Genomic DNA, 288,358 nt, shown 5'->3' on the forward strand with positions numbered 1-288,358 from the left:
TATACACTGGAATTTAGAAGGATGAGAGGGGATCTGATTGAAACATATAAGATTATTAAGGGATTGGACACGCTGGAGGCAGGAAGCATGTTCCTGCTGATGGGTGAGTCCAGAACTGGAGGCCACAGTTTAAGAATAAGGGGTAGGCCATTTAGAACAGAGATACGGAAAAACTTTTTCACCCAGAGAGTGGTGGATATGTGGAATGCTCTGCCCCAGAAGGCAGTGGAGGCCAAGTCTCTGGATGCATTCAAGAGAGAGTTATATAGAGCTCTTATAGATAGCGGGGTCATGGGATATGGGGAGAGGGCAGGAACGGGGTACTGATTGTGTATGATCAGCCATGATCACAGTGAATGGCGGGTGCTGGCTAGAAGGGCCGAATGGCCTACTCCTGCACCTACTGTCTATTGTTTATTGTCTCTATGTGACCCTGTCTGTGACACTTTCTACAAACTTTCTTTGAACCAAGTCATTTGGGATTTGCCAAATCGATAACATTTTTGGTTTTTTGCATCATTCAGGAACTTTTTGTGCATTTCACATTCTAAGCTCTTTTCTATAGTCCTGCTGCATCCTTTGCTGCAGTCTCTGACGATACTGCAATGGTCAATGCCCGGCCTGAGGTTAGGGCTCTTTCGGACAGGAGACTCTTCTCAGTGTTTTGCCTCTCAGCTGTGGAGCTGGACCCAGAGTCAGCTTTGACTGTAATTTCCAAGGATGACTACAACAGATTGTTTTCTAAGCTACCATTAGAAATGAACTTGGTGATGCTTAAAACCTACATGGTAGTTTTGGGCTCAAGTGATTTTGTAAAACGTCAACAATCTTGTCGAACGTCTTGCTTGTTGGCGGCAGAGACTGAAAGTTTTAGCAGCCATTAAGCTAAGAAGTGTGGAGACTTTCTTTTCCTTATCCATATCATTAGCATCTTAATACAGCTCAATCCTCTCAACATATGATTCCCAATCCTCCTCAGCGCTATCAAATTTGTCAGCGTCTCTAAGTCTTCGCCACGTTATTTTTACTTTACCTCTGCTAGTGGTGCGTCTATCACTCATGCTTCCTTGTGACCGCCTCCACCGTACTCTCACTGCCCCTCTCCCTTCCTCCCGGTTCTGTCCCCTTGTAACCGTACTCTCACTGCCCCTCTCCCTTCCTGCCGGTTCTGTCCCCTTGTAACCGTACTCTCACTGCCCCTCTCCCTTCCTCCCGGTTCTGTCCCCTTGTAACCGTACTCTCACTGCCCCTCTCCCTTCCTCCCGGTTCTGTCCCCTTGTAACCGTACTCTCACTGCCCCTCTCCCTTCCTCCCGGTTCTGTCCCCTTGTAACCGTACTCTCACTGCCCCTCTCCCTTCCTCCCGGTTCTGTCCCCTTGTAACCGTACTCTCACTGCCCCTCTCCCTTCCTCCCGGTTCTGTCCCCTTGTAACTGTACTCTCACTGCCCCTCTCCCTTCCTCCCGGTTCTGTCCCCTTGTAACCGTACTCTCACTGCCCCTCTCCCTTCCTCCCGGTTCTGTCCCCTTGTAACCGTACTCTCACTGCCCCTCTCCCTTCCTCCCGGTTCTGTCCCCTTGTAACCGTACTCTCACTGCCCCTCTCCCTTCCTCCCGGTTCTGTCCCCTTGTAACCGTACTCTCACTGACCCTCTCCCTTCCTCCCGGTTCTGTCCCCTTGTAACCGTACTCTCACTGCCCCTCTCCCTTCCTCCCGGTTCTGTCCCCTTGTAACTGTACTCTCACTGCCCCTCTCCCTTCCTCCCGGTTCTGTCCCCTTGTAACCGTACTCTCACTGCCCCTCTCCCTTCCTCCCGGCTATGTCCCCTTGTAACTGTACTCTCACTGCCCCTCTCCCTTCCTCCCGGTTCTGTCCCCTTGTAACTGTACTCTCACTGCCCCTCTCCCTTCCTCCCGTTTCTGTCCCCTTGTAACTGTACTCTCACTGCCCCTCTCCCTTCCTCCCGGCTATGTCCCCTTGTAACTGTACTCTCACTGCCCCGCTCCCTTCCTCCCGGCTATGTCCCCTTGTAACTGTACTCTCACTGCCCCTCTCCCTTCCTCCCAGCTCTGTCCCCTTGTAACTGTACTCTCACTGCCCCTCTCCCTTCCTCCCGGTTCTGTCCCCTTGTAACTGTACTCTCACTGCCCCTCTCCCTTCCTCCCGGTTCTGTCCCCTTGTAACTGTACTCTCACTGCCCCTCTCCCTTCCTCCCGGCTATGTCCCCTTGTAACTGTACTCTCACTGCCCCTCTCCCTTCCTCCCGGTTCTGTCCCCTTGTAACCGTACTCTCACTGCCCCTCTCCCTTCCTCCCGGTTCTGTCCCCTTGTAACCGTACTCTCACTGCCCCTCTCCCTTCCTCCCGGTTCTGTCCCCTTGTAACTGTACTCTCACTGCCCCTCTCCCTTCCTCCCGGTTCTGTCCCCTTGTAACCGTACTCTCACTGCCCCTCTCCCTTCCTCCCGGTTCTGTCCCCTTGTAACTGTACTCTCACTGCCCCCTCTCCCTTCCTCCCGGTTCTGTCCCCTTGTAACCGTACTCTCACTGCCCCTCTCCCTTCCTCCCGGTTCTGTCCCCTTGTAACTGTACTCTCACTGCCCCTCTCCCTTCCTCCCGGTTCTGTCCCCTTGTAACTGTACTCTCACTGCCCCTCTCCCTTCCTCCCGGCTATGTCCCCTTGTAACTGTACTCTCACTGCCCCTCTCCCTTCCTCCCGGCTATGTCCCCTTCTAACCGTACTCTCACTGCCCCTCTCCCTTCCTCCCGGTTCTGTCCCCTTGTAACCGTACTCTCACTGCCCCTCTCCCTTCCTCCCGGTTCTGTCCCCTTGTAACTGTACTCTCACTGCCCCTCTCCCTTCCTCCCGGTTCTGTCCCCTTGTAACTGTACTCTCACTGCCCCTCTCCCTTCCTCCCGGTTCTGTCCCCTTGTAACTGTACTCTCACTGCCCCTCTCCCTTCCTCCCGGTTCTGTCCCCTTGTAACCGTACATTCACTGCCCCTCTCCCTTCCTCCCGGTTCTGTCCCCTTGTAACCGTACTCTCACTGCCCCTCTCCCTTCCTCCCGGCTATGTCCCCTTGTAACCGTACTCTCACTGCCCCTCTCCCTTCCTCCCGGTTCTGTCCCCTTGTAACTGTACTCTCACTGCCCCTCTCCCTTCCTCCCGGTTCTGTCCCCTTGTAACCGTACTCTCACTGCCCCTCTCCCTTCCTCCCGGCTCTGTCCCCTTGTAATCGTACTCTCACTGTCCCTCTCCCTTCCTCCCGGTTCTGTCCCCTTGTAACCGTACTCTCACTGCCCCTCTCCCTTCCTCCCGGCTATGTCCCCTTGTAACTGTACTCTCACTGCCCCTCTCCCTTCCTCCCGGCTATGTCCCCTTGTAACCGTACTCTCACTGCCCCTCTCCCTTCCTCCCGGTTCTGTCCCCTTGTAACCGTACTCTCACTGCCCCTCTCCCTTCCTCCCGGTTCTGTCCCCTTGTAACTGTACTCTCACTGCCCCTCTCCCTTCCTCCTGGTTCTGTCCCCTTGTAACTGTACTCTCACTGCCCCTCTCCCTTCCTCCCGGCTATGTCCCCTTGTAACTGTACTCTCACTGCCCCTCTCCCTTCCTCCCGGCTATGTCCCCTTGTAACCGTACTCTCACTGCCCCTCTCCCTTCCTCCCGGTTCTGTCCCCTTGTAACCGTACTCTCACTGCCCCTCTCCCTTCCTCCCGGCTATGTCCCCTTGTAACCGTACTCTCACTGTCCCTCTCCCTTCCTCCCGGTTCTGTCCCCTTGTAACCGTACTCTCACTGCCCCTCTCCCTTCCTCCCGGTTCTGTCCCCTTGTAACTGTACTCTCACTGCCCCTCTCCCTTCCTCTCGGTTCTGTCCCCTTGTAACCGTACTCTCACTGCCCCTCTCCCTTCCTCCCGGTTCTGTCCCCTTGTAACTGTACTCTCACTGCCCCTCTCCCTTCCTCCCGGTTCTGTCCCCTTGTAACTGTACTCTCACTGCCCCTCTCCCTTCCTCCCGGCTATGTCCCCTTGTAACTGTACTCTCACTGCCCCTCTCCCTTCCGCCCGGCTATGTCCCCTTGTAACCGTACTCTCACTGCCCCTCTCCCTTCCTCCCGGTTCTGTCCCCTTGTAACCGTACTCTCACTGCCCCTCTCCCTTCCTCCCGGTTCTGTCCCCTTGTAACTGTACTCTCACTGCCCCTCTCCCTTCCTCCCGGTTCTGTCCCCTTGTAACTGTACTCTCACTGCCCCTCTCCCTTCCTCCCGGCTATGTCCCCTTGTAACTGTACTCTCACTGCCCCTCTCCCTTCCTCCCGGCTATGTCCCCTTGTAACTGTACTCTCACTGCCCCTCTCCCTTCCTCCCGGTTCTGTCCCCTTGTAACTGTACTCTCACTGCCCCACTCCCTTCCTCCCGGTTCTGTCCCCTTGTAACCGTACTCTCACTGCCCCTCTCCCTTCCTCCCGGCTATGTCCCCTTGTAACTGTACTCTCACTGCCCCTCTCCCTTCCTCCCGGTTCTGTCCCCTTGTAACTGTACTCTCACTGCCCCTCTCCCTTCCTCCCGGTTCTGTCCCCTTGTAACTGTACTCTCACTGCCCCTCTCCCTTCCTCCCGGCTCTGTCCCCTTGTAACCGTACTCTCACTGCCCCTCTCCCTTCCTCCCGGTTCTGTCCCCTTGTAACTGTACTCTCACTGCCCCTCTCCCTTCCTCCCAGCTCTGTCCCCTTGTAACTGTACTCTCACTGCCCCTCTCCCTTCCTCCCGGCTCTGTCCCCTTGTAACCGTACTCTCACTGCCCCTCTCCCTTCCTCCCGGTTCTGTCCCCTTGTAACTGTACTCTCACTGCCCCTCTCCCTTCCTCCCAGCTCTGTCCCCTTGTAACTGTACTCTCACTGCCCCTCTCCCTTCCTCCCGGTTCTGTCCCCTTGTAACTGTACTCTCACTGCCCCTCTCCCTTCCTCCCGGCTATGTCCCCTTGTAACTGTACTCTCACTGCCCCTCTCCCTTCCTCCCGGCTATGTCCCCTTGTAACTGTACTCTCACTGCCCCTCTCCCTTCCTCCCGGTTCTGTCCCCTTGTAACCGTACTCTCACTGCCCCTCTCCCTTCCTCCCGGCTATGTCCCCTTGTAACCGTACTCTCACTGCCCCTCTCCCTTCCTCCCGGTTCTGTCCCCTTGTAACCGTACTCTCACTGCCCCTCTCCCTTCCTCCCGGTTCTGTCCCCTTGTAACTGTACTCTCACTGCCCCTCTCCCTTCCTCCCGGTTCTGTCCCCTTGTAACCGTACTCTCACTGCCCCTCTCCCTTCCTCCCGGCTGTGTCCCCTTGTAACTGTACTCTCACTGCCCCTCTCCCTTCCTCCCGGCTATGTCCCCTTGTAACTGTACTCTCACTGCCCCTCTCCCTTCCTCCCGGCTATGTCCCCTTGTAACCGTACTCTCACTGCCCCTCTCCCTTCCTCCCGGTTCTGTCCCCTTGTAACCGTACTCTCACTGCCCCTCTCCCTTCCTCCCGGTTCTGTCCCCTTGTAACTGTACTCTCACTGCCCCTCTCCCTTCCTCCCGGTTCTGTCCCCTTGTAACCGTACTCTCACTGCCCCTCTCCCTTCCTCCCGGCTGTGTCCCCTTGTAACTGTACTCTCACTGCCCCTCTCCCTTCCTCCCGGCTATGTCCCCTTGTAACTGTACTCTCACTGCCCCTCTCCCTTCCTCCCGGTTCTGTCCCCTTGTAACCGTACTCTCACTGCCCCTCTCCCTTCCTCCCGGTTCTGTCCCCTTGTAACTGTACTCTCACTGCCCCTCTCCCTTCCTCCCGGCTATGTCCCCTTGTAACCGTACTCTCACTGCCCTTCTCCCTTCCTCCCGGCTATGTCCCCTTGTAACCGTACTCTCACTGCCCCTCTCCCTTCCTCCCGGTTCTGTCCCCTTGTAACCGTACTCTCACTGCCCCTCTCCCTTCCTCCCGGCTATGTCCCCTTGTAACCGTACTCTCACTGCCCCTCTCCCTTCCTCCCGGTTCTGTCCCCTTGTAACTGTACTCTCACTGCCCCTCTCCCTTCCTCCCGGCTATGTCCCCTTGTAACCGTACTCTCACTGCCCTTCTCCCTTCCTCCCGGCTATGTCCCCTTGTAACCGTACTCTCACTGCCCCTCTCCCTTCCTCCCGGTTCTGTCCCCTTGTAACCGTACTCTCACTGCCCCTCTCCCTTCCTCCCGGCTATGTCCCCTTGTAACCGTACTCTCACTGCCACTCTCCCTTCCTCCCGGTTCTGTCCCCTTGTAACTGTACTCTCACTGCCCCTCTCCCTTCCTCCCGGTTCTGTCCCCTTGTAACTGTACTCTCACTGCCCCTCTCCCTTCCTCCCGGCTATGTCCCCTTGTAACCGTACTCTCACTGCCCTTCTCCCTTCCTCCCGGCTATGTCCCCTTGTAACCGTACTCTCACTGCCCCTCTCCCTTCCTCCCGGTTCTGTCCCCTTGTAACCGTACTCTCACTGCCCCTCTCCCTTCCTCCCGTCTATGTCCCCTTGTAACCGTACTCTCACTGCCACTCTCCCTTCCTCCCGGTTCTGTCCCCTTGTAACCGTACTCTCACTGCCCCTCTCCCTTCCTCCCGGTTCTGTCCCCTTGTAACTGTACTCTCACTGCCCCTCTCCCTTCCTCCCGGTTCTGTCCCCTTGTAACTGTACTCTCACTGCCCCACTCCCTTCCTCCCGGTTCTGTCCCCTTGTAACTGTACTCTCACTGCCCCTCTCCCTTCCTCCCGGTTCTGTCCCCTTGTAACTGTACTCTCACTGCCCCTCTCCCTTCCTCCCGGTTCTGTCCCCTTGTAACTGTACTCTCACTGCCCCTCTCCCTTCCTCCCGGTTCTGTCCCCTTGTAACCGTACTCTCACTGCCCCTCTCCCTTCCTCCCAGCTCTGTCCCCTTGTAACTGTACTCTCACTGCCCCTCTCCCTTCCTCCCGGTTCTGTCCCCTTGTAACTGTACTCTCACTGCCCCTCTCCCTTCCTCCCGGTTCTGTCCCCTTGTAACTGTACTCTCACTGCCCCTCTCCCTTCCTCCCGGCTATGTCCCCTTGTAACTGTACTCTCACTGCCCCTCTCCCTTCCTCCCGGTTCTGTCCCCTTGTAACCGTACTCTCACTGCCCCTCTCCCTTCCTCCCGGTTCTGTCCCCTTGTAACCGTACTCTCACTGCCCCTCTCCCTTCCTCCCGGTTCTGTCCCCTTGTAACTGTACTCTCACTGCCCCTCTCCCTTCCTCCCGGTTCAGTCCCCTTGTAACCGTACTCTCACTGCCCCTCTCCCTTCCTCCCGGTTCTGTCCCCTTGTAACTGTACTCTCACTGCCCCCTCTCCCTTCCTCCCGGTTCTGTCCCCTTGTAACCGTACTCTCACTGCCCCTCTCCCTTCCTCCCGGTTCTGTCCCCTTGTAACTGTACTCTCACTGCCCCCTCTCCCTTCCTCCCGGTTCTGTCCCCTTGTAACCGTACTCTCACTGCCCCTCTCCCTTCCTCCCGGTTCTGTCCCCTTGTAACTGTACTCTCACTGCCCCTCTCCCTTCCTCCCGTTTCTGTCCCCTTGTAACTGTACTCTCACTGCCCCTCTCCCTTCCTCCCGGCTATGTCCCCTTGTAACTGTACTCTCACTGCCCCTCTCCCTTCCTCCCGGTTCTGTCCCCTTGTAACTGTACTCTCACTGCCCCTCTCCCTTCCTCCCAGCTCTGTCCCCTTGTAACTGTACTCTCACTGCCCCTCTCCCTTCCTCCCGGTTCTGTCCCCTTGTAACTGTACTCTCACTGCCCCTCTCCCTTCCTCCCGGTTCTGTCCCCTTGTAACTGTACTCTCACTGCCCCTCTCCCTTCCTCCCGGCTATGTCCCCTTGTAACTGTACTCTCACTGCCCCTCTCCCTTCCTCCCGGCTATGTCCCCTTGTAACTGTACTCTCACTGCCCCTCTCCCTTCCTCCCGGTTCTGTCCCCTTGTAACCGTACTCTCACTGCCCCTCTCCCTTCCTCCCGGTTCTGTCCCCTTGTAACTGTACTCTCACTGCCCCTCTCCCTTCCTCCCGGTTCTGTCCCCTTGTAACTGTACTCTCACTGCCCCTCTCCCTTCCTCCCGGTTCTGTCCCCTTGTAACCGTACTCTCACTGCCCCTCTCCCTTCCTCCCGGTTCTGTCCCCTTGTAACCGTACTCTCACTGCCCCTCTCCCTTCCTCCCGGTTCTGTCCCCTTGTAACTGTACTCTCACTGCCCCTCTCCCTTCCTCCCGGTTCTGTCCCCTTGTAACCGTACTCTCACTGCCCCTCTCCCTTCCTCCCGGTTCTGTCCCCTTGTAACTGTACTCTCACTGCCCCCTCTCCCTTCCTCCCGGTTCTGTCCCCTTGTAACCGTACTCTCACTGCCCCTCTCCCTTCCTCCCGGTTCTGTCCCCTTGTAACTGTACTCTCACTGCCCCTCTCCCTTCCTCCCGGTTCTGTCCCCTTGTAACTGTACTCTCACTGCCCCTCTCCCTTCCTCCCGGCTATGTCCCCTTGTAACTGTACTCTCACTGCCCCTCTCCCTTCCTCCCGGCTATGTCCCCTTCTAACCGTACTCTCACTGCCCCTCTCCCTTCCTCCCGGTTCTGTCCCCTTGTAACCGTACTCTCACTGCCCCTCTCCCTTCCTCCCGGTTCTGTCCCCTTGTAACCGTACTCTCACTGCCCCTCTCCCTTCCTCCCGGTTCTGTCCCCTTGTAACCGTACTCTCACTGCCCCTCTCCCTTCCTCCCGGTTCTGTCCCCTTGTAACTGTACTCTCACTGCCCCTCTCCCTTCCTCCCGGTTCTGTCCCCTTGTAACTGTACTCTCACTGCCCCTCTCCCTTCCTCCCGGTTCTGTCCCCTTGTAACTGTACTCTCACTGCCCCTCTCCCTTCCTCCCGGTTCTGTCCCCTTGTAACTGTACTCTCACTGCCCCTCTCCCTTCCTCCCGGTTCTGTCCCCTTGTAACTGTACTCTCACTGCCCCTCTCCCTTCCTCCCGGCTATGTCCCCTTGTAACTGTACTCTCACTGCCCCTCTCCCTTCCTCCCGGCTATGTCCCCTTGTAACCGTACTCTCACTGCCCCTCTCCCTTCCTCCCGGTTCTGTCCCCTTGTAACTGTACTCTCACTGCCCCTCTCCCTTCCTCCCGGTTCTGTCCCCTTGTAACCGTACTCTCACTGCCCCTCTCCCTTCCTCCCGGCTCTGTCCCCTTGTAATCGTACTCTCACTGTCCCTCTCCCTTCCTCCCGGTTCTGTCCCCTTGTAACCGTACTCTCACTGCCCCTCTCCCTTCCTCCCGGCTATGTCCCCTTGTAACTGTACTCTCACTGCCCCTCTCCCTTCCTCCCGGCTATGTCCCCTTGTAACCGTACTCTCACTGCCCCTCTCCCTTCCTCCCGGTTCTGTCCCCTTGTAACCGTACTCTCACTGCCCCTCTCCCTTCCTCCCGGTTCTGTCCCCTTGTAACTGTACTCTCACTGCCCCTCTCCCTTCCTCCTGGTTCTGTCCCCTTGTAACTGTACTCTCACTGCCCCTCTCCCTTCCTCCCGGCTATGTCCCCTTGTAACTGTACTCTCACTGCCCCTCTCCCTTCCTCCCGGCTATGTCCCCTTGTAACCGTACTCTCACTGCCCCTCTCCCTTCCTCCCGGTTCTGTCCCCTTGTAACCGTACTCTCACTGCCCCTCTCCCTTCCTCCCGGCTATGTCCCCTTGTAACCGTACTCTCACTGCCCCTCTCCCTTCCTCCCGGTTCTGTCCCCTTGTAACTGTACTCTCACTGCCCCACTCCCTTCCTCCCGGTTCTGTCCCCTCTCCCTTCCTCCCGGTTCTGTCCCCTTGTAACTGTACTCTCACTGCCCCTCTCCCTTCCTCCCGGTTCTGTCCCCTTGTAACCGTACTCTCACTGCCCCTCTCCCTTCCTCCCGGTTCTGTCCCCTTGTAACTGTACTCTCACTGCCCCTCTCCCTTCCTCCCGGTTCTGTCCCCTTGTAACTGTACTCTCACTGCCCCTCTCCCTTCCTCCCGGCTATGTCCCCTTGTAACTGTACTCTCACTGCCCCTCTCCCTTCCGCCCGGCTATGTCCCCTTGTAACCGTACTCTCACTGCCCCTCTCCCTTCCTCCCGGTTCTGTCCCCTTGTAACCGTACTCTCACTGCCCCTCTCCCTTCCTCCCGGTTCTGTCCCCTTGTAACTGTACTCTCACTGCCCCTCTCCCTTCCTCCCGGTTCTGTCCCCTTGTAACTGTACTCTCACTGCCCCTCTCCCTTCCTCCCGGCTATGTCCCCTTGTAACTGTACTCTCACTGCCCCTCTCCCTTCCTCCCGGTTCTGTCCCCTTGTAACTGTACTCTCACTGCCCCTCTCCCTTCCTCCCGGTTCTGTCCCCTTGTAACTGTACTCTCACTGCCCCTCTCCCTTCCTCCCGGCTCTGTCCCCTTGTAACCGTACTCTCACTGCCCCTCTCCCTTCCTCCCGGTTCTGTCCCCTTGTAACTGTACTCTCACTGCCCCTCTCCCTTCCTCCCAGCTCTGTCCCCTTGTAACTGTACTCTCACTGCCCCTCTCCCTTCCTCCCGGCTCTGTCCCCTTGTAACCGTACTCTCACTGCCCCTCTCCCTTCCTCCCGGTTCTGTCCCCTTGTAACTGTACTCTCACTGCCCCTCTCCCTTCCTCCCAGCTCTGTCCCCTTGTAACTGTACTCTCACTGCCCCTCTCCCTTCCTCCCGGTTCTGTCCCCTTGTAACTGTACTCTCACTGCCCCTCTCCCTTCCTCCCGGCTATGTCCCCTTGTAACTGTACTCTCACTGCCCCTCTCCCTTCCTCCCGGCTATGTCCCCTTGTAACCGTACTCTCACTGCCCCTCTCCCTTCCTCCCGGTTCTGTCCCCTTGTAACCGTACTCTCACTGCCCCTCTCCCTTCCTCCCGGCTATGTCCCCTTGTAACCGTACTCTCACTGCCCCTCTCCCTTCCTCCCGGTTCTGTCCCCTTGTAACCGTACTCTCACTGCCCCTCTCCCTTCCTCCCGGTTCTGTCCCCTTGTAACTGTACTCTCACTGCCCCTCTCCCTTCCTCCCGGTTCTGTCCCCTTGTAACTGTACTCTCACTGCCCCACTCCCTTCCTCCCGGTTCTGTCCCCTTGTAACCGTACTCTCACTGCCCCTCTCCCTTCCTCCCGGCTATGTCCCCTTGTAACTGTACTCTCACTGCCCCTCTCCCTTCCTCCCGGTTCTGTCCCCTTGTAACTGTACTCTCACTGCCCCTCTCCCTTCCTCCCGGTTCTGTCCCCTTGTAACTGTACTCTCACTGCCCCTCTCCCTTCCTCCCGGCTCTGTCCCCTTGTAACCGTACTCTCACTGCCCCTCTCCCTTCCTCCCGGTTCTGTCCCCTTGTAACTGTACTCTCACTGCCCCTCTCCCTTCCTCCCGGTTCTGTCCCCTTGTAACCGTACTCTCACTGCCCCTCTCCCTTCCTCCCGGCTGTGTCCCCTTGTAACTGTACTCTCACTGCCCCTCTCCCTTCCTCCCGGCTATGTCCCCTTGTAACTGTACTCTCACTGCCCCTCTCCCTTCCTCCCGGCTATGTCCCCTTGTAACCGTACTCTCACTGCCCCTCTCCCTTCCTCCCGGTTCTGTCCCCTTGTAACCGTACTCTCACTGCCCCTCTCCCTTCCTCCCGGTTCTGTCCCCTTGTAACTGTACTCTCACTGCCCCTCTCCCTTCCTCCCGGTTCTGTCCCCTTGTAACCGTACTCTCACTGCCCCTCTCCCTTCCTCCCGGCTGTGTCCCCTTGTAACTGTACTCTCACTGCCCCTCTCCCTTCCTCCCGGCTATGTCCCCTTGTAACTGTACTCTCACTGCCCCTCTCCCTTCCTCCCGGTTCTGTCCCCTTGTAACCGTACTCTCACTGCCCCTCTCCCTTCCTCCCGGTTCTGTCCCCTTGTAACTGTACTCTCACTGCCCCTCTCCCTTCCTCCCGGTTCTGTCCCCTTGTAACTGTACTCTCACTGCCCCTCTCCCTTCCTCCCGGCTATGTCCCCTTGTAACCGTACTCTCACTGCCCCTCTCCCTTCCTCCCGGTTCTGTCCCCTTGTAACCGTACTCTCACTGCCCCTCTCCCTTCCTCCCGGCTATGTCCCCTTGTAACCGTACTCTCACTGCCACTCTCCCTTCCTCCCGGTTCTGTCCCCTTGTAACCGTACTCTCACTGCCCCTCTCCCTTCCTCCCGGTTCTGTCCCCTTGTAACTGTACTCTCACTGCCCCTCTCCCTTCCTCCCAGCTCTGTCCCCTTGTAACTGTACTCTCACTGCCCCTCTCCCTTCCTCCCGGTTCTGTCCCCTTGTAACTGTACTCTCACTGCCCCTCTCCCTTCCTCCCGGTTCTGTCCCCTTGTAACTGTACTCTCACTGCCCCTCTCCCTTCCTCCCGGCTATGTCCCCTTGTAACTGTACTCTCACTGCCCCTCTCCCTTCCTCCCGGTTCTGTCCCCTTGTAACCGTACTCTCACTGCCCCTCTCCCTTCCTCCCGGTTCTGTCCCCTTGTAACCGTACTCTCACTGCCCCTCTCCCTTCCTCCCGGTTCTGTCCCCTTGTAACCGTACTCTCACTGCCCCTCTCCCTTCCTCCCGGTTCTGTCCCCTTGTAACCGTACTCTCACTGCCCCTCTCCCTTCCTCCCGGTTCTGTCCCCTTGTAACTGTACTCTCACTGCCCCTCTCCCTTCCTCCCGGTTCAGTCCCCTTGTAACCGTACTCTCACTGCCCCTCTCCCTTCCTCCCGGTTCTGTCCCCTTGTAACTGTACTCTCACTGCCCCCTCTCCCTTCCTCCCGGTTCTGTCCCCTTGTAACCGTACTCTCACTGCCCCTCTCCCTTCCTCCCGGTTCTGTCCCCTTGTAACTGTACTCTCACTGCCCCTCTCCCTTCCTCCCGTTTCTGTCCCCTTGTAACTGTACTCTCACTGCCCCTCTCCCTTCCTCCCGGCTATGTCCCCTTGTAACTGTACTCTCACTGCCCCTCTCCCTTCCTCCCGGCTATGTCCCCTTGTAACTGTACTCTCACTGCCCCTCTCCCTTCCTCCCGGTTCTGTCCCCTTGTAACCGTACTCTCACTGCCCCTCTCCCTTCCTCCCGGTTCTGTCCCCTTGTAACTGTACTCTCACTGCCCCTCTCCCTTCCTCCCGGTTCTGTCCCCTTGTAACTGTACTCTCACTGCCCCTCTCCCTTCCTCCCGGCTATGTCCCCTTGTAACTGTACTCTCACTGCCCCTCTCCCTTCCTCCCGGCTATGTCCCCTTGTAACCGTACTCTCACTGCCCCTCTCCCTTCCTCCCGGTTCTGTCCCCTTGTAACTGTACTCTCACTGCCCCTCTCCCTTCCTCCCGGTTCTGTCCCCTTGTAACTGTACTCTCACTGCCCCTCTCCCTTCCTCCCGGCTCTGTCCCCTTGTAATCGTACTCTCACTGTCCCTCTCCCTTCCTCCCGGTTCTGTCCCCTTGTAACCGTACTCTCACTGCCCCTCTCCCTTCCTCCCGGCTATGTCCCCTTGTAACTGTTCTCTCACTGCCCCTCTCCCTTCCTCCCGGCTATGTCCCCTTGTAACCGTACTCTCACTGCCCCTCTCCCTTCCTCCCGGTTCTGTCCCCTTGTAACCGTACTCTCACTGCCCCTCTCCCTTCCTCCCGGTTCTGTCCCCTTGTAACTGTACTCTCACTGCCCCTCTCCCTTCCTCCCGGTTCTGTCCCCTTGTAACTGTACTCTCACTGCCCCTCTCCCTTCCTCCCGGCTATGTCCCCTTGTAACTGTACTCTCACTGCCCCTCTCCCTTCCTCCCGGCTATGTCCCCTTGTAACCGTACTCTCACTGCCCCTCTCCCTTCCTCCCGGTTCTGTCCCCTTGTAACTGTACTCTCACTGCCCCTCTCCCTTCCTCCCGGCTATGTCCCCTTGTAACCGTACTCTCACTGTCCCTCTCCCTTCCTCCCGGTTCTGTCCCCTTGTAACCGTACTCTCACTGCCCCTCTCCCTTCCTCCCGGTTCTGTCCCCTTGTAACTGTACTCTCACTGCCCCTCTCCCTTCCTCCCGGTTCTGTCCCCTTGTAACCGTACTCTCACTGCCCCTCTCCCTTCCTCCCGGTTCTGTCCCCTTGTAACTGTACTCTCACTGCCCCTCTCCCTTCCTCCCGGTTCTGTCCCCTTGTAACTGTACTCTCACTGCCCCTCTCCCTTCCTCCCGGCTATGTCCCCTTGTAACTGTACTCTCACTGCCCCTCTCCCTTCCGCCCGGCTATGTCCCCTTGTAACCGTACTCTCACTGCCCCTCTCCCTTCCTCCCGGTTCTGTCCCCTTGTAACCGTACTCTCACTGCCCCTCTCCCTTCCTCCCGGTTCTGTCCCCTTGTAACTGTACTCTCACTGCCCCTCTCCCTTCCTCCCGGTTCTGTCCCCTTGTAACTGTACTCTCACTGCCCCTCTCCCTTCCTCCCGGCTATGTCCCCTTGTAACTGTACTCTCACTGCCCCTCTCCCTTCCTCCCGGCTATGTCCCCTTGTAACTGTACTCTCACTGCCCCTCTCCCTTCCTCCCGGTTCTGTCCCCTTGTAACTGTACTCTCACTGCCCCACTCCCTTCCTCCCGGTTCTGTCCCCTTGTAACCGTACTCTCACTGCCCCTCTCCCTTCCTCCCGGCTATGTCCCCTTGTAACTGTACTCTCACTGCCCCTCTCCCTTCCTCCCGGTTCTGTCCCCTTGTAACTGTACTCTCACTGCCCCTCTCCCTTCCTCCCGGCTATGTCCCCTTGTAACCGTACTCTCACTGCCCCTCTCCCTTCCTCCCGGTTCTGTCCCCTTGTAACTGTACTCTCACTGCCCCTCTCCCTTCCTCCCGGTTCTGTCCCCTTGTAACTGTACTCTCACTGCCCCTCTCCCTTCCTCCCGGCTATGTCCCCTTGTAACCGTACTCTCACTGCCCCTCTCCCTTCCTCCCGGCTATGTCCCCTTGTAACTGTACTCTCACTGCCCCTCTCCCTTCCTCCCGGCTATGTCCCCTTGTAACTGTACTCTCACTGCCCCTCTCCCTTCCTCCCGGTTCTGTCCCCTTGTAACTGTACTCTCACTGCCCCACTCCCTTCCTCCCGGTTCTGTCCCCTTGTAACCGTACTCTCACTGCCCCTCTCCCTTCCTCCCGGTTCTGTCCCCTTGTAACTGTACTCTCACTGCCCCTCTCCCTTCCTCCCGGTTCTGTCCCCTTGTAACTGTACTCTCACTGCCCCTCTCCCTTCCTCCCGGCTCTGTCCCCTTGTAACCGTACTCTCACTGCCCCTCTCCCTTCCTCCCGGTTCTGTCCCCTTGTAACTGTACTCTCACTGCCCCTCTCCCTTCCTCCCAGCTCTGTCCCCTTGTAACTGTACTCTCACTGCCCCTCTCCCTTCCTCCCGGCTCTGTCCCCTTGTAACCGTACTCTCACTGCCCCTCTCCCTTCCTCCCGGTTCTGTCCCCTTGTAACTGTACTCTCACTGCCCCTCTCCCTTCCTCCCGGTTCTGTCCCCTTGTAACTGTACTCTCACTGCCCCTCTCCCTTCCTCCCGGCTATGTCCCCTTGTAACTGTACTCTCACTGCCCCTCTCCCTTCCTCCCGGCTATGTCCCCTTGTAACTGTACTCTCACTGCCCCTCTCCCTTCCTCCCGGTTCTGTCCCCTTGTAACCGTACTCTCACTGCCCCTCTCCCTTCCTCCCGGCTGTGTCCCCTTGTAACTGTACTCTCACTGCCCCTCTCCCTTCCTCCCGGCTATGTCCCCTTGTAACTGTACTCTCACTGCCCCTCTCCCTTCCTCCCGGCTATGTCCCCTTGTAACCGTACTCTCACTGCCCCTCTCCCTTCCTCCCGGTTCTGTCCCCTTGTAACCGTACTCTCACTGCCCCTCTCCCTTCCTCCCGGTTCTGTCCCCTTGTAACCGTACTCTCACTGCCCCTCTCCCTTCCTCCCGGTTCTGTCCCCTTGTAACCGTACTCTCACTGCCCCTCTCCCTTCCTCCCGGTTCTGTCCCCTTGTAACTGTACTCTCACTGCCCCTCTCCCTTCCTCCCGGTTCTGTCCCCTTGTAACTGTACTCTCACTGCCCCTCTCCCTTCCTCCCGGCTATGTCCCCTTGTAACTGTACTCTCACTGCCCCTCTCCCTTCCTCCCGGTTCTGTCCCCTTGTAACTGTACTCTCACTGCCCCTCTCCCTTCCTCCCGGTTCTGTCCCCTTGTAACTGTACTCTCACTGCCCCTCTCCCTTCCTCCCGGTTCTGTCCCCTTGTAACTGTACTCTCACTGCCCCTCTCCCTTCCTCCCGGTTCTGTCCCCTTGTAACTGTACTCTCACTGCCCCTCTCCCTTCCTCCCGGTTCTGTCCCCTTGTAACCGTACTCTCACTGCCCCTCTCCCTTCCTCCCGGCTATGTCCCCTTGTAACTGTACTCTCACTGCCCCTCTCCCTTCCTCCCGGCTATGTCCCCTTGTAACCGTACTCTCACTGCCCCTCTCCCTTCCTCCCGGTTCTGTCCCCTTGTAACTGTACTCTCACTGCCCCTCTCCCTTCCTCCCGGTTCTGTCCCCTTGTAACTGTACTCTCACTGCCCCTCTCCCTTCCTCCCGGCTATGTCCCCTTGTAACCGTACTCTCACTGCCCCTCTCCCTTCCTCCCGGTTCTGTCCCCTTGTAACCGTACTCTCACTGCCCCTCTCCCTTCCTCCCGGCTATGTCCCCTTGTAACTGTACTCTCACTGTCCCTCTCCCTTCCTCCCGGTTCTGTCCCCTTGTAACTGTACTCTCACTGCCCCTCTCCCTTCCTCCCGGTTCTGTCCCCTTGTAACTGTACTCTCACTGCCCCTCTCCCTTCCTCCCGGTTCTGTCCCCTTGTAACCGTACTCTCACTGCCCCTCTCCCTTCCTCCCGGCTATGTCCCCTTGTAACTGTACTCTCACTGCCCCTCTCCCTTCCTCCCGGTTCTGTCCCCTTGTAACCGTACTCTCACTGCCCCTCTCCCTTCCTCCCGGTTCTGTCCCCTTGTAACCGTACTCTCACTGCCCCTCTCCCTTCCTCCCGGCTATGTCCCCTTGTAACTGTACTCTCACTGCCCCTCTCCCTTCCTCCCGGTTCTGTCCCCTTGTAACCGTACTCTCACTGCCCCTCTCCCTTCCTCCCGGCTATGTCCCCTTGTAACTGTACTCTCACTGCCCCTCTCCCTTCCTCCCGGTTCTGTCCCCTTGTAACTGTACTCTCACTGCCCCTCTCCCTTCCTCCCGGCTCTGTCCCCTTGTAACCGTACTATCACTGCCCCTCTCCCTTCCTCCCGGTTCTGTCCCCTTGTAACTGTACTCTCACTGCCCCTCTCCCTTCCTCCCGGTTCTGTCCCCTTGTAACTGTACTCTCACTGCCCCTCTCCCTTCCTCCCGGTTCTGTCCCCTTGTAATCGTACTCTCACTGCCCCTCTCCCTTCCTCCCCGTTCTGTCCCCTTGTAACCGTACTCTCACTGCCCCTCTCCCTTCCTCCCGGTTCTGTCCCCTTGTAACCGTACTCTCACTGCCCCTCTCCCTTCCTCCCGGTTCTGTCCCCTTGTAACTGTACTCTCACTGCCCCTCTCCCTTCCTCCCGGCTCTGTCCCCTTGTAACCGTACTATCACTGCCCCTCTCCCTTCCTCCCGGTTCTGTCCCCTTGTAACTGTACTCTCACTGCCCCTCTCCCTTCCTCCCGGTTCTGTCCCCTTGTAACTGTACTCTCACTGCCCCTCTCCCTTCCTCCCGGCTCTGTCCCCTTGTAACCGTACTATCACTGCCCCTCTCCCTTCCTCCCGGTTCTGTCCCCTTGTAACTGTACTCTCACTGCCCCTCTCCCTTCCTCCCGGTTCTGTCCCCTTGTAACCGTACTCTCACTGCCCCTCTCCCTTCCTCCCGGTTCTGTCCCCTTGTAACCGTACTCTCACTGCCCCTCTCCCTTCCTCCCGGCTATGTCCCCTTGTAACTGTACTCTCACTGCCCCTCTCCCTTCCTCCCGGTTCTGTCCCCTTGTAACTGTACTCTCACTGCCCCTCTCCCTTCCTCCCGGTTCTGTCCCCTTGTAACTGTACTCTCACTGCCCCTCTCCCTTCCTCCCGGTTCTGTCCCCTTGTAACCGTACTCTCACTGCCCCTCTCCCTTCCTCCCGGCTATGTCCCCTTGTAACTGTACTCTCACTGCCCCTCTCCCTTCCTCCCGGTTCTGTCCCCTTGTAACTGTACTCTCACTGCCCCTCTCCCTTCCTCCCGGTTCTGTCCCCTTGTAACTGTACTCTCACTGCCCCTCTCCCTTCCTCCCGGCTCTGTCCCCTTGTAACCGTACTCTCACTGCCCCTCTCCCTTCCTCCCGGCTATGTCCCCTTGTAACTGTACTCTCACTGCCCCTCTCCCTTCCTCCCGGTTCTGTCCCCTTGTAACCGTACTCTCACTGCCCCTCTCCCTTCCTCCCGGCTATGTCCCCTTGTAACTGTACTCTCACTGCCCCTCTCCCTTCCTCCCGGTTCTGTCCCCTCGTAACTGTACTCTCACTGCCCCTCTCCCTTCCTCCCGGTTCTGTCCCCTTGTAACCGTACTCTCACTGCCCCTCTCCCTTCCTCCCGGTTCTGTCCCCTTGTAACCGTACTCTCACTGCCCCTCTCCCTTCCTCCCGGTTCTGTCCCCTTGTAACTGTACTCTCACTGCCCCTCTCCCTTCCTCCCAGCTCTGTCCCCTTGTAACCGTACTCTCACTGCCCCTCTCCCTTCCTCCCGGTTCTGTCCCCTTGTAACTGTACTCTCACTGCCCCTCTCCCTTCCTCCCAGCTCTGTCCCCTTGTAACTGTACTCTCACTGCCCCTCTCCCTTCCTCCCGGTTCTGTCCCCTTGTAACTGTACTCTCACTGCCCCTCTCCCTTCCTCCCGGTTCTGTCCCCTTGTAACTGTACTCTCACTGCCCCTCTCCCTTCCTCCCGGCTATGTCCCCTTGTAACTGTACTCTCACTGCCCCTCTCCCTTCCTCCCGGCTATGTCCCCTTGTAACCGTACTCTCACTGCCCCTCTCCCTTCCTCCCGGTTCTGTCCCCTTGTAACCGTACTCTCACTGCCCCTCTCCCTTCCTCCCGGCTATGTCCCCTTGTAACCGTACTCTCACTGCCCCTCTCCCTTCCTCCCGGTTCTGTCCCCTTGTAACTGTACTCTCACTGCCCCTCTCCCTTCCTCCCGGTTCTGTCCCCTTGTAACTGTACTCTCACTGCCCCTCTCCCTTCCTCCCGGTTCTGTCCCCTTGTAACCGTACTCTCACTGCCCCTCTCCCTTCCTCCCGGTTCTGTCCCCTTGTAACTGTACTCTCACTGCCCCTCTCCCTTCCTCCCGGCTGTGTCCCCTTGTAACTGTACTCTCACTGCCCCTCTCCCTTCCTCCCGGTTCTGTCCCCTTGTAACTGTACTCTCACTGCCCCTCTCCCTTCCTCCCGGCTATGTCCCCTTGTAACTGTACTCTCACTGCCCCTCTCCCTTCCTCCCGGTTCTGTCCCCTTGTAACCGTACTCTCACTGCCCCTCTCCCTTCCTCCCGGCTGTGTCCCCTTGTAACTGTACTCTCACTGCCCCTCTCCCTTCCTCCCGGCTATGTCCCCTTGTAACTGTACTCTCACTGCCCCTCTCCCTTCCTCCCGGCTATGTCCCCTTGTAACCGTACTCTCACTGCCCCTCTCCCTTCCTCCCGGTTCTGTCCCCTTGTAACCGTACTCTCACTGCCCCTCTCCCTTCCTCCCGGTTCTGTCCCCTTGTAACTGTACTCTCACTGCCCCTCTCCCTTCCTCCCGGTTCTGTCCCCTTGTAACCGTACATTCACTGCCCCTCTCCCTTCCTCCCGGCTATGTCCCCTTGTAACCGTACTCTCACTGTCCCTCTCCCTTCCTCCCGGTTCTGTCCCCTTGTAACCGTACTCTCACTGCCCCTCTCCCTTCCTCCCGGTTCTGTCCCCTTGTAACTGTACTCTCACTGCCCCTCTCCCTTCCTCCCGGTTCAGTCCCCTTGTAACCGTACTCTCACTGCCCCTCTCCCTTCCTCCCGGTTCTGTCCCCTTGTAACTGTACTCTCACTGCCCCTCTCCCTTCCTCCCGGTTCTGTCCCCTTGTAACCGTACTCTCACTGCCCCTCTCCCTTCCTCCCGGTTCTGTCCCCTTGTAACCGTACTCTCACTGCCCCTCTCCCTTCCTCCCGGTTCTGTCCCCTTGTAACTGTACTCTCACTGCCCCTCTCCCTTCCTCCCGGTTCTGTCCCCTTGTAACTGTACTCTCACTGCCCCTCTCCCTTCCTCCCGGCTATGTCCCCTTGTAACCGTACTCTCACTGCCCCTCTCCCTTCCTCCCGGTTCTGTCCCCTTGTAACCGTACTCTCACTGCCCCTCTCCCTTCCTCCCGGCTCTGTCCCCTTGTAATCGTACTCTCACTGCCCCTCTCCCTTCCTCCCGGCTATGTCCCCTTGTAACCGTACTCTCACTGCCCCTCTCCCTTCCTCCCGGTTCTGTCCCCTTGTAACCGTACTCTCACTGCCCCTCTACCTTCCTCCCGGCTATGTCCCCTTGTAACTGTACTCTCACTGCCCCTCTCCCTTCCTCCCGGCTATGTCCCCTTGTAACCGTACTCTCACTGCCCCTCTCCCTTCCTCCCGGTTCTGTCCCCTTGTAACCGTACTCTCACTGCCCCTCTCCCTTCCTCCCGGTTCTGTCCCCTTGTAACCGTACTCTCACTGCCCCTCTCCCTTCCTCCCGGCTGTGTCCCCTTGTAACTGTACTCTCACTGCCCCCTCTCCCTTCCTCCCGGTTCTGTCCCCTTGTAACCGTACTCTCACTGCCCCTCTCCCTTCCTCCCGGTTCTGTCCCCTTGTAACCGTACTCTCACTGCCCCTCTCCCTTCTTCCCGGTTCTGTCCCCTTGTAACCGTACTCTCACTGCCCCTCTCCCTTCCTCCCGGCTATGTCCCCTTGTAACCGTACTCTCACTGTCCCTCTCCCTTCCTCCCGGTTCTGTCCCCTTGTAACCGTACTCTCACTGCCCCTCTCCCTTCCTCCCGGTTCTGTCCCCTTGTAACTGTACTCTCACTGCCCCTCTCCCTTCCTCCCGGTTCTGTCCCCTTGTAACCGTACTCTCACTGCCCCTCTCCCTTCCTCCCGGTTCTGTCCCCTTGTAACTGTACTCTCACTGCCCCTCTCCCTTCCTCCCGGTTCTGTCCCCTTGTAACTGTACTCTCACTGCCCCTCTCCCTTCCTCCCGGTTATGTCCCCTTGTAACTGTACTCTCACTGCCCCTCTCCCTTCCTCCCGGTTCTGTCCCCTTGTAACTGTACTCTCACTGCCCCTCTCCCTTCCTCCCGGTTCTGTCCCCTTGTAACTGTACTCTCACTGCCCCTCTCCCTTCCTCCCGGTTCTGTCCCCTTGTAACTGTACTCTCACTGCCCCTCTCCCTTCCTCCCGGCTATGTCCCCTTGTAACTGTACTCTCACTGCCCCTCTCCCTTCCGCCCGGCTATGTCCCCTTGTAACCGTACTCTCACTGCCCCTCTCCCTTCCTCCCGGTTATGTCCCCTTGTAACCGTACTCTCACTGCCCCTCTCCCTTCCTCCCGGTTCTGTCCCCTTGTAACTGTACTCTCACTGCCCCTCTCCCTTCCTCCCGGCTATGTCCCCTTGTAACCGTACTCTCACTGCCCCACTCCCTTCCTCCCGGTTCTGTCCCCTTGTAACCGTACTCTCAATGCCCCTCTCCCTTCCTCCCGGCTATGTCCCCTTGTAACTGTACTCTCACTGCCCCTCTCCCTTCCTCCCGGTTCTGTCCCCTTGTAACTGTACTCTCACTGCCCCTCTCCCTTCCTCCCGGTTCTGTCCCCTTGTAACTGTACTCTCACTGCCCCTCTCCCTTCCTCCCGGCTCTGTCCCCTTGTAACCGTACTCTCACTGCCCCTCTCCCTTCCTCCCGGTTCTGTCCCCTTGTAACTGTACTCTCACTGCCCCTCTCCCTTCCTCCCGGTTCTGTCCCCTTGTAACTGTACTCTCACTGCCCCTCTCCCTTCCTCCCGGTTCTGTCCCCTTGTAACTGTACTCTCACTGCCCCTCTCCCTTCCTCCCGGTTCTGTCCCCTTGTAACTGTACTCTCACTGCCCCTCTCCCTTCCTCCCGGCTATGTCCCCTTGTAACTGTACTCTCACTGCCCCTCTCCCTTCCTCCCGGTTCTGTCCCCTTGTAACCGTACTCTCACTGCCCCTCTCCCTTCCTCCCGGCTGTGTCCCCTTGTAACTGTACTCTCACTGCCCCTCTCCCTTCCTCCCGGCTATGTCCCCTTGTAACTGTACTCTCACTGCCCCTCTCCCTTCCTCCCGGCTATGTCCCCTTGTAACCGTACTCTCACTGCCCCTCTCCCTTCCTCCCGGTTCTGTCCCCTTGTAACCGTACTCTCACTGCCCCTCTCCCTTCCTCCCGGTTCTGTCCCCTTGTAACTGTACTCTCACTGCCCCTCTCCCTTCCTCCCGGTTCTGTCCCCTTGTAACTGTACTCTCACTGCCCCTCTCCCTTCCTCCCGGCTATGTCCCCTTGTAACTGTACTCTCACTGCCCCTCTCCCTTCCTCCCAGCTCTGTCCCCTTGTAACTGTACTCTCACTGCCCCTCTCCCTTCCTCCCGGTTCTGTCCCCTTGTAACTGTACTCTCACTGCCCCTCTCCCTTCCTCCCGGTTCTGTCCCCTTGTAACCGTACTCTCACTGCCCCTCTCCCTTCCTCCCGGCTCTGTCCCCTTGTAACCGTACTCTCACTGCCCCTCTCCCTTCCTCCCAGCTCTGTCCCCTTGTAACTGTACTCTCACTGCCCCTCTCCCTTCCTCCCAGCTCTGTCCCCTTGTAACCGTACTCTCACTGCCCCTCTCCCTTCCTCCCAGCTCTGTCCCCTTGTAACTGTACTCTCACTGCCCCTCTCCCTTCCTCCCGGTTCTGTCCCCTTGTAACCGTACTCTCACTGCCCCTCTCCCTTCCTCCCGGTTCTGTCCCCTTGTAACTGTCGGTGATATTGGCTGACATTCAGATTCGTGGTCAAGCACCAATTTGTTATGTCTGGACATATCAAGTAAATGAAAGCACACACATGGAAGTGGTTAACTTGCGTATTCACCTTGCGGAGAGAGCTACCAATCAATGCACATGGGCAAGTTATCATGTCAATAATTAGTGCTAAGGAGTATTTAACCATATAACAATTACAGCACGGAAACAGGCCATCTCCGCCCTTCTAGTCCGTGCCAAATGCTTACTCTCACCTAGTCCCACTGGCCCGCACTCAGCCCATTACCCTCCATTCCTTTCCTGTCCACATACCTATCCAATTTTTTTAAATGACAATATCGAACCTGTCTCTACCACTTCTACTGGAAGCTCGTTTCTTTGCGCTAAAAGAAGTAGATTCGTGGACTACAATAGGCATACTGGTCACTGGGTGGTCATTAATTGGTTACTGACTGGTCACTCGGTGGTCATTAATTGGTTACTGACTGGTCACTCAGTGGTGATTAATTGGTTACTGACTGGTCACTCAGTGGTTTGAGCAGAAACTAACTGGTTCCTCAGTGCCCATTGATCGCTGTGTGGTCAGTTTGGTCATTAACTGATCACCAGCGGTTACTGAGCGGTCACTTGTCACCAAATGATCACTGTGGCCACTGGACACTGATTGGTTGCAGTGGTCATTAGTCACTGGTCAGCAGTGCGCGGTTCTCCGGGGCCGGGGCAGCGTAACAATGACCAGTGTGAGGTCAGAGCGAAAGCGGGAGCGGCCGCCGGGCGCTCAGCGGGTGAGTGCGGCGAGCGGGGGGAGGCGACTGTCGCCTCTCGGGGGGTGAAATGAGAGAGAAGCCCTGCACACGCCCGTCCTGGCGGCTGGCCGACCCGACCCGCAGCCCGGCACAGCATGAGCCAGAGTGGACAGCGGCTGCAGCAGATCAACCGGCAGCAAGCGGACGACTACTGGGTGTTGGTCCGGCACGTGGTGAGCTTCCGGGATAGAACTGCAGGCCGATCGGCCCCTCTCTGTCCATCTTCCTCCTTCTCCCCGGATGCCGTGTGCTGCGATGTACCGACTCATGGGGTAGTCGTGTGGGTTAAACTTCGATCCCGGATTCCACCCATTTCCACGTCTTTCCCCCGAGTCCACGGGCATGCCGCTCGCGTTACGGGGTGGGAGTGGATAATCGTTTATCACCATGTGATGCTGAGGCTTTATAAGGCATTGGTCAGCCCGCTCTTGGACTATTGTGAGCAGTTTTGGGTCCCCATTCTCAGAAAGGATGTGTTAGCATTGGGGAGGATCCAGGGGAGGTGCTCAAAAATAATTCGGGAATGAAAGGGTTAACGTATGAGGAGGGTTTGATGGCTCGGACCTGTACTCACTAGACTTAAAAAGAATTGGTGGGGCGGTGGGAGAATCTCATTGAAATCTATCAAATATTGTAAGACCAGGCATCAAAGGTTACAGAGAGAAGCAGGAGAATGGGGTTGAGAGGGATTATAGATCAGCCATGATGGAATGGTGGACAGATTCGATGGACTGAATGGCCTAATTCTGCTCCTATGTCTTCTGGTGTTACAGTCATATCAGGGATGATCTGAGCCTGTGTGTGGGACATCCTGCCTGACTTTCCTCATGCTGATGGGTGAGGTTGGTAGATGTGGCCTCCAAGGATCAGGAAGGTCCCAAAACGGCGACTGTTTATTCTCCTCTGTAGATGCTGCCTGACCTGCTGAGTTCCTCCAGCACTTTGTGTATTCCCCTTAAGATTTCTAGCATCTGCACAATATCTTGTGCCTGGAAAGGTCTTGGGTTATTGGATACAGATCTTGGGTTATCGGGTATGCATCTTGGGTTATTGGGTACAGATCTTGGGTTATCGGGTATGTATCTTGGGTTATTGGCTACAGGAGTTGAGACATGCAGTCATTGAGTCTGTCCTGTGCACCTCCATCATTGTGTGGTTTGGAGCCGCCACCAAGCAGGATAGAACCAGACTACAGCGCACAGTGAGGACTGCCGAGCGCATCATTGGAGCCTCCCTGCCCTCTATTGTGGACCTGTACTCTTCCAGGTTGAAGAAGAGGGCAGGGAACATCATAAAGGACTCCTCCCATCCTGCGCACGGACTGTTTGATCTGCTTCCGTCTGGTAGGCGCTTCAGATCCCTCCAGACTAAGACTAATAGGCACTGGAGAAGTTTTTTCCCTACTGCGGTCACTTTGCTGAACAGTTAACTGCCGGTTAACTGTCGGCTAACTATTACTTGGATTGCACTACCTGTATGTATAATCTATATTTTCATTTATATTTATCAATATTATTGTTATGAGCAGACAGACAACATCTGCCGGAAGTAAATTCCTTGTATGTGCATAGGTACTTGGCGATTAAAGTCTGATTCTGATTCTGATTCTGACATGATGTTGGGATATTGGGTACAGTTTTGGTCACCCAGTTATAGGAAAGATGTGGTTAAACTAGAAAGAGTGCAAATAAGATTTAAGAAGATGTTGTTAGGACTAGAGCTCCTGGGTTACAGGGAGAGTTTGGCCAGACACGGTCTTTATTTCCTGGAATGTATGAGACTAAGGAAGATCCAAATGTTTAACATCAGGAGGTACATAACATTTACTATATTTTCCCCAAGGTAGGGAAATCCAAAATTAGAGGGCATAGGTTTAGGGTGAGAGGGGAAAAATTTTAAAGGGTCCTAAGGGGCAACTTTTTCATGCAAGTGGTGGTGAGTATAGGGAACGAGCTGCCAGGTGCAAAGGTAGCTCTTGGGCAGGTACATGGAGGGGTGGGGCTTCGAGGGGTATGGGCAGACTGCGGGGAATTGGCCAAGCTGGATAGTTATGGTATCTGTAAACAAAGAAAGAAACAGATACATAATTTGATAACAAGCTGATAGATAGATGATAGAGTAAAATGTCCCTGTCTAATCAAGACCCTATCAACCTCCAAAAAATTAATCCTGAACCTAGTGTGTGGGTCCTCGGGCTCCTTTACCTCCTTCCTAATGGCAGCCGTGAGAAGAGAGCATGTCTGGGGTGGTGGGATCCTTCATGATTGTTTCCGATGTTGGGGAAGTCCAGAATGAGGGGTCACAGTTTAAGGATAAAGGGGAAGCCTTTTAGGACCGAGATGAGGAGAAACTTCTTCACACAGAGAGTGGTGAATCTGTGGAATTCTCTGCCACAGGAAACAGTTGAGGCCAGTTCATTGGCTATATTTAAGAGGAAATTAGATATGGTCCTTGTGGCTAAAGAGATCGGGGGTATGGAGAGAAAGCAGGTACAGGGTTCTGAGTTGGATGATCAGCCATGATCATACTGAATGGCGGTGCAGGCTCGAAGGGCCGAATGGCCTACTCCTGCACCTACTTTCTATGTTTCTATGATGTTACTGGCCTTTTCAGTACCTTTCTGTATCTATGTCCTTGATGGGAGCTTAGCATCATTTTGTATCAAAAGGACAGGCAGGAAGGCGTGGTGTGGCTCTGTTGATAAGAGATGGAATTACATGTTTAGAAAGAGGTGACATAAGGTCAGAGAATGTTGAATCTTTGTGCGTGGAGTTAAGAAACTGCAGGGGTGAAAACACCATTATGGGAATTATATACAGGCCTCCTGATGGTAACCATGATGTGGGTTTGAGATTGCAAAGGGAGCTGGAAAAGGCATGTGATAAGGTAATGACACAATTGTGATGGGGGACTTCAATATGCAAGGGGATTGGGAAAATCAGGTTGGTGTTGGATCACAAGAGAGGGAACTTGTTGAATGCCTATGAGATGGCTTTTTAGAGCAGCTTGTGCTTGAGCCTACTCGGGGAAAGGTCATCTTAGATTAGGTGTTGTGTAATAATCCAGATCTTATTAGGGAGCTTAATGTAAGGGAACCCTTAGGAGGCAGTGATTATAATATGATTGAATTCATACTGCGGTTTGAGAGGGAGAAGCATAAGTTGAATATCAGTATCACGATGGAATGAAGGGAATTACAGAGGCATCAGAGAGACCTTGCCCAGGTGGATTGGAGGAGGATACTGGTGGGGATTGTGGCAGAGCAGAGATGGCTGAAGTTTCTGGGATAGTTTGCAAGGCGCAGGATAGATATGGCCCACAGAGAAAGAAGATCTCAAATGGCAGGGGTAGGTAACTGTGGCTGACCAGGGAAGGTAAGGTCAGCAGAAAAGCCAAGGAAAGGGCATAAAGGTTGTAAAAGTGAGTGGGAAGTTGGATGATTGGGAAGCTTTTAAAATCTAATAAAAGGCAACTGAAAAAAAAGCTATAAGAATGGAAAAGATGAAATATGAGGGCAGACTAGCTGATAATATAAAACAGGATACCTAAAAAGTTCTTTTCAGTTATATAAGGAGTAAAAGGGAGGTGAGAGTTGAAATTGGACCACTGGAAAATGATGCTGGTGAGGTAGTAACGGGGACAAAGAAATGCCAGATGAACTTAATGAATACTTTGCATCAGCCTTCTCTGTGGAAGACACTCGCAGTGTGCCAGAGGTCTGTGAGTGTCAGGGAGCAGGAGTGAGTGCCATTGTTATTACAAAGGAAAAGTGGCAGGCAAACTGAAAGGTCTTGAGATGGATAAGTCCCCTGGACCAGGTGGAGAACATCCCAGAGTCCTGAGGGAGATCGCTGAAGAGATCACGGATGCATTGGTCATGATCTTCAAGAATCACTTGATTCTGGCATGGGCCCGGAGGACTGGAAAATTGCAAATGTCATTGCACTCTTTAAGAAGAGAGGAATGCAATAAAAAGGAAGGAGGTGACTGCACTGGAGATGATGACCTGGGAGTGGGTGCTGGCTTGTTGCAAGTGGGGATAGACTGGAGTGTTGTGTAGATGTTTGGTGTGTTGCAGAGAGAGTATGATCTGTCAGTACCACTGGCTGGGATGCTGGGTTGGCCCAGGGTCTGGGCCAGAGGAGACAACACTCCATGAAGGTGTTTGATTGATAGGAGTGCATCTGTCTGTCCCTCTCCTGGGGCAGTTGGGGAATGGTCAGGGGACTGGAGAGAACTGATTCAACAGGCATTCAACAAAGGGGTTCTAAGAGAGAAGAGCTGTGAGGGCTGGAGGCTTTGGAGAGGATGTAGTAGGGGTTCATTGGGATGCTGCCTGCATTAGGGAGCGTGAACCGGAAGGAGAGGTCGGAAAATCCCAGCCTGTTTTCAGGGGAATGTCGGAGTAGCAGGGGAGATCTAACAGAGATTTATAAAATTATGAGTGGCTTAAATAAGGTATTCAGACAGAGACCTATCCCCCACGTAGGCACATCAGAGACTGGAGGACATGCGTTTAAGATGAGAGAGGGAAAAGTTAGAGGAGATTTACGAAGCAAGAACGGCAGGAACCTGGGATGAGCTGCCGGGGAGATGATGGACGCGGAAACAACAACATTTAAAAGGCATGTGAGCAGGCAGGAATTGGAGGGGATCAAGCTTAATATCACTGGCATTTGTCGTGAGATTTGTTGTTTTGCAGCAGGAGTACACTGCTATTCTATAAGACCATAAGACATAGGAGCAGAATTAGGCCATTCAGCCCACTGAGTCTGCTCTGCCTTTCCATCATGGCTGATCACTCTCAACCCCATACACCTGTCTTCTCGTCATTACCCTTGATGCCCTGACCAATCAGGAAATGATCAACTTCTGCTTTAAATATACCTATGGACTTGGCCTCCACTACAGTCTGTGGCAGAGCATTCCACAGATTCACCACTCTCCGGCAAATAATTTCCTCCTTAACTCTGTTCTAAAAGGTCACCCCTCAGTTTTGAGGCTGTTCCTTTGGATTTGCCTAGCACTTTTTTCTTTGTACCAATGGCACTCGTTCCTGCTCCCTGACTCACACGGACTTCTGGCACACTGCTAGTGTCTTCCACAGTGAAGTCCGAAGCAGAGTACTCACTAAGTTCTTTTGCCATTTTTTGTCCCCATTTCTATTTCACCAGCATCATTCTGTTCCTATGTCTTATGGTAATTTCCTTTCTTCCATTCTGATACTGATACATGTGACTTACGCTTCTTCCTCTCAAATTGAAGTATGAATTCAATTATGTTATGATCACTGCCTCCTAATAATAATAAAACTATAAATTACAACTTAGACCATAGATCATGGGTACATGGAACTACGATGCTGTAGCCATTACTGAAACTTGGTTGAGAGAGGGACAGGAATGGGTGCTTAATGTTCCAGGTTTTCAAAGTTTTAGAGAAGATAGAGGAGGAGGTAAAAGAGGCGGGGGGAGGGGGGAGTTGCACTGCTCACCAGGGACAATATCACAGCTGCACTCAGGGGAGACAGAATGGAGGGGTCAGACTCTGAGTCCATCTGGTGCAACTCAGGAATAGGAAGGGTGCAGTCACAGTGATGAGATTGTACTACAGACCCCCAAGTAGCCACCAGGATATTGAGCACCAGACCTGGAATCAGAAATGTTTCTATGCTGTAATTGTTATATTGGATAGGTATATGGACAGTAAAGGAATGGAGGATTACAGGCTGAGTGCGGGTCAGTGGGACTGGGTGAGAGTAAACGTTCGGCACGGACTGGAAGGGCCGAGATGGCCTGTTTCTATGCTGTAATTGTTATATGGTTATATGGGTGGAATTCAGGAATAGGAAGGGTGCAATCACACTGATGAGATTGTACTACAGACCACCAAGTAGCCACTGGGACATTGAGGAACAGATACGTAATCAGAAATGTTTCCATGCTGTAGTTGTTATACGGTTATATGGGTGGAATTCAGGAATAGGAAGGGTGCAGTCACACTGATGAGATTGTACTACAGACCCCCAAGTAGCCACTGGGACATTGAGGAACAGATACGTAATCAGATTAAGGAAATGTGTAAAAATAATAGGGTTGTTGTCATGGGGGATTTCAACTTCACTAATATAAACTGGGACCTTCTTAGTGCGAAGGGTTCAGATAGAGCTGAGTTTGTTAAGTGTATTCAGGAAGGTTTCTTTAATCAATGTGTGGACAGTCCATTGAGAGGAGCGGCTGTACTGCCCCTGGTGTTGGGTGATGAGCCTGGCCAGGTGACTGACCTTTCAGTGGGTGACCAGTGACACAGCTCCTTACCTTTCAGGATGGCTATAGATAACGATAGGTATGGTCCTTGTGGGAGAGTTTTAAACTGAGTAGGGCAAATAACAAGGACATTAGACAGGAACTATGAAGTGTCAATTGGGAACACATTTTCTCTGGAAAGTCTACATCAGACTTCTGAAGGTTGTTTAAAGATCAATTGCACAGATTACAGCAAAGGTACGTTCCTGTCAGAAGGAAGGACAGGGATGGAAAGATAAGAGAACCTTGGATGCCCAGAGAGGTGATGAATTTACTTAAAAAGGAAAGGTATGTAAAGCTTCGAAAGTTAGGATCAGATGGAGCACATGGGGAGTATAGAGAAGCTAGAAAAAAACTAAAGAAGGGAATTAGGGGCCGGGAAAAGTCCTTGGCAAGTGGGATTAAGGTGAATCCCAAGGCATTCTATACATACGTCAGAAGTAAGAGGATTTCTAGGGAGACGTGGGACCACTCAAGGATAAAGTGGGGGGGGGGGGGGGAGAAGAACATTTGCTTGGATGCAGAGAACATGAGTGAGGTACTTACTGAGTACTTTGCTTCAGTATTTACCAAGGAAAAGGATATGGAGGACCAGGAGATCAATGCTGAGTGTATAAATACGTTAGGGCATTTAGGTGTCAAGGGGTAGGAAGTATTGGGCCTCCTAATGAGTATTTAGATGGATGACCCCAGGGCCTGATGGGATTTACCCCGGGTTATTGAAGGAGGCAAGAGACGAGTTTCTTTTGCCCTTGACCAGTATCTTTGTGTCCTCTCTAGCCACAGGCGAGGTGTTGGAGGAGTGGCGGGTGGCTCATGTTGCACCTCTATTGAAGGAGGGGACAAGGGAAAATCCTGGGAACCACAGATCGATGCGTCTCAAATCAGTTGTTGGGAAATTGCTGGAGGAAGTTCTTGGGGATGGGTTTCTTGAGTATTTGGAAACCCGCTGCCTAATTAGGGAGAACTGGCTTGGCTCTGTGTGGGGCAGGTCATGCCTTATCAACTTGATTGGAGTTTTTGACAAGGTGACAAGAGAGATTGATGAGGATTGGGCAATGGACGTTGTCTACATGGATTGTCAAAGGCCCTTCTGGGAGGCTAATCCAGAAGATTAGGATGCACGGGATCCGCGGTGAATTGGCTGTTTGGGTTCAGAACCGGCTTGCACATAGAAGACAGGCTAGTGGTTGAAGGGACTTATTCGAACAGGAGGCCTGTAATTAGTGGTGTTCTGCAGGGATCTGTACTGGGACCTCTGCTGTTTGTGATGTGTATAAATGACCTGGATGAAAATGTAGATGGGTGGGTTTGTAAGTTTGCAGGTGATACCAAGATTGGTGGAGTTGTGGATTGTGTAGAAGACTGACAAAGAATACAGTGTGATATAGATCATTTGAAGGTATGGTCAGAGAAATGGCAGATGGAGTTTAACCCAGATACAGTAAATGTGAGGTGTTGCATCTCAGTAGGGCAAATGCAAGGAAATGGTACTCTGTTAAGGGTAAGATCTTGAACAGTTCTGCTGAGCAGAGAGATCTCAGGATCCTAGTGTACAGCTCCTTGAGAATGTCTACACAGGTCAATAAGGCGGCCTATGGAATGCTTGCTTTTATTAGTCGTGGCACTAAGTTCAAAAGTCAGAAGGTATATTTTAACTGTATTTAAAGGTTATCATTGTCCTGTATCTGTTGGATATCACTCTGTAGATACAACACTCTATCTGTATATATGAGATACCACTGTGTGGATTCAGCACTCTATCTGTCAGTTATCACTGGGTAGATACACCACTGTGTGTGTTAGATATCACTGGGTAGATACAGCGCTGTGTTGGATATCACTGGGTAGATACAGCACTGTGTCTGTTGGATATCACTGGGTAGATACAGCACTGTGTCTGTTGGATATCACTGGGTAGATACATCATTGTGTCTGTTGGATATCACTGGGTAGATACAGCACTGTGTCTGTTAGATATCACTGGGTAGATACATCATTGTGTCTGTTGGATATCACTGGGTAGATACATCACTGTCTGTTGGATATCACTGGGTAGATACAGCACTGTGTCTGTTAGATATCACTGGGTAGATACAGCACTGTGTCTGTTAGATATCACTGGGTAGATACATCATTGTGTCTGTTGGATATCACTGGGTAGATACATCACTGTCTGTTGGATATCACTGGGTAGATACAGCACTGTGTCTGTTGGATATCACTGGGTAGATACAGCACTGTGTCTGTTAGATATCACTGGGTAGATACATCATTGTGTCTGTTGGATATCACTGGGTAGATACATCACTGTCTGTTGGATATCACTGGGTAGATACAGCACTGTGTTGGATATCACTGGGTAGATACATCACTGTGTCTGTTGGATATCACTGGGTAGATACAGCACTGTGTCTGTTGTCGGTTATCACTGGGTCTGCACCTGGAATGTTGGTGGTGCAGGCCTGTGAGGGGCTCGATACCCTGGGAAGTCAGTGTGGATGCTGTGTCAATGTAGATCACATTCAACCACCCCCTACGTGCACGTTTCTCTACAAACACACAAATAGAGACACTCACACACATATACACACTCTCAATTGGACACCCACTTTGGCACACACAGATGCTTACACATGCACAAACGCTCATACACACACATGCTCACATACATACATAAACACACACACACACACACACACGCTCACACACACACACACATGCTCACATACATACATAAACACACACACACACACGCTCACACACACACACACAGGCTCACATACATACATAAACAGACACACACACACACACAGGCTCACATACATACATAAACAGACACACACACACACACACTCTCTCTCTCTCAATCACTCCGGTGATTACAGGCCTGGAGCCATCAAACATTCCTCATATGTTAACCCACTCATTCCTGTGAACCTCTCCAATGACAGCACGTCCTTTCTTAGATATGGGACCCAAACCTGCTCACAACCCTCCAAGTGCACTGTGTTCACCAGGACTCTTCTGTGCTCTGTCTGCCCTCCAGGTGTGTTCCACCTACCTGGGTGTGCACGTCGTCCCCGTGCCATACCTGGAAGATGCGGAGCATTACAATCTGCTGAACGTACTCCTGGAGAAGTCGGAGAAGACGGGCTCCCACCTCCTTCAGCGGAAAAGCTTCTTCCCCCTGGGACCTTTACAGAAGATCTTGGTCAATATCGACAGCAGGACATTTGATACAATGGAGAAACAGGTAAAGCGCCAAACGGAATACACAAAGGATTTTGACTATGAGGAGTTGGTTATTGACGAAGGGTCATTAAAATCGATTAAGCTGATTGCTAAAGATATCAACAAGGAAGTTTCGTTGTTCGTCCTTAAGCCCAGGTTGCTGAAGGTGTCAGACACCATGCCCTGGATCTGCTCTGTTAGGAGTATCTACATCATTTGTGAAGTTTACACCACCAACATCCAGCTCCTGGTGTCGGACAGTAAACTGATCCAATGTTACAAACCCGACAGCAGGATTCCCATTGGGTTTCTCTGCAGGAAGTTCAAGTTGGAGTCGACGGGGCTGATTGGTGCCGAGTTGGCCATGACGAGGTCACCAAAGAGTGCCAACTTTGTGAACTCTTCCTCCAGGGTTTATCGCCGGGTGGTTGTCCAGGGTCAAAGTAAAGCTGCGGGCGCTCCAGCACGATGTAAGGATGCCAGAAGTTTTTTCCGAAGCATTCTACCAGGTACCGAGTGCGTTTTGAGTGAGAGGGGGGCTGACATTGACACGTTTTCTCCTGAGAGCCAACTGAATGAATGTTGACGGTCTCAGCACCCACCGCACATACTGGAACCGAGGAACTGCCCAGAACTTGATGAGCTGACTTGGGCTGACGTCCTGACCAAAGCCTCTCCCCTCCTGCTCACGTGGTGCAGCCCACCCCTCGTCAGATCACACACCTGGCCAAATGTCTCCACCTCCACCATCTTCCCTGACTGAAGGCAGAAAGCAGATGGACTGGGTGGGGTTTGGGCAGCGAGGGGGCATTATAGGGGAGAGGGGTGGATAAAAGGAAGGCAGACAGAGGAGGGGTAGAGGGAAAGGAGGTTGGGGAGGGAAGCTGGAAGAGATAGGAGGTAGGGGAGGGGGAGAAGGAAAGAGGGAGGGAGGGAGGGAAGCAGAGATTAGGGAGGAGAGCAGAGATAAGGAAGAGCAGGGGACAGATGGTTTCTTGCTGCCACAGGGAAGTGATGATGAACCTGTGCTCAGTGAGGGAGGGGGTAGTTTTCCAACTCCTGGACTTCTGGGACCAGTGGAGGAGGTGGGGCCAGTAGGAGCCAGGGGATGTTGAGTGGGTTAGCTTTGGGAAATGAGGACTGGTGTAATTCGAGGGGAGGGAAGGAGGTGGAACTCAAACCCCAGGGATTATCAAGGACAGAGGAAGCTATACCACCAAAAGTCGCACCAAAGAAATCTGACGGCTCCGTGACGCAGCGGGTAGTCTCGCTACCTCACACTCAATACGGACCTCAAGTTCAAGTTTATGGTGGTGACCTGACTGTACATGTATATAACCTAACAAAACAACATCACTCCAGATCACCGTGCACCCACACAACATATAAACCAAAACATTGTCATAAATAAGTTAATAACACGCCTGAGGGAAGAAGCAGTGACCCAGTCTGGCAGTCCGAGTCCTGATGTTCCTGTACCTCCTCCCTGACGGTCGTGGGTCAAGGAGATTGTGGGATGCTGGTAGGAATCCTCAGCAAAGCTTCAGGCCCTTCCTCTGCAACGGTCCCAGTAAATGTCGCAAGTAGGGAGGAGGGAGACACCGGTGATCCACGGGGGTTTGGAGATTCCTGGTCCATTCAGAAACACCATCTGAGCCTGATGATATCCGTGGTTCACTCTCCGTAAGGCTGATCTTGTGTCCATAATGATAACTGGCATCAGGTGCACTGGAGGCTTCTGGGGTGGTGACATACACATTGCCCAGGGTGGTGACATACCCATTGCCCAGGGTGGTGACGTACCCATTACCCGAGATGGTGACGTACCCATTACCCGGGGTGGTGACATACGCATTGCCCAGGGTGGTGACGTACCCATTACCCGGGATGGTGACATACCCATTACCCGGGGTGGTGACATACCCATTACCCGGGGTGGTGACGTACCCATTACCCGGGGTGGTGACGTACCCATTACCCGGGGTGGTGACATACGCATTGCCCGGGGTGGTGACATACCCATTACCCGGGGTGGTGACATACGCATTGCCCGGGGGTGGTGACATACCCATTACCCGGGATGGTGACGTACCCATTACCCGGGATGGTGACGTACCCATTACCCGGGGTGGTGACATACGCATTGCCCAGGGTGGTGACGTACCCATTACCCGGGATGGTGACGTACCCATTACCCGGGATGGTGACGTACCCATTACCCGGGGTGGTGACGTACGCATTGCCCAGGGTGGTGACATACCCATTACCCGGGATGGTGACGTACCCATTACCCGGGATGGTGACGTACCCATTACCCGGGGTGGTGACGTACCCATTACCCGGGGTGGTGACGTACCCATTACCCGGGATGGTGACGTACCCATTACCCGGGGTGGTGAGATACCCATTGCCCGGGGTGGTGACATACGCATTACCCGGGATGGTGACGTACCCATTACCCGGGGTGGTGACGTACCCATTACCCGGGATGGTGACGTACCCATTACCCGGGGTGGTGACGTACCCATTACCCGGGATGGTGACGTACCCATTACCCGGGGTGGTGAGATACCCATTGCCCGGGGTGGTGACGTACCCATTACCCGGGATGGTGACGTACCCATTACCCGGGGTGGTGAGATACCCATTGTCCGGGGTGGTGACATACCCATTACCCGGGGTGGTGACATACGCATTGCCCAGGGTGGTGACGTACCCATTACCCGGGATGGTGACGTACCCATTACCCGGGATGGTGACGTACCCATTACCCGGGGTGGTGACGTACGCATTGCCCAGGGTGGTGACATACCCATTACCCGGGATGGTGACGTACCCATTACCCGGGATGGTGACGTACCCATTACCCGGGGTGGTGACATACCCATTACCCGGGGTGGTGACGTACCCATTACCCGGGGTGGTGACGTATGCATTGCCCAGGGTGGTGACATACCCATTACCCGGGATGGTGACGTACCCATTACCCGGGGTGGTGACATACCCATTACCCGGGGTGGTGACGTACCCATTACCCGGGGTGGTGACGTACGCATTGCCCAGGGTGGTGACGTACCCATTACCCGGGATGGTGACGTACCCATTACCCGGGATGGTGACGTACCCATTACCCGGGGTGGTGACGTACGCATTGCCCAGGGTGGTGACATACCCATTACCCGGGATGGTGACGTACCCATTACCCGGGATGGTGACGTACCCATTACCCGGGATGGTGACGTACCCATTACCCGGGGTGGTGACGTACGCATTGCCCAGGGTGGTGACATACCCATTACCCGGGATGGTGACGTACCCATTACCCGGGATGGTGACGTACCCATTACCCGGGGTGGTGACATACCCATTACCCGGGGTGGTGACGTACCCATTACCCGGGGTGGTGACATACGCATTGCCCGGGGTGGTGAGATACCCATTACCCGGGGTGGTGACGTACCCATTACCCGGGATGGTGACGTACCCATTACCCAGGGTGGTGACATACGCATTGCCCAGGGTGGTGACGTACCCATTACCCGGGATGGTGACGTACCCATTACCCGGGATGGTGACGTACCCATTACCCGGGGTGGTGACGTACGCATTGCCCAGGGTGGTGACATACCCATTACCCGGGGTTGTGACGTACCCATTACCCGGGATGGTGACGTACCCATTACCCGGGATGGTGACGTACCCATTACCCGGGGTGGTGACATACCCATTACCCGGGATGGTGACGTACCCATTACCCGGGATGGTGACGTACCCATTACGCGGGATGGTGACGTACCCATTACCCGGGGTGGTGACATACCCATTACCCGGGGTGGTGACATACGCATTGCCCAGGGTGGTGACGTACCCATTACCCGGGATGGTGACGTACCCATTACCCGGGATGGTGACGTACCCATTACCCGGGGTGGTGACGTACGCATTGCCCAGGGTGGTGACATACCCATTACCCGGGGTTGTGACGTACCCATTACCCGGGATGGTGACGTACCCATTACCCGGGATGGTGACGTACCCATTACCCGGGGTGGTGACATACCCATTACCCGGGATGGTGACGTACCCATTACCCGGGATGGTGACGTACCCATTACGCGGGATGGTGACGTACCCATTACCCGGGGTGGTGACATACCCATTACCCGGGGTGGTGACATACGCATTGCCCAGGGTGGTGACGTACCCATTACCCGGGATGGTGACATACCCATTACCCGGGATGGTGACGTACGCATTGCCCGGGATGGTGACGTACCCATTGCCCAGGGTGGTGACGTACCCATTACCCGGGGTGGTGACATACCCATTGCCCAGGGTGGTGACATACCCATTACCCGGGATGGTGACGTACGCATTGCCCGGGATGGTGACGTACCCATTGCCCAGGGTGGTGACGTACCCATTACCCGGGGTGGTGACATACCCATTGCCCAGGGTGGTGACGTACCCATTACCCGGGATGGTGACGTACGCATTGCCCGGGATGGTGACGTACCCATTGCCCAGGGTGGTGACGTACCCATTACCCGGGGTGGTGACATACCCATTGCCCAGGGTGGTGACGTACCCATTACCCGGGATGGTGACGTACGCATTGCCCGGGATGGTGACGTACCCATTGCCCAGGGTGGTGACGTACCCATTACCCGGGGTGGTGACATACCCATTGCCCAGGGTGGTGACATACCCATTACCCGGGATGGTGACGTACCCATTACCCGGGATGGTGACGTACCCATTACCCGGGGTGGTGACATACGCATTGCCCAGGGTGGTGACGTACCCATTACCCGGGATGGTGACATACCCATTACCCGGGATGGTGACGTACCCATTACCCGGGATGGTGACGTACCCATTACCCGGGGTGGTGACGTACGCATTGCCCAGGGTGGTGACATACCCATTACCCGGGATGGTGACGTACCCATTACCCGGGATGGTGACGTACCCATTACCCGGGGTGGTGACATACGCATTGCCCAGGGTGGTGACGTACCCATTACCCGGGATGGTGACGTACCCATTACCCGGGATGGTGACGTACCCATTACCCGGGGTGGTGACATACCCATTGCCCAGGGTGGTGACGTACCCATTACCCGGGATGGTGACGTACCCATTACCCGGGGTGGTGACATACCCATTACCCGGGGTGGTGACGTACCCATTACCCGGGGTGGTGACGTACCCATTACCCGGGATGGTGACGTACCCATTACCCGGGATGGTGACGTACCCATTACCCGGGGTGGTGACATACCCATTGCCCAGGGTGGTGACATACCCATTACCCGGGATGGTGACGTACCCATTACCCGGGATGGTGACGTACCCATTACCCGGGGTGGTGACATACCCATTGCCCAGGGTGGTGACGTACCCATTACCCGGGATGGTGACGTACCCATTACCCGGGGTGGTGAGATACCCATTACGCGGGGTGGTGACATACCCATTGCCCGGGGTGGTGACGTACCCATTGCCCGGGATGGTGACGTACGCATTGCCCAGGGTGGTGACGTACGCATTGCCCGGGGTGGTGACATACGCATTGCCCAGGGTGGTGACATACCCATTACCCGGGATGGTGACGTACCCATTACCCGGGATGGTGACGTACCCATTACCCGGGGTGGTGACATACCCATTGCCCAGGGTGGTGACGTACCCATTACCCGGGATGGTGACGTACCCATTACCCGGGGTGGTGACATACGCATTGCCCAGGGTGGTGACGTACCCATTACCCGGGGTGGTGAGATACCCATTACGCGGGATGGTGACGTACCCATTACCCGGGGTGGTGACATACCCATTACCCGGGATGGTGACATACCCATTGCCCAGGGTGGTGACATACCCATTGCCCGGGGTGGTGACGTACCCATTGCCCGGGGTTGTGACGTACCCATTGCCCGGGGTGGTGACGTACCCATTACCCAGGGTGGTGACGTACCCATTACCCAGGATGGTGACATACGCATTACCCGGGGTGGTGACGTACCCATTACCCAGGGTGGTGACGTACCCATTGCCCAGGGTGGTGACGTACCCATTACCCGGGCTGGTGACGTACCCATTACCCAGGGTGGTGACGTACCCATTGCCCAGGGTGGTGACGTACCCATTACCCAGGATGGTGACGTACCCATTGCCCAGGGTGGTGACGTACCCATTACCCGGGGAGGTGACGTACCCATTACCCGGGGTGGTGAGATACCCATTGCCCAGGGTGGTGACATACCCATTACCCGGGATGGTGACATACGCATTGCCCGGGGTGGTGACGTACCCATTACCCGGGATGGTAACATACCCATTGCCCGGGGTGGTGAGATACCCATTACGCGGGATGGTGAGATACCCATTACCCGGGGTGGTGACATACCCATTGCCCGGGGTGGTGACGTACCCATTACCTGGGGTGGTGACGTACCCATTACCCAGGGTGGTGACGTACCCATTACCCGGGGTGGTGACGTACCCATTACCTGGGGTGGTGACGTACCCATTACCCGGGGTGGTGACATACCCATTACCCGGGGTGGTGACGTATCCATTACCTGGGGTGGTGACGTACCCATTACCCAGGGTGGTGACGTACCCATTGCCCGGGGTGGTGACGTACCCATTACCCGGGATGGTGACATACCCATTGCCCGGGGTGGTGACGTACCCATTACCCGGGATGGTGACATACCCATTGCCCAGGGTGGTGACATACACATTGCCCAGGGTGGTGACGTACCCATTGCCCGGGGTGGTGACATACGCATTGCCCAGGGTGGTGACGTACCCATTACCCGGGATGGTAACATACCCATTGCCCGGGGTGGTGAGATACCCATTACGCGGGATGGTGACGTACCCATTACCCGGGGTGGTGACATACACATTACCCGGGGTGGTGACATACCCATTGCCCAGGGTGGTGACATACCCATTGCCCGGGGTGGTGACGTACCCATTGCCCGGGGTGGTGACGTACCCATTGCCCGGGGTTGTGACGTACCCATTGCCCAGGGTGGTGACGTACCCATTACCCAGGATGGTGACATACGCATTACCCGGGGTGGTGACGTACCCATTACCCAGTGTGGTGACGTACCCATTACCCAGGATGGTGACGTACCCATTGCCCAGGGTGGTGACGTACCCATTACCCGGGGAGGTGACGTACCCATTACCCGGGGTGGTGAGATACCCATTGCCCAGGGTGGTGAGATATCCATTACCCGGGATGGTGACATACGCATTGCCTGGGATGGTGACGTACACATTACCCGGGGTGGTGACGTACCCATTGCCCAGGGTGGTGACATACCCATTACCCGGGGTGGTGACGTACCCATTACCCGGGGTTGTGACGTACCCATTACCTGGGGTGGTGACGTACCCATTACCCGGGGTGGTGACGTACCCATTGCCCGGGGTGGTGACGTACCCATTACCCGGGATGGTGACATACCCATTGCCCAGGGTGGTGACATACCCATTGCCCGGGGTGGTGACATACCCATTACCCGGGATGGTGACGTACCCATTACCCGGGGTGGTGACGTACCCATTGCCCGGGGTGGTGACATACGCATTGTCCGGGGTGGTGACATACCCATTACCCGGGATGGTGACGTACCCATTACCCGGGGTGGTGACGTACCCATTGCCCGGGGTGGTGACATACCCATTACCCGGGATGGTGACGTACCCATTACCCGGGGTGGTGACGTACCCATTACCCGGGATGGTGACGTACCCATTACCCGGGGTGGTGACGTACCCATTACCCGGGGTGGTGACATACGCATTGTCCGGGGTGGTGACATACCCATTACCCGAGATGGTGACGTACCCATTGCCCGGGGTTGTGACGTACCCATTGCCCGGGGTTGTGACGTGCGCATTGCCCGGGATGGTGACATACCCATTGCCCGGGATGGTGACATACCCATTGCCCGGGATGGTGACATACCCATTGCCCAGGATGGTGACATACCCATTACCCGGGGTGGTGACATACCCATTGTCCGGGGTGGTGACATACCCATTACCCGAGGTGGTGACGTACCCATTGCCCGGGGTTGTGACGTACGCATTGCCCGGGGTGGTGACATACCCATTGCCCGGGGTGGTGACGTACCCATTGCCCGGGGTTGTGACGTACGCATTGCCCGGGGTGGTGACATACCCATTGCCCGGGGTGGTGACGTACCCATTGCCCGGGGTTGTGACGTACGCATTGCCCGGGATGGTGACATACCCATTGCCCAGGATGGTGACATACCCATTACCCGGGGTGGTGACATACCCATTGCCCGGGGTTGTGACGTACCCATTACCCGGGGTGGTGACGTACCCATTACCCGGGGTGGTGACATACGCATTGCCCGGGGTGGTGACGTACCCATTACCCAGGGTGGTGACGTACCCATTACCCGGGGTGGTGACGTACCCATTGCCCGGGGTTGTGACGTACGCATTGCCCGGGGTGGTGACGTACCCATTACCCGGGGTGGTGACATACGCATTGCCCGGGGTGGTGACGTACCCATTACCCAGGGTGGTGACGTACCCATTACCCGGGGTGGTGACGTACCCATTGCCCGGGGTTGTGACGTACGCATTGCCCGGGGTGGTGACGTACCCATTGCCCGGGGTTGTGACGTACGCATTGCCCGGGGTGGTGACGTACCCATTGCCCGGGGTTGTGACGTACCCATTGCCCAGGGTAATGGCCGGGTGAATTCGTATTGTAACCCGCAAGCCCTGTCACAGCCGGGTGAATTCGTATTGTAACCCGTAAGCCCTGTCACAGCAGGGTGAATTCGTATTGTAACCCGTAAGCCCTGTCACAGCCGGGTGAATTCGTATTGTAACCCGTAAGCCCTGTCACAGCCGGGTGAATTCGTATTGTAACCCGTAAGCCCTGTCACAGCCGGGTGAATTCGTATTGTAACCCGTAAGCCCTGTCACAGCCGGGTGAATTCGTATTGTAACCCGCAAGCCCTGTCACAGCCGGGTGAATTCGTATTGTAACCCGTAAGCCCTGTCACAGCAGGGTGAATTCGTATTGTAACCCGTAAGCCCTGTCACAGCCGGGTGAATTCGTATTGTAACCCGTAAGCCCTGTCACAGCCGGGTGAATTCGTATTGTAACCCGTAAGCCCTGTCACAGCTGGGTGAATTAGTATTGTAACCCGTAAGCCCTGTCACAGCAGGGTGAATTCGTATTGTAACCCGTAAGCCCTGTCACAGCCGGGTGAATTCGTATTGTAACCCGTAAGCCCTGTCACAGCCGGGTGAATTCGTATTGTAACCCGTAAGCCCTGTCACAGCCGGGTGAATTCGTATTGTAACCCGTAAGCCCTGTCACAGCCGGGTGAATTCGTATTGTAACCCGTAAGCCCTGTCACAGCCGGGTGAATTCGTATTGTAACCCGCAAGCCCTGTCACAGCCGGGTGAATTCGTATTGTAACCCGCAAACCCTGTCACAGCCGGGTGAATTCGTATTGTAACCCGCAAGCCCTGTCACAGCCGGGTGAATTCGTATTGTAACCCGCAAACCCTGTCACAGCCGGGTGAATTCGTATTGTAACCCGTAAGCCCTGTCACAGCCGGGTGAATTCGTATTGTAACCCGTAAGCCCTGTCACAGCCGGGTGAATTCGTATTGTAACCCGTAAGCCCAGTCACAGCCGGGTGAATTCGTATTGTAACCCGTAAGCCCTGTCACAGCCGGGTGAATTCGTATTGTAACCCGTAAGCCCTGTCACAGCCGGGTGAATTCGTATTGTAACCCGCAAGCCCTGTCACAGCCGGGTGAATTCGTATTGTAACCCGCAAACCCTGTCACAGCCGGGTGAATTCGTATTGTAACCCGCAAACCCTGTCACAGCCGGGTGAATTCGTACTGTAACCCGCAAACCCTGTCACAGCCGGGTGAATTCGTATTGTAACCCGCAAACCCTGTCACAGCCGGGTGAATTCGTATTGTAACCCGCAAACCCTGTCACAGCCGGGTGAATTCGTATTGTAACCCGCAAGCCCTGTCACAGCCGGGTGAATTCGTATTGTAACCCGCAAACCCTGTCACAGCCGGGTGAATTCGTATTGTAACCCGTAAGCCCTGTCACAGCCGGGTGAATTCGTATTGTAACCCGTAAGCCCTGTCACAGCCGGGTGAATTCGTATTGTAACCCGTAAGCCCTGTCACAGCCGGGTGAATTCGTATTGTAACCCGTAAGCCCTGTCACAGCCGGGTGAATTCGTATTGTAACCCGTAAGCCCTGTCACAGCCGGGTGAATTCGTATTGTAACCCGTAAGCCCTGTCACAGCCGGGTGAATTCGTATTGTAACCCGTAAGCCCTGTCACAGCCGGGTGAATTCGTATTGTAACCCGCAAACCCTGTCACAGCCGGGTGAATTCGTATTGTAACCCGCAAGCCCTGTCACAGCCGGGTGAATTCGTATTGTAACCCGCAAACCCTGTCACAGCCGGGTGAATTCGTATTGTAACCCGCAAGCCCTGTCACAGCCGGGTGAATTCGTATTGTAACCCGCAAACCCTGTCACAGCCGGGTGAATTCGTATTGTAACCCGCAAGCCCTGTCACAGCCGGGTGAATTCGTATTGTAACCCGTAAGCCCTGTCACAGCCGGGTGAATTCGTATTGTAACCCGCAAACCCTGTCACAGCCGGGTGAATTCGTATTGTAACCCGCAAACCCTGTCACAGCCGGGTGAATTCGTATTGTAACCCGCAAACCCTGTCACAGCCGGGTGAATTCGTATTGTAACCCGCAAGCCCTGTCACAGCCGGGTGAATTCGTATTGTAACCCGCAAGCCCTGTCACAGCCGGGTGAATTCGTATTGTAACCCGCAAACCCTGTCACAGCCGGGTGAATTCGTATTGTAACCCGCAAACCCTGTCACAGCCGGGTGAATTCGTATTGTAACCCGCAAACCCTGTCACAGCCGGGTGAATTCGTATTGTAACCCGCAAGCCCTGTCACAGCCGGGTGAATTCGTATTGTAACCCGCAAGCCCTGTCACAGCCGGGTGAATTCGTATTGTAACCCGCAAACCCTGTCACAGCCGGGTGAATTCGTATTGTAACCCGCAAGCCCTGTCACAGCCGGGTGAATTCGTATTGTAACCCGCAAACCCTGTCACAGCCGGGTGAATTCGTATTGTAACCCGCAAGCCCTGTCACAGCCGGGTGAATTCGTATTGTAACCCGTAAGCCCTGTCACAGCCGGGTGAATTCGTATTGTAACCCGCAAACCCTGTCACAGCCGGGTGAATTCGTATTGTAACCCGCAAACCCTGTCACAGCCGGGTGAATTCGTATTGTAACCCGCAAACCCTGTCACAGCCGGGTGAATTCGTATTGTAACCCGCAAGCCCTGTCACAGCCGGGTGAATTCGTATTGTAACCCGCAAGCCCTGTCACAGCCGGGTGAATTCGTATTGTAACCCGCAAACCCTGTCACAGCCGGGTGAATTCGTATTGTAACCCGCAAACCCTGTCACAGCCGGGTGAATTCGTATTGTAACCCGCAAACCCTGTCACAGCCGGGTGAATTCGTATTGTAACCCGCAAGCCCTGTCACAGCCGGGTGAATTCGTATTGTAACCCGCAAACCCTGTCACAGCCGGGTGAATTCGTATTGTAACCCGCAAACCCTGTCACAGCCGGGTGAATTCGTATTGTAACCCGCAAACCCTGTCACAGCCGGGTGAATTCGTATTGTAACCCGCAAACCCTGTCACAGCCGGGTGAATTCGTATTGTAACCCGCAAGCCCTGTCACAGCCGGGTGAATTCGTATTGTAACCCGCAAACCCTGTCACAGCCGGGTGAATTCGTATTGTAACCCGCAAGCCCTGTCACAGCCGGGTGAATTCGTATTGTAACCCGTAAGCCCTGTCACAGCCGGGTGAATTCGTATTGTAACCCGTAAGCCCTGTCACAGCCGGGTGAATTCGTATTGTAACCCGTAAGCCCTGTCACAGCCGGGTGAATTCGTATTGTAACCCGTAAGCCCTGTCACAGCCGGGTGAATTCGTATTGTAACCCGCAAGCCCTGTCACAGCCGGGTGAATTCGTATTGTAACCCGCAAACCCTGTCACAGCCGGGTGAATTCGTATTGTAACCCGCAAGCCCTGTCACAGCCGGGTGAATTCGTATTGTAACCCGCAAACCCTGTCACAGCCGGGTGAATTCGTATTGTAACCCGCAAGCCCTGTCACAGCCGGGTGAATTCGTATTGTAACCCGTAAGCCCTGTCACAGCCGGGTGAATTCGTATTGTAACCCGTAAGCCCTGTCACAGCCGGGTGAATTCGTATTGTAACCCGTAAGCCCTGTCACAGCCGGGTGAATTCGCATTGTAACCCGCAAACCCTGTCACAGCCGGGTGAATTCGTATTGTAACCCGTAAGCCCTGTCACAGCCGGGTGAATTCGTATTGTAACCCGTAAGCCCTGTCACAGCCGGGTGAATTCGCATTGTAACCCGCAAACCCTGTCACAGCCGGGTGAATTCGTATTGTAACCCGTAAGCCCTGTCACAGCCGGGTGAATTCGTATTGTAACCCGTAAGCCCTGTCACAGCCGGGTGAATTCGTATTGTAACTCGTAAGCCCTGTCACAGCCGGGTGAATTCGCATTGTAACCCGCAAACCCTGTCACAGCCTGGTGAATTCGTATTGTAACCCGCAAACCCTGTCACAGCCGGGTGAATTCGTACTGTAACCCGCAAACCCTGTCACAGCCGGGTGAATTCGTATTGTAACCCGTAAGCCCTGTCACAGCCGGGTGAATTCGTATTGTAACCCGTAAGCCCTGTCACAGCCGGGTGAATTCGCATTGTAACCCGCAAACCCTGTCACAGCCGGGTGAATTCGTACTGTAACCCGCAAACCCTGTCACAGCCGGGTGAATTCGTATTGTAACCCGTAAGCCCTGTCACAGCCGGGTGAATTCGTATTGTAACCCGTAAGCCCTGTCACAGCCGGGTGAATTCGCATTGTAACCCGCAAACCCTGTCACAGCCTGGTGAATTCGTATTGTAACCCGCAAACCCTGTCACAGCCGGGTGAATTCGTATTGTAACCCGCAAACCCTGTCACAGCCGGGTGAATTCGTATTGTAACCCGTAAGCCCTGTCACAGCCGGGTGAATTCGTATTGTAACCCGCAAACCCTGTCACAGCCGGGTGAATTCGTATTGTAACCCGTAAGCCCTGTCACAGCCGGGTGAATTCGTATTGTAACCCGCAAACCCTGTCACAGCCGGGTGAATTCGTATTGTAACCCGTAAGCCCTGTCACAGCCGGGTGAATTCGTATTGTAACCCGCAAACCCTGTCACAGCCGGGTGAATTCGTATTGTAACCCGTAAGCCCTGTCACAGCCGGGTGAATTCGTATTGTAACCCGCAAACCCTGTCACAGCCGGGTGAATTCGTATTGTAACCCGTAAGCCCTGTCACAGCCGGGTGAATTCGTATTGTAACCCGCAAACCCTGTCACAGCTACTGGCTGGTCTGGGACTGCTACTCAGAATAGGGGGACATCCTTTTAGAACAGAGTTGAGGAGGGATTTGTTTAGCCAGAGGGTGGTGAATCTATGGAATTCATTGCCACAGGCGGCTGTGGAGGCCACGTCATTGGGTGTATTTATCGTGGAGGTTGATAGGTTCTTGATTATTCAGGGTGTGAAAAGTTACAGGGAGGATGGGGTTGAGAGGGAGAATAAATCAGCCATGATGGAATGGTGGAGCACATTTGATGGGCTGAATGGCCTAATTCTGCTCCTATATCTTAGGGGCTAGATGGGCCAAAGGGCCCGTTTCTGCCCTGCAAGTGGTCTATGACAGACTGAAGTGAAACATCCCAGATGCTGCAGCTTGTGGTCCCGGTCTGTGTGTTCTCCGAATTGACTGCCCGCAACATCGCGCTACACTTGTCTCTGGTCCCGGTACTACAGGAGAACATGGTGCTTTCCCCACGGGGGAGCTAATCCCAAAGCCCATCCCTGGTCTGGATGGATATGTTGACCACTTGGAGTGAATGTACAGATTACTGTCCCCTTCCTTTCCAGTCCTGAAGAAAGGTCTCAGCCAAAAACATCAGATAATTTAAAACACAAAGTACTCTGCAGATGCTGTGGTCAAATCAACACGTACAAACAAGCTGGATGAACTCAGCAGGTCGGGCAGCATCCGTTGACATTCAACCATTTCATCCATTTCAACGGATGCTGCCTGACCTGCTGAGTTCATCCAGCTTGTTTGTACGTGTTGAAACATCAGATAATTATTCCTCTCCTGCAGAGTTCCTCCAGCATTTTGTAAACATAAGAGATTTTGCAGATGGAGGAACTCAGAAGGCTACTCCCCACCACAGACGCTGCCATTTTGTGGGTGTTGCTTTGGATTTCCAGCATCTGCAGTATCTCTTGCGTTTAACTAATCGAATCAAGGACACAACACGCTGCTTCAGCGGAGGCTCGAACTCACAACCGTCAGATCACTAGTCCAACACCTTAACCACATGCCACCTTGGTTAAAATAGGAATGGGGAAACAGTGAGTAAAATCACAATCAGGTTTAATATCACTGGCATAAGTTGTGAAATTTGTTGTCATGTGGCAGCAGTACAAACTATACATTACAGTAAGATAGGTACTTTATTGATCCCAAGGAAATTAGTGTCACAATATCATTAAAAGTGCACAGATATACAAATATTGGAAGAGAAGTAAGAGAGAATAAAAAATAAGTGACTTCAAACAGTCTAACAGGAGGAGTCTTCACTTCCCTGGCCGTAGGTTGAGCCCAATGGCCGAGGGTAAGAGTGACCTCACATAGCACTCTTTGGAGCAGCACAGTTGGCTTAGTTTATGACTGAATAAAAATATTGTAAAAAGAAAAGTTTATTACTGAAAGTGCCCCTCTGTTCAGCCAAGCTGGCATGCAGAGGGCGAGAAACACTGTTCGGAATCACCAGGATTTTCAGTAGGGTCCTTTGTTCTACCACAGCCTCCAGGGTCCACTTTGACTCCTTTAACAGACCCAGACTTTCTGTTTATTGAGCCTGTTGGCCTCACCCGTGTTGATGCCATTGCCCCAGCACACCACCGCATAGAAGGTTGTACTGGTGACAGCAGACTGGTAGAACATGTGAAGGAGAGGCCTGCATTCTACAAAGGACCTCAGTAGAGGAGACTCCTGCCCTTGCACACAGCCTCTGTGTTGCTGCTCTACTCGCCTGTCATCCAGGTACCTGTAGGTCCTCACCACACCCACGTTCTCACCATCAATAGTAACGGGGAGCAGTACAGGTTTAGTCTTCCCAAAGTCCATCATCAACTCCTTTGTCTCACTGATGTTGATCTGCAGATAATTCAGCTTGCACCATTTGACAAAGTCCTCCACCAGGGCCCTGTATTCATCCTCCCATTCTCCTTTTATACGCCCAGTCATTGCTGAGTTATCGGAGAATTTCTGCAGATGACATGACTCAGTGTTGTATCTAAAGTCCGAGGTCTAGGGGGTAAACAGGAAGGCAGTTGGTACATTCCCCTGTGGGGCCCCAGTGCAGCTTATACCCATGTCTGACACACAGCTCTGAAGCCACACAAACTGTGGTCTGCCAGTCAGGTGGTCCATTATCCAGGATACAATGGAGGTGCCAATCTGCATTAAATGGAGCTTTTCCTCAGCCATTGAGAAATCAAAAACATGATCCTCACCGTGCTGCCCTGCTTCTGCAAATGGGAGTAGGCTCTGTGCAGCAGGTAGATGACAGGAGTGTCGACTCCAACGTGCTCCGGTAGGCAAACTGCAGAGGATCGAGGGGTGACCTGACCAGGGGTCGGAGGTGAGCCAGGACCAGCCTCTCTTCACAAGTCTGAGGTCAGGGCCACCGGACAGTAGTCATTCCAGACTTTCAGTTGGCCCTTCTTGGGAACTGGGGCCACACGTGATGTTTTCCACACAGTCGAGACCCTTTCCAGACTGAGACTCAGATTGAAAATGCACTGGAAACTCCACACAGCTGCTCAGCACTCTCCCTCAGGTTCACACCATCCGGTCCCGATGCTTTCCGTGTCTGAGCTTCCCCAGAGCCCTTCTCACCCGCTCAGTCGTGAAGGTGAGTCCATGATGACTGGGGAGCTGGGGTGTGGGTGAAGATCAGACATCAGCAGTTGGTATGGTAGATACAGGGCAAGGGGGGGATGTAGACAGTGGTAGCCTGTGTTGTTCATCCATGTGTTGAACTGGAGGGGGAAGGGGGGAATATATATAGAATAAAAGAATAAATTAAACAATGAGAAGGGGGCATGCCCTGAGAGACGGGATCCGTCAGGATGGATTTTAGCCATCACCGTTTGAAGATGTCCTTGATGCTGGGGAGGCGAGTGCCCATGATGGAGCTGGCTGAGTTTACAATTCTCTGCAGCTTTTCCCGATCCCATTTCCGAATCCGACAGTGCTGAAACCAGCCGGAATGTTCTCCATGGTACATCTATGGAAGTTTGCGAGAATCTCGTTCGGTTCTTGAGGGCCCGTGAGTTGGGGGTAGCGGGGTTAGGGCTGACCAGCGCGGAGTGAGTTCGTGCTGTTCCTGCGGCCCCGTTACCGTCACAAATACAAACTGTTCTCTGCCCCTACAGAATGCTGTTTCCCTCGGAGCCTCGGTGTTATGAAATCCCAGCACTCCGTGCGAGGTGAGTCCATTCAGGCAAATCCCTCCACTTCGCTAGAAGACGGTTCGTCTGATGGATATTCGCACAAAACAGGCTCTTCCCGCAGCACATCCAACCCACCGTCCCCGAAGGTAGGCAGGAGGCCCTGGATCTCCCTGTCGTCCCCTTTACCTGTCGCTACCAAGAATCTGATCACCCTAATATCTCCGCCTCATAACGCGAAGTGGACGGTGGAGGAGCCGTTCCGCGTCGACACATTGGCCAGAATCCCGACGCCGGTCCGCGAACACTTCTCCCGCTCGTCTCTTCGCCAACCCAGCACTCAGTCTACCACGGTAATAGAAAAGGTTGCGGAAACTTCGGTCGCTTCTCCCTCTACTGTGGACCGCCTTGCTTCCCCCAGGAAAGCAGTGCCATCTTCTGCCTCGTCAGAGTCAAGTTCGCCGTCTCCCTATTCATTGCAGGAAGTTCCGGGAACTTATGCCTTACCGCAGTCAGTTGGGGAACCATTTGTACAACAGATATTTCTGGAGACTGCTCCCTCGTCCGATGTAACGGCGGAGAATCCGTTTGTCCTGCACAGCACTGTGGACTTCACTAATTTGTCAGAGTCATTTTCGGAATCTGCTCCCTCGCCCGACCCAATTGCGGAGAATCCGCGTGTTCCGCACACCGCCGTGGAATTTATTAAGTTACCACAGACAGTTGCGGAACCCCTTATTGTACAACAGACATTTCCGGAACCCCTTCTTGTACAACAGGCAGTTGCGGAACCCCTTCTTGTACAACAGACATTTCCGGAACCCCTTCTTGTACAACAGACAGTTACGGAATCTGCTCCCTCGCCCAACCCAATTGCGGAGAATCCGCGTGTTCCGCACACCGCCGTGGAATTTATTAAGTTACCACAGACAGTTGCGGAACCCCTTATTGTACAACAGACAGTTGCGGAACCCCTTCTTGTACAACAGACAGTTGCGGAACCCCTTCTTGTACAACAGACATTTCCGGAACCCCTTCTTGTACAACAGACAGTTGCGGAACCCCTTCTTGTACAACAGACAGTTGCGGAATCTGCTCCCTCGCCCGACCCAATTGCGGAGAATCCGCTTACACCTCAGGTTCCTGCGGGATCCACGGTGCCGCAGCGACCAGTGGCTGCACCCCGATGTTTTGCGAACACGGGGGCGGGAGGTCTGCAACCTCCCCCCGCCCGTCCCAGCAGCAGTTCGTCTTCCAGCTCCAGCAGCGGTTCCCGGCTCTGTCCCGCACGTCCGTCCGAGCCCCGGTACCGGGAGCTGGAACAACAACATGGCACCGACTCCTCCGCGCTGATCCTCACCATCCAGGACTTGATCAATATCCTACGGGCCATTGTCCTGTCCGGGCACCCACCGCCCTGCTCCAGCATCAGTCCGCCTGCCGCTCACCACCCGGGGCTCGACCGAACCTGCGGCGCCCCGTGGACCCAGGAAAGGCGAGAGCCGAGCCCACCACCGGCGCCCGGAACCCGCCTGGTCAGACGGCGCCGGCCGCTCGGGACGCCCACCTCCGGCAGCTCAACAGAGCTCGGCCCCCGTCAGCCCCTCGAGGTGACCGCTCGGCCCGCCAGCCGCCTGCCCCCCTTCTCTTACTCTGCCCCGCTCAGGGAGGCTGTTGGATCTCTGCCCAGCACGTTCGGGGAGACCGCTCGGCCCACCTCCCGTTTGTCCGTTCCCTCCTGCAACCCGCATAAGGAGAGCGATCAACTGCCCTCCCACTCCCTCGCCTCTTTATACGGCCCGCCAGAGGAGGCCGCTCAACCCCGCGACTCCCCTCCCATCACGCTGAGGGAGGCCACTCAGCTCGCACCTCTCAAGGAGGCCCTCCAGCAGACACGCTGCCGTATCCCGGTCACACTCTCAGATTCGGAGGGCGAGGAGATGCCGCCGCTGGCCCAGTCTGCCCCTGGGTGGCCGCCCGGCTCACGCCACCGCGGTCCGCCGCTTTCCGACGCCGGGAGGTGCCCGCACTGCGGCGCCGCCCCGGGCTTGCGGGCGGCCGCCTGTCCCTACGAGCTGGAGTGGGAGCGACACTGGGCGGCAGCAGCCACGCCGGAGCCTGGAGCCGATTCCATCACCCGCTGCCTCAGATACATGGTGCCCAACTCGGAGGCAGAGGGGAGGGCGGATAGATCAGGGCGCTGATCTCAGCCGCCCCTGCAGTGTCTGCGCAAAACTCCCTCCGGTGAAATAAAGAGCGTTTTCGCTTAGACGTGACCACGGTCAGGCGTTTCTTACAACGATTCACTCCGGGTCAGAGATTATGGGATTTCAGAAGGTGGTTAGTAATGGGGCAAAGGAAATTATACGGATTCCCGATTCAGGGTGGCGGATAGGGTAACGGGTGTAACCATAAGACATGGGAGCAGAATTAGGCTATCTGGCCCATCGAGTCTGCCTCACCATTCAATCATGGCTGATCCTTTTTCCTAACTCCGCCTCAGCTCCAGTTCTCGGCCTTCTCCCCACAACCTTTGATGCCATGTCCAATCAAGAACATATCAATCTCTGCCTTAAATACACCCAACTACCTGGCCTCCACAGCTGTATGTGGCAACAAATTCACCACCATCTGGCTAAAGAAATTTCCCACATCTCCAAATGAGATCCCCCTCATCCTTCTGAATTCCAGTGAGTACAGACCCAGAGCCATTGAACGTTCCTCGTATGATAACCCTTTCATTCCCAGAATCATCCTTGTGAACCTCCTCTGGACCCTCTCCAATGCCAGCACATCTTTTCTAAGATGAGGGGCCCAAAACTGTTCACAATACTCAAGGTGAGGCCTCACCAATGCCTTGTAAAACCTCAGCATCACATCCCTTCCCTTGTATTCTAGACCTCTTGAAATGAATGCTAACATGGCATTTGCCTTCCTCACCACCTGCAAGTTAACCTTTGGATGTTCTGCACAAGGACTCCCAAGTCCCTCTGCATCTCAGATTCCTGGATTTTCTCCCCGTTTGAAAATACTCCACACATTTATTTCTACTTCCAAAGTGCACGACCATGTGTTTCATTGGAGGAACAGCACCTGATATTCCATCTGGGTAGCCTCCAACCTGATGGCATGAACATTGATTTCTCTAACTTCTGTTAATGCCCCTCCTCCCCTTCTTACCCCATCCCTGAATTATTTATATCCCCCCTTCCTTTTTTCTCTTTCTCTCTGCCTGTTCTCTATCTCCCTCTTCTGCTCCCCTCCCCCTTTCTCCCTAGGCCTCCCATCCCATGATCCTTTCCCTTCTCCAGCTCTGTATCCCTTTTGCCAATCACCTTTCCAGCTCTTAGCTTCACCCCACCCCCTCTGGTCTTCTATCATTTCGCATTTCCCCCTCCCCCTCCTACTTTCAAATCTCTTACTATCTTTCCTTTCAGTTAGTCCTGACGAAGGGTCTCGGCCTGAAACGTCGACAGCACTTCTCCCTATAGATGCTGCCTGGCCTGCTGCGTTCCACCAGCATTTTGTGTGTGTTGGATGTATTTCATTTGTCATTTTCTTGCCTATTCTCCTAGTCTGTCTAAATCCTTCTGCATCCTACCTGTTTCCTCAACACTACCTGCCCCTTCACTAATCTTCGTATCATCTGCAAACTTGGCAACAAAGCCATCTATTCCATCATCTAAATCATTTAGATACAACATAAAAAGAAGCGGTCCCAACACCGACCCCTGCGGAACCCCACTAGTCACTGGCAACCAACCAGAAAAGGATCCTTTTATTCCCACTCTCTGCCTCCTACCAATCAGCTAATGCTCTAACCATGTTAGTAACTTTCCTGTAACACCATGGGCTCTTAACTTGGTAAGCAGCCTCATGTGTGGCACCTTGTCAAAGGCCTTCTGAAAGCCCAAATATACAACATCCAACATATACAATATACAACAAATATACTGCATCTCCTTCATCTATCCTACTTGTAATCTTCTCAAAGAATTCCAACAGATTCATCCGGCAGGATGTTCCCTTCAGGAAACCACGCTGACTTTGTCCTATCTTGTCCTGTGTCACCAAGTACTCCGTCACTTCGTCCTTAACAATTGACTCTAACATCTTCCCAACCACTGAGGTCAGGCTAACTGGTCTATAATTTCCTTTCTGCTGCCTTCCTCCTTTCTTAAAGAATGGAGTGACTTTTGCAATTCTCCAGTCCTCTGGCATCATTCCAGAGTCCAATGATTTTTGAAAGTTCGTTTCTAATGCCACCACAATCACTAATGCTACCTCTTTCAGAACCCTGGGGTGCAGTTCATCTGGTCCAGGTGATTTACATACCTTTAGGTCTTCCAGCTTTTTGAGCAGCTTCTCTCGTAACAGTAACTGCACCCACTTCTCTTCCTTCACACATGACAACATCAGGAACACTGCTAGTGTCTTCCACAGTGAAGACTGATGAAAAATACTCATTTAGCTCATCAGTCATCTCCTTATCACCCGTTATTATTTCTCCAGCCTCATTTTCTAGTGGTCCTATATCCACTCACATTTCTCTTTTATTTTTAACATACTTGAAAAGACTTTTACTATCCACATTGATATTGTTTGCTAGCTTGCTATCTTATTTCATCTTTTCCCTTCTAATGATTTTTTAATTGCTCTTTGTAGGTTTTTAAAAGCTTCCCAATCCTCTACCATCCCACTGATTTTTGCTTTGTTGTATGCCCTTTCCTCTGCATTTGCAATAGCTTTGTCCTCCCCGTCAGCCACGGTTGTACTATTTTACCATCTGAGTATTTCTTCATTTTTGGAATACACATGTCCTGCACCTTCCTCATTTTTCCCAGAAACACACACCATTGCTGCTCTGCTGACATCCCTGCCAGCAGCTCCTTCCAATTTACTTTGGCCAACTCCTCTCTCATACCACTGTAACTGTAACCAGGGAGAGGGTGTACAGGGTAACCAGGGAGAGGGTGTACAGGGTAACCAGGGAGTGGGTGTACAGGGTAACCAGGGAGAGGGTGTACAGGGTAACCAGGGAGAAGGTGTACAGGGTAACCAGGGAGTGGGTGTAACCAGGGACTGGGTGTAGACAGTAGGTGTAACCAGGGAGTGGGTGTACATCATAACGGGGTGTAACCGGGGAGCGGGTGTACACGGTAATTGGGTGTAACTACGGAGTGAGTGTACACGGTAATTGGGTGTAACCGGGGAGTGGGTGTACACGGTAATTGGGTGTAACCGGGGAGTGGGTGTACACGGTAATTGGGTGTAACTACGGAGTGGGTGTACACGGTAATTGGGTGTAACCGGGGAGCGGGTGTACACGGTAATTGGGTGTAACCGGGGAGCGGGTGTACACGGTAATTGGGTGTAACTGGGGAGTGAGTGTACACGGTAATTGGGTGTAACCGGGGAGTGGGTGTACACGGTAATTGGGTGTAACTACGGAGTGAGTGTACACGGTAATTGGGTGTAACCGGGGAGCGGGTGTACACGGTAATTGGGTGTAACCGGGGAGTGAGTGTACACGGTAATTGGGTGTAACCGGGGAGCGGGTGTACACGGTAATTGGGTGTAACCGGGGAGTGAGTGTACACGGTAATTGGGTGTAACCGGGGAGCGGGTGTACACGGTAATTGGGTGTAACCGGGGAGTGAGTGTACACGGTAATTGGGTGTAACCGGGGAGCGGGTGTACACGGTAATTGGGTGTAACCGGGGAGTGAGTGTACACGGTAATTGGGTGTAACCGGGGAGCGGGTGTACACGGTAATTGGGTGTAACCGGGGAGTGAGTGTACACGGTAATTGGGTGTAACCGGGGAGCGGGTGTACACGGTAATTGGGTGTAACTGGGGAGTGAGTGTACACGGTAATTGGGTGTAACCGGGGAGTGGGTGTACACGGTAATTGGGTGTAACTACAGAGTGAGTGTACACGGTAATTGGGTGTAACCCGAGTTATACATTTACATAATTTTAAGGTGATTGGGGGAAGTATGGGGGGGGGATGTCAGAGGTAGGGATTTTGTTTACACAGGGAGTGACAGGTGCAGGGAACGTGCTGTCTGGGGTGGTGCTAGAGGCAGATACATTTAAATTCTTAGGCGCATGGATGATAGTAAAATGGAGGACCATGTGGGAGCAAAGGGTTGGATTGATCTTGGAGTGGGTTAAAAGTCTGGCACAGCATCGTGGGCCAAAGGGCCTGTACAATGCTGCAGTGTTTTATGTTCTTTGTTGACTAGCCCAGACACGATGGACTGAACAGCCTGTTTGTTGCAATGGACTCTTTCTGTGCCTTGGATGACTACCATTCCAACATTCAGAAGCAGCAGGAAGAAGAGACGTGAATGAACTCCCGGAAACCGATTTTTCTTATAAAAATATTGCAATATTTACATGGCAGTAAACTCTGCCTTACATCATCCATAGAGTGTATGTGTGAATGCAGCACCCGTCCTCCCCAAGGGCTGTCCAACACTGCCCCTCTCCCTCCCTCTGTGGACAGCACACTTGCTGAGGGGCGTGTCTGTTTGCACTATGCCCAGAGAGAGATGTGTGTGTGTGTGTGCGTGTGTGTGCGCGTGTGTGTGTGCCTGTGTGTGTGTGTGTGTGTGTGTATGTGTGCGTGCGTGTGTGTGCGTGTGCATGCGCGTGTGTGTGTGTGCCTGTGTGTGTGTGTGTGTATGTGTGCGTGCGTGTGTGTGCGTGTGCATGCGCGTGTGTGTGCCTGTGCGTGCGTGTGCGTGTGTGTGTGTGCCTGTGCGTGTGTGCATGTGTGTGCGTGCGTGTGTGTGTGTGTGTGTGTGTGCGTGTGCATGTGTGTGCGTGCGTGTGTGTGTGTGTGCGCGTGTGCGTGCGTGTGCAGAAGAGAACCTCAAACAGCCAGGACCCGTGGACACTGATGGAGAGGATCGAGTGATACATTCTGATCCAAGGTGCTGCTGAGGAATTCTGTGGGATGGGGTTCGGGAGTGCTGACCCGGGCCCCTATTGGGAGTGTCATGTCCATTATTCAGCAGTGGTGGAGAGTGGAGCCACCCCCTCTCCCTCGGCTCCCTCACTCCTCCCTGTCTTCCAGCAGAAAGGGTGAGGTGACTGCATGCTCCTGAGCAATGGCAGCCAATTCCTTCAGGAACTCGGAGAAGATGAGGGAGCAGTACACAGCGTTCTTCACCCGAAGTGCCTCGTTCTGCTTCTCGGCCGAGCTCTTGAAGATGGAGCTGCCGGTCAGCGTGTGCAGGACCTGTCCCTCACGCACGTGCTGCAGAGCGAGCTGTGCAGCTTGCCGAGCTCTGGTCGGGCTGTTGGTGTGACGCAGAATCAGCTCCCCCAGCGACGGCTTCCGACTCTTCACTGGTGGGGAAACACAGTGGCTTCAGTGAGGGGCAAAGCGAGGCCATGTGACACACACACACACACACACTATACAAACTCACCATTTTAACGCCCTCTGTGAGCATATATTCATCCTGCCTTGACACATCACTCCCCGAGCAAAACGGAAAAGTGAGGGTAACTGCGCGTTGAGATGGTGTATGAGTGTTTTGTGACAAGTCTGTTTGTACCTGAAATGTTGCTGTTGAGACTGTTAGCGTGTGTTGGGATGGTGTTATGGGGATACGGGGTGAGCAGACTGCAGGTTCAGTCTGTGGTGAGGAAGGCAGATGCAATGTTAGCATTAATTTCAAGAAGACTAGAATACTAGAAGGACGTAATGCTGAGGCTTTATAAGGCACTGATCAGACAACACGGAGTATTGTAAGCTGTCTGAGTCCTTTGGCTCACAATATTGTGACCACCTTTTAATCTACTCCAAGTTGTCATGGAGAGAATGTTTCCTATAGAGGGGGAGTCTAGGACCAGAGGACACAGATAGAGTGGATGTGGAGAGGGTGTTTCCTATAGTGAGGAGTCTAGGACCAGAGGACACAGATAGAGTAGATGTGGAGAGGATGTTTCCTATAGTGGGGGAGTCTAGGACCAGAGGACACAGATAGAGTGGATGTGGAGAGGGTGTTTCCTATAGTGAGGAGTCTAGGACCAGAGGACACAGATAGAGTAGATGTGGAGAGGATGTTTCCTATAGTGGGGGAGTCTAGGACCAGAAGGCACAGATAGAGTGGATGTGGAGAGAATGTTTCCTATAGAGGGGGAGTCTAGGACCAGAAGGCACAGATAGAGTGGATGTGGAGAGGTTGTTTCGTATAGTGGGGGAGTCTAGGACCAGAAGGCACAGATAGAGTGGATGTGGAGAGAATGTTTCCTATAGTGGGGGAGTCTAGGACCAGAAGGCACAGATAGAGTGGATGTGGAGAGGATGTTTCCTATAGTGGGGAGTCTAGGATCAGAGGACACAGATAGAGTGGATGTGGAGAGGTTGTTTCATATAGTGGGGGAGTCTAGGACCAGAAGGCACAGATAGAGTGGATGTGGAGAGAATGTTTCCTATAGAGGGGGGAGTCTAGGACCAGAAGGCACAGATAGAGTGGATGTGGAGAGAATGTTTCCTATAGAGGGGGAGTCTAGGACCAGAGGACACAGATAGAGTGGATGTGGAGAGAATGTTTCCTATAGAGGGGGAGTCTAGGACCAGAGGACACAGATAGAGTGGATGTGGAGAGGATGTTTCCTATAGTGGGGGAGTCTAGGACTAGAGGACACAGATAGAGTGGATGTGGAGAGGATGTTTCCTATAGTGGGGGAGTCTGGGACCAGAGGACACAGACAGAGTGGATGTGGAGAGAATGTTTCCTATAGAGGGGGAGTCTAGGACCAGAGGACACAGATAGAGTGGATGTGGAGAGGATGTTTCCAATAGTGGGGGAGTCTCGGACCAGAGGACACAGATAGAGTGGATGTGGAGAGAATGTTTCCAAAAGTGGGGGAGTCTAGGACCAGAGGGACACAGATAGAGTGGATGTGGTGAGGATGTTTCCTATAGTGGGGAGTCTAGGACCAGAAGGCACAGATAGAGTGGATGTGGAGAGGTTGTTTCGTATAGTGGGGGAGTCTAGGACCAGAGGACACAGATAGAGTGGATGTGGAGAGGATGTTTCCTATAGTGGGGGAGTCTAGGACCAGAGGACACAGATAGAGTGGATGTGGAGAGGATGTTTCCAATAGTGGGGGAGTCTCGGACCAGAGGACACAGATAGAGTGGATGTGGAGAGAATGTTTCCAAAAGTGGGGGAGTCTAGGACCAGAGGACACAGATAGAGTGGATGTGGAGAGAATGTTTCCTATAGAGAAGGAGTCTAGGACCAGAAGGCACAGCCTCAGAATACAGGGGCATCCATTTGGAACAGAGATAAGAAGGAGACAGCAGTGACAAAATGGATGAATTAGTGGCCACGTGGATGTAACTCCATCGTTGTCATGGAGGCATGGTTACACGGAGAACATGATCCTGAACTTGTTCCTGAGAGAGAAAGGCCCTGAGAATGAAGGTGGGCATGCAGGTACAGCGGGCGGTGAAAAAGGCAAATGGTATGTTGGCATTCATAGCAAAAGGATCTGAGTACAGGAGCAGGGAGGTTCTACTGCAGTTGTACAAGGCCTTGGTGAGACCACACCTGGAGTATTGTGTGCAGTTTTGGTCCCCTAATCTGAGGAAAGACGTTCTTGCCATAGAGGGAGTACAGAGAAGATTCACCAGATTGATTCCTGGGATGGCAGGACTTTCATATGAAGAAAGACTGGATCGACTAGGCTTATACTCACTGGAATTTAGAAGATTGAGGGGGGATTTATTGAAACGTATAAAATTCTAAAGAGATTGGACAAGCTAGATGCAGGAAGATTGTTTCCGATGTTGGGGAAGTCCAGAACGAGGGGGTCACAGTTTAAGGATAAAGGGGAAGCCTTTTAGGACCGAGATGAGGAAAAACTTCTTCACACAGAGAGTGGTGAATCTGTGGAATTCTCTGCCACAGGAAACAGTTGAGGCCGGTTCATTGGCTATATTTAAGAGGAAGTTAGATATGGCCCTTGTGGCTAAAGGGATCGGGGGTATGGAGAGAAAGCAGGTACAGGGTTCTGAGTTGGATGATCAGCCATGATCATACTGAATGGCGGTGCAGGCTCAAAGGGCCGAATGGCCTACTCCTGCATCTATTTTCTATGTCTCTATGAGAATGAAGAATGGAGTAAGAGCACCATTCACATCTGAGTCTTTACTGTCCACCCCAAACAGCAGGGTCCTGGCAACCCATTGTTGCCAATTCCCCAATCCTTCTATCAGCACCCTCTGCCCTTTATTCAAATTCAAATTCGCCAGCTCACCCTGGATCCCAAGTCCTTCACGTTCTGGAACAGTCTCCCAAGCAGGACATTACTAAAGTCCATCTCGGCAATGTCTGTCATCCTGTCTTCATCAGTCCTTTGTTAGAGAGTCACAGAACAGAAACAGGCCCTTCATCCATGTTGACCAAGTCCCATTTGCCCATGGCTGACCTACATTCCTCTAAAACTGGGCTCCATGGAGCGCCCTTGGTTAACGGTAGGGGTCCATGGCATAAAGAAGTCTGGGAAGCCTTGCTCTAAACCTTCCCTGTCCACATACCTGTCCAAATGTCTTTTACATGTTGGAATTGTACCCACCTCTACCACCTCCTCGTTCCATAACCCCAGCACCCTCTGTGTGGGAAAGCTTGCCTCCCAAGTTCTCTTTAAATCTTTCTCCTCTCACCTTAAACCCGTATCTGGAGTTTTGGACTCCCCTACCTTGGGGAGATAGCTGTTACCACAGAACACTGTAGCACAGATCAGACCCTTTAGCCCACAATGTTATGCCGACCTTTTACCCTGCTCTAACCTTTTCCTCCTTCATAACCCTCCATTTCCCCTTTATCCATGTACCCTCTACCAGCACCCCAGCAGTGAGTTCCACACACCAACACTCTGCATAGCAAGTTTACCTCTGAAATTCCCCTATTCTTTCACACACCCTTGTATTAGCCATTCCTGCCCTGGGAAAAGTCTTTGGCTGTCCACTCTATCTATGACTCTTATCATCATATACACCCCTATCAAGTCACCTCTCATCCTCCTTCCCTCCACAGAAAAGCCCTAACTCGCTCAACCTTTCCTCGAGACATGCTCTCTAATCCACACAGCCACCTTATACATTCCCTTATGGCAACCCTGATCTCAAACTCCACTGCCTTGCAGTTCTACCCACTCACTGGGAAGGCTCCGGGAGTAAACCCTACAGAAAAATCAGGAGCTGGAGTCCTTAAGGCCGTCCTGCTCTTTGGCAACTCCTGCGACACTGCTGCTGCCTAACTACATATGGGTCTCTGGATTCGTCAGCTGTGTGGAGGGGGGAGCGTGCTGTGCGGGCCACAGCTTGTTCTATATTGTACTGCGCTGGCTTGCAGGGCACAACATCCATGGTCGACCTCGACCAACAGAGGCCCTTAATTTTCTAAACCTTGATTAGGTCGCATATCAGCCCTCTAATCCTGTCTTTCTAAAAGAAGCTAAGTCTTATAATGTTTACCACTGCTGTAAGGGGTGGAGAGATGGAGATACGTCTCTACCAAAGGAGGTGTGAGGTGCTCCTTCCCTCCGTCAGTCTGCAGGTCACCCTTGGGCAAGGTGTAGCACCTGCCTAGCTCCTCGATCGGGGTCACGTGAAGCCGTAGGAGCAGGTGGTGGATGGTCGTACGAGCAGCCGGTGCAGATCACAAGTCCTGGTTATGTGACCACTGACACCAGGCAGACAATCTCTGAAGAGTCGTGATTATGGCTGTGGTCACCCATCTTGTAAAGACACTGCCCAGAAGAAGGCAATGGCAAACCACTTCTGTAGAAAGAATTGTCAAGACCATGGCCAACAACATCATACAGCATGGCAGATAATGATGATGTTGACTGCTGAAGGTTCACAGACCTGCAGCGACCTGGTTAACACCTGACATCTTTCTGAAATAAGGGAACAATACTGGGTGCCCTGCAGACTTCTGGCCTCTTGTCTGTGGCTCCACCTGGCTCCCATTCCATGAGTGGGTTGGAACTGGTCTCTTTTGCTGTTGTTTTGTTACGTTCTGTCAAACACCTTGGACATACTTCCAGACTGTGTGGCAATACCTGCCCCCAGCACAACCTCGGGTTACCACAAACGATGCACTTCACTGAACGCTTCGATGTATACGTGATAAATAAATGAATCTGAATCTTAGGATCGATCTCATCTGACCCTGGAGATTTACTGACCCCCACGCGCCATGCATCTGACAACAACCCCTTCCTCTCCACATTACCCGTCATCTCAATGTCAGTCTCAAAATTCAGAACAGATATCTCAGTGCCTTCACCGACTGGGGTGAGATTGGCAATTCGCAATCCAAGTGGCTCAGTGGCTGAGTTTTAGATATTAAGTAGACCATAAGGCAGGTGTTTGCAACCTATGGTCCACAGACCCCTTGGTTAAAATCATAGGGTCCATGGCATAAAAGTCCCACCATAAGATATAGGAGCAGAATTAGGCCATTTGGCCCATCAAGTCTGCTCCACCATTTTATCATGACTAATTTATTCATTTTCCCTCTCAACCTCATTTTCCTGCTTCCTTCCTGTAACCTGTGACACACTGACTAATCAGGAACCTATCAACCTCTGCTCTAAATATACCCAATGAGAACAGCTGCCTGTGGCCATGAATTCCACAGATTCACCATCAGCTGAAAGAAATTCCTTCTCATCTCTGTTGGAAAGGGATGTCCCTCTATTCTGAGGCTGTGTTCTCTGGTCCGAGACTCCCCACAAAACCTCTCCATATCCACTCAATCTAGGCCTTGCAATATTTGATAGGTTTCAATGAGATCTTTTAAACTCCAGTTTCACCCAGAGCCATCAGTCGCTCATAAATTAGCCCTTTCATTCCCTGTATCATTCTTGATAATCTCCTCTGGACCCTCTCCTTTCATAGAGGAGACCAGAACTGCTCACATTCTCTAAGTCTGCCAGACCAACACCTCAGCATTACATTTTTTGAGGGATTCGAGATTAGGGGGATCAGAGAGGTGGAGTGGAAACATAGCCAGCTTCTCTCCCCTGGTTCTTTCTGTGGTGCTTTAAGCACACTGTTACACACTTGGCAGCTCACAGTACAGTGCCCTTGATACACCCAGGGCTGAGGACTGGGGCTGGGGACAGGAGAGGGGAGCGAGGCAGAGATGAAGGTTCCAGCCCTCGGGTGCCCATCTCGCTGCCGATCCGGGCTATCTGAATTACCCAAGCTGTCGGAGCGTCGCAGTGGGGGCACCGAGTTGGGGGAGTCAGACCAATCCAGCTTCCCGCGGGCGATCAGGTATTTCCTGGCTTTGTATAACATCATCGGGAAGTCCTCCTGAGATGCAGCGAACACCTCGATCTTGTTCTTGACTGAGCCAAGGACCTGAGGGAGGAACAAAGCCATGTCAACATAATGTAGGAGCTGATGTGAGCACGGGCAGGCGCACCCTGCAGGATCATGGTGCTGGCCCTGTGTCCCACCACGTCCACGGGTGAGAAGGGGATGGGGCAGAGGTGGTAGAAATAGCAGGTGGCTTCATGCTCCAGCTGTTGTTGGGCTCTACAAGGTCCCAACCCCCCCTTTATCATTCCACGCTCCCCCCACAGTATGACTCTCCCTCAGTACTGCCCTTTCTTTTAACAAAACTAAAAGTTTACTTACACAAAAAGCAAACATTCAGTATTTACAAAACACTGAATAATTCAAATTAAAATATGATTACTACAGTCTATAAAACAGTCAATACCCTGCGGAACCCATCGCTCCTGGAAGTCCCCCCCATGTGCCCATTGCGACTGTGTGCTCCCTCCCCAAGGACAACCGGGCACGAACATACCCTCGGAAAAGGAGCAGGCAGAGCCTCCGCTTTCCACCACCCAGACCCGTCAATGGTCATCTTGGCCAGGCCCAGGAGCAAGCCCACCGGGAGATTCTCCCCACGACCTGACCCTTCTGTACCGGGTGCAGGTATATGAGGAGCACGGGACGAAAGTGCAGCCAGAACTTCGGCAGCAGCACCCTGAGAAACTCAGACAGGGGCTGAAACCTCTCGCATTCCGTGTACGCGTGGTACACTGACGCCTCCCGGCCACAGAACGGACAGATGGACGGGGTGTCAGTGAACCTGTTGTACGGGACTGCCCAATGCAACACCTTCCACCCCAGGTCCCCAGTGTACGGGGAAGCACCCCCGCATAAAGAGATTTCGATGGGGGACCTCCTCCGCTGCCTGACGGTAACGTGGATTGCTAGGGCGAATCCGGTCGGCAGACGAAGGCGAGGAAGTGAAAGGTGAGCAGGAGCAGCCCGCACAAGAGACGCTTCGGAGCGTCACTGATCGACATCGTGGGCATCCCCGTGAGACGGCTCACGTTGTGTGGGACCCTCTCCCACGTGGTATCCCGAGGCCTGCGTCCGACAAGCACTTCCGGCCCATCAGGTGGTGGTGCAGCCGGAACCCCTCCGCTTCCCTGCGCGCCCCCTCTCCCCCGACACCCACAGGATCCAGCAGCCAGAGTACCGTCCAACAGTGCAGGAGCGCCTGCCCAGATGAGGCCAGAGGCCAGACCCCAAACCCTTCACAGTTCCTGATAGAAACCATCCGCCAGAATTTGCGTGCCCTCCTGCAGGCAGTGCCCCGGTGGAGGAAGTATGTTGCCAGTGCATGCCACCTCACAGGCTGGTCACAGTACAGGTACCTCTGCAGGGTCCTGAGGCAGAGAGCCGCCAGCTGGGTGTGCACGCACACCGATGACGCACCGCCCTCCACGATCGAAAGACTCAGGACTGCTGCAGAGACCCAATGCCTCCGATTGCCCCAGAAGAAGTCCACCAGCCTCTCCTGGGTCTGGGACACGAACGCTGTGGGTGGTGGGTGGGATCAATGCAGCCAGCCAGCACCACACCATGGAGGTGACCAGCTGATTGATCACTAAAGCCCTCCCCCAGTACGAGAACGCACAAAGCAGGCCCAACTAGTACCCCAGCTGGGCAGAGATCTTCGTCTCCAAACCCTGCCAGTTTGCCAGCCAGGCCTCCTCTGTTAAGCTCAGGTAGACCCCCAAGTAGAGGAGGGGTGTGGTGCTCCACGCAAATGCCCTCAACCCCTCCGGTAGGGAGTTCACCTGCCACTGACCCACCAAGAGGGAGTTTCGCATCCTCTGCAAGTCAGCACGGTCGGTGACCATAAAGAGGACGTCATCAGTGTAAGCCGAAAGGATGAGCTCCATGTCTGGTTCGTGTAGAACCAAACCCGTTAACCTCCTATGGACAGGGCACCCCCTCCCAAAGCACAAGGGCGCTGTCAAGGACACAATGACCTTCATGTCTGGTTCATGTAGAACCAAACCCGTTAACCTCCTATGGACAGGGCACCCCCTCCCAAAGCACAAGGGTGCTGTCAAGGACACAAAATGTGCCCTGAGCCCAAATGCTCGCAGAGTCCCAAAGAGGTACTCGTGGTTCACCCTATCGAACGCCTTCCCTTGGTCGAGAGAGAGAGAAAGTCGACAGACAGACCGGCCCCCCGGTACAGGAGATCAGATCCTGGACAAGGTGGATATTGCCCTCGATCAACCGCCCCAGGACCATGTAGGACTGGTCAGGGTAGACAACTTCCGCCAGCACTGAGCCCAGACATTGGCCATCGCCCGGGCAAAGACCTTGTACTCTGCGCTGAGGAGGGATGCTGGGTGCCAACTCCGCAGGATACAGAGATCCCCCTTCTTTGGCAGCAGGGCCACGACTGCTTTGTGCCCTCAAAGGGGCTTCTCACCCGTCGCATGCTCTCCCCCAATACCCCTGCATAATCAGCCCCTAGGATGCCCCAGAAGGCCTGGAGAAACTCCACCATGAACACATCTAGTCCCAGGAACTTGCCTCTCTGCAGCTGGTTGAGGGCACTGGTCAGCTCCACCAAAGATTAGCAGTGCGTCGAGCCGATCAGCACCCCCAGTGCTGACTCTCGGCAAGTCCTCCCACAGAGCCCTGTGTGCATCCTCACTGCACGGGTCAGGTGAGATTAGAGCCTCATAAAAGGAATGGACTTCCGCAACATTTCTCGTCGGATCCATGAAGGAGGAGCCATCCTCTGCCAGCAACTCCACCAGCTGCATGAGGACACCCCTCCCCCTCTGGAGAGAATAGGAAGGCGAGGCGTGGTCCAGATCCTGCAGCGTCTGGACCCGCGACCTCACGTAAGCGCCTTGGGACCTCTCGAGCTGCAGGTGCCTCAGTGCCTCCTTCCTCCGCTGGTACTCATCCCAGAGGGGCTGGTCCCCATCGGTCAGCCTCAGCCGTGAGTCCAGGTCGACCAGCTCCTTCTCGAGCCGATCGATCCCGGACATTGGCTGCTTGGCTGACCTGTCAGTACCACCCCTCCCACAGTGTAGCACTCCCTCGGGGCCCCCTCTATTAGGAAAATATGCCCGGTTATCCACTTCATCAATGCCCCTGTGCACCTCGATCAAGTCACCTCTCACCCCCATCAGGCTCAGCCCGTCTTTGCTGGTGGGGCTCTGGCCTCTGCAGCGTACCTGGATGAGGGACTTGACGCTAGGTTGGAAGACCATGTTGGTGTTGAGTAGGAAGGAGCGGAGCAGGGGCTGGGGGTAGCAGGCCAGCTGAGCGATGATCCCGGTGAGCAGGAAGTTCACGTAGAGCGAGTTCTGCAACATGTTCTCCAGCTTGGCGAAGAGCACGGCAATGAACGAACCTACAGTGGGAAAGAGAGGGAGCAACATCATAAAGCCAGAGCAACACTGGGTGTTTTTACAGACCACCCGACAGTAACAGGGACAGGGAGACAGATCCTGGAAAGGTGTAATAAAAACACGGATGTTGTGGTGGGAGATTTTAACTTCCGAAATATTGATTGGCATCTCCCTAGAGCACGCGTTTAGATGGGGTGGAGTTTGTTAGGTGTGTTCAGGAAGGTTTCCTGACACAATATGTAGATAAGCCTACAAGAAGAGGGACTGTACTTGATCTGGTATTGGGAAATGAACCTGGTCAGGTGTCAGATCCCTCAGTGGGAGAGCATTTTGGAGATAGATGCAAAACTGGGCTGAGAAGTGGCAGATGGAGTTCAACCCCAATAAGTGTGAGATGGTTCATTTTGGTAGGTCAAATATGATGGCAGAATATAGTATTAATGGTAAGACTCTTGGCAGTGTGGAGGATCAGGGGGATCTTGGGGTCTGAGTCCAAAGGACGCTCAAAGCAGCTGCGCAGGTTGACTCAGTGGTTAAGAAGGCATACGGTGTATTGGCCTTCATCAACTGTGGGATTGAGTTTAAGAGCTGAGAGGTAATATTGCAGCAATATAGGACCCTGATTAGACCCCCCTTGGAGTACTGTGCTCAGTTCTGGTCGCCTCACTACAGGAAGGATGTGGAAGCCATAGAAAGGATGCAGAGGAGATTTACAAGGATGTTGCCTGGATTGGGGAGCATGCCCTATGACACAGGTTGAGTGAACCCGGCCTTTTCTCCTTGGAGCGGCAGAGGATGAGAGGTGACCTGATAAAGGTGTATAAGATGCTGAGAGGCATAGATCGTGTGGATAGTCAGAGGCTTTTCCCCAGGGCTGAAATTGCTAACACGAGAGGGCACAATTTTAAGGTGCTTGGAAGTAGGTACAGAGGAGATGTCAGGGGTAAGTTATTTATACAGAGAGTGGTGAGTGTGTGGAATGGGCTGCCAGTGACGGTGGTGGAGGTGGATACAATAGAGTCTTTTAAGAGACTCCTGGACAGGTACATGGCGCTTAGAAAAATAGAGGGCTATGGGTAACCCTAGATAATTTCTAAGGTAAGGCCATGTTTGTCACAGCATTGTGGGCTGTAGGGCCTGTATTGTGCTGTAGGTTTTCGATATTTCTATGACAAAGGGAAGAGGGAGGGAGGGGAGGGGGGAGAGGGGAGAGGGGAAGGGAGAGAGAGAGAGAGAGAGAGACCCATCATCATGAAATCAGGGTGACACAACAGGGAACAGAGGGAAGAGGGAGAGAGGGAGGCATCATCAGAAAGTCAGAGCGATACAACACAGGAAATGACAGGGTAGATTGGGGAGGGAGAGAGTAGTTTAATTGGTCAATGGGTGTAATTGGGCTTGTGCTGTTACAGTGCAGATTCTCTGAATAAAATCAAATCAACAAATGAGGTAACTGTGTAAGGTTTCAGGCTGGGACATTGTTGTTTTATTTAGACACCACGGAACAGGCCCTTCCACCCCCTTCAAGCCGAACCACCCAGCAACCCCCCGATTTAATCCCAGCCTAATCACAGGACAGCGTACAATGACCAACTAACCTACCAACCAGTATGGACTGAGGGAGGAAACCCACAGTCACAGGGAGAACGTACAAACTGCTTACGGGCAGCGGAGGGAGTGTTCACGGCGGGTACAATAGGATCTTTGAGGAAGAACTTGGGTGGGAATATAAAGGGGACGGGTGTCAGCAGTTCAAGAACACGGTTCATTCCCCCACCCCCCCATCTCGGGGGGAAATAATTGCTGGTCTTGCAGGTAACACAAGACCTTACAGTGGAGAGAAGGGCTGCTGTGAGCCAGGGTGTAGTGGTGAGCAGCTGAGTTACTGGAGGGTACCAGGACCTCTGGCCAGTCGTTCAGACACCTCGGTTGACCACTGATCACCAATGATAATATTGTGAGCAGCAATGATGTGCTGGCATTGCAGAGGAAGTTCATAAGAATAATTCCAGGAATGAAACTCTTAATATATGTGGAACGTTTGCTGGCTCTAGGCCTGTACTCGCTGGAGTTGGAAGAATAAGGGAAAATCTCAGTGAAACCTATCAAATATTGAATAGCCTAATTCTGCACTGACATCTTATGGTCACACAGGCAGGAGTTCAGGGTCAAGAAATTACATAAGTCCTAAGTTCTGTCCCAAAGCCTCGTCACTATGGAGGCTGAGAGATCATTGGGACCCGCTGGATGGGCACGGTGGTCAGCATGGATTGGATGGGCTGAAAGGACTGTCAAATCTGCTGCATTGCTCTGTGACTTTCTAAACCATTTCCCCCAATCTACCCTGCCTGTTAGTTCATCCGACTGTTTGTTATATGTTGTCACTTTGAATAAATCCAATCAATGCACACTCGTCCAAGTGGCTATTAATGATATCCCTGAGTATTGTTTCTAGAACTGAGGTTAAGCTGACTGCTCTGTCGTTGCCGAGCTTCTCCCGACACTGTCTTTTTGAGCAGAAGTGGGAGCGGAGAGCAGCGGCCTCGGATCTACAGGTTATGGCAAGGTTTCTGCAATGTCCTCCTGAATTTCCTCATGAAGATTAAAGAACGTAGATCTGAAACGAAAGCAGAAGATGCTGCTGGGAACACTCAGCAAGTCAAGTGGCATCGGTGGAGAGAGAGACAGAGTTAATGTTCTAGGTCCAAGGCTCTTTATTGGAATGGGTTATCCATTTGGACCAGGGGATTTATCCATTTTACCTTCTGCTCCTTTCTTCAGGCCATTAGACCCCAGACAGAGGAGCAAAGCTAGGCAGGTCTGCTCCACCATTCCATCAAGGTTGACCTTCAACACCCTGTCTAACCAAGAACCTATCAACCTCTACTTTAGATATATCCAATGACTTGGTCTCCACAGCCGTCAGTGGCAATACAGTAAATTCTACAGATTCATCACCCTCTGGCTAACGAAATTCCCCCTCATCTCTATTCTAAAAGGCAATCCTTCTACTCTGAGGCTGTGCGCTCTGGTTCTAGACTCTTCCACTATTAAAAGCATCCTCTCATCGTCCAGTCTATCTGGGCCTTTCAATATTTTGTACGTTTCCATGAGATCTTCATTCTTCTGAACTTCAGGGAGTATGGACTTAGAATCACCAATCTCCTCAAACATCAATCCTTTCATCCCTGAATCATTCTGATGAACCTCCTGTGGACCCTCTCCAATGCCAGCACATCCTTTCTTAGATAAGGGACACAAAACTGCTCACCATACTCCAGATGTGGTCTGACCAATGCCTTGTAAAGCCTCAGCATTGCATCCTTTCTCTCAAAAACATTACTAACATTGCATTTGCCTTCCTCACCATTGACTCAACCTGCAAGTTAACCTTTAGGGAATACTGCACATGGACTCCAAGTCCCCTTGCACCTCTGACTTTTGAATTTTCTCCCCATTTAGAAAATAGTCCACACCTTTATTCCTAACACACTTCCTGACACTGTACTCTAACTGCCACAGCTTCGCCCATTCTCCCAATCTGTCAAGATCCTTTTGATGCTGCAACGTGACATTCCCTCTTACAGTCATCGCCCTGAAAGTTACTACTCCAAGAGCTTCTTATCTGCTGACACATTCACTGAGCAGTGCACAGAGTCCAGGTACAACTTCCACGCTGTGAGAGTCTTTACCTACAGCACCTCCTCAGTTCCAGATTCCAGCCTCCCTCTGGAGGGCAGGTACCTCCTCAGATGCTCCCATACTCCTCACCTTAAACCTCAGCCCTCTACTCCAGACCCGTCACCGTGCAGCCAGACGCTGCTCTTACCTGTGGAGGGCTGGTCTTGTGCTGGCTCAGGGAGATGGCCGCTGACAGGCACCTGTGCCTGGACTCTCGCTAAAGTCCTACTCCTGGGGACCAGCTGGCAATCATCGTCCTCGTCTTCCTCTTCCTCTCCGTCCTCATCCTCCGCCTCCTCCTCAGTGAGTGGGTCCCCTCCGCTGGCAACCTTCTCCTCCGCCCGATTCCAGCCTCCCATCTCAGCCTCCATCTCCAGCAGCTCCTGGGAGAACTTCTCCACGTTGAGGCCTCTGCCGTTGGCTTCGGCCGGAGCCTGGTCCAGCAGCTCGTCGATCAGGCTGTCGAGGGACTTGCCGCCTGCCAGTGTGTCCAGGCCAGGCCTGCTCCCTGCCCGGCACTCCTCCTCCCCACCCTCCGCCGATGATATGTGGGACTCACAAGGACCTCCACTCCGGCTGCCAGTCACCTCCCTCCTGGGGTGGCTTCGCTGGGGCCTGTCTCTCCGTACCTTCTTCACCGCCAGGCAGTTGTCGGCCCGCCCAGGGACCCCCGGGGCGCTGCTGCTCTCGCCGTTCAGCAGGGAGACCCTGCCCAGCTGGTCTCTCTCGGGCCTCAGCCCCCTGCCCTTTATGGAGGAGGAAGGAGTGGCAGCCTTCACCCTCTCCCTCCGCAGACTGCGCTTCTTGTTGCGTGGCGTGACACTGACCCAGTCCCCATTTTCCAGGGGCTCCGGTCTGAGCTGGCCCTGCCCCGGGGCAGAGCTGGTCCGGGTCCGATCTGCTCCGAAGTGGTCCATGTGCAGGCGGATGGCGTCGACATCCTCCGGGAGGGGCTGAGCGGAGAGGGGGTCCGGTTCCTGGCCGTCGTACGGAGCCGACCACCTGCCGCACGCCTGGACGCAGAGGTCGATGTGCCTGCGGGCGTCCCGCAAGTACTCCAGGTAGTTGGAGTCCAGCTCGGACACCTCGTCCCATCGGCTGTGGGCGGGGCTGCAGGTGGCGGGGTCGCTCGGAGCCTCGCCGGGAGACCGGGGAGGAATCCCTCCGTCTGAGCCCGTGCTCTGCTGTCGCGAGAAGAGGGAGATGCGGGAGGGGGTCGAGGGTTTTGGCACGGCGGCCGTCACTGTGGATGTGTCAATACTCGGGCTCCCGTGGGCTGTAGGAACACAGGGGCTGTATCAGTGCAGTGACGGTAACAGTCTACACACTCACACACCACAACCCTCCCACCCACACCTCAGGTCCTACAGGAACACAGGGGCTGTATCCGTACAGTGAGGGGTAATCGGGTACACAGGGGCTGTATCCGTACAGTGAGGGGTAATCGGGTACACAGGGGTTGTATCCATACAGTGAGGGGTAATCGGGTACACAGGGGCTGTAACCGTACAGTGAGGGGTAATCGGGTACACAGGGGTTGTATCCGTACAGTGAGGGGTAATCGGGTACACAGGGGCTGTATCCGTACAGTGAGGGGTAATCGGGTACACAGGGGCTGTATCCGTACAGTGAGGGGTAATCGGGTACACAGGGGCTGTATCCGTACAGTGAGGGGTAATCGGGTACACAGGGGTTGTATCCATACAGTGAGGGGTAATCGGGTACACAGGGGCTGTAACCGTACAGTGAGGGGTAATCGGGTACACAGGGGTTGTATCCGTACAGTGAGGGGTAATCGGGTACACAGGGGCTGTATCCGTACAGTGAGGGGTAATCGGGTACACAGGGGTTGTATCCGTACAGTGAGGGGTAATCGGGTACACAGGGGCTGTATCCGTACAGTGAGGGGTAATCGGGTACACAGGGGTTGTATCCATACAGTGAGGGGTAATCGGGTACACAGGGGCTGTATCCGTACAGTGAGGGGTAATCGGGTACACAGGGGTTGTATCCGTACAGTGAGGGGTAATCGGGTACACAGGGGCTGTATCCGTACAGTGAGGGGTAATCGGGTACACAGGGGTTGTATCCGTACAGTGAGGGGTAATCGGGTACACAGGGGCTGTATCCGTACAGTGAGGGGTAATCGGGTACACAGGGGTTGTATCCGTACAGTGAGGGGTAATCGGGTACACAGGGGCTGTAACCGTACAGTGAGGGGTAATCGGGTACACAGGGGTTGTATCCGTACAGTGAGGGGTAATCGGGTACACAGGGGCTGTATCCGTACAGTGAGGGGTAATCGGGTACACAGGGGTTGTATCCGTACAGTGAGGGGTAATCGGGTACACAGGGGCTGTATCCGTACAGTGAGGGGTAATCGGGTACACAGGGGCTGTATCTGTGCAGTGAGGGGTAATTGGGTACACAGGGGCTGTATCCGTACAGTGAGGGGTAATCGGGTACACAGGGGTTGTATCCGTACAGTGAGGGGTAATCGGGTACACAGGGGCTGTATCCGTACAGTGAGGGGTAATCGGGTACACAGGGGCTGTATCCGTACAGTGAGGGGTAATCGGGTACACAGGGGCTGTATCCGTACAGTGAGGGGTAATCAGGTACACGGGCTGTATCCGTACAGTGAGGGGTAATCGGGTACACAGGGGCTGTATCCGTACAGTGAGGGGTAATCGGGTACACAGGGGCTGTATCCGTACAGTGAGGGGTAATCAGGTACACGGGCTGTATCCGTACAGTGAGGGGTAATCAGGTACACGGGCTGTATCCGTACAGTGAGGGGTAATCAGGTACACAGGGGCTGTATCCGTACAGTGAGGGGTAATCAGGTACACGGGCTGTATCCGTACAGTGAGGGGTAATCAGGTACACAGGGGCTGTATCCGTACAGTGAGGGGTAATCGGGTACACAGGGGCTGTATCCGTACAGTGAGGGGTAATCGGGTACACAGGGGCTGTATCCGTACAGTGAGGGGTAATCGGGTACACAGGGGCTGTATCCGTACAGTGAGGGGTAATCGGGTACACAGGGGCTGTATCCGTACAGTGAGGGGTAATCGGGTACACAGGGGCTGTATCCGTACAGTGAGGGGTAATCGGGTACACAGGGGCTGTATCCGTGCAGTGAGGGGTAATCGGGTACACAGGGGCTGTATCCGTACAGTGAGGGGTAATCGGGTACACAGGGGCTGTATCCGTACAGTGAGGGGTAATCGGGTACACAGGGGCTGTATCCGTACAGTGAGGGGTAATCGGGTACACAGGGGCTGTAACCGTACAGTGAGGGGTAATCGGGTACACAGGGGCTGTATCCGTACAGTGAGGGGTAATCGGGTACACAGGGGCTGTATCCGTACAGTGAGGGGTAATCGGGTACACAGGGGTTGTATCCGTACAGTGAGGGGTAATCGGGTACACAGGGGCTGTATCCGTACAGTGAGGGGTAATCGGGTACACAGGGGCTGTATCCGTACAGTGAGGGGTAATCGGGTACACAGGGGCTGTATCCGTACAGTGAGGGGTAATCGGGTACACAGGGGCTGTATCCGTACAGTGAGGGGTAATCGGGTACACAGGGGCTGTATCCGTACAGTGAGGGGTAATCGGGTACACAGGGGCTGTATCCGTACAGTGAGGGGTAATCGGGTACACAGGGGCTGTATCCGTACAGTGAGGGGTAATCGGGTACACAGGGGCTGTATCCGTACAGTGAGGGGTAATCAGGTACACAGGGGCTGTATCCGTACAGTGAGGGGTAATCAGGTACACAGGGGCTGTATCCGTACAGTGAGGGGTAATCAGGTACACAGGGGCTGTATCTGTACAGTGAGGGGTAATCAGGTACACAGGGGCTGTATCTGTACAGTGAGGGGTAATCAGGTACACAGGGGCTGTATCCGTACAGTGAGGGGTAATCAGGTACACAGGGGCTGTATCCGTACAGTGAGGGGTAATCGGGTACACAGGGGCTGTATCCGTACAGTCACACGCCCTCAGGAAGCATTCATCAGGAAGCAGGTCCAGGAGCCTCAGGACCCACACCACCAGGGTTAGGAACTGTCATTACCCCTCACTCATCAGGAAGATCCAGGAGCCTCAGGACCCACACCACCAGGGTTAAGAACTGTCATTACCCCTCACTCATCAGGAAGCAGGTACAGGAGCCTCAGGACCCACACCACCAGGGTTAGGAACTGTCATTACCCCTCACTCATCAGGAAGCAGGTCCAGGAGCCTCAGGACCCACACCACCAGGGTTAGGAACAGGCTCTTGAACCTGAGGGGATAACTTCACTCAACTGAAATTGCCCCATTACTGTAATGTTCCCACAATGTAAACACTCATTTTTACAAACTCTACAACTTGTATTCTCATTTTTTATTGCTTATTTCTTATTCTTTTTTTGTATTTGAACAATTTGCATTGTTTGTTTGTCGTGCTTGTAGAATGCAGTTCCATATTCTACGTGTGTAGTCTGAAATCCCTGCACCAGCCACAAGAGGGAGCAGTAGCCCAGCTCCTGCACACTGGAGGGCAGTGGGGTTACTGTGGAGACGGGCCGGGAGAGGTGTACGATAAGAGGCATTGATCGAGTGGTCAGCCACAGACTGGAGATGGCTAATACCATGGGCGTAACATTAATGTGATTGGCAGGGAGGGAGGAAATGTCAGAGATAAGATTTTTGCACAGAGAGTGGTGGGTGTCAGGGATGGTGGTAGAGGCAGATACATTCGGGGCATTTGAGAGATAGGCAGATAGAAAATTGGAGGGCTACGTGGGAGGGAGGGGTAGAATGACCTTAGAGTGGGTTAAAAAGTCGCACAACATTGTGGGCTTAACGGCCTGTACTGAGCCGGAATGTTCTATGTTCGATGTTCCGTCCTCTATGTACTCATGCTCCTGAAACATTTTCCCCAACAACTGCACTTTTCCACTAGATATACACTCCAAGTTGAGGCATCTTGCTGTGAGAGAGTCTCATTCCCCTTGCACAACTCTCTACTCCCCTCCATGTCCCTCCGTCTCTCTCTACTCCCCTCCATGTCCCTTTATATTCCTCTCCCCTCCATCTCTCTGCTCCTCCCTCACTCTCTACTCCCCTCCATCTCCCTCCCTCTCTCTCTGCTCCTCCATCTCTCTCTCTGGACCTCCTTCTCTCTCTGCTCCTCCATCTCTCTCTGCTCCTCCATCTCCCTGCCCACACCTCTCCACTCCCCTCCACGTCTCTCTGTCATCCTGATCATCTGTCTCCAGCCCATTGCCTGTACCATGGCTCTCACCTCCCTCTCTTACTGCCCGGACTGTCCAAAACACTCTCCTCACGACCCGTGCCCTCTCACCTTTAGACCACACCGCGTGTTCCTCCTCCCTCTCTTACCCGACACCCACTGCCCGGACTGTCCAAAACACTCTCCTCACGACCCGTGCCCTCTCACCTTTAGACCACACCGCGTGTTCCTCCTCCCTCTCTTACCCGACACCCACTGCCCGGACTGTCCAAAACACTCTCCTCACGACCCGTGCCCTCTCACCTTTAGACCACACCGCGTGTTCCTCCTCCCTCTCTTACTGCCCGGACTGTCCAAAACACTCTCCTCACGACCCGTGCCCTCTCACCTTTAGACCACACCGCGTGTTCCTCCTCCCTCTCTTACCCGACACCCACTGCCCGGACTGTCCAAAACACTCTCCTCACGACCCGTGCCCTCTCACCTTTAGACCACACCGCGTGTTCCTCCTCCCTCTCGAAGAAGCCCAGGTTTTCAGGTTTACAGCATTCTGGGATCAGGGACAAGAACTTATCTGCCGTCTTCCCGTAGAAATCCTGATCCTTAACGGCACACCGCTGGCTTAGCATCACGTGATTGCATGGAATCAGATACCTGCCGGTGTTGTGATGAGATCTGGTTAGTCAACGTGTCCTCACTCCTACAGGGTTGTACCAGGTCCAAACATCAGCCTGACTCTAGAGTAACACTTGGTTTACATTACAACCCTTCGCTGTGGGATACCTGAGCATCATACCTATGCTATTGGCACGGTGGCATCGCAGTTAGCTCAATGCTTTCCAGTGCCAGCAACTGGGGTCAATTCTCCCACTGTCTGTCAGGAGTTTACCACGTGGTGCTCCAGCTCCCTCCCACATCCCTAAGATGTACAGGTTAAGGATGGGGTTAGTAAGTCGTGTGCATGCTATCTTGACTCCGGAACTGTGCTGACTGACACTTACAGGCTGCCCAGCACGATCCTCGGACTGTGTTGGTTCTTGATGCAAAAGATGCATTTCACTGTATGGAAAGTGATAGGTGAAGTCAGGTGGGTCGGGGAAAGGGGATGAAGTGAGAGGTAGAGAAGGCAAAGGGCTGGAGAGGAAGGAATCTGATAGGACAGGAGAGTGGACCATGGGAGAAAGAAAAGAAAGGGCACCAGAGGTGTGGGGGGGGGGGGGGGGGAGATGGGGAGATGGGCAGGTGAGGAGAAGATGTAAGAGGCCAGAATAGAAAATCCTTTTGCCTCCTTCCACCAAGTCAATGGTGCAGCCAACTGGCCAGCTCACCCTGGACCCTGTAGTAAAACTTCTGGACTATCCTTCTCTAAAGTCCATGTAGACAACACCCTCAGCCACGTCCTCATCAACCTTCTTGGTCACCTCTTCCATACACTCCATCAGATTCACAAGACATGATTTCCCACACACAAAGCATGCTGACTTCCCCTAATCAGTCCTTGCCTTTCCAAATGAAGGTAGAGTTTGGGTTAGGGATAATCTCTCATAATCTCTTGCACTAACTTTCCCAAGACTGATATTAAGCTCATTGCCTAGCAGTTCCCTGGCATGTCCTTGCAAAATAAAGACACAACATTAGCCCCTCCAGCCTTCCGGTACCTCACTTATACTCAACAAAGAAACTAAAACCTCTCGATGTGACCAATAAAACTAATCTGCCAGGTTCCAACACTTTCCCACAACGTTCACGTAGTCAAGCCTGGAATCTACCCACCCTTATCCATTTAAGGATCTCGAGCACTGGTGTTCCAGGATATCACCGTGCCCTTCCCATACTTTCTCACTTCCATGTCCTTCTAAACAGTAAATACAGGAAAGTGTCCTCTTAAGACCTGTGGCTGCACACATAGATGATCACACTCATAGTCACAGAATGTGGCAGCACATGAACAGGCCTTTCATCCCAGCTAGTCTGTGTCGAACTGTTATACTGCCGCCCCATCAGCCTGCACCCAGATCGTAGCCCTCCATCCAAATGTTGAAATTAACCTTGCATCCACCACTTCCACTTGTCAGATAATTCCCCACTCGATCCACTAAGTGAAGAACTTACCCTCAGGTTCCCCTTAAACATTTTACCTTTCACTCTAAACCCATGACCTCTCATTCTAATCTCACCCAACCTCGCTGGAAAAAGCTAGCTTGCATTTACCCTATCTATACCCCTCATAATTTTGTATACCTCTATCAATTCTCCTCTCAATTTCCTATGCCCCAGGGAATAAAGTCCTCACCTTTTCAACCTTTTCCCATAACTCAGGACACATTCTTGTAAATTTTCTCTGTACTCTTTCAATCTTATTGGTATCTTTCCTGTAGGTAGGTTACCAGAATTGCAAACAATACTTCAAATTAGGCCTCATCACCAACTTAATACAATTTCAATATAACATTCCAACTCCTGTACTCGATACTCTGATTTATAAAGGCCAGTGTGACAAAAGCTTTCTTAATGACCCTATCTACCTGTGACATCACTATCCCAAATGTCTCTGCTATACCTTTGTTGCCTGATCCTTAAGGGGACCCATTCTGCCCCTGACCATCCTTTCACTGAATGCACCTTAAAAAATCCTTTCGGGCTGATCTTTCCTGCACCCACCAGGGGTTTCACTAGGCCTTTTCCTGCCCTCCTGCACCCACCGGAGGTTTCACTAGGCCTTTTGCTGCCCTCCTGCACCCACCAGGGGTTTCGCTAGGCCTTTCGGGCTGATCTTTCCTGCTCCCACCAGGGGTTTCACTAGGCCTTTTGCTGCCCTCCTGCACCCACCAGGGGTTTCACTAGGCCTTTTGCTGCCCTCCTGCACCCACCAGGGGTTTCACTAGGCCTTTTGCTGCCCTCCTGCACCCACCAGGGGTTTCACTAGGCCTTTTGCTGCCCTCCTGCTCCCACCAGGGGTTTCACTAGGCCTTTTGGGCTGATCTTTTCTGCACCCACCAGGGGTTTCACTAGGCCTTTTGCTGCCCTCCTGCACCCACCAGGGGTTTCGCTAGGCCTTTTGCTGCCCTCCTGCACCCACCAGGGGTTTCACCAGGCCTTTTGCTGCCCTCCTGCACCCACCAGGGGTTTCGCTAGGCCTTTTGCTGCCCTCCTGCACCCACCAGGGGTTTCACTAGGCCTTTTGCTGCCCTCCTGCTCCCACCAGGGGTTTCACTAGGCCTTTTGCTGCCCTCCTGCATTCCTTCCCGAGTGTCCTCCTTGAGGTATCTGCTTCACCTGAGCTGCTTATCCTTGACACGCGCCTCCTTTCTTCTGACTGGACCCTCAATCTGCCTCTGACCAGCACAGCGACACCCTGGCCCACCCCACAGCCAGTGAAAATGTTCCACCCCACCCGTACCTGAGAACGAGCTGCAGCATGACGTCCTCGCAGCTGAGGGTCAGGAGGGTCCTGAAGAGACTGAGAGACACCATGCAGAGCTGGTGAAAGGCCAAGCACACAGTTACAGTCAGTTATTCCCAACCCACTCACACAACCCAATCCCATTCACACCACCCAAACCTGCTCACACACAACCCGATACTACACACAGAACCCAACCCCACACACAGAACCCGACCCTACACACAGAACCTGACCCCACACACACAACCCGACCCCACACACACAACCCGACCCCACACACAGAACCCAACCCCACACACATAACCTGACCCCACACACAGAACCCGACCCTACACACAGAACCTGACCCCACACACAGAACCTGACCCCACACACACAACCCGACCCCACACACATAACCCGACCCCACACACACAACCCGACCCCACACACATAACCTGACCCCACACACAGAACCCAACCCCACACACAGAACCCGACCCCACACACACAACCCGACCCCACACACATAACCCGACCCCACACACAGAACCCAACCCCACACACAGAACCCGACCCCACACACACAACCCGACCCCACACACACAACCCGACTCCACACACACAACCCGACCCCACACACAGAACCCGACCCCACACACACAACCCGACCCCACACACACAACCCGACCCCACACACATAACCCGACCCCACACACAGAACCCGACCCCATTCACTCCACCCGACCCCACACACACAACCCAATACAACACACACAGAACCCGACCCCACACACAGAACCCGACCCCACACACACAACCCGACTCCACACACACAACCCGACCCCACACACAGAACCCGACCCCACACACACAACCAGACCCCACACACACAACCCGACCCCACACACAGAACCCAACCCCACACACACAACCCGACCCCACACATAGAACCCGACCCCACACACACAACCCGACCCCACACACAGAACCCGACCCCACACACATAACCCGACCCCACACACAGAACCCGACCCCACACATAGAACCCAACCCCACACACATAACCTGACCCCACACACATAACCTGACCCCACACAGAGAACCCGACCCCACACAGAGAACCCGACCCCACACACAGAACCTGACCCCACACACATAATCTGACCCCACACACACAACCCGACCCCACACACAGAACCCGACCCCACACACATAACCCGACCCCACACACATAACCCGACCCCACACACACAACCTGACCCCACACACAGAACCCGACCCCACACACAGAACCCGACCCCACACACATAACCCGACCCCACACACATAACCCGACCCCACACACACAACCTGACCCCACACACAGAACCCGACCCCACACACATAACCCGACCCCACACACATAACCCGACCCCACACACATAACCTGACCCCACACACATAACCCGACCCCACACACATAACCTGACCCCACACACATAACCCGACCCCACACACATAATCTGACCCCACACACAGAACCCGACCCCACACACAGAACCTGACCCCACACACAGAACCCGACCTCACACACACTCAAACTAATCCCATAAGACCACTAGAGCAGAATTATGGCATTCAGCCCATTAAGTCTGCTCCATCATTGCATCATGGCCGATTGGTTATCTCTCTCAACTCCATTTTCCTGCCTTCTCCACGTAATCTTTGATGCCTTGACAAATCAAGAACCTATCAACCTCCACCTTAAATATACCCAATAACGGCCTCCAGAGCTGTGAGCGGCAATGAATTCCACAGATTCACCACTATCTGGCTAAAGAAATTCCTTCTCAGCTCTGTACTAAATGGTTGTATTTCTATTCTGAGGCTGTGCAGTTTGGTCCTAGACTCCCCCACTATAGGAAATATCCTCCTTGCATCCTACTCTTTCTAGACCTTTCAATATTCGATTGGTTTCAATGAGATCCCTCCCATTCTTCTAAACTCCAGTGAGTACAGGCCTAGAGCCATCAAACGCTCCTCATATGTTAAGCCTTTCATTCCCAGAATCATTCTCGTGAACCTCCTCTAGACCCTCTCCAAAGCCAGCCCATCTTTCCTAAGCCTCAGAAAAGGGGCCCAAAACTGTTCACAATACTCCGAGTGAGGCCTCACCAGTGCCTAATAAAGCCTTGTTTTTATAGTCTAGTCCTCTCAAAATGAATGACATTGCATTTACCTTCCTCATCACCGACTCAACCTCGACTTCCACACTGTATTCCACTTGCCAATTCTTCGTCCATTCTCCTAATCTGTCCACATCTTTCTGCTTCCTTAACACTACCTGCTCCTCCACCTACGTATCTCCGTATTGTCTGCAAACTCATATGCCTTACACGCCTTCTAAAGCCTCAGCACTACATCCTTGCTTTCATAGTCTAGTCCTCTCAAAACCAATGTGAACTTTGCATCTGCCTTCCTCAGCATAGAAGTGTGGAGGGATAACCTACCCGGGAGTTACTGTTGATTCGGCTGGTCAGCGTGTCGAGGATTGTGCTGCCCTCGTGCCGGTGCAGCACCATGAAGCGCAGGAAAGTTTTCAGCAGAGCCACCTCTGTGATGCTGCGCAGGAAGAGGTCCAGGTAGGCTGTGCTGGCGATCATTTCCTCAATGGAGCTCTGTTGAGATCACAGCGCACACAGTCTCCAGATCCAGCAGTGCAAACGTCTACACACAGCCTACCAACCACCAGCACCCAGTTTCAGTGGCATGCATCGCGAGAATCAGGCCCGCGCGCACAAAATAGGAACGTGCAACTATAGACAAACAGCTGTGGCCAATGAATTCACGGCCAGTATTTTCACATCCCAAAATACGTAACACAGCACTGTTCCATACAGCCCTCCCACTGTGAGCTCTTCAGTACCACCTTGTTTTTACAAAACTATAAGTTTATTTACACAACAATACATAAAGTACAAACATTTAGTTACAAGACAGGAAATAAATTCAGATTAAAATATGATTACTTCCGTCTATAAAACAGTCAATTCCCTAAGGAGCCCTCCAGTCCCAGAAAACCCCCCGGGATCTGTGACCTCATGCTCCCTCTCCAAGGACAGCCAGGCACGGACGTACCCTCGGAGGAAGAGGGGCAGGTAGTCGGGCCTGGCATAGCCCTCGACTTTCTGCTGCCCAGACCCGTGAATGGTCATCTTGGCCAGGCCCAGGAGCAAGCCCACCGGGAGATTCTCCTCACAACCTGACCCTTCTGTACCGGGTGCAGGTATATGAGGAGCACGGGACGAAAGTGCAGCCAGAACTTCGGCAGCAGCACCCTGAGAAACTCAGACAGGGGCTGAAACCTCTCGCATTCCGTGTACGCTGACGCCTCCCGGCCACAGAACGGACAGATGGACGGGGTGTCAGTGAACCTGTTGTACGGGACTGCCCAATGCAACACCTTCCACCCCAGGTCCCCAGTGTACGGGGAAGCACCCCCGCATAAAGAGATTTCGACGGGGGACCTCCTCTGCTGCCTGACGGTAACGTGGATCGCCAGGGCGAATCCGGTCGGCAGACGAAGGCGAGGAAGTGAAAGGTGAGCAGGAGCAGCCCGCACAAGAGACACTTCAGAGCGTCACTGATCGACATCGTGGGCATCCCCGTGAGACGGCTCACGTTGTGTGGGATCCTCTCCCACGTGGTATCCCGAGGCCTGCGTCCGACAAGCACTTCCGGCCCATCAGGTGGTGGTGCAGCCGGAACCCCTCCACTTCCCTGCGTGCCCCCTCTCCCCCGACACCCACAGGATCCAGCAGCCAGAGTACCGTCCAACAGTGCAGCACCCTGTATGGATGAGGCCAGACCCCGTACCCTCCAGTTCCCTCTCGCAGCTAGAGTACCGAGCCCCACCGGCACGGGAGCACTCTGTATGGATGAGGCCAGACCCCGTACCCTCCAGTTCCCTCTCGCAGCTAGAGTACCGAGCCCCACCGGCACGGGAGCACCCTGTATGGATGAGGCCAGACCCCGTACCCTCCAGTTCCCTCTCGCAGCTAGAGTACCGAGCCCCACCGGCACGGGAGCACCCTGTATGGATGAGGCCAGACCCCGTACCCTCCAGTTCCCTCTCGCAGCTAGAGTACCGAGCCCCACCGGCACGGGAGCACCCTGTATGGATGAGGCCAGACCCCGTACCCTCCAGTTCCCTCTCGCAGCTAGAGTACCGAGCCCCACCGGCACGGGAGCACCCTGTATGGATGAGGCCAGACCCCGTACCCTCCAGTTCCCTCTCGCAGCTAGAGTACCGAGCCCCACCGGCACGGGAGCACCCTGTATGGATGAGGCCAGACCCCGTACCCTCCAGTTCCCTCTCGCAGCTAGAGTACCGAGCCCCACCGGCACGGGAGCACCCTGTATGGATGAGGCCAGACCCCGTACCCTCCAGTTCCCTCTCGCAGCTAGAGTACCGAGCCCCACCGGCACGGGAGCACCCTGTATGGATGAGGCCAGACCCCGTACCCTCCAGTTCCCTCTCGCAGCTAGAGTACCGAGCCCCACCGGCACGGGAGCACCCTGCCTGGATGAGGCCAGACCCCGTACCCTCCAGTTCCCTCTCGCAGCTAGAGTACCGAGCCCCACCGGCACGGGAGCACCCTGCCTGGATGAGGCCAGACCCCGTACCCTCCAGTTCCCTCTCGCAGCTAGAGTACCGAGCCCCACCGGCACGGGAGCACCCTGCCTGGATGAGGCCAGACCCCGTACCCTCCAGTTCCCTCTCGCAGCTAGAGTACCGAGCCCCACCGGCACGGGAGCACCCTGCCTGGATGAGGCCAGACCCCGTACCCTCCAGTTCCCTCTCGCAGCTAGCGTACCGAGCCCCACCGGCACGGGAGCACCCTGCCTGGATGAGGCCAGACCCCGTACCCTCCAGTTCCCTCTCGCAGCTAGAGTACCGAGCCCCACCGGCACGGGAGCACCCTGCCTGGATGAGGCCAGACCCCGTACCCTCCAGTTCCCTCTCGCAGCTAGAGTACCGAGCCCCACCGGCACGGGAGCACCCTGTATGGACGAGGCCAGACCCCGTACCCTCCAGTTCCCTCTCGCAGCTAGAGTACCGAGCCCCACCGGCACGGCAGCACCCTGTATGGATGAGGCCAGAGCCCGTACCCTCCAGTTCCCTCTCGCAGCTAGAGTACCGAGCCCCACCGGCACGGGAGCACCCTGTATGGATGAGACTAGGCCCTGTACCCTTGTCACTACCTCCTCCCATAGATGCTGTCTGGCCTGCTGAGTTCTGCCAGCATTTTGTGTTTTTATTTATTTCCAGCATCTGCAGATTCACTCGTGTTGCCCATACCCTCAATAGCCCTTGGTACCGGGTGCAGTGATTCAAATCGACGGGCTTACTAAACACCGTCAGGATAGATCTATAGAGTCTCTCAAAAGCAGAGGTGGAGTATGCCTCATGATCAACTCTTCTTGGTGCACAAATTTATCAGTGCCGTCCCAATTCTGCTCACCAGACCTGGAGTATCAGGCAGTAAAGTGCCGTCCTTTTTACCTATCACGGGAGTTCTCTGGGGTCATTCTGGTAGCGGTATACATTCCACCTCAGGCCAATGTCAATCAGGCTTTAGGTGATCTGAGCAATGGGACCAACATGCACGAAAAAGCACATCCTAACTCCTTCACCATTGCTTTGGGGATCTTAACCAGCCAGTCTGAAAAAAATCACTCAGCAACTACCATCAACAGACCAGTTGCAATTACAGAGGAAACAACACACTGGACCATTGCTTCACCACCATCGAGAATGCCTGCCGTGCTGTTCCACGCCCTCACTTCGGGAAGTCTGATCACCTGGCTGTACTTCTACTCCCTGAGTACAGGCAGAGACTGAAGACTGCAGCACCAGTAGTGAGGGCCAAGAAGGTTTGGACAAGGGAAGCACAGGAGCATCTACTGGACTGCTTTGAATCGGTGGACTGGACTGTATTCAGGGATTCATCTTCGAACCTGGATGAGTATGCTACAGTTGTTACTGACTTCATTAAAACCCGTGTGGATGAGTGTGTGCCTACAAAGACTTGCTGTACATTCCCAAATTAAAAGCCACGTGTGAACCAGGAGGTTCGTCGTCTGCTGAAGGCTAGATCTGTGGCATTCAAGTCTGGCAACCCAGGTCTGTACCAGAAAACAAGAAGGGCGAAGAGACAATGTCGAACGAGGTTGGAGGCGACATCAGACGCACGACAACTCTGGCAGGGACTGCAAGACATTACTTCCTACAAAGCAAAACCCAATAGCACGAATGGCAGCGATGCTTCACTACCAGATGAACTGAATGCCTTCTATGCCCGCCTTGAAAGGGAGAATATAATTACAGCTGTGAAGATCCCTGCTGCACCTGATGACCCTGTGATATCCGTCTCAGAGGTCGATGTTAGGCTGTCTTTAAAGACAGTGAATCCTCGCAAGGTGGAAGGTCCTGATGGAGTACCTGGTAAGGCTCTGAAAACTTATGCCAACCAACAGGCGGGAATATTCAAGGGCATTTTCAACCTCTCACTGCTATGGGCAGAAGCTCCCACTTGCTTCAAAAAGGCATCAATTATACCAGTGCCTAAGAAGAATAATGTGGGCTGCCTTAATGACTATCGCCCGGTAGCACTCACATCGACAGTGATGAAATGCTTTGAGAGGTTGGTCATGACTAGACTGAACTCCTGCCTCAGCAAGGACCTGGACCCACTGTAATTTACCTTATCACCACAATAGGTCAATGGCAGATGCAATCTCAATGAATCTTCACACGGCCCTAGACCACCTGGACAATACAAACACCTATGTCAGGAGCCAAGAGGTAACGTTGCAGCTATATAGGACCCTGGTCAGACCCCACTTGGGAGTACTGTGCTCAGTTCTGGTCACCTCACTAAAGGAAGGATGTGGAAACCATAGAAAGGGCGCAGAGAAGATTTACAAAGATGTTGCCGGGATTGGGGAGCATGTCTTATGAAAACAGGTTGAGTGAACTCGGCCTTTTCTCTTTGGAGTGACAGAGGATGAGAGGTGACCTGATAGAGGTGTACAAGCTGATGAGAAGCATTGATCGTGTGGATAGTCAGAGGCTTTTTCCCAGGGCTGAAATGGTTGCCACAAGAGGGCACAGGTTTAAGGTGCTGGGGAGTAGATACAGAGGAGATGTCAGGGGTAAGTTTTTTACTCAGAGAGTGGTGACTGCGAGGAATGGGCTGTCAGCAACAGTGGTGGAGGCGGATACGATAGGGTCTTTTAAGAGACTTTTGGATAGGTACATGGAGCTTAGAAAAATAGAGGGCTACGGGTAAGCCTAGTAATTTCTAGGGTAGGGACATGTTTGGCACAACTTTGTATTGTGCTGTAGGTTTTCTATGTTTCTATGCTAAGTTAACAAATCTCACGGCCCATGCCGGTGATAATAAACTGATTCTGATAAGCAGACAGCGTTGAAATGGGAGTAGGTGGTCATAACCCCGTGGAGGTGTCCTATACCATATTGGGGTTATTTTCCAATCACACCTCGCCGACGGAGCGTAGATAGGGAAAGAGGGCCTTGTCAGGGATATGGGGGTAGATGTCAGGGAGTATTACCACCTGCACGGGGACCAGCACCTGCTCAACCTACATAAAAACTCTCCCACCCTTAACCCCTGACTCAGGGCCAAAAACATACCCCTCACCGACTTCAAATAGAAAATAACCTTCCCATCCAAAACCACTGTTGCAACAATCTGCTCACAAACCCCAAGTCTCCACCACGGCTTTCAAGGTGGCAATCCTATCAACTGAAGCAGGCACAGTACACTGTACAGCATACTTTGAAATCAGGAATTTGAATGGGTGCTCCCCTTCATGAGCTGCAGCTCCCAACCCTGCAGCCTCTGCATAAGAATTCAGCCCAGATATCTTAGAGCCACACCCTACCACGCACAGCTGGAATTCAAAAGTTCAACACCGCCACTGGGATATGACACAGTCTACACCCTGAGAGACACCAGCAAACAGGCAAGAAGAAACATTTCAGAGACGAGACAGGATGGAACGCAGAAAGGAGTGGATCGGCGGGGAAGTCTGTGCAACGTTATAAAGCTCAGTGCTGTCTGTGCAGCTGTGAACACTGAACGCTTTTCTGGGCTGGTCCGCTGCTCCTCTAATCGCTCCAAAGTCCAAAGTCCTCTTCAGCCAGTCGCCCTAGACTAAGCACTCTGAATGGGAGGGGTTTTCCACTGTTACAAACGGGATAAATCCATCCCCGCTCCCGGCAAAACAGATTCAAACTTTGACAATCAGCAGGCCGCACCCACTGTTCAGCGCCAAGACATGGACCGAAAAACAATCACCAAATAGAATGCTTCCAGGCAAGGAAACTATGAGGTGATATTCCACACTCCCAAAGTCCTCTGACAGTCTCCAAAACCATTATTTAGCAATTTTGCAGCAAATCTTCAACTTTAGGAGAAGTGTGAGTCCGACAGTGTGAGTCTTTCTCAGTACCACCCCTCACACAGTGTGACCCTCCCTCAGTACCACCCCTCCCACAGTGTGACTCTCCCTCAGTAACACCCCTCCCCGCAGTGTAACCCCTCCCACAGTGTGACCCTCCCCCAGTACCACCGCTCCCAGTGTGACCCTCCCTCAGTACCACCCCTCCCACAGCGTGACTCTCCCTCAGTAACACCCCTCCCCGCAGTGTAACCCCTCCCACAGTGTGACCCTCCCTCAGTACCACCGCTCCCACAGTGTGACCCTCCCTCAGTACCACCCCTCCCACAGTGTGACCCTCCCTCAGTACCACCGCTCCCACAGTGTGACCCTCCCTCAGTACCACCCCTCCCACAGTGTGGCCCTCCCTCAGTACCACCCCTCCCACAGTGACCCTCCCTCAGTACCACCCCTCCCACAGTGTGACTCTCCCTCAGTACCACCCCTCCCACAGTGTGACCCTCCCTCAGTACCACCCCTCCCACAGTGTGACTCTCCCTCAGTACCACCCCTCCCACAGTGTGACTCTCCCTCAGTAACACCCCTCCCCGCAGTGTAACCCCTCCCACAGTGTGACCCTCCCCCAGTACTACCGCTCCCACAGTGTGACCCCCCTCAGTAACACCCCCCCGCAGTGTAACCCCTCCCACAGTGTGACCCTCCCTCAGTAACACCCCCCCGCAGTGTAACCCCTCCCACAGTGTGACCCTCCCCCAGTACCACCGCTCCCACAGTGTGACCCCCCTCAGTAACACCCCCCCGCAGTGTAACCCCTCCCACAGTATGACCCTCCCTCAGTACCATCCCTCCCTCAGTGTGACCCCCCTCAGTATCATCCCCTCCCTCAGTACCACCCCCTCCCTCATTACCACCCCTCCCACAGTACCATCCCTCCTTCAGTCTATTAGGGAGCAAGGTCACAGCCTGGGGCTGTGTGTGGTGGGGATGGTGGGGTGGATGAGCGCACAGGAAGCCAGAGAACGGATCAGGGCAGGAGCAGTAGGGGAGGTGTGAGGCTGTGAAGGAAGATGTGGGGACAGAGCGGCCGGGTGGTTGGGAAGCTGATCACAGTTTACCTTGTGGAGGGCAGGTCCCATGACAGGCACCAAGAACCCATTGTGGACGTATTCGACCAGCTGGTTACGCACCAGAGGATGAGCAACCTAGAGAGAGCAAACAGTGGGAAGACATCACACCACGAGGCGCCAGAGACCGCCCACTTGCCCCACACCAGCTCAACTTTCCAGGCACCTTTGAAATCTCAGTAACAACAACTTTATTTAGAAATACAGCACGAAACAGGCTCTTCCAGCCCTTTGAGCCATGCCACCCAGTAACCCAGTTACTTAACCCTAGCCTATTCACAGCACAAGTTACAATGATCAATTAACCTACATCTTTAGACGGTGGGAGGAGACCCGAGTATCCAGAAGAAGCCCATGCGCACACAAGGAAAACGTACAAACTTCTTACAGATGCCACTGCATTTGACCTCTGAACTCTGATACCCCGAGCTGCAATAGTTGCGCTAACCTCTACACTACCAGAGCACCCTAATAATAACTTACTTATAGAGCATTTCTGATACAGACAATGCAGTTGAAATTGATTTACGATGGGTTTAAAGTGCAAACAGAAAAATCAGTGAGTTGTTTGTTCTGTCTCCACTCCCGCTGTGAAAGGGGACACCCTTGCCCTTTATTAAAAAGAGGGAGCCTGTGGTATGTCGAATTGTCGGGTGAACGATTAGTTTTTGTTTTACTGCAGATCGCGGTCTTTACGGGGGCTTTGCTATTGTTTGGTAGGTGGAGGGAAGGTGGGGGAGGGTCGTTGCTGTGTTGCTGGTGCATGGGGGGGAGTAGGGGGACTTCGGGGTTCTAATGTTTTAACTGTCTTTCATTCTTTTGAATGACACTTCTGGTTTTGTGAATGTCTGTGAAGAAAAAGAAATTCAGGATGTATATTGTATACAGTCTGTAAATAAATAAAACTATTGAAACTATTGAAATAAAAAAAATATAAAGAAAAGAAAAAAAATGTTAGCTAAAAGCAAAGTTAAATACATCGGTTTTGAGCTGACATTTAAAAGTGTTAACTGAGTCAGCATCCCTTATCGTTTCAGATACTGAATTTCACAGTTTAGGAGTGTATCAGTGATGGACAACACACACAGCACTCTGTCACGTGTACAGCCACCATGGGCAGGTTTGCTACAGCAGCTGGGGAGGGTTTAAACTAAGTTAGCAGGAGGCTGGGAACCGGTGTAATAGGGCTGAGGATGGGGTGGTTGGTATACAAGTCGATACAGTGTGTAGTGAGACTGTGAGGAAGGGCAGGAAGATGATAGGACAAAACTGCAGCCAGTGGAATGAGGTGTGGTGTAACATGGAAGAAAATTCAAAGAGAGTAATGAGTTAAGGATGCTTCCAGAGATTTTTGCAGACATGGGTGACTTTTTCCAGTTCAACTGCGAAACAGGTTAAACCTTCTATCTTCATGTCTCTTTTCCCGTTTCCAAAGTGGCTGGGGTCCTGCTGGAGCCCATGATCTACAGCTGCACTCAAACTACGTTCTTCACGGGGGGTGGGTTCTCACTCTTTGGAACTCACCAAGCAGCCTGGTGTTTCGGGATCACCAGGACCAGTCTGGAAGACGTGTGCCTTTGGGGTGCAGCCCTGTGGATGAGCCGATTCCTCACCGATGTTGCCGACTGAAACACCACGAGAAATCGAAACATCAAGACAGTGGATGCGGCTGTCAGAGGCCCCTGCACTCGAGTGATCTCTCTCTCGATGGTGAAAAAGAGTTCACTGATTCTCCAATCAGAGGGACTTGAATAAAAGACACTGCAGATTGTAACGTTAAAAAACAGAGAGCTGTTGGCCCCCGCTCTCGGTGTGACAGGAGCAATATCTCTCTGTCCCTCATTACTGGGAGCGATGGCCTGTTGTAAGCTCAAAATGTTCAGAAACACAATGGGTTTTGATGGATTCTAGATCATGGTCTTGGCTTGCTATTGCTTGGTGGGTGGTGGGGGGGCTGATATTTTTGCTGGGGTACGTGGGGTGGGGAGGACATGGGGAGGGTTGATGATTTTGTGTGTGGGGGAGGGGGGCTTTGGGGTTCTAACATTTTTCTTTCATTCATTCTCTGGGGTTTTATTTCTCAGTTTTGCGAATGTCTGCTAAGAGTAAGAATTTCAGGTTGAACACTGTATACATTCTCTGATAATTAAATGGACCCACTGAACACGGGACTTGAAGGTGTTACATTTGAATGCACAGAGTATATCATGAGGGCAGAATTAGGCCCATCAACTCTGCTCCGCCATTCAATCACGGCTGGTCCTTTCCTCCCCTTCTCAGCCCTACTCCCCCACCTTCTCTTTTGACGCCATGTCCAATCAAGAACCTATCGAGCTCTGCCTTGAATACACCCAATGATCTGGCCTCCACAGCTGCTTGTGGTAACAGATTCATCACCCTCTGGCTAAGGAAATTTCCCCACATCCCTGTTTTAAATGGACGCCCCTTTATTCTGAGGCTGTGCCCTCTTGTCCTAGACTCCCCCATCATGGGAAACATCCTTTCCGCATCTACTCTGTCTAGGCCTTTCAACATTTGAAAGGTTTCAATTACATCCCCCCTCATCCTTCTAAATTCCAGCAAGTACAAACCCAGAACTATCAAGTGTTCCTCATGTGATAACCCTTTATTTCCCAGAATCATCCTCGTGAACCTCCTCTGAACCCTCTCCAATGCCAGCACATCTTTTCTTAGATGAGGAGCCCAAAACTGTTCACAGTTCTCAAGGTGAGGCCTCACCAGTGCCTTGTAAAGCCTCAGCATCACATCCTTGCTCTTGTATTCTAGACCTCTTGAAATGAATGCTAACATTACATTTACCTTCTCACCACCGACTCAACCTGCAAGTTAACCTTTAGGGTGTTCTGCACAAGGGATCCCAAGTTTTGGATTTTCTCCCCCATTTAGAGAATACTCTGGCAGTAGAAGTAAATGTGCAAGGTGCATGACCATACATCTTCCAACATTGAATTCCATTCGCCACTTTCTTGTCCATTCTCCTCATCTGTTTAGTCCTTCTACAGCCTACCTGTTTCCTCAACACTACCTGTCCCTCCACCAATCTTCATATCATCTGCAAACTTGGCATTCCATCATCTAAATCATTGATATACAGTATAAAAAGAAGCGGTCCCAATACTGACCCCTGTGGAATAGCGCTAGTCACTGGCAGCCAACGTTTATTCCCACTCACTGCCTTCCTCCAATCAGCCAATGCTCTGACCATGCCAGTAACTTTTCTGTAATATCATGGGCTCATAACTTGGTAAGCAGCCTCATATGTGGCAACTTATCAAAGCCCTTCTGAAAGTCCAAATATACAACATCCACTGCATCCCCTTTATCCATCCTACTTATAATCTCCTCAGAGAATTCCAACAGGTTTGTCAGGCTATATTTTCCCTGAAAGAAACCATGCTGACTGAGTACTTGGTGACACAGGACAAGATAGGACAAACTCATTCTTAAGCTTGACTCCAACATCTTCCCAACTACTGAGGTCAGGCTAACTGGTCTATAATTTCCTTTCTGCTGCCTTCCTCCTTTCTTAAAGAGTGGAGTGACATTTGCAATTTTCCAGTCCTCTGGCACCATACCCGAGTTCAATGACTTTTGAAAGATTATTTCTAATATCACCACAATCTTGAACACTATCTCCTTCAGAACCCTAGGGTGCAGTTCATCTGGTTCAGGTGATTTATGTACCCTAGGTCTTTCAGCTTTTTGAGCACCTTCCCAATCCTCTATCTTCATGCTAATTTTTGCTTTGTTATATGCCCATCTTTTGTTTTTACCTTAGCCTTGACTTCCCTTGTCAGCCACAGTTGTATTATTTTGCCATTTGAGTATTTCTTCATTTCTGGGATATATCTGTCCTGCATCTTCCGCATATATACGAAATAAGATATATGAAAGGTTGATGATCTTTAAGTGTAGTTAGAGTGGGGAGGTATGCTGTTATGGGCATCATCGAGTCGTGGCTGAAATAAGATCATAGTTGGGAGCTTACTATCCAAGGATACACTTTGTATTGAAAGGACAGGCAGGTAGGCAGAGTGGGTGGGGTGGCATTTTTGTAAAAAAATGAAATCAAATTCTTATAAAGAGGTGACATAGGATGAGAAGACATAGAATCCTTATGGGTGGAGTTAAGAACTGCAAGGGGAAAAAGATGCTGAAGGACGTTATACACAAGCCCCTGAACAGTAGCCAGGATGTAGGCTACAAAATACAACAGGAGATAGAAAAGGAATGTAGTAACGACAATCACAACTGAAAGAAAATCTGCAGATGCTGGAAATCTAAGCAACACACTCAAATGCTGGAGGAACTCAGCAGGCCAGGCAGCGTCTATGGAAAAGAGTACAGTCAATGTTTGTTGAATCCATCTGGGTAGAGATTAGGAATAGCAAAGGGGAAAAAAAACAATGATGGGTGTTATATATCTGCCACCAAATAATAACATTACAGTGGCACAGGCAATAAACAGAAATATCTGAGGCATGTAAGAATGGAACAGCAGTTATTGTGGGTGGCTTTAACTTGCATATAGATCGTTGGTAGAATCTCAGATGAAGATGAGAAGGCATACAGGAGCGAGATATGCGAACTAGTGGAATGATGTTGCAGCAACAACCTGGCACTCAACGTCAGTAAGACAAAAGAGCTGACTGTGGACTCCAGGAAGGGTAAGACGAAGGAACACATACTAATCCTCATAGAGGGATCAGAAGTGAAGAGAGTGAGCAGCTTCAAGTTCCTGGGTGTCAAGATCTCTGAGGACCTAACTTGGTCCCAACATATTGATGCAGTTATAAAGAAGGCAAGACAGCAACTATACTTCATTAATAGTTTGAAGAGATTTGGCATGTCAACAAATACTCTCAAAAACTTCTATAGATGTACCACTCCATTAGTTGGTATATCTCACTCCTGTACGCCCTCTTGTCTCCATCTGAGATTCTACCAACAATGGTTGTATCATCAGCAAATTTATAGATGGTATTTGAGCTATGCCTAGCCACAAAGTCATGGGTATAAAGAGAGTAGGGCAGTGGGCTAAGCACACACCCCTGAGGTACACCACTGTTGATCATTAGCAATCACCAATCTGCAAAGATTGTGCTCTTTCGTTTAGGAAGTTGAGGATCCAATTGCAGAGGGAGGTACAGAGACCCAGGTTCTGCAACTTCTCAATCGGATTGTGGGAATGATGGTGTTAAATGCTGAGCTATAATCCTGACATAGGTGTTTGTGTTGTTCAGGTGGTCTAAAGCCGTGTGAAGAGCCATTGAGATTGCGTCTGCTGTTGACGTATTGTGGCGATAAGGCAAATTACAATGGGTCCAGGTCCTTGCTTATGCAGGAGTTCAGTCTAGTCATGACCAACCTCTCAAAACATTTCCACACCGTAGATGTGAGTGCTACTGGGCGACAGTCAGTAAGGCAGCTCACATTATTCTTCTTAGGCACTGGTATAATTGATGCCTTTTCAAAGCAAGTGGGAACTTCTGCCCATAGCAGTGAGAGGTTGAAAATTCCCTTGAATATTCCCGCCTGTTGGTTGGCATAAGTTTTCAGAGCCTTACCAGGTACTCCATCAGGACCTTCCGCCTTGCGAGGATTCACTGTCTTTAAAGACAGCCTAACATCGACCTCTGAGACGGATATCACAGGGTCATCAGGTGCAGCAGGGATCTTCACAGCTGTAATTATATTCTCCCTTTCAAGGCGGGCATAGAAGGCATTCAGTTCATCTGGTAGTGAAGCATCGCTGCCATTCATGCTATTGGGTTTCACTTTGTAGGAATTATTGTCTTGTAAACCCTGCCAGAGTTGTCGTACATCCAATGTCACCTTTAACCTTGTTTGAAATTGCCTCTTCGCCCTTGAACTAGCTCTCCGCATGTCATACCTGGTTTTCTGGTGCAAACCCGGGTCACCAGCTTTGAATGCCACAGATCTAGCCTTCAGCAGACGACATACCTCCTGGTTCATCCATGGCTTTTGTTTTGGGAATGTACAGTAAGTCTTCGTAGGCACACACTCATCCACACAGGTTTTAATGAAGTCAGTAACAACTGTAGCATACTCATCCAGGTTCGAAGATGAATCCCTGAATACAGTCCAGTCCACCGATTCAAAGCAGTCCAGTAGGTGCTCCTGTGCTTCCCTTGTCCAAACCTTCTTGGTCCTCACTCCAGGTGCTGCAGTCTTCAGTCTCTGCCTATACTCAGGAAGTAGAAGTACAGCCAGGTGATCAGACTATCTGAAGTGAGGGCGTGGAACAGCACGGTAGGCATTCTCGATGGTGGTGTAACAAAGGTCCAGTGTATAGTTTCGTCTGGTATTGCAAGTGATCTGTAGATGGTAATTGCTTAGTGATTTTTTCAGACTGGCCTGGTTAAAATCTCCCAAAACGATGGTGAAGGCATTAAGGTGTGTTGTTTCGTGCGTGTTCAAGTCAAGTCAAGTCATTGTCATTTCGACCATAATCTACTGGTACAGTACACAGTAAAAACAAAACAATGTTCCTCCAGGACCCTGGTGCTACATGAAACAACACAAAACTACACTGGACTATGTGAGACAGCACAAGGCTACACTAGACTACGTAAAACAACATAAAAACTGCACTAGACTACAGACCTGCACAGGACCACATAAAGTGCAGGGCAGTACAATAATTAATAAACAAGACAATAGGCACAGTAAAGGACAAATTATAATATAATAATGAATGATGTAGGTGTCAGTCTAGACTCTGGGTATTGAGGAGTCTGATAGCTTGGGGGAAGAAACTGTTGCACAGTCTGGTCGTGAGAGCCCGAATGCTTCAGTACCTTTTGCCAGATGGCAGGAGGGAGAAGAGTTTATGTGAGGGGTACGTGGGGTCCTTCACAATACTGTTAGCTTTGCGTGTGCAGCATGTGATGTAAATGTCTATAATAGCGGGAAGAGAGACCCCGATGATCTTCTCAGCTGACCTCACTATCCACTGCAGTGTCTTGTGATCCGAGACGGTACAATTCCTGAACCAGGCAGTGATGCAGCTGCTCAGGATGCTCTCGATACATCCTCTGTAGAATGTGGTGAGGATGGGGGGTGGGAGATGGACTTTTCTCAGCCTTCGCAGAAAGTAGAGACGCTGCTGGGCTTTCTTGGCTACGGAGCTGGTGTTGCAGGTCCAGGTGAGATTCTCCACTAGGCGAACACCAAGAAATTTGGTGCTCTTAACGATCTCAACGGAGGAGCCGTCAATGTTGAGAGCGTTGATCCCATTGCTCAGAGCATCTAAAGCCTGATGGACATTGGCCTGAGGCAGAAGGTATACTGCTACCAAAATGATCCCGGAAATCTCCCATGATAGGTAAAATGGATGGCACTTTACTGCTGGATATTCCAGATCTACTGAGCAGAATTGGGATAGCACTGATATATTTGTGCACCAAGAAGAGTTGATCATGAGGCATACTCCTCCATCTCTGCTTTTGCGAGACTCTATAGATCTATCCTGACGGTGTATAGTAAACCCGTCGATTTGGATCACTGCATCCGGTATGGAAGGCGTTAACCAGGATTCCATGAAACAAAAGACGCACACGGTCCTAATGTCCCTCTGATTCAGCACCCTAGCTCTGAGATCATTGATTTTATTCACCAAAGACTGTACGTTTGCCAGCAAAATAGCAAGATAGTCAGTTTTGGGAGTTTAAAACCCTGTTTCCTTAAACACACTTGTAATCCCGCTCGTCACCCATGTGGAATCCGGTGAGGAGTATGTCCACAATCGGCCTTGTTTCCGTCAGTTTTAAGCAGCAATAGTTCATTTAATCTCATTAACACATCTTTGTTGACTGTACTGACCTTGGAAGAAGTTGTGTTTTTTAGCTGTATCAGGCTGAAACAAGAATATTTAATCGTACCCATTGAGAGTTCTGCTGCCACACGAGTTGCCCTGGAAGGCAGAAGAAAGGCCAGTTCAGCTGACTTCAGTGGTTGGAAAGATGCTGGAGTCTGTTATTGAGGATGAGGTTTTGGGAATCATGGAGGTGCATGATAAAATAGGACAAAGTCAAAATGGTTTCCTTAAGGAGTAATCTGTTGGAATTTTTTGAAGAAATAACAGGCAGGATAGACACAGGACAGTCAGTAAGACCATAAGACCATAGGATATACGAGCAGAAGTAGGCCATTCGGCCCATCGAGTCTGCTCTGCCATTCAATCATGGGCTGATCCAACTCTTCCAGTCATCCCCACTCCCCTGCCTTCACCCCCATACCCTTTGCTGCCCTGGCTAATCAAGAACCTATCTATCTCTGCCTTAAATGCACCCAATGACTTGGCCTTCACAGCCGCTCGTGACAACAAATTCCACAGATTTACCACCCTCTGACTGAAGTAATTTCTCTGCATCTCTGTTCTAAAAAGACGTCCTTCAATCCTGAAGTCGTGCCCTCTTATCCTGGAATCCCCTACCATGGGAAATAACTGTCATATCTAATCTGTTCAAGCCTTTTAACATTTGGAATGTTTCTATGAGATCCCCCCTCATTCTCCTGAACTCCAGGGAATACAGCCCAAGAGCTGCCAGACATTCCTCATACAGTAACCCTCTCATTCCAGGAATCATTCTCATGAATCTTCTCTAAACCTTCTCCAGTGTCAGTATATCCTTTCTAAAATAAGGAGACCAAAACTGCACACAATACTCCGTGTGGTCTCACGAGTGCCTTATTGAGCCTCAACATCACATCCCTGCTCTTATATTCTATTCCTCTAGAAATGAATGCCAACATTGCATTCGCCTTCTTCACCACCGACTCAACCTGGAGGTTAACCTTCAAGGTATCATGTACAAGTACTCCCAAGTCCCTTTGCATCTCTGCATTTTGAATTCTCTCCCCATCTAAATAATATTCTGCCCATTGATTTCTTCCACCAAAGTGCATGACCATATACTTTTCAACATTGTATTTCATTTGTCTCTTCTTTGCCCATTCCCCTAAACTATCAAAGTCTCTCTGCAGGCTCTCTGTTTCCTCAACACTACCCTCTCCTCCACCCATCTTTGTATCGTCGGCAAAGTTAGCCACAAATCCATTAATCCCATAGTCCAAATCATCGTAAAAAGCAGCGGTCCCAACACCAACCCCTGTGGAACTCCACTGGTAACTGGCAGTCATACGGAATAGGATCTCTTTATTCCCACTCTCTGTTTTCTGCCGATCAGCCAATGCTCCACCCCTGCTAGTAACTTCCCTGAAATTCCATGGGCTCTTATCTTGCTAAGCAGCCTCCTGTGCGGCACCTTGTCAAAGGCTTTCTGAAAATCCAAGTACACCACATCTACTGCATCTCCTTTGTCTACCCTGCCTGTAATTTCCTCAAAGAATTGCTCTAGGTTAGTCAGGCAGGATTTTCCTTTCAGGAAACGATGCTGGCTTTGGCCTATCTTGTCGTGTGCCTCCAGGTATTCCATAATCTCATCCCTGACAATCGATTCCAAGAACTTCCCAACCACTGATGTCACACTAACAGGTCTATAGTTTCCTTTCTGCTGCCTCCCACCCTTTTTAAATAGCAGAGTAACATTTGCAATTTTCCAGTCATCCGGTACAATGCCAGAATCTATCAATTCTTGAAAGATCATCGTTAATGCCTCTGCAATCTCTCCATCTACTTCCTTCAGGACCCCAGGGTGCATTCCATCAGGTCCAGGAGATTTATCCACCTCAGACCATTAAGTTTCCTGAGCACCTTCTCAGTTGTAATTTTTACTGCACAAACTTCACTTCCCTGACACTCTTTAAAGTCGGTGTACTGCAGATGTCGTCCACCGTGAAGACTGGTGAAAAATACACATTCAGTTCCTCTGCCATTTCTGCGTCTCTCATTACAATAGCCCTAGTGTCATTTTCTATTGGTCCTATATCTACCCTTGACTCTCTTTTACCCTTCATATATTTAAAAAAGCATTTAGTATCTTCTTTCATATTAATCGCCAGCTTCCTTTCATAATTCATCTTTTCCTTCCTAATGACCTTCTTAGTTTCCTTCTGCAAGATTTAAAAATCTTCCCAATCCTCAATCTTTGGCTTCCTTGTATGCCCTCCCTTTTGCTTTTACTTTGGCTCTGACTTCACTTGTCAGCCATGGTATGGTACTATCCTTCTTCAATTCGAAAATTTCTTATTTGAAATATATCTGTTCTGCACTTCCCTCAGTTTTTGCAGAAACTCCAGCCACTGCTGCTCTGCCGTCCTTCCCGCTAGTGTCCATTTCCAGTCAACCTTGGCCAGTTCCCCTCTCATGCCACTGTAATTTCCTTTATTCCATGAAATACCAACACATTGAAATGTTAGTTTCTCCTTCTCAAATTTCAAAGTGAACTTGATCATATTGTGATGACTGTTCCCCAAGGGTTCCTTAACCTTAAACTCTCTTATCACCTCTGGATCATTGCACCACACCCAATCCAGCACAGCTGATCCCCTAGTGGGCTCAACAACAAGCTGTTCTAAAAAGCCATCACTTAGACATTCTACAGATTCTCTCTTGAGGTCCAGTACTGGCCTGGTTTTCCCAATTCACTTTCATGTTAAAATCCCCAACAATTATCATGACACGCCTTTTCAATCTCCTGCTGTAATTTGTAATCCACATCCCGGCTGCTGTTTGGAGGCCTGTATACAACTGCCATTAGGGTCCTTTTACACTTGCCATTTCTTAACTCAACCCATAGAGACTCTACACCTTCCGATCCTACGTCATCCCTTTCTCATGATTTAATATTACTTCTCATACACAGGGCCACACTACCCCATCTGCCTACTAACCTATCTTTCCGATACACTGTATATCCTTGGATGTTCAGCTCCCAATGGCAGCCATTCTTTAGCCAAGGTTCAGAGATGGCCAAAACGTCAGACTTGCCAATCTGTAGCTGAATTTCAAGATTGTTCATTTTGTTACTTAGTCTGCGTATATTAAAATATAACAATTTCAGTCCAGTATTTGTTGCTTTCTGTTTTAACTGCACCATGCCTCTATTGTCCAGTAACTCATCCCACTGGCTGTGATTATACCTCATCTCCTGCCTGTCCTTTCTATCATCTCTATTGCATGCTATCTTTGATTTATTTCTGTTTTCCCTTCCTCAGCCCTATCACTCCAGTTCCCATCCCCCTGCCAAATTAGTTTAAACCCTCCCTAACAGCTCTATCAAACCTGCCTGTTAGGATATTGGACCCTTTGGGTTCAGGTGTAAGCCGTCCCTTTTGTACAGGTCATACCTCCCCCAGAAGAGGCCCCAATGATCCAGGAACCCAAAGCCCTGCCCCCCTGCACCAGTCTCTCAGACACGCATTAACATGTGTGATCATGCTATTGCACTCGTTAGCATGTGGCACAGGCAGCAATCCTGAGATTACTACCCTGGAGGTCCTGCTTTTCAGCTTCCTACCCAACTCCCTGAATTCTCTCTTCAGGACCTCCTCCCTTTTTCTACCGATGTCATCGGTACTAACGTGTACCAAGACTTCTGGCTGTTCACCCTCTCCCTTCAGAATCACCTTCTGCACCGGATCCGAGACATCCCGTACCCTGGCACCTGGGAGGTTGTTTATTTGGATTTTCAGGCCTTTGACAAGGCGCTGCATAACAAGGAAAGAACCCATGGTATTACAGGAAAGATACTAGCATGGATAGAAGATTGGCTGACTGGCAGGAAACAAAGAGTCAGAATAAACTCGGCCTTTTCTCCTTGGAGCGACAGAGGATGACAGGTGACTTGATAGAGGTGTATAGGATAATCAGAGGCATTGATCGTGTGGATAGTCAGATGTCAGGGGTAAGTTTTTTTGCGCAGAGAGTGGTGAGTGCGTGGAATGGGCTGCCAGTAATGGTGACGGAGGTGGATACGATGGGGTCTTTTAAGAGACTCCTGGATAGATACATGGAGCTTAGAAAAATAGAGGGCTACGGGTAACCCTAGGTAATTTCTAAGGTAAGGACATTTCCGGCACAACTTTGTGGGCTGAAGGGCCTGTATTGTGCTGTAGGTTTTCTATGCTTCTATTCTATGTTTAAACGGCATCTATTATGATTGGCTGCTGGTGACTAGTGGTGTTCCATAGGGGGTGGCATTGGATCTGCTTCTTTACACATTATATGTCATCAGTTTGGATAATCGAATTGTTGGCTTTGTGGCCAAGTTTGCAGATGATACAAAGGGAGGTGGAGAGGCAGGTAGTGTTGAGGAAGCAGGGGGTCTGCAGAAGGACTTGGAAAGATTGGGAGAATGGGCAAAGAAGCAGCAGATGGAATGTAGTGTAGCAACGTGTATGGTCATGCACTTCGGTAGAAGGAATAAAGGCATGGGCTGTTTTCTAAATGGGGAGAAAATTTTTTAAAAACTGTGGCGCAAAGGGACTCGTACAAGATTCCCTAAACGTTCATTTGCAGGTAGAGCTGGTGGCAAGGAAGGCAAATGCAATTTTAGCACTCACTTTGAGAGGACTAGAATGTAGAGCAAGGATATGATGCTCAGGCTTGGTCTCCGTTGTCCAATACAGAGCCAAGGTACCTGTATACAGTATTCAACTTGTAACCCACTCTATGTATCAAGCCTCCAAACTTTTAGTTGGGATTTCAGACCGACAGATTATTCCAGGATGATTCCAGAGCTTCTCGATTTGATTCAAGCCTGGCACTGCTCACGGGTATCTGTTACTCTATATATAAAAACACATAACTCTCAATTAGATCCCAGCCTGCAGCTGGTGGCAGGAATCTGTTATTCTACCTATAATGCCCTTGTACATCTGGAATAAACTTCAGCCTGTTGTTCACCCCCAGAATCTGTTACTCGACATATAAACCTTCAAACTCCTTAATTAGATCTGAGTCTGTAACACACATCGAGTATGTAAATCTCATAAAACTTTCAATTAGACCTGAAGCCTATTCCCAGGGATCCATCTACAGTGCCTATAAAAAGTATTCACCCCCCTTGGAAGTTTTCATATTTTATTGTTTTACAACATTGAATCACAGTGGATTTAATTTGTCTTTTTTGACACTGATCAACAGAAAACAAACTTTCGTGTCAAAGTGAAAACAGATTTCTAAAATTGGTCTAAATTAATTACAAATATAAAACACAAAATAGTTGATTGCTCAATTACTCACCCCCTTCAAGTCAGTATTTAGCAGATGCACCTTAGGCAGGAATTACAGCCTTGAGTCTGTGTGGATAGGTCTCTATCAGCTTTGCACATCTGGACACTGCAATTTTTCCCCATTCTTCTTTACAACACAGCTCAAATTCTGTCAGATTGCATGGGGATTGTCAGTGAACAGCCCTTTTCAAGTCCAGTCTCAAATTCTCTAATGGATTGAGGTCTGGAGTCTGACTTCCCCACTCCAGGACATTAACTTTGTTGCTTTTAAGCCATTCATGTGTAGCTTTATGCTTGGGGTCATTGTCTTGCTGGAAAATAAATCTTCACCCAAGTCGCAGTTCTCTTGCAGATTGTATCAGGTTTTCCTCCAGGATTTCCCTGTATTTTGCTGTGTTCATTTTACCCTCTACCTTCACAAACCTTCCAGGGCCTGCTGCAGTGAAGCAAGGGGCTGAATACTTAAGTAATATGTTTTATATGTTTAATTAATCTAAATCACTTTGTAATGATGTTCGCTTTTGACACAAAAGAGCCTTTTTCTCTTGATTAGTGTCAAAAAAGTCCCAAATTAAATCCTTTGTGATTCAATGTTGTAAAACAATAAAAAATGAAAACTTCCAAGGGGGATGAATACTTTTTATAGGCACTGAAGATCGCCAAACCCATGGGTTATATCCCAGTCTGTAATCCACTTGTGGGGGTCTGTTATTCTATACATAAACCTCCCAACCCATGGACTAGATCCCAGTCTGTAACCCATTCCTGGGGATCTGTTATTAAATATATATATCCCCAAATCCATGGATTTGATCCCCGTCTGTAACCTACTTCTGGGAATCTGTTATTTTATATATAAATCTCTCAAACTCCTGGATTAGATGCCAGCCTGTAACCCATTCCTGGAGATCTGTTATTCTAAATATAGACCATAAGACCAGTAGACTCAGGAGCAGAATTAGGCCATTTGGCCCATCGAGTCTGCTCTGCCATTCAATCATGGCTGATCCTTTTCCCCCTCCTCAGTCCCATTAACCAGCCTTCTCCCTATAACCCTTGATGCTGTGTCCATATCGCTTCATACCGCCAAATCATATCGTTTCCTCGTAGCCCGATAGCACATGCTTTGCGGCCTGGTGGTTGGGGACCACTGCTCTAACCATGCCAGTACTTGCCTGTAAAACCACATGCTCTTAACTTGGTAAGCAGTCTCACGTGTGGCACCTTGTCAAAGTCCAAATATACAGCATCCACTGCATCCCTTTTATCTATCCTACTTGTAATCTCCTCAAAGAATTCCAACATGTTCATCAGGCCGGGTTTTCCCTGAAGGAAACCATGCTGACTTTGACATTGTCTTCTACAGTGAAGACTGATGCAAAATACTCATTTAGTTTACCTGCCATCTCCTTGGCCCCCGTTATTATTTCTCCAGCCTCATTTTCTATCGGTCCTATATCCACTCTCACCTTGCTTTTATTTTTTATATACTTGAAAAAGCTTTTACTACCCACTTTGATATTGTTTGCTAGCTTGCTTTCATATTTCCTCTTTTCACTCCTAATGATTCTTTTAAAAGTTTCCCTCCCCATCCTCTATTTTCCCACTATTTTTTGCTTTGCTTATGCCCTCTCTTTTGATTTTACATTAGCTTTAAATTCCTTTGTCAGCCACTGTTGTACTATTCTGCCATTTGAGTATTTCTTTGTTTTTGGAATATATCTATCCTGCGCCTTCCTCATTTTCCCCAGAAACTCTCACCATTGCTGCTCTGCTGACATCCCTGCCAGCAGCTCCATCAAATCAACTTTGACCAGCTCCTCTCTCATACCACTGTCATTTCCTTTACTCCACTGAAATACTGCTATGTCAGACTTTACTTTCTCCCTATCAAATTTCAAGTTTCAACCATATTGTGGTCACTGGCTCCTATGGGTTCTTTTACCTTAAGCTCCCTAATCACCTCCAGTTCATTACATAACACCCAATCCAGTATAGCTGATCCCCGGTAGGCTCAATGGCAAACTGCTCTAAAAAGCCACCTCAAAGGCATTCAGCAAACTCACTCTCTTGAGATCCATTACCAACCTGATTTTCCCAATTGACCTGCATGTTGAAATCTCCCATGGCTATCATAACATTGTCCTTTTGACTCGCCTTTTCTACTTCCTGTTGTAACCTGTGGTCCACCTCCCAGCCACTGTTGTGAGGCCTGTATATAACTGCCATCAACGTCCTTTTGCCCTTGCAGTTTCTTAACTCAACCCACAAGGATTCAACATCTTCTGATCCCAAGTCACATCTTTCCACTGATTTGATGTCATTCTTTACCAGCAGAGCCACGCCACTCCTCTGCCTACCTTCCTATCCCTCTGATACAACGTGTAACCTTAGATACTCAGATTCCAACTACAACCATCCCTCAGCCATGATTCAGTGATGGCCACAACATCATACCTGACGATCTGTAATAGTACAAGAAGATCATCCAACTTACTTCTGTTACTCTGTGCACTGAGATATAACATTTGGGTACTATATTTGCTACCATTTTTGATTCTGCATCCCCAATGCACTGATATTCACCCTGCTGGCTGTAATTTTGTCCTGCCTGCCCTTCCTGACAGTCTGACTGCCTGCTGTCTTTGCTTTTTTACCATCTGTCCCATCCTGAGTCTGGTACAGTACATAGTAAAAACGAGACAACGTTTTTCAGGACCATGGTTTTACATGACACAGTACAAAAACTAGACTGAACTATGTAAAAAACTTCACTAGACTACAAACCTACCCAGACTGCGTAAAATGCACAAAACAGTGCAGGCATTACAATATATAATAAACAAGACTACAGGGCAGAACGGTAAGACACTTGGCATTGTGGAGGATCAGAGGGATCTTGGGGTCCGAGTCCATAGGACTTTCAAAGCAGCTGCACAGGTTGACTCTGTGGTTCAGAAGGCATACGGTGTATTGGCCTTCATCAATCATGGAATTGAATTTAGGAACTGAGAGGTAATGTTGCTGCTATATAGGACCCTGGTCAGACCCCACTTGGAGTACTGTGCTCAGTTCTGGTCACCTCACTACAAGAAGGATGTGGAAACTATAGAAAGGGTGCAGAGGAGATTTACAAGGATGTTGCCTGGATTGGGGAGCATGCCTTATGAGAATAGGTTGAGTGAACTTGGCCTTTTCTCCTTGGAGCGAAGGAGGATGAGAGGTGACCTGATAGAGGTGTACAAGATGATGAGAGGCATTGATTGTGTGGATAGTCAGAGGCTTTTTCCCAGGGCTGAAATGGTTGCCACAAGAGGACACAGGTTTAACGTGCTGGGAAGTAGGTACAGAGGAGATGTCAGGGATAAGTTTTTTACTCAGAGAGTGGTGAGAGTGTGGAATGGGCTGCCGGCAACGGTGGTGGAGGCGGATACGATAGGGTCTTTTAAGAGGCTTTTAGATAGGTACATGGAGCTTAGTAAAATAGAGGGCTACAGGTAAGCCTAGTATTTTCTAAGGTAGGGACTTTGTGGGCCGAAGGGCCTGTATTGTGCTGTAGGTTTTCTATGTTTCTCCAAACCATTGGATTAAATTCTAGTCTGTAACCCATTCCTGGGGATGTTTTTCTGTATATAAACCCCAAACCCCTGGATTAGCTCCCAGTCTGTAACCCACTCCTGGGGATCTGTTGTTCATTATATATCCCTGAATGTCAGGATTAGTCACTCCAAGGATCTGGTAATCTGTGTATAAGAACACTCAGCGGCCAGTGTGCTTTTCTGCTGCCAACCACTGCAAGGTTCAACGTGCTGTGTATTCAGAGATGCTCTTCTGCACATCACTGTTATAACACGTGGTTATTCAAGTTACTATCACCTTCCTGTCAGCTTGAACCAGTCTGGCCATTCTCCTCTGACCTCTCTCAGTAACAAGTCTTTTTCACCCACAGAACTGCCATTTCACTGGATGTCTTTTGTGTCTGTTTCTATAAACTCTCGGGGCTGTTGTGCATGGAAATCCCAGGAGAGCAACAGTTTCTGAGATACTCAGACCACCCCATCTGGCACCAACAATCATTCCGTGGTCAGCATCACTTAGATCACATTTCCTCCTCATTCTGATGTTTGGTCAGAACAGCAACTGAACTTCACGACCATGTCTGCATGCTTTATGCACTGAGTTGTTGCCATGTGACTGGCTGATTAGATATTTGCATTAACGAGGTGTACAGGTCTACCCAATAAAGTGGCCACTGAGCGTATGAACTCACTGTAGAGCCTATTTTTTGATCCCTTATGTTACTGATGAAACCATCACCCTGTGAATGAAGTTGTTACGTTAATTGAATTGAAACACACCGTGAAATGAGTCGTTTGTGTCATGACCAGCACAGTCCGACAATGTGCTGGGAGCAGATTGCAAGTATCGCCACACTTCCAGTGTCACAACTCACTAACCCTAACCCGTGTGTCTTTGGAATGTGGAAGAAACGAGAGAGTTCAGAGGAAATGATGACAGTCAAGGGGAGAATGTACAAACCCCTTACAGAGACCGGCAGAAACGGAACCCGGGATGCTGGTGCAGTAAAGCGTTCTGCTAATCATGACGTTGATTTGGCGTGGCAGTGAGTGAATGGTGTGGTGCTGACAGTTCCTACCTGGATAACAGCATTGCAGAACTCCAGCGAGTTCATGAACATGGCAATGGAGGGAACGCCAACCCAGTCTTCACGGCGCAGTGCGTGCCAGTCATCCCCCCGCACCTCGATCTTCCGCGGCAACGACGAGTACAGTGCACTCAGCCCTGTGGCAAGCACCTGGGGGAGGAGGTAGCAGGTCCGGGGGGAGGGGGGGGGAAGGTAAACAGTCAGGGAGAAGGATACATGGGAGGAAAACACTGCCCCTGCCCATCTTTACTCTGTCCCGCACCAACCTTCCCTACCACCCTTGCTCCTTCCCCTCCCTCACCTCCCTCCTCTCCCCTCGCCCTCCTTCCCCTCCCTCACCTCACTCCTCTCCCCTCACCCTCCTTCCCCTCACTTGCCTCCCTCCATCGCTCCCTTCATCTCCCTCTCTCCTATTCCTGCCCCACTGACCCCCCTCACCCTCGGACCTGCCCTGTCCCCATGCTCCATTCCCTCCCACCAGGCCAAGCTGGTCACTCACAGGGCAGAAGTAGGAGTTGTTGGCGATGTAGCTGCCCACGGTGTTGCTGCCGGCGGACATTCCCATGATGAGGAGCAGCGCGTCGCGCGCCTGCTGCCCGATTAGGCCCTCGCGATGGATGAATGGCACGAGGATGGAGAAGATGAGGAGGTTGGCGGGGTGCTGGCTAGCCTCAGTGTGGACGAAGAGCTCGAGGACGGAAGGCTCCTTGGAGAGCGACACACACACCTGATTGAGGAGGAGCACGAGGCTGTTTTCCAGAGATGGAGAGCGGGGCTCGGTGCATGCCCCCAACAGCCTCATCAGGGCGCTGAGAATGGGCTTGTGCCGTAGGAGGGGCTGCTGTGACTGGCTGACCAGCAGGTCAAACAGCTTAAGCTGCTCGATCTTGCCGGTGTCATCAGGTTGCCGACGCAGAGTCCAGCACAGCAGCCGGTCCAGCACATCCTCAAGTATCACCAGCTCAAGGATGGGCCCCATTCCTCTCCCCTCGGGTACCCTCTCCTCCGCCAGCAGGTACACCATCTGGTCAGTGTGGTTGCGCACGGCGCTCACCTCATCCGCCATCCGTGGGTCCCGCTGTTCCAAGATACGGCTCACCTGTAACACCAAACGGTGGCACGTCAGTTGGATAAGGTGGAGAGAGGAAGGGTTAGAAGGAGGGGGATGGGGAGGGAGGGGAGAGAGGGAAGAGGAAAGGGGAGATGGAGGAAGAACAGGGAAAGAGGTAGTGAAAGGTAGAGGAAAGAGATGGAGGGGAGAGTGAAAGGTAAGGGGTGAGATACAGGAGGAAACTGGAGAGAGGGGAGAGTGGGAGGTGAGAGCGGGCAAGAGGTAGAAAAGATGGGGAAATAAGAGAGAGGGAAGAGAGAGTGAGGGTTGGGTGAAGAAAGAGAGGAGAGAGATGTGGAGAAGGAGGGAAAAGACGGGGAGGTAGGGCAGTGCGAGGTGAAAGGGATTGTAGAACTGGGGAGAGGGGAGAGGAGAGTGATAAAGGGAGAGGGAGCACAAAGAGAGGGAGAGGAGTGGATGGGAGGAGCAGAGAGGGAGAGAGGAGAAGGTGGGGAAACCTAGAGGGTGGAGGATCTGTGGTGGGGGTTCAGAAGGGGTAAGAGGGACAGAGTCTGGCATCCAGTCAACAGCTCCCGTCTGGTGAGCACTTTCACCCCAAAACCCCCAGCTTCCCTCTCTATGGAAATGCTTCTCCTTGAAATTTAAGCTGAGCCCAGGCTGCAGACAAAGCTGTGGGTCGACGTTGCCCTCCGGGGTGGGGGGAGATGTTTGCAGATGAGCCCCTCCCTGCCTACGCACCACCCCTAAAGCGGGAACTCCATTACTGACTGGGCACCACAGCCGTAGCAGGCGTCACTACTATTTCTACCTGCCCTTGAAGTGGTTCGGGTGAGACCAGTCCATCAGGTCTCATGGTACCACTGGGAAGGATGCAGACCCAATGGTGAGGCGAGGAGACATGTGATGTGGAGGAGAGGGAACCTGCAGATGGTGGCATTCACCTGCTGCCCTTCCCTCAGTGGAAAGGGTGAACAGCTGTAAGTTCCTGGGTGTCAACATCTCTGAGGATCTATCCTGGGTCCAACATATTGATGCAATTACAAAGAAGGCACAGCAACTATACCATTGGGAGTTTGTGGAGACTTGGTATGTGCAAATTTCTACAGATGTATTGTAAGGAGCATTCTAACTGGTTTCATCACCGCCTGCCTGGTATGGGGGCAGAACAGCTGCAGAATGTGTAAACTCAGTCACCTCCATCATGGGCACAAGCATCACCTCTCAAACCTCCAGAGACAGGGTCATCTGGACTGCTTATTAGAACACCTCTCAAAACTTCACAGACATTGTCATCTGTTCTGTCCATCAGAACACATCTTAAACCTCCACAGACATCTGTTAGAAACCTCTCAAACCTCCACAGACATCTGTTAGAAACCTCTCAAACCTCCACAGACATCTGTTAGAAACCTCTCAAACCTCCACAGACAAGGTTAATCATGTTGTCCATTGGAACACCTCTCAAACCTCCACAGTCAAGGTCATCTCACTATCTATTAGAACACCTTTCAAACCTCCACAAACAAGGTCATCCCACTATCTATTAGAACACCTTTCAAACCTCCACAGACAAGGTCATCCCACTATCTATTAGAACACCTTTCAAACCTCCACAGAGAAGGTCATCCCACTATCTATTAGAACACCTCTCAAACCTCCACAGTCAAGGTCATCCCACTATCTATTAGAACACCTTTCAAACCTCCACAGAGAAGGTCATCCCACTATCTATTAGAACACCTCTCAAACCTCCACAGTCAAGGTCATCCCACTATCTATTAGAACACCTTTCAAACCTCCACAGACAAGGTCATCCCACTATCTATTAGAACACCTTTCAAACCTCCACAAACAAGGTCATCTCACTATCTATTAGAACACCTTTCAAACCTCCACAAACAAGGTCATCTCACTATCTATTAGAACACCTTTCAAACCTCCACAAACAAGGTCATCTCACTATCTATTAGAACACCTTTCAAACCTCCACAAACAAGGTCATCCCACTATCTATTAGAACACCTTTCAAACCTCCACAAACAAGGTCATCTCACTATCTATTAGAACACCTTTCAAACCTCCACAGTCAAGGTCATCCCACTATCTATTAGAACACCTTTCAAACCTCCACAGAGAAGGTCATCCCACTATCTATTAGAACACCTTTCAAACCTCCACAGACAAGGTCATCCCACTATCTATTAGAACACCTCTCAAACCTCCACAGTCAAGGTCATCCCACTATCTATTAGAACACCTTTCAAACCTCCACAGTCAAGGTCATCCCACTATCTATTAGAACACCTCTCAAAGCTCCACAGTCAAGGTCATCCCACTATCTATTAGAACACCTTTCAAACCTCCACAGTCAAGGTCATCCCACTATCTATTAGAACACCTTTCAAACCTCCACAGTCAAGGTCATCCCACTATCTATTAGAACACCTTTCAAACCTCCACAGTCAAGGTCATCCCACTATCTATTAGAACACCTTTCAAACCTCCACAGTCAAGGTCATCCCACTATCTATTAGAACACCTCTCAAAGCTCCACAGTCAAGGTCATCCCACTATCTATTAGAACACCTTTCAAACCTCCACAGACAAGGTCATCCCACTATCTATTAGAACACCTTTCAAACCTCCACAAACAAGGTCATCCCACTATCTATTAGAACACCTTTCAAACCTCCACAAACAAGGTCATCCCACTATCTATTAGAACACCTTTCAAACCTCCACAAACAAGGTCATCTCACTATCTATTAGAACACCTTTCAAACCTCCACAGAGAAGGTCATCCCACTATCTATTAGAACACCTTTCAAACCTCCACAGTCAAGGTCATCCCACTATCTATTAGAACACCTCTCAAACCTCCACAGTCAAGGTCATCTCACTATCTATTAGAACACCTCTCAAACCTCCAAAGACAAGGTCATCCCACTATCTATTAGAACACCTCTCAAACCTCCAAAGACAAGGTCATCCCACTATCTATTAGAACACCTTTCAAACCTCCACAGTCAAGGTCATCCCACTATCTATTAGAACACCTTTCAAACCTCCACAGTCAAGGTCATCCCACTATCTATTAGAACACCTTTCAAACCTCCACAGACAAGGTCATCCCACTATCTATTAGAACACCTCTCAAACCTCCACAGACAAGGTCATCCCACTATCTATTAGAACACCTTTCAAACCTCCACAGTCAAGGTCATCCCACTATCTATTAGAACACTTCTCAAACCTCCACAGTCAAGGTCATCTCACTATCTATTAGAACACCTCTCAAACCTCCACAGTCAAGGTCATCCCACTATCTATTAGAACACCTCTCAAACCTCCACAGTCAAGGTCATCTCACTATCTATTAGAACACCTTTCAAACCTCCACAGTCAAGGTCATCCCACTATCTATTAGAACACTTCTCAAACCTCCACAGTCAAGGTCATCTCACTATCTATTAGAACACCTTTCAAACCTCCACAGTCAAGGTCATCTCACTATCTATTAGAACACCTCTCAAACCTCCACAGACAAGGTCATCCCACTATCTATTAGAACACCTCTCAAACCTCCACAGACAAGGTCATCTCACTATCTATTAGAACACCTCTCAAACCTCCACAGACAAGGTCATCCCACTATCTATTAGAACACCTTTCAAACCTCCACAGTCAAGGTCATCCCACTATCTATTAGAACACTTCTCAAACCTCCACAGACAAGGTCATCCCACTATCTATTAGAACACCTTTCAAACCTCCACAGTCAAGGTCATCCCACTATCTATTAGAACACCTTTCAAACCTCCACAGACAAGGTCATCCCACTATCTATTAGAACACCTTTCAAACCTCCACAGTCAAGGTCATCCCACTATCTATTAGAACACCTTTCAAACCTCCACAGTCAAGGTCATCCCACTATCTATTAGAACACCTCTCAAACCTCCACAGACAAGGTCATCCCACTATCTATTAGAACACCTCTCAAACCTCCACAGAGAAGGTCATCCCACTATCTATTAGAACACCTCTCAAAACTCCACAGACAAGGTCATCCCACTATCTATTAGAACACCTTTCAAACCTCCAAAGACAAGGTCGTCCCACTATCTATTAGAACACCTTTCAAACCTCCACAGAGAAGGTCATCCCACTATCTATTAGAACACCTCTCAAACCTCCACAGACAAGGTCATCCCACTATCTATTAGAACACCTTTCAAACCTCCACAGTCAAGGTCATCCCACTATCTATTAGAACACCTCTCAAACCTCCACAGTCAAGGTCATCCCACTATCTATTAGAACACCTCTCAAACCTCCACAGACAAGGTCATCCCACTATCTATTAGAACACCTTTCAAACCTCCACAGTCAAGGTCATCCCACTATCTATTAGAACACCTCTCAAACCTCCACAGTCAAGGTCATCCCACTATCTATTAGAACACCTTTCAAACCTCCACAGTCAAGGTCATCCCACTATCTATTAGAACACCTCTCAAACCTCCACAGTCAAGGTCATCCCACTATCTATTAGAACACCTCTCAAACCTCCACAGTCAAGGTCATCCCACTATCTATTAGAACACTTCTCAAACCTCCACAGAGAAGGTCATCCCACTATCTATTAGAACACTTCTCAAACCTCCACAGACAAGGTCATCCCACTATCTATTAGAACACCTCTCAAACCTCCACAGTCAAGGTCATCCCACTATCTATTAGAACACCTTTCAAACCTCCACAGACAAGGTCATCCCACTATCTATTAGAACACTTCTCAAACCTCCACAGTCAAGGTCATCCCACTATCTATTAGAACACCTTTCAAACCTCCACAGACAAGGTCATCCCACTATCTATTAGAACACCTTTCAAACCTCCACAGTCAAGGTCATCCCACTATCTATTAGAACACCTTTCAAACCTCCACAGACAAGGTCGTCCCACTATCTATTAGAACACCTTTCAAACCTCCACAGTCAAGGTCATCCCACTATCTATTAGAACACCTTTCAAACCTCCACAGACAAGGTCATCCCACTATCTATTAGAACACCTCTCAAACCTCCACAGTCAAGGTCATCCCACTATCTATTAGAACACCTCTCAAACCTCCACAGACAAGGTCATCCCACTATCTATTAGAACACCTCTCAAACCTCCACAGACAAGGTCATCCCACTATCTATTAGAACACCTTTCAAACCTCCACAGACAAGGTCATCCCACTATCTATTAGAACACCTTTCAAACCTCCACAGTCAAGGTCATCCCACTATCTATTAGAACACCTTTCAAACCTCCACAGACAAGGTCGTCCCACTATCTATTAGAACACCTTTCAAACCTCCACAGTCAAGGTCATCCCACTATCTATTAGAACACCTTTCAAACCTCCACAGACAAGGTCATCCCACTATCTATTAGAACACCTCTCAAACCTCCACAGTCAAGGTCATCCCACTATCTATTAGAACACCTCTCAAACCTCCACAGACAAGGTCATCCCACTATCTATTAGAACACCTCTCAAACCTCCACAGACAAGGTCATCCCACTATCTATTAGAACACCTCTCAAAACTCCACAGACAAGGTCATCCCACTATCTATTAGAACACCTTTCAAACCTCCACAGACAAGGTCGTCCCACTATCTATTAGAACACCTTTCAAACCTCCACAGAGAAGGTCATCCCACTATCTATTAGAACACCTCTCAAACCTCCACAGACAAGGTCATCCCACTATCTATTAGAACACCTTTCAAACCTCCACAGTCAAGGTCATCCCACTATCTATTAGAACACCTCTCAAACCTCCACAGTCAAGGTCATCCCACTATCTATTAGAACACCTCTCAAACCTCCACAGACAAGGTCATCCCACTATCTATTAGAACACCTTTCAAACCTCCACAGTCAAGGTCATCCCACTATCTATTAGAACACCTCTCAAACCTCCACAGTCAAGGTCATCCCACTATCTATTAGAACACCTTTCAAACCTCCACAGTCAAGGTCATCCCACTATCTATTAGAACACCTCTCAAACCTCCACAGTCAAGGTCATCCCACTATCTATTAGAACACCTCTCAAACCTCCACAGTCAAGGTCATCCCACTATCTATTAGAACACCTCTCAAACCTCCACAGTCAAGGTCATCCCACTATCTATTAGAACACCTCTCAAACCTCCACAGTCAAGGTCATCCCACTATCTATTAGAACACCTCTCAAACCTCCACAGTCAAGGTCATCCCACTATCTATTAGAACACTTCTCAAACCTCCACAGACAAGGTCATCCCACTATCTATTAGAACACCTCTCAAACCTCCACAGTCAAGGTCATCCCACTATCTATTAGAACACCTTTCAAACCTCCACAGTCAAGGTCATCCCACTATCTATTAGAACACCTTTCAAACCTCCACAGACAAGGTCATCCCACTATCTATTAGAACACCTTTCAAACCTCCACAGTCAAGGTCATCCCACTATCTATTAGAACATCTTTCAAACCTCCACAGTCAAGGTCATCCCACTATCTATTAGAACACCTTTCAAACCTCCACAGACAAGGTCGTCCCACTATCTATTAGAACACCTTTCAAACCTCCACAGTCAAGGTCATCCCACTATCTATTAGAACACCTTTCAAACCTCCACAGTCAAGGTCATCCCACTATCTATTAGAACATCTTTCAAACCTCCACAGTCAAGGTCATCCCACTATCTATTAGAACACCTTTCAAACCTCCACAGTCAAGGTCATCCCACTATCTATTAGAACACCTTTCAAACCTCCACAGACAAGGTCATCTCACTATCTATTAGAACACCTCTCAAACCTCCACAGACAAGGTCATCCCACTATCTATTAGAACACCTTTCAAACCTCCACAGTCAAGGTCATCCCACTATCTATTAGAACACCTCTCAAACCTCCACAGTCAAGGTCATCCCACTATCTATTAGAACACCTTTCAAACCTCCACAGACAAGGTCGTCCCACTATCTATTAGAACACCTTTCAAACCTCCACAGTCAAGGTCATCCCACTATCTATTAGAACACTTCTCAAACCTCCACAGTCAAGGTCATCTCACTATCTATTAGAACACTTTTCAAACCTCCACAGACAAGGTCATCCCACTATCTATTAGAACACCTCTCAAACCTCCACAGTCAAGGTCATCCCACTATCTATTAGAACACCTTTCAAACCTCCACAGACAAGGTCATCCCACTATCTATTAGAACACCTTTCAAACCTCCACAGAGAAGGTCATCCCACTATCTATTAGAACACCTCTCAAACCTCCACAGTCAAGGTCATCCCACTATCTATTAGAACACCTCTCAAACCTCCAAAGACCAGGTCATCTGTGTTGTCCATTGGAACCCCTCTCAAACCCCCACAGAGAAGGTTAACCACGGTGTCCATTGGGACACCTCCAAAACCACCACAGCAAAGGTCATTCATGCTGTCCTTTGGAACACCTCTGAAAATTCCACAGACAAGGATGTATGTGCGGTTTGTTATTACTCCTCTTAAACCTTCACAGACCAGGTGATCCAAGTTCTCCATTGGAACAACTCCCAAACTTTGACAGACATGGTCATCTGTGCTGTCCATTGGAACACCTCCCCACAGATAAAAACATCCATGCTAAATATTAGAACTCCTCTCAAAACTCTACAGACAGGGTCATCCATATTGTCCATTAGACCATCTCTAATGGACAGACAAGGCTATCCGTGTTGTGCATTGAAACACCTCTCAAACCTCCGAAGAATGTGCGCATGGTTTGAGCTTTCTTAGCCATTCAGCCATGAGATAAATTGGTAAGTCTGCTCTGCACTTCTTCCAAGAATGGTCTGCATACTGAGATTCAAAAGTTCAAGGGTTCATTCATTACTAAAGTATACAATTCTGAAATTCTTCAGCTCTTTCTGTAGCCATGAAACCAAGAAAGAAAGGCAGCACGATCATCAATACCCAAATCACCCCTCTGTGCAAAAAAAAGAACAAAAATGGAACAGGCACATCAACCCCCAAATCCCTCCTCCCACACAAAACCCAAACCAAACGGATCAGGCACATCAACCCCTAAATCCCTCTCCCCGCACAAAAAACAAACAAAACAGATCACGCACATTGACGCCCAAATCCTGCTTCCCATACAAAACCCAAACCAAACGGATCAGGCACATCAACCCCTAAATCCCTCCTCCCACACAAAAAACAAACAAAACAGATCACGCACATTGACGCCCAAATCCTGCTTCCCATACAAAACCCAAACCAAACGGATCAGGCACATCAACCCCTAAATCCCTCTCCCCGCACAAAACCCAAACCAAACGGATCAGGCACATCAACCCCTAAATCCCTCTCCCCGCACAAAAAACAAACAAAACAGATCACGCACATTGACGCCCAAATCCTGCTTCCCATACAAAACCCAAACCAAACGGATCAGGCACATCAACCCCTAAATCCCTCCTCCCACACAATAAACAAACAAAACAGATCACGCACATTGACGCCCAAATCCTGCTTCCCATACAAAACCCAAACCAAACGGATCAGGCACATCAACCCCTAAATCCCTCTCCCCGCACAAAACCCAAACCAAACGGATCAGGCACATCAACCCCTAAATCCCTCTCCCCGCACAAAACCCAAACCAAGAGATAGGGTGAATAAACAAAGACTATTAAAACTCTAAGGCTGAAAAGAAGAGTCACTAGTCTAAAGTACACATCCAACATGCAGAAGAATCCCGGGCAACACTCTCTGGGTGCAGCGACAGGCCCTCCCCTCTCCGGTACAGAGCAACCAATCAAAAGGTAAGTAGCCAGAGCTCACTCTCTGCACTTCAATCTCCCTCGTCCCTTTAACTGGCGAACAATGGCGACTTTAATTGGCAAAATGGAGCCAAACATCGCCTGGCTCACCATCCTGCAGCCTGCCTGCTACCATGCCCTAACCTCTATTTGAATGATCTCCTATCTTTTGTATTTAAACCTCGTCGACCAAGATGCCTCTCTAAGTTAATCTCATTTGATTGGTTTGGAACCTACTCTCCCACCTCCTCTGGCAGCTCGTTCCATGTACCCACCACCTTGTGTGTGAAAAACTGGCCCTTCAAAATCTCTTCCCTTTCATCTTAAAGCTGTGCCCTCTAGTTTTCGATTCCCTTACCCTGGGGAAAAAGGGTATCTATCCTATCTATGCCCTTTATAAATTTATAAACCTCTAAGTTCACCCCTCGGCCTCTTAACTCCGGGGTAAATAGATATAGTCTATTTGGTCTCATTATTACTCAAGCCCTCAGGACCAGGCAAAATCCTTTCACGCACTCTCTTGCGTTCACACACCTTTTCCATAGTACGGTGATCTGAAAAGCGTGTAGTACTCCCTGCCCTGCGATATTTTCCAAAGCTTCAAAGTACATTTATTATCAAAGTGCGTATACAGAATACAAAAGACAGATACACCGGTTGAAAGAAAACATCAAAGCATGAAAAAAAACCAAATTGCACAAATGACAAAAAGCAAGCAAGTAACAGAATGTTCAACATCAAACCCAAAAATCCTTACAGATTTAGCCAACAGTAATAGGACATCGTAAACTCCTATATTCAGTACCTCAGCTGATAAAGGCAGGCTTGCTGTACACATTCTCCCACCTTCTCTCCCAGTGTTCCTATTATTAGAGAACTAAGTACTTAAACCCTACGTCTCTCTGTTCTACAATGCATTCATGGTGTCTTTTACTGTACGTACCTACCTTAATCACATCCTCTGGCAGCTTATTCCACTTCCTCACCACCCTCAGGTTCCTTTTAAACCTTTCCATCTTGACCCATACCTGATGCCCTCTAGTTTTTAAGACATACAACAAAGAACATGAAACATTACAACATAATATGTTGTAACATGTTGTGCCGACCCTTTAACCTATTCTGGGGACTTCCGGTAAGATGGCGATTGTTTAGCTGCTCCGAACTTTTGTTCCATTACTGTCGCTATCTTTGCACTAAATGTCTCCATTTTTTAAACCTTAGTTAGGAATTATTTCGGTATCTCTTACTTGCCTGTGAATATATCTAACTTACAATGTCTAGCAAGAGTTCTAAATCCGGGAGAAGAGAAGCCATGACCGCGTCGGACGAGACGATGGTTGCGCTGGGAAAGCTCCGAGACGAAATCTTAAAGGAATTTAAAACCGCTGTCAAACAGTTAGAAGACAAACTGGATCGGATCAACGATAAAGTGGACAAGCATGCTGAACACTTATCTCGCATCGATTCGACTTCTGAAGATTTAGAAAGTTGTGTTCGATACTTGGAGACTCTCTGTTCCAGCTTAGAGGAAAAATCTAACAAACTTCTTTCCAAAATGGTGGATCTCGAAAATCGCAGTAGAAGCTGCAATATTAGAATTCTGGGATTGCCAGAGGCGACCGAGAAGGGATCAACCGTGAAGTTTTTCGCCGAGTTTCTCTGTGAGTTATTCGGGAAAGATTTGCTTCCGAAGCCGCCTGAGCTCGAACGGGCACACAGAGTTTACGTTCCCCCCGGAATTCTGGGCTCCCGCCTGCGACCAGTAATCTTGTGTTTCCATCAATACCAGGTAAAACACAGTCTGATTGTAGAGGCGCGTCGCAGGGGGTCGCTTCCTTTCAAGGATACAACCATTCGCTTTGTGGAAGATTTTGCACCCCAGACCTTAAAGATGCGCGCTGAGTTTAAAGGCGCAATGAAAGTGCTTTTTGATCGTGGTTTCAAACCTTCCCTTCGTAACCCTGCTGATCTACGAATCAAGCTTAATACCGGGAAATACAAGTGGTTCAAATCAGCAAAGGAAGCTGAAGCGTTTGTGGCAAGTCTTCCGGCTATCCAGTCATCTTCGGAATCTGATCGGACCTCCTAAAATGGTGGATAAGTACTCCTCGTAGTAAAATTACTTTCTGTGGACTCGGAATTCACTTGAATCACTCAGACATTATTCATTGAAACTTTAAGGGCTGTTGACAATCTCTCCCGGGATTTGGTGTGTGTGTAATCTATTTTTATTCTTGTATAACTTTACCTACAGAGTTCTACAACTAACTCTAACTTGTTTTGGAGGTTCGAAGTCTTTAGTGAAGGCCTCCCTGTTTGTCGGTTCACAGTTCAACTGCTAACCTACTCTAAGACCAATCTAACCTTCCCCCCTAAATAGCCCTCCATTTTCCTATCATCCACGTGCCTATCTAAGAGTCTCTTAAATGTTCCTAATATATCTGTCTCTACCATCACCCCTGGCTGCACATTCCACACATCCACCACTCTCTGTGTAAAAAACTTACCTCTGATATCCGCCCTATATTTTCCTCCAATCACATTAAAATTATGCCCCATCATATTAGGCATTTCCATCCTAGGGAGAAGTCTCTGACTGTCCACTCAATCTATGCCTTTTATCATCTTGTACATCTCTATCAAATCACCTTTCATCCTCCTTCACTCCAAAGAGAAAAGCTCAAGCTCACTCAATATCTCCTCATAAGACATGCTTGCCAATCCAGGCAGCATCCTGGTGAATCTCCTCTGCATCCTCTCTAATCCAGGCAGCATCCCGGTGAATCTCCTCTGCACCCTCTCTAATCCAGGCAGCATCCTGGTAAATCTCCTCTGCACCCTCTCTAATCCAGGCAGCATCCTGGTAATTCTCCTCTGCACCCTCTCTAATCCAGGCAGCATCCTGGTGAATCTCCTCTGCACCCTCTCTAATCCAGGCAGCATCCTGGTGAATCTCCTCTGCACCCTCTCTAATCCAGGCAGCATCCTGGTGAATCTCCTCTGCACCCTCTCTAATCCAGGCAGCATCCTGGTGAATCTCTTCTGCATCCTCTCTAATCCAGGCAGCATCCTGGTGAATCTCCTCTGCATCCTCTCTAATCCAGGCAGCATCCTGGTGAATCTCTTCTGCACCCTCTCTAATCCAGGCAGCATCCTGGTGAATCTCTTCTGCACCCTCTCTAATCCAGGCAGCATCCTGGTGAATCTCCTCTGCGCCCTCTCTAATCCAGGCAGCATCCTGGTGAATCTCCTCTGCACCCTCTCTAATCCAGGCAGCATCCTGGTAATTCTCCTCTGCACCCTCTCTAATCCAGGCAGCATCCTGGTGAATCTCCTCTGCACCCTCTCTAATCCAGGCAGCATCCTGGTGAATCTCCTCTGCACCCTCTCTAATCCAGGCAGCATCCTGGTGAATCTCCTCTGCACCCTCTCTAATCCAGGCAGCATCCTGGTGAATCTCTTCTGCATCCTCTCTAATCCAGGCAGCATCCTGGTGAATCTCCTCTGCATCCTCTCTAATCCAGGCAGCATCCTGGTGAATCTCTTCTGCACCCTCTCTAATCCAGGCAGCATCCTGGTGAATCTCTTCTGCACCCTCTCTAATCCAGGCAGCATCCTGGTGAATCTCCTCTGCGCCCTCTCTAATCCAGGCAGCATCCTGGTGAATCTCCTCTGCACCCTCTCTAATCCAGGCAGCATCCTGGTGAATCTCTTCTGCATCCTCTCTAATCCAGGCAGCATCCTGGTGAATCTCTTCTGCACCCTCTCTAATCCAGGCAGCATCCTGGTGAATCTCCTCTGCGCCCTCTCTAATCCAGGCAGCATCCTGGTGAATCTCCTCTGCACCCTCTCTAATCCAGGCAGCATCCTGGTAAATCGCTTCTGCACCCTCTCTAAAGCTTCCACATCCTTCCTATAATGAGGTGACCAGAACTGAACACAATATTTCATTAGAGTCAAAGAACACTACAGCACAGAAACAGGCCCTTGACTCATCCAGCCTGTGCCATCAACCTACACCAGGGGCCATCGCCTCTCCTGTCCATGAGCCTATCCAAATTCTCAAATGTTGGAATTGAAACTGCAGCCCCCACTTCCACTGGCAGCTCGTTCCATACTCTCCCACTCTGTGACTGAAGTACCTCCTCTTGTTTCCCTTTAACATTTCACCCTTTACCCTTAACCCATGACCTCTAGTTGTAGTCTCACCCAGCCTCAGTGGGAAAGCCTGCTTGCATTTACTTCTATACCCCTCATAATCTTGTATACTTCTATCAAACCTCCCCTCATTCTCCTACGCTCCAGGGAATAAAGTCCTAACCTATTTAACCTTTTTGTATAACTCAAAGTGCTACTTTGTAAATTTGCTCTGTACTCTTTCAATCTTATTGATATCCTTCCAGTAGGTACTGCAAACAATACTCTAAATTAGGCCTCACCAATGTTTTAACAGCATCAACACGACATCACAACTGCTGCACTCAATACTTTAATTTATTAAGGACAAAGGTTTAGTTTATGACCAACAACTTTATGACCATATCACTTTTGGTTTCCTTTCCCTGGGAAAAACAATGTGCATATGGCCCTAAACACCTCTGTCACATCACCCCTCAGACTCCTACACGGCAAGGAATAAAATCCCAGGCTGCATAACCTCTCTCTATAATTCAGGCCATTGAGTCCCAGCAACATCCTGGTGAATTTTTGCCCTCCTGTAACCAGAGTGCCTGGAGGAGACCCGCACGTGAACATACAAACTGGTGCGATCTAACGAGGTCTTTTCTGTAAGAGCATGACCAAGACCATACACACTACTCCATGTGGGGTCTCACCAATGTCTCGCACAACTGAGAGGCCACAGAAGTGGACTGGGAGTGAGTACAATTGACTCAACCATTCCATCATCTTCCCCCTCAACCCCATTCTCCTGTCTTCTCTCCATAGCCGTTGATGCCCCGACTAATCTTGAACCTATCAATCACCACTATCAATGACTTGGCCTCCATAGCCATCTGTGGCAACAGATTCCACAGATGTACCACCCTCTGGCTAAAGAAATTCCTCCTCATCTCTTCTCTAAACACCTGTACACCTGAGGCAGTACCCTCTGGTCCAAGGCTCGGCCACTTTTGGAAACATCTTCTCCACATCCATTTCTTACCTGGGCCCAGTGATTTCTAAACACCATGAAGCAGGTCTCAGGGTCGGCAGTAACCGGGCTCTGCTGTCTTGTGGAACGGGTCGCCCTGTTCCCGCTGCTCCTGGGGTTCAACTTACTCAGCCAGCTCATTCTTTCCACACGCTCCGCAGACTGGATACTGGGTGGGAGAGACTGGGGTGGGGGCGGGGTGGGTGTGAAATGTGGGTGGGGGGGATGGTTGGGGATGGTGGGTTCAGGGGGGAAGTGAAGGGTTAACTCCACTCAGGCGTGTCTTTGTCTATCCGGTCAGATTCCTCCTGGATCATCCCGTTTGTAGGTGCCTCCCCTCCATCTCCCCTCAGTCACATCACACTGAAACAGAGAGGGCAGGGTTAATTCACCGGTAGGGAGACAGGACAGACGTGCCCACCACCAGAAGAGTTTTAACAAATGCAAACCTTTATAAATGCACAACAGGACAGTCAGGGCCATAGGGATACACACTGAGAACATTTTAAAATGAAATGATTATCCAATTCAGTCATAAAACCCTGTAAACACGGCAATTTCTTGTGGACCCAGGTACTGTAAATACTGACACACCGGCATCCCACTGTGAACCCTGACATATCCGGTTAATCCCTGTAAACACTGCCACATCCCCAGAAGTTCCTGTAAATACGAACACATTTTGTGCACCCTCCTTAAATAATGACATAATCCCTCCTCCCCAAAACCCCCTATAAATAACGACACACTCCCCAGAATTCACTGCAAATACTGACACACTCCCAGGGCCCCTGTATATACCGACACACTCCCCAGAACCCCCTACAAGTAATGACACACTCCCCGGGACCCCCTATAAGTAATGACACACTCCCCGGGACCCCCTGTTAATGCTGACAAACTCCCAGGGCCCCTTTAAATACTGACACTCTCCCTGGGAACCTGTGATCTTGTGCCTGCATGCTTGCAGGCATACACACAACCAATCACCCTTACACACACACACACAACCAATTGCCCTCTCACACACACACACACAACCAATTGCCCTCTCACACACACACACACACAACCAATCACCCTTTTACACATACACACACACCCTCACACACATATCACCATCCATGAAGTAACACGTTTGCCTCTCCACACCCATTAGCACAAGCAGACTGAGGACACTTACACAGCATCTACATCCATTCTCAGACACACGGACACACCCTCCCCCATCCCAGAGGACACAGCTCACGCCTCACGGTAGGTACAGGCCCGCGGTGTCAGTGCAAGGAGGCCGGATTTCATTCACAGCACCGTTATGTCACTGTGACGGGCCTGACGCCGGCTCTCAGCAGCTGTGCTACTTCCTGGAAGAAAAACGTCTCCCCTGGCAGCCCGGCAAGGAGACACTCAGCCCCGTCTACAGCAGCTGAATCCCACGGCAGTGAGTGCCCCCGTGAGCAGAGAACTGCAGCCCCACTGCCAGGTATTCTGAATGGGGCGACAAGCGATTGTATTAATCACCACGCACACGTCATTCTTTTCCAGAGCTGCATTCCCTCTCCCATCCGCACTCTCCTTCCCGAGCACCATTTAACACCCTCCTTGTCGACAGTGTGTCCAGCACACACCCCCAGAGGGAATCCCACACACACGAGATAACCTCCTCCCACCAACACTTCCAAAGAATGAGTCCCAGCGGAGCCTGAGAATTTCCTGAATGCCATTGTATTTTCTCTAGAAAGGGATGTACTTTGGTAAAAGGCTTTGTGGCTCTCTGCTGGAGTCAGACCCTACAAGAGAACAGATTCCTCTCCAGCCAGGGTGTGTGCTGGTGTGTAACATGCGATCACACCTGTTCACAAAAGGTGACACATTTATACTGAAGAATGGTGCGGAGAAATGGTAGGCTTTGTGGCAGGAATCCCTGAATAGATGCAGACTGGGACGATGGGGGAAACTGTCATTCACTGCAGGTTTAGTATCGCGGGCATATGTTGTGAATCTGCTGTTTGCAAGCAACGGTACAGTGCAATACATAATTAAAAAATACAAATTACAAATATATATATACAATTCACACACACATACATATTATTATGCATTTATAAGTTGTACGTGTGTATATATATAGTCAGCTCTGCCATTTCTTCGTGGCTGATCCATTATTCCTCTTAACCCCATTCTCCTGACTGCTCCCTGTATCCTTTGACACGCTGATTAATCAAGATCCTATCAACCTCTGCTTTAAATATACTCAATGACTTGGCTTCCACAGCTGTCTGTGGCAATGAATCCCAGATTCACCTCCCTCTCTCTGGCTGAAGAAATCCTCCTCATCTGTGTTTTAAATAGACACCCCTCTATTTTGAGGCTGTGCCCTCTGGTCCTCAACTCCCCCACTATAGGACACATCCTCTCCACATCCACTCTGTCTAGGCCTTTCAGTATTTGATAGGCTTCTATGAGATCCCCTCTCATTCTTCTAGAACTTCAGCAGGTACAGGTTCAGAGCCATCAAATGCTTTTCATATTAACCCTTTCATTCCTGAGATAATTCTCATGAACCTCCTCACTGCCCTCTCCAAAGCCAGCACATCTCTTCTTAAGGGGCCCAAAATTGCTCACATACTCCAAGTGCAGTTTAACCAGTGCTTTATGAAGACTCAGTATCACACCCTTGCTTTTGAATTCTAGTCCTCGCAAAAAGAGTACTAATTTAATATTGTTTGTGCCACCGTCCCGAGGAGACACTGGATTGCATAGGGGAGAAGGAGTTTGAAAGATGCAGACAGCACATTTTGTGCACCACAGTCCGGAGCAGACATCGGATTGTGCATATTAAGGACCAATAAGAAGAAGTTCAGTTTAAGCAGAGGGGCCGTCATTGGAGTGTGGGGAATGGGGTGGCTAACATGAGAGGGCATGATTTTAAGGTGATTGTTAGAAAATATAAAGGGTGTCCGAGGTAGGATCTTTTTACACAGTGAGTGTGGATGTGTGGAACACACTGCCAGGGACGGTGGTAGAAGCAGAGACGTTAGGGACAGTTAAAAGACTTTGAGACAGACACATACAGGCACATGGATGATAGAAAAATAGAGGGCTTTGTGGCAGGGAAGGGTTAGACTGATCTTAGAGTAGGATAAAAGGTCGGCATAACATCGTGGGCCGAAGGGCCTGTAGTTTGCTGTACTGTTCTATGTTCTAGAGCATATATGTCAAACTCAAGGCCCGCGGGCCAAATCCGGCCCGCGGTGGAATTATCTTTGGCCCGCGAGATAATATCTAATTACTATTAAAGCTGGCCCCAGTAATCGAAGCGCCTATGGCGTATGATATGGCTAATGCTGAGTTTATTCAGGTACCAAGTTTTCAGAGTTTTTAGTGTTTATTCGGCAGTCTTGCTCGGCAGTCTTCTTCATAAGAAACGGAATTTGTAAAGTGAAACACTTTGTAGTTATAGCAGAGACTGAGACACATGAGAGCAGGCTGAAAAAACGGAGGCAACGAAAGCTGCGTTCGCACGCGTCCGACTGATCCGGCCCGCATGAAGCCGCATTTTGCTCAATCTGGCCCGTGACCTAAAATGAGTTTGACACCCCTGTTCTAGAGTGTGAAAGGCAGGAGGCTTCAACTTGAGGGCCTCAAGAAGGTGGTATCCATCACGAAAGACCCTCAACCAGCCAAGACATGTCCTCTTCTCGTTACTAACATCAAGAAGGAGGTGCAGGAGTCTGAAGACCCACACTCAGTGTTTTAGGATCATCTTCTTCCCCCTGCCATCAGATCTCTGAATAGTCCATGAACACTACGTTGTAATGTCTTAGATAGCGCCGTTTACTTATTTTGCAATTACAGTAATTTTATGGCTTTGCATTGGACTGCTGCCGCAAACATAAAATTTCATGTTCTATGCTCGTGTGATGTAATAAACCTGATTCTGATCATCTTGATGTGTGTAGAGAGAAATCCAAAATGACATGTAGGAAGGTGAAGCATTTCTAAAACATGCAGCTTGATGATATGAACATCGATTTGTTCACCTTCTGGTTATTTTTTTCCCTCCCCTTTCCTTCTTCTTCAATTCTCCACTCCAGCCTTTTAACTCTTCTCCTCACCTACCTATTGCCTCCCCCGATGCCCTTCCTCCCTTCCTTTCTCTGTGATCCACTTTCTTCTCCTATCACAGCCCTTCTTCTTCAGGCCTTTAGCTTTTTCTCCAATCACCTCTCAGCTTCTCACTTTGTCCCACTCCCACCAATCTAGCTTCACCTATAGATTGTGCTCCTTTCCCTCCCCCCATCTTCTTATTCTGGCATTTTCCCCCTTCCTGTGCAGTCTCGATGAAAGGTCTCAGCCCGAAATGTCAACGGTTTATTCCTCTCCATAGAGGCTGCATGACCTGCTAAATTCCTCCAATAATTTGTCCATATTGCTCTGGATTTTCAGCATCTGCAGAACCTCTTTTATTTCTAAAGCAGTATCTTCCCAAACTTCCAACACAGACAGCTAAGCTGTAGGTCCTGAAATTGCATCAGTGACTACCATTAATGATTATTGTCTTCAAATGACACAATGAGTTCTTCCTTTCAGTCCGAGCATGTTACTGCTGCTACTAGTAGTTTTACTGTGCTGTGTCCCCTGACAGCTGACCTGATAGAGGTGTTAAGAGGCATAGGTAGAAGACAGCCAGAATTTTTCCCCATGGTGAGGGAACATAAAACCGAGGGTATGGGCTTAAAGTGAGAGAAAGGAGCTTTCAAGTGGATCTGAGAGTAAGTGGATTATTGACACCAGCTTACCCACCATCAAAGGACATATATACAGAAGGGTGTGGGAAAAGGGACAGTAACATCATGAAGGATCCCACCCACCCTGCTCATGGACTGTTTGTCCCACTCCCATCAGGAAGGAGGCCATGCAGCATCCACACCAGGACCACCAGACTCAAAAACAGTTACTTTCCCCAAGCAGTGAGGCTGATCAACACCTCCACCCACTAACCCACCCCTCCACTCCCCCAACCACCACTACTTTATAATTTCCTGTCAGAGTCACCTTACGTAAAGACACTCCTGTGTCTAGCGTCACTTTATGGACATACAATCAATCAGTATAAGCTATCTTATATTTTTATATTTATTGTGTTTTTTATTCTTGCGTTCTTTATCTTGTTGACGCTTGTGTAGGAGAAATGACATTAAACAAGCTTTAATACTGTGTATTGTTGGTATATGCAATGAGCTGCCAGAGGAGATGGTGAATACAGATGTATCAATACAATTAAACGACATTTAGACAGACAATTAAATAGGCAAAGGATCGGAAAATGCAGCCTGAATCCAAATTGGTTTGTGTACGTGGGCAAGCGGGTTAGAATGCACATGATAGTCTGAATGGCCTGTCTCATTGCTGTACTAGAAGGCAGTGCAGATTTCATCTGGCACAGCATGGAATGACCTTGAAAACAGTCTCAGTGACAGGAACACTGCGCCGCGGCAAATTTATTACAAAGTGCAGCGGTTAATCAGGAGACCGGTTTTATAATTGATTTTTGCAATTACCTAGCACAACGTCAGTAACTCACAGAACTGCTGTCACCAGATGGGCGTGATCACAAGACAGAGTTCACACAGGTTACAGACAGAACAGAGTCATAGTTTAGTACAGCACAGAGTACTTCACTCAAAGCTAAAAGAGCAACATCAAACCAGGTTCCAGGTTCCGACACAGACTGGAGCTCCCTCCACACCGTCCCATCACACACTCCCAGGATCAGACACAGAGTGAAACTCCCTCCACACCGTCCCATCACACACTCCCGGGGTCAGACACAGAGTGAAGCTCCCTCTACACTGACTCATCACACACTCCCGGGGTCAGACACAGAGTGAAACTCCCTCCACACCGTCCCATCACACACTCCCGGGGTCAGACACAGAGTGAAACTCCCTCCACACCGTCCCATCACACACTCCCGGAGTCAGACACAGAGTGAAGCTCCCTCTACACCATCCCATCACACACTCCCGGGGTCAGACACAGAGTGAAACTCCCTCCACACCGTCCCATCACACACTCCCGGAGTCAGACACAGAGTGAAGCTCCCTCTACACCATCCCATCACACACTCCCGGGGTCAGACACAGAGTGAATCTCCCTCCACACCGTCCCATCACACACTCCCGGGGTCAGTCACAGAGTGAAGCTCCCTCCACACCGTACCATCACACACTCCCGGGGTCAGACACAGAGTGAAGCTCCCTCCACACCGTCCCATCACACACTCCCGGGGTCAGACACAGAGTGAAGCTCCCTCTACACTGACTCATCACACACTCCCGGGGTCAGACACAGAGTGAAACTCCCTCCACACCGTCCCATCACACACTCCCGGGGTCAGACACAGAGTGAATCTCCCTCCACACCGTCCCATCACACAATCCCGGGGTCAGACACAGAGTGAAGCTCCCTCCACACCGTCCCATCACACATTCCCAGGGTCAGACACGAGTGAAGCTCCCTCCACACCATCCCATCACACACTCCCGGGGTCAGACACAGAGTGAATCTCCCTCCACACCATCCCATTACACACTCCCGGGGTCAGTCACAGAGTGAATCTCCCTCCACACCGTCCCATCACACACTCCCAAGGTCAAACACAGAGTGAATCTCCCTCCACACCGTCCCATCACACACTCCCGGGGTCAGACACAGAGTGAAGCTCCCTCCACACTGTCCCATCACACACTCCCGGGGTCAGACACAGAGTGAATCTCCCTCCACACCGTCCCATCACACACTCCCGGGGTCAGACACAGAGTGAAGCTCCCTCCACACTGTCCCATCACACACTCCCGGGGTCAGACACAGAGTGAATCTCCCTCTCCACTGACTCATCACACACTCCAGGGTTGGACAGAGAAAAAAGCTCTCTTTGTACTGTCCTATTCACTCACTCCTCCGGTCAGACACAGAGTGAAGTTTCCTCCACACTCTCCCGGGGTTAGACAGAGACTGAAGCTCCCACCACACACTCCAAGAGTCAGAGACAGAGAGAAATACCCCCCACACTGACCCATTGCACACTGTGCATGAGCTGCTAGGTGGCAGGACGAAGGAACAGCCTGAAATGCAGAGGAACGAGCTCCCTGCTGCCCGGTTCATGGCCAAAGCTTTCAGCCGTCCTGTCACAGAAGCTGCCGTGGGGCGATGATGCCCCCTGCTTGGACAGAGTGGCTCATCTGACGCAGACTGCAATCCAGCTGTTGCAATCCGGTCCCACACAGCAGACGCTCGCTCGCTCTCGGAAATTGCTTGCTGGTTTATTATCAGGGCGGCTCAACAGCACAGTTCTTTACAGTGCCAGCGAGTGGGGTGAGTTCTCGTAGCTGTATGTAAGGAGTTTGCACGTTCTCCACTTGACCACGCGTTTCCTGCGGGTGCTCCAGTTCCTCCCACATTCCGAAGCCTGGCACCGGTGAGGGTTCGTAAACTGTGGGCACGCAATGTGGGGGCCAGAAGTGTGGTGACACTTGCAGGCTGCCCCCACAAAACTTCAAACCGTATGTTTCAAAATAAATGGGGCAAATAAAACTAATCTTTCTTTCCTGTCACGTGTACCGAGGTACAGTGAAAAACTTTGTGAACCATTCATACAGATCATTTTATTACAACAGCCCAGAGTGCTCCAGCTCATGACTCGCTTCCTCACTCTCACCGACTGTACCGTCCCAGCTCACGATCCACTTCCTCAATCTCATCTACTGTACCGTCCCAGCTCACGACTCGTTTTCCTCACTCTCATCTACTGTACCGTCCCAGCTCACGACTCACTTCCTCACTCTCATCTACTGTACCGTCCCAGCTCACGACTCGTTTTCCTCACTCTCATCTACTGTACCGTCCCAGCTCACGACTCGCTTCCTCACTATCATCTACTGTACCGTCCCAGCTCACGACTCGTTTTCCTCACTCTCATCTACTGTACCGTCCCAGCTCACGACTCGTTTTCCTCACTCTCATCTACTGTACCGTCCCAGCTCACGACTCGTTTTCCTCAATCTCATCTACTGTACCGTCCCAGCTCACGACTCGTTTTCCTCACTCTTATCTACTGTACGGTCCCAGCTCACGACTCGTTTTCCTCACTCTCATCTACTGTACCGTCCCAGCTCACGACTCGCTACCTCACTCTCATCTACTGTACCGTCCCAGCTCACGACTCGTTTTCCTCACTCTCATCTACTGTACCGTCCCAGCTCACGACCCACTTCCTCAATCTCATCTACTGTACCGTCCCAGCTCACGAATCGCTTCTTCACTCTCATCTACTGTACCGTCCCAGCTCACGACTCATTTTCCTCACTCACATCTACTGTACTGTCCCAGCTCACAACTCATTTTCCTCACTCTCATCTACTGCACCGTCCCAGCTCACGACTCGTTTCCTCACTCTCACCGACTGTACCGTCCCAGCTCATGAGTCGTTTTCCTCACTCTCATCTACTGTACCGTCCCAGCTCACGACTCGTTTTCCTCACTCTCATCTACTGTACCGTCCCAGCTCACGACTCATTTTCCTCACTCTCATCTACTGTACCGTCCCAGCTCACGACTCGCTTCCTCACTCTCATCTACTGTACCGTCCCAGCTCACGAATCGCTTCCTCAATCTCATCTACTGTACCGTCCCAGCTCACGACTCGTTTTCCTCACTCTCATCTACTGTACCGTCCCAGCTCACGACTCGTTTTCCTCACTCTCATCTACTGTACAGTCCCAGCTCACGACTCGTTTTCCTCACTCTCATCTACTGTACCGTCCCAGCTCACGACTCGTTTTCCTCACTCTCATCTACTGTACCGTCCCAGCTCACGACTCGTTTTCCTCACTCTCATATACTGTACCGTCCCAGCTCACGACTCCTTTTCCTCACTCTCATCTACTGTACCGTCCCAGCTCACGACTCGTTTTCCTCACTCTCATCTACTGTACCGTCCCAGCTCACGACTCGTTTCCTCACTCTCACCTACTGTACCGTCCAAGCTCACGACTCGTTTTCCTCACTCTCACCTACTGTACCGTCCCAGCTCACGACTCGTTTTCCTCACTCTCATCTACTGTACCGTCCCAGCTCACGACTCACTTCCTCACTCTCATCTACTGTACCGTCCCAGCTCACGACTCGTTTTCCTCACTCTCATCTACTGTACCGTCCCAGCTCACGACTCGTTTCCTCACTCTCACCTACTGTACCGTCCCAGCTCACGACTCGTTTCCTCACTCTCATCTGCTGTACCGTCCCAGCTCACGACTCGTTTCCTCACTCTCATCTACTGTACCGTCCCAGCTCACGACTCATTTTCCTCACTCTCATCTACTGTACCGTCCCAGCTCACGACTCGTTTCCTCACTCTCATCTACTGTACCGTCCCAGCTCATGACTCGCTTCCTCACTCTCATCTACTGTACCGTCCCAGCTCACGACTCATTTTCCTCACTCTCATCTACTGTACCGTCCCTGCTCACGACTCGCTTCCTCACTCTTATCTACTGTACCGTCCCAGCTCACGACTCATTTTCCTCACTCTCACCTACTGTACCGTCCCAGCTCACGACTCATTTTCCTCACTCTCATCTACTGTACCGTCCCAGCTCACGACTCGTTTCCTCACTCTCACCTACTGTACCGTCCCAGCTCACGACTCGTTTTCCTCACTCTCACCTACTGTACCGTCCCAGCTCACGACTCGTTTTCCTCACTCTCATCTACTGTACCGTCCCAGCTCACGACTCGTTTTCCTCACTATCATCTACTGTACCGTCCCAGCTCACGACTCATTTCCTCACTCTCATCTACTGTACCGTCCCAGCTCACGACTCGCTTCCTCACTCTCATCTACTGTACCGTCCCAGCTCACGACTCGTTTTCCCCACTCTCACCTACTGTACCATCCCAGCTCACGACTCGTTTTCCTCACTCTCACCTACTGTACCGTCCCAGCTCACGACTCGTTTTCCTCACTCTCATCTACTGTACCGTCCCAGCTCACGACTCGTTTTCCTCACTCTCACCTACTGTACCGTCCCAGCTCACGACCCGTTTTCCTCACTCTCATCTACTGTACCGTCCCAGCTCACGACTCGTTTTCATCACTCTCATCTACTGTACCGTCCCAGCTCACGACTCGCTTCCTCACTCCCATTTACTGTACCGTCCCAGCTCACGACTCGTTTCCTCACTCTCATCTACTGTACCGTCCCAGCTCACGACTCGTTTTCCTCACTCTCATCTACTGCACCGTCCCAGCTCACGACTCGTTTCCTCACTCTCATCTACTGTACCGTCCCAGCTCACGACTCGTTTTCCTCCCTCTCATCTACTGTACCGTACCAGCTCAAGACTCACTTCCTCACTCTCATCTACTGTACCGTCCCAGCTCACGACTCGTTTTCCTCAATTTCATCTACTGTACCGTCCCAGCTCAAGACTCACTTCCTCACTCTCATCTACTGTACCGTCCCAGCTCACGACTCGTTTTCCTCAATTTCATCTACTGTACCGTCCCAGCTCAAGACTCACTTCCTCACTCTTACCTACTGTACCGTCCCAGCTCACGACTCGTTTTCCTCACTCTCATCTACTGTACCGTCCCAGCTCACGACTCGTTTTCCTCACTCTCACCTACTGTACCGTCCCAGCTCACGACTCACTTCCTCACTCTTATCTACTGTACCGTCCCAGCTCACGACTCGTTTTCCTCACTCTCATCTACTGTACCGTGCCAGCTCACGACTCATTTTCCTCACTCTCATCTACTGTACCGTCCCAGCTCACGACTCGCTTCCTCACACTCATCTACTGTACCGTCCCAGCTCACAACTCATTTTCCTCACTCTCATCTACTATACCGTCCCAGCTCACGACTCGTTTTCCTCCCTCTCATCTACTGTACCGTCCCAGCTCACGACTCGTTTTCCTCACTCTCATCTACTGTACCGTCCCAGCTCACGACTCGTTTTCCTCACTCTCATCTACTGTACCGTCCCAGCTCACGACTCGTTTTCCTCCCTCTCATCTACTGTACCGTCCCAGCTCACGACTCGTTTTCCTCACTCTCATCTACTGTACCGTCCCAGCTCACGACTCGTTTTCCTCACTCTCACCTACTGTACCGTCCCAGCTCACGACTCACTTCCTCACTCTTATCTACTGTACCGTCCCAGCTCACGACTCGTTTTCCTCACTCTCATCTACTGTACCGTCCCAGCTCACGACTCGCTTCCTCACTCTCATCTAGTATACCGTCCCAGCTCACGACTCGTTTTCCTCAATTTCATCTACTGTACCGTCCCAGCTCAAGACTCACTTCCTCACTCTTATCTACTGTACCGTCCCAGCTCACGACTCGTTTTCCTCACTCTCAACTACTGTACCGTCCCAGCTCACGACTCGTTTTCCTCAATCTCACCTACTCTACCGTCCCAGCTCACGACTCACTTCCTCACTCTTATCTACTGTACCGTCCCAGCTCACGACTCGTTTTCCTCACTCTCATCTACTGTACCGTCCCAGCTCACGACTCGTTTTCCTCACTCTCATCTACTGTACCGTCCCAGCTCACGACTCGTTTTCCTCACTCTCACCTACTGTACCGTCCCAGCTCACGACTCACTTCCTCACTCTTATCTACTGTACCGTCCCAGCTCACGACTCGTTTTCCTCACTCTCATCTACTGTACCGTGCCAGCTCACGACTCATTTTCCTCACTCTCATCTACTGTACCGTCCCAGCTCACGACTCGCTTCCTCACACTCATCTACTGTACCGTCCCAGCTCACAACTCATTTTCCTCACTCTCATCTACTGTACCATCCCAGCTCACGACTCGTTTTCCTCCCTCTCATCTACTGTACCGTCCCAGCTCACGACTCGTTTTCCTCACTCTCATCTACTGTACCGTCCCAGCTCACGACTCGTTTTCCTCACTCTCATCTACTGTACCGTCCCAGCTCACGACTCGTTTTCCTCCCTCTCATCTACTGTACCGTCCCAGCTCACGACTCGTTTTCCTCACTCTCATCTACTGTACCGTCCCAGCTCACGACTCGTTTTCCTCCCTCTCATCTACTGTACCGTCCCAGCTCACGACTCGTTTTCCTCCCTCTCATCTACTGTACCGTCCCAGCTCACGACTCGTTTTCCTTACTCTCATCTACTGTACCGTCCCAGCTCACGACTCGTTTTCCTCACTCTCACCTACTGTACCGTCCCAGCTCACGACTCACTTCCTCACTCTTATCTACTGTACCGTCCCAGCTCACGACTCGTTTTCCTCTCTCTCATCTAGTATACCGTCCCAGCTCATGACTCGTTTCCTCACTCTCATCTACTGTACCGTCCCAGCTCACGACTCGTTTTCCTCACTCTCATCTACTGTACCGTCCCAGCTCACGACTCGTTTTCCTTACTCTCATCTACTGTACCGTCCCAGCTCACGACTCGTTTTCCTCACTCTCATCTACTGTACCGTCCCAGCTCACGACTCGTTTTCCTCACTCCCATCTACTGTACCGTCCCAGCTCACGACTCGCTTCCTCTCTCTCATCTACTGTACCGTCCCAGCTCACGACTCGTTTTCCTCACTCTCATCTACTGTACCGTCCCAGCTCACGACTCGCTTCCTCACTATCATCTACTGTACCATCCCAGCTCATGACTCGCTTCCTCACTCTCATCTACTGTACCGTCCCAGCTCACGACTCGCTTCCTCACGTTCATCTACTGTACCGTCCCAGCTCACGACTCGTTTCCTCACTCTCATCTACTGTACCGTCCCAGCTCACGACTCGTTTTCCTCACTCTCATCTACTGTACCGTCCCAGCTCACGACTCGTTTTCCTCACTCTCATCTACTGTACCGTCCCAGCACACGACTCGTTTTCCTCACTCTCATCTACTGTACCGTCCCAGCTCACGACTCGTTTTCCTCACTCTCATCTACTGTACCGTCCCAGCTCACGACTCGTTTTCCTCACTCTCATCTACTGTACCGTCCCAGCACACGACTCGTTTTCCTCCATCTCATCTACTGTACCGTCCCAGCTCACGACTCGTTTTCCTCACTCTCATTTACTGTACCGTCCCAGCTCACGACTCGTTTTCCTCACTCTCATCTACTGTACCGTCCCAGCTCACGACTCGTTTTCCTTACTCTCATCTACTGTACCGTCCCCGTTCCGGACTCGTTTTCCTCACTCTCATCTACTGTGCCGTCCCAGCTCACGACTCACTTCCTCACTCTCATCTACTGTACTGTACCTGCTCACGACTCGCTTCCTCACTCTCATCTACTGTACCGTCCCAGTTCAGAACTCGTTTTCCTCACTCTCATCTACTGTACCATCCCAGCTCACGACTCGTTTTCCTCACTCACATCTACTGTACCGTCCCAGCACACGACCCACTTCCTCACTCTCATCTACTGTACCGTCCCAGCTCACGACTCGTTTTCATCACTCTCATCTACTGTACCGTCCCAGCTCACGACTCGCTTCCTCACTCTCATCTGCTGTACCGTTCCAGCTCACGACTCGTTTCCTCACTCTCATCTACTGTACCGTCCCAGCTCACAACTCGCTTCCTCACTCTCATCTGCTGTACCGTTCCAGCTCACGACTCGTTTCCTCACTCTCATCTACTGTACCGTCCCAGCTCACAACTCGCTTCCTCACTCTCATCTACTGTACCGTCCCAGCTCACGACTCGCTTCCTCACTCTCATCTGCTGTACCGTTCCAGCTCACGACTCGTTTCCTCACTCTCATCTACTGTACCGTCCCAGCTCACGACTCGCTTCTTCACTCTCATCTACTGTACTGTCCCAGCTCACGACTCGCTTCCTCACTCTCATCTACTGTACCGTCCCAGCTCACGAATCGCTTCCTCACTCTCATCTACTGTACCGTCCCAGCTCACGACTCATTTCCTCACTCTCATCTACTGTACCGTCCCAGCTCACGACTCGCTTCCTCACTCTCATCTACTGTACCGTCCCAGCTCACGAATCGCTTCCTCACTCTTATCTACTGTACCGTCCCAGCTCACGACTCGTTTCCTCCCTCTCATCTACTGTACCATCCCAGCTCACGACTCGTTTTCCTCCCTCTCATCTACTGTACCGTCCCAGCTCACGACTCGTTTTCCTCACTCTCATCTACTGTACCGTCCCAGCTCACGACTCGTTTTCCTTACTCTCATCTACTGTACCGTCCCAGCTCACGACTCGTTTTCCTTACTCTCATCTACTGTACCGTCCCAGCTCACGACTCGTTTTCCTCCCTCTCATCTACTGTACCGTCCCAGCTCACGACTCGCTTCCTCACTCTCATCTACTGTACCGTCCCAGCTAACGACTCATTTTCCTCACTCTCATCTACTGTACCGTCCCAGCTCACGACTCATTTTCCTCACTCTCATCTACTGTACCGTCCCTGCTCACGACTCGCTTCCTCACTCTTATCTACTGTACCGTCCCAGCTCACGACTCATTTTCCTCACTCTCATCTACTGTACCGTCCCAGCTCACGACTCGTTTTCCTCACTCTCATCTACTGTACCGTCCCAGCTCACGACTCATTTTCCTCACTCTAATCTACTGTACCGTCCCAGCTCACGACTCGTTTTCCTCACTCTCATCTACTGTACCGTCCCAGCTCACGACTCACTTCCTCACTCTCATCTACTGTACCGTCCCAGCTCACGACTCGTTTTCCTCACTCCCATCTACTGTACCGTCCCAGCTCACGACTCGTTTTCCTCACTCTCATCTACTGTACCGTCCCAGCTCACGACTCATTTTCCTCACTCTCATCTATTGTACCGTCCCAGCTCACGACTCACTTCCTCACTCTCATCTACTGTACCGTCCCAGCTCACGACTCGTTTTCCTCACTCTCATCTACTGTACCGTCCCAGCTCACGACTCGTTTTCCTCACTCTCATCTACTGTACCGTCCCAGCTCACGACTCATTTTCCTCACTCTCATCTACTGTACCGTCCCAGCTCACGACTCGTTTTCCTCACTCTCATCTACTGTACCGTCCCAGCTCACGACTCGTTTTCCTCACTCCCATCTACTGTACCGTCCCAGCTCACGACTCGTTTTCCTCACTCCCATCTACTATACCGTCCCAGCTCACGACTCGTTTTCCTCACTCCCATCTACTATACCGTCCCAGCTCACGACTCGTTTTCCTCACTCTCATCTACTGTACCGTCCCAGCTCACGACTCGTTTTCCTCACTCTCACCTACTGTACCGTCCCAGCTCACGACACGTTTTCCTCACTCTCATCTACTGTACCGTCCCAGCTCACGACTCACTTCCTCACTCTCATCTACTGTACCGTCCCAGCTCACGACTCGTTTTCCTCACTCCCATCTACTGTACCGTCCCAGCTCACGACTCGTTTTCCTCACTCTCATCTACTGTACCGTCCCAGCTCACGACTCGTTTTCCTCACTCTCATCTACTGTACCGTCCCAGCTCACGACTCGTTTTCCACACTCCCATCTACTGTACCGTCCCAGCTCACGACTCGTTTTCCTCACTCCCATCTACTATACCGTCCCAGCTCACGACTCACTTCCTCACTCCCATTTACTGTACCGTCCCAGCTCACAACTCGTTTTCCTCACTCATCTACTGTACCGTCCCAGCTCACGACTCATTTCCTCTCTCTCATCTACTGTACCGTCCCAGCTCACGACTCGTTTTCCTCACTCTCATCTACTGTACCGTCCCAGCTCACGACTCATTTTCCTCACTCTCATCTACTGTACCGTCCCAGCTCACGACTCACTTCCTCACTCTCATCTACTGTACCGTCCCAGCTCACGACTCGTTTTCCTCACTCCCATCTACTGTACCGTCCCAGCTCACGACTCGTTTTCCTCACTCTCATCTACTGTACCGTCCCAGCTCACGACTCGTTTTCCTCCCTCTCATCTACTGTACCGTCCCAGCTCACGACTCGTTTTCCTTACTCTCATCTACTGTACCGTCCCAGCTCACGACTCGTTTTCCTCACTCTCATCTACTGTACCGTCCCAGCTCACGACTCGTTTTCCTCACTCCCATCTACTGTACCGTCCCAGCTCACGACTCGTTTTCCTCACTCTCATCTACTGTACAGTCCCAGCTCACGACTCGTTTTCCTCACTCTCATCTACTGTACCGTCCCAGCTCACGACTCACTTCCTCACTCTCATCTACTGTACCGTCCCAGCTCACGACTCACGTCCTCACTCTTATCTACTGTACCGTCCCAGCTCACGACTCGTTTTCCTCACTCTCATCTACTGTACCGTCCCAGCTCACGACACACTTCCTCACTCTCATCTACTGTACCGTCCCAGCTCACGACTCGTTTTCCTCCCTCTCATCTACTGTACCGTCCCAGCTCACAACTCATTTTCCTCACTCTCATCTACTGTACCGTCCCAGCTCACGACTCGTTTTCCTCACTCTCATCTACTGTACCGTCCCAGCTCACAACTCATTTTCCTCACTCTCATCTACTGTACCGTCCCAGCTCACGACTCGTTTTCCTCCCTCTCATCTACTGTACCGTCCCAGCTCACAACTCATTTTCCTCACTCTCATCTACTGTACCGTCCCAGCTCACGACTCGTTTTCCTCCCTCTCATCTACTGTACCGTCCCAGCTCACAACTCATTTTCCTCACTCTCATCTACTGTACCGTCCCAGCTCACGACTCGTTTTCCTCACTCTCATCTACTGTACCGTCCCAGCTCACAACTCATTTTCCTCACTCTCATCTACTGTACCGTCCCAGCTCACGACTCGTTTTCCTCCCTCTCATCTACTGTACCGTCCCAGCTCACAACTCATTTTCCTCACTCTCATCTACTGTACCGTCCCAGCTCACGACTCGTTTTCCTCCCTCTCATCTACTGTACCGTCCCAGCTCACGACTCGTTTTCCTTACTCTCACCTACTGTACCGTCCCAGCTCACGACTCGCTTCCTCACTCTCATCTACTGTACCGTCCCAGCTCATGACTCGTTTTCCTTACTCTCATCTACTGTACCGTCCCAGCTCACGACTCGTTTTCCTCACTCTCATCTACTGTACCGTCCCAGCTCACGACTCGCTTCCTCACGCTCATCTACTGTACCGTCCCAGCTCACGACTCGCTTCCTCACTCTCATCTACTGTACCGTCCCAGCTCACGACTCGCTTCCTCACTCTCATCTACTGTACCGTCCCAGCTCACGACTCATTTTCCTCACTCTCATCTACTGTACCGTCCCAGCTCACGACTCGTTTCCTCACTCTCACCTACTGTACCATCCCAGCTCACGACTCGTTTTCCTCACTCTCACCTACTGTACCGTCCCAGCTCACGACTCATTTTCCTCACTCTCATCTACTGTACCGTCCCAGCTCACGACTCATTTTCCTCACTCTCATCTACTGTACCGTCCCTGCTCACGACTCGCTTCCTCACTCTTATCTACTGTACCGTCCCAGCTCACAACTCGTTTTCCTCACTCTCATCTACTGTACCGTCCCAGCTCACGACTCATTTTCCTCACTCTCATCTACTGTACCGTCCCTGCTCACGACTCGCTTCCTCACTCTTATCTACTGTACCGTCCCAGCTCACAACTCGTTTTCCTCACTCTCATCTACTGTACCGTCCCAGCTCACGACTCATTTTCCTCACTCTCATCTACTGTACCGTCCCAGCTCACGACTCATTTTCCTCACTCTCATCTACTGTACCGTCCCAGCTCACGACTCGTTTTCCTCACTCTCATCTACTGTACCGTCCCAGCTCACGACTCATTTCCTCACTCTCACCTACTGTACCGTCCCAGCTCACGACTCGTTTTCCTCACTCTCACCTACTGTACCGTCCCAGCTCACGACTCGTTTTCCTCACTCTCATCTACTGTACCGTCCCAGCTCACGACTCACTTCCTCACTCTCATCTACTGTACCGTCCCAGCTCACGACTCGTTTTCCTCACTCTCATCTACTGTACCGTCCCAGCTCACGACTCGTTTCCTCACTCTCACCTACTGTACCGTCCCAGCTCACGACTCGTTTCCTCACTCTCATCTGCTGTACCGTCCCAGCTCACGACTCGTTTCCTCACTCTCATCTACTGTACCGTCCCAGCTCACGACTCATTTTCCTCACTCTCATCTACTGTACCGTCCCAGCTCACGACTCATTTTCCTCACTCTCATCTACTGTACCGTCCCTGCTGACGACTCGCTTCCTCACTCTTATCTACTGTACCGTCCCAGCTCACGACTCATTTTCCTCACTCTCACCTACTGTACCGTCCCAGCTCACGACTCGTTTCCTCACTCTCATCTACTGTACCGTCCCAGCTCACGACTCGCTTCCTCACTCTCATCTACTGTACCGTCCCAGCTCACGACTCGTTTTCCTCACTCTCATCTACTGTACCATCCCAGCTCACGACTCGTTTTCCTCACTCTCACCTACTGTACCGTCCCAGCTCACGACCCGTTTTCCTCACTCTCATCTACTGTACCGTCCCAGCTCACGACTCGTTTTCATCACTCTCATCTACTGTACCGTCCCAGCTCACGACTCGCTTCCTCACTCCCATTTACTGTACCGTCCCAGCTCACGACTCATTTTTCTCACTCATCTACTGTACCGTCCCAGCTCACGACTCGTTTCCTCACTCTCATCTACTGTACCGTCCCAGCTCACGACTCGTTTTCCTCACTCTCATCTACTGTACCGTCCCAGCTCACGACTCGTTTCCTCACTCTCATCTACTGTACCGTCCCAGCTCACGACTCGTTTTCCTCCCTCTCATCTACTGTACCGTCCCAGCTCAAGACTCACTTCCTCACTCTCATCTACTGTACCGTCCCAGCTCACGACTCGTTTTCCTCACTCTCATCTACTGTACCATCCCAGCTCACGACTCGTTTTCCTCACTCCCATCTACTGTACCGTCCCAGCTCACGACTCGCTTCCTCTCTCTCATCTAATGTACCGTCCCAGCTCACGACTCGTTTTCCTCACTCTCATCTACTGTACCGTCCCAGCTCACGACTCGTTTTCCTCACTCCCATCTACTGTACCGTCCCAGCTCACGACTCGCTTCCTCTCTCTCATCTACTGTACCGTCCCAGCTCACGACTCGTTTTCCTCACTCTCATCTACTGTACCGTGCCAGCTCACGACTCGCTTCCTCACTCTTATCTACTGTACCGTCCCAGCTCACGACTCGTTTTCCTCTCACTCATCTACTGTACCGTCCCAGCTCACGACTCGTTTTCCTCACTCTCATCTACTGTACCGTCCCAGCTCACGACTCGTTTTCCTCACTCTCATCTACTGTACCGTCCCAGCTCACGACTCGTTTTCCTCCCTCTCATCTACTGTACCGTCCCAGCTCACGACTCGTTTTCCTTACTCTCACCTACTGTACCGTCCCAGCTCACGACTCGCTTCCTCACTCTCATCTACTGTACCGTCCCAGCTCATGACTCGTTTTCCTTACTCTCATCTACTGTACCGTCCCAGCTCACGACTCGTTTTCCTCACTCTCATCTACTGTACCGTCCCAGCTCACGACTCGCTTCCTCACGCTCATCTACTGTACCGTCCCAGCTCACGACTCGCTTCCTCACTCTCATCTACTGTACCGTCCCAGCTCACGACTCGCTTCCTCACTCTCATCTACTGTACCGTCCCAGCTCACGACTCATTTTCCTCACTCTCATCTACTGTACCGTCCCAGCTCACGACTCGTTTCCTCACTCTCACCTACTGTACCATCCCAGCTCACGACTCGTTTTCCTCACTCTCACCTACTGTACCGTCCCAGCTCACGACTCATTTTCCTCACTCTCATCTACTGTACCGTCCCAGCTCACGACTCATTTTCCTCACTCTCATCTACTGTACCGTCCCTGCTCACGACTCGCTTCCTCACTCTTATCTACTGTACCGTCCCAGCTCACAACTCGTTTTCCTCACTCTCATCTACTGTACCGTCCCAGCTCACGACTCATTTTCCTCACTCTCATCTACTGTACCGTCCCTGCTCACGACTCGCTTCCTCACTCTTATCTACTGTACCGTCCCAGCTCACAACTCGTTTTCCTCACTCTCATCTACTGTACCGTCCCAGCTCACGACTCATTTTCCTCACTCTCATCTACTGTACCGTCCCAGCTCACGACTCATTTTCCTCACTCTCATCTACTGTACCGTCCCAGCTCACGACTCGTTTTCCTCACTCTCATCTACTGTACCGTCCCAGCTCACGACTCATTTCCTCACTCTCACCTACTGTACCGTCCCAGCTCACGACTCGTTTTCCTCACTCTCACCTACTGTACCGTCCCAGCTCACGACTCGTTTTCCTCACTCTCATCTACTGTACCGTCCCAGCTCACGACTCACTTCCTCACTCTCATCTACTGTACCGTCCCAGCTCACGACTCGTTTTCCTCACTCTCATCTACTGTACCGTCCCAGCTCACGACTCGTTTCCTCACTCTCACCTACTGTACCGTCCCAGCTCACGACTCGTTTCCTCACTCTCATCTGCTGTACCGTCCCAGCTCACGACTCGTTTCCTCACTCTCATCTACTGTACCGTCCCAGCTCACGACTCATTTTCCTCACTCTCATCTACTGTACCGTCCCAGCTCACGACTCATTTTCCTCACTCTCATCTACTGTACCGTCCCTGCTGACGACTCGCTTCCTCACTCTTATCTACTGTACCGTCCCAGCTCACGACTCATTTTCCTCACTCTCACCTACTGTACCGTCCCAGCTCACGACTCGTTTCCTCACTCTCATCTACTGTACCGTCCCAGCTCACGACTCGCTTCCTCACTCTCATCTACTGTACCGTCCCAGCTCACGACTCGTTTTCCTCACTCTCATCTACTGTACCATCCCAGCTCACGACTCGTTTTCCTCACTCTCACCTACTGTACCGTCCCAGCTCACGACCCGTTTTCCTCACTCTCATCTACTGTACCGTCCCAGCTCACGACTCGTTTTCATCACTCTCATCTACTGTACCGTCCCAGCTCACGACTCGCTTCCTCACTCCCATTTACTGTACCGTCCCAGCTCACGACTCATTTTTCTCACTCATCTACTGTACCGTCCCAGCTCACGACTCGTTTCCTCACTCTCATCTACTGTACCGTCCCAGCTCACGACTCGTTTTCCTCACTCTCATCTACTGTACCGTCCCAGCTCACGACTCGTTTCCTCACTCTCATCTACTGTACCGTCCCAGCTCACGACTCGTTTTCCTCCCTCTCATCTACTGTACCGTCCCAGCTCAAGACTCACTTCCTCACTCTCATCTACTGTACCGTCCCAGCTCACGACTCGTTTTCCTCACTCTCATCTACTGTACCATCCCAGCTCACGACTCGTTTTCCTCACTCCCATCTACTGTACCGTCCCAGCTCACGACTCGCTTCCTCTCTCTCATCTAATGTACCGTCCCAGCTCACGACTCGTTTTCCTCACTCTCATCTACTGTACCGTCCCAGCTCACGACTCGTTTTCCTCACTCCCATCTACTGTACCGTCCCAGCTCACGACTCGCTTCCTCTCTCTCATCTACTGTACCGTCCCAGCTCACGACTCGTTTTCCTCACTCTCATCTACTGTACCGTGCCAGCTCACGACTCGCTTCCTCACTCTTATCTACTGTACCGTCCCAGCTCACGACTCGTTTTCCTCTCACTCATCTACTGTACCGTCCCAGCTCACGACTCGTTTTCCTCACTCTCATCTACTGTACCGTCCCAGCTCACGACTCGTTTTCCTTACTCTCATCTACTGTACCGTCCCAGCTCACGACTCGTTTTCCTCACTCTCATCTACTGTACCGTCCCAGCTCACGACTCGTTTTCCTCACTCCCATCTACTGTACCGTCCCAGCTCACGACTCGCTTCCTCTCTCTCATCTACTGTACCGTCCCAGCTCACGACTCGTTTTCCTCACTCTCATCTACTGTACCGTCCCAGCTCACGACTCGCTTCCTCACTATCATCTACTGTACCATCCCAGCTCATGACTCGCTTCCTCACTCTCATCTACTGTACCGTCCCAGCTCACGACTCGCTTCCTCACTCTCATCTACTGTACCGTCCCAGCTCACGACTCGCTTCCTCACTTTCATCTACTGTACCGTCCCAGCTCACGACTCGTTTCCTCACTCTCATCTACTGTACCATCCCACCTCACGACTCGTTTTCCTCCCTCTCATCTACGGTACCGTCCCAGCTCACGACTCGTTTTCCTCACTCTCATTTACTGTACCGTCCCAGCTCACGACTCGTTTTCCTCACTCTCATCTACTGTACCGTCCCAGCTCACGACTCGTTTTCCTTACTCTCATCTACTGTACCGTCCCCGTTCCGGACTCGTTTTCCTCACTCTCATCTACTGTGCCGTCCCAGCTCACGACTCACTTCCTCACTCTCATCTACTGTACTGTCCCTGCTCACGACTCGCTTCCTCACTCTCATCTACTGTACCGTCCCAGCTCACGACTCGTTTTCCTCACTCTCACCTACTGTACCGTCCCAGCTCACGACTCACTTCCTCACTCTCATCTACTGTACTGTCCCTGCTCACGACTCGCTTCCTTACTCTCATCTACTGTACCGTCCCCGTTCCGGACTCGTTTTCCTCACTCTCATCTACTGTGCCGTCCCAGCTCACGACTCACTTCCTCACTCTCATCTACTGTACCGTCCCAGCTCACGACTTGTTTTCTCACTCTCATCTACTGTACCGTCCCTGTTCCGGACTCGTTTTCCTCACTCTCATCTACTGTACTGTCCCTGCTCACGACTCGCTTCCTCACTCTCATCTACTGTACCGTCCCAGTTCAGAACTCGTTTTCCTCACTCTCATCTACTGTACCGTCCCAGCTCAGGACTCGTTTTCCTCACTCTCATCTACTGTACCGTCCCAGCTCACGAGTCGTTTTCCTCACTCTCATCTACTGTACCGTCTCAGCTCACGACTCGTTTTCCTCACTCTCATCTACTGTACCATCCCAGCTCACGACTCGTTTTCCTCACTCACATCTACTGTACCGTCCCAGCACACGACCCACTTCCTCACTCTCATCTACTGTACCGTTCCAGCTCACGACTCGTTTCCTCACTCTCATCTACTGTACCGTCCCAGCTCACGACTCGCTTCCTCACTCTCATCTACTGTACCGTCCCAGCTCACGAATCGCTTCCTCACTCTCATCTACTGTACCGTCCCAGCTCACGACTCGCTTCCTCACTCTCATCTACTGTACCGTCCCAGCTCACGACTCGCTTCCTCACTCTCATCTACTGTACCGTCCCAGCTCACGACTCGTTTCCTCCCTCTCATCTACTGTACCATCCCAGCTCACGACTCGTTTTCCTCCCTTTAATCTACTGTACCGTCCCAGCTCACGACTCGTTTTCCTCACTCTCATCTACTGTACCGTCCCAGCTCACGACTCGTTTTCCTTACTCTCATCTACTGTACCGTCCCAGCTCACGACTCGTTTTCCTTACTCTCATCTACTGTACCGTCCCAGCTCACGACTCGTTTTCTTCCCTCTCATCTACTGTACCGTCCCAGCTCACGACTCGCTTCCTCACTCTCATCTACTGTACCGTCCCAGCTCACGACTCATTTTCCTCACTCTCATCTACTGTACCGTCCCAGCTCACGACTCGTTTTCCTCACTCTCATCTACTGTACCGTCCCAGCTCACGACTCGCTTCCTCACTCTCATCTACTGTACCGTCCCAGCTCACGAATCGCTTCCTCACTCTCATCTACTGTACCGTCCCAGCTCACGAATCGCTTCCTCACTCTCATCTACTATACCGTCCCAGCTCACGACTCGTTTCCTCCCTCTCATCTACTGTACCATCCCAGCTCACGACTCGTTTTCCTCCCTCTCATCTACTGTACCGTCCCAGCTCACGACTCGTTTTCCTCACTCTCATCTACTGTACCGTCCCAGCTCACGACTCGTTTTCCTTACTCTCATCTACTGTACCGTCCCAGCTCACGACTCGTTTTCCTTACTCTCATCTACTGTACCGTCCCAGCTCACGACTCGTTTTCCTCCCTCTCATCTACTGTACCGTCCCAGCTCACGACTCGCTTCCTCACTCTCATCTACTGTACCGTCCCAGCTCACGACTCATTTTCCTCACTCTCATCTACTGTACCGTCCCTGCTCACGACTCGCTTCCTCACTCTTATCTACTGTACCGTCCCAGCTCACGACTCATTTTCCTCACTCTCATCTACTGTACCGTCCCAGCTCACGACTCGTTTTCCTCACTCTCATTTACTGTACCGTCCCAGCTCACGACTCGCTTTCCTCACTCTCATCTACTGTACCGTCCCAGCTCACGACTCGCTTCCTCACTATCATCTACTGTACCGTCCCAGCTCATGACTCGCTTCCTCATTCTCATCTACTGTACCGTCCCAGCTCACGACTCATTTTCCTCACTCTCATCTACTGTACCGTCCCAGCTCATGACTCGCTTCCTCACTCTCATCTACTGTACCGTCCCAGCTCACGACTCGTTTTCCTCACTCTCATCTACTGTACCGTCCCAGCTCACGACTCGTTTTCCTCACTCTCATTTACTGTACCGTCCCAGCTCACGACTCGTTTTCCTCACTCTCATCTACTGTACCGTCCCAGCTCACGACTCGTTTTCCTTACTCTCATCTACTGTACCGTCCCCGTTCCGGACTCGTTTTCCTCACTCTCATCTACTGTGCCGTCCCAGCTCACGACTCACTTCCTCACTCTCATCTACTGTACCGTCCCAGTTCAGAACTCGTTTTCCTCACTCTCATCTACTGTACCGTCCCAGCTCACGACTCGTTTTCCTCACTCTCATCTACTGTACCGTCCCAGCTCACGACTCGTTTTCCTCACTCTCATCTACTGTACCGTCCCAGCTCACGACTCGTTTTCCTCACTCTCATCTACTGTACCATCCCAGCTCACGACTCGTTTTCCTCACTCACATCTACTGTACCGTCCCAGCACACGACCCACTTCCTCACTCTCATCTACTGTACCGTCCCAGCTCAGGACTCGTTTTCATCACTCTCATCTACTGTACCGTCCCAGCACACGACCCACTTCCTCACTCTCATCTACTGTACCGTCCCAGCTCACGACTCGCTTCCTCACTCTCATCTGCTGTACCGTTCCAGCTCACGACTCGTTTCCTCACTCTCATCTACTGTACCGTCCCAGCTCACGACTCGCTTCTTCACTCTCATCTACTGTACCGTCCCAGCTCACGACTCGCTTCCTCACTCTCATCTACTGTACCGTCCCAGCTCACGAATCGCTTCCTCACTCTCATCTACTGTACCGTCCCAGCTCACGACTCATTTCCTCACTCTCATCTACTGTACCGTCCCAGCTCACGACTCGCTTCCTCACTCTCATCTACTGTACCGTCCCAGCTCACGAATCGCTTCCTCACTCTCATCTACTGTACCGTCCCAGCTCACGACTCTTTTCCTCACTCTCATCTACTGTACCATCCCAGCTCACGACTCGTTTTCCTCCCTCTCATCTACTGTACCGTCCCAGCTCACGACTCGTTTTCCTCACTCTCATCTACTGTACCGTCCCAGCTCACGACTTGTTTCCTCACTGTCATCTACTGTACCGTCCCAGCTCACGACTCGTTTCCTCACTCTCATCTACTGTACCGTCCCAGCTCACGACTCACTTCCTCACTCTCACCGACTGTACCGTCCCAGCTCACGACTCACTTCCTCACTCCCATTTAGTGTACCGTCCCAGCTCACGACTCGCTTCCTCACTCTCACCGACTGTACCGTCCCAGCTCACGACTCACTTCCTCACTCCCATTTACTGTACCGTCCCAGCTCACGACTCACTTCCTCACTCTCACCGACTGTACCGTCCCAGCTCACGACTCACTTCCTCACTCCCATTTACTGTACCGTCCCAGCTCACGACTCACTTCCTCACTCCCATTTACTGTACCGTCCCAGCTCACGACTCGTTTCCTCACTGTCATCTACTGTACCGTCCCAGCTCACGACTCGTTTCCTCACTCTCATCTACTGTACCGTCCCAGCTCACGACTCACTTCCTCACTCCCATTTACTGTACCGTCCCAGCTCACGACTCGCTTCCTCACTCTCATCTACTGTACCGTCCCAGCTCACGAATCGTTTCCTCACTCTCATCTACTGTACTGTCCCAGCTCACGACTCGTTTCCTCACTCTCATCTACTGTACCGTCCCAGCTCATGACTCGTTTTCCTTACTCTCACCTACTGTACCGTCCCAGCTCACGACTCGTTTTCCTTACTCTCATCTACTGTACCGTCCCAGCTCACGACTCGTTTTCCTTACTCTCATCTACTGTACCGTCCCAGCACACGACCCACTTCCTCACTCTCATCTACTGTACCGTCCCAGCTCACGACTCGTTTTCCTTACTCTCACCTACTGTACCGTCCCAGCTCACGACTCGTTTTCCTCACTCATCTACTGTACCGTCCCAGCTCACGACTCGTTTTCCTCACTCTCATCTACTGTACCGTCCCAGCTCACGACTCGTTTCCTCACTCTCATCTACTGTACCGTCCCAGCTCATGACTCGTTTTCCTTACTCTCATCTACTGTACCGTCCCAGCTCACGACTCATTTTCCTCACTCTCATCTACTGTACCGTCCCAGCTCACGACTCGCTTCCTCACTCTCATCTACTGTACCGTCCCAGCTCACGACTCGCTTCCTCACTCTCATCTACTGTACCATCCCAGCTCACGACTCGTTTTCCTCACTCTCATCTACTGTACCGTCCCAGCTCACGACTCACTTCCTCACTCTCATCTACTGTACCGTTCCAGCTCACGACTCGCTTCCTCACTCTCATCTACTGTACCGTCCCAGCTCACGACTCGTTTTCCTTACTCTCATCTACTGTACCGTCCCAGCTCACGACTCACTTCCTCACTCTCATCTACTGTACCGTTCCAGCTCACGACTCGCTTCCTCACTCTCATCTACTGTACCGTCCCAGCTCACGACTCGTTTTCCTCACTCTCATCTACTGTACCGTCCCAGCTCACGACTCACTTCCTCACTCTCATCTACTGTACCGTCCCAGCTCACGACTCACTTCCTCACTCTCATCTACTGTACCGTTCCAGCTCACGACTCGCTTCCTCACTCTCATCTACTGTACCGTTCCAGCTCACGACTCGCTTCCTCACTCTCATCTACTGTACCGTCCCAGCTCAAGACTCACTTCCTCACTCTCATCTACTGTACCGTCCCAGCACACGACCCACTTCCTCACTTTCATCTACTGTACCGTCCCAGCTCACGACTCGTTTTCCTCACTCTCACCTACTGTACCGTCCCAGCTCACGAATCGCTTCCTCACTCTCATCTACTGTACCGTCCCAGCTCACAACTCACTTCCTCACTCTCACCTACTGTACCGTCCCAGCTCACGACCCGTTTTCCTCACTCTCACCTACTGTACCGTCCCAGCTCACGACTCGCTTCCTCACTCTCATCTACTGTACCGTCCCAGCTCACGACTCGTTTTCCTCACTCTCACCTACTGTACCGTCCCAGCTCACGACTCGCTTCCTCACTCTCATTTACTGTACCGTCCCAGCTCACGACTCGTTTTCCTCACTCTCATCTACTGTACCGTCCCAGCTCACGACTCGTTTTCCTTACTCTCATCTACTGTACCATCCCAGCTCACGACTCGTTTTCCTCACTCTCATCTACTGTACCGTCCCAGCTCAAGACTCACTTCCTCACTCTTATCTACTGTACCGTCCCAGCTCACGACCCGTTTTCCTCACTCTCATCTACTGTACCGTCCCAGCTCACGACTCGTTTTCCTCACTCTCATCTACTGTACCGTCCCAGCTCACGACTCGTTTTCCTCACTCTCATCTACTGTACCGTCCCAGCTCACGACTCGTTTTCCTCACTCTCACCTACTGTACCGTCCCAGCTCATGACTCGTTTTCCTCACTCTCATCTACTGTACCGTCCCAGCTCACGACTCGTTTTCCTCACTCTCATCTACTGTACCATCCCAGCTCACGACTCGTTTTCCTCACTCTCACCTACTGTACCGTCCCAGCTCATGACTCGTTTTCCTCACTCTCATCTACTGTACCGTCCCAGCTCACGACTCGTTTTCCTCACTCTCATCTACTGTACCGTCCCAGCTCACGACTCACTTCCTCACTCTCATCTACTGTACCGTCCCAGCTCACGACTCACTTCCTCACTCTCATCTACTGTACCGTCCCAGCTCACGACTCGCTTCCTCACTCTCATCTACTGTACCGTCCCAGCTCACGACTCACTTCCTCACTCTCATCTACTGTACCGTCCCAGCTCACGACTCACTTCCTCACTCTCATCTACTGTACCGTCGCAGCTCACAACTCATTTTCCTCACTCTCATCTACTGTACCGTCCCAGCTCACGACTCGCTTCCTCACTCTCATCTACTGTACCGTCCCAGCTCACGACTCACTTCCTCACTCTCATCTACTGTACCGTCCCAGCTCACGACTCGCTTCCTCACTCTCATCTACTGTACCGTCCCAGCTCACGACTCGCTTCCTCACTCTCATCTACTGTACCGTCCCAGCTCACGACTCGCTTCCTCACACTCATCTACTGTACCGTCCCAGCTCACGACTCGTTTCCTCACTCTCATCTACTGTACCGTCCCAGCTCACGACTCGTTTTCCTCACTCTCATCTACTGTACCGTCCCAGCTCACGACTCGTTTTCCTCCCTCTCATCTACTGTACCGTCCCAGCTCACGACTCGTTTTCCTCACTCCCATCTACTGTACCGTCCCAGCTCACGACTCGTTTTCCTCACTCCCATCTACTGTACCGTCCCAGCTCACGACTCGTTTTCCTCACTCTCATCTACTGTACCGTCCCAGCTCACGACTCGTTTTCCTCACTCTCATCTACTGTACCGTCCCAGCTCACGACTCGTTTTCCTCACTCTCATCTACTGTACCGTCCCAGCTCACGACTCGTTTTCCTCCCTCTCATCTACTGTACCGTCCCAGCTCACGACTCACTTCCTCACTCTCATCTACTGTACCGTCCCAGCTCACGACTCATTTTCCTCACTCATCTACTGTACCGTCCCAGCTCACGACTCGTTTTCCTCACTCTCATCTACTGTACCGTCCCAGCTCACGACTCGCTTCCTCACTCTCATCTACTGTACCATCCCAGCTCACAACTCACTTCCTCACTCTCATCTACTGTACCGTCCCAGCTCACGACTCATTTTCCTCACTCTCATCTACTGTACCGTCCCAGCTCACGACTCGCTTCCTCACTATCATCTACTGTACCGTCCCAGCTCACGACTCGTTTTCCTCACTATCATCTACTGTACCGTCCCAGCTCATGACTCGCTTCCTCATTCTCATCTACTGTACCGTCCAAGCTCACGACTCATTTTCCTCACTCTCATCTACTGTACCGTCCCAGCTCATGACTCGCTTCCTCACTCTCATCTACTGTACCGTCCCAGCTCACGACTCGTTTTCCTCACTCTCATCTACTGTACCGTCCCAGCTCACGACTCGTTTTCCTCACTCTCATCTACTGTACCGTCCCAGCTCACGACTCGTTTTCCTCACTCTCATCTACTGTACCGTCCCAGCTCACGACTCGTTTTCCTCACTCTCATCTACTGTACCGTCCCAGCTCACGACTCGTTTTCCTCACTCTCATCTACTGTACCGTCCCAGCTCACGACTCGTTTTCCTCACTCTCATCTACTGTACCGTCCCAGCTCACGACTCGTTTTCCTCACTCTCATCTACTGTACCGTCCCAGCTCACGACTCGTTTTCCTCACTCTCATCTACTGTACCGTCCCAGCTCACGACTCGCTTCCTCACTATCATCTACTGTACCGTCCCAGCTCACGACTCACTTCCTCACTATCATCTACTGTACCGTCCCTGCTCACGACTCGCTTCCTCACTCTCATCTACTGTACCGGCCCAGTTCAGAACTCGTTTTCCTCACTCTCATCTACTGTACCGTCCCAGCTCACGACTCGTTTTCCTCACTCTCATCTACTGTACCATCCCAGCTCACGACTCGTTTTCCTCACTCACATCTACTGTACCGTCCCAGCACACGACCCACTTCCTCACTCTCATCTACTGTACCGTCCCAGCACAAGACCCACTTCCTCACTCTCATCTACTGTACCGTCCCAGCTCACGACTCGTTTTCATCACTCTCATCTACTGTACCGTCCCAGCTCACAACTCACTTCCTCACTCTCACCTACTGTACCGTCCCAGCTCACGACTCGTTTTCCTCACTCTCATCTACTGTACCGTCCCAGCTCACGACTCGTTTTCCTCACTCTCATCTACTGTACCGTCCCAGCTCACGACTCGTTTTCCTCACTCTCATCTACTGTACCTTCCCAGCTCACGACTCGTTTTCCACCCTCTCATCTACTGTACCGTCCCAGCTCACGACTCGTTTTCCTCACTCTCATCTACTGTACCGTCCCAGCTCACGAATCGCTTCTTCACTCTCATCTACTGTACCGTCCCAGCTCACGACTCGTTTTCCTCACTCTCATCTACTGTACCGTCCCAGCTCACGACTCGCTTCCTCACTATCATCTACTGTACCGTCCCAGCTCACGACTCGTTTTCCTCCCTCTCATCTACTGTACCGTCCCAGCTCACGACTCGTTTTCCTCCCTCTCATCTACTGTACCGTCCCAGCTCACGACTCGCTTCCTCACTCCCATCTACTGTACCGTCCCAGCTCACGACTCGTTTTCCTCACTCTCATCTACTGTACCGTCCCAGCTCACGACTCACTTCCTCCCTCTCATCTACTGTACCGTCCCAGCTCACGACTCGTTTTCCTCACTCTCATCTGCTGTACCGTCCCAGCTCACGACTCGCTTCCTCACTCTCATCTACTGTACCGTCCCAGCTCACGAATCGCTTCCTCACTATCATCTACTGTACCATCCCAGCTCACGACTCGTTTTCCTCACTCTCATCTACTGTACCTTCCCAGCTCACGACTCGCTTCCTCACTATCATCTACTGTACCATCCCAGCTCACGACTCGTTTTCCTTACTCTCATCTACTGTACTGTCCCAGCTCACGACTCGTTTTCCTTACTCTCATCTACTGTACCGTCCCAGCTCACGACTCGTTTTCCTTACTCTCACCTACTGTACCGTCCCAGCTCACGACTCGTTTTCCTTACTCTCATCTACTGTACCATCCCAGCTCACGACTCGTTTTCCTCACTCTCATCTACTGTACCGTCCCAGCTCACGACTCGTTTTCCTCACTCTCATCTACTGTACTGTCCCAGCTCACGACTCACTTCCTCACTCTCATCTACTGTACCGTCCCAGCTCACGACTCGTTTTCCTCACTCTCATCTACTGTACCGTCCCAGCTCACGACTCACTTCCTCACTCTCATCTACTGTACCATCCCAGCTCACGACTCGTTTTCCTCACTCTCATCTACTGTACCGTCCCAGCTCACGACTCGTTTTCCTCACTCTCACCTACTGTACCGTCCCAGCTCACGACTCACTTCCTCACTCTTATCTACTGTACCGTCCCAGCTCACGACTCGTTTTCCTCACTCTCATCTACTGTACCGTCCCAGCTCACGACTCACTTCCTCACTCTCATCTACTGTACCGTCCCAGCTCACAACTCATTTTCCTCACTCTCATCTACTGTACCGTCCCAGCTCACGACTCGTTTTCCTCCCTCTCATCTACTGTACCGTCCCAGCTCACGACTCGTTTTCCTCACTCTCATCTACTGTACCGTCCCAGCTCACGACTCGTTTTCCTCACTCTCATCTACTGTACCGTCCCAGCTCACGACTCGTTTTCCTCCCTCTCATCTACTGTACCGTCCCAGCTCACGACTCGTTTTCCTCACTCTCATCTACTGTACCGTCCCAGCTCACGACTCGTTTTCCTCACTCTCATCTACTGTACCGTCCCAGCTCACGACTCGTTTTCCTCACTCTCATCTACTGTACCGTCCCAGCTCACGACTCGTTTTCCTCCCTCTCATCTACTGTACCGTCCCAGCTCACGACTCGTTTTCCTCACTCTCATCTACTGTACCGTCCAAGCTCACGACTCATTTTCCTCACACTCACCTACTGTACCGTCCCAGCTCACGACTCGTTTTCCTCTCTCTCATCTACTGTACCGTCCCAGCTCATGACTCGTTTCCTCACTCTCATCTACTGTACCGTCCCAGCTCACGACTCGTTTTCCTCACTCTCACCTACTGTACCGTCCCAGCTCACGACTCACTTCCTCACTCTTATCTACTGTACCGTCCCAGCTCACGACTCGTTTTCCTCTCACTCATCTACTGTACCGTCCCAGCTCATGACTCGTTTCCTCACTCTCATCTACTGTACCGTGCCAGCTCACGACTCGTTTTCCTCCCTCTCATCTACTGTACCGTCCCAGCTCACGACTCGTTTTCCTCACTCCCATCTACTGTACCGTCCCAGCTCACGACTCACTTCCTCACTCTCATCTACTGTACCGTCCCAGCTCACGACTCGTTTTCCTTACTCTCATCTACTGTACCGTCCCAGCTCACGACTCGTTTTCCTCACTCTCATCTACTGTACCATCCCAGCTCACGACTCGTTTTCCTCACTCCCATCTACTGTACCGTCCCAGCTCACGACTCGCTTCCTCTCTCTCATCTAATGTACCGTCCCAGCTCACGACTCGTTTTCCTCACTCTCATCTACTGTACCGTCCCAGCTCACGACTCGTTTTCCTCACTCCCATCTACTGTACCGTCCCAGCTCACGACTCGCTTCCTCTCTCTCATCTACTGTACTGTCCCTGCTCACGACTCGCTTCCTCACTCTCATCTACTGTACCGTCCCAGTTCAGAACTCGTTTTCCTCACTCTCATCTACTGTACCGTCCCAGCTCAGGACTCGTTTTCCTCACTCTCATCTACTGTACCGTCCCAGCTCACGAGTCGTTTTCCTCACTCTCATCTACTGTACCGTCTCAGCTCACGACTCGTTTTCCTCACTCTCATCTACTGTACCATCCCAGCTCACGACTCGTTTTCCTCACTCACATCTACTGTACCGTCCCAGCACACGACCCACTTCCTCACTCTCATCTACTGTACCGTTCCAGCTCACGACTCGTTTCCTCACTCTCATCTACTGTACCGTCCCAGCTCACGACTCGCTTCCTCACTCTCATCTACTGTACCGTCCCAGCTCACGAATCGCTTCCTCACTCTCATCTACTGTACCGTCCCAGCTCACGACTCGCTTCCTCACTCTCATCTACTGTACCGTCCCAGCTCACGACTCGCTTCCTCACTCTCATCTACTGTACCGTCCCAGCTCACGACTCGTTTCCTCCCTCTCATCTACTGTACCATCCCAGCTCACGACTCGTTTTCCTCCCTTTAATCTACTGTACCGTCCCAGCTCACGACTCGTTTTCCTCACTCTCATCTACTGTACCGTCCCAGCTCACGACTCGTTTTCCTTACTCTCATCTACTGTACCGTCCCAGCTCACGACTCGTTTTCCTTACTCTCATCTACTGTACCGTCCCAGCTCACGACTCGTTTTCTTCCCTCTCATCTACTGTACCGTCCCAGCTCACGACTCGCTTCCTCACTCTCATCTACTGTACCGTCCCAGCTCACGACTCATTTTCCTCACTCTCATCTACTGTACCGTCCCAGCTCACGACTCGTTTTCCTCACTCTCATCTACTGTACCGTCCCAGCTCACGACTCGCTTCCTCACTCTCATCTACTGTACCGTCCCAGCTCACGAATCGCTTCCTCACTCTCATCTACTGTACCGTCCCAGCTCACGAATCGCTTCCTCACTCTCATCTACTATACCGTCCCAGCTCACGACTCGTTTCCTCCCTCTCATCTACTGTACCATCCCAGCTCACGACTCGTTTTCCTCCCTCTCATCTACTGTACCGTCCCAGCTCACGACTCGTTTTCCTCACTCTCATCTACTGTACCGTCCCAGCTCACGACTCGTTTTCCTTACTCTCATCTACTGTACCGTCCCAGCTCACGACTCATTTTCCTCACTCTCATCTACTGTACCGTCCCTGCTCACGACTCGCTTCCTCACTCTTATCTACTGTACCGTCCCAGCTCACGACTCATTTTCCTCACTCTCATCTACTGTACCGTCCCAGCTCACGACTCGTTTTCCTCACTCTCATTTACTGTACCGTCCCAGCTCACGACTCGCTTTCCTCACTCTCATCTACTGTACCGTCCCAGCTCACGACTCGCTTCCTCACTATCATCTACTGTACCGTCCCAGCTCATGACTCGCTTCCTCATTCTCATCTACTGTACCGTCCCAGCTCACGACTCATTTTCCTCACTCTCATCTACTGTACCGTCCCAGCTCATGACTCGCTTCCTCACTCTCATCTACTGTACCGTCCCAGCTCACGACTCGTTTTCCTCACTCTCATCTACTGTACCGTCCCAGCTCACGACTCGTTTTCCTCACTCTCATTTACTGTACCGTCCCAGCTCACGACTCGTTTTCCTCACTCTCATCTACTGTACCGTCCCAGCTCACGACTCGTTTTCCTTACTCTCATCTACTGTACCGTCCCCGTTCCGGACTCGTTTTCCTCACTCTCATCTACTGTGCCGTCCCAGCTCACGACTCACTTCCTCACTCTCATCTACTGTACCGTCCCAGTTCAGAACTCGTTTTCCTCACTCTCATCTACTGTACCGTCCCAGCTCACGACTCGTTTTCCTCACTCTCATCTACTGTACCGTCCCAGCTCACGACTCGTTTTCCTCACTCTCATCTACTGTACCGTCCCAGCTCACGACTCGTTTTCCTCACTCTCATCTACTGTACCATCCCAGCTCACGACTCGTTTTCCTCACTCACATCTACTGTACCGTCCCAGCACACGACCCACTTCCTCACTCTCATCTACTGTACCGTCCCAGCTCACGACTCGTTTTCATCACTCTCATCTACTGTACCGTCCCAGCACACGACCCACTTCCTCACTCTCATCTACTGTACCGTCCCAGCTCACGACTCGCTTCCTCACTCTCATCTGCTGTACCGTTCCAGCTCACGACTCGTTTCCTCACTCTCATCTACTGTACCGTCCCAGCTCACGACTCGCTTCTTCACTCTCATCTACTGTACCGTCCCAGCTCACGACTCGCTTCTTCACTCTCATCTACTGTACCGTCCCAGCTCACGACTCGTTTCCTCCCTCTCATCTACTGTACCGTCCCAGCTCACGACTCGCTTCCTCACTCTCATCTACTGTACCGTCCCAGCTCACGAATCGCTTCCTCACTCTCATCTACTGTACCGTCCCAGCTCACGACTCATTTCCTCACTCTCATCTACTGTACCGTCCCAGCTCACGACTCGCTTCCTCACTCTCATCTACTGTACCGTCCCAGCTCACGAATCGCTTCCTCACTCTCATCTACTGTACCGTCCCAGCTCACGACTCTTTTCCTCACTTTCATCTACTGTACCATCCCAGCTCACGACTCATTTTCCTCCCTCTCATCTACTGTACCGTCCCAGCTCACGACTCGTTTTCCTCACTCTCATCTACTGTACCGTCCCAGCTCACGACTTGTTTCCTCACTGTCATCTACTGTACCGTCCCAGCTCACGACTCGTTTCCTCACTCTCATCTACTGTACCGTCCCAGCTCACGACTCACTTCCTCACTCTCACCGACTGTACCGTCCCAGCTCACGACTCACTTCCTCACTCCCATTTACTGTACCGTCCCAGCTCACGACTCGCTTCCTCACTCTCACCGACTGTACCGTCCCAGCTCACGACTCACTTCCTCACTCCCATTTACTGTACCGTCCCAGCTCACGACTCACTTCCTCACTCTCACCGACTGTACCGTCCCAGCTCACGACTCACTTCCTCACTCCCATTTACTGTACCGTCCCAGCTCACGACTCACTTCCTCACTCCCATTTACTGTACCGTCCCAGCTCACGACTCGTTTCCTCACTGTCATCTACTGTACCGTCCCAGCTCACGACTCGTTTCCTCACTCTCATCTACTGTACCGTCCCAGCTCACGACTCACTTCCTCACTCCCATTTACTGTACCGTCCCAGCTCACGACTCGCTTCCTCACTCTCATCTACTGTACCGTCCCAGCTCACGAATCGTTTCCTCACTCTCATCTACTGTACTGTCCCAGCTCACGACTCGTTTCCTCACTCTCATCTACTGTACCGTCCCAGCTCATGACTCATTTTCCTTACTCTCACCTACTGTACCGTCCCAGCTCACGACTCGTTTTCCTTACTCTCATCTACTGTACCGTCCCAGCTCACGACTCGTTTTCCTTACTCTCATCTACTGTACCGTCCCAGCACACGACCCACTTCCTCACTCTCATCTACTGTACCGTCCCAGCTCACGACTCGTTTTCCTTACTCTCACCTACTGTACCGTCCCAGCTCACGACTCGTTTTCCTCACTCATCTACTGTACCGTCCCAGCTCACGACTCGTTTTCCTCACTCTCATCTACTGTACCGTCCCAGCTCACGACTCGTTTCCTCACTCTCATCTACTGTACCGTCCCAGCTCATGACTCGTTTTCCTTACTCTCATCTACTGTACCGTCCCAGCTCACGACTCATTTTCCTCACTCTCATCTACTGTACCGTCCCAGCTCACGACTCGCTTCCTCACTCTCATCTACTGTACCGTCCCAGCTCACGACTCGCTTCCTCACTCTCATCTACTGTACCATCCCAGCTCACGACTCGTTTTCCTCACTCTCATCTACTGTACCGTCCCAGCTCACGACTCACTTCCTCACTCTCATCTACTGTACCGTTCCAGCTCACGACTCGCTTCCTCACTCTCATCTACTGTACCGTCCCAGCCCACGACTCGTTTTCCTTACTCTCATCTACTGTACCGTCCCAGCTCAAGACTCACTTCCTCACTCTCATCTACTGTACCGTCCCAGCACACGACCCACTTCCTCACTCTCATCTACTGTACCGGTCCAGCTCAGGAATCGCTTCCTCACTCTCATCTACTGTACCGTCCCAGCTCACAACTCACTTCCTCACTCTCACCTACTGTACCGTCCCAGCTCACGACCCGTTTTCCTCACTCTCACCTACTGTACCGTCCCAGCTCACGACTCGCTTCCTCACTCTCATCTACTGTACCGTCCCAGCTCACGACTCGTTTTCCTCACTCTCACCTACTGTACCGTCCCAGCTCACGACTCGCTTCCTCACTCTCATTTACTGTACCGTCCCAGCTCACGACTCGTTTTCCTCACTCTCATCTACTGTACCGTCCCAGCTCACGACTCGTTTTCCTTACTCTCATCTACTGTACCATCCCAGCTCACGACTCGTTTTCCTCACTCTCATCTACTGTACCGTCCCAGCTCAAGACTCACTTCCTCACTCTTATCTACTGTACCGTCCCAGCTCACGACCCGTTTTCCTCACTCTCATCTACTGTACCGTCCCAGCTCACGACTCGTTTTCCTCACTCTCATCTACTGTACCGTCCCAGCTCACGACTCGTTTTCCTCACTCTCACCTACTGTACCGTCCCAGCTCATGACTCGTTTTCCTCACTCTCATCTACTGTACCGTCCCAGCTCACGACTCGTTTTCCTCACTCTCATCTACTGTACCGTGCCAGCTCACGACTCATTTTCCTCACTCTCATCTACTGTACCGTCCCAGCTCACGACTCACTTCCTCACTCTCATCTACTGTACCGTCCCTGCTCACGACTCGCTTCCTTACTCTCATCTACTGTACCGTCCCAGCTCACGACTCGCTTCCTCACTCTCATCTACTGTACCGTCCCAGCTCACGACTCACTTCCTCACTCTCATCTACTGTACCGTCCCAGCTCAGGACTCGCTTCCTCACTCTCATCTACTGCACCGTCCCAGCTCACGACTCGCTTCCTCACTCTCATCTACTGTACCGTCCCAGCTCACGACTCACTTCCTCACTCTCATCTACTGTACCGTCCCAGCTCAGGACTCGCTTCCTCACTCTCATCTACTGTACCGTCCCAGTTCAGAACTCGTTTTCCTCCCTCTCATCTACTGTACCGTCCCAGTTCAGAACTCGTTTTCCTCCCTCTCATCTACTGTACCGTCGCAGCTCACAACTCATTTTCCTCACTCTCATCTACTGTACCGTCCCAGCTCACGACTCGCTTCCTCCCTCTCATCTACTGTACCGTCCCAGCTCACGACTCGTTTTCCTCCCTCTCATCTACTGTACCGTCCCAGCTCACGACTCGTTTTCCTCACTCTCATCTACTGTACCGTCCCAGCTCACGACTCGTTTTCCTCACTCTCATCTACTGTACCGTCCCAGCTCACGACTCGTTTTCCTCACTCTCATCTACTGTACCGTCCCAGCTCACGACTCGTTTTCCTCCCTCTCATCTACTGTACCGTCCCAGCTCACGACTCACTTCCTCACTCTCATCTACTGTACCGTCCCAGCTCACGACTCATTTTCCTCACTCATCTACTGTACCGTCCCAGCTCACGACTCGTTTTCCTCACTCTCATCTACTGTACCGTCCCAGCTCACGACTCGCTTCCTCACTCTCATCTACTGTACCATCCCAGCTCACAACTCACTTCCTCACTCTCATCTACTGCACCGTCCCAGCTCACGACTCGCTTCCTCACTCTCATCTACTGTACCGTCCCAGCTCACGACTCACTTCCTCACTCTCATCTACTGTACCGTCCCAGCTCAGGACTCGCTTCCTCACTCTCATCTACTGTACCGTCCCAGTTCAGAACTCGTTTTCCTCCCTCTCATCTACTGTACCGTCCCAGTTCAGAACTCGTTTTCCTCCCTCTCATCTACTGTACCGTCGCAGCTCACAACTCATTTTCCTCACTCTCATCTACTGTACCGTCCCAGCTCACGACTCGCTTCCTCCCTCTCATCTACTGTACCGTCCCAGCTCACGACTCGTTTTCCTCCCTCTCATCTACTGTACCGTCCCAGCTCACGACTCGTTTTCCTCACTCCCATCTACTGTACCGTCACAGCTCACGACTCGTTTTCCTCACTCCCATCTACTGTACCGTCCCAGCTCACGACTCGTTTTCCTCACTCTCATCTACTGTACCGTCCCAGCTCACGACTCGTTTTCCTCACTCTCATCTACTGTACCGTCCCAGCTCACGACTCGTTTTCCTCACTCTCATCTACTGTACCGTCCCAGCTCACGACTCGTTTTCCTCCCTCTCATCTACTGTACCGTCCCAGCTCACGACTCACTTCCTCACTCTCATCTACTGTACCGTCCCAGCTCACGACTCATTTTCCTCACTCATCTACTGTACCGTCCCAGCTCACGACTCGTTTTCCTCACTCTCATCTACTGTACCGTCCCAGCTCACGACTCGCTTCCTCACTCTCATCTACTGTACCATCCCAGCTCACAACTCACTTCCTCACTCTCATCTACTGTACCGTCCCAGCTCACGACTCATATTCCTCACTCTCATCTACTGTACCGTCCCAGCTCACGACTCGCTTCCTCACTATCATCTACTGTACCGTCCCAGCTCACGACTCGTTTTCCTCACTATCATCTACTGTACCGTCCCAGCTCATGACTCGCTTCCTCATTCTCATCTACTGTACCGTCCAAGCTCACGACTCATTTTCCTCACTCTCATCTACTGTACCGTCCCAGCTCATGACTCGCTTCCTCACTCTCATCTACTGTACCGTCCCAGCTCACGACTCGTTTTCCTCACTCTCATCTACTGTACCGTCCCAGCTCACGACTCGTTTTCCTCACTCTCATCTACTGTACCGTCCCAGCTCACGACTCGTTTTCCTCACTCTCATCTACTGTACCGTCCCAGCTCACGACTCGTTTTCCTCACTCTCATCTACTGTACCGTCCCAGCTCACGACTCGTTTTCCTCACTCTCATCTACTGTACCGTCCCAGCTCACGACTCGTTTTCCTCACTCTCATCTACTGTACCGTCCCAGCTCACGACTCGTTTTCCTCACTCTCATCTACTGTACCGTCCCAGCTCACGACTCGTTTTCCTCACTCTCATCTACTGTACCGTCCCAGCTCACGACTCGCTTCCTCACTATCATCTACTGTACCGTCCCAGCTCACGACTCACTTCCTCACTATCATCTACTGTACCGTCCCTGCTCACGACTCGCTTCCTCACTCTCATCTACTGTACCGGCCCAGTTCAGAACTCGTTTTCCTCACTCTCATCTACTGTACCGTCCCAGCTCACGACTCGTTTTCCTCACTCTCATCTACTGTACCATCCCAGCTCACGACTCGTTTTCCTCACTCACATCTACTGTACCGTCCCAGCACACGACCCACTTCCTCACTCTCATCTACTGTACCGTCCCAGCACAAGACCCACTTCCTCACTCTCATCTACTGTACCGTCCCAGCTCACGACTCGTTTTCATCACTCTCATCTACTGTACCGTCCCAGCTCACAACTCACTTCCTCACTCTCACCTACTGTACCGTCCCAGCTCACGACTCGTTTTCCTCACTCTCATCTACTGTACCGTCCCAGCTCACGACTCGTTTTCCTCACTCTCATCTACTGTACCGTCCCAGCTCACGACTCGTTTTCCTCACTCTCATCTACTGTACCGTCCCAGCTCACGACTCGTTTTCCACCCTCTCATCTACTGTACCGTCCCAGCTCACGACTCGTTTTCCTCACTCTCATCTACTGTACCGTCCCAGCTCACGAATCGCTTCTTCACTCTCATCTACTGTACCGTCCCAGCTCACGACTCGTTTTCCTCACTCTCATCTACTGTACCGTCCCAGCTCACGACTCGCTTCCTCACTATCATCTACTGTACCGTCCCAGCTCACGACTCGTTTTCCTCCCTCTCATCTACTGTACCGTCCCAGCTCACGACTCGTTTTCCTCCCTCTCATCTACTGTACCGTCCCAGCTCACGACTCGCTTCCTCACTCCCATCTACTGTACCGTCCCAGCTCACGACTCGTTTTCCTCACTCTCATCTACTGTACCGTCCCAGCTCACGACTCACTTCCTCCCTCTCATCTACTGTACCGTCCCAGCTCACGACTCACTTCCTCCCTCTCATCTACTGTACCGTCCCAGCTCACGACTCGTTTTCCTCACTCTCATCTGCTGTACCGTCCCAGCTCACGAATCGCTTCCTCACTATCATCTACTGTACCATCCCAGCTCACGACTCGTTTTCCTCACTCTCATCTACTGTACCTTCCCAGCTCACGACTCGCTTCCTCACTATCATCTACTGTACCATCCCAGCTCACGACTCGTTTTCCTTACTCTCATCTACTGTACTGTCCCAGCTCACGACTCGTTTTCCTTACTCTCATCTACTGTACCGTCCCAGCTCACGACTCGTTTTCCTTACTCTCACCTACTGTACCGTCCCAGCTCACGACTCGTTTTCCTTACTCTCATCTACTGTACCATCCCAGCTCACGACTCGTTTTCCTCACTCTCATCTACTGTACCGTCCCAGCTCACGACTCGTTTTCCTCACTCTCATCTACTGTACTGTCCCAGCTCACGACTCACTTCCTCACTCTCATCTACTGTACCGTCCCAGCTCACGACTCGTTTTCCTCACTCTCATCTACTGTACCGTCCCAGCTCACGACTCACTTCCTCACTCTCATCTACTGTACCATCCCAGCTCACGACTCGTTTTCCTCACTCTCATCTACTGTACCGTCCCAGCTCACGACTCGTTTTCCTCACTCTCACCTACTGTACCGTCCCAGCTCACGACTCACTTCCTCACTCTTATCTACTGTACCGTCCCAGCTCACGACTCGTTTTCCTCACTCTCATCTACTGTACCGTCCCAGCTCACGACTCACTTCCTCACTCTCATCTACTGTACCGTCCCAGCTCACAACTCATTTTCCTCACTCTCATCTACTGTACCGTCCCAGCTCACGACTCGTTTTCCTCCCTCTCATCTACTGTACCGTCCCAGCTCACGACTCGTTTTCCTCACTCTCATCTACTGTACCGTCCCAGCTCACGACTCGTTTTCCTCACTCTCATCTACTGTACCGTCCCAGCTCACGACTCGTTTTCCTCCCTCTCATCTACTGTACCGTCCCAGCTCACGACTCGTTTTCCTCACTCTCATCTACTGTACCGTCCCAGCTCACGACTCGTTTTCCTCACTCTCATCTACTGTACCGTCCCAGCTCACGACTCGTTTTCCTCACTCTCATCTACTGTACCGTCCCAGCTCACGACTCGTTTTCCTCCCTCTCATCTACTGTACCGTCCCAGCTCACGACTCGTTTTCCTCACTCTCATCTACTGTACCGTCCAAGCTCACGACTCATTTTCCTCACACTCACCTACTGTACCGTCCCAGCTCACGACTCGTTTTCCTCTCTCTCATCTACTGTACCGTCCCAGCTCATGACTCGTTTCCTCACTCTCATCTACTGTACCGTCCCAGCTCACGACTCGTTTTCCTCACTCTCACCTACTGTACCGTCCCAGCTCACGACTCACTTCCTCACTCTTATCTACTGTACCGTCCCAGCTCACGACTCGTTTTCCTCTCACTCATCTACTGTACCGTCCCAGCTCATGACTCGTTTCCTCACTCTCATCTACTGTACCGTGCCAGCTCACGACTCGTTTTCCTCCCTCTCATCTACTGTACCGTCCCAGCTCACGACTCGTTTTCCTCACTCCCATCTACTGTACCGTCCCAGCTCACGACTCACTTCCTCACTCTCATCTACTGTACCGTCCCAGCTCACGACTCGTTTTCCTTACTCTCATCTACTGTACCGTCCCAGCTCACGACTCGTTTTCCTCACTCTCATCTACTGTACCATCCCAGCTCACGACTCGTTTTCCTCTCTCTCATCTACTGTACCGTCCCAGCTCACGACTCGTTTTCCTCACTCTCATCTACTGTACCGTCCCAGCTCACGACTCGTTTTCCTTACTCTCATCTACTGTACCGTCCCAGCTCACGACTCGTTTTCCTCACTCTCATCTACTGTACCGTCCCAGCTCACGACTCGTTTTCCTCACTCCCATCTACTGTACCGTCCCAGCTCACGACTCGCTTCCTCTCTCTCATCTACTGTACCGTCCCAGCTCACGACTCGTTTTCCTCACTCTCATCTACTGTACCGTCCCAGCTCACGACTCGTTTTCCTCACTCTCATCTACTGTACCGTCCCAGCTCACGACTCGTTTTCCTCACTCCCATCTACTGTACCGTCCCAGCTCACGACTCGCTTCCTCTCTCTCATCTACTGTACCGTCCCAGCTCACGACTCGTTTTCCTCACTCTCATCTACTGTACCGTCCCAGCTCACGACTCGCTTCCTCACTATCATCTACTGTACCATCCCAGCTCATGACTCGCTTCCTCACTCTCATCTACTGTACCGTCCCAGCTCACGACTCGCTTCCTCACTCTCATCTACTGTACCGTCCCAGCTCACGACTCGCTTCCTCACTTTCATCTACTGTACCGTCCCAGCTCACGACTCGTTTCCTCACTCTCATCTACTGTACCATCCCACCTCACGACTCGTTTTCCTCCCTCTCATCTACGGTACCGTCCCAGCTCACGACTCGTTTTCCTCACTCTCATTTACTGTACCGTCCCAGCTCACGACTCGTTTTCCTCACTCTCATCTACTGTACCGTCCCAGCTCACGACTCGTTTTCCTTACTCTCATCTACTGTACCGTCCCCGTTCCGGACTCGTTTTCCTCACTCTCATCTACTGTACCATTCCAGCTCACGACTCACTTCCTCACTCTCATCTACTGTACTGTCCCTGCTCACGACTCGCTTCCTCACTCTCATCTACTGTACCGTCCCAGCTCACGACTCGTTTTCCTCACTCTCACCTACTGTACCGTCCCAGCTCACGACTCACTTCCTCACTCTCATCTACTGTACTGTCCCTGCTCACGACTCGCTTCCTTACTCTCATCTACTGTACCGTCCCCGTTCCGGACTCGTTTTCCTCACTCTCATCTACTGTGCCGTCCCAGCTCACGACTCACTTCCTCACTCTCATCTACTGTACCGTCCCAGCTCACGACTTGTTTCCTCACTCTCATCTACTGTACCGTCCCTGTTCCGGACTCGTTTTCCTCACTCTCATCTACTGTACTGTCCCTGCTCACGACTCGCTTCCTCACTCTCATCTACTGTACCGTCCCAGTTCAGAACTCGTTTTCCTCACTCTCATCTACTGTACCGTCCCAGCTCAGGACTCGTTTTCCTCACTCTCATCTACTGTACCGTCCCAGCTCACGAGTCGTTTTCCTCACTCTCATCTACTGTACCGTCTCAGCTCACGACTCGTTTTCCTCACTCTCATCTACTGTACCATCCCAGCTCACGACTCGTTTTCCTCACTCACATCTACTGTACCGTCCCAGCACACGACCCACTTCCTCACTCTCATCTACTGTACCGTTCCAGCTCACGACTCGTTTCCTCACTCTCATCTACTGTACCGTCCCAGCTCACGACTCGCTTCCTCACTCTCATCTACTGTACCGTCCCAGCTCACGAATCGCTTCCTCACTCTCATCTACTGTACCGTCCCAGCTCACGACTCGCTTCCTCACTCTCATCTACTGTACCGTCCCAGCTCACGACTCGCTTCCTCACTCTCATCTACTGTACCGTCCCAGCTCACGACTCGTTTCCTCCCTCTCATCTACTGTACCATCCCAGCTCACGACTCGTTTTCCTCCCTTTAATCTACTGTACCGTCCCAGCTCACGACTCGTTTTCCTCACTCTCATCTACTGTACCGTCCCAGCTCACGACTCGTTTTCCTTACTCTCATCTACTGTACCGTCCCAGCTCACGACTCGTTTTCCTTACTCTCATCTACTGTACCGTCCCAGCTCACGACTCGTTTTCTTCCCTCTCATCTACTGTACCGTCCCAGCTCACGACTCGCTTCCTCACTCTCATCTACTGTACCGTCCCAGCTCACGACTCATTTTCCTCACTCTCATCTACTGTACCGTCCCAGCTCACGACTCGTTTTCCTCACTCTCATCTACTGTACCGTCCCAGCTCACGACTCGCTTCCTCACTCTCATCTACTGTACCGTCCCAGCTCACGAATCGCTTCCTCACTCTCATCTACTGTACCGTCCCAGCTCACGAATCGCTTCCTCACTCTCATCTACTATACCGTCCCAGCTCACGACTCGTTTCCTCCCTCTCATCTACTGTACCATCCCAGCTCACGACTCGTTTTCCTCCCTCTCATCTACTGTACCGTCCCAGCTCACGACTCGTTTTCCTCACTCTCATCTACTGTACCGTCCCAGCTCACGACTCGTTTTCCTTACTCTCATCTACTGTACCGTCCCAGCTCACGACTCGTTTTCCTTACTCTCATCTACTGTACCGTCCCAGCTCACGACTCGTTTTCCTCCCTCTCATCTACTGTACCGTCCCAGCTCACGACTCGCTTCCTCACTCTCATCTACTGTACCGTCCCAGGTCACGACTCATTTTCCTCACTCTCATCTACTGTACCGTCCCTGCTCACGACTCGCTTCCTCACTCTTATCTACTGTACCGTCCCAGCTCACGACTCATTTTCCTCACTCTCATCTACTGTACCGTCCCAGCTCACGACTCGTTTTCCTCACTCTCATCTACTGTACCGTCCCAGCTCACGACTCGTTTTCCTCACTCTCATCTACTGTACCGTCCCAGCTCACGACTCACTTCCTCCCTCTCATCTACTGTACCGTCCCAGCTCACGACTCACTTCCTCCCTCTCATCTACTGTACCGTCCCAGCTCACGACTCGTTTTCCTCACTCTCATCTGCTGTACCGTCCCAGCTCACGAATCGCTTCCTCACTATCATCTACTGTACCATCCCAGCTCACGACTCGTTTTCCTCACTCTCATCTACTGTACCTTCCCAGCTCACGACTCGCTTCCTCACTATCATCTACTGTACCATCCCAGCTCACGACTCGTTTTCCTTACTCTCATCTACTGTACTGTCCCAGCTCACGACTCGTTTTCCTTACTCTCATCTACTGTACCGTCCCAGCTCACGACTCGTTTTCCTTACTCTCACCTACTGTACCGTCCCAGCTCACGACTCGTTTTCCTTACTCTCATCTACTGTACCATCCCAGCTCACGACTCGTTTTCCTCACTCTCATCTACTGTACCGTCCCAGCTCACGACTCGTTTTCCTCACTCTCATCTACTGTACTGTCCCAGCTCACGACTCACTTCCTCACTCTCATCTACTGTACCGTCCCAGCTCACGACTCGTTTTCCTCACTCTCATCTACTGTACCGTCCCAGCTCACGACTCACTTCCTCACTCTCATCTACTGTACCATCCCAGCTCACGACTCGTTTTCCTCACTCTCATCTACTGTACCGTCCCAGCTCACGACTCGTTTTCCTCACTCTCACCTACTGTACCGTCCCAGCTCACGACTCACTTCCTCACTCTTATCTACTGTACCGTCCCAGCTCACGACTCGTTTTCCTCACTCTCATCTACTGTACCGTCCCAGCTCACGACTCACTTCCTCACTCTCATCTACTGTACCGTCCCAGCTCACAACTCATTTTCCTCACTCTCATCTACTGTACCGTCCCAGCTCACGACTCGTTTTCCTCCCTCTCATCTACTGTACCGTCCCAGCTCACGACTCGTTTTCCTCACTCTCATCTACTGTACCGTCCCAGCTCACGACTCGTTTTCCTCACTCTCATCTACTGTACCGTCCCAGCTCACGACTCGTTTTCCTCCCTCTCATCTACTGTACCGTCCCAGCTCACGACTCGTTTTCCTCACTCTCATCTACTGTACCGTCCCAGCTCACGACTCGTTTTCCTCACTCTCATCTACTGTACCGTCCCAGCTCACGACTCGTTTTCCTCACTCTCATCTACTGTACCGTCCCAGCTCACGACTCGTTTTCCTCCCTCTCATCTACTGTACCGTCCCAGCTCACGACTCGTTTTCCTCACTCTCATCTACTGTACCGTCCAAGCTCACGACTCATTTTCCTCACACTCATCTACTGTACCGTCCCAGCTCACGACTTGTTTCCTCACTCTCATCTACTGTACCGTCCCTGTTCCGGACTCGTTTTCCTCACTCTCATCTACTGTACTGTCCCTGCTCACGACTCGCTTCCTCACTCTCATCTACTGTACCGTCCCAGTTCAGAACTCGTTTTCCTCACTCTCATCTACTGTACCGTCCCAGCTCAGGACTCGTTTTCCTCACTCTCATCTACTGTACCGTCCCAGCTCACGAGTCGTTTTCCTCACTCTCATCTACTGTACCGTCTCAGCTCACGACTCGTTTTCCTCACTCTCATCTACTGTACCATCCCAGCTCACGACTCGTTTTCCTCACTCACATCTACTGTACCGTCCCAGCACACGACCCACTTCCTCACTCTCATCTACTGTACCGTTCCAGCTCACGACTCGTTTCCTCACTCTCATCTACTGTACCGTCCCAGCTCACGACTCGCTTCCTCACTCTCATCTACTGTACCGTCCCAGCTCACGAATCGCTTCCTCACTCTCATCTACTGTACCGTCCCAGCTCACGACTCGCTTCCTCACTCTCATCTACTGTACCGTCCCAGCTCACGACTCGCTTCCTCACTCTCATCTACTGTACCGTCCCAGCTCACGACTCGTTTCCTCCCTCTCATCTACTGTACCGTCCCAGCTCACGACTCGTTTTCCTCCCTTTAATCTACTGTACCGTCCCAGCTCACGACTCGTTTTCCTCACTCTCATCTACTGTACCGTCCCAGCTCACGACTCGTTTTCCTTACTCTCATCTACTGTACCGTCCCAGCTCACGACTCGTTTTCCTTACTCTCATCTACTGTACCGTCCCAGCTCACGACTCGTTTTCTTCCCTCTCATCTACTGTACCGTCCCAGCTCACGACTCGCTTCCTCACTCTCATCTACTGTACCGTCCCAGCTCACGACTCATTTTCCTCACTCTCATCTACTGTACCGTCCCAGCTCACGACTCGTTTTCCTCACTCTCATCTACTGTACCGTCCCAGCTCACGACTCGCTTCCTCACTCTCATCTACTGTACCGTCCCAGCTCACGAATCGCTTCCTCACTCTCATCTACTGTACCGTCCCAGCTCACGAATCGCTTCCTCACTCTCATCTACTATACCGTCCCAGCTCACGACTCGTTTCCTCCCTCTCATCTACTGTACCATCCCAGCTCACGACTCGTTTTCCTCACTCTCACCTACTGTACCGTCCCAGCTCACGACTCACTTCCTCACTCTCATCTACTGTACTGTCCCTGCTCACGACTCGCTTCCTTACTCTCATCTACTGTACCGTCCCCGTTCCGGACTCGTTTTCCTCACTCTCATCTACTGTGCCGTCCCAGCTCACGACTCACTTCCTCACTCTCATCTACTGTACCGTCCCAGCTCACGACTTGTTTCCTCACTCTCATCTACTGTACCGTCCCTGTTCCGGACTCGTTTTCCTCACTCTCATCTACTGTACTGTCCCTGCTCACGACTCGCTTCCTCACTCTCATCTACTGTACCGTCCCAGTTCAGAACTCGTTTTCCTCACTCTCATCTACTGTACCGTCCCAGCTCAGGACTCGTTTTCCTCACTCTCATCTACTGTACCGTCCCAGCTCACGAGTCGTTTTCCTCACTCTCATCTACTGTACCGTCTCAGCTCACGACTCGTTTTCCTCACTCTCATCTACTGTACCATCCCAGCTCACGACTCGTTTTCCTCACTCACATCTACTGTACCGTCCCAGCACACGACCCACTTCCTCACTCTCATCTACTGTACCGTTCCAGCTCACGACTCGTTTCCTCACTCTCATCTACTGTACCGTCCCAGCTCACGACTCGCTTCCTCACTCTCATCTACTGTACCGTCCCAGCTCACGAATCGCTTCCTCACTCTCATCTACTGTACCGTCCCAGCTCACGACTCGCTTCCTCACTCTCATCTACTGTACCGTCCCAGCTCACGACTCGCTTCCTCACTCTCATCTACTGTACCGTCCCAGCTCACGACTCGTTTCCTCCCTCTCATCTACTGTACCATCCCAGCTCACGACTCGTTTTCCTCCCTTTAATCTACTGTACCGTCCCAGCTCACGACTCGTTTTCCTCACTCTCATCTACTGTACCGTCCCAGCTCACGACTCGTTTTCCTTACTCTCATCTACTGTACCGTCCCAGCTCACGACTCGTTTTCCTTACTCTCATCTACTGTACCGTCCCAGCTCACGACTCGTTTTCTTCCCTCTCATCTACTGTACCGTCCCAGCTCACGACTCGCTTCCTCACTCTCATCTACTGTACCGTCCCAGCTCACGACTCATTTTCCTCACTCTCATCTACTGTACCGTCCCAGCTCACGACTCGTTTTCCTCACTCTCATCTACTGTACCGTCCCAGCTCACGACTCGCTTCCTCACTCTCATCTACTGTACCGTCCCAGCTCACGAATCGCTTCCTCACTCTCATCTACTGTACCGTCCCAGCTCACGAATCGCTTCCTCACTCTCATCTACTATACCGTCCCAGCTCACGACTCGTTTCCTCCCTCTCATCTACTGTACCATCCCAGCTCACGACTCGTTTTCCTCCCTCTCATCTACTGTACCGTCCCAGCTCACGACTCGTTTTCCTCACTCTCATCTACTGTACCGTCCCAGCTCACGACTCGTTTTCCTTACTCTCATCTACTGTACCGTCCCAGCTCACGACTCGTTTTCCTTACTCTCATCTACTGTACCGTCCCAGCTCACGACTCGTTTTCCTCCCTCTCATCTACTGTACCGTCCCAGCTCACGACTCGCTTCCTCACTCTCATCTACTGTACCGTCCCAGGTCACGACTCATTTTCCTCACTCTCATCTACTGTACCGTCCCTGCTCACGACTCGCTTCCTCACTCTTATCTACTGTACCGTCCCAGCTCACGACTCATTTTCCTCACTCTCATCTACTGTACCGTCCCAGCTCACGACTCGTTTTCCTCACTCTCATCTACTGTACCGTCCCAGCTCACGACTCGTTTTCCTCACTCTCATCTACTGTACCGTCCCAGCTCACGACTCACTTCCTCCCTCTCATCTACTGTACCGTCCCAGCTCACGACTCACTTCCTCCCTCTCATCTACTGTACCGTCCCAGCTCACGACTCGTTTTCCTCACTCTCATCTGCTGTACCGTCCCAGCTCACGAATCGCTTCCTCACTATCATCTACTGTACCATCCCAGCTCACGACTCGTTTTCCTCACTCTCATCTACTGTACCTTCCCAGCTCACGACTCGCTTCCTCACTATCATCTACTGTACCATCCCAGCTCACGACTCGTTTTCCTTACTCTCATCTACTGTACTGTCCCAGCTCACGACTCGTTTTCCTTACTCTCATCTACTGTACCGTCCCAGCTCACGACTCGTTTTCCTTACTCTCACCTACTGTACCGTCCCAGCTCACGACTCGTTTTCCTTACTCTCATCTACTGTACCATCCCAGCTCACGACTCGTTTTCCTCACTCTCATCTACTGTACCGTCCCAGCTCACGACTCGTTTTCCTCACTCTCATCTACTGTACTGTCCCAGCTCACGACTCACTTCCTCACTCTCATCTACTGTACCGTCCCAGCTCACGACTCGTTTTCCTCACTCTCATCTACTGTACCGTCCCAGCTCACGACTCACTTCCTCACTCTCATCTACTGTACCATCCCAGCTCACGACTCGTTTTCCTCACTCTCATCTACTGTACCGTCCCAGCTCACGACTCGTTTTCCTCACTCTCACCTACTGTACCGTCCCAGCTCACGACTCACTTCCTCACTCTTATCTACTGTACCGTCCCAGCTCACGACTCGTTTTCCTCACTCTCATCTACTGTACCGTCCCAGCTCACGACTCACTTCCTCACTCTCATCTACTGTACCGTCCCAGCTCACAACTCATTTTCCTCACTCTCATCTACTGTACCGTCCCAGCTCACGACTCGTTTTCCTCCCTCTCATCTACTGTACCGTCCCAGCTCACGACTCGTTTTCCTCACTCTCATCTACTGTACCGTCCCAGCTCACGACTCGTTTTCCTCACTCTCATCTACTGTACCGTCCCAGCTCACGACTCGTTTTCCTCCCTCTCATCTACTGTACCGTCCCAGCTCACGACTCGTTTTCCTCACTCTCATCTACTGTACCGTCCCAGCTCACGACTCGTTTTCCTCACTCTCATCTACTGTACCGTCCCAGCTCACGACTCGTTTTCCTCACTCTCATCTACTGTACCGTCCCAGCTCACGACTCGTTTTCCTCCCTCTCATCTACTGTACCGTCCCAGCTCACGACTCGTTTTCCTCACTCTCATCTACTGTACCGTCCAAGCTCACGACTCATTTTCCTCACACTCATCTACTGTACCGTCCCAGCTCACGACTTGTTTCCTCACTCTCATCTACTGTACCGTCCCTGTTCCGGACTCGTTTTCCTCACTCTCATCTACTGTACTGTCCCTGCTCACGACTCGCTTCCTCACTCTCATCTACTGTACCGTCCCAGTTCAGAACTCGTTTTCCTCACTCTCATCTACTGTACCGTCCCAGCTCAGGACTCGTTTTCCTCACTCTCATCTACTGTACCGTCCCAGCTCACGAGTCGTTTTCCTCACTCTCATCTACTGTACCGTCTCAGCTCACGACTCGTTTTCCTCACTCTCATCTACTGTACCATCCCAGCTCACGACTCGTTTTCCTCACTCACATCTACTGTACCGTCCCAGCACACGACCCACTTCCTCACTCTCATCTACTGTACCGTTCCAGCTCACGACTCGTTTCCTCACTCTCATCTACTGTACCGTCCCAGCTCACGACTCGCTTCCTCACTCTCATCTACTGTACCGTCCCAGCTCACGAATCGCTTCCTCACTCTCATCTACTGTACCGTCCCAGCTCACGACTCGCTTCCTCACTCTCATCTACTGTACCGTCCCAGCTCACGACTCGCTTCCTCACTCTCATCTACTGTACCGTCCCAGCTCACGACTCGTTTCCTCCCTCTCATCTACTGTACCATCCCAGCTCACGACTCGTTTTCCTCCCTTTAATCTACTGTACCGTCCCAGCTCACGACTCGTTTTCCTCACTCTCATCTACTGTACCGTCCCAGCTCACGACTCGTTTTCCTTACTCTCATCTACTGTACCGTCCCAGCTCACGACTCGTTTTCCTTACTCTCATCTACTGTACCGTCCCAGCTCACGACTCGTTTTCTTCCCTCTCATCTACTGTACCGTCCCAGCTCACGACTCGCTTCCTCACTCTCATCTACTGTACCGTCCCAGCTCACGACTCATTTTCCTCACTCTCATCTACTGTACCGTCCCAGCTCACGACTCGTTTTCCTCACTCTCATCTACTGTACCGTCCCAGCTCACGACTCGCTTCCTCACTCTCATCTACTGTACCGTCCCAGCTCACGAATCGCTTCCTCACTCTCATCTACTGTACCGTCCCAGCTCACGAATCGCTTCCTCACTCTCATCTACTATACCGTCCCAGCTCACGACTCGTTTCCTCCCTCTCATCTACTGTACCATCCCAGCTCACGACTCGTTTTCCTCCCTCTCATCTACTGTACCGTCCCAGCTCACGACTCGTTTTCCTCACTCTCATCTACTGTACCGTCCCAGCTCACGACTCGTTTTCCTTACTCTCATCTACTGTACCGTCCCAGCTCACGACTCGTTTTCCTTACTCTCATCTACTGTACCGTCCCAGCTCACGACTCGTTTTCCTCCCTCTCATCTACTGTACCGTCCCAGCTCACGACTCGCTTCCTCACTCTCATCTACTGTACCGTCCCAGGTCACGACTCATTTTCCTCACTCTCATCTACTGTACCGTCCCTGCTCACGACTCGCTTCCTCACTCTTATCTACTGTACCGTCCCAGCTCACGACTCATTTTCCTCACTCTCATCTACTGTACCGTCCCAGCTCACGACTCGTTTTCCTCACTCTCATCTACTGTACCGTCCCAGCTCACGACTCGTTTTCCTCACTCTCATCTACTGTACCGTCCCAGCTCACGACTCACTTCCTCCCTCTCATCTACTGTACCGTCCCAGCTCACGACTCACTTCCTCCCTCTCATCTACTGTACCGTCCCAGCTCACGACTCGTTTTCCTCACTCTCATCTGCTGTACCGTCCCAGCTCACGAATCGCTTCCTCACTATCATCTACTGTACCATCCCAGCTCACGACTCGTTTTCCTCACTCTCATCTACTGTACCTTCCCAGCTCACGACTCGCTTCCTCACTATCATCTACTGTACCATCCCAGCTCACGACTCGTTTTCCTTACTCTCATCTACTGTACTGTCCCAGCTCACGACTCGTTTTCCTTACTCTCATCTACTGTACCGTCCCAGCTCACGACTCGTTTTCCTTACTCTCACCTACTGTACCGTCCCAGCTCACGACTCGTTTTCCTTACTCTCATCTACTGTACCATCCCAGCTCACGACTCGTTTTCCTCACTCTCATCTACTGTACCGTCCCAGCTCACGACTCGTTTTCCTCACTCTCATCTACTGTACTGTCCCAGCTCACGACTCACTTCCTCACTCTCATCTACTGTACCGTCCCAGCTCACGACTCGTTTTCCTCACTCTCATCTACTGTACCGTCCCAGCTCACGACTCACTTCCTCACTCTCATCTACTGTACCATCCCAGCTCACGACTCGTTTTCCTCACTCTCATCTACTGTACCGTCCCAGCTCACGACTCGTTTTCCTCACTCTCACCTACTGTACCGTCCCAGCTCACGACTCACTTCCTCACTCTTATCTACTGTACCGTCCCAGCTCACGACTCGTTTTCCTCACTCTCATCTACTGTACCGTCCCAGCTCACGACTCACTTCCTCACTCTCATCTACTGTACCGTCCCAGCTCACAACTCATTTTCCTCACTCTCATCTACTGTACCGTCCCAGCTCACGACTCGTTTTCCTCCCTCTCATCTACTGTACCGTCCCAGCTCACGACTCGTTTTCCTCACTCTCATCTACTGTACCGTCCCAGCTCACGACTCGTTTTCCTCACTCTCATCTACTGTACCGTCCCAGCTCACGACTCGTTTTCCTCCCTCTCATCTACTGTACCGTCCCAGCTCACGACTCGTTTTCCTCACTCTCATCTACTGTACCGTCCCAGCTCACGACTCGTTTTCCTCACTCTCATCTACTGTACCGTCCCAGCTCACGACTCGTTTTCCTCACTCTCATCTACTGTACCGTCCCAGCTCACGACTCGTTTTCCTCCCTCTCATCTACTGTACCGTCCCAGCTCACGACTCGTTTTCCTCACTCTCATCTACTGTACCGTCCAAGCTCACGACTCATTTTCCTCACACTCACCTACTGTACCGTCCCAGCTCACGACTCGTTTTCCTCTCTCTCATCTACTGTACCGTCCCAGCTCATGACTCGTTTCCTCACTCTCATCTACTGTACCGTCCCAGCTCACGACTCGTTTTCCTCACTCTCACCTACTGTACCGTCCCAGCTCACGACTCACTTCCTCACTCTTATCTACTGTACCGTCCCAGCTCACGACTCGTTTTCCTCTCACTCATCTACTGTACCGTCCCAGCTCATGACTCGTTTCCTCACTCTCATCTACTGTACCGTGCCAGCTCACGACTCGTTTTCCTCCCTCTCATCTACTGTACCGTCCCAGCTCACGACTCGTTTTCCTCACTCCCATCTACTGTACTGTCCCAGCTCACGACTCACTTCCTCCCTCTCATCTACTGTACCGTCCCAGCTCACGACTCGTTTTCCTCACTCCCATCTACTGTACCGTCCCAGCTCACGACTCGTTTTCCTCACTCTCACCTACTGTACCGTCCCAGCTCACGACTCACTTCCTCACTCTTATCTACTGTACCGTCCCAGCTCACGACTCGTTTTCCTCTCACTCATCTACTGTACCGTCCCAGCTCATGACTCGTTTCCTCACTCTCATCTACTGTACCGTGCCAGCTCACGACTCGTTTTCCTCCCTCTCATCTACTGTACCGTCCCAGCTCACGACTCGTTTTCCTCACTCCCATCTACTGTACCGTCCCAGCTCACGACTCACTTCCTCACTCTCATCTACTGTACCGTCCCAGCTCACGACTCGTTTTCCTTACTCTCATCTACTGTACCGTCCCAGCTCACGACTCGTTTTCCTCACTCTCATCTACTGTACCATCCCAGCTCACGACTCGTTTTCCTCTCTCTCATCTACTGTACCGTCCCAGCTCACGACTCGTTTTCCTCACTCTCATCTACTGTACCGTCCCAGCTCACGACTCGTTTTCCTTACTCTCATCTACTGTACCGTCCCAGCTCACGACTCGTTTTCCTCACTCTCATCTACTGTACCGTCCCAGCTCACGACTCGTTTTCCTCACTCCCATCTACTGTACCGTCCCAGCTCACGACTCGCTTCCTCTCTCTCATCTACTGTACCGTCCCAGCTCACGACTCGTTTTCCTCACTCTCATCTACTGTACCGTCCCAGCTCACGACTCGTTTTCCTCACTCTCATCTACTGTACCGTCCCAGCTCACGACTCGTTTTCCTCACTCCCATCTACTGTACCGTCCCAGCTCACGACTCGCTTCCTCTCTCTCATCTACTGTACCGTCCCAGCTCACGACTCGTTTTCCTCACTCTCATCTACTGTACCGTCCCAGCTCACGACTCGCTTCCTCACTATCATCTACTGTACCATCCCAGCTCATGACTCGCTTCCTCACTCTCATCTACTGTACCGTCCCAGCTCACGACTCGCTTCCTCACTCTCATCTACTGTACCGTCCCAGCTCACGACTCGCTTCCTCACTTTCATCTACTGTACCGTCCCAGCTCACGACTCGTTTCCTCACTCTCATCTACTGTACCATCCCACCTCACGACTCGTTTTCCTCCCTCTCATCTACGGTACCGTCCCAGCTCACGACTCGTTTTCCTCACTCTCATTTACTGTACCGTCCCAGCTCACGACTCGTTTTCCTCACTCTCATCTACTGTACCGTCCCAGCTCACGACTCGTTTTCCTTACTCTCATCTACTGTACCGTCCCCGTTCCGGACTCGTTTTCCTCACTCTCATCTACTGTACCATTCCAGCTCACGACTCACTTCCTCACTCTCATCTACTGTACTGTCCCTGCTCACGACTCGCTTCCTCACTCTCATCTACTGTACCGTCCCAGCTCACGACTCGTTTTCCTCACTCTCACCTACTGTACCGTCCCAGCTCACGACTCACTTCCTCACTCTCATCTACTGTACTGTCCCTGCTCACGACTCGCTTCCTTACTCTCATCTACTGTACCGTCCCCGTTCCGGACTCGTTTTCCTCACTCTCATCTACTGTGCCGTCCCAGCTCACGACTCACTTCCTCACTCTCATCTACTGTACCGTCCCAGCTCACGACTTGTTTCCTCACTCTCATCTACTGTACCGTCCCTGTTCCGGACTCGTTTTCCTCACTCTCATCTACTGTACTGTCCCTGCTCACGACTCGCTTCCTCACTCTCATCTACTGTACCGTCCCAGTTCAGAACTCGTTTTCCTCACTCTCATCTACTGTACCGTCCCAGCTCAGGACTCGTTTTCCTCACTCTCATCTACTGTACCGTCCCAGCTCACGAGTCGTTTTCCTCACTCTCATCTACTGTACCGTCTCAGCTCACGACTCGTTTTCCTCACTCTCATCTACTGTACCATCCCAGCTCACGACTCGTTTTCCTCACTCACATCTACTGTACCGTCCCAGCACACGACCCACTTCCTCACTCTCATCTACTGTACCGTTCCAGCTCACGACTCGTTTCCTCACTCTCATCTACTGTACCGTCCCAGCTCACGACTCGCTTCCTCACTCTCATCTACTGTACCGTCCCAGCTCACGAATCGCTTCCTCACTCTCATCTACTGTACCGTCCCAGCTCACGACTCGCTTCCTCACTCTCATCTACTGTACCGTCCCAGCTCACGACTCGCTTCCTCACTCTCATCTACTGTACCGTCCCAGCTCACGACTCGTTTCCTCCCTCTCATCTACTGTACCATCCCAGCTCACGACTCGTTTTCCTCCCTTTAATCTACTGTACCGTCCCAGCTCACGACTCGTTTTCCTCACTCTCATCTACTGTACCGTCCCAGCTCACGACTCGTTTTCCTTACTCTCATCTACTGTACCGTCCCAGCTCACGACTCGTTTTCCTTACTCTCATCTACTGTACCGTCCCAGCTCACGACTCGTTTTCTTCCCTCTCATCTACTGTACCGTCCCAGCTCACGACTCGCTTCCTCACTCTCATCTACTGTACCGTCCCAGCTCACGACTCATTTTCCTCACTCTCATCTACTGTACCGTCCCAGCTCACGACTCGTTTTCCTCACTCTCATCTACTGTACCGTCCCAGCTCACGACTCGCTTCCTCACTCTCATCTACTGTACCGTCCCAGCTCACGAATCGCTTCCTCACTCTCATCTACTGTACCGTCCCAGCTCACGAATCGCTTCCTCACTCTCATCTACTATACCGTCCCAGCTCACGACTCGTTTCCTCCCTCTCATCTACTGTACCATCCCAGCTCACGACTCGTTTTCCTCCCTCTCATCTACTGTACCGTCCCAGCTCACGACTCGTTTTCCTCACTCTCATCTACTGTACCGTCCCAGCTCACGACTCGTTTTCCTTACTCTCATCTACTGTACCGTCCCAGCTCACGACTCGTTTTCCTTACTCTCATCTACTGTACCGTCCCAGCTCACGACTCGTTTTCCTCCCTCTCATCTACTGTACCGTCCCAGCTCACGACTCGCTTCCTCACTCTCATCTACTGTACCGTCCCAGGTCACGACTCATTTTCCTCACTCTCATCTACTGTACCGTCCCTGCTCACGACTCGCTTCCTCACTCTTATCTACTGTACCGTCCCAGCTCACGACTCATTTTCCTCACTCTCATCTACTGTACCGTCCCAGCTCACGACTCGTTTTCCTCACTCTCATCTACTGTACCGTCCCAGCTCACGACTCGTTTTCCTCACTCTCATCTACTGTACCGTCCCAGCTCACGACTCACTTCCTCCCTCTCATCTACTGTACCGTCCCAGCTCACGACTCACTTCCTCCCTCTCATCTACTGTACCGTCCCAGCTCACGACTCGTTTTCCTCACTCTCATCTGCTGTACCGTCCCAGCTCACGAATCGCTTCCTCACTATCATCTACTGTACCATCCCAGCTCACGACTCGTTTTCCTCACTCTCATCTACTGTACCTTCCCAGCTCACGACTCGCTTCCTCACTATCATCTACTGTACCATCCCAGCTCACGACTCGTTTTCCTTACTCTCATCTACTGTACTGTCCCAGCTCACGACTCGTTTTCCTTACTCTCATCTACTGTACCGTCCCAGCTCACGACTCGTTTTCCTTACTCTCACCTACTGTACCGTCCCAGCTCACGACTCGTTTTCCTTACTCTCATCTACTGTACCATCCCAGCTCACGACTCGTTTTCCTCACTCTCATCTACTGTACCGTCCCAGCTCACGACTCGTTTTCCTCACTCTCATCTACTGTACTGTCCCAGCTCACGACTCACTTCCTCACTCTCATCTACTGTACCGTCCCAGCTCACGACTCGTTTTCCTCACTCTCATCTACTGTACCGTCCCAGCTCACGACTCACTTCCTCACTCTCATCTACTGTACCATCCCAGCTCACGACTCGTTTTCCTCACTCTCATCTACTGTACCGTCCCAGCTCACGACTCGTTTTCCTCACTCTCACCTACTGTACCGTCCCAGCTCACGACTCACTTCCTCACTCTTATCTACTGTACCGTCCCAGCTCACGACTCGTTTTCCTCACTCTCATCTACTGTACCGTCCCAGCTCACGACTCACTTCCTCACTCTCATCTACTGTACCGTCCCAGCTCACAACTCATTTTCCTCACTCTCATCTACTGTACCGTCCCAGCTCACGACTCGTTTTCCTCCCTCTCATCTACTGTACCGTCCCAGCTCACGACTCGTTTTCCTCACTCTCATCTACTGTACCGTCCCAGCTCACGACTCGTTTTCCTCACTCTCATCTACTGTACCGTCCCAGCTCACGACTCGTTTTCCTCCCTCTCATCTACTGTACCGTCCCAGCTCACGACTCGTTTTCCTCACTCTCATCTACTGTACCGTCCCAGCTCACGACTCGTTTTCCTCACTCTCATCTACTGTACCGTCCCAGCTCACGACTCGTTTTCCTCACTCTCATCTACTGTACCGTCCCAGCTCACGACTCGTTTTCCTCCCTCTCATCTACTGTACCGTCCCAGCTCACGACTCGTTTTCCTCACTCTCATCTACTGTACCGTCCAAGCTCACGACTCATTTTCCTCACACTCATCTACTGTACCGTCCCAGCTCACGACTTGTTTCCTCACTCTCATCTACTGTACCGTCCCTGTTCCGGACTCGTTTTCCTCACTCTCATCTACTGTACTGTCCCTGCTCACGACTCGCTTCCTCACTCTCATCTACTGTACCGTCCCAGTTCAGAACTCGTTTTCCTCACTCTCATCTACTGTACCGTCCCAGCTCAGGACTCGTTTTCCTCACTCTCATCTACTGTACCGTCCCAGCTCACGAGTCGTTTTCCTCACTCTCATCTACTGTACCGTCTCAGCTCACGACTCGTTTTCCTCACTCTCATCTACTGTACCATCCCAGCTCACGACTCGTTTTCCTCACTCACATCTACTGTACCGTCCCAGCACACGACCCACTTCCTCACTCTCATCTACTGTACCGTTCCAGCTCACGACTCGTTTCCTCACTCTCATCTACTGTACCGTCCCAGCTCACGACTCGCTTCCTCACTCTCATCTACTGTACCGTCCCAGCTCACGAATCGCTTCCTCACTCTCATCTACTGTACCGTCCCAGCTCACGACTCGCTTCCTCACTCTCATCTACTGTACCGTCCCAGCTCACGACTCGCTTCCTCACTCTCATCTACTGTACCGTCCCAGCTCACGACTCGTTTCCTCCCTCTCATCTACTGTACCATCCCAGCTCACGACTCGTTTTCCTCCCTTTAATCTACTGTACCGTCCCAGCTCACGACTCGTTTTCCTCACTCTCATCTACTGTACCGTCCCAGCTCACGACTCGTTTTCCTTACTCTCATCTACTGTACCGTCCCAGCTCACGACTCGTTTTCCTTACTCTCATCTACTGTACCGTCCCAGCTCACGACTCGTTTTCTTCCCTCTCATCTACTGTACCGTCCCAGCTCACGACTCGCTTCCTCACTCTCATCTACTGTACCGTCCCAGCTCACGACTCATTTTCCTCACTCTCATCTACTGTACCGTCCCAGCTCACGACTCGTTTTCCTCACTCTCATCTACTGTACCGTCCCAGCTCACGACTCGCTTCCTCACTCTCATCTACTGTACCGTCCCAGCTCACGAATCGCTTCCTCACTCTCATCTACTGTACCGTCCCAGCTCACGAATCGCTTCCTCACTCTCATCTACTATACCGTCCCAGCTCACGACTCGTTTCCTCCCTCTCATCTACTGTACCATCCCAGCTCACGACTCGTTTTCCTCCCTCTCATCTACTGTACCGTCCCAGCTCACGACTCGTTTTCCTCACTCTCATCTACTGTACCGTCCCAGCTCACGACTCGTTTTCCTTACTCTCATCTACTGTACCGTCCCAGCTCACGACTCGTTTTCCTTACTCTCATCTACTGTACCGTCCCAGCTCACGACTCGTTTTCCTCCCTCTCATCTACTGTACCGTCCCAGCTCACGACTCGCTTCCTCACTCTCATCTACTGTACCGTCCCAGGTCACGACTCATTTTCCTCACTCTCATCTACTGTACCGTCCCTGCTCACGACTCGCTTCCTCACTCTTATCTACTGTACCGTCCCAGCTCACGACTCATTTTCCTCACTCTCATCTACTGTACCGTCCCAGCTCACGACTCGTTTTCCTCACTCTCATCTACTGTACCGTCCCAGCTCACGACTCGTTTTCCTCACTCTCATCTACTGTACCGTCCCAGCTCACGACTCACTTCCTCCCTCTCATCTACTGTACCGTCCCAGCTCACGACTCACTTCCTCCCTCTCATCTACTGTACCGTCCCAGCTCACGACTCGTTTTCCTCACTCTCATCTGCTGTACCGTCCCAGCTCACGAATCGCTTCCTCACTATCATCTACTGTACCATCCCAGCTCACGACTCGTTTTCCTCACTCTCATCTACTGTACCTTCCCAGCTCACGACTCGCTTCCTCACTATCATCTACTGTACCATCCCAGCTCACGACTCGTTTTCCTTACTCTCATCTACTGTACTGTCCCAGCTCACGACTCGTTTTCCTTACTCTCATCTACTGTACCGTCCCAGCTCACGACTCGTTTTCCTTACTCTCACCTACTGTACCGTCCCAGCTCACGACTCGTTTTCCTTACTCTCATCTACTGTACCATCCCAGCTCACGACTCGTTTTCCTCACTCTCATCTACTGTACCGTCCCAGCTCACGACTCGTTTTCCTCACTCTCATCTACTGTACTGTCCCAGCTCACGACTCACTTCCTCACTCTCATCTACTGTACCGTCCCAGCTCACGACTCGTTTTCCTCACTCTCATCTACTGTACCGTCCCAGCTCACGACTCACTTCCTCACTCTCATCTACTGTACCATCCCAGCTCACGACTCGTTTTCCTCACTCTCATCTACTGTACCGTCCCAGCTCACGACTCGTTTTCCTCACTCTCACCTACTGTACCGTCCCAGCTCACGACTCACTTCCTCACTCTTATCTACTGTACCGTCCCAGCTCACGACTCGTTTTCCTCACTCTCATCTACTGTACCGTCCCAGCTCACGACTCACTTCCTCACTCTCATCTACTGTACCGTCCCAGCTCACAACTCATTTTCCTCACTCTCATCTACTGTACCGTCCCAGCTCACGACTCGTTTTCCTCCCTCTCATCTACTGTACCGTCCCAGCTCACGACTCGTTTTCCTCACTCTCATCTACTGTACCGTCCCAGCTCACGACTCGTTTTCCTCACTCTCATCTACTGTACCGTCCCAGCTCACGACTCGTTTTCCTCCCTCTCATCTACTGTACCGTCCCAGCTCACGACTCGTTTTCCTCACTCTCATCTACTGTACCGTCCCAGCTCACGACTCGTTTTCCTCACTCTCATCTACTGTACCGTCCCAGCTCACGACTCGTTTTCCTCACTCTCATCTACTGTACCGTCCCAGCTCACGACTCGTTTTCCTCCCTCTCATCTACTGTACCGTCCCAGCTCACGACTCGTTTTCCTCACTCTCATCTACTGTACCGTCCAAGCTCACGACTCATTTTCCTCACACTCACCTACTGTACCGTCCCAGCTCACGACTCGTTTTCCTCTCTCTCATCTACTGTACCGTCCCAGCTCATGACTCGTTTCCTCACTCTCATCTACTGTACCGTCCCAGCTCACGACTCGTTTTCCTCACTCTCACCTACTGTACCGTCCCAGCTCACGACTCACTTCCTCACTCTTATCTACTGTACCGTCCCAGCTCACGACTCGTTTTCCTCTCACTCATCTACTGTACCGTCCCAGCTCATGACTCGTTTCCTCACTCTCATCTACTGTACCGTGCCAGCTCACGACTCGTTTTCCTCCCTCTCATCTACTGTACCGTCCCAGCTCACGACTCGTTTTCCTCACTCCCATCTACTGTACCGTCCCAGCTCACGACTCACTTCCTCACTCTCATCTACTGTACCGTCCCAGCTCACGACTCGTTTTCCTTACTCTCATCTACTGTACCGTCCCAGCTCACGACTCGTTTTCCTCACTCTCATCTACTGTACCATCCCAGCTCACGACTCGTTTTCCTCTCTCTCATCTACTGTACCGTCCCAGCTCACGACTCGTTTTCCTCACTCTCATCTACTGTACCGTCCCAGCTCACGACTCGTTTTCCTCACTCTCATCTACTGTACCGTCCCAGCTCACGACTCGTTTTCCTCACTCTCATCTACTGTACCGTCCCAGCTCACGACTCGTTTTCCTCACTCCCATCTACTGTACCGTCCCAGCTCACGACTCGCTTCCTCTCTCTCATCTACTGTACCGTCCCAGCTCACGACTCGTTTTCCTCACTCTCATCTACTGTACCGTCCCAGCTCACGACTCGTTTTCCTCACTCTCATCTACTGTACCGTCCCAGCTCACGACTCGTTTTCCTCACTCCCATCTACTGTACCGTCCCAGCTCACGACTCGCTTCCTCTCTCTCATCTACTGTACCGTCCCAGCTCACGACTCGTTTTCCTCACTCTCATCTACTGTACCGTCCCAGCTCACGACTCGCTTCCTCACTATCATCTACTGTACCATCCCAGCTCATGACTCGCTTCCTCACTCTCATCTACTGTACCGTCCCAGCTCACGACTCGCTTCCTCACTCTCATCTACTGTACCGTCCCAGCTCACGACTCGCTTCCTCACTTTCATCTACTGTACCGTCCCAGCTCACGACTCGTTTCCTCACTCTCATCTACTGTACCATCCCACCTCACGACTCGTTTTCCTCCCTCTCATCTACGGTACCGTCCCAGCTCACGACTCGTTTTCCTCACTCTCATTTACTGTACCGTCCCAGCTCACGACTCGTTTTCCTCACTCTCATCTACTGTACCGTCCCAGCTCACGACTCGTTTTCCTTACTCTCATCTACTGTACCGTCCCCGTTCCGGAGTCGTTTTCCTCACTCTCATCTACTGTACCATTCCAGCTCACGACTCACTTCCTCACTCTCATCTACTGTACTGTCCCTGCTCACGACTCGCTTCCTCACTCTCATCTACTGTACCGTCCCAGCTCACGACTCGTTTTCCTCACTCTCACCTACTGTACCGTCCCAGCTCACGACTCACTTCCTCACTCTCATCTACTGTACTGTCCCTGCTCACGACTCGCTTCCTTACTCTCATCTACTGTACCGTCCCCGTTCCGGACTCGTTTTCCTCACTCTCATCTACTGTGCCGTCCCAGCTCACGACTCACTTCCTCACTCTCATCTACTGTACCGTCCCAGCTCACGACTTGTTTCCTCACTCTCATCTACTGTACCGTCCCTGTTCCGGACTCGTTTTCCTCACTCTCATCTACTGTACTGTCCCTGCTCACGACTCGCTTCCTCACTCTCATCTACTGTACCGTCCCAGTTCAGAACTCGTTTTCCTCACTCTCATCTACTGTACCGTCCCAGCTCAGGACTCGTTTTCCTCACTCTCATCTACTGTACCGTCCCAGCTCACGAGTCGTTTTCCTCACTCTCATCTACTGTACCGTCTCAGCTCACGACTCGTTTTCCTCACTCTCATCTACTGTACCATCCCAGCTCACGACTCGTTTTCCTCACTCACATCTACTGTACCGTCCCAGCACACGACCCACTTCCTCACTCTCATCTACTGTACCGTTCCAGCTCACGACTCGTTTCCTCACTCTCATCTACTGTACCGTCCCAGCTCACGACTCGCTTCCTCACTCTCATCTACTGTACCGTCCCAGCTCACGAATCGCTTCCTCACTCTCATCTACTGTACCGTCCCAGCTCACGACTCGCTTCCTCACTCTCATCTACTGTACCGTCCCAGCTCACGACTCGCTTCCTCACTCTCATCTACTGTACCGTCCCAGCTCACGACTCGTTTCCTCCCTCTCATCTACTGTACCATCCCAGCTCACGACTCGTTTTCCTCCCTTTAATCTACTGTACCGTCCCAGCTCACGACTCGTTTTCCTCACTCTCATCTACTGTACCGTCCCAGCTCACGACTCGTTTTCCTTACTCTCATCTACTGTACCGTCCCAGCTCACGACTCGTTTTCCTTACTCTCATCTACTGTACCGTCCCAGCTCACGACTCGTTTTCTTCCCTCTCATCTACTGTACCGTCCCAGCTCACGACTCGCTTCCTCACTCTCATCTACTGTACCGTCCCAGCTCACGACTCATTTTCCTCACTCTCATCTACTGTACCGTCCCAGCTCACGACTCGTTTTCCTCACTCTCATCTACTGTACCGTCCCAGCTCACGACTCGCTTCCTCACTCTCATCTACTGTACCGTCCCAGCTCACGAATCGCTTCCTCACTCTCATCTACTGTACCGTCCCAGCTCACGAATCGCTTCCTCACTCTCATCTACTATACCGTCCCAGCTCACGACTCGTTTCCTCCCTCTCATCTACTGTACCATCCCAGCTCACGACTCGTTTTCCTCCCTCTCATCTACTGTACCGTCCCAGCTCACGACTCGTTTTCCTCACTCTCATCTACTGTACCGTCCCAGCTCACGACTCGTTTTCCTTACTCTCATCTACTGTACCGTCCCAGCTCACGACTCGTTTTCCTTACTCTCATCTACTGTACCGTCCCAGCTCACGACTCGTTTTCCTCCCTCTCATCTACTGTACCGTCCCAGCTCACGACTCGCTTCCTCACTCTCATCTACTGTACCGTCCCAGGTCACGACTCATTTTCCTCACTCTCATCTACTGTACCGTCCCTGCTCACGACTCGCTTCCTCACTCTTATCTACTGTACCGTCCCAGCTCACGACTCATTTTCCTCACTCTCATCTACTGTACCGTCCCAGCTCACGACTCGTTTTCCTCACTCTCATTTACTGTACCGTCCCAGCTCACGACTCGCTTTCCTCACTCTCATCTACTGTACCGTCCCAGCTCACGACTCGCTTCCTCACTATCATCTACTGTACCGTCCCAGCTCATGACTCGCTTCCTCATTCTCATCTACTGTACCGTCCCAGCTCACGACTCATTTTCCTCACTCTCATCTACTGTACCGTCCCAGCTCATGACTCGCTTCCTCACTCTCATCTACTGTACCGTCCCAGCTCACGACTCGTTTTCCTCACTCTCATCTACTGTACCGTCCCAGCTCACGACTCGTTTTCCTCACTCTCATTTACTGTACCGTCCCAGCTCACGACTCGTTTTCCTCACTCTCATCTACTGTACCGTCCCAGCTCACGACTCGTTTTCCTTACTCTCATCTACTGTACCGTCCCCGTTCCGGACTCGTTTTCCTCACTCTCATCTACTGTGCCGTCCCAGCTCACGACTCACTTCCTCACTCTCATCTACTGTACCGTCCCAGTTCAGAACTCGTTTTCCTCACTCTCATCTACTGTACCGTCCCAGCTCACGACTCGTTTTCCTCACTCTCATCTACTGTACCGTCCCAGCTCACGACTCGTTTTCCTCACTCTCATCTACTGTACCGTCCCAGCTCACGACTCGTTTTCCTCACTCTCATCTACTGTACCATCCCAGCTCACGACTCGTTTTCCTCACTCACATCTACTGTACCGTCCCAGCACACGACCCACTTCCTCACTCTCATCTACTGTACCGTCCCAGCTCACGACTCGTTTTCATCACTCTCATCTACTGTACCGTCCCAGCACACGACCCACTTCCTCACTCTCATCTACTGTACCGTCCCAGCTCACGACTCGCTTCCTCACTCTCATCTGCTGTACCGTTCCAGCTCACGACTCGTTTCCTCACTCTCATCTACTGTACCGTCCCAGCTCACGACTCGCTTCTTCACTCTCATCTACTGTACCGTCCCAGCTCACGACTCGCTTCCTCACTCTCATCTACTGTACCGTCCCAGCTCACGAATCGCTTCCTCACTCTCATCTACTGTACCGTCCCAGCTCACGACTCATTTCCTCACTCTCATCTACTGTACCGTCCCAGCTCACGACTCGCTTCCTCACTCTCATCTACTGTACCGTCCCAGCTCACGAATCGCTTCCTCACTCTCATCTACTGTACCGTCCCAGCTCACGACTCTTTTCCTCACTCTCATCTACTGTACCATCCCAGCTCACGACTCGTTTTCCTCCCTCTCATCTACTGTACCGTCCCAGCTCACGACTCGTTTTCCTCACTCTCATCTACTGTACCGTCCCAGCTCACGACTTGTTTCCTCACTGTCATCTACTGTACCGTCCCAGCTCACGACTCGTTTCCTCACTCTCATCTACTGTACCGTCCCAGCTCACGACTCACTTCCTCACTCTCACCGACTGTACCGTCCCAGCTCACGACTCACTTCCTCACTCCCATTTACTGTACCGTCCCAGCTCACGACTCGCTTCCTCACTCTCACCGACTGTACCGTCCCAGCTCACGACTCACTTCCTCACTCCCATTTACTGTACCGTCCCAGCTCACGACTCACTTCCTCACTCTCACCGACTGTACCGTCCCAGCTCACGACTCACTTCCTCACTCCCATTTACTGTACCGTCCCAGCTCACGACTCACTTCCTCACTCCCATTTACTGTACCGTCCCAGCTCACGACTCGTTTCCTCACTGTCATCTACTGTACCGTCCCAGCTCACGACTCGTTTCCTCACTCTCATCTACTGTACCGTCCCAGCTCACGACTCACTTCCTCACTCCCATTTACTGTACCGTCCCAGCTCACGACTCGCTTCCTCACTCTCATCTACTGTACCGTCCCAGCTCACGAATCGTTTCCTCACTCTCATCTACTGTACTGTCCCAGCTCACGACTCGTTTCCTCACTCTCATTTACTGTACCGTCCCAGCTCATGACTCGTTTTCCTTACTCTCACCTACTGTACCGTCCCAGCTCACGACTCGTTTTCCTTACTCTCATCTACTGTACCGTCCCAGCTCACGACTCGTTTTCCTTACTCTCATCTACTGTACCGTCCCAGCACACGACCCACTTCCTCACTCTCATCTACTGTACCGTCCCAGCTCACGACTCGTTTTCCTTACTCTCACCTACTGTACCGTCCCAGCTCACGACTCGTTTTCCTCACTCATCTACTGTACCGTCCCAGCTCACGACTCGTTTTCCTCACTCTCATCTACTGTACCGTCCCAGCTCACGACTCGTTTCCTCACTCTCATCTACTGTACCGTCCCAGCTCATGACTCGTTTTCCTTACTCTCATCTACTGTACCGTCCCAGCTCACGACTCATTTTCCTCACTCTCATCTACTGTACCGTCCCAGCTCACGACTCGCTTCCTCACTCTCATCTACTGTACCGTCCCAGCTCACGACTCGCTTCCTCACTCTCATCTACTGTACCATCCCAGCTCACGACTCGTTTTCCTCACTCTCATCTACTGTACCGTCCCAGCTCACGACTCACTTCCTCACTCTCATCTACTGTACCGTTCCAGCTCACGACTCGCTTCCTCACTCTCATCTACTGTACCGTCCCAGCTCACGACTCGTTTTCCTTACTCTCATCTACTGTACCGTCCCAGCTCAAGACTCACTTCCTCACTCTCATCTACTGTACCGTCCCAGCACACGACCCACTTCCTCACTCTCATCTACTGTACCGGTCCAGCTCACGAATCGCTTCCTCACTCTCATCTACTGTACCGTCCCAGCTCACAACTCACTTCCTCACTCTCACCTACTGTACCGTCCCAGCTCACGACCCGTTTTCCTCACTCTCACCTACTGTACCGTCCCAGCTCACGACTCGCTTCCTCACTCTCATCTACTGTACCGTCCCAGCTCACGACTCGTTTTCCTCACTCTCACCTACTGTACCGTCCCAGCTCACGACTCGCTTCCTCACTCTCATTTACTGTACCGTCCCAGCTCACGACTCGTTTTCCTCACTCTCATCTACTGTACCGTCCCAGCTCACGACTCGTTTTCCTTACTCTCATCTACTGTACCATCCCAGCTCACGACTCGTTTTCCTCACTCTCATCTACTGTACCGTCCCAGCTCAAGACTCACTTCCTCACTCTTATCTACTGTACCGTCCCAGCTCACGACCCGTTTTCCTCACTCTCATCTACTGTACCGTCCCAGCTCACGACTCGTTTTCCTCACTCTCATCTACTGTACCGTCCCAGCTCACGACTCGTTTTCCTCACTCTCATCTACTGTACCGTCCCAGCTCACGACTCGTTTTCCTCACTCTCACCTACTGTACCGTCCCAGCTCATGACTCGTTTTCCTCACTCTCATCTACTGTACCGTCCCAGCTCACGACTCGTTTTCCTCACTCTCATCTACTGTACCGTCCCAGCTCACGACTCGTTTTCCTCACTCTCATCTACTGTACCGTCCCAGCTCACGACTCGTTTTCCTCACTCTCACCTACTGTACCGTCCCAGCTCATGACTCGTTTTCCTCACTCTCATCTACTGTACCGTCCCAGCTCACGACTCGTTTTCCTCACTCTCATCTACTGTACCGTCCCAGCTCACGACTCATTTTCCTCACTCTCATCTACTGTACCGTCCCAGCTCACGACTCGCTTCCTCACTCTCATCTACTGTACCGTCCCAGCTCACGACTCGCTTCCTCACTCTCATCTACTGTACCGTCCCAGCTCACGACTCGCTTCCTCACTCTCATCTACTGTACCGTCCCAGCTCACGACTCGCTTCCTCACTCTCATCTACTGTACCGTCCCAGCTCACAACTCACTTCCTCACTCTCACCTACTGTACCGTCCCAGCTCACGACTCGCTTCCTCCCTCTCATCTACTGTACCGTCCCAGCTCACGACTCATTTTCCTCACTCTCATCTACTGTACCGTCCCAGCTCATGACTCGCTTCCTCACTCTCATCTACTGTACCGTCCCAGCTCACGACTCGCTTCCTCACACTCATCTACTGTACCGTCCCAGCTCACAACTCATTTTCCTCACTCTCATCTACTGTACCATCCCAGCTCACGACTCGCTTCCTCCCTCTCATCTACTGTACCGTCCCAGCTCACGACTCGCTTCCTCCCTCTCATCTACTGTACCGTCCCAGCTCACGACTCACTTCCTCACTCTCATCTACTGTACCGTCCCAGCTCACGACTCGCTTCCTCCCTCTCATCTACTGTACCGTCCCAGCTCACGACTCACTTCCTCACTCTCATCTACTGTACCGTCCCAGCTCACGACTCGCTTCCTCACACTCATCTACTGTACCGTCGCAGCTCACAACTCATTTTCCTCACTCTCATCTACTGTACCGTCCCAGCTCACGACTCGCTTCCTCCCTCTCATCTACTGTACCGTCCCAGCTCACGACTCGTTTTCCTCACTCTCATCTACTGTACCGTCCCAGCTCACGACTCGCTTCCTCTCTCTCATCTACTGTACCGTCCCAGCTCACGACTCGTTTTCCTCCCTCTCATCTACTGTACCGTCCCAGCTCACGACTCGTTTTCCTCACTCCCATCTACTGTACCGTCCCAGCTCACGACTCGTTTTCCTCACTCCCATCTACTGTACCGTCCCAGCTCACGACTCGTTTTCCTCACTCTCATCTACTGTACCGTCCCAGCTCACGACTCGTTTTCCTCACTCTCATCTACTGTACCGTCCCAGCTCACGACTCGTTTTCCTCACTCTCATCTACTGTACCGTCCCAGCTCACGACTCGTTTTCCTCCCTCTCATCTACTGTACCGTCCCAGCTCACGACTCACTTCCTCACTCTCATCTACTGTACCGTCCCAGCTCACGACTCATTTTCCTCACTCATCTACTGTACCGTCCCAGCTCACGACTCGTTTTCCTCACTCTCATCTACTGTACCGTCCCAGCTCACGACTCGCTTCCTCACTCTCATCTACTGTACCATCCCAGCTCACAACTCACTTCCTCACTCTCATCTACTGTACCGTCCCAGCTCACGACTCATTTTCCTCACTCTCATCTACTGTACCGTCCCAGCTCACGACTCGCTTCCTCACTATCATCTACTGTACCGTCCCAGCTCACGACTCGTTTTCCTCACTATCATCTACTGTACCGTCCCAGCTCATGACTCGCTTCCTCATTCTCATCTACTGTACCGTCCAAGCTCACGACTCATTTTCCTCACTCTCATCTACTGTACCGTCCCAGCTCACGACTCGTTTTCCTCACTCTCATCTACTGTACCGTCCCAGCTCACGACTCGTTTTCCTCACTCTCATCTACTGTACCGTCCCAGCTCACGACTCGTTTTCCTCACTCTCATCTACTGTACCGTCCCAGCTCACGACTCGTTTTCCTCACTCTCATCTACTGTACCGTCCCAGCTCACGACTCGTTTTCCTCACTCTCATCTACTGTACCGTCCCAGCTCACGACTCGTTTTCCTCACTCTCATCTACTGTACCGTCCCAGCTCACGACTCGTTTTCCTCACTCTCATCTACTGTACCGTCCCAGCTCACGACTCGCTTCCTCACTATCATCTACTGTACCGTCCCAGCTCACGACTCACTTCCTCACTATCATCTACTGTACCGTCCCTGCTCACGACTCGCTTCCTCACTCTCATCTACTGTACCGTCCCAGTTCAGAACTCGTTTTCCTCACTCTCATCTACTGTACCGTCCCAGCTCACGACTCGTTTTCCTCACTCTCATCTACTGTACCATCCCAGCTCACGACTCGTTTTCCTCACTCACATCTACTGTACCGTCCCAGCACACGACCCACTTCCTCACTCTCATCTACTGTACCGTCCCAGCACAAGACCCACTTCCTCACTCTCATCTACTGTACCGTCCCAGCTCACGACTCGTTTTCATCACTCTCATCTACTGTACCGTCCCAGCTCACAACTCACTTCCTCACTCTCACCTACTGTACCGTCCCAGCTCACGACTCGTTTTCCTCACTCTCATCTACTGTACCGTCCCAGCTCAAGACTCACTTCCTCACTCTCATCTACTGTACCGTCCCAGCTCACGACTCGTTTTCCTCACTCTCATCTACTGTACCATCCCAGCTCACGACTCGTTTTCCTCACTCTCATCTACTGTACCGTCCCAGCTCACGACTCGCTTCCTCACTCTCATCTACTGTACCATCCCAGCTCACGACTCGTTTTCCTCACTCTCATCTACTGTACCGTCCCAGTTCACGACTCACTTCCTCACTCTCATCTACTGTACCGTTCCAGCTCACGACTCGCTTCCTCACTCTCATCTACTGTACCGTCCCAGCTCACGACTCGTTTTCCTTACTCTCATCTACTGTACCGTCCCAGCTCAAGACTCACTTCCTCACTCTCATCTACTGTACCGTCCCAGCACACGACCCACTTCCTCACTCTCATCTACTGTACCGGTCCAGCTCACGAATCGCTTCCTCACTCTCATCTACTGTACCGTCCCAGCTCACAACTCACTTCCTCACTCTCACCTACTGTACCATCCCAGCTCACGACTCGCTTCCTCACTCTCATTTACTGTACCGTCCCAGCTCACGACTCGTTTTCCTCACTCTCATCTACTGTACCGTCCCAGCTCACGACTCGTTTTCCTCACTCTCACCTACTGTACCGTCCCAGCTCACGACTCGCTTCCTCACTCTCATTTACTGTACCGTCCCAGCTCACGACTCGTTTTCCTCACTCTCATCTACTGTACCGTCCCAGCTCACGACTCGTTTTCCTTACTCTCATCTACTGTACCGTCCCAGCTCACGACTCGTTTTCCTCACTCTCATCTACTGTACCGTCCCAGCTCAAGACTCACTTCCTCACTCTCATCTACTGTACCGTCCCAGCTCACGACTCGTTTTCCTCACTCTCATCTACTGTACCGTACCAGCTCAGGACTCGTTTTCCTTACTCTCATCTACTGTACCGTCCCAGCTCACGACTCATTTTCCTCACTCTCATCTACTGTACCGTCCCAGCTCACGACTCGTTTTCCTCACTCTCATCTACTGTACCGTACCAGCTCAGGACTCGTTTTCCTTACTCTCATCTACTGTACCGTCCCAGCTCAAGACTCACTTCCTCACTCTCATCTACTGTACCGTCCCAGCTCACGACTCGTTTTCCTCACTCTCATCTACTGTACCGTCCCAGCTCACGACTCGCTTCCTCACACTCATCTACTGTACCGTCGCAGCTCACAACTCATTTTCCTCACTCTCATCTACTGTACCGTCCCAGCTCACGACTCGCTTCCTCCCTCTCATCTACTGTACCGTCCCAGCTCACGACTCGTTTTCCTCCCTCTCATCTACTGTACCGTCCCAGCTCACGACTCGTTTTCCTCACTCTCATCTACTGTACCGTCCCAGCTCACGACTCGTTTTCCTCACTCCCATCTACTGTACCGTCCCAGCTCACGACTCGTTTTCCTCACTCTCATCTACTGTACCGTCCCAGCTCACGACTCGTTTTCCTCACTCTCATCTACTGTACCGTCCCAGCTCACGACTCGTTTTCCTCACTCTCATCTACTGTACCGTCCCAGCTCACGACTCGTTTTCCTCCCTCTCATCTACTGTACCGTCCCAGCTCACGACTCACTTCCTCACTCTCATCTACTGTACCGTCCCAGCTCACGACTCATTTTCCTCACTCATCTACTGTACCGTCCCAGCTCACGACTCGTTTTCCTCACTCTCATCTACTGTACCGTCCCAGCTCACGACTCGCTTCCTCACTCTCATCTACTGTACCATCCCAGCTCACAACTCACTTCCTCACTCTCATCTACTGTACCGTCCCAGCTCACGACTCATTTTCCTCACTCTCATCTACTGTACCGTCCCAGCTCACGACTCGCTTCCTCACTATCATCTACTGTACCGTCCCAGCTCATGACTCGCTTCCTCATTCTCATCTACTGTACCGTCCCAGCTCACGACTCATTTTCCTCACTCTCATCTACTGTACCGTCCCAGCTCATGACTCGCTTCCTCACTCTCATCTACTGTACCGTCCCAGCTCACGACTCGTTTTCCTCACTCTCATCTACTGTACCGTCCCAGCTCACGACTCGTTTTCCTCACTCTCATCTACTGTACCGTCCCAGCTCACGACTCGTTTTCCTCACTCTCATCTACTGTACCGTCCCAGCTCACGACTCGTTTTCCTCACTCTCATCTACAGTACCGTCCCAGCTCACGACTCGTTTTCCTCACTCTCATCTACCGTACCGTCCCAGCTCACGACTCGTTTTCCTCACTCTCATCTACTGTACCGTCCCAGCTCACGACTCGTTTTCCTCACTCTCATCTACTGTACCGTCCCAGCTCACGACTCGTTTTCCTCACTCTCATCTACTGTACCGTCCCAGCTCATGACTCGCTTCCTCACTATCATCTACTGTACCGTCCCAGCTCACGACTCACTTCCTCACTATCATCTACTGTACCGTCCCTGCTCACGACTCGCTTCCTCACTCTCATCTACTGTACCGTCCCAGTTCAGAACTCGTTTTCCTCACTCTCATCTACTGTACCGTCCCAGCTCACGACTCGTTTTCCTCACTCTCATCTACTGTACCATCCCAGCTCACGACTCGTTTTCCTCACTCACATCTACTGTACCGTCCCAGCACACGACCCACTTCCTCACTCTCATCTACTGTACCGTCCCAGCACACGACCCACTTCCTCACTCTCATCTACTGTACCGTCCCAGCTCACGACTCGTTTTCATCACTCTCATCTACTGTACCGTCCCAGCTCACAACTCACTTCCTCACTCTCACCTACTGTACCGTCCCAGCTCACAACTCGTTTTCCTCACTCTCATCTACTGTACCGTCCCAGCTCACGACTCGTTTTCCTCACTCTCATCTACTGTACCGTCCCAGCTCACGACTCGTTTTCCTCACTCTCATCTACTGTACCGTCCCAGCTCACGACTCGTTTTCCACCCTCTCATCTACTGTACCATCCCAGCTCACGACTCGTTTTCCTCACTCTCATCTACTGTACCGTCCCAGCTCACGAATCGCTTCTTCACTCTCATCTACTGTACCGTCCCAGCTCACGACTCGTTTTCCTCACTCTCATCTACTGTACCGTCCCAGCTCACGACTCGCTTCCTCACTATCATCTACTGTACCGTCCCAGCTCACGACTCGTTTTCCTCCCTCTCATCTACTGTACCGTCCCAGCTCACGACTCGTTTTCCTCCCTCTCATCTACTGTACCGTCCCAGCTCACGACTCGCTTCCTCACTCCCATCTACTGTACCGTCCCAGCTCACGACTCGTTTTCCTCACTCTCATCTACTGTACCGTCCCAGCTCACGACTCACTTCCTCCCTCTCATCTACTGTACCGTCCCAGCTCACGACTCGTTTTCCTCACTCTCATCTGCTGTACCGTCCCAGCTCACGACTCGCTTCCTCACTCTCATCTACTGTACCGTCCCAGCTCACGAATCGCTTCCTCACTATCATCTACTGTACCATCCCAGCTCACGACTCGTTTTCCTCACTCTCATCTACTGTACCTTCCCAGCTCACGACTCGCTTCCTCACTATCATCTACTGTACCATCCCAGCTCACGACTCGTTTTCCTCACTCTCATCTACTGTACCGTCCCAGCTCACGACTCGTTTTCCTCACTCTCATCTACTGTACCGTCCCAGCTCACGACTCGCTTCCTCACTCTCATCTACTGTACCGTCCCAGCTCACGACTCGCTTCCTCACTCTCATCTACTGTACCGTCCCAGCTCACGACTCGTTTTCCTCACTCTCATCTACTGTACCGTTCCAGCTCATGACTCGTTTTCCTCACTCTCATCTACTGTACCGTCCCAGCTCACGACTCGCTTCCTCACTCTCATCTACTGTACCATTCCAGCTCACGACTCGTTTCCTCACTCTCAGCTGCTGTACCGTCCCAGCTCACGACTCGTTTTCCTCACTCTCATCTACTGTACCGTCCCAGCTCACGACTCGCTTCCTCACTCTCATCTACTGTACCGTCCCAGCTCACGACTCACTTCCTCACTCTCACCTACTGTACCGTCCCAGCTCACGACTCGTTTTCCTCCCTCTCATCTACTGCACCGTCCCAGCTCACGACTCACTTCCTCACTCTCACCTACTGTACCGTCCCAGCTCACGACTCACTTCCTCACTCTCATCTACTGTACCGTCCCAGCTCACGACTGGCTTCCTCACTCTCATCTACTGTACCGTCCCAGCTCACAACTCACTTCCTCACTCTCACCTACTGTACTGTCCCAGCTCACAACTCACTTCCTCACTCTCACCTACTGTACTGTCCCAGCTCACGACTCGCTTCCTCACTCTCATCTACTGTACCGTCCCAGCTCACGACTCGTTTTCCTCCCTCTCATCTACTGTACCGTCCCAGCTCACGAATCGCTTCCTCCCTCTCATCTACTGTACCGTCCCAGCTCACGACTCGCTTCCTCACTCTCATCTACTGTACCGTCCCAGCTCACGACTCGCTTCCTCACTCTCATCTACTGTACCGTCCCAGCTCATGACTCGTTTTCCTCAATCTCATCTACTGTACCATCCCAGCTCACGACTCGCTTCCTCACTCTCATCTACTGTACCGTCCCAGCTCACTCTGCCATCTGACGACAGTGTCCTGCCTCATTGTGTGGTATGGAAGATGCACAGCATCAGACCATGAGTACCCGAAGGATAGTGAAAAGCACCGAGAAGCTGGCTGGTGCGTCCCTTCCCCGTTTGTAGCATTTGCTGGGAGTGCTGTATATGTAGGGCCTGAATCATTTTTGAGGATCAGCACAATCTCTCTGACCCACTACCATCAGGAAGGAGGTACAGGAGCATCAGGACTGGGTAACAGCTGCTTCATTTAGTGTGTGAGACTAAAGAACACCCTGCCACCTTGTCACTAGGACAGCAAGCTGTTTACTGTTTACCTCTGCTGCACACTGCATCTATTTTGAATTATATTTTAACTTATTTATGGTAATATTTTGTTTTGTGTGTGATATATGTCTTGTGGGTGCACTGTGGTCCAGAGAACGCTGTTTCATTTGGTTGTATACATGTATAGTCAGGTGATGATAAATTTGAACTTGCCAGTGGACCCAGCGGAGGCCTCTCTGTGCAGGACTGACTCCCATCTACACTGAGGATGTGTGTTGGAGAGTAAGACATACAGTAGTGCTATGCCGCAAATCTTGAAACCACTTCCTGGATTCCAGGGCTGCCTGCCATCCCTGTGACCCGTAGGAGTTCATGTTCCATGCATGCGTGGAATGTTCTGCAGTGGGGCATCAGGAAGACTGAATCCATTGTCTTCTACATTCCAGTCCCCAGCTACCAGTTCCACCTCCCCTCCGGTGCTCTCCTCTGATAGTCATGGTAGCAGGTCCAGTCCACGAGTACCTCTTCTCCTCTCCCGAACATGGAACCTTTCTGTCCACCTCAACTTCTCTGCTTCTGGAAGTCTTCCATGCCTACGTTTCTCTGCATCTCATCCAAACTCCAGTACCAATTCCCACTCCCATGAGACCATAAGACATGGGAGTAAAATTAGACCATTTGGCCCACTAAGTCTGCTCCACAATTCGATCATGGCTGAATGATTATCTCTCTCAAACCCCATCTTCCAGCCTTCTCCCCCGTAACCTTTGATGCCCTGACTTATCAAGAACCTATCAAGCTCTGGTTTAAATATACCCAATGACTTGGCCTCCACAGCCGTCTGTGGCAATAAATTCCACAGATTCACCACCATCTGGCTAAAGAAATTTCTCCTCATCTCTGTTCTAAAGGGACATTCTTCTACTCTGAGACTGTACCCTCTGGTCCTAACCCCCCCACTGCCACTCTAGGAAACATCCTCTTCACATCCATTTAATCTTGGCCTTTCAATATTCAATAGGTTTCAATGAGATCCCCCCCCCATTCTTCTAAACTCCAGTAAATACAGGCCCAGAGCCATCAAACACTCCTCATATGTTAACCCTTTCAATCCCAGAATCATTCTCGTGAACCTCCTCTGAACCATCTACAATGCCAGCACATGCTTTCTTAGATAAGGGGCCCAAAACTGCTCACAATACTCCAAGTGTGGTCTGACAAATGCCTTATAAAGCTTCAGGATTACATCCCCATTTCCCTTTAAGTTCACTGCCCAATCTCACACCCTATTTGGTAATAAACACAGGAGATTCTGCAAATGTTGGAAATCTTGAGAAATACACACATCGCTCAGGAAGCAGGTCAGTACTTCCGGCAGGTTCTACGGATTTCTGAATGGACAATGAACCCATGACCATTACCTCACTTTTTTGCTCTCTTTTTGAACTACTTAATTTAATTTTCTATATATATTTCTTACTGTAATCTATGGTATTTTAATTATATATTGTAATGTACTGCTACTGTAAAACAACAAATTTCATGACACATGCCGATGATATTAAACTCAATTCTGAAGTTTTGGAAGGGAATAAACTGATATTCAGCCAGTACTGAAGAAGGGTCTCAGCTCATATCGTTGACAGTTCAGTATTTTATGTGTGTTCCCCATTTGGTAATAATGAGATTTCAAATCACTCCATGCCTCTCAGCCTTCCTAATCCCTCTAACCTCCTCCTACCCTGCAAATTGCAGGTTCTCCAGCTTATCCCAATTTTGGCCTTCTCCTAACCTCCAAGTTTAATGGTCCCATCATCACTGCCTGCTGTGTCCTTGGCTGCCTGAGCCCTAGACTTCTGAGTATTGGGAACAGCTGTTTTTAGGCAAGTCTGCTAATGACATGTGGAGAGTGTTTAAAAATTGGCTTGCCCATAGAGACTGTGGGTAGTGGTCAAAAGGACTTATTCTAACTGGAGACCTGTGGTTAGTGGAGTTCCACAGGGACCTGTACTGGAACCTCTTCTGTTTTGCGATGTATAAAAATGACCTGGATGAAAACAAAAATGGATGGGTTAGTAAGTTTACAGAAGATATGAAGATTGGTGATGTTGTGGATAGTGAAGAAGACTGGCAAAGAATACAGTGGGATATAGACCAGTTGTAAATATGGGCGATGGAATGGCAGATGGAGCTTATCACGGCCAAATGTGAAATGTTGCACCTTGGTAGGTCAAATGTAAAGAGTTAATACACTGTCAAGGGCAAGACCCTTAACAACGTTGATGAGCAGAGGGATTTTAGGATCTAAGTTCGTAGCTCCCTGAAAGTGGCTACAGAGGCTGATAGGTTGGTTAAGAAGGGATATTAAGAAGGGCTTCTCAGATCGGAGTTCAGCACGGACTAGGAGGGCCGGAATGGCCTGTTTCCATGCTGTGATTGTTATATGGTTATATATGGCACGCTTGCCTTTAGTCAAGGCATTGAGTTCAAAAGTCAGGAAGTTCTGTGGCAGCTTTATAAACATAAGAACATAAGAACTAGGAGCATCTGGCCCGTTGAGCCTGCTCTGCCATTCAAGAAGATCATGGCCAATCAGGCTGTGGACTCATCTCCACCGACCTGCCTTTCCCCCATGTAGGGCTCTCAGTACCATTAACTGTGGTGTTAACTGTTCAGGCTAACAAACTGTATTGTTATAATGAAATATCTTCTCTGTAATGTTACTTAATGCTGTAACGGGTTTCTGTATCTGGAATATTTGGATTATGACTGCAGATAAGGGGGGGAACTAACCAGTGGAGAATTGTTACGCTATCTTGTATGTGTGAGCTGAGCGGGAGTTTGCGGTCTTTTTCGGGAGGTGATCGAGGAGGACGGACATGTGAAGAGCGGACAGCAGTTCCAGGGCGACAGATATTGGATGTCGGTGGTTCAGACGCTGGCTGAAGGCTCAGAAGGTCGTTGTGGATGGAATGGGAGGCGTGAGCTCCAACGCATTAGAATATTATGTGCACAGACTGATAAACTTACTGATTTGGCACCTTTAGGTTATCTGTTTCTACTAACCCATCACTAAGGAATAACTATAAAGTTGCAATTATTTACTCGCCTTTGGTGTATTGTCTGGTATTTGTGTTGCCAGTGTGTACTGGGGAGGGGTGGCATTACACCATACTTACACTGAAATATCGCACTATTGGCAGGGTGACAGTGGTTCACCCTAGGCAAACAAGGGTAAATTGGGGGCACGGATGCTACACCCATAACCCTTAATTCCTCTACTTTGCAAAAATCTGTCCAACCTGGTCTTAAATCTATTTACTGAGGTAGCGTCCACTGCTTCATTGGGCAGAGAATTCCACAGATTCACCACTCTGTGGGAAAAGCAGTTCCTCCTAAATCTACTCCCCCGACTCCTGAGGTTATGTCCCCTAGTTCTAGTCTCACCTTTCCTGCCCCTATCTTACTTTAGTTCGGCCGCATCGGGAGTATTGCATACAATTTTGGTCACCCCATTATAGGAAAGAAATTGCAGCTTCAGAGAGGATGTCTACCCAAATGCTGCCCAGATTAGAGGTCACAGGCTATAAAGTGAGATTGGAAAATCTCATGTTGTTCTCCTGAGAGTGTCGGAAGCTTAGGGGAGATCTGATAGAGGTTTATACAATTATAAAAGGCATAGATAGAGTAGACAGACACTTTACTAATTTTTGAAGAATACGTACACGACGCTGGAAGAACTCAGCAGGCCAGGCAGCATCCATGAGAAAAGAGTAGCCAACATTTCGGGCCGAGACCCTTCATCAGGAATGGGGGGGGGGGGGGGGGGAAGAGAGGGCCGAAGCCCAGTAATAGAGATTGGGGAGGGGGAAGGGCTAGACACGCCAGGTGGAAAACCAATCAGAGGAAAGATAAAGGGGGAGGGGATAAGCATGAAAGAACTGTAGAGATAAAGGAGCAGAAAGTTGAAAGGGGAGAGAGGCAGAGAGGGACCTGGGATAGGGGGAGGGGGAGGGAATTACCAGAAATTGGAGAATTTAATGTTCATACCACCAGGCTGGAGGCTACCCAGACGGTAGATGAGGTGTTGCTCCTCCAACCTGAGTTTGGCCTCATCATGGCAGTAGAGGAGGCCGATATGTCCATACATGGCCTGTTTGGACTGTGGGAAGAAACCAGAACACCCAGAGGACGCCCACACGATTATGTGAAGAACGTATAAACTCCTTATGGGCATCCCAGGGTTGAAATGTCTAATACCAGAGGACATGCATTTAAGGTGAGAGCGGGTAAGTTCAAAGGAGTTGTGAGGGGCAAGCTTTTTTCACACAGAGAGTGGTGGGTATCTAAAATGTATCGTCTAGGGTGGTAGTGGAGGTAAATATAAGAGAGGCATTCCAAAGGCTCCTAGAAAGTGTAGGAAATGAAAGAATATGGACATTGTTTAGGCAGAAGCGATTAGTTTAGTTGGTCATTTAATTACTCGGGTTAGTTCAGTACAACATGATGGGCTGAAGGGCCTGTTACTCTAGTATAGTGTTCTGTGTATCCTCCTCAAACCTCTCTGCTTCCTCTTTTAATTGTTTCCTCTTGTTTCCCCCTCTGACCAAGCTTTTAGTGACTCGTTCTCATGTCTCATTACAAAGCTGCATTTCAACCTCTGTCACAATGCTTTGGGAACGAGTCAGGTATGTCTTACTGCTGTAACAGCCTTTCCTCAATGCACGGCTGATAAACTAAATGACAGGGTGGGATAAGTGAGACCTTTTCATCAAGCTTGAAATAAACAAAGGTTCCACAGTTCATAGACAGAGAACGGTGCAGCACAGGAACCAGCCCTACCACCCACCATACCTGTGCCAAACATGATGCCATTGTCATAGTCAGAGAGCACTACAGCAGAGAAACATGCCATTCTGCCCATCTAGCCTGTGCAGAACTGTTATTCTGCCTAGTACCTGGACCATAGCCCTCCATGTTCCTCCCATACACCTATCCAAACTTCCCTTAAGTGATGAACCCACATCCACCACTTGTGCTGGCAGCTCCTTCCACACTCTCACCACCCTCTGAGTGAAGAAGATTCCCCCCCTCTCCCCCGCAATTTCCCTAAAATATTTCACCTTTCCCCTTAACCTATGACTTCTAGTTCTAGTCTCACCCAGCTTCAATGGAAAAAGTTTGCTTGCATTTGCCTCTCACAATTTGGTATACCTCCATCAAATCTCCCCTCACTCTCCTACACTCCAGGGAATGAACACAGAGCAGTAGACTCTTCAGCCTAGTGTATTGTTAGCCTTTTAATCAAGATCAATCTAACCCTTCCCTCTCATATAACACTCAATTTTTCCATCATCCATGTGCCTATCTCTAAAACCTCTAAAGACCGTCATAGGATCTAGGAGCAGAACCCGGCCATTTGACCCATTAAGCCTATTCCACCATTTCTTCATGGCAATTCCAATGTTCCTCTCAGCCCAGTCTCCTGCCTTCTACCTGTATCCCTTCATGTTCTGACCAATCAAGAATCTATCAACCTCTGCCTTAAATATTCATAAAGACATGGCTTCCACAGCTGTCTGTGGCAAAGAATTCCACAGATTCACTACTCTCTGGCTAAAGAAATTTTGCCTCATCTCCATTCTAAAAGAACGGCACTCTATTCTGAGGCTGTATCCTCTTGTCTTAGACCCTCCCACCACAGGAAACATCCTCTCCACATCCACTCTATCAAGGCCTTTCACCATTCGATGGGTTTCAATTGGGTCACACCTCAGTCTTCCACAGTGAAGACTGATACAAAATACTTAATCAGTTTGTTTGCCAATTCGTTCTCCCCCATTACTACATCTACTGCTTCGTTTTCCCAGTGGTCCATTATCTCTCTTTTACACTTTGTATCTGAAGAAACTTTTGATATCCTCTTTAATATTATTAGCTAGTTTACTTTCATATTCCATCTTTACCTTCTTAATGACTATTTAGTTGCCTTCTAAATAGCTTCCCAATCTTCCAACTTCTCACTAATTTTTGTTCTATTCTATGCCCTCTCTTTGGCTTTTATGTTGGCTTTGACTTCTCTTGTTAACCAGAATTGTGTCATCTTGCCTTTAGAACACCTCTTCCTCTTTGGGAAGTATATATCCTGTGCCTTCCGAATTGCTTCCAGAAATTCCAGCCATTTCTGCTCTGCCGTCATCCCTGTCAGTGTTCTTTTCCAATCAATTCTGGCCAACTCCTCTCTCCTGCCTCTGTAATTCCCTTTACTCCACTGTAATACTGATACATCTGACTTTAGATTCTCCTTCTCAAACTTAAGGGTGAATTTGATCATAGTATGATCACTTGTCCCCTAAGCTCTCCAATCAATTCTGGTTCATTGCACAACACCTAATCCAGAATAGCAGATCCCTGAGTGGGCTACCATGAGCTGCTCTAAAAAGCCATCGCATAGGCACTCTAAAAATTCTCCCTCTCAGGATCCTGCACCAATCTGATTTTCCCCAATCTACCTGCATATCGAAATTCCCTCATGACCCTTCTGGCATGCATTTTCTATCTCCCATTGTAATTTGTAGACCACGTCCTTTCTACTGTCTGGGGGGTCTGTTTATAACTCCCATCAGGGTCTTTTTACCCTTGCAGTTCCTTAGTTCAATTCACAATGATTCAACACCTTATGACCCTATGTTACCCCTTTTTAATAATTTAATTTAATTTCTTACCAACAGAGTCACGCCACCCCTTCTGCCTTCCTGTCTATCATTTCGATACAATATATATCCTTGGACATTAAGCTCTCAACTATAATCTTTCAGCCATGATTCAGTGATGCGCATAACATCATACTTGCCAATCTGCAACTGTGCTGCAAGTTCATCGATCTTATTCGTATACTGTGCGGATTCAAATACAAAAACTTCAGTCCTGTATTTGTCCGCCTTTTACAATACAACTCATCCTGTTGACTGCAAGTTTGCCCTGTCATCAGCCTCTCCTTGCTCAGCGTCTCCCTACACTTTGCTATCTACGTCATCTTTGGCACCATCACTCCAGTTCCCAATCCCCTGCCAAATTAGTTTAAACCCACCCGAACAACTCTAGCCAATCTGCCGCCAAGGATATTGACCCCCTCGGGTTCGGGTGTAACCTAATCAAAAACGAGAAAATCTGCAGATGCTGGAAATCCGAGCAACACACACAAAGTGCTGGAGGAACTCAGCAGGCCAGGCAGCACCTATGGAAAAGAGTACAGTCGATGTTTCAGGCCAGAACTCTTCGGCAGGACTGGAGAGAAAAAGCTGAGGCGTAGATTTAAAAGGTGGTGGGAGGGGAGAGAAAAACACAAGGAGATAGGTGAAACTTAGAGGTGACGCAGCACATAATTCTCCATAACTTGCCATCTCCAATAGGATCCCACTACCAAGCACATCACCCCCACTTCTGCTTTCTGCAGGGATCGCTTCCTACACGACTCCTTCGTCCATTCGTCAGTCCCCTCCCTTCCAGTCTCCACCGGTAAGTCTATTGGGATCATTTACTGTGCTCGGTGCTCCCGGTGTGGCCTCCTGTATATTGGCGAGACCCAACGTAAATTGGGAGGCCGCTTCATACGCTCCATCCGCCAGAAAAAGCGGGATCTCCCAGTGGCCACCCATTTTAATTCCACTTCCCATTCCCATTCCGCTATGTCCATCCATGGCCATCACTGCCATAATGCGGCCACACTTAGGTTGGAGGAACAATACCTTATACTCCACAAAGTACAGTGCAGATGCTGTGGTCAAATCAACACATACAAACAAGCTGGAGGAACTCACCAGGTCGGGCAGCATCCGTTGAAATGAGCAGTCAACGTTTCGGGCCAAGACCTGACGAAGGTCTGAAATTGTTTCAGTCCTGACGAAGGGTCTCGGCCCGAAACGTTGACTGCTCCTTTCAATGGATGCTGCCCGACCTGCTGAGTTCCTCCAGCTTGTTTGTACGTGTTGACCTTATATTCTGTTTGGGTAGCCTCCAACTTAATGGCACGAACATTGATTTCTCAAACTTCTAGTAATGCCCCCCACACCCCCTTCACCATTTCCCCCCTTTTCCCTCTCTCACCTATCTCCTTGCCCACCAATCACCTCCCTCTGGTGCTCCTCCCCCCTCCCCTTTTCTTTCTTCCATGGCCAACTTCCCAGCTCTTTACTTCATCCTTCTCTCTCCAGGTTTCACCTGTCACACCACCTTCTAAATCTACTCCTCAGCTTTTACCTCCAGTCCCGCCAAAGGGTTTCCGTCTGAAACATCAACTGTACTCTTTTCCTACATGCTGCCTGGCCTGCTGAGTTCCTCCTGCATTTTGTGTGTGTTGTTCAGGTGTAACCTGTCCCTTTTGTACAGGTCATACCTTCCCCAGAAAAGATCCCAATGATCCAGAAATCTGAACCCCTGCCCCCGCATGAGTTCTTCAGCCACAGATTCACCTGTCGGGCCACCCTATTCTTATACTCACTGAATTGAATTGATTTCTTACATCCTTCACATACATGAGGAGTAAAAATCTTTATGTTATGTCTCTGTTTAAATGTGCAATGTGTAATCATAGTAATATAATAAATTGAACAGTCAATGTGACATAGAAATGCACTCAAATCAGCTTGAGGTAATCAGTCTGATGGCCTGGTGGAAGAAGCTGTCCCGGAGCCTGTTGGTCCTGGCTGTTTTGCTGCGGTACTGTTTCCCGGATGGTAGCAGCTGGAACAGTTTGTGGTTGGGGTGACTCGGGTCCCCAATGATTCTTCAGGCTCTTTTTACACACCTGTCCTTGTAAATGTCCTGAGTCATGGGAAGTTCACAACTACAGATGTGCTGGGCTGTCTGCACCACTCTCTACAGAATCCTTCGATTAGGGGAGGTACAGTTCCCATATCAAGCAGTGATGCAGCCAGTCAGGATGCTCTCCGTTGTGTCCCTGTAGAAAGGATTTGGGGGCCCATACCAAACTTCCTCAACCATCTGAGGTGAAAGATGGGCATTGTGCCTTTTACACACCACACAGCTGGTGTGTACAGACTACGTGAGATCTGCGGTGATGTGGATGCCGAGGAATTTAAAGCTGTTTACCCTCTCAACCCCAGATCCATTGATGTCAATAGGGGTTAGCCCATCTCCATTACTCCTGTAGTCCACAACCAGCTCCTTTGTTCTTGTGACATTGAGGGAGAGGTTGTTTTCTTGACACCATTGTGTCAGGGTGATGACTTCCTCCCTGTAGACCATCTCGTTATTGTTTGAGATTAGGCCAATCAATGTAGTGTCATCGGCAAATTTAATTAGCAGATTAGAGCTGGCGACACAGTCATGGGTATACAGGATGTAATGGAGGGGACTTAGTACACAGCCCTAAGGGGCTCCTGTATTGAGAATCAGAGGGGTGGAGGTGAGGGAGCCCACTCTTACCACCTGCTGGTGATCTGACAGCAAGTCCAAGATCTAACTGCACAAGGGACGGTCAAGGCCAAGGTCACTGGCACGTGGCGCAGGCAGGAATCCAGAAATTCCTACCCTGGAGGTCCTGTTTCTCAGCTTTCTATCTAGCTCCCTAAAATCTCTCTTCAGGACCTCCTCACCATTCCTACCCATGTCATTGGTGCCAATCTACACCAAGACTTCTGGTTTCTCACCCTTGCCCTTAAAAGTGCCATGGACATGATCTGAGATATCAGGAGGCAACATACCATCCGGGTGTCTCTTTTGTGCCCACAGAACCTCGTCTCTGTCCCTCTGACTACAGAATCTCCTATCAACACTGCCGTCCTCTTCACCTCTCTGCTCTTCAGAGTCACAGCACCAGACTCAGTGCCAGAGACCCGATCACTGTGGCTTCGCCCCAGTAAGTCATCCCCCTCAATAGAATCTAAACTTATTATTGAGGGGAAATGCCACCAGTGTACCCAGTACTGGCTGTGCATTCTCCCTCCTTCTTCTGACAGTCACCCAGTTACCTGTCTCCTGCAAGCTCAGGGTGACTACCTCCCTGTAGCTCCTGTCTGTCACCTCCTCATCCTCCTGTATGAGTTGAAAGTCATCGAGCTGCAGCTCGGTCACCTGGTGCAGATGTGTTTATCTGGGAGAACGGAGGTCTCCCAGACTTCCCTCATCGCACACAGTACGAAACACTGACCATGGAGCCATTCTCACTATACTGTGCATTAATAGATAAGAAATAAACAAATAAGAAAAGAGAGAGAATAACTTACAGGACAATCTACCTCACCCAAGCCTGAGGAGCTACATTAAAGACTGGCAGTCTACAAAGGAACGTCTGCTGCAAGAATGGCTCTTTCTAATGAATTCCTCTTGCGGATTGGTCACTTCAGCTCAGAGAATCTGCGGCAAAACTCTACCTTTGACATCTAGATCGTCACCCTGATTAAAAAGCAGCTCTTTCCACGCACTGTTGGTGTGGAATGTCCCTAATGTATCCATCTCTACCACCCCCACCCCCCGTAGGGTGATCCACACACCCACCACTGTGTAAAAAAATGTACCTCTGACATCCCCCCATACTTTCCTCCAATCACCTTATAATTGCCAGCCAAGTCAACCTTTCCCTATAACTCGTGCTCAAGTCCCAGCAATCTAGTCGCATCTGCCTCTCTAGATTGAACACAGAACATAGAACAGTACACCATGTTACACCAAACTAATCAGCTCTTAAACATTGCTTCTGTTATCAAGGAGGAGGAGTTGGTTCTCTTGAAGTACACAGAGGTCCTCAGAGCCTCACCACTCTGTCTACCTGTGACACCACTTTCAACAAACTATGCACGTACACTCCTCGGTCCCTCGGTGCCCTATCACTCCCCAGAGCCCTACCATTCCCAGCACTATTCCTACCCTGGTCCCTGGTCTGATTTCCCAAAATGCAATACCTCACAGATATCTGGATCACCTAGGACATGCCCTCTTCTCATTGCTACCACCATGGAGGAGATACAGGAGTCTGAAGACACACACTCAGGAGCAGCTCCTTCCCCTCCACCATCAGATTTCGGAATGGACAATGAACCCATGAACACTGCCTCACTACTTTTTGCTCTTTTTGCACACTTACTTAATTTATTGTATTTTTACAAACGGTATATATATTTGTTGAAATTTGTATTATTTTTATGTATTGCTGCTGCAAAACAACAAATTCATGAGATATGCCAGTGATAGGATTCTGAAAACCATTTGCCAGCCCTCAAGAACAAGACTTCCTGTCGTTCTTTCTAAATATTTGCACCATCTACAACACCAACTGTTTTAGTATCCTCTACTAACATACGAACCATGCCTTGTACAATCACATCCAAATCTTCACATAAATGCCAAACAACAGGACCCCTGTGGAATACCTAGATAGAGGCCTCCAATCAGAGAAACACAGCTCGACCATCTCCCTCTGCTCCCTACCACTGAGCCAATTATGAATCCAATCTACCCCGGATCCCGTGTGATCTAATTTCCAGATCAGCCTGCCATGAGGGACCTCGTCATGAGGGACCTAGCTTCCTCTATGAGCTCGGCAAGTTTATCATTATCCCAACAGCTTCCTGTTTAATAGCACACAACAAAATGCTGGAGGAATGTCGGTTTATAATGTCTATAAGGTTCATCCTTCCTGATTTCTATCTTCTCCACACTCTGTTGCAGAAGTAAATTATAGAAAATGAAAGAAGCGCTGTATTCATAATGCCGCATCCAATGAGCAGGCCATCCTATGCCAGCTTCCAAGTGGTGTCACAAGATGGATCCTCCACAAATGCCTCGAGATTCCACTGCAAGTATTTACCTCTACCTCTCTTCACTCTTGCATTTTTCTGAATTCTGCTGAATTTAGACACACTCTCCCTCACAATGCACCAACATTTGTAATCAAGGGAGCATAGTTTACTTTGACCCTAAAGTGATCATGTCCTGGTTAATGGTTGTGAGATCAAATCCTCACACTAGGACTAGGCCACTACAGTGACCTCTGATACCCCTCCCAAATAACAGCATCCGGTCTTTTATATCCATCTACAGATTCAAGGGATTATCTGAATAACTCGCTCAGTACTGCCCCTCTCAGACTGTGACCCTCCCTCCCACAGGGTGACCTCACTCAGTACCACCACTCCCACTGTATTGCTCCTCCCACAGTGTGACCTTCCCTCAGTAGCACCTCTCCCACCGTATTGCCCCTCTCAGAGTGTGATCCTCCCTCAGTTTAACTAATTAGGGAGCCAGGCATCAGGGCGAGACCCTCAAACTGAAAGTGAGGAGCTGAGTTCCCCCAGAGCTGCACCCACTGGAACAAGCACTAGACTCACCCCTGACTGTTCTTTCCACAACACCCCTCTCTGATCTGAGGTTGGCAGCGTAAGCCAAGCTAAGCGGTCACCGGCGATGGCTCAGAGCACGCAGTTACAGCAGCAAGTGAATGCACTGACTTGACAATTCTGGTCACTATGTAGGAGCACTTAGTACTCAGTTGGTAGCAGCTATCCCTCAGTGACCGATAAGTAACTGTGTCCGGAACTGAGCTTGTCACGGAAGCGGTTCTCAGCCTGGCTACTCGTTCATACAAGTTAAAGGGTCTTGGCCTGAGACATCAACTGTTTAGTCCCCTCCATACAGACTAATTATAACCTTATTTATAGAGCACTTTTCATACCGACAATGTAGTTCAAAGTGCTTTACAGTGGGATAAAGTACAAACATGAAAATAATGACAAGAAGACATTAATTAAAAGCAAGGTTAAATAAATAGGCTTTGAGCTGGCATTTAAAAGTGTTAACTGAGTCTGCATCCCTTATCGTTTTAAGATACAGAATTCCACTGTTTAGGAGCGTAATTCAAAAAAGCTGACCTGCTGAGTTCCTCTAGCATTTTGTGTGTGTTACTCTGGATTTCCAGCATCTTGTGTTTATCAGTGCAAGGCGGCCCTCACCTGTAACGTGGACCCTGCTGTTTATGCGTCTGCCTGGGGCTCACCCCATGAACATTTCTAGCAGCTTCTGTGGTGACTGCACCAGCGTCTCTGAAGGCGTTCGGCGCAAAGCCCAGCCCTGCGCGCTCATCAGTACTGCAGCAGGTGCAGTCACCATTTCATGGCAGATTTGTGCCTGCCCCTCCCCGCTCACTGCAATTAGAGGGTGAGTCAGCTGTATCAGAGGGAGAGAGATTGGGCTGTTCAGTCCCACAGCTATAAACCATAACAGGTTAATGGCAGCGAAATTCAAGCCTTAACAAGCAGACAGCTGCTGGTGTTGTTTTCAGAGACACCCTCAGCCTGAACCAAAATATCTCAAAGCCCACATGAGAACAGCGGGAACCACAGTCACACTGCAGAGAGCTGGCACTGCACAGTGGTGTAATGTTAAATCTGAAGGACATGGCTTCGAGCCTCACACCACAGAGTGTAGAGGGTCACACTATGGGAGGGGCAGTACTGAGGGAGTGCCATCCTTTTCGAGGGTCACACTGTGCAAGGGGCTGTACAGTAGGAGGGGTGATACTGAGGGAGAGTCTCACTGTGGGGGGGGGGGGGGGGAGAATGAGAGAGGCCCACGTGGGATGGGTGGCTCTGGTGAGGCAAGGTACCGTGGGAGGGTCACTAGGAGGGGGTGGTACTCAGGAAGGGACTCTGTAGGAGGAGGTATTGACGGAGGGTCATCTTGTGGGAGGGGAGTTACTGAGGGAGCAGCACACTCTGGCAGGGGCTGTAGTGAGAGAGCACCGCACTATGGGAGGAAAGTTACTGAGAGATCACCTTTCTGTAGTTGACACGCCCCTGAGGAGCTGCTACACTGTCAGAGGAAACGTTCTGCAGAGAGAGCCGCATTGTCAGAGGGACAGTCTTTTGAACAAAATGTTACAGCGAGGTTGTTCTGTGATCAGTTACCTGGCAGTGCTCTGAAGAAGAGTGATCCAACAGCCAGTACTTTTCCCTCAACAAACACCATTAAAATAGAAGATGTGGTCCTTATCATATTACTTACTCAGAGTCACAGAGTAACATGGCCCAGAAACAGGACCTTCAGATTCCAACTCAAATGCAGTTCACTGTCCCAAAGTGCTTCAGGAAGCCCTTCATGTAATACACTACCCTTACCTTTCTTTCCGTTTTGTTGAGAAGATGAAGTGGTGTTTTGAACCAGTGCCACCTTCCCCTGCAGGGGCTGAGATCAGAGCCCGGCCAGCCCCTGCCTCATACCAAACCACCCTCCCATCAGAGGCTGCTTGTCCATTCCATCTGCACTTCTTAATCCCATTCCAACTGCGGCAACTCTTCTGTGCTTCCGCAACATGATATACAAAGCACAACCAAGCACTGAGAAGGATTTTGAGTTGAAATTCTCCCACGTATTTATTATGGATTTAGAGATACAGCACAGTAACAAGCCCTTCCAGCCCAATGAGCCCACACCGCCCACGTGACCAATTAACCTACTGCCCCATACGTCTTTCAATTGTGAGAGGAAACCACACAGTCACTGGGTGCCACGGTAGCGTAGTGGTTGGCACGACACTGCGCCAGCTTGGGGTGTTGGAGCTTCAAGTTAAATTTCTGCATCCTCCATAAGAAAGTTTGTAAAGTGTGTGTGTGTGTGTGTGTGTGTGTGTGTGTGTGTGTGTGTGTGTGTGTGTGTGTGTGTGTGTGTGTGTGTGTGTGTGTGTGTGTGTGTGTGTTTGTTTCCTCCAGGTGCTCTGGTTTCCTCCCACAGTCTGGCTAGGTTGCTGATTGGTCATTGTAAATTGTCCTGTGATTAGGCTAGGGTTAAGTAGGTGGCTGGGCCTGTTCCGCACTGCATCTCTCAATAGATAAATAACAGGTAGAAAGAGAGATAACTAGACAGCGGTGGAATTAAACCCAGTCGCTGGCATTGTAACAGCTTGCTGCCCCAATAAAATAATGTTGACTAAATTCAGAAAAAACGATCACAGTTTATACTGACAGCAACCCACCTCAGCACAGTGTGATAGGCTGCGTGGGATTCCCCTTTCCCAGTCCCTACACGGGTGAAATAGCTCTCCAGCAAAAGGTATTCCCATATTCCCATCATTAACTGGGAATGTTTGAGTAATGCAGCCAGACTCCTCCCTGCCACAGTTTGCACAGGAATTTCCTGCCGCCCGAGTAGCAGACTGCCCCCATTCACGTATAATCACTGGCATGTCATGAAATATGTTGGCTTGCGGCAGCAGTACATTACAATACACAATAATTTAAAAAACAATAAATTACAATAAGTATATATTTAAAAATAAATTAAATATGTGATGATGGGGAGGAAGAAGCTGTTCCTGAATCACTGAGTGTGTGTCTTCAGGCTCCCGTACCTCCTCCTTGATGGTAGTAATGAGAAGAGGCCACGTCCAGGGTGATGGGGGCCCTTAATGATGGATGCTGCCTTTTTGAAGCTTCGCCTTTAGAAGGTGTCCTCGATGCTAGAAGGCTTCCCATCACTCACGGCAGCCCTTGGTGCAATAACCTGCTTTAATACTCTCTGGCTGAGATCGAGCAGTGAATGGGAGAGACGGTAGGGTTCGGGTAGAATTCTGAGTTGCCCCTCGTTCCCTGCCCAGGTCTGACGGCACTCATACCTCCGACTGGATAATGTCAGAATGTTGGGAGGAGCTGTCCGTGAGGTTGCCCTCACCCTGGTTTTGGGTAGGTGGCGCAGGGTATAGTGTGTTGATTGTGAAATTGAGATAATCTTGACCTCCAACCAACAACCCCCATTCTGTGGAAGGGAATAGGTTCTACAGCTGGGTAACCTGCCCCCTCAAGAAGGCACAGCAAATTTCTACCATGTTAGACGTTTGCGCAGATTTGGCAAGTCATCTAAAACATTGATAAACTTCTACAGATGTGTGTTGAAGAGTAAGTTGACTGGTTGCATCACAGCCTGATATGGAAACACCTTGAACGGAAAACCCTACAAAAAGAAGTGGATTTGGCCCAGTCCATCACAAGTGAGACCCTCCCCACGACTGAGCACATTTACACGGAGCGTCACAGAAAAGCAGCACCCATCATCAGTGACCCCCCCCCCACCACCCAGACCTTGCTCTCTTCTCACTGCTGCCATCAGGAAGAGGTAGAAGACCCTCAGGACCCAAGCCACCAAGTTCAGAAACAGTTAACCATCAGGTTTTGAACCAAAGGGGATGGCTTCACTCACCTGAACAGTGAACAGTTCCCACAACCTATAGAATCACTTTCAAGGATTCTACGTCTCTTGTTCTTGATATTTCTTGCTTATTTGTTTATTATTTTTATTATGTATTTGCACAGTTTGTTGTCTTTTGCATGTTGGTTGCTTGTCCATCTTTGTTGTGTGTGGTTTTTCATTGATTCTATTGTGTTTCTACTGTGAATGCCCAGAAGAAAATAAATCTCAGGGTTGTATATGATGATATATATGTACTTTGATGAGAAATTTACTTTTAACTTTGAACTCAACTACTTACTTAGATAAAGATAAGATCTCATCGTTAGCTAGTTACTCAGGTAGTTAACATGCACAAAATGCTGGAGGAATTCAGCCAGTGAGGCAGCACCTTTGGAGAGGAATAAGGGAATCTTAAGGGATTCTGTTGAACCTGTTGGAATTCTTTGAGGAGATTACAAGTAGGATAGATAAAGGGGATGCAGTGGATGTTGTATATTTGGACCTTCAGAAGGCCTTTGACAAGGTGCCACACATGAGGCTGCTTACCAAGTTAAGAGCCCATGGTATTACAGGTAAGTTACTAACATGATTAGGGCATTGGCTGATTGGCAGGAGGCAGCAAGTGGGAATAAGAGGGTCCTTGTCTGGTTGGCTGCCAGTGACTAGTGGTGTTCCGCAGGGGTCGGTGTTGGGACCGCTTCTTTTTATGCTGTATATCAATGATTTAGATGATGAAATCGATGGCTTTGTTTTTTTTTGGTTTTTTTTATTAGTTTTTTTATGCATTTTCTACATTGCTACAGATAGAAAAAAAAACCCAAATCAAAATGAAGAAAATTAATACAGTGCAAAAATAAACATACAATAATAATATAATACAAAAAAGATAATTGAGAAAGCACCCAAATTGAAGACATATAAAATTGGTATCCTCCCCAAGCCCCACAACAAAAAAAAACTCCAGACCAACCACAACACAATATAGAGAATATAAATCAGGACATTCAAACCCCCAAAACTGTAAATACACTTAAAAACAGAAGATAATAATGCCTACTACCAAAAAAAAAAGGAGCTGAAAGCAAGGGACCGAAAAAAAAAACCTTAGTTAAGAGGAAGGTTATGAAAGTACTCAATAAAAGGTCCCCAGACCTTATGGAACTTTATATCCGAATTAAGAACTGAATAATGAATTTTTTCGAGGTCCAAGCAGGCCATAATATCATTAAGCCATTGAGCATGCGTGGACGGGGCAACATCTCTCCATCTAAGGAGGATTAAACGTCTAGCCAGGAGAGAGGCAAAAGATAATATTCAACACTTAGTCGAACTCAAACGTAAATCTGTCTCACCCAAAAAACCCAAACAGAGCAATTAAAGGGTTAGGTTCTAGGTGGTGATTCAGAATATAAGATAAAGTTATGAAGACATCTTTCCAAAATTTCTCCAAGCTAGGACAGAACCAGTACATATGAATAAGAGAGGCCTCGCCCCTTTTGCATTTATCACAAAGAGGGCTTTGTTGCATGATATGAAGATTGCTGAAGGGGCAGGTAGTGTCGAGGAAACAGGTAGGTTGCAGAAAGACTTAGACAGATTAGGAGAATGGGCAAGAAAATGGCAAATGAAATACAATGTTGGAAAATGCATGGTCATACACTTTGGTAGTAAAATAAATACACTTTGGCAGAGTATTTTCTAAAAAGGGAGAAAATCCAATAATCTGAGATGCAAAGAGACGGGAGTCCTTGTGTAGAACATCCTGAAGGTTAACTTGCAGGTAGAGTTGGTGGTGAAGAAGGTAAATGCAATGTTAGCATTCATTTCAAGAGGTCTAGAATACAAGAGCAGGGATGTAATGCTGAGGCTTCATAAGGGACTGGTGAGGCCTCGCCTTAAGTATTGTGAACAGCTTTGGGCTCCTCATCTAAGAAAAGATGTGCTGACATTGGAGAGGCTTCAGAGGAGGTACACGAGGATGATTCCGAGAATGAAAGGGCTGTCATACGAAAAACATTTAATAGCTCTGGGTCTGTACTCAGAAGGATGAGGGGGATGTCATTGAAACTTTTCAAATGTTGAAAGCCCTAGACAGAGTAGATGTGGAAAGAATGTTTCCCATGGTGGAGGCAACAGGGCACAACCTCAAGATTGAGGGGAGTCCATTTGAAACAGAGATGCGGAGAGATTCTTTTAGCCAGAGGGTGGTGAATTTGTGGAATTTGTTCTGCCCTACAACAACCTGTGGAGGCCAGGTTGTTGGGTGTATTTAAGGCAGAGATTGATAGGTTCTTGATTGGCCACGGCATCAAAGGTTGTGGGGAGAAGGCCAGGGAGTGGGACTGAGAAGAGAAAAAAAGGATTAGCAATGATTGAATGCTGGAGCAGACTCAATGGGCCAAATGGCCTAATTCCACTCCTATACAGAATAAAGAGTCAATGTTTCAGGACCGATGAAGGATCTCAGCCCAAAACATTGACTGTTTATTCCTCTCCGTAGGTGCTTTCTGACCTGCTGAGTTCCTCCAGCATTTTGTGTGTATTGCTCTGGATTTTCAGTGTCTACAGAATCTCTTCCACTTATTTAATTGATAGCTGGTTAAGTGGTTCTCCTCAATCCTTTGGTTAACTACAACAGAACATTACAGCACCGTACAAGCCCTTCGGCCCAACAATGCTGGGCCAACCTTTTCACCTACTCCAAGATCAATCTAACCCTTCCCTTCTAATTAGGCTCAGTTCTGCTAGAGAAGTAAGTAACCCCAGGTTCGTTGGTTGATTGTTTTCAACAGGGTCCCACTGGATCACCAAACAGCCCCGGCATTTTTGCAGCATCCTTATTGCAACTTGGTCTTGATTCCTAAACACAGCAGTAGCTGACAAAAGACCAGAGATGCCGGCCCCTGGCCACAAGCACATCTGTTGAAGATGATTAAACCCCTCTGAGTAAACCAGAGGTAAGCTAATGTGAAATCAGACCTAATCAACGGATTATACAAGATCCAACATTCAAGACTTTTTAATATGATTTCCAGTGCACAATTATAAAGTGATGGGAGCAGGACTACATGTTCATAACAAATACAAGAAATATGATTCTATAACTCAGTAGCATTTTAAGTACTTACTGGTTAGTTTATCAGGGATACGCCTGTCCTAGCATGTCTGTATGGAATTTTTGAAAGGCGTTTCAATTCAATTCAAGATTGTTTAATGTCATTTCCAGTACACAAGTGTGAAAGAGAATGAAATAACTGTTATTGTTACACAATAAGATAAAGAACATAATAATAAAAGTACAATAAATAGAAATACATAAAATTGTATAAATACATAAAATATACATACAGTGGTGCTAGAAAGTTTGTGAACCCTGTAGAATTTTCTCTATTTCTGCAAAAATATGAACTAAAATGTGATCAGTTCTTTATGTTAAGTCCTAAAACTAGATAAAGAGAACACAATTAAATAAATAACATGAAAAACATAAAAAGTATTAATTTATTTACTGAGAAGAATGATCTAATATTATGCATTTCTTGGAAGAAGTATGTGAACCTCTGGGGTAATGCTTTCTACAGAAGCTATTTGGAGTCAGGTGTTCCAATCAATGAGATGAGACTGGAGGTGTGGGTTGTAGAGGCGCCCTGCCATATAAAAGTGACACACAAAGTCAGGTTACTGACAGAGCCTGCTCTTCTCAAAAGAAGATCTATTTATGTGCACCATGCCATGATCAAAACTTTCAGAGGACCTTAGAAGAATTGTAGAGATGCATGAATCTGGAAAAGGCTACAAAAACATTTCTAAAGACCTGAGAGTTCATCAGCCCACAGTAAGAGAAATTGTCTGCAAATGGAGGAAATTCGGTACTGTTGCTACTCTCTCTAGGAGTGGGCATCCTGCAGAGATCACACCAAGAGCACAACATGCAATGCTGAAGGAGGTGAAAAAGAACCCAAGGGTAACAGCAACAGACCTGCAGAAATCTCTAGAACTTACTAACATCTCTGTTCATGTGTCCACTATAAGAAAAACACTAACAAGAATAGTGTTTAAGGAAGGACTTCATTGAGAAAGCCACTACTCTCCAAATAAAAAACATTGCACGCCTCAAGTTTTCAAAAGACCACCTGGATGTTCTACAATGTTCTGTGGACAGATAGGACAAAAGTTGAACTTTTTAGCAGAAATGCCCATTGCTATGTTTAGAGGGAAAAGGGCACTGCACACCAGCACCAACACCTCAACCCATCTGTGAAGCATGGTGAAAGGAGCATCATGATTTCGGGCTGATCTGCTGCCTCGGGGCCTGGACAGCTTGCAATTATTGAGGGAACAATGAATTCAAAATTGTATCAAGACATTTTCCAGGAGAATATCAGGGTAGCAATCTGTCACCTGAAGCTCCTGAAGTTGGATATTACAACAAGACAATAATTCAAAAGATAAGAGTGAATCAACAAAAAAAATGGTTTAAAAAGAAGAAAATTCTTTTTTTTGGAATGGTTGAGTCAAAGTCCTGTCCTTAATCCTATAGAAATGTTGTGGAAGGACCTGGAGCAAGCAGTTCATGCAAGGAAGCCCACCAACATCCCAGAGTTGAAGCAGCTTTGCACGGTGGAATGGCCTAAAATTCCTCCAAGCCAATGTGCAGGACTGATCAAGTTACCAGAAATGTTTGGTTGATGTTATTGCTGTACAAGCGGGGGGGCACAAAAGTTACTGAAAGCAAGGTTCACATACTTTTCCAACAAATACATGTAATATTGGATCATTTTTCTCAATAAACAAATGAACAAGTATAATGTTTTTGTGTTATTTATTTAATTGGGTTCCTCTCATCTAGTCTTAGGACTTGTGTGAACATCTGATCACATTTTAGGTCATATTTATAAAGAAATAGAGAAAATTCTACATGGTGCACCAACTTTCTAGCACTACTGTAAATTAATTGTATGTTCTTAAAGTGACGCTAGGCACAGGAGTGTCTGTACATAAGGTGATTCTGACAGGAGTGGTGGTTGGGGGTGTGGAGGGGTGGGTTAGTGGGTGGAAGTGTTGATCAGCCTTACTGCTTGGGGAGAGTAACTGTTGTTGAGTCTGGTGGTCCTGTGTGGATGCTACATAGCCTCCTCCCTGATGGGAGTGGGACAAACAGTCCGGAGCAGGGTGGATGGGATCCTTCATGGTGTAACTGGCCCTTTCCTGCTACTGCCAGTTACAGTGGTTCAGACACGCACTGACTAGATTCCACATTATATTGGAAGAATAACGTGACACTGTAATTAAATATGTAATCTATATAGAACCAGATCTAAGGATAAAGGCACCTTATGACTCGGTACTACTTCCTGACTAATGCACTCCCAACAGGCCGTTGCCAGCAGCTTCTCTGAGATAAAGGAGCAACTTGCTCTACTGAAGGGACAAAGGTTGCTCCAGTGCCTCAGATCCTGTGCAGTTGTCTGCCACACATGTCATCTTACCCTTTTCACTTCCAAGGGAAAAGGGTTCAAAGCCTCCGCTCAAATCAGTTGTTCTGAAGATTTACAACCGTGAAATATGACCTTTCAAAGTCAAAGTAATTTTATTATCAAAGTAAGTACAATACTATGCAAATATATTAGGCACGTATATATAGCCAGTGTGCCCAAGACTTTTGCACAGTACTGTATTTGTCAACTTGGAGCAGGGAGCAAGTTTGTAAATCTAGAGGGAGCAAAGAATACTGGGTATGGTGAGGATGGAGCACCTTGCGAAGGGTCAGGGAGAGGTGGCAGAGAAGGAGTGTCAGGGCAGGGGCTGGCTCAGGTGCAGACACACCCAGCCCTGACACGCCAGGCAAGGTAATCTGATTTCAAACAATTGGTTTATTGATCATTACAGAACGTCTCTCTGGTGCTTCCCACTCCCTGCCCTCTCCCCTCCCTTTTTCCCAACCATGATTCCCTTCTCCCTACCTTCCCCCCTCTCAGTCCATGTTACAGACCCATATCAGAATCATCACTCACATGTGATGATTTTTTCTTTGCAGTGACAGTATAGTGCAATATATAAAATTAGTAGAGTACTGTGCAGAAGTCTTTTGTGTGGTACTGTATATGTTATCATATAGTACCTCGATTAATTTTCTTGCAGGCATTTACAGGAAAATAATGAAATACAATAGAATTTATGAAACCCTGATAATGAAGGGTAATAACTGTTCCTGAACCTGGTGGGGTGGGAACCTGGCAGCAGCAAGAAAAGAGCCTGGTCTGGATGGTGGGGGCCCTTCATGATGGATGCTGCTTTCCTGCAACACTGCTCCTTGTAGGAATGCTCGATGGTGGGGAGGACTTTTCCTGTGATGGTCTGGATTGTATCCACCATTTTCCATTCCTGGGCATTGATGTTTCTCTCACCTTGTGACTACTGATTAGTACCCTCACATGTGGCAGAGGAAATTACCCTCACGTACCACACAGTAAACTACCCCACCATATCATAAGCTATCTAACCATGCAGTAAACTAACTCCGCCATGAATGGTGCCAAGCCTGGCTGCCAAGGGAGGGTTGGGTCTGAGGCTAGCAACCTCTATCCCGTAAAAACTCAGAGCTACAGAAACGCCAACAGAAGTTCCAAAGATCTCATCCCTGGGAGAGGAAGGATTCACCAAGAAGATGGGCGATACCTGGGGTCAACATGAAAGACTGGTACAGGACAGAGGATGATCTACTGTCGGTGATTGGAGTACTGCACAGACACGACGAAGTATTCCTGCACAGGCCTGGTGAAGAGTTTTAAAAGCACAGTCTCTATAAAAGAGAGACACCACCTAGTGGAGTAGTCATCGTGGGAGTGGTCTGAGGCACAGTAGTGAGGCTTTGGCAAGAACAGGCGGAGGCAAGGTAAGAAGGTGAGTTCATTCCTTATTCCTTGTTTAAATCTTGAGAGAATATGGGGGTTATATCCATAGAGCCAGTGTTCTGCTCTGGCTACCTGATGTGGGATTCCTAGGAGACTCCCAGAACTCCCCAATGGCTACATCTGTACCAAGTGCATCGAGATGCAGCTCCTTACATACCGTGCTAGGGAACTGGAGTTGCAGCTCCATGACTTTCGGCTTGTTAGGGAAAGTGAGGCGGTGATAGACAGGAGCTACAGGGAGGTAGTCACCCCAAGGCTACAGGAGACAGACAAATGGGTGACTGTCCGGAGAGGGAAGGGAAAGCGTCAGATAAATTGAAAGAATGGTTAAGGACCTGGACCCATTGCAATTTGCTTATTGTCACAATAGGTCAACGGCAGACGCAATCTCCTTGGCTCTGCAGACGGCTTTAGACCACCTAAACAACACAAACACCTACGTCAGGATGCTGTTCATTGACTATAGCTCAGCATTTAATACCAGCATTCCCACAATCCTGACTGCGAAGTGGCAGAATGTAGGCCTCTGAAACTGGATCCTCAACTTCCTAACCGGAAGACTGCAATCTGTGCAGATTAGTGATAACATCTCCTCTTCGCTGACGATCAGCACTGGTGCATCTCAGGGGAGTGTGCTTAGCCCACTGCTCTACTCTCTGTATACACACGACTATGTGGCTAGGCATAGATCAAATACCATCTATAAATTTGCTGACAATACAACCATTGTTGGTAGAATCTCAGGTGGTGATGAGAGGGCGTACAGGAGAGAGATATGCCAACTAATGGAATGGTGCCACAGCAACAACCTGGCACTCAACGTCAGTAAGACAAAAGAGCTGATTGTGGACTTCAGGAAGGGTAAGACGAAGGAACACATACCAATCCTCATAGAAGGGTCAGAAGTGGAGAGAGTGAGGAGCTTCAAGTTCCTAGGTGTCAAGATCTCTGAGGATCTAACCTGGTCCCAACATATCGATGAAGTTATAAAGAAGGTAAGACAGCGGCTATACTTTATTAGGCATTTGAAGTGATTTGGCATGTTAAAAAACATGCTCAAAAACTTCTATAGTTGTACTGTGGAGAGCATTCTGACAGGCTGCATCACTGTCTGGTATGGAGGGGCTACTGCACAGGACCGAAAGAAGCTGCGGAAGGTTGTAAATCTAGTCAGCTCCATCTTGGGCACTAACCTACAAAGTACCCAGGACATCTTTAGGGAGCGGTGTCTCAAAAAGGCAGTGTCCATTATTAAAGACTTCCAGCACCCAGGGCATGCCCTTTTCTCACTGTTACCATCAGGGAGGAGGTACAGAAGCCTGAAGGCACACACTCAACAATTCAGGAACAGCTTCTTCCCCTCTGCCATCCAATTCCTAAATGGACTTTGAAGCTTTGGACACTACCTCACTTTTTTAATGTACAGTAATTCTGTTTTTGCACATTTTTAATAATCTGTTCAATATACATAATTGATTTACTTGTTTATTTATTATTTAATTTATTTATTATTATTATTTTTCTCTCTCTGCTGGTTATCTATTGCATTGAACTGCTGCTGCTACGTTAACAATTTCATGTCACATGCCAGTGATAATAAACCTGATTCTGATTCTGAAAAAAGTGGCAAATGGAATACAGTGTTGGGAAATGTTTGATAATGCATTTCGGTAAATGGAACAAAAGTGCGGACTATTATCTAAATGGGCAGAAAATTCAAACATCAGAGGTACAGAGGGACTTAGGACATATCCACCAATCTCTGTGTGAAAAACTTAACCCTGAGATCCCTGTGCCTGCGTCCAAGCGCCTTGAAACTATGACCCCTCGTGTTAGCCATTTCAGCCCATGGAAAAAGCCACTGGCTATCTACACAATCAACGCCTCTCATCATCTTATACACCTGTGTGTTGTTATTGGCGAGAGCACAGAGGAGGTTCACGAGGATGATTCTGTGAACGGAGGGCTTAACATATGAGGAGTGTTTGGCAGCTTTGGGCCTGTACTCACTGGAATTTAGAAGAAAGCATGGGGATCTCATTGAAACCTACCGAATGTTGAAGGACTAGTAGGGTGAACGTGGGGAGGATGTGCAGAGGAAAGGGTATCCAGAACTAGAGGGCACAGTCTCAAAATTGAGGGGCAACCTTTTAGAACAGAGGTAGGAAGGAATTTTTTTAAAAATCTGTGGAATGCTCAGCCTCAGACTGCGGTGGAGGCCAGGTCTGTGAGTATATTTAAGGCAGAAGTTGATTGTTGCCTGATCGGTCAGGGCATCAAAGGATATGGTGAGAAGGCAGGTGAATGGGGTTGAGTGGGATCCGGGATCAGCCATGATGGAATGGCAGAGCAGACTTGATGGGCTGAATGGCCTAATTCTGCTCCTCTGTCTTATGGCCTAAACCCAGTAGAGTAGTTGGCTTAAGTAAGTATATAGTAAACTACCCCACTGTAAACTGCCTAACCAGACAGTAAACTACTTTCACCATATCACAGGCAGATAAGGTTTGGCTCACTGCCCTTCATTAGTTGGGGCATTGTGTATAGGAGTTGGGAAGTTGCATTGCAGAGTTGTAAGATTTTCGTGATGCTGCACTGGAAATACAGTGTACAGTCTTAGTCATCCTGTTCCAGGAAGGACGTTATTAAACTAAAACGAGTGCAGAACTGGTTTACCAGGATATTGCGGCGACTCAGGGACCTGCGTTACATGCCAAGGTTGCATAGATTACGACTTAATTCCCTGGAATGTAGGAGATTGAGGGCTGAACTGATAGAGGAATACAAGATCATGAGGATCATAGACAGACTTTTTCCCAGCAAGGGGGTGCTAAAACAAGAGGGCAGAGGTTTAGCAGAGAGATGAGAGATTTAAAAGGGATATCAGGCAGTTTCTTCACACAGAGGGTGGTGCGTGTTTGGAATGAACTGCCAGGAATGGTGGTTGAGGTATTGTAGGCATATTAGCAATGTTTAACAGCTATCTGATAGGTAGATGGATAGGAGAGGATTATTGACCAAATGTGGCCAGCTGGGATATCTCACCAAGCAGCACAGTCTGAATGGATGTGCTGGGCTGTACGAGTCTCCAATGACCCTCACCATACTGCAAACCGTGCCTCTTAACTGCACCACTGAAGGATTACTGAACAGTTTTGGGGAATTGTACAAAATTAGTTCTTTAACATTTGGAAGGTGCTGACATTGTTCTCTTGACATCTCACTTGTAAAGTGCGCCTCAGCCTCCCTCCCCTCCAGCAATGAGGTTCTGTGCAGTGGAATGACTCACAGACCTGGTAGTGTACAAAGAAGGCGTGTTCTACACGTACAGTTACGGCTGTATGAGGACACAGTTTAACTGAAATACATTGGTTGTACGTCCTCCCCCACTGAGGTCAGCGTGCAAATCCAGCAAACACAACACTGTCAGTCGGGAAATGTGTACACACATTCAGAGGGCAGTGCTGAGGGTCAGAGCTACTACTGGGTGGGCAGTAATGGGGAGGGACAGAGCTACTACTGGGCGGGCAGTAATGGGGAGGGTGTGCTGCACCAGTACTGATAATCACAGACACAAGAGATTCTGCAGACGCTATAAATCTTGAGCAATGCACAAAATGCTGGAGAAACTCAGCAGGTCAGGCGGGGAATAAACAATTGAGGTTTCAAGCAGAGACCCTTCTTCAGGACTTGAATTAAAGTTGCAACAGTGCTAATGCTGTGCTGCACTGTCAGAGGGTTCATATCAGAGCTGCTACACCCAGCAATGCCGAGGAGGCTATTGCAATGATCAGAAAAAGCTGCAGAAGGTTGTAAACTCCATCATGGGCACCAGCCTCATCACAATTGAGGACATCTTCAAGATGCGATGCCTCAAAGAGGCGGCATCCATCATTAAGGATCCCCATCAGCCGGGACACGCCCTCTTCTCATTACTACCGTCAGGGGGGAGGTACAGGAGCCTGAGATCCCTCTTCTCATTACTACCGTCAGGGAGGAGGTACAGGAGCCTGAGATCCCTCTTCTCATTACTACCGTCAGGGAGGAGGTACAGGAGCCTGAGATCCCTCTTCTCATTACTACCGTCAGGGGGGAGGTACAGGAGCCTGAGACCACTCTTCTCATTGCTACCGTCAGGGGGGAGGTACAGGAGCCTGAGACCCCTCTTCTCATTACTACCGTCAGGGGGGAGGTACAGGAGCCTGAGACCACTCTTCTCATTACTACCGTCAGGGGGGAGGTACAGGAGCCTGAGATCCCTCTTCTCATTGCTACCATCAGGGGGGAGATACAGGAGCCTGAGACCCCTCTTCTCATTGCTACCGTCAGGGGGGAGGTACAGGAGCCTGAGACCCCTCTTCTCATTACTACCGTCAGGGGGGAGGTACAGGAGCCTGAGACCACTCTTCTCATTACTATCGTCAGGGGGGAGGTACAGGAGCCTGAGACCACTCTTCCCATTACTACCGTCAGGGGGGAGGTACAGGAGCCTGAGACCACTCTTCTCATTGCTACCGTCAGGGGGGAGGTACAGGAGCCTGAGACACCTCTTCTCATTACTACCGTCAGGGAGGAGGTACAGGAGCCTGAGATCCCTCTTCTCATTACTACCGTCAGGGGGGAGGTACAGGAGCCTGAGACCCCTCTTCTCATTACTACCGTCAGGGAGGAGGTACAGGAGCCTGAGACCACTCTTCTCATTGCTACCATCTGTGGGGAGGTACAGGAGCCTGAGACCCCTCTTCTCATTGCTACCGTCAGGGAGGAGGTACAGGAGCCTGAGATCCCTCTTCTCATTGCTACCGTCTGTGGGGAGGTACAGGAGCCTGAGATCCCCCTTCTCATTACTACCGTCTGTGGGGAGGTACAGGAGCCTGAGATCCCTCTTCTCATTACTACCGTCAGGGGGGAGGTACAGGAGCCTGAGTTCCCTCTTCTCATTACTACCGTCAGGGAGGAGGTACAGGAGCCTGAGATCCCTCTTCTCATTACTACCGTCAGGGGGGAGGTACAGGAGCCTGAGACCCCTCTTCTCATTACTACCGTCAGGGAGGAGGTACAGGAGCCTGAGACCACTCTTCTCATTGCTACCATCTGTGGGGAGGTACAGGAGCCTGAGACCCCTCTTCTCATTGCTACCGTCAGGGAGGAGGTACAGGAGCCTGAGATCCCTCTTCTCATTGCTACCGTCTGTGGGGAGGTACAGGAGCCTGAGATCCCCCTTCTCATTACTACCGTCTGTGGGGAGGTACAGGAGCCTGAGATCCCTCTTCTCATTACTACCGTCAGGGGGGAGGTACAGGAGCCTGAGTTCCCTCTTCTCATTACTACCGTCAGGGAGGAGGTACAGGAGCCTGAGACCTCTCTTCTCATTGCTACCATCTGTGGGGAGGTACAGGAGCCTGAGACCCCTCTTCTCATTGCTACCGTCAGGGAGGAGGTACAGGAGCCTGAGATCCCTCTTCTCATTGCTACCGTCTGTGGGGAGGTACAGGAGCCTGAGATCCCCCTTCTCATTACTACCGTCTGTGGGGAGGTACAGGAGCCTGAGATCCCTCTTCTCATTACTACCGTCAGGGGGGAGGTACAGGAGCCTGAGTTCCCTCTTCTCATTACTACCGTCAGGGAGGAGGTACAGGAGCCTGAGTTCCCTCTTCTCATTACTACCGTCAGGGAGGAGGTACAGGAGCCTGAGATCCCTCTTCTCATTACTACCGTCTGTGGGGAGGTACAGGAGCCTGAGATCCCTCTTCTCATTACTACCGTCTGTGGGGAGGTACAGGAGCCTGAGATCCCTCTTCTCATTACTACCGTCAGGGAGGAGGTACAGGAGCCTGAGATCCCTCTTCTCATTACTACCGTCTGTGGGGAGGTACAGGAGCCTGAGATCCCTCTTCTCATTACTACCGTCAGGGGGGAGGTACAGGAGCCTGAGTTCCCTCTTCTCATTACTACCGTCAGGGAGGAGGTACAGGAGCCTGAGATCCCTCTTCTCATTACTACCGTCAGGGGGGAGGTACAGGAGCCTGAGTTCCCTCTTCTCATTACTACCGTCAGGGGGGAGGTACAGGAGCCTGAGTTCCCTCTTCTCATTACTACCGTCAGGGAGGAGGTACAGGAGCCTGAGACCTCTCTTCTCATTGCTACCATCTGTGGGGAGGTACAGGAGCCTGAGACCCCTCTTCTCATTGCTACCGTCAGGGAGGAGGTACAGGAGCCTGAGATCCCTCTTCTCATTGCTACCGTCTGTGGGGAGGTACAGGAGCCTGAGACCTCTCTTCTCATTGCTACCATCTGTGGGGAGGTACAGGAGCCTGAGACCCCTCTTCTCATTGCTACCGTCAGGGAGGAGGTACAGGAGCCTGAGATCCCCCTTCTCATTACTACCGTCTGTGGGGAGGTACAGGAGCCTGAGATCCCTCTTCTCATTACTACCGTCAGGGGGGAGGTACAGGAGCCTGAGTTCCCTCTTCTCATTACTACCGTCAGGGAGGAGGTACAGGAGCCTGAGACCTCTCTTCTCATTGCTACCATCAGGGAGGAGGTACAGGAGCCTGAGACCACTCTTCTCATTAGTACCATCAGGGAGGAGGTACAGGAGCCTGAGATCCCTCTTCTCATTACTACCGTCAGGGGGGAGGTACAGAAGCCTGAGATCCCTCTTCTCATTGCTACCGTCTGTGGGGAGGTACAGGAGCCTGAGATCCCTCTTCTCATTACTACCGTCAGGGAGGAGGTACAGGAGCCTGAGTTCCCTCTTCTCATTACTACCGTCAGGGAGGAGGTACAGGAGCCTGAGATCCCTCTTCTCATTGCTACCGTCTGTGGGGAGGTACAGGAGCCTGAGATCCCTCTTCTCATTACTACCGTCAAGGGGGATGTACAGAAGCCTGAGATCCCTCTTCTCATTGCTACCGTCAGGGAGGAGGTACAGGAGCCTGAGACCACTCTTCTCATTAGTACCATCAGGGAGGAGGTACAGGAGCCTGAGATCCCTCTTCTCATTACTACCGTCAGGGGGGAGGTACAGAAGCCTGAGATCCCTCTTCTCATTGCTACCGTCTGGGGGGAGGTACAGGAGCCTGAGATCCCTCTTCTCATTACTACCGACAGGGGGGAGGTACAGGAGCCTGAGACTCCTCTTCTCATTACTACCGTCAGGGGGGAGGTATAGGAGCCTGAGATCCCTCTTCTCATTACTACCGTCAGGGAGGAGGTACAGGAGCCTGAGACCACTCTTCTCATTACTACCGTCAGGGAGGAGGTACAGGAGCCTGAGACCCCTCTTCTCATTACTACCGTCAGGGAGGAGGTACAGGAGCCTGAGACCACTCTTCTCATTACTACCGTCAGGGAGGAGGTACAGGAGCCTGAGACCACTCTTCTCATTACTACCGTCAGGGAGGAGGTACAGGAGCCTGAGACCCCTCTTCTCATTACTACCGTCAGGGAGGAGGTACAGGAGCCTGAGACCACTCTTCTCATTACTACCGTCAGGGAGGAGGTACAGGAGCCTGAGACACACACTCAATGCTTTAAGAACAGCTTCTTCCCCTCCACCATCAGATTTCTGAATAGTTCATGAACTTGTGAACACTACCTCACTATTTTTGCACTACTTACTTAATTTTGAATATACATTTCTTATTGTAATGTGTAGTATCTTTCTGTATTGCTCTGTGCTACTGCCACAAAACAACAAATTTCACGACGTATGTCACTGATAATAGACCTGATTCTGGGAGGACAGAACTGAACTATCTTCTGGAGGAACTAACTCAGCATCGATGGAAGGAAAGGAACTGTCCACCTTACAGGTTGAAACCCCACGTCAAGATGGCTGGCTGTCAGACCTCCTGAGTTTCGGCAGCAGTCTGCGTGTCGCTTCAGATTCCAGAATCTGCAGAGTCTCTCGTACCTCCATGAGCAGAGCTTTCCGTTCTCAGATGTGGCATTCTGCACTCGACACCTGAGATGGGTTAGCACAGAACACAGGCCCTTCACCCCACCAAGTTCACCTACTCTAACAGCCTTCCCTCCGACATAGCTTCTATTTTCCTATCATCCACATGCTTATCTAAGTCTCTTAAATCTCCCACATGTATCTGCCTCTACAACCACCCCTAAAAAAAAGCTACCTCTACCACCCCCCATACCTCGCATTAAAATTCCCCCCCCCCTCGTATTGGCCATTTCCAACCTGGCAAATGGAGTTTCAGGCTGTCCACTTTATCAATGTATGGTTCGTAAAAAAGGTGCATAAAAAGGGCCCGTAGGATCATTGGGGACCCGAGTCACCCCAATCACAAACTGTTCCAGCTGCTACCATCCGGGAAACAGTACCGCAGCAGAAAAGCCAGGACCAACAGGCTCTGGGACAGCCTCTTCCACCAGGCCATCGGAGTGATTAACTCACGCTGATCTGAGTGTATTTCTAGGTTACATTGACTGTTCTATTTGTTATAAATTATTATAAATTACAATGATTGCACATTGCACATTTAGACAGAGAAGTAACATAAAGATTTTTACTCATGTATGTGAAGGATGTAAGAAATTAAATCAATTCAATTATCATCTTGTACACCTCTATCAAGTCACCTCTCATCATCCTTCTCTCCAGAGAAAAGCCCCAGCTCGCTCAACCTCTCCTCATAAGGGCATGCTCTCTAATCCAGGCAGTAGTTTTGAAGGCACAAATGTAGTCTGACGTAGGAGCCAATCCTCCCACAGGGTGACCAGTCCACTGTGGGACACTGTACCGTCACTAAGGCAAGCTCTCCAATTGGGTTGGAAAGGTCTCCCTGAAATTTTCACTGACAGCTTTCAACATCACAAAAACAGGTTTGTCAAATCCTGAATAACACACTCAAAATGCTGGAGGAACTCAGCAGGTCAGGCAGCACGTACGGAAATAATTAAACAGTCGATGTTTTGGACCAGAACCCTTCATCAGGCCTGGAAAGGAAGGGGGAAGATCCCAGAATAAAATGGTGGGGGAAGGGGAAGGAGTACAAGCTGGCAGGTGAGACCAGTTGGATGGGGGAGGTGGGGATGAAGTGAGAAGCTGGTAGGTGATAGGTGGAGAAGAAGGAATGTGATAGGTGAGGAGAGTGGACCATGGGAGAAAGAGGAAACGAAGAGGTCCCGGGGGTTGAGATACACAGAGGCAAGTGGCCAGAGTGAGGAAAGAAGAAGCAGGAAGGGAGGGGGGAAATTACTGGTAGTTGAAGAAATTGATGCTCATGCCATCAGGTTGAAGGCTAACTAGACAGAATATGAGGTGTTGCTCCTCCACCTTAGGGTGGCCTCATCATAGCAGAAGAGGTGGCCGTGAACCGACATGTCAGAACTGGAATGGGGATGGGAATTAAAACTGTTGGCCACTGGGAAATTCTACTTTCTGTGGATGGAGCGGAGGTGCTCAACTACGCTCCCTGATGTTGATTATCACAGCTTTCGGAGGCTTGCTGTCTGGTTTGCCTCAGAAGCACACGTTCAAATCATTAAAATGCTCTGGAATACCTTGAAGGCATGTAGAGTAAAAGGTAAAAAACATCGCTGACGCTGGCAACGAGAAATAAAAGGAGAAGCGGAAGTTCTCCGGGAACAGTCAGGCAGCAGCTGTGGGGAGGGGATCTGCTACAGGTGGAAGTATCGGTGCAACGGGCAGGGCAGCGCAGCTGTTAAACACTTTATTTTATTTACAGATACAGCGTGAAACAGGCCCTTCCTCCCCCTTCAGTTCGCACCGGCCAGCAACCCCTGAGTTAACCCTCGCCTAACCACAGGGCCAATTAACCTATCGATCAGTACGCCTTACAGAGTATCCGGAGAAAACCCATTTGGATCACAGGGAGGGTGTACAAAGTGTGGCAGAATTGAACTCTCACGCCCTGAGCTGTAATAGTGCCCAAGAGAGAGGCTCCTCCTCCAGCGCTGTCTGTGTGGAGTTTGCACTCTCTCTCTCTGACCATGTGGAATCTCCTGCTCGACTCTTTCTCCCACCCACTCCGAGAGGCTTCAGTTCCCTCCCACATCCCAACTAGGTGCGGGTCAGTAGGTGAAACAGCCGACTCAATTTCAACATTGAAGAGAAGTTTGGATAGGGGTATGGAGGGCAGGTCAATGGGAGCAGACAGTTTCAATGGATTTGGCATTGAAGCTGTACTTCTCGTCTCTGCGTGTCGCTGGGAGAGTCAGCAGTAGATATTAAATGGCACACGTGAGACAGATGCTTACAGTGACTCAAAGCTCTACAGTTGTAAGAACGTATGTAAATATATGAAAATTCGGGTGATGATCTCTCCTCAGAAATATCTGCAGCATTTAACCAGAAAACACAGGAGCACAGTTAGGCCTGTCAGCCCATTTAATCTGCTCGTCCATTCAATCGTGACTGAATTATTTTCCCTCGCAAAGAACATTAAATATAGAACAGTACAGGGCAGGAAAAGGTCTTTCGGCCCATAATATTGTACTGAACCAATTGAGTTAGTAATCAACCCTATTACTCTGCTTGTACTCATGACCACATCACAGCGGCTGTCCAGCAGGCTGAGGAAGTCCTGCATTTTGCAGATGGAGTTTGTATAAATCCAAGAATGTTTTTAACTCCCAGTTTCAGCAGGGTTTAAATAGGGAAGCTCCTAGATTTTTCCCTCAGAAATTCCAGACACAGGACAGCTTACATTATTGGATTTGTAAATTGAAACATAAAATGGAGGGGCAACACAACAGAAAATGCCAGAGGAACTCAGCAGGTCAGGCAGCATCTATGGAGAGGAATTAACAGTCAGTATTTCTAGCTGAGACCCTTCATCAGGACCTTGTCAGGTCTTGGCCCGAAATGTTGACTGTTCACAGATGTCGCCTGCCCTGCTGAGATCCTCAAGTATTTTGTGCATGCTCTTCCAGTATTTACTCTGGATTTCCAGCATCTACAGGATTCAAGATTCAAAATCGTTTAATGTCATTTCCGGTACAGGTGTCCCCCACCCCCCCAACCCCACTTTACAAAGGTAGAGTGTTCTTATGAAACCTTTCTTAAGCCGAAATGGCGTAAAGTGAAGAACCATTCATTTATGTGGGAAAAATTTTCGTAAAAGTGAAAATCCTCTTTGTAATGCGAAAAGAGGTCACTAATGTAGGTCTTTTGCAAAAGCAAAGTGGCGTAAAGTGAACAGTTGTAAAGCGGGGGACACCTGTACGCAAGTGTAAAGGAGAATAAAGCAACTGTCACTCCGGATCCAATGCAGCACAAAAAAGAACACGACAATAAAAAACACACCATAAATATAAATACACAAGATAGCTTATATACACTGATTGACAGTATGTCTATAAAGTGATGCTAGGCACAGGAGTGTCTGTACACATGGTGATTCTGACAGGAAATGATAAAGTAGTGGTGGTTGGGGGTGTGGAGGGGTGGGTTAGTGGGTGGAAGTGTTGATCAGCCTTACTCCTTGGGGAAAGTAACTGTTTTTGAGTCTGGTGATCCTAGTGTGGATGCTGCACAGCCTCCCCCCTGATGGGAGAGGGACAAACAGCCCGTGAGCAGGGTGGGTGAGATCCTTCATGATGTTACTGGCCCCTTCTCTATATATGTCCTTGATGGCACGTAGGCTAGTGCATAAGATAGCTTACACACACGAGGATCTCTTGTGTTTAGAAAGTGCTGGAAATACTCAACAAGTCGGTCAGCTTCTGTCCAGATGAACACTCTATGCTTCAGGTCGGTGACCTTTCACAATCAGCAAGTTTACCACCTTAAACATGGTTGAAGTTGCAAAGAGAATTGGTCAGAGATGTCCACAGAGAACTCAGGCCTGAGCAGCTGAAGGTCAGTGTGTGAAATCTATTCTTTTTCAGGCTGATCATTGCACACCCCAACACAGAAGACCCTCCTCCACAAAACACAGTCTCTCTCACAGACATAGGCAAGCACATTCCCCACTGGGAGCTGGAACACAAACCAGCAGTCAGGGACACGGATCACTTGGGATCAGCGGCAGATGTCAGAGTCTGGAATATGGAGATGGGATCAGGAAGGGAGTTCAGGGCAGCTGAGATCATGGACTTTATATACAGTGGCGCTAGAAAGCTTGGGAATCTTTTAGAATTGTCTCTATTTCTGCATAACTATGACCTAAAATGTGATCAGATCTTCACACAAGTTCTAAAACTAGATAAAGAGAATCTAACTAAATAAATTACACAAAAACATTATACTCGTTCATTTATTTATTGAGAGAAATGATTGAATATTATATGTATTTGTTGGAAAAAGTATATGAGCCTCTAGGATTATCAGTTCATTTAAAGGGGAAATTAGAGTCAGGTGTTTCAATCAATGGGCTGTCAATCAGGTGTGAGAGTGGCAGGCCCTGCCCTATTTAAAGAGCATAAACCTGGGTCTTCACCACACAGGTTTTTGGAAATGTGCCATGCTTCGATTAAAGGAGTTTTCTGGGAATCTCAGAAAAAAAAGTTGTTGATGCTCACCAGGCTGGAAAAGGACACAAACCATTTGCAAAGAGTTTGGGCTCCACCAATCCAGTCAGATGGTGTACAAATGGAAGAAATTCAACACTGCTGTTATTCTCCTCAGGACTGGTCAACCAACAAAAATCACTCCAGGAGCAAGGCCTGTAATATTCCAGGAGGTGACAAAGAACTCCAGGGTAACATCTCAGGAGCTACAGGCCTCTCTCGTATTTGCTAACGTCATCAGGCAAACACTGAACAACAACGGTGTGTATGGCAGATAGTAAGGAGAAAGCCACTACTTTTAAGAAGCACATTACACCCCATCTAAAGTTTGCTAAAGACCACGTGGATAAGCCAGAAGGCTATTGGAAGAATGTCCTGTGGATGGATGAGTCCAAAATAGAGCCCTTTGGCTTAAATGAGAAACATTATGTTAGGAAAAAAGCAAAGACTGCATTTCATCATCAGGACCCCATCCCATCTGTGAAACGTGGTGGTGGCAGTGTCATGGCTTGGCCCTGCCTTGCTGCCTCAGGACCGTGACAGCTTGCAATCATCGATGGAACTATAAATTCTGAATTGTACCAGTAAATTCTACCGGAAAATGTCAGGGTATCTGTCTGTGAACTGAAAGTGGGTCATGCAGCAAGACAGCGACCCTAAACACACCAAAGAATGGTTAAAGCAGAAGGAATTTCACACTTTGGAACGGCTGAGTCAAAGTCCTGACTTTAATCCTATAGAAATGTTGTGGAAGGATCTGAAGCAAGCAGTTCATGCAAGGAATCTCACCAACATCCCAGAGTTGAAGCAGTTTTGTAAGGAGGAATGGCCTAAAATTCCTCCAAGCCAACATGCAGGACTGATCACCAGTTACTGGGAATGATTGGTTAAAGTTATTACTGTACGGGGGGGGGGGGGGGGGCACAACAGTTACTGAAAGCAAGGTTCACATACTTTTCTGACAAATACATGTAATATTGGATCATTTTCTCAATAAATAAATAAATGAACAAGTATCATGTTCTGTATTATTTATTTAATTGGGTTCTCTTTATCTAGTTTTAGGTCTTGTGTGATCACATTTTAGGTCGTATTTATGCAGAAATAGTGAAATTCTAAAGGGTTCACGAACTTTCTAACACCACTATAAGTTATTGGTCAGACCACACTTGAGCAGTTTTGGGCCCTTTAGCTAAGAAAGGATGTGCTGGGATTGGAGAGGGTCCAGAGGAGGTTCATCAGAATGATTCCAGGGATGAAAGTGTTAAAATGTACGTGGAGTGTTTGATGGCTCTGGGCCTGAAATCACAGGTGTTTATAAGAATGGTGGGGGGGGGGGTGGGGGGGAAATCTCATTGAAACTTATCAAATGTTGAAAAGCCAAGGTAGAATGGATGTAGAAAGGATGTTTTCTATAGTGGGGTCGTCTAGGACCTGAGAGCACAGCCTCAGAATAGAAGGACGTCCATTTAGAACAAAGAGGAGGGGGAATTTCTTTAGCCAGAGGGCGGGGAGTCGGTGTAATTCATTGCTATAGATGGTTGTGAAGGCCAAGTCATTGGGTATATTTAAGTTGGAGGTTGATAGGTTCTTGATTAATAAGGGCGTCACAGGTTATGGGGACAAGGCAAGTAAATGGGGTTGAGAGGGATAATAATGACAGAGCAGACTCAATGGGCCAAATGGTCTTAGGACCAGGAAAGTAGCTGAGGTGGGTGGGGGAGGGGTGTGGGCAGCAGTTGGTCTGCCATCCTGGGCTGCGTTCAGATCAGAAACCAGGACAGAGGACTGGGATCAGGAACCTGCAACCAGTACACAGATCAGGGTGTGGGCATTAGGATCAGGCAAAAGGATTGGGGTCAGAAACTGGAAATTTGACATTAGGGAGGATCAGGGTCTGGAATCGGGAATGGGATCAGGAACTGGCATTGGGAAATGGAATCAGAGTTTGGGATGAACGACTGGGATTGGAAATGGGATCAGGGTTTGGAATAAGGGACAAGGATTGAGAATGGGATAAGGGTTTGGGACATGGGACTGAAATCAAAAAGGGGTTCATGGTTTGGGACAAGGGACTGGGATCATGAATGGTATCAAGGTTTGGGATAAGGGTCTGGGATTGGGAATGGTATCTGGGTTTGAAATAAAGGAGTGATCCTGAATGGGATCAGGCTTTAGAATGTGGCAGGGATTGGGAATGGGATCAGGGTTTAGAATGTGGCAGGGATCAGGAATGGGATCGGGGTTTAGAATGTGGCAGAGATCGGGGTTTAGAATGTGGCAGGGATCGGGAATGGGATCGGGGTTTAGAATGTGGCAGGGATCGGGGTTTAGAATGTGGCAGGGATCGGGAATGGGATCGGGGTTTAGAATGTGGCAGGGATCGGGAATGGGATCGGGCTTTAGAATGTGGCAGGGATCGGGAATGGGATTGGGGTTTAGAATGTGGCAGGGATCGGGAATGGGATCGGGCTTAAGAATGTGGCAGGGATTGGGAATGGGATCGGGGTTTAGAATGTGGCAGGGATCGGGAATGGGATCGGGCTTTAGAATGTGGCAGGGATCGGGGTTTAGAATGTGGCAGGGATTGGGGTTTAGAATGTGGCAGGGATTGGGAATGGGATCGGGGTTTAGAATGTGGCAGGGATCGGGAATGGGATCGGGGTTTAGAATGTGGCAGGGATCGGGAATGGGATCGGGGTTTAGAATGTGACAGGGATTGGGAATGGGATCAGGGTTTAGAATGTGGCAGGGATCGGGAATGGGATCGGGGTTTAGAATGTGGCAGGGATCAGGAATGGGATCGGGGTTTAGAATGTGGCAGGGATCGGGGTTTAGAATGTGGCAGGGATTGGGAATGGGATCGGGGTTTAGAATGTGGCAGGGATCGGGCTTTAGAATGTGGCAGGGATCGGGGTTTGGATCGGGAATGGGATTGGGGTTTAGAATGTGGCAGGGATCGGGAATGGGATCGGGCTTAAGAATGTGGCAGGGATCGGGAATGGGATCGGGGTTTAGAATGTGGCAGGGATCGGGAATGGGATCGGGCTTTAGAATGTGGCAGGGATCGGGGTTTAGAATGTGGCAGGGATTGGGAATGGGATCAGGGTTTAGAATGTGGCAGGGATCGGGAATGGGATCGGGCTTTAGAATGTGGCAGGGATCGGGGTTTAGAATGTGGCAGGGATTGGGGTTTAGAATGTGGCAGGGATTGGGAATGGGATCGGGGTTTAGAATGTGGCAGGGATCGGGAATGGGATCGGGGTTTAGAATGTGGCAGGGATCGGGAATGGGATCGGGGTTTAGAATGTGACAGGGATTGGGAATGGGATCAGGGTTTAGAATGTGGCAGGGATCGGGAATGGGATCGGGGTTTAGAATGTGGCAGGGATCAGGAATGGGATCGGGGTTTAGAATGTGGCAGGGATCGGGGTTTAGAATGTGGCAGGGATCGGGGTTTAGAATGTGGCAGGGATTGGGAATGGGATCGGGGTTTAGAATGTGGCAGGGATCGGGCTTTAGAATGTGGCAGGGATCGGGGTTTGGATCGGGAATGGGATCGGGGTTTGGATCGGGAATGGGATCGGGGTTTAGAATGTGGCAGGGATCGGGGTTTGGATCGGGAATGGGATCGGGGTTTAGAATGTGGCAGGGATCGGGAATGGGATCGGGCTTTAGAATGTGGCAGGGATCGGGAATGGGATCGGGCTTTAGAATGTGGCAGGGATCGGGGTTTGGATCGGGAATGGGATCGGGGTTTAGAATGTGGCAGGGATCGGGGTTTGGATCGGGAATGGGATCGGGGTTTAGAATGTGGCAGGGATCGGGGTTTGGATCGGGAATGGGATCGGGGTTTAGAATGTGGCAGGGATCGGGGTTTGGATCGGGAATGGGATCGGGGTTTGGATCGGGAATGGGATCGGGGTTTAGAATGTGGCAGGGATCGGGGTTTGGATCGGGAATGGGATCGGGGTTTAGAATGTGGCAGGGATCGGGGTTTGGATCGGGAATGGGATCGGGGTTTAGAATGTGGCAGGGATCGGGGTTTGGATCGGGAATGGGATCGGGGTTTGGATCGGGAATGGGATCGGGGTTTGGATCGGGAATGGGATCGGGGTTTAGAATGTGGCAGGGATCGGGGTTTGGATCGGGAATGGGATCGGGGTTTGGATCGGGAATGGGATCGGGGTTTAGAATGTGGCAGGGATCGGGGTTTGGATCGGGATTGGGATCGGGGTTTGGATCGGGAATGGGATCGGGGTTTAGAATGTGGCAGGGATCGGGGTTTGGATCGGGAATGGGATCGGGGTTTAGAATGTGGCAGGGATCGGGGTTTGGATCGGGAATGGGATCGGGGTTTAGAATGTGGCAGGGATCGGGGTTTGGATCGGGAATGGGATCGGGGTTTAGAATGTGGCAGGGATCGGGGTTTGGATCGGGAATGGGATCGGGGTTTGGATCGGGAATGGGATCGGGGTTTAGAATGTGGCAGGGATCGGGGTTTGGATCGGGAATGGGATCGGGGTTTAGAATGTGGCAGGGATCGGGGTTTGGATCGGGAATGGGATCGGGGTTTGGATCGGGAATGGGATCGGGGTTTGGATCGGGAATGGGATCGGGCTTTAGAATGTGGCAGGGATCGGGGTTTGGATCGGGAATGGGATCGGGGTTTGGATCGGGAATGGGATCGGGGTTTGGATCGGGAATGGGATCGGGCTTTAGAATGTGGCAGGGATCGGGGTTTGGATCGGGAATGGGATCGGGGTTTGGATCGGGAATGGGATCGGGGTTTAGAATGTGGCAGGGATCGGGGTTTGGATCGGGAATGGGATTGGGGTTTGGATCGGGAATGGGATCGGGAATGGGATCGGGCTTTAGAATGTGGCAGGGATCGGGGTTTGGATCGGGAATGGGATCGGGCTTTAGAATGTGGCAGGGATCGGGGTTTGGATCGGGAATGGGATCGGGGTTTGGATCGGGAATGGGATCGGGGTTTGGATCGGGAATGGGATCGGGGTTTGGATCGGGAATGGGATCGGGCTTTAGAATGTGGCAGGGATCGGGGTTTGGATCGGGAATGGGATTGGGGTTTGGATCGGGGTTTAGAATGTGGCAGGGATCGGGGTTTGGATCGGGAATGGGATTGGGGTTTGGATCGGGGTTTAGAATGTGGCAGGGATCGGGGTTTGGATCGGGAATGGGATCGGGCTTTAGAATGTGGCAGGGATCGGGGACAGCGACCGCGGATGGAGTCCTGTCGCAGGAGCCTCCCTCGGATTGCAATCGGGGATCAGGGTCCAGGGAAGGGAACCGGCACCGCTCTGTTTGCGGTCCGAAGCTGGAGGACCAGGGACCAGATTCCGAGGTCGGGACTGCACCGAGACGATGAACCAGTGAACCCATTCCAGACCTGTTCCAGTCCCACTACAGAACCGCTCCGGGAATCACTCTGGAATCGCTCCGGCTCCGAACTCAATCCACACCACTCCATCACCCACTCGGGAATCGCTCCAGACCAACTCCGGAACCCACTACAGACCCGCTCCGGGATCGCTCCTGACCCGCACCACCACCCAGTCCAACCCGCTCCTGCTGCTCTCACTCACCCTCTGTCTCCACGGGCCGCAGCGCCGCCATTGACAACACCTGACGTCATCGCGCAGCACGCAACCACGCATGCGTCAGGGGATTAGCCGTGCCCCCACACTGCGCAACACAGAGCCAATCAGAACCCGGCTCCCAATCCACCAATTAGATGAACTCATCTACATTGATGAGGGTAGAGTAGGGGATGTGGTGTATATGGAGTTCAGCAAGGCATTTGATAAGGTTCCCCAGGCCAGGCTCATTCAGAAAGTAAGGGGGCATGGGGTCCGAGGAGACCTTGCTTTGTGGATCCGGAACTGGTTTGCCCACAGAAGGCAAAGTGTGGCTGTAGATGGTTGGTATTCTGCATGGAGGCTGGTGACCAGTGGTGTGCCTCAGGGATCTGGTCTGGGACCCCTCCTCTTTGTGATTTTTATAAATGACCTGGATGAGGAAGTAGAAGAGTGGGTTAGTAAGTTTGCTGATGACACAAAGGTTCGGGGTGTTCTGATTGAATTGAATTGACTTTATTTTTTACATCCTTCATGTAAATGAGTAAAAATTATTACATTATGTCTCTGTCTAAATGTGCAATGTGCAATTTATATTACTTTATAATAAATAGTATGTACAACAGGACAGTCAATATAACATAGAAATACAATTAAAAACACAAAATGCTGGCAGAACTCAGCAGGCCAGACAACATCTATGGGAGGAGGTAGTGATGACGTTTCGGGCCGAAACCCTTCATCAGGAGTGAAGTAACATGGTATGGTCGAGGGGGGATAAGAAGTGGCGGGGGATGAAGTAGATAGGCTGAAAGGAAATGGGCTAGGGGGAAGGTGGAGAATTATGGAAAATAAAAGAGAAAGAAAGGTAGGGCTGGGGGAGATTATAGTAAGGGGGAAAAAAGAAAGAGAAAGAGAACCAGACTAAAATTATAGATAGGGATGGGGTAAGGGGGGGCAGGGGTCTGTGATTTGAATGTTCATGCCAGCAGGTAGGAGACTACCTAGGTGGGAGATAAGGTATTGCTCCATCGACCTGCGTGTGGCCTCATCTTGACGGTAGGAATACAATTGTCTGGAGGGTTGTCAGAGGTTACAGTGGGACATTGATAGGATGCAAAACTGGGCTGAGAAATGGCAGATGGAGTTCAAGCCAGATAAGTGTGAGGTGGTTCATTTCAGTAGTTCAAATTTGAAGACAGAATATAATATAAATGGTAAGACTCTTACCAGTGTGGAGGAGCAGTGAGATCTTAGGGTTTGTGTCCTTAGGACACTGAATGCTGCTGTGCAGGTTGACAGTGTTGTTAAGAAGGTTTATAGTGTGTTGGCCTTCAACTGTGGGATTGAGTTCAAGAGCCATGAGGTAATGTTACAGCTATATAAGACCTTGATCAGACACTGCTTGGAGTACTGTGTTCAGTTCTGGTCGCCTCACTATAGGAAGGATGTGGAAACCATAGAAAGGGTACAGAGGAGATTTACAAGGATGTTGCCTGGATTGGGGAGCATGCCTTATGAGATTAGGTTGAGTGAACTCGGCCTTTTCTCCTTGGAGTGACGGAGGATGAGAGGTGACCTGATAGAGGTGTACAAGGTGATGAGAGACATTGATTGTGTGGATAGTCAGAGGCTTTTTCCCAGGGCTGAAATGGCTAACACGAGGGGGCATAGTTTTAAGGTGCTTTGAAGTAGGTACAAGGGGGATGTCAGGGGTAAGTTTTTCACACAGAGTAGGGGGTGTGTGGAATGCATTGCCAACGATGGTGGTGGAGGTGGATACAATAGGGTCTTTTAAGATCATCTTAGATAGGTTATGGAGCTATGTGGTAGGGAAATTCTAGGTAATTTCTAGAGTAGGTTACATAGTCCGCACAACATTGTGAGCCAAAGGGCCTGTAATGTGCTGTAGGATCTCTATGTTCTATGCTTGAGATGTCCTCCTTCTTCAAAGAAAAGACCCCTTCCTCCACCATCAATGCTGCCCTCAACCGCATCTCCTCCATTTCACACACCCCATCCTCCCACCGCCCCGCAGGCCTCCACACCCAGCACATAATCCTTTGTTACTTCCACCATCTCCAACTGGATCCCTTCACCAAGAACCTCTTTCCCTCTCCCTCCCGCTTCCTGCTTTCCACAGGGATCGCTCCTTACACAATTCCCTTGTCCGTTTGTCCCTCCTCACTGATCTCCTTCCTGGTACTTAATGTTGGAAGCGGAACAAGTGCTACCCCTGCCCCTACACCTCCTCCCTCACTACCATTCAGGGCCCAAAACAGTCTTTCCAGGTGAGGAAACACTTCGCCTGTGTGCCTGTTGGGGTCATCCGGTGCTCCCGGTGTGGCCTCCTGTGTATTGGTGAGACCCAACGTAAATTGGGAGACCCGTTTATCTGAGCACCTACGCCAGAAAAAGCGGGATCTCCTGGTGGAAGATCGTTTCAAATCGACTTCCCATTCCCATAACGACATACCTGTCCATGGCCTCCCCTACTGCCATGACGAGGCCACACTTAGGTTGGAGGAACAGCACCTTATATTCCATCTGGTTAGCCTCCAACCTAATGACGTGAACATCCATTTCTCGAACGTCCGGTAATGCCCCTCCATTTCACCATTCGGCTTTCCCATCTCGCCCTCTCACCTTATCTCCTCGCCTGCCCATCACCTCCCTCTGGCGCTCCTCCCCCTTTTCTTTCTTCCATGGTCTTCCGTCCTCTCCTAACTGACTCCCCCTTCTCCAGCCCTGTATCTCTTCCACCAGTCAACTTCCCAGCTCTTTACTTCACTCCTCTGCCTCCTGGTTTCACCCATCACCTGCCAGCTTGTAGTTCTTCCTCCCCTCCACCAGCTTCTTACTCTGACTTCTCATCTTTTTTTCCAGTCCTAATGAGGGGTTTTGGCCCAAAACACCAGCGATTTACTCTTTTCCACAGATGCTGCCTGGCCCTACTGAGTTCCTCCAGCATTTTGTGACTGTTGCTGTGGATTTCCAGCATCTGCAGATTTTCTCCTGTTTGTGAATCAAAAAGATGGCTCCGAATCAGAGCGATCAGCACTCCTGAAACTGGAGCAACAAGCTCCAAGTGCTGAAGGAACTCGGCTGGTAAGGCAGCAGCCAAGCAATCCTCTCAGGAGCCGATGCCAGTCTGTCTAATCACCCATTCCCACTGTTGAAGGCGGGAGAGAATTCTCACCTTAAACCAAGGTGACCCCTCACCCCAACCTGACCCCAGTCCTGATCCCTTCAGTCCTGGATAACCACGACTCTGTTGCAGTGTAACCTCTGACCCCTGACCTCTAGTTATAAGTAACCCCTGATTGCTAAGTCCCAGGTAACCCCTGACCCCACTGCCCTCTCTCACTTTGATAACCATGGGCAATGGTCCTTCCCCCTCCTTTGCTCCTCACTGCTTAATTCATTGTCGCCACCTTTCTGTCAGCTCCATCACTCCAGATCCAAGGTGTAGTTACAGGTTCCCATCTTTCTGCGGGACATTAGGAACACACCTCATCTCCCTCCTTGGGCCCACTCTCTCAGCTCGTTCTCCAGTACACTGGAGACTGCATTGGTGATGCCTCCTGTACTTAAGCATCTTGCTCTCAATTCCCACCCTGCTTTGCCCTCACATCGTCTTCCCTGACTCCTCCCTCCACCCTCTCAGGACTAGACCTACCACTCAGACTCCCACTGTACTTCTTGCCACTCCGAAGTCAATGCACATCGGAAATACCATCTCTCCCTTGTTGCCAGTCAACCCCAGACAATCTGAAGGATGCGTGCTTAGCTCTCTCTACACCCATAACTGCGTAGCTAGGCACAGATCAAACACCTTCCATATGAAATTGTCGATGACACAACTGTTTCGGCAGAGTGTCAGATGGTGACGAGGAGGCGTACAGGAGCGTGATAGATTGGCTGGTTGAGGTGACACAACAACCTTGTACTCAGTGCGAGCAAAACAGAGGAACTGATTGTGGACTTCAGGCAGAGCACATCAAGAGAACGTACAGCTGTCCTCCACAAGGGCTCAGTGGGAGAAAAGGTGAGCAGCTTCAAGTTGGGGCAGCACGGTAGCGTAGCGGTTAGCACAGGCGACCCAGGTCCAAATCCCGCTGCTGTCTGCAAGGAGCTTGTTCATTCTTCCCTTGATCACATGGGTTTCCTCCAGGTGATCCGGTTCCCCCACACTCCAGTTGGTAGGTTAATTGATTATTGTAAGTTGTCCCTTAATGATTCGGCTAGGATTAAATCGGGGGTTGCTGGGTGATGTGTTTCGAAGGGCTGGAAGGGCCTATTCTGTACTGTAACCTCAATAAATGAATAAATAAAATTCCTGGACATCAACATCTCTGGGAATCTGTCCTCAACACAACATATTGTCCATCACAGGGAAAGCCCTCCCCACCATTAAGAACATCTACACGGGAAAGCAGCATCCGTCATCGGGGACCCAACAACCCGGGACTTGCTCTCTTCTCACTCAGGAAGGAGGTACAGGAGCCTCATAACCCTCACCACCAAGTTCAGGGACAGTTATTACCCCTCAACCATCAGGAAGGAGGTACAGGAGCCTCAGGACCCACACCACCAGGTTCAGGGACAGTTATTACCCCTCAACCGTCAGGAAGGAGGTACAGGAGCCTCAGGACCCACACCACCAGGTTCAGGGACAGTTATTACCCCTCAACTGTCAGGAAGGAGGTACAGGAGCTTCAGGACACACACCACCAGGTTCAGGGACAGTTATTACCCCTCAACCATCAGGAAGGAGGTACAGGAGCCTCAGGACCCACACCACCAGGTTCAGGGACAGTTATTACCTCTCAACCATTAGGAAGGAGGTACAGGAGCCTCAGGATGCAGACCACCAGGTTCAGGAGCAGTTATTACCCCTCAACCATCAGGAAGGAGGTACAGGAGCCTCAGGACCCACACCACCAGGTTCAGGGACAGTTATTACCCCTCAACTGTCAGGAAGGAGGTACAGGAGCCTCAGGACCCTCACCACCAGGTTCAGGGACAGTTATTACCCCTCAACCCTCAGGAAGGAGGTACAGGAGCCTCAGGACCCACACCACCAGGTTCAGGGACAGTTATTACCCTTCAACCCTCAGGAAGGAGGTACAGGAGCCTCAGGACCCACACCACCAGGTTCAGGGACAGTTATTACCCCTCAACCATCAGGAAGGAGGTACAGGAGCCTCAGGACCCACACCACCAGGTTCAGGGACAGTTATTACCCCTCAACCCTCAGGAAGGAGGTACAGGAGCCTCAGGACCCACACCACCAGGTTCAGGGACAGTTATTACCCCTCAACCGTCAGGAAAGAGGTACAGGAGCCTCAGGACCCACACCACCAGGTTCAGGGACAGTTATTACCCCTCAACCCTCAGGAAGGAGGTACAGGAGCCTCAGGACCCACACCACCAGGTTCAGGGACAGTTATTACCCCTCAACCATCAGGAAGGAGGTACAGGAGCCTCAGGACCCACACCACCAGGTTCAGGGACAGTTATTACCCCTCAACCATCAGGAAGGAGGTACAGGAGCCTCAGGACCCACACCACCAGGTTCAGGGACAGTTATTACCCCTCAACCATCAGGAAGGAGGTACAGGAGCCTCAGGATGCACACCACCAGGTTCAGGAGCAGTTATTACCCCTCAACCATCAGGAAGGAGGTACAGGAGCCTCAGGACCCACACCACCAGGTTCAGGGACAGTTACTACCCCTCAACCATCAGGAAGGAGGTACAGGAGCCTCAGGACCCACACCACCATGTTTAGGAGCAGTTATTACCCCTCAACTGTCAGGAAGGAGGTACAGGAGCCTCAGGACTCTCACCACCAGGTTCAGGAGCAGTTATTACCCCTCAACCATCAGGAAGGAGGTACAGAGCCTCAGGACCCACACCACCAGGTTCAGGAGCAGTTATTACCCCTCAACCATCAGGAAGGAGGTACAGGAGCCTCAGGACCCACACCACCAGGTTCAGGGACAGTTATTACCTCTCAACCATTAGGAAGGAGGTACAGGAGCCTCAGAATGCAGACCACCAGGTTCAGGAGCAGTTATTACCCCTCAACCATCAGGAAGGAGGTACAGGAGCCTCAGGACCCACACCACCAGGTTCAGGGACAGTTATTACCCCTCAACCATCAGGAAGGAGGTACAGGAGCCTCAGGATGCACACCACCAGGTTCAGGAGCAGTTATTACCCCTCAACCCTCAGGAAGGAGGTACAGGAGCCTCAGGACCCACACCACCAGGTTCAGGGACAGTTATTACCTCTCAACCATCAGGAAGGAGGCACAGGAGCCTCAGGACTCTCACCACCAGGCTCAGGAGCAGTTATTACCCCTCAACTATCAGGAAGGAGGCACAGGAGCCTCAGGATTCTCACCACCAGGCTCAGGAGCAGTTATTACCCCTCAACTATCAGGAAGGAGGCACAGGAGCCTCAGGATTCTCACCACCAGATTCAGGGACATTATTACCCCTCAACTGTCAGGGTCTTGAATCAAAGTGGATAACTTCATTCAGCTTCACTTTCCCCATTATTGAAATATTCCCACAATCCATGGACAGTTTCAAGGAGACATATTATCTATCGTTCTTGATATTTATTGCTTATTTATTATTGTCACTATTTCTGCCTTTCATATTCGCAGAGTTTGTTGTTATTTACTCACTGGTGCTGAGGTCTTCCATTGATTCCATTGTTGGTATTGGATTTATTGCGAAGGCCCACAGGACAATGAATCTCATGCCAACATCTCTACTTCATTAGAAGTTGCTGGGTGACAATATCACTCCGGGTCGAACCTGGACCCTACGTACTGATGCAGCTACAACGAAGGCAGGACAGCAGCTGCATTTCATGAAGGGTTTGAGGAGATTTGGTATGTCAGCAAATTTCTACAGATGTATTGTGAGAGCATTCTAACCAGATGCACCACTGTCTGGTCTGGGGGTTACTGCACAGGATTGAAGTAAGCTGCAGAGTTGGATAATTAGTCAGTCCATCATGGGAACCAGTTTCTGTAATATCCAGGACATCTTCAAGGAGCGATGCCTCAAAAAGGCGGCGTCTATCATCAAGGACCCCCATCACCCAGTCCATGCCCCCTTCTCATTGCTACCGTCTGGGGGGAGGTACAGGAGCCTGAGATCCCTCTTCTCATTGCTACCGTCAGGGGGGAGATACAGGAGCCTGAGATCCCTCTTCTCATTGCTACCATCAGGGGGAAGGTACAGGAGCCTGAGATCCCTCTTCTCATTGCTACCGTCAGGGGGAAGGTACAGGAGCCTGAGACACACACTCAATGATTCAGGAACAGCTTCTTCCCCTCCCCATCAGATTTCTGAGTGGACATTGATCCCATGAACACTACTTCACTGCTTTTTTATCTCTACATTTTTCACATCTTATTTAATTTAACTATTTAATAAATAAACTTTCTGTAATTTAGTTTTGATTCTTTATTTCTATGTAACGTATTGTAGCACTTCCACAAAGTGAACACATTTCACAACATATGCTGCTGATATTAAATCTGGTTCTGAGTGTTTGAGATTTGGTTTCTCACCAAAGACTTTAGAAAATTTATCCGGATGTATTCTGATGGTTGCATCATCATCTGGTGTGGAGGCTTCACTGGGCAAGAGTGACGGAGCCTACAGAGGGTAGTAGACTGAGCCAGCAGCATCAGGGACACAACCCTCCCACCTTTGGGGGCATCTTGAAAAGGCGGCCTGCATCATTAAGGGCCCTCACCATCCAGAGCTTCCCTCCCCTCATTACTACCGTCAGAGAGGAGACCGGACCCTCACCATCCCGAGCTTCCCTCCCCTCATTACTACCGTCAGAGAGGAGACCGGACCCTCACCATCCCGAGCTTCCCTCCCCTCATTACTACCGTCAGAGAGGAGACCGGACCCTCACCATCCAGAGCTTCCCTCCCCTCATTACTACCGTCAGAGAGGAGACCGGACCCTCACCATCCAGAGCTTCCCTCCCCTCATTACTACCGTCAGAGAGGAGACAGGACCCTCACCATCCCGAGCTTCCCTCCCCTCATTACTACCGTCAGAGAGGAGACCGGACCCTCACCATCCCGAGCTTCCCTCCCCTCATTACTACCGTCAGAGAGGAGACCGGACCCTCACCATCCCGAGCTTCCCTCCCCTCATTACTACCGTCAGAGAGGAGACCGGACCCTCACCATCCCGAGCTTCCCTCCCCTCATTACTACCGTCAGAGAGGAGACCGGACCCTCACCATCCAGAGCTTCCCTCCCCTCATTACTACCATCAGTGAGGAGACAGGACCCTCACCATCCAGATCTTCCCTCCCCTCATTACTACCATCAGTGAGGAGACAGGGCCCTCACCATCCAGAGCTTCCCTCCCCTCATTACTACCGTCAGAGAGGAGACCGGACCCTCACCATCCCGAGCTTCCCTCCCCTCATTACTACCGTCAGAGAGGAGACCGGACCCTCACCATCCAGAGCTTCCCTCCCCTCATTACTACCATCAGTGAGGAGACAGGACCCTCACCATCCAGATCTTCCCTCCCCTCATTACTACCATCAGTGAGGAGACAGGACCCTCACCATCCAGAGCTTCCCTCCCCTCATTACTACCGTCAGTGAGGAGACAGGACCCTCACCATCCCGAGCTTCCCTCCCCTCATTACTACCGTCAGAGAGGAGACAGGACCCTCACCATCCAGATCTTCCCTCCCCTCATTACTACCATCAGTGAGGAGACAGGACCCTCACCATCCAGAGCTTCCCTCCCCTCATTACTACCATCAGTGAGGAGACAGGACCCTCACCATCCAGAGCTTCCCTCCCCTCATTACTACCGTCAGAGAGGAGACCGGACCCTCACCATCCAGAGCTTCCCTCCCCTCATTACTACCGTCAGTGAGGAGACAGGACCCTCACCATCCAGAGCTTCCCTCCCCTCATTACTACCATCAGTGAGGAGACAGGACCCTCACCATCCAGAGCTTCCCTCCCCTCATTACTACCGTCAGAGAGGAGACCGGACCCTCACCATCCCGAGCTTCCCTCCCCTCATTACTACCGTCAGTGAGGAGACCGGACCCTCACCATCCCGAGCTTCCCTCCCCTCATTACTACCGTCAGAGAGGAGACCGGACCCTCACCATCCAGAGCTTCCCTCCCCTCATCACTACCATCAGTGAGGAGACAGGACCCTCACCATTCAGAGCTTCCCTCCCCTCATTACTACCATCAGTGAGGAGACAGGACCCTCACCATCCCGAGCTTCCCTCCCCTCATTACTACCATCAGTGAGGAGACAGGACCCTCACCATCCAGAGCTTCCCTCCCCTCATTACTACCATCAGTGAGGAGACCGGACCCTCACCATCCAGAGCTTCCCTCCCCTCATTACTACCGTCAGAGAGGAGACAGGACCCTCACCATCCAGAGCTTCCCTCCCCTCATTACTACCATCAGAGAGGAGACCGGACCCTCACCATCCAGAGCTTCCCTCCCCTCATTACTACCGTCAGTGAGGAGACCGGACCCTCACCATCCCGAGCTTCCCTCCCCTCATTACTACCGTCAGTGAGGAGACCGGACCCTCACCATCCTGAGCTTCCCTCCCCTCATTACTACCGTCAGAGAGGAGACCGGACCCTCACCATCCCGAGCTTCCCTCCCCTCATTACTACCGTCAGAGAGGAGACCGGACCCTCACCATCCAGAGCTTCCCTCCCCTCATTACTACCGTCAGTGATGAGACCGGACCCTCACCATCCAGAGCTTCCCTCCCCTCATTACTACCGTCAGAGAGGAGACCGGACCCTCACCATCCAGAGCTTCCCTCCCCTCATTACTACCATCAGAGAGGAGACCGGACCCTCACCATCCAAAGCTTCCCTCCCCTCATTACTACCGTCAGAGAGGAGACCGGACCCTCACCATCCAGAGCTTCCCTCCCCTCATTACTACCATCAGTGAGGAGACAGGACCCTCACCATCCAGAGCTTCCCTCCCCTCATTACTACCGTCAGTGAGGAGACCAGACCCTCACCATCCCGAGCTTCCCTCCCCTCATTACTACCGTCAGAGAGGAGACCGGACCCTCACCATCCCGAGCTTCCCTCCCCTCATTACTACCGTCAGTGAGGAGACCGGACCCTCACCATCCAGAGCTTCCCTCCCCTCATTACTACCGTCAGTGAGGAGACAGGACCCTCACCATCCAGAGCTTCCCTCCCCTCATTACTACCGTCAGAGAGGAGACAGGACCCTCACCATCCAGAGCTTCCCTCCCCTCATTACTACCGTCAGAGAGGAGACAGGACCCTCACCATCCAGAGCTTCCCTCCCCTCATTACTACCATCAGGGAGGAGACTGGACCCTCACCATCCAGAGCTTCCCTCCCCTCATTACTACCGTCAGAGAGGAGACCGGACCCTCACCATCCAGAGCTTCCCTCCCCTCATTACTACCATCAGTGAGGAGACCGGACCCTCACCATCCAGAGCTTCCCTCCCCTCATTACTACCGTCAGAGAGGAGACAGGACCCTCACCATCCCGAGCTTCCCTCCCCTCATTACTACCGTCAGAGAGGAGACAGGACCCTCACCATCCCGAGCTTCCCTCCCCTCATTACTACCGTCAGAGAGGAGACCGGACCCTCACCATCCAGAGCTTCCCTCCCCTCATTACTACCATCAGTGAGGAGACCGGACCCTCACCATCCAGAGCTTCCCTCCCCTCATTACTACCGTCAGTGAGGGGACAGGACCCTCACCATCCAGAGCTTCCCTCCCCTCATTACTACCATCAGTGAGGAGACAGGACCCTCACCATCCAGAGCTTCCCTCCCCTCATTACTACCGTCAGAGAGGAGACCGGACCCTCACCATCCAGAGCTTCCCTCCCCTCATTACTACCATCAGTGAGGAGACCGGACCCTCACCATCCCGAGCTTCCCTCCCCTCATTACTACCGTCAGTGAGGAGACCGGACCCTCACCATCCAGAGCTTCCCTCCCCTCATTACTACCGTCAGTGAGGAGACCGGACCCTCACCATCCAGAGCTTCCCTCCCCTCATTACTAACGTCAGGGAGGAGACAGGACCCTCACCATCCAGAGCTTCCCTCCCCTCTTTACTACCGTCAGAGAGGAGACAGGACCCTCACCATCCAGAGCTTCCCTCCCCTCATTACTACCATCAGTGAGGAGACCGGACCCTCACCATCCAGAGCTTCGCTCCCCTCATTACTACCGTCAGAGAGGAGATCGGACCCTCACCATCCCGAGCTTCCCTCCCCTCATTACTACCGTCAGAGAGGAGACAGGACCCTCACCATCCAGAGCTTCCCTCCCCTCATTACTACTGTCAGTGAGGAGACAGGACCTTCACCATCCAGAGCTTCCCTCCCCTCATTACTACCGTCAGAGAGGAGACCGGACCCTCACCATCCAGAGCTTCCCTCCCCTCATTACTACCGTCTGTGAGGAGACAGGACCCTCACCATCCAGAGCTTCCCTCCCCTCATTACTACCGTCAGGGAGGAGACAGGACCCTCACCATCCAGAGCTTCCCTCCCCTCATTACTACCGTCAGAGAGGAGACAGGACCCTCACCATCCAGAGCTTCCCTCCCCTCATTACTACCGTCAGAGAGGAGACAGGACCCTCACCATCCAGAGCTTCCCTCCCCTCATTACTACCGTCAGAGAGGAGACAGGACCCTCACCATCCAGAGCTTCCCTCCCCTCATTACTACCGTCAGAGAGGAGACCGGATCCTCACCATCCAGAGCTTCCCTCCCCTCATTACTACCGTCAGTGAGGAGACCGGACCCTCACCATCCAGAGCTTCCCTCCCCTCATTACTACCGTCAGTGAGGAGACAGGACCCTCACCATCCAGAGCTTCCCTCCCCTCATTACTACCGTCAGAGAGGAGACCGGACCCTCACCATCCAGAGCTTCCCTCCCCTCATTACTACCGTCAGTGAGGAGACCGGACCCTCACCATCCAGAGCTTCCCTCCCCTCATTACTACCGTCAGTGAGGAGACAGGACCCTCACCATCCAGAGCTTCCCTCCCCTCATTACTACCGTCAGAGAGGAGACCGGACCCTCACCATCCAGAGCTTCCCTCCCCTCATTACTACCGTCAGTGAGGAGACCGGACCCTCACCATCCCGAGCTTCCCTCCCCTCATTACTACCGTCAGTGAGGAGACCGGACCCTCACCATCCCGAGCTTCCCTCCCCTCATTACTACCGTCAGAGAGGAGACAGGACCCTCACCATCCAGAGCTTCCCTCCCCTCATTACTACCGTCAGAGAGGAGACCGGACCCTCACCATCCCGAGCTTCCCTCCCCTCATTACTACCGTCAGTGAGGAGACCGGACCCTCACCATCCAGAGCTTCCCTCCCCTCATTACTACCGTCAGAGAGGAGACAGGACCCTCACCATCCAGAGCTTCGCTCCCCTCATTACTACCATCAGAGAGGAGACAGGACCCTCACCATCCAGAGCTTCGCTCCCCTCATTACTACCGTCAGTGAGGAGACCGGACCCTCACCATCCCGAGCTTCCCTCCCCTCATTACTACCGTCAGTGAGGAGACCGGACCCTCACCATCCCGAGCTTCCCTCCCCTCATTACTACCGTCAGTGAGGAGACCGGACCCTCACCATCCCGAGCTTCTCTCCCCTCATTACTACCGTCAGTGAGGAGACCGGACCCTCACCATCCCGAGCTTCCCTCCCCTCATTGCTACCGTCAGTGAGGAGACCGGACCCTCACCATCCCGAGCTTCCCTCCCCTCATTGCTACCGTCAGAGAGGAGACAGGACCCTCACCATCCCGAGCTTCCCTCCCCTCATTACTACCGTCAGGGAGGAGACCGGACCCTCACCATCCAGAGCTTCCCTCCCCTCATTACTACCGTCAGAGAGGAGACCGGACCCTCACCATCCAGAGCTTCCCTCCCCTCATTACTACCGTCAGAGAGGAGGCACGGAACCCTGCAGACACACATTCAACTTTTTTGTAATCGTTTCTTCATCAGATTTCTGAATGGTCCATGAACTGACGAACACTACCGCATTATTCACTAACTTCAGGCTCCTGTACCCCTCCCTGATGGCTGCAATGAGAAGAGAGCATGTCCCTGTTGGTGGGGGTCTTTAATGATGGTCACCATCTTCTTGGGGCATCAGTTCTTGATGGTGTCCTCGATGCTGGGGAGACTAGTTCCCACGATGGACCTGGCTGAGTTTACAACTTTCTGCAGCGTTTTCCGATGGTGTGTGCTGACACCTCCATACCAGACTGTGATGCATCCAGTTAGAATGCACTCCGTGGAACATCTCTAGAAATTGACTAGAGCCTTTGATGACCTTCCAAATCTCCGGAAACTCCTAATGAGGTGTAGCCGCTGGGGCAGGTTGGACTGGCTAAGTTTGTATTGTATGAGAGTGTATGGGGGAGTAGACCCAGCAGCCAGCAGTTATCTGTAAGGATGTCTAAATATTCTTAACAAGTCCAGGATTCAAGATTCGCAAGGTTCAAGATTGTTTAATGTCATTTCCAGTACTCAAGTACAAAGGAACATGAAATAATTGTTACTCTGCATCTGATACGACACAATAAAACAATAAGATAAAGAAGACAATAATAAAAACACACAATAAACATAGATACAAGACAGCTTCTAAGCATAGATGAAGTGTATGGTATGACCATGAAGTGACAGTAGGCACAGGAGTGTCTGTCCATAAGCTGACTATGACAGGAACTGATGAAGGACTGGTGGTTGGAGGGATGGAGGGTCATTCTCTGGGAATATTTTTCCTCAGGCGGCCAGGACCATTTGGAATTCTGCTTCAAAGGACTGAGGGAAGGCAGAGACTTTGGGCATCTTTAAGGCTGAGGGAGTCTGGAGAAGCAGAGGTGTGGGGCTACTGAGGGAATGGATTTGCTTTCAGTGGCGGAGCAGCTGAGCGAGATGAGAGACTTGACTCCGCTGGTGTGTTGGGAAGTCAGTTCTGCCCCACACATGACTGGCCACTCCTGTGTTAGATTACACTGATTAAATGTATATAAGGTGTTGTTCCTCCAACCTGATGAAGCCACACTCAGGTTGGAAGAACACCACCTTATATTCCGTCTGGGTAGCCTCCAACCTGATGGCATGAACATTGATTTCTCTAACTTCTGTTAATGCCCCTCCTCCCCTTCTTACACCATCCTTTATTTAGTTATTTATTTCCCCCCCTCTTTTCTCTCTCTGCCCCTCTCACAATCACTCCTCGCCTGTTCTCCATCTCCCTCTGGTGCTCCCCTCCCCCGTTCTTTCTCCTGAGGCCTCCCATCCCATGATCCTTTCCCTTCTCCAGCTCTGTATCCCTTTTGCCAATCACCTTTCCAGGTCTTAGCTTCATTTCCACCCCCTCCTGTCTTCTCCTATCATTTCAAATCTCCCCCTCCCATTCCCACTTACAAATCACTTACTATCTTTTCTTTCAATTAGTCCTGACCAAGGGTCTCGGCCCAAAACGTCGACTGTACTTCTTCTTATAGATACTGACTGGCCTTCTGCGTTCCACCAGCAATTTGTGTGTGTTGCTTGAATTTCCAACATCTGCAGATTTCCTCGTGTTTGTGTTGTATTTTATGTAACTACCGTTATACATGTAACTGTTTAGTATGTCTCCTAGTAGTCACAGCATGTATATGTGATTGTTCAGTGTCTCCCCCTAGTGGACACAGCATGTATATGTGATTTTTCAGTGTCTCCCCCTTATGGTCACAGTATGTATATGTGATAGTTCAGTGTCTCCCCCTAGAGGACACAGTATGTATATGTGATTGTTCAGTGTCTCCCCCTAGTGGACACAGTATGTATATGTGATTGTTCAGTGTCTCCCCCTAGTGGACACAGTATGTATATGTGATTGTTCAGTGTCTCCCCCTAGAGGACACAGTATGTATATGTGATTGTTCAGTGTCTCCCCCTAGTGGACACAGTATGTATATGTGATTGTTCAGTGTCTCCCCCCAGTGGACACAGTATGTATATGTGATTGTTCAGTGTCTCCCCCTAGAGGACACAGTATGTATATGTGATTGTTCAGTGTCTCCCCCTAGAGGACACAGTATGTATATGTGATTGTTCAGTGTCTCCCCCTAGTGGACACAGTATGTATATGTGATTGTTCAGTGTCTCCCCCCAGTGGACACAGTATGTATATGTGATTGTTCAGCGTCTCCCCCTAGAGGACACAGTATGTATACGTGATTGTTTGGTGTCTCCTCCTAGTGGACACAGTATGTATATGTGATTGTTCAGTGTCTCCCCTAGTGGACACAGTATGTATATGTGATTGTTCAGCGTCTCCCCCTAGAGGACACAGTATGTATACGTGATTGTTTGGTGTCTCCTCCTAGTGGACACAGTATGTATATGTGATTGTTCAGTGTCTCCCCTAGTGGACACAGTATGTATATGTGATTGTTCAGCGTCTCCCCCTAGAGGACACAGTATGTATACGTGATTGTTTGGTGTCTCCTCCTAGTGGACACAGTATGTATATGTGATTGTTCAGTGTCTCCCCTAGTGGACACAGTATGTATACGTGATTGTTCAGTGACTCCCCCTAGTGGACACAGTATGTATATGTGATTGTTCAGTGTCTCCCCCTAGTAGACACAGTATGTATATGTGATTGTTCAGCGTCTCCCCCTAGAGGACACAGTATGTATATGTGATTGTTCAGAGTCTCCCCTTAGTGGACACGGTATGTATATGTGATTGTTCAGTGTCTCCTCCCAGTGGACACGGTATGTATATGTGATTGTTCAGTGTCTCCTCCTAGTGGACACAGTATGTATATGTGATTGTTCAGTGTCTCCTCCTAGTAGACACAGTATGTATATGTGATTGTTCAATGTCTCCTCCCAGTGGACACAGTATGTATATGTGATTGTTCAGTGTCTCCTCCCAGTGGACACAGTATGTATATGTGATTGTTCAGAGTCTCCCCTTAGTGGACACGGTATGTATATGTGATTGTTCAGTGTCTCCTCCCAGTGGACACGGTATGTATATGTGATTGTTCAGTGTCTCCTCCTAGTGGACACAGTATGTATATGTGATTGTTCAGTGTCTCCTCCTAGTGGACACAGTATGTATATGTGATTGTTCAGTGTCTCCCCCTAGTGGACACAGTATGTATATGTGATTGTTCAGTGTCTCCTCCTAGTGGACACAGTATGTATATGTGATTGTTCAGTGTCTCCCCCTAGTGGACACAGTATGTATATGTGATTGTTCAGTGTCTCCTCCTAGTGGACACAGTATGTATATGTGATTGTTCAGTGTCTCCCCCTAGTGGACACAGTATGTATATGTGATTGTTCAGTGTCTCCTCCTAGTGGACACAGTATGTATATGTGATTGTTCAGTGTCTCCCCCTAGTGGACACAGTATGTATATGTGATTGTTCAGTGTCTCCCCCTAGTGGACACAGTATGTATATGTGATTGTTCAGTGTCTCCCCCAGTCAGTTTCTTCCTTGATTCTCGTGCTATTACCGCTTAATAAAACCATCATGAAGCAACAAGTTTTGAGCCTTGTTCTTGACTTACAAAAAAACCTTGGATAAAAAATATTGGAATCCAACACCCAACCCAACAGTATACATGACTACTAAACCCTCAACAACTCAAATCCAGCTGGGCGTGGACAATCAATAAATGCCAGTTTTGCCATTGCACTCAGTTCCTGCTCTCCCTCCTCTCTCCCCTCTCCTTCACTCAGCCCTCAGTCTCTGTCCCTCTCCATCCTTCCCCTTTCTCCATTTCACATGCCCCTCTCCACTCCATCTCTCCTTCTCTCTCCCCCCTTTACTTCATTCACCCCTCTCTCAACTTCTGCCACTGTCTCCCCCTTTGCTTCTCCTACTTCTCCCTCTGTCTCTCTCTCTCTATCTTTCTCACTGTACCCTTCTCTCTCTCTCTCTCCCTCATCTCTTCTCTCCCCCTTCCACCATCTCCAACCTTTGCCTCTCTCACCCCTTTGTCTCTCTCTCTCTCTTCCCTCCTCTCTCCCCTCTCTCTTCCCCCTTTCACTCCCCTCCCTCTCTCTCTTTTGTTTGCACTTCTTACCTCTCTCTGCTCCTCCACCATCTCCCTCCCTCTGCCTCTCCTCACCCTCCATGGAGGTGCTGCCTGGCTGACACTGTTTACAGCTCAGGCTGTTTTTTTTTATAAGTTAAAGAAATATGTCCATTCCCAATATATCCGTTATAATTTACCACATCACAACACAGAGAGAGCAACACAGACTAAACGCTGAGGAACTCATTAGGTCAGGCAGTATCTATGAAAATGAATGAACAGACCTAGTCCTAGTGAAGGTTTTCAGCCTGAAAACTTGATGGTTTATTCCTCTCCATAGACGCTGCCTGTCCTGCTGAGTTCCTCCAGCATTTTGTGTGTGTTACTCTGGATTTCCAGCATCTGCAGAACCTTGTGTCTAGTAATTAACACAAACTAGGTGAAACCTGCCTCGGATTACGTTGATCCCAGAGGTGCTGAGCTGTCCCCAAACACTGCAGTGGGATATCTGACGTTGTGCAGCTTGCTGCTAGTTGCTAAGAGCTAAGCCTGGGGCAGGAATCCCCAGGGCTTCAGTGGCAGGATGCAGGAGCCGGAGGTGAATCTGCTCAGTCACAGCTGCACCTGCAGGCATTGAGAGGCAGGAGAGGCAACAGCAGGCACCATGCAGTCCTGGGGAGAACGGGTCACAGAGTGGGCCAGAGCCTCTGGAGGGACGATTGGCGCTTGGGTCAACCGAATGAGGCAGTCAGCAGCTAGCTGGGCCAGGCGAAGGTAAGTCATCCGACCGGTGGAGACCAAGACACGGGGCTCTGAGAAAGGCCCTTCGGTCCATCGTCTCTGTGTCAACCATTAACTGTCAGTTACCATCAGAACTGCTCAGGCACCATCCATGGAGAAGAGGACAGTCGACAGCTTCAGGCCGAGGAGGACGGGGACGGGAACGGGGGAGATGCCTGAATTAAAAAGGGGGGGAAGAGGCCAGTTGGAAGGTGAAGGCAGGTGGATAGGAAAGGCCAGGGGCTGGAGAGGAAGGAACCTGATAGGAGAAGAGAGTGGACCATGGGAGACAGGGAAGGAGGAGGGGACCCAGGGGGGAGTAATAGCCAAGTGAGAAGAAGTGAAGGATCAGAGTGGGAAATGGGTGGGGGGGGCGAATTTTGTTCACCAGAAGGAGAAATCAATATTCATGTCATCAGGTTGGAGGGTACCTAGGCAGAATATAGGGAGTTGCTCCTCCACCGAGGTTGGCCTCATCTTGGCACAAGAGAAGGACATGTATCAACGTGTTGGAATGGGAATGAGAATCGGAATTAAAATGTTTGCTCCTCGGGAAGAGCTGTTTGTGGTGGACGGTGCAGAGGTGCTCGGTCCCCCAGTTTACAACAGGTCTCACCAATGTAGAGGAGGCCACATTGGGAGCACTAGACACAACAGAAACCACAATGTAGAGGAGGCTACATTGGGAGCACTGGACACAACAGAAACCACAATGTAGAGGAGGCCACATTGGGAGCACTAGACACAACAGAAACCACAATGTAGAGGAGGCCACATTGGGAGCACTAGACACAACAGAAACCACAATGTAGAGGAGGCCACATTGGGAGCACTAGACACAACAGAAACCACAATGTAGAGGAGGCCACAGTGGGAGCACTGGACACAACAGAAAACACAATGTAGAGGAGGCCACATTGGGAGCACTAGACACAACAGAAACCACAATGTAGAGGAGGCCACAGTGGGAGCACTAGAGACAACAGAAACCACAATGTAGAGGAGGCTACATTGGGAGCACTGGACACAACAGAAACCACAATGTAAAGGAGGCTGCATTGGGAGCACTAGACACAACAGAAACCACAATGTAGAGGAGGCCGCAGTGGGAGCACTGGACACAACAGAAGCCACAATGTAGAGGAGGCCACATTGGGAGCACTAGACACAACAGAAACCACAATGTAGAGGAGGCCACATTGGGAGCACTGGACACAACAGAAACCACAATGTAGAGGAGGCCACATTGGGAGCACAGGACACAACAGAAACCACAATGTAGAGGAGGCCGCATTGGGAGCACTGGACACAACAGAAACCACAATGTAGAGGAGGCCGCATTGGGAGCACTGGACACAACAGAAACCACAATGTAGAGGAGGCCGCATTGGGAGCACTGGACACAACAGAAAGCACAATGTAGAGGAGGCCACATTGGGAGCACTAGACACAACAGAAACCACAATGTAGAGGAGGCTGCATTGGGAGCACTGGACACAACAGAAACCACAATGTAGAGGAGGCCACATTGGGAGCACTAGACACAACAGAAACCACAATGTAGAGGAGGCCACATTGGGAGCACTGGACACAACAGAAACCACAATGTAGAGGAGGCCACAGTGGGAGCACTGGACACAACAGAAACCACAATGTAGAGGAGGCCACATTGGGAGCACTGGACACAACAGAAACCACAATGTAGAGGAGGCCACATTGGGAGCACTAGACACAACAGAAACCACAATGTAGAGGAGGCTACATTGGGAGCACTGGACACAACAGAAACCACAATGTAGAGGAGGCCACATTGGGAGCACTGGACACAACAGAAACCACAATTTAGAGGAGGCTACATTGGGAGCACTAGACACAACAGAAACCACAATGTAGAGGAGGCCACATTGGGAGCACTGGACACAACAGAAACCACAATGTAGAGGAGGCCACATTGGGAGCACTGGACACAACAGAAACCACAATGTAGAGGAGGCCGCATTGGGAGCACTGGACACAACAGAAACCACAATGTAGAGGAGGCTACATTGGGAGCACTGGACACAACAGAAACCACAATGTAGAGGAGGCCGCATTGGGAGCACTGGACACAACAGAAACCACAATGTAGAGGAGGCCACATTGGGAGCACTAGACACAACAGAAACCACAATGTAGAGGAGGCCACATTGGGAGCACTGGACACAACAGAAACCACAATGTAGAGGAGGCCGCATTGGGAGCACTGGACACAACAGAAACCACAATGTAGAGGAGGCTACATTGGGAGCACTAGACAAAACAGAAACCACAATGTAGAGGAGGCTGCATTGGGGGCACTGGACACAACAGAAACCACAATGTAGAGGAGGCCACATTGGGAGCACTAGACACAACAGACAACCACAATGTAGAGGAGGCCACAGTGGGAGCACTGGACACAACAGAAACCACAATGTAGAGGAGGCCACAGTGGGAGCACTGGACACAACAGAAACCACAATGTAGAGGAGGCCGCATTGGGAGCAATGGACACAACAGAAACCACAATGTAGAGGAGGCCACATTGGGAGCACTAGACACAACAGACAACCACAATGTAGAGGAGGCTGCATTGGGAGCACTAGACACAACAGACAACAACAATGTAGAGGAGGCTGCATTGGGAGCACTAGACACAACAGACAGACACAATGTAGAGGAGGCCACATTGGGAGCACTAGACACAACAGACAAACACAATGTAGAGGAGGCCACAGTGGGAGCACTGGACACAACAGAAACCACAATGTAGAGGAGGCCACATTGGGAGCACTGGACAGAACAGAAACCACAATGTAGAGGAGGCCACATTGGGAGCACTGGACACAACAGAAACCACAATGTAGAGGAGGCTACATTGGGAGCACTGGACACAACAGAAACCACAATGTAGAGGAGGCTGCATTGGGAGCACTAGACACAACAGAAACCACAATGTAGAGGAGGCCACAGTGGGAGCACTGGACACAACAGAAACCACAATGTAGAGGAGGCCACATTGGGAGCACTAGACACAACAGAAACCACAATGTAGAGGAGGCCGCATTGGGAGCACTGGACACAACAGAAACCACAATGTAGAGGAGGCCGCATTGGGAGCACTAGACACAACCGAAACCACAATGTAGAGGAGGCCGCATTGGGAACACTGGACAAAACAGAAACCACAATGTAGAGGAGGCCACAGTGGGAGCACTGGACACAACAGAAACCACAATGTAGAGGAGGCCGCATTGGGAGCACTGGACACAACAGAAACCACAATTTAGAGGAGGCCGCATTGGGAGCACTGGACACAACAGAAACCACAATGTAGAGGAGGCCATATTGGGAGCACTAGACACAACAGACAACCACAATGTAGAGGAGGCCATATTGGGAGCACTAGACACAACAGACAACCACAATGTAGAGGAGGCCACATTGGGAGCACTAGACACAACAGAAACCACAATGTAGAGGAGGCCACATTGGGAGCACTGGACACAACAGACAACCACAATGTAGAGGAGGCCACATTGGGAGCACTGGACACAACAGACAACCACAATGTAGAGGAGGCCACAGTGGGAGCACTGGACACAACAGAAACCACAATGTAGAGGAGGCTACATTGGGAGCACTGGACACAACAGACAACCACAATGTAGAGGAGGCCACAGTGGGAGCACTAGACACAACAGAAACCACAATGTAGAGGAGGCCACATTGGGAGCACTAGACACAACAGACAACCACAATGTAGAGGAGGCCGCTTTGGGAGCACTAGACACAACAGAAACCACAATGTAGAGGAGGCCACAGTGGGAGCACTAGACACAACAGAAACCACAATGTAGAGGAGGCCACAGTGGGAGCACTGGACACAACAGAAACCACAATGTAGAGGAGGCTACATTGGGAGCACTGGACACAACAGAAACCACAATGTAGAGGAGGCCTCAGTGGGAGCACTGGACACAACAGAAACCACAATGTAGAGGAGGCCACATTGGGAGCACTGGACACAACAGAAACCACAATGTAGAGGAGGCCGCATTGGGAGCACTGGACACAACAGAAACCACAATGTAGAGGAGGCCACATTGGGAGCACTGGACACAACAGAAACCACAATGTAGAGGAGGCTACATTGGGAGCACTGGACACAACAGAAACCACAATGTAGAGGAGGCCACATTGGGAGCACTGGACACAACAGAAACCACAATGTAGAGGAGGCCGCATTGGGAGCACTGGACACAACAGAAACCACAATGTAGAGGAGGCCACATTGGGAGCACTAGACACAACAGACAACCACAATGTAGAGGAGGCCACGTTGGGAGCACTAGACACAACAGACAACCACAATGTAGAGGAGGCCACAGTGGGAGCACTAGACACAACAGAAACCACAATGTAGAGGAGGCAGCATTGGGAGCACTGGACACAACAGAAACCACAATGTAGAGCAGGCCACATTGGGAGCACTACACACAACAGACAACCACAATGTAGAGGAGGCCATATTGGGAGCACTAGACACAACAGACAACCACAATGTAGAGGAGGCCACATTGGGAGCACTAGACACAACAGAAACCACAATGTAGAGGAGGCCACATTGGGAGCACTGGACACAACAGACAACCACAATGTAGAGGAGGCCACATTGGGAGCACTGGACACAACAGACAACCACAATGTAGAGGAGGCCACAGTGGGAGCAATGGACACAACAGAAACCACAATGTAGAGGAGGCTACATTGGGAGCACTGGACACAACAGACAACCACAATGTAGAGGAGGCCACAGTGGGAGCACTAGACACAACAGAAACCACAATGTAGAGGAGGCCACATTGGGAGCACTAGACAGAACAGACAACCACAATGTAGAGGAGGCCGCTTTGGGAGCACTAGACACAACAGAAACCACAATGTAGAGGAGGCCACAGTGGGAGCACTAGACACAACAGAAACCACAATGTAGAGGAGGCCACATTGGGAGCACTGGACACAACAGACAACCACAATGTAGAGGAGGCCACAGTGGGAGCACTGGACACAACAGAAACCACAATGTAGAGGAGGCTACATTGGGAGCACTGGACACAACAGACATGCACAATGTAGAGGAGGCCACAGTGGGAGCACTAGACACAACAGAAACCACAATGTAGAGGAGGCCACATTGGGAGCACTAGACACAACAGACAACCACAATGTAGAGGAGGCCGCTTTGGGAGCACTAGACACAACAGAAACCACAATGTAGAGGAGGCCACAGTGGGAGCACTAGACACAACAGAAACCACAATGTAGAGGAGGCCACAGTGGGAGCACTGGACACAACAGAAACCACAATGTAGAGGAGGCTACATTGGGAGCACTGGACACAACAGAAACCACAATGTAGAGGAGGCCATATTGGGAGCACTAGACACAACAGACAACCACAATGTAGAGGAGGCCACATTGGGAGCACTAGACACAACAGAAACGACAATGTAGAGGAGGCCACATTGGGAGCACTGGACACAACAGACAACCACAATGTAGAGGAGGCCACATTGGGAGCACTGGACACAACAGACAACCACAATGTAGAGGAGGCCACAGTGGGAGCACTGGACACAACAGAAACCACAATGTAGAGGAGGCTACATTGGGAGCACTGGACACAACAGACAACCACAATGTAGAGGAGGCCACAGTGGGAGCACTAGACACAACAGAAACCACAATGTAGAGGAGGCCACATTGGGAGCACTAGACACAACAGACAACCACAATGTAGAGGAGGCCGCTTTGGGAGCACTAGACACAACAGAAACCACAATGTAGAGGAGGCCACAGTGGGAGCACTAGACACAACAGAAACCACAATGTAGAGGAGGCCACAGTGGGAGCACTGGACACAACAGAAACCACAATGTAGAGGAGGCTACATTGGGAGCACTGGACACAACAGAAACCACAATGTAGAGGAGGCCACATTGGGAGCACTGGACACAACAGAAACCACAATGTAGAGGAGGCCGCATTGGGAGCACTGGACACAACAGAAACCACAATGTAGAGGAGGCCACATTGGGAGCACTAGACACAACAGACAACCACAATGTAGAGGAGGCCACGTTGGGAGCACTAGACACAACAGACAACCACAATGTAGAGGAGGCCACATTGGGAGCACTAGACACAACAGAAACCACAATGTAGAGGAGGCAGCATTGGGAGCACTGGACACAACAGAAACCACAATGTAGAGGAGGCTACATTGGGAGCACTGGACACAACAGACAACCACAATGTAGAGGAGGCCACAGTGGGAGCACTAGACACAACAGACAACCACAATGTAGAGGAGGCCACATTGGGAGTACTGGACACAACAGACAACCACAATGTAGAGGAGGCCACATTGGGAGCACTGGACACAACAGAAACCACAATGTAGAGGAGGCCGCATTGGGAGCACTGGACACAACAGAAACCACAAGGTAGAGGAGGCCACATTGGGAGCACTAGACACAACAGACAACCACAATGTAGAGGAGACCACGTTGGGAGCACTAGACACAACAGACAACCACAATGTAGAGGAGGCCACATTGGGAGCACTAGACACAACAGAAACCACAATGTAGAGGAGGCAGCATTGGGAGCACTGGACACAACAGAAACCACAATGTAGAGGAGGCCACATTGGGAGCACTACACACAACAGACAACCACAATGTAGAGGAGGCCATATTGGGAGCACTAGACACAACAGACAACCACAATGTAGAGGAGGCCACATTGGGAGCACTGGACACAACAGAAACCACAATGTAGAGGAGGCCGCATTGGGAGCACTGGACACAACAGAAACCACAATGTAGAGGAGGCCACATTGGGAGCACTAGACACAACAGACAACCACAATGTAGAGGAGGCCACGTTGGGAGCACTAGACACAACAGACAACCAGAATGTAGAGGAGGCCACATTGGGAGCACTAGACACAACAGAAACCACAATGTAGAGGAGGCAGCATTGGGAGCACTGGACACAACAGAAACCACAATGTAGAGGAGGCCACATTGGGAGCACTACACACAACAGACAACCACAATGTAGAGGAGGCCATATTGGGAGCACTAGACACAACAGACAACCACAATGTAGAGGAGGCCACATTGGGAGCACTAGACACAACAGAAACCACAATGTAGAGGAGGCCACATTGGGAGCACTGGACACAACAGACAACCACAATGTAGAGGAGGCCACATTGGGAGCACTGGACACAACAGACAACCACAATGTAGAGGAGGCCACAGTGGGAGCACTGGACACAACAGAAACCACAATGTAGAGGAGGCTACATTGGGAGCACTGGACACAACAGACAACCACAATGTAGAGGAGGCCACAGTGGGAGCACTAGACACAACAGAAACCACAATGTAGAGGAGGCCACATTGGGAGCACTAGACACAACAGACAACCACAATGTAGAGGAGGCCGCTTTGGGAGCACTAGACACAACAGAAACCACAATGTAGAGGAGGCCACAGTGGGAGCACTAGACACAACAGAAACCACAATGTAGAGGAGGCCACATTGGGAGCACTGGACACAACAGACAACCACAATGTAGAGGAGGCCACATTGGGAGCACTGGACACAACAGACAACCACAATGTAGAGGAGGCCACAGTGGGAGCACTGGACACAACAGACAACCACAATGTAGAGGAGGCTACATTGGGAGCACTGGACACAACAGAAACCACAATGTAGAGGAGGCTACATTGGGAGCACTGGACACAACAGAAACCACAATGTAGAGGAGGCCACATTGGGAGCACTAGACACAACAGACAACCACAATGTAGAGGAGGCTGCATTGGGAGCACTAGACACAACAGACATCCACAATGTAGAGGAGGCCACATTGGGAGCACTAGACACAACAGACAAACACAATGTAGAGGAGGCCACAGTGGGAGCACTGGACACAACAGAAACCACAATGTAGAGGAGGCCACATTGGGAGCACTGGACAGAACAGAAACCACAATGTAGAGGAGGCTGCATTGGGAGCACTAGACACAACAGAAACCACAATGTAGAGGAGGCTGCATTGGGAGCACTAGACACAACAGAAACCACAATGTAGAGGAGGCCACAGTGGGAGCACTGGACACAACAGAAACCACAATGTAGAGGAGGCCACATTGGGAGCACTAGACACAACAGAAACCACAATGTAGAGGAGGCCGCATTGGGAGCACTGGACACAACAGAAACCACAATGTAGAGGAGGCCGCATTGGGAGCACTAGACACAACCGAAACCACAATGTAGAGGAGGCTGCATTGGGAGCACTAGACACAACAGAAACCACAATGTAGAGGAGGCTGCATTGGGAGCACTAGACACAACAGAAACCACAATGTAGAGGAGGCCACAGTGGGAGCACTGGACACAACAGAAACCACAATGTAGAGGAGGCCACATTGGGAGCACTAGACACAACAGAAACCACAATGTAGAGGAGGCCGCATTGGGAGCACTGGACACAACAGAAACCACAATGTAGAGGAGGCCGCATTGGGAGCACTAGACACAACCGAAACCACAATGTAGAGGAGGCCGCATTGGGAGCACTGGACACAACAGAAACCACAATGTAGAGGAGGCCACAGTGGGAGCACTGGACACAACAGAAACCACAATGTAGAGGAGGCCGCATTGGGAGCACTGGACACAACAGAAACCACAATTTAGAGGAGGCCGCATTGGGAGCACTGGACACAACAGAAACCACAATGTAGAGGAGGCCATATTGGGAGCACTAGACACAACAGACAACCACAATGTAGAGGAGGCCATATTGGGAGCACTAGACACAACAGACAACCACAATGTAGAGGAGGCCACATTGGGAGCACTAGACACAACAGAAACCACAATGTAGAGGAGGCCACATTGGGAGCACTGGACACAACAGACAACCACAATGTAGAGGAGGCCACATTGGGAGCACTGGACACAACAGACAACCACAATGTAGAGGAGGCCACAGTGGGAGCACTGGACACAACAGAAACCACAATGTAGAGGAGGCTACATTGGGAGCACTGGACACAACAGACAACCACAATGTAGAGGAGGCCACAGTGGGAGCACTAGACACAACAGAAACCACAATGTAGAGGAGGCCACATTGGGAGCACTAGACACAACAGACAACCACAATGTAGAGGAGGCCGCTTTGGGAGCACTAGACACAACAGAAACCACAATGTAGAGGAGGCCACATTGGGAGCACTAGACACAACAGAAACCACAATGTAGAGGAGGCCACAGTGGGAGCACTGGACACAACAGAAACCACAATGTAGAGGAGGCTACATTGGGAGCACTGGACACAACAGAAACCACAATGTAGAGGAGGCCTCAGTGGGAGCACTGGACACAACAGAAACCACAATGTAGAGGAGGCCACATTGGGAGCACTGGACACAACAGAAACCACAATGTAGAGGAGGCCGCATTGGGAGCAATGGACACAACAGAAACCACAATGTAGAGGAGGCCACATTGGGAGCACTGGACACAACAGAAACCACAATGTAGAGGAGGCCACATTGGGAGCACTAGACACAACAGACAACCACAATGTAGAGGAGGCCATATTGGGAGCACTAGACACAACAGACAACCACAATGTAGAGGAGGCCACATTGGGAGCACTAGACACAACAGAAACCACAATGTAGAGGAGGCCACATTGGGAGCACTGGACACAACAGACAACCACAATGTAGAGGAGGCCACATTGGGAGCACTGGACACAACAGACAACCACAATGTAGAGGAGGCCACAGTGGGAGCACTGGACACAACAGAAACCACAATGTAGAGGAGGCTACATTGGGAGCACTGGACACAACAGACAACCACAATGTAGAGGAGGCCACAGTGGGAGCACTAGACACAACAGAAACCACAATGTAGAGGAGGCCACATTGGGAGCACTAGACACAACAGACAACCACAATGTAGAGGAGGCCGCTTTGGGAGCACTAGACACAACAGAAACCACAATGTAGAGGAGGCCACAGTGGGAGCACTAGACACAACAGAAACCACAATGTAGAGGAGGCCACAGTGGGAGCACTGGACACAACAGAAACCACAATGTAGAGGAGGCCGCATTGGGAGCACTGGACACAACAGAAACCACAATGTAGAGGAGGCCGCATTGGGAGCACTGGACACAACAGAAAGCACAATGTAGAGGAGGCCACATTGGGAGCACTAGACACAACAGAAACCACAATGTAGAGGAGGCTGCATTGGGAGCACTGGACACAACAGAAACCACAATGTAGAGGAGGCCACATTGGGAGCACTGGACACAACAGAAACCACAATGTAGAGGAGGCCACATTGGGAGCACTAGACACAACAGAAACCACAATGTAGAGGAGGCTACATTGGGAGCACTGGACACAACAGAAACCACAATGTAGAGGAGGCCACATTGGGAGCACTGGACACAACAGAAACCACAATTTAGAGGAGGCTACATTGGGAGCACTAGACACAACAGAAACCACAATGTAGAGGAGGCCACATTGGGAGCACTGGACACAACAGACAACCACAATGTAGAGGAGGCCACATTGGGAGCACTGGACACAACAGAAACCACAATGTAGAGGAGGCCGCATTGGGAGCACTGGACACAACAGAAACCACAATGTAGAGGAGGCTACATTGGGAGCACTAGACACAACAGAAACCACAATGTAGAGGAGGCCGCATTGGGAGCACTGGACACAACAGAAACCACAATGTAGAGGAGGCCGCATTGGGAGCACTAGACACAACAGAAACCACAATGTAGAGGAGGCCACATTGGGAGCACTGGACACAACAGAAACCACAATGTAGAGGAGGCCGCATTGGGAGTACTGGACACAACAGAAACCACAATGTAGAGGAGGCTACATTGGGAGCACTAGACACAACAGAAACCACAATGTAGAGGAGGCTGCATTGGGAGCACTGGACACAACAGAAACCACAATGTAGAGGAAGCCACATTGGGAGCACTAGACACAACAGACAACCACAATGTAGAGGAGGCCACAGTGGGAGCACTGGACACAACAGAAACCACAATGTAGAGGAGGCCACAGTGGGAGCACTGGACACAACAGAAACCACAATTTAGAGGAGGCCACAGTGGGAGCACTGGACACAACAGAAACCACAATGTAGAGGAGGCCACATTGGGAGCACTAGACACAACAGAAACCACAATGTAGAGGAGGCCACATTGGGAGCACTAGACACAACCGAAACCACAATGTAGAGGAGGCCGCATTGGGAGCACTAGACACAACCGAAACCACAATGTAGAGGAGGCCGCATTGGGAGCACTGGACACAACAGAAACCACAATGTAGAGGAGGCCGCATTGGGAGCACTGGACACAACAGAAACCACAATTTAGAGGAGGCCGCATTGGGAGCACTGGACAAAACAGACAACCACAATGTAGAGGAGGCCGCATTGGGAGCACTGGACACAACAGAAACCACAATTTAGAGGAGGCCGCATTGGGAGCACTGGACACAACAGACAACCACAATGTAGAGGAGGCCACAGTGGGAGCACTGGACACAACAGAAACCACAATGTAGAGGAGGCCACAGTGGGAGCACTGGACACAACAGAAACCACAATGTAGAGGAGGCCGCATTGGGAGCACTGGACACAACAGAAACCACAATGTAGAGGAGGCTACAGTGGGAGCACTGGACACAACAGAAACCACAATGTAGAGGAGGCCACATTGGGAGCACTAGACACAACAGACAACCACAATGTAGAGGAGGCTGCATTGGGAGCACTAGACACAACAGACAACCACAATGTAGAGGAGGCTACATTGGGAGCACTGGACACAACAGAAACCACAATGTAGAGGAGGCTACATTGGGAGCACTGGACACAACAGAAACCACAATGTAGAGGAGGCCACATTGGGAGCACTAGACACAACAGACAACCACAATGTAGAGGAGGCTGCATTGGGAGCACTAGACACAACAGACATCCACAATGTAGAGGAGGCCACATTGGGAGCACTAGACACAACAGACAAACACAATGTAGAGGAGGCCACAGTGGGAGCACTGGACACAACAGAAACCACAATGTAGAGGAGGCCACATTGGGAGCACTGGACAGAACAGAAACCACAATGTAGAGGAGGCCACATTGGGAGCACTGGACAAAACAGAAACCACAATGTAGAGGAGGCTACATTGGGAGCACTGGACACAACAGAAACCACAATGTAGAGGAGGCTGCATTGGGAGCACTAGACACAACAGAAACCACAATGTAGAGGAGGCCACAGTGGGAGCACTGGACACAACAGAAACCACAATGTAGAGGAGGCCACATTGGGAGCACTAGACACAACAGAAACCACAATGTAGAGGAGGCCGCATTGGGAGCACTGGACACAACAGAAACCACAATGTAGAGGAGGCCGCATTGGGAGCACTAGACACAACCGAAACCACAATGTAGAGGAGGCCGCATTGGGAGCACTGGACACAACAGAAACCACAATGTAGAGGAGGCCACAGTGGGAGCACTGGACACAACAGAAACCACAATGTAGAGGAGGCCGCATTGGGAGCACTGGACACAACAGAAACCACAATTTAGAGGAGGCCGCATTGGGAGCACTGGACACAACAGAAACCACAATGTAGAGGAGGCCATATTGGGAGCACTAGACACAACAGACAACCACAATGTAGAGGAGGCCATATTGGGAGCACTAGACACAACAGACAACCACAATGTAGAGGAGGCCACATTGGGAGCACTAGACACAACAGAAACCACAATGTAGAGGAGGCCACATTGGGAGCACTGGACACAACAGAAACCACAATTTAGAGGAGGCCGCATTGGGAGCACTGGACACAACAGAGAACCACAATGTAGAGGAGGCCGCATTGGGAGCACTGGACACAACAGAAACCACAATGTAGAGGAGGCCGCATTGGGAGCACTGGACACAACAGAAACCACAATGTAGAGGAGGCTACATTGGGAGCACTAGACACAACAGAAACCACAATGTAGAGGAGGCTGCATTGTGAGCACTGGACACAACAGAAACCACAATGTAGAGGAAGCCACATTGGGAGCACTAGACACAACAGACAACCACAATGTAGAGGAGGCCACAGTGGGAGCACTGGACACAACAGAAACCACAATGTAGAGGAGGCCACAGTGGGAGCACTGGACACAACAGAAACCACAATTTAGAGGAGGCCACAGTGGGAGCACTGGACACAACAGAAACCACAATGTAGAGGAGGCCACATTGGGAGCACTAGACACAACAGAAACCACAATGTAGAGGAGGCCACATTGGGAGCACTAGACACAACCGAAACCACAATGTAGAGGAGGCCGCATTGGGAGCACTAGACACAACCGAAACCACAATGTAGAGGAGGCCGCATTGGGAGCACTGGACACAACAGAAACCACAATGTAGAGGAGGCCGCATTGGGAGCACTGGACACAACAGAAACCACAATTTAGAGGAGGCCGCATTGGGAGCACTGGACACAACAGACAACCACAATGTAGAGGAGGCCGCATTGGGAGCACTGGACACAACAGAAACCACAATTTAGAGGAGGCCGCATTGGGAGCACTGGACACAACAGACAACCACAATGTAGAGGAGGCCACAGTGGGAGCACTGGACACAACAGAAACCACAATGTAGAGGAGGCCACAGTGGGAGCACTGGACACAACAGACAAACACAATGTAGAGGAGGCCACAGTGGGAGCACTGGACACAACAGAAACCACAATGTAGAGGAGGCCACATTGGGAGCACTGGACAGAACAGAAACCACAATGTAGAGGAGGCCACATTGGGAGCACTGGACACAACAGAAACCACAATGTAGAGGAGGCTACATTGGGAGCACTGGACACAACAGAAACCACAATGTAGAGGAGGCTGCATTGGGAGCACTAGACACAACAGAAACCACAATGTAGAGGAGGCCACAGTGGGAGCACTGGACACAACAGAAACCACAATGTAGAGGAGGCCACATTGGGAGCACTAGACACAACAGAAACCACAATGTAGAGGAGGCCGCATTGGGAGCACTGGACACAACAGAAACCACAATGTAGAGGAGGCCGCATTGGGAGCACTAGACACAACCGAAACCACAATGTAGAGGAGGCCGCATTGGGAGCACTGGACACAACAGAAACCACAATGTAGAGGAGGCCACAGTGGGAGCACTGGACACAACAGAAACCACAATGTAGAGGAGGCCGCATTGGGAGCACTGGACACAACAGAAACCACAATTTAGAGGAGGCCGCATTGGGAGCACTGGACACAACAGAAACCACAATGTAGAGGAGGCCATATTGGGAGCACTAGACACAACAGACAACCACAATGTAGAGGAGGCCATATTGGGAGCACTAGACACAACAGACAACCACAATGTAGAGGAGGCCACATTGGGAGCACTAGACACAACAGAAACCACAATGTAGAGGAGGCCACATTGGGAGCACTGGACACAACAGACAACCACAATGTAGAGGAGGCCACATTGGGAGCACTGGACACAACAGACAACCACAATGTAGAGGAGGCCACAGTGGGAGCACTGGACACAACAGAAACCACAATGTAGAGGAGGCTACATTGGGAGCACTGGACACAACAGACAACCACAATGTAGAGGAGGCCACAGTGGGAGCACTAGACACAACAGAAACCACAATGTAGAGGAGGCCACATTGGGAGCACTAGACACAACAGACAACCACAATGTAGAGGAGGCCGCTTTGGGAGCACTAGACACAACAGAAACCACAATGTAGAGGAGGCCACAGTGGGAGCACTAGACACAACAGAAACCACAATGTAGAGGAGGCCACAGTGGGAGCACTGGACACAACAGAAACCACAATGTAGAGGAGGCTACATTGGGAGCACTGGACACAACAGAAACCACAATGTAGAGGAGGCCTCAGTGGGAGCACTGGACACAACAGAAACCACAATGTAGAGGAGGCCACATTGGGAGCACTGGACACAACAGAAACCACAATGTAGAGGAGGCCGCATTGGGAGCACTGGACACAACAGAAACCACAATGTAGAGGAGGCCACATTGGGAGCACTGGACACAACAGAAACCACAATGTAGAGGAGGCCACATTGGGAGCACTAGACACAACAGACAACCACAATGTAGAGGAGGCCATATTGGGAGCACTAGACACAACAGACAACCACAATGTAGAGGAGGCCACATTGGGAGCACTAGACACAACAGAAACCACAATGTAGAGGAGGCCACATTGGGAGCACTGGACACAACAGACAACCACAATGTAGAGGAGGCCGCATTGGGAGCACTGGACACAACAGAAACCAAAATGTAGAGGAGGCCGCATTGGGAGCACTAGACACAACCGAAACCACAATGTAGAGGAGGCCGCATTGGGAGCACTGGACACAACAGAAACCACAATGTAGAGGAGGCCACAGTGGGAGCACTGGACACAACAGAAACCACAATGTAGAGGAGGCCGCATTGGGAGCACTGGACACAACAGAAACCACAATTTAGAGGAGGCCGCATTGGGAGCACTGGACACAACAGAAACCACAATGTAGAGGAGGCCATATTGGGAGCACTAGACACAACAGACAACCACAATGTAGAGGAGGCCATATTGGGAGCACTAGACACAACAGACAACCACAATGTAGAGGAGGCCACATTGGGAGCACTAGACACAACAGAAACCACAATGTAGAGGAGGCCACATTGGGAGCACTGGACACAACAGACAACCACAATGTAGAGGAGGCCACATTGGGAGCACTGGACACAACAGACAACCACAATGTAGAGGAGGCCACAGTGGGAGCACTGGACACAACAGAAACCACAATGTAGAGGAGGCTACATTGGGAGCACTGGACACAACAGACAACCACAATGTAGAGGAGGCCACAGTGGGAGCACTAGACACAACAGAAACCACAATGTAGAGGAGGCCACATTGGGAGCACTAGACACAACAGACAACCACAATGTAGAGGAGGCCGCTTTGGGAGCACTAGACACAACAGAAACCACAATGTAGAGGAGGCCACAGTGGGAGCACTAGACACAACAGAAACCACAATGTAGAGGAGGCCACAGTGGGAGCACTGGACACAACAGAAACCACAATGTAGAGGAGGCTACATTGGGAGCACTGGACACAACAGAAACCACAATGTAGAGGAGGCCTCAGTGGGAGCACTGGACACAACAGAAACCACAATGTAGAGGAGGCCACATTGGGAGCACTGGACACAACAGAAACCACAATGTAGAGGAGGCCGCATTGGGAGCACTGGACACAACAGAAACCACAATGTAGAGGAGGCCACATTGGGAGCACTGGACACAACAGAAACCACAATGTAGAGGAGGCCACATTGGGAGCACTAGACACAACAGACAACCACAATGTAGAGGAGGCCATATTGGGAGCACTAGACACAACAGACAACCACAATGTAGAGGAGGCCACATTGGGAGCACTAGACACAACAGAAACCACAATGTAGAGGAGGCCACATTGGGAGCACTGGACACAACAGACAACCACAATGTAGAGGAGGCCACATTGGGAGCACTGGACACAACAGACAACCACAATGTAGAGGAGGCCACAGTGGGAGCACTGGACACAATAGAAACCACAATGTAGAGGAGGCTACATTGGGAGCACTGGACACAACAGACAACCACAATGTAGAGGAGGCCACAGTGGGAGCACTAGACACAACAGAAACCACAATGTAGAGGAGGCCACATTGGGAGCACTAGACACAACAGACAACCACAATGTAGAGGAGGCCGCTTTGGGAGCACTAGACACAACAGAAACCACAATGTAGAGGAGGCCACAGTGGGAGCACTAGACACAACAGAAACCACAATGTAGAGGAGGCCACAGTGGGAGCACTGGACACAACAGAAACCACAATGTAGAGGAGGCTACATTGGGAGCACTGGACACAACAGAAACCACAATGTAGAGGAGGCCTCAGTGTGAGCACTGGACACAACAGAAACCACAATGTAGAGGAGGCCACATTGGGAGCACTGGACACAACAGAAACCACAATGTAGAGGAGGCCGCATTGGGAGCACTGGACACAACAGAAACCACAATGTAGAGGAGGCCACATTGGGAGCACTGGACACAACAGAAACCACAATGTAGAGGAGGCCGCATTGGGAGCACTGGACAGAACAGAAACCACAATGTAGAGGAGGCCACATTGGGAGCACTGGACACAACAGAAACCACAATGTAGAGGAGGCTACATTGGGAGCACTGGACACAACAGAAACCACAATGTAGAGGAGGCTGCATTGGGAGCACTAGACACAACAGAAACCACAATGTAGAGGAGGCCACAGTGGGAGCACTGGACACAACAGAAACCACAATGTAGAGGAGGCCACATTGGGAGCACTAGACACAACAGAAACCACAATGTAGAGGAGGCCGCATTGGGAGCACTGGACACAACAGAAACCACAATGTAGAGGAGGCCGCATTGGGAGCACTAGACACAACCGAAACCACAATGTAGAGGAGGCCGCATTGGGAGCACTGGACACAACAGAAACCACAATGTAGAGGAGGCCACAGTGGGAGCACTGGACACAACAGAAACCACAATGTAGAGGAGGCCGCATTGGGAGCACTGGACACAACAGAAACCACAATTTAGAGGAGGCCGCATTGGGAGCACTGGACACAACAGAAACCACAATGTAGAGGAGGCCATATTGGGAGCACTAGACACAACAGACAACCACAATGTAGAGGAGGCCATATTGGGAGCACTAGACACAACAGACAACCACAATGTAGAGGAGGCCACATTGGGAGCACTAGACACAACAGAAACCACAATGTAGAGGAGGCCACATTGGGAGCACTGGACACAACAGACAACCACAATGTAGAGGAGGCCACATTGGGAGCACTGGACACAACAGACAACCACAATGTAGAGGAGGCCACAGTGGGAGCACTGGACACAACAGAAACCACAATGTAGAGGAGGCTACATTGGGAGCACTGGACACAACAGACAACCACAATGTAGAGGAGGCCACAGTGGGAGCACTAGACACAACAGAAACCACAATGTAGAGGAGGCCACATTGGGAGCACTAGACACAACAGACAACCACAATGTAGAGGAGGCCGCTTTGGGAGCACTAGACACAACAGAAACCACAATGTAGAGGAGGCCACAGTGGGAGCACTAGACACAACAGAAACCACAATGTAGAGGAGGCCACAGTGGGAGCACTGGACACAACAGAAACCACAATGTAGAGGAGGCTACATTGGGAGCACTGGACACAACAGAAACCACAATGTAGAGGAGGCCTCAGTGGGAGCACTGGACACAACAGAAACCACAATGTAGAGGAGGCCACATTGGGAGCACTGGACACAACAGAAACCACAATGTAGAGGAGGCCGCATTGGGAGCACTGGACACAACAGAAACCACAATGTAGAGGAGGCCACATTGGGAGCACTGGACACAACAGAAACCACAATGTAGAGGAGGCCACATTGGGAGCACTAGACACAACAGACAACCACAATGTAGAGGAGGCCATATTGGGAGCACTAGACACAACAGACAACCACAATGTAGAGGAGGCCACATTGGGAGCACTAGACACAACAGAAACCACAATGTAGAGGAGGCCACATTGGGAGCACTGGACACAACAGACAACCACAATGTAGAGGAGGCCGCATTGGGAGCACTGGACACAACAGAAACCACAATGTAGAGGAGGCCGCATTGGGAGCACTAGACACAACCGAAACCACAATGTAGAGGAGGCCGCATTGGGAGCACTGGACACAACAGAAACCACAATGTAGAGGAGGCCACAGTGGGAGCACTGGACACAACAGAAACCACAATGTAGAGGAGGCCGCATTGGGAGCACTGGACACAACAGAAACCACAATTTAGAGGAGGCCGCATTGGGAGCACTGGACACAACAGAAACCACAATGTAGAGGAGGCCATATTGGGAGCACTAGACACAACAGACAACCACAATGTAGAGGAGGCCATATTGGGAGCACTAGACACAACAGACAACCACAATGTAGAGGAGGCCACATTGGGAGCACTAGACACAACAGAAACCACAATGTAGAGGAGGCCACATTGGGAGCACTGGACACAACAGACAACCACAATGTAGAGGAGGCCACATTGGGAGCACTGGACACAACAGACAACCACAATGTAGAGGAGGCCACAGTGGGAGCACTGGACACAACAGAAACCACAATGTAGAGGAGGCTACATTGGGAGCACTGGACACAACAGACAACCACAATGTAGAGGAGGCCACAGTGGGAGCACTAGACACAACAGAAACCACAATGTAGAGGAGGCCACATTGGGAGCACTAGACACAACAGACAACCACAATGTAGAGGAGGCCGCTTTGGGAGCACTAGACACAACAGAAACCACAATGTAGAGGAGGCCACAGTGGGAGCACTAGACACAACAGAAACCACAATGTAGAGGAGGCCACAGTGGGAGCACTGGACACAACAGAAACCACAATGTAGAGGAGGCTACATTGGGAGCACTGGACACAACAGAAACCACAATGTAGAGGAGGCCTCAGTGGGAGCACTGGACACAACAGAAACCACAATGTAGAGGAGGCCACATTGGGAGCACTGGACACAACAGAAACCACAATGTAGAGGAGGCCGCATTGGGAGCACTGGACACAACAGAAACCACAATGTAGAGGAGGCCACATTGGGAGCACTGGACACAACAGAAACCACAATGTAGAGGAGGCCACATTGGGAGCACTAGACACAACAGACAACCACAATGTAGAGGAGGCCATATTGGGAGCACTAGACACAACAGACAACCACAATGTAGAGGAGGCCACATTGGGAGCACTAGACACAACAGAAACCACAATGTAGAGGAGGCCACATTGGGAGCACTGGACACAACAGACAACCACAATGTAGAGGAGGCCACATTGGGAGCACTGGACACAACAGACAACCACAATGTAGAGGAGGCCACAGTGGGAGCACTGGACACAATAGAAACCACAATGTAGAGGAGGCTACATTGGGAGCACTGGACACAACAGAAACCACAATGTAGAGGAGGCCACATTGGGAGCACTAGACACAACAGACAACCACAATGTAGAGGAGGCCGCTTTGGGAGCACTAGACACAACAGAAACCACAATGTAGAGGAGGCCACAGTGGGAGCACTAGACACAACAGAAACCACAATGTAGAGGAGGCCACAGTGGGAGCACTGGACACAACAGAAACCACAATGTAGAGGAGGCTACATTGGGAGCACTGGACACAACAGAAACCACAATGTAGAGGAGGCCTCAGTGTGAGCACTGGACACAACAGAAACCACAATGTAGAGGAGGCCACATTGGGAGCACTGGACACAACAGAAACCACAATGTAGAGGAGGCCGCATTGGGAGCACTGGACACAACAGAAACCACAATGTAGAGGAGGCCACATTGGGAGCACTGGACACAACAGAAACCACAATGTAGAGGAGGCCGCATTGGGAGCACTGGACACAACAGAAACCACAATGTAGAGGAGGCCACATTGGGAGCACTAGACACAACAGAAACCACAATGTAGAGGAGGCCACATTGGGAGCACTGGACACAACAGACAACCACAATGTAGAGGAGGCCACATTGGGAGCACTGGACACAACAGACAACCACAATGTAGAGGAGGCCACAGTGGGAGCACTGGACACAACAGAAACCACAATGTAGAGGAGGCTACATTGGGAGCACTGGACACAACAGACAACCACAATGTAGAGGAGGCCACAGTGGGAGCACTAGACACAACAGAAACCACAATGTAGAGGAGGCCACATTGGGAGCACTAGACACAACAGACAACCACAATGTAGAGGAGGCCGCTTTGGGAGCACTAGACACAACAGAAACCACAATGTAGAGGAGGCCACAGTGGGAGCACTAGACACAACAGAAACCACAATGTAGAGGAGGCCACAGTGGGAGCACTGGACACAACAGAAACCACAATGTAGAGGAGGCCACATTGGGAGCACTAGACACAACAGAAACCACAATGTAGAGGAGGCCGCATTGGGAGCACTGGACACAACAGAAACCACAATGTAGAGGAGGCCGCATTGGGAGCACTAGACACAACCGAAACCACAATGTAGAGGAGGCCGCATTGGGAGCACTGGACACAACAGAAACCACAATGTAGAGGAGGCCACAGTGGGAGCACTAGACACAACAGAAACCACAATGTAGAGGAGGCCACATTGGGAGCACTAGACACAACAGACAACCACAATGTAGAGGAGGCCGCTTTGGGAGCACTAGACACAACAGAAACCACAATGTAGAGGAGGCCACAGTGGGAGCACTAGACACAACAGAAACCACAATGTAGAGGAGGCCACAGTGGGAGCACTGGACACAACAGAAACCACAATGTAGAGGAGGCCACATTGGGAGCACTAGACACAACAGAAACCACAATGTAGAGGAGGCCGCATTGGGAGCACTGGACACAACAGAAACCACAATGTAGAGGAGGCCGCATTGGGAGCACTAGACACAACCGAAACCACAATGTAGAGGAGGCCGCATTGGGAGCACTGGACACAACAGAAACCACAATGTAGAGGAGGCCACAGTGGGAGCACTGGACACAACAGAAACCACAATGTAGAGGAGGCCGCATTGGGAGCACTGGACACAACAGAAACCACAATTTAGAGGAGGCCGCATTGGGAGCACTGGACACAACAGAAACCACAATGTAGAGGAGGCCATATTGGGAGCACTAGACACAACAGACAACCACAATGTAGAGGAGGCCATATTGGGAGCACTAGACACAACAGACAACCACAATGTAGAGGAGGCCACATTGGGAGCACTAGACACAACAGAAACCACAATGTAGAGGAGGCCACATTGGGAGCACTGGACACAACAGACAACCACAATGTAGAGGAGGCCACATTGGGAGCACTGGACACAACAGACAACCACAATGTAGAGGAGGCCACAGTGGGAGCACTGGACACAACAGAAACCACAATGTAGAGGAGGCTACATTGGGAGCACTGGACACAACAGACAACCACAATGTAGAGGAGGCCACAGTGGGAGCACTAGACACAACAGAAACCACAATGTCGAGGAGGCCACATTGGGAGCACTAGACACAACAGACAACCACAATGTAGAGGAGGCCGCTTTGGGAGCACTAGACACAGCAGAAACCACAATGTAGAGGAGGCCACAGTGGGAGCACTAGACACAACAGAAACCACAATGTAGAGGAGGCCTCAGTGGGAGCACTGGACACAACAGAAACCACAATGTAGAGGAGGCTACATTGGGATCACTGGACACAACAGAAACCACAATGTAGAGGAGGCCTCAGTGGGAGCACTGGACACAACAGAAACCACAATGTAGAGGAGGCTACATTGGGATCACTGGACACAACAGAAACCACAATGTAGAGGAGGCCTCAGTGGGAGCACTGGACACAACAGAAACCACAATGTAGAGGAGGCCACATTGGGAGCACTGGACACAACAGAAACCACAATGTAGAGGAGGCCGCACTGGGAGCACTGGACACAACAGAAACCACAATGTAGAGGAGGCCACATTGGGAGCACTGGACACAACAGAAACCACAATGTAGAGGAGGCCACATTGGGAGCACTAGACACAACAGACAACCACAATGTAGAGGAGGCCATATTGGGAGCACTAGACACAACAGACAACCACAATGTAGAGGAGGCCACATTGGGAGCACTAGACACAACAGAAACCACAATGTAGAGGAGGCCACATTGGGAGCACTGGACACAACAGACAACCACAATGTAGAGGAGGCCACATTGGGAGCACTGGACACAACAGACAACCACAATGTAGAGGAGGCCACAGTGGGAGCACTGGACACAACAGAAACCACAATGTAGAGGAGGCTACATTGGGAGCACTGGACACAACAGACAACCACAATGTAGAGGAGGCCACAGTGGGAGCACTAGACACAACAGAAACCACAATGTAGAGGAGGCCACATTGGGAGCACTAGACACAACAGACAACCACAATGTAGAGGAGGCCGCTTTGGGAGCACTAGACACAACAGAAACCACAATGTAGAGGAGGCCACAGTGGGAGCACTAGACACAACAGAAACCACAATGTAGAGGAGGCCACAGTGGGAGCACTGGACACAACAGAAACCACAATGTAGAGGAGTCTACATGGGGAGCACTGGACACAACAGAAACCACAATGTAGAGGAGGCCTCAGTGGGAGCACTGGACACAACAGAAACCACAATGTAGAGGAGGCCACATTGGGAGCACTGGACACAACAGAAACCACAATGTAGAGGAGGCCGCATTGGGAGCACTGGACACAACAGAAACCACAATGTAGAGGAGGCCACATTGGGAGCACTGGACACAACAGAAACCACAATGTAGAGGAGGCCGCATTGGGAGCACTGGACACAACAGAAACCACAATGTAGAGGAGGCCACATTGGGAGCACTAGACACAACAGAAACCACAATGTAGAGGAGGCCACATTGGGAGCACTGGACACAACAGACAACCACAATGTAGAGGAGGCCACATTGGGAGCACTGGACACAACAGACAACCACAATGTAGAGGAGGCCACAGTGGGAGCACTGGACACAACAGAAACCACAATGTAGAGGAGGCTACATTGGGAGCACTGGACACAACAGACAACCACAATGTAGAGGAGGCCACAGTGGGAGCACTAGACACAACAGAAACCACAATGTAGAGGAGGCCACATTGGGAGCACTAGACACAACAGACAACCACAATGTAGAGGAGGCCGCTTTGGGAGCACTAGACACAACAGAAACCACAATGTAGAGGAGGCCACAGTGGGAGCACTAGACACAACAGAAACCACAATGTAGAGGAGGCCACAGTGGGAGCACTGGACACAACAGAAACCACAATGTAGAGGAGGCTACATTGGGAGCACTGGACACAACAGAAACCACAATGTAGAGGAGGCCACATTGGGAGCACTGGACACAACAGAAACCACAATGTAGAGGAGGCCGCATTGGGAGCACTGGACACAACAGAAACCACAATGTAGAGGAGGCCACATTGGGAGCACTAGACACAACAGACAACCACAATGTAGAGGAGGCCACATTGGGAGCACTAGACACAACAGAAACCACAATGTAGAGGAGGCCGCATTGGGAGCACTGGACACAACAGAAACCACAATGTAGAGGAGGCCACATTGGGAGCACTAGACACAACAGACAACCACAATGTAGAGGAGGCCACGTTGGGAGCACTAGACACAACAGACAACCACAATGTAGAGGAGGCCACATTGGGAGCACTAGACACAACAGAAACCACAATTTAGAGGAGGCCGAATTGGGAGCACTAGACACAACAGAAACCACAATGTAGAGGAGGCCACATTGGGAGCACTGGACACAACAGAAACCACAATGTAGAGGAGGCCACATTGGGAGCACTGGACACAACAGAAACCACAATGTAGAGGAGGCCTCAGTGGGAGCACTGGACACAACAGAAACCACAATGTAGAGGAGGCCACATTGGGAGCACTGGACACAACAGAAACCACAATGTAGAGGAGGCCGCATTGGGAGCACTGGACACAACAGAAACCACAATGTAGAGGAGGCCACATTGGGAGCACTGGACACAACAGAAACCACAATGTAGAGGAGGCCGCATTGGGAGCACTGGACACAACAGAAACCACAATGTAGAGGAGGCCACATTGGGAGCACTGGACACAACAGAAACCACAATGTAGAGGAGGCCACATTGGGAGCACTAGACACAACAGACAACCACAATGTAGAGGAGGCCATATTGGGAGCACTAGACACAACAGACAACCACAATGTAGAGGAGGCCACATTGGGAGCACTGGACACAACAGAAACCACAATGTAGAGGAGGCCACATTGGGAGCACTGGACAGAACAGAAACCACAATGTAGAGGAGGCCACATTGGGAGCACTGGACACAACAGAAACCACAATGTAGAGGAGGCTACATTGGGAGCACTGGACACAACAGAAACCACAATGTAGAGGAGGCCGCATTGGGAGCACTAGACACAACAGAAACCACAATGTAGAGGAGGCCACAGTGAGAGCACTGGACACAACAGAAACCACAATGTAGAGGAGGCCACATTGGGAGCACTAGACACAACAGAAACCACAATGTAGAGGAGGCCGCATTGGGAGCACTGGACACAACAGAAACCACAATGTAGAGGAGGCCGCATTGGGAGCACTAGACACAACCGAAACCACAATGTAGAGGAGGCCGCATTGGGAGCACTGGACACAACAGAAACCACAATGTAGAGGAGGCCACAGTGGGAGCACTGGACACAACAGAAACCACAATGTAGAGGAGGCCGCATTGGGAGCACTGGACACAACAGAAACCACAATTTAGAGGAGGCCGCATTGGGAGCACTGGACACAACAGAAACCACAATGTAGAGGAGGCCATATTGGGAGCACTAGACACAACAGACAACCACAATGTAGAGGAGGCCATATTGGGAGCACTAGACACAACAGACAACCACAATGTAGAGGAGGCCACATTGGGAGCACTAGACACAACAGAAACCACAATGTAGAGGAGGCCACATTGGGAGCACTGGACACAACAGAAACCACAATTTAGAGGAGGCCGCATTGGGAGCACTGGACACAACAGACAACCACAATGTAGAGGAGGCCGCATTGGGAGCACTGGACACAACAGAAACCACAATGTAGAGGAGGCCGCATTGGGAGCACTGGACACAACAGAAACCACAATGTAGAGGAGGCTACATTGGGAGCACTAGACACAACAGAAACCACAATGTAGAGGAGGCTGCATTGGGAGCACTGGACACAACAGAAACCACAATGTAGAGGAAGCCACATTGGGAGCTCTAGACACAACAGACAACCACAATGTAGAGGAGGCCACATTGGGAGCACTGGACACAACAGAAACCACAATTTAGAGGAGGCCACAGTGGGAGCACTGGACACAACAGAAACCACAATGTAGAGGAGGCCACATTGGGAGCACTAGACACAACAGAAACCACAATGTAGAGGAGGCCACATTGGGAGCACTAGACACAACCGAAACCACAATGTAGAGGAGGCCGCATTGGGAGCACTAGACACAACCGAAACCACAATGTAGAGGAGGCCGCATTGGGAGCACTGGACACAACAGAAACCACAATGTAGAGGAGGCCGCATTGGGAGCACTGGACACAACAGAAACCACAATTTAGAGGAGGCCGCATTGGGAGCTCTGGACACAACAGACAACCACAATGTAGAGGAGGCCGCATTGGGAGCACTGGACACAACAGAAACCACAATTTAGAGGAGGCCGCATTGGGAGCACTGGACACAACAGACAACCACAATGTAGAGGAGGCCACAGTGGGAGCACTGGACACAACAGAAACCACAATGTAGAGGAGGCCACAGTGGGAGCACTGGACACAACAGAAACCACAATGTAGAGGAGGCCGCATTGGGAGCACTGGACACAACAGAAACCACAATGAAGAGGAGGCTACAGTGGGAGCACTGGACACAACAGAAACCACAATGTAGAGGAGGCCACATTGGGAGCACTAGACACAACAGACAACCACAATGTAGAGGAGGCTGCATTGGGAGCACTAGACACAACAGACAACCACAATGTAGAGGAGGCTACATTGGGAGCACTGGACACAACAGAAACCACAATGTAGAGGAGGCTACATTGGGAGCACTGGACACAACAGAAACCACAATGTAGAGGAGGCCACATTGGGAGCACTAGACACAACAGACAACCACAATGTAGAGGAGGCTGCATTGGGAGCACTAGACACAACAGACATCCACAATGTAGAGGAGGCCACATTGGGAGCACTAGACACAACAGACAAACACAATGTAGAGGAGGCCACAGTGGGAGCACTGGACACAACAGAAACCACAATGTAGAGGAGGCCACATTGGGAGCACTGGACAGAACAGAAACCACAATGTAGAGGAGGCCACATTGGGAGCACTGGACACAACAGAAACCACAATGTAGAGGAGGCTACATTGGGAGCACTGGACACAACAGAAACCACAATGTAGAGGAGGCTGCATTGGGAGCACTAGACACAACAGAAACCACAATGTAGAGGAGGCCACAGTGGGAGCACTGGACACAACAGAAACCACAATGTAGAGGAGGCCACATTGGGAGCACTAGACACAACAGAAACCACAATGTAGAGGAGGCCACATTGGGAGCACTGGACACAACAGAAACCACAATTTAGAGGAGGCCGCATTGGGAGCACTGGACACAACAGACAACCACAATGTAGAGGAGGCCGCATTGGGAGCACTGGACACAACAGAAACCACAATGTAGAGGAGGCCGCATTGGGAGCACTGGACACAACAGAAACCACAATGTAGAGGAGGCTACATTGGGAGCACTAGACACAACAGAAACCACAATGTAGAGGAGGCTGCATTGGGAGCACTGGACACAACAGAAACCACAATGTAGAGGAAGCCACATTGGGAGCTCTAGACACAACAGACAACCACAATGTAGAGGAGGCCACATTGGGAGCACTGGACACAACAGAAACCACAATTTAGAGGAGGCCACAGTGGGAGCACTGGACACAACAGAAACCACAATGTAGAGGAGGCCACATTGGGAGCACTAGACACAACAGAAACCACAATGTAGAGGAGGCCACATTGGGAGCACTAGACACAACCGAAACCACAATGTAGAGGAGGCCGCATTGGGAGCACTAGACACAACCGAAACCACAATGTAGAGGAGGCCGCATTGGGAGCACTGGACACAACAGAAACCACAATGTAGAGGAGGCCGCATTGGGAGCACTGGACACAACAGAAACCACAATTTAGAGGAGGCCGCATTGGGAGCTCTGGACACAACAGACAACCACAATGTAGAGGAGGCCGCATTGGGAGCACTGGACACAACAGAAACCACAATTTAGAGGAGGCCGCATTGGGAGCACTGGACACAACAGACAACCACAATGTAGAGGAGGCCACAGTGGGAGCACTGGACACAACAGAAACCACAATGTAGAGGAGGCCACAGTGGGAGCACTGGACACAACAGAAACCACAATGTAGAGGAGGCCGCATTGGGAGCACTGGACACAACAGAAACCACAATGAAGAGGAGGCTACAGTGGGAGCACTGGACACAACAGAAACCACAATGTAGAGGAGGCCACATTGGGAGCACTAGACACAACAGACAACCACAATGTAGAGGAGGCTGCATTGGGAGCACTAGACACAACAGACAACCACAATGTAGAGGAGGCTACATTGGGAGCACTGGACACAACAGAAACCACAATGTAGAGGAGGCTACATTGGGAGCACTGGACACAACAGAAACCACAATGTAGAGGAGGCCACATTGGGAGCACTAGACACAACAGACAACCACAATGTAGAGGAGGCTGCATTGGGAGCACTAGACACAACAGACATCCACAATGTAGAGGAGGCCACATTGGGAGCACTAGACACAACAGACAAACACAATGTAGAGGAGGCCACAGTGGGAGCACTGGACACAACAGAAACCACAATGTAGAGGAGGCCACATTGGGAGCACTGGACAGAACAGAAACCACAATGTAGAGGAGGCCACATTGGGAGCACTGGACACAACAGAAACCACAATGTAGAGGAGGCTACATTGGGAGCACTGGACACAACAGAAACCACAATGTAGAGGAGGCTGCATTGGGAGCACTAGACACAACAGAAACCACAATGTAGAGGAGGCCACAGTGGGAGCACTGGACACAACAGAAACCACAATGTAGAGGAGGCCACATTGGGAGCACTAGACACAACAGAAACCACAATGTAGAGGAGGCCGCATTGGGAGCACTGGACACAACAGAAACCACAATGTAGAGGAGGCCGCATTGGGAGCACTAGACACAACCGAAACCACAATGTAGAGGAGGCCGCATTGGGAGCACTGGACACAACAGAAACCACAATGTAGAGGAGGCCACAGTGGGAGCACTGGACACAACAGAAACCACAATGTAGAGGAGGCCGCATTGGGAGCACTGGACACAACAGAAACCACAATTTAAAGGAGGCCGCATTGGGAGCACTGGACACAACAGAAACCACAATGTAGAGGAGGCCACATTGGGAGCACTGGACACAACAGACAACCACAATGTAGAGGAGGCCACATTGGGAGCACTGGACACAACAGACAACCACAATGTAGAGGAGGCCACAGTGGGAGCACTGGACACAACAGAAACCACAATGTAGAGGAGGCTACATTGGGAGCACTGGACACACAGACAACCACAATGTAGAGGAGGCCACAGTGGGAGCACTAGACACAACAGAAACCACAATGTAGAGGAGGCCACATTGGGAGCACTAGACACAACAGACAACCACAATGTAGAGGAGGCCGCTTTGGGAGCACTAGACACAACAGAAACCACAATGTAGAGGAGGCCACAGTGGGAGCACTAGACACAACAGAAACCACAATGTAGAGGAGGCCACAGTGGGAGCACTGGACACAACAGAAACCACAATGTAGAGGAGGCTACATTGGGAGCACTGGACACAACAGAAACCACAATGTAGAGGAGGCCTCAGTGGGAGCACTGGACACAACAGAAACCACAATGTAGAGGAGGCCACATTGGGAGCACTGGACACAACAGAAACCACAATGTAGAGGAGGCCGCATTGGGAGCACTGGACACAACAGAAACCACAATGTAGAGGAGGCCACATTGGGAGCACTGGACACAACAGAAACCACAATGTAGAGGAGGCCACATTGGGAGCACTAGACACAACAGACAACCACAATGTAGAGGAGGCCATATTGGGAGCACTAGACA

General features: G+C 51.0%; 1 protein-coding gene across 5 annotated transcripts; it reads right to left on the reverse strand.

Annotated features, from left to right (window-relative positions):
- Nucleotides 1–56,506: 56,506 nt before the first annotated feature.
- Nucleotides 56,507–240,207, reverse strand: fhip1b (FHF complex subunit HOOK interacting protein 1B). Of its 5 annotated transcripts, XM_073044411.1 has the most exons (13): nucleotides 240,111–240,144; nucleotides 218,224–218,260; nucleotides 121,740–122,090; nucleotides 107,126–107,725; nucleotides 106,618–106,776; nucleotides 88,770–88,856; nucleotides 81,675–81,842; nucleotides 79,198–79,277; nucleotides 76,282–76,451; nucleotides 70,698–71,825; nucleotides 66,692–66,870; nucleotides 63,377–63,539; nucleotides 56,507–57,493 (listed from the first exon to the last, which is right to left on the reverse strand). In XM_073044411.1, the coding sequence occupies exons 3-13, from the start codon at nucleotides 121,866–121,868 to the stop codon at nucleotides 57,198–57,200; spliced, it is 3,159 nt and encodes a 1,052-aa protein (XP_072900512.1). In that variant the 5' UTR covers nucleotides 121,869–122,090; nucleotides 218,224–218,260; nucleotides 240,111–240,144; the 3' UTR covers nucleotides 56,507–57,197. The 5 variants fall into 5 exon arrangements, with proteins under 5 accessions (XP_072900512.1, XP_072900511.1, XP_072900514.1 ...); XM_073044410.1 differs by lacking the exon at nucleotides 218,224–218,260 and having other exon boundaries at nucleotides 240,111–240,207; XM_073044413.1 differs by lacking the exons at nucleotides 218,224–218,260; nucleotides 240,111–240,144 and adding an exon at nucleotides 211,867–211,962.
- Nucleotides 240,208–288,358: the final 48,151 nt, after the last annotated feature.

The sequence above is a fragment of the Hemitrygon akajei genome, chromosome 4 (assembly GCF_048418815.1).
Source record: "Hemitrygon akajei chromosome 4, sHemAka1.3, whole genome shotgun sequence".
NCBI lineage: Eukaryota > Metazoa > Chordata > Chondrichthyes > Myliobatiformes > Dasyatidae > Hemitrygon > Hemitrygon akajei.

Excerpts from the sequence above, each read along its gene's own strand:
- fhip1b (XM_073044410.1), bottom strand. The coding sequence starts at position 121,868 with ATGAGCTGGCTGAGTAAGTTGAACCCCAGGAGCAGCGGGAACAGGGCG. Across the intron at positions 81,843-88,769 it reads TGGGACCTGCCCTCCACAAG|AGCTCCATTGAGGAAATGAT; the intron begins GTAAACTGTGAT and ends TGATCTCAACAG. Across the intron at positions 63,540-66,691 it reads GCGTCAAGTCCCTCATCCAG|GTCCTTGGCTCAGTCAAGAA; the intron begins GTACGCTGCAGA and ends TTCCTCCCTCAG.